Raw genomic sequence first — 270557 nt, forward strand, 5'->3', positions numbered from 1 at the left:
CCCCCCACCCCACCTTCAGCTTCACCCACCACTGCCATCTCTCAGCATCTGGCAAGAACTTCCTCCCCAAGCCTCGCCACTCCTTTCAGTCAATCCAAATCCTGAAAGTTCTTTCAGAGTGAACTTTAAGCCCTCTTCTTCCTATAAGAACTCCTTAATTTCCCTTTTCTGAACTACTGCCCTTAGAATTAGTTCCACCCAGCTAAACACTTGATTTTGTGGTGTCATATATTTGTTCTCAGTTTTGTCTGTGTTAATTTTACTTCCCAAACTAAGTTTCACAAGTATGATAGACTAAACCACCAGCTTTTTTAGATCAAAGACAGTGGCTCAGTTCTCTTTAGATCTCCTATTGAACTTCACAAGTTGGTCTACCGAGTAGGTGTTCAAAAGACTGGTTGATTAGTAGGCTATTGTCATACTGCACTGAGTGCAATTGCAGTGAGTGCCTGGTATTCCATGGGTGATGACTTAGTACAGGTGCCTTTGCTTACGAGGTACAGAAACTCACTCAAAGATTCTGAGGTAAAAGGGGAATTATTAATAGAATACAATGGAAACAAATTACAGGGTATATAACTGGATCTCATGGACTGAAACTTCATTCGGCAGCTACCTTTCTCTCTTTACCCCCAGCCCCCTCTTTTTCTCTTTCCTTTCTATGGCAGGCCTCTCTATGCTCTGCAAACTGGCTTCTTCATTCCAAGTGGTAGCCTCTACACCTGAATTTATAAAACCTTCTAACTTATCTCCTTGCAGCTGGCTGACTAGGTCTACATGGCCCAAATTTAGATTCCTTAGAGAGAATCTACCTGGTCCGAGCTTGGTCAGTCATTGACCCTTCTCAATAAGTGGTGGGGGTGGGGGTGGGGAATAAAGGACATCTGTGTAGTATTAAGAGCACCCATTGCAGGAATATAGATGGGATAGGAAAATTGTCTTAGATCACTGCAACTGTTGAATCTTCAAAAGTAAAAATCACAGACTTTAAGGATGTAGAATCAAAGCAAGGTGCCTTTGTGGATGGTCCTGAGGCATTGTGTTGCTGTGCTGACGCTTCCTGCTTTTTCTGACTGCTCTGTTCAGCTGTAAACATCCAGAACTCAAAGTCAAAAGACACAAACTGCCATCCTGATTTGCCACCAACAATTTGTAAAAAAGTGGCAGTTAGAAAAGCTAACTTTTAAGATTTTTAAGTCTCAGTTTTAGTGTGTAAAATGAGGATCATAGCATAAGGGCAAAAAATTTTCTTCTGCCCTCTCAGGGTCTCTGACTGGGTCTAAGAATTAAACTGACATAACATATATTAACAGGAGAAAATCATATAAATTTTATTAATTTTTTACCTGTCCATGAGATTCTTTACCAGAAAATGAAGACCTAAAGATGTGACCAGGGCAGGAACCTTTTATACCTTTTAGATAAAGAAATTACATGATTGTGAAGAATTAGCAAGACAAAGGGGTATGGGCTACAGATAATAAATGGTGAAGAAGTAACCAGGAAGATAAGGGTTAGTTTAACAACATTCGTTTGTACAGATTTTCCCATCCCTGGTGACGAAAATGTCTTCTTTCTTGGAAGATACCTTTCATATAGGCATTTTATCTCCTGCTTTAAGGAAGAAACAGGAGGGTCAGAGTACCCTTCTTGTACTTACTGTTTATTAAGTAAGTGCCTTTAATTCAAACTAACCAGAATATCAAAGTGACATATTTTGGGTTCCTTCAATAGTATGTTCTGTTCAATATTCACTGTTCAATGTATTGTGAAATTTAAATCATATCTTCCCTTAGATCAAATCCTTACCTTGGGAAATGTACCCTATTCCCACTCGTGGGTCAATTTAACAGGGAACTTCAAAAATAATGGTTCTATAGCTTATATGTGGCCTTAATACTGTAATACTCCTTGCCACCTCACCCATCACTAATTTTTCCCACTCTTTTCAGAGCCATCAAGATTTATAGTCAGAATGAGATTTCACTGTAGACAGAAATCTTCTCCCTCATATTTGCCCTCCACCTACTCTTACATGAATGTTCATTACGACTATGAATATATGAATATACATATACAGGAAGGAACAAAGAGCAAGAAGGAAAGGGGAGGTAAAGAAGGAAGGAAGGACAGGAAAGAAGGATAAATGAAAGAAGGAAAGAATGCATGCAATTTCCATGTAGCTTGGGAGCATGGTTCACTGGTGGCTGCTCTCCCTTATGATCGTCTGATAAAGCATTAGGCTCATTATGTCAGGTCATGACCCCATGGGGAACTAGTTCTACAATACCTAGTGCATAAAAGATCAAGGTAGGATGTCACTCTTTTCCCAAAATATCATACTCTAGACTCCAGAGATTGCTAGATCAAAATCAGTTGTTAGAATATACTACACAAACCCAAAATATAAACATTGCTTATACTTTTTAGAAGACATCACATCTAACCTATCAGTTTCCGGTAATAAGTCTGACTGGCTGTCAAGATAGACCTTTTTGTAAAAATCACTAAAAATGCTGACACGTAGTTATATATGTCATATATATATACATATATGACACATATATGTTCAGAGTTTAACAGAATTTAGCCATAATTAAAGAGAATATTTGTAAATTGAAGAATAGGCTAAAAGAAATTATCTAAAATGCAGCAGAGAAAGAAAATTATAAATATAAAGGAGAAAGTTAAGAGTCATAAGGTATGAAATGAAAGGTCTAACATATGTCAAAATGGAGTCATGATAGAGAGGAGAGATGGAATGGATCAGAGTAATACTTGAAGATTCCAACATTGATGAACAATACTGTATCAGTTAGAGCCTAGTTAAGAGACAGAAACCATGCCAGTAATTTGAACTGAAAAAATGTAACATAAAATGTAATAAAAAGAATTGTTAAGCAAGTTATAAAATGGCTAACTACTTAGAGGATAAAAGAGAGCTCTAAGGTGTGTAACAAAGGCGGCAAATGCAGAAAACTGCTAGAACTGATGGAACAAGGGAACCTAGAAAAAAGTTAGAAACTTAGGGTATGAGCTTATACAACTGACAGCCACAGCTCTGATGAGAAAGGACAGCTGCTGCAGGAATGCTGGGCACCTCTGGAACCCAGAAAAGACCACTGCAGAGACTAGCCATGAATTGAGCCACTAGCTCAGTAAGGACAATCATTCCTAAGGACTGCTCGTAGTATCACAAGACCACAACTAGACCTCGGGGGTGGGGGGGGGAAACCCAGGAAGTAACAAGTCTCTTCTTCCTTCTTAAGCCTTGCATATCCCTCCAGCACCCCCACCCCCACATCAGCAGAACCTGCCATAGAGGCAGCTGGCAGAGGAAAATTGTTTATGGAATCCAGCTTTCACATCACAAAATACAGATAGGCAGGCTGGAGCTGGGAAGCAATGGATTAATAACTGGCACAGATACCAATACACAGAATCAATAATAAGTGATGTTTATTGAACATTTATTTTGTGCAGGCACTAACCTATGTGATTTACAAGTATCATTAACTCATTTAATCCTTGTAATGATTTTATGAAAGATTACATTTACAAGTTCAGTGACTCCTAGGCAAGTTATGTAAAATGCAGCCTACTCCTGGACATTTTATTGATAAAACTGCAGAACACCAAAGACTATGAGAAGATGTTGAAAATATCCAGAGAAAAAAACACCAATTACCTTTAAAAAGTGACAGTTACTCTGAGAGATGACATTTCAGGAAGAGGACAGGTGAATACTTTTGTCAATGGGATAGGAATTACATAACCAGAAAAAGTCTTTCAAGAATTGGGACAAAATAAAAATATTTTCAGACAAAAAAAAAAAAAAAAAAGGATATTTGCCACTGGTAGGTTTTCCTTAATGGAAGTCTTAAATAACATATTTCAGACAGAAGGAATGTGGACCCAAATGAAAGGTCTGAGATGCAAGAAAGAATGAAGAACAAGTGAGTAGGCTAATATGCAGGTAATCCTAATGAGCATTAAAAAATAATGTATATAGTTAAAAATAAGCAAGATGGAATTAAAATACACAATAACAATATAAATTTCAGGGAAGGGTGAATACATGGAGCAGAAGTGTTCCATATCTTTGTAGTTTCCAGAAAGAGTAAAATATTGATTATCTTTAGACTTTGATAAGTTAGCTATGCATATTGTAATTCTAAGGAGATGATGGTGCCCTGCCCATATTTCTTTGGCACTTACCATGCCTATACATGTCAATGTTTTTGTACTGCAAGCACCTAAGACTTTGCCTGAGGGAGTTCTCTGGTTGCAGGAGTATGTTTAGCCTCATGTAAGGAAGGCTAGTAAAGCTGGGAGTTAATGCAGCTGTCCTCAGGCCCTTACCCAATGACAGATCAGAGTTGCTGAATAATAATGCCAGTTTCCTTGTTCCTGGGATAGGAATGCTGAATACGTTCTCCAAACTCACCCAAAGGTCCCCAGCTGCCTGCAGCAGTAACTGGTTCATTAATGTAGCTTGCATTGGCTTTCTTTTTTTCTTCATCTCACTTTCTCATTCACTCATTGGTGCTTCATGGGATCCAAAGGAAAATACTTACACTCTAGTTTTAGACGCCATAAAAATAATATAACTGCATTAACTTCCAAATTAGCAGTGGAGGGAAAATGGAGTAACCAAAAAATGTCAATTCAGAAAAAGGCAAAAACTGAGAGAAAAGGAAACATAGACCTGCCAGAACAGATACAAAGCATAATATAAGAAGATCATTTATGAACAGTTAAAAACAGATAAGAATGTCAGTAAAAATATTTAATAGCAGGATATTTTAAAATTAAAATACAGTTGACATACAATATTATATTAGTTTTAGGTGTACTGCATAGTTATACAACATTCATATTCCTTATGATGTGATCACCACAGTAAGTCTAGTAACCATCTGTCACTACACAAAGTTATTACAATAATATTGACTGTTTTCCATACACTCTGAATAGCAGGATTAATCAATTTGACTTAATTGACATTCAATAAATATTGCATCCAACAACTACACATTTATTTCAAGACTACAGAAGCTATTAAAAATTACCATAATAGCCCATAAAGCAGGCCATCACATATTTCAAAGGAATGAAATTATATAGAATATATTCTTTGACCAATGCATTTAAGCTAAAAGCAAAAATTAAAAGTTAACTAGAACACCCTTATTTATTTGGAAGTTAAGAAACACACCAATAAATAACCCATGGGCCAAAGGAGAAATCATAATGAAAATTATGAAGTTTTTAAACTGAGTAATAATAAAAATACTACATATCAAAATTCGTGGTTTGAAGCTAAAACACTATTTAAAGGAACCTCTATTCTCAAGTGTGTATACTATAAAAGAAGAAAAAGTGAAAGTTAATGAGTTTATGAAGTTAGGAAAAGAACAGAAAATTAGACATGAGTAAAAAGAAAAAATACTACAGACCAGAAACTAATAAAATAAAAAGCTAAGGTACAATAGGGAAGATCAGCAAGGCCCATAAGCTGGCTTCCTGAAAAGAGTAATAAAATTCACAAATTTTTGTTCAGAATGATGAAGAAACAAAAGAGAGAAGGCACATCTACCCAATGTAATAATGAAAAAGGGAAGATGCTCATGGCAGATGCTGCAGACATTTAAAAGATAGTAAGATATTACGAATAACTTTATGCCAATAGATTGAGAAGGTCCTAAGTAAATAGACAATACATAGGAAACCTGAAAAGATCTATTGTTGCAGAAAAATCAGACTGGCGAGAAACAAAGACCACTTGGAGAGTTGGAGAACTCAAGATTATTAGGCTGGCAGTCCCAGAAGAGCTAGTGCTCTGAAGATCTGGGCCCCAAGCTCAGGGGCAACCTTGCTTTTTTACAGGGCTTATCCACGAACAGGCAAAAGGAATATATCTGTTATCTAGACAGAACAAACAAAGGGGAGAGTGAGTTTTCAGTTGATCTCGAGGTCACCCTGCATTTTGGCCTATGTGACAAACATGTTTACAGAAGCAGAAAAAAGAGCTGATTACAAGGTTAGCCATTTGAGTGGAAAATTCTTCTTCGCTATAATCATCAAAGAATTTAAATTGAAAATTGTTCCCATACAAAATCTTCAGGGCAGGTAGCTTCACAAGTGAGTTCTACCATATGTTCAAGAAATCAGTAATTCTAATCTTACATAAGCTCTTTCAGAGAATATAAAAAGAGAGAGCATCCCTCAACTAATTTTATAAGTTTAGCAAAATTCTAATATTAAGGCTCTTTTTGGGAAAGAAAAATGACAAACTAAAATCACTCATGAACACAAGTACAAAAATCCTAAATAAATCTAGTCAATAAAATAGCAAATACTTTTATGGTGCCTACTATGTTCTAGGCACCAGATTAAACATTTTGGATCTATTACTAAAGCTTACAGTCGTTCTGTGAGTTAGGTATTATTATTGTCTTCATTTCAACATACGAGGAGACTGTGGCACAGAGAGGTTAAGCAAGCCCAGGCCACACTGCTAGATAGCCAGATTTCATAGGTCTGACTCAAGCAGTCTGACTCTAGAGCCTATTCTGTTCATAATTACACTATAACCAAGGTGGGTTTATCCTAGATATACAGGGAATTTTAACATTTCTGATTCGTTCAATAGATGTATAGAGAAAAAAGCTCAAATTCAATATCCATTTACAATAAAAACAGCTCTTGGCAAACTGAAGATTGAATGAGACTTCCTTAATGTTATAAGGATTATCTACAAAAACTTCAACAAACATTACACTTAAGGATGATACATTTGAAAGCTTTCCCTTAGATCTGAGGACAGAGACAAGAATGCTAACAATTACCAATTTTAGTCAACGTTCTACTATGGGTCTTGGACAGAACAATAGGTAAAAAAAATAATTTGGAAAAGATTGGAAAAAAAGATACAACTATTATTATAAGATAATATAATGATGATATATGTAGAAAATGAAAAATAATTTATAAATAAATTACTAGAATTAATACAGGAGTTTAGCAAAGTTTCTCAATACAAAATCAATTAAAAAAATTAAATTCATTTCTAACAGGTAACGGTTATAAAATGAAATTTAAAACAGACTTCATTCAGAACGGCAGTTAAAAAATGTGAAGTACCTAGGAATAAATCCAACAAAATATGTACAAGACATTAATGGAGAAAATTATAAAATTTTATTGAAAGACATTAAACAAGACCTAAATAAATGGAAAAATATACCACTTCATGGATTGGAGAACTCAACATTGTAAAGATGTCATATCTCTCCGAATTGATTTATAAACTCAGTAAAATCCCAATTAAAATCCCAATAGGTTTTTGTTGGAACTTGACAAGCCAGCTCTAAAATTTATATAATAGTGCTAAGAGCCAAGAGTAGCTATTCTTGAAAAAGAAAAATAAGGTAGGAGGACTTGCTCTATCAGGTATATTACTTATTATAAAATGAAAGTAATTAAGACTGTGTGGTATTAGTCCAAGGATTGACAGACCGAAGGAACAAAATTGAGAGCCCATAAACAGACCCACATCTTTATGAACATTTGATATATGACAAGGACGATATCACAGCTCAGTGGGGGAAAGGATGCTTTTCAATAAATAGTGCTAGAATAATTGAGCATCCATCGGGGAGAAAGTGGAATTAGAACCTCTCTTCACACTATACACAAAAATCGATTCAGGAAGATTTAAAAACTATATGCGAAGGGCAAAACTCTTAGGATTTAGAAGCTAATATAGAAAAAGATCTTTAGGACTCAGGGGTTAGAAAGGGATTTCTTAAACCAGATTCAAAACCATTCGTCTCAAATAAAAGATTTGTAAATTTGAGTATATTACAATTAAGGATGCCTGTTCAACCAAAAACACATTAAGAGAGTGAAGAGACCAGCCTCAGAGTGGGAAAAGAAACTACAACACGTAAAACTGACAAAGGACTCTAACCCAGACTTTATAAAGAAGTTCTGTAAATAAAAATGAAAATAAAGAGCAATATAGAAGACTTGAACAGTTGCTTTACAAAAGAAAGGAAATCTAAAGGGTCAATAAACCTATGAAAAGATGCTTAATCTCATTAGTGAAATGCAAATTAAGTCACAACAAGATAATGTTACAGGGCCCTCAAACTGGCAAAAGTAACATTTGACCAGCATCTAGGACCTTTATCACAGATTTTTCAGGTATTTCAAGTGCGCATATAACTTGGCACACCATTCTGGAAAACAAGCCAGCATTAACTAGTAGAGTTGACTTTGTGCACACCCTATTCCCAGCAATTGGATGCCTCGGGGCATACCTAGACAAAATCTGGCACATGTACAGAGTGTTCTTAGCAGCATTGTTTAAAATATCCCCCAACTAGAAGCAACCTAAACACCCAGCAACAGCAGAATAAATAAATAAATTGGCAATGAAAAGGAACCAATTACAGCTATAAGCATCAACATGCGTGATTTTCCAAATGATAGTGAAAGAAACAAGTCATAAAGAAGACCTACATTTTTATTCTGTTTATATAAAGTTCAAAACTGGCAAAAGTAAGTTATACTATTTAGTAAGGCATAAATTAATAATCCGTAAAGAAAAACAATGAAATAATTACTTTAGACGTCAGGACAGTAGTTACTTCTGGAGAGGAAAGAGGCAGGTGTGCTCAGGAGGGAGTAAGGGTGCTCTATTTCTTAACTTGGGGGTGGTTACCTGGTATTCATCTTATATTAATCTTTATATGTACGTAAATGTTTTGTGCATACTTCTATATAGGTATGATACATCTCACAATTTAAAAAAAACATCCTGCATGTCTAGATGCAGAGTCACTTTTGAAACAAGCACAGATTTTGACATCAATCGTACTTGATCATAGAGATCTTCCCAAGTTTCATCTGAGGCAGGCCCCAGCATGGCTCTTTTTACTCAATTTATCCAATGGGGTTAAATCACTCAAAGGCACTAAAGGATAAACGACTATCTCAACAAAAAGGGGCCAAGGATGGCGGGGAACATTACAGAAACTGCCACTCAAGTTTCACTCCAAGCTTCTCTTTCCAATCCTGGAAGAAGTCCTTCTGTGCCTCAGACATCAAGGCCTACTTTAGATCAGAGGCCCCGGGATGCTCCAGATATGATTCAGACTCTAGTAGGCAGTGATCTCTTCTTTGACACTCCATGGCTTCAGCTTATCACCAAGAAAGAAATATTTGCCCAGGTATACCACAGCAATTAAGAGCCTGCTCCCGTCACCTCTTCCTGTGGCTTGGGGGTGGGGGTTCGCTTATGCAGCAGAGAAGCTCCTCTCCTGGCCTCTTCCTGGTTCTCTGTTCAAACCAGACCCGAGGCCAGCTGTGAGCCCCCAGGTCAGAAGCCAAGGCCCAGGCAAATCAGGCCAATTAAGTAACTCCTGGACTCAGAGGAACTAGCAACTGGGGAGTCTTTCATGTGCTCTGTGATTAATAATGAGTAAACAAAATTACAAGCAAAATGATAACTCATCAAATTTGATGTGATCTCACAGGGCTTGCTTTAGATTTTAATGAATACGTATGGCGAGTCCAGGGATGATTAATTCGAGCCTTAATTGCAGGGAGGTGGGAGCCCTTTCTTGGAGCCCACAACCTCTTGGCTTCCCTCTTTTATTAAGAGTCAGTGCCTACCTGTGGGGAAGAAAGGAGGCTGCTTCATCGGACAAGGGCGAGGGAGCTCTCTGTGGGTACAAGAACTGTGCTTCGTGGGGTTCTGATGGTGCCTACTCTCTCAGAGAGTGCGTTTGAAAACCCACAGCCACACAGATACCACTTCAGCCAGAAACTCTAGTTACCTCGTTATCCGGTTACCTATATTCACACATCTCCAAATTTTATATTGGCCACCGAATGTGTTGCCCAGTTTGCAGGAAGTTTTGAGAAGGATGCCAAAGAGGAGAAGGAAAGGCAGGGCATAAGGTGGGAAGTGCCTGGCTAAAGGTAGAGTGATGGGAGAAAAGAGATATTGGGGGTTGGGGCAGCTAAAGCCTTCTTGGAAAAAAAGCAGCCTGGGCCAATTCCATACTCCAGCCAAGAGGTGTCCAGCCCTAGCCCGCCCCCACTGCAGGTTTGTCAGCCACAGGGCGATGGCATTCGGAGACTTTGGCAGGGCATAAGGTGGCAAAACTCAGTAAGACTGACAATAGGGGTGGAGCTTCCACACACCCACCTGGCAAAAGCCGAGAACTGGAGTGGCTTCGGTGCTATTTGGCTTATTTTGCTTTGTTTCCTTTCCTCCTTGGTGTCATGTTCCTTTGTCAGATGCTTACTTACAAACTTACTAAGATCCGATTTAGGGCTACCTTCTTGGTCCACTGATTTTTTTCTTGCTTCCTACTAATTACTGTGATGGTATATTCGTTAGGACATTTGTCTTATCACTAATAACACTATACAAATATAAGGATAATGTATTTCGCTCTTTTCTCTCTGTTTATTACATATGTAAAAAGCAAATAGTTTCGTGTTCTGAGTAAAAGCTGTTTGGACTAAGATTGGATCTTGTAATTCTATCCTTTTTTATTGTTTTCTTTAGTTGTTAAAAAAGCATGAGATCAGGCGATAAAAAGAGAATGCTTATGAAATTGGAAAAAAAAGGGCAGTGAAGGCCTGAACATGGGCTTTTAAAAATATTGAGAATAGATGTAAGAACCTTGAGGAAATCAGATTTTGTAAAGGAAACCAAGCCTCAGAAGTAAAAATCTATGATTGTCAGTCTTCAATCTCTCGTTAGAAAGCTTTCGAAATGAAGAATCTGTATAGCGGAAGTGGAGCCATTTATTTGATTCTATTTTCTTTCCTCCCTCCTGTTTTCTTCTCATTCTCCCCATCAGCAACCATTCTGTGTTTAGTATAGATTCTTTTCTTTATGAGTATTTTTGTAAAATATGCACTGTTGTTTTGTATGCATATATTTTTATTTACATCATTTTCACTTTGCTTTCAAAGCCCATTCACGTTACTAATGTGTGCAGTCTTGCTTCTGCACAGTTCTCCATGACTTATATGTATCTTCCTCACTTATCTACTCCTCCAGTGATGGTTACCCAGAGTGTTTCTCCCTCCCATCACAGAGTTTCTGTAGCTATCCATGTCTCCTCTGTATAAACCTGTGTGAGACTTGTCACAGGGTATATTCCCAGAAGTAGAACTGCTGAGTCGTAAGGTTTCCACATGCCTGATTTCAGTAAGACCCACCAGATGCCCCGCAGCAAGTCCTCGGCAGTCTATATCCCACAAACAGCTCTTGGGAGTTCCTATATCAGCACACATATACATACCTCTAAGAGTTTCCACAATTCTTGGAATAGTCTACCAATTTTTGCCAGTCTAATGAAAATAAGTGAAGTTGTACATTTTTTAAGTTTTGTCTTTCTCTGATAAGTTCAAGCACATCTAAACATGCATATCGATGAGGTAAACTAAGTGATGTAACAAGCCCTAAATTTCAGTGGCTTAAATAAATAAATGCTCATATTTTGTTCACATCACAGTCCAGTGTGCTGAAGATCAAGGCAGAGATACTGCTCCAGTGGTCACACTTCTACTGTGTGGCTCTGTCACCTCCTAGGGCCTAGGGCCTCCACTGGATTCCCTGCATCAGCCAGCTGGGGAGGGAAGAGAGAACCTTCAGAGAAGGGCAGAGGAGGTTGGGGCGCCCTATCCAAGTAGTGCCATACATTGATCCATTCACATTCCTTGAGCCCGGAACCTAGTCACATGGCCTGAGGCAAGGGGCCTGAGACATGCAGGTTAGCTTTGTGCCAAAGAAGAGAAATTGGTGAAGATTTAGATAATTTCTGCCATAGAATGTTTGCTAACTTTGGGAGTTTCCGCTTCTATCAATTTCCTGATCATGTTGTTCCTTTATCTCTTTTTACTTCCTGCCATTGTTGTTGATTTGTATATCCTCTGTATATTCTAGAAGGTGTCTTCCCTGTTGGTTTTATCCATTGCAAATATTTCTTCCAATCTGTTTGCCTGATCACTTTGGCTATGTAGTCTTTCTTCAATCAGGAATCTAATTTTCATGTAACCTAGTCAATCAATTTTTAACCTTACAGTTTTGGTTTTTGAAATTGTTTGACATTTGTTTACACTCTTAACCTCTAGATTTTTCTTGAATGGACTCTATCACTACCTCCTTTGTCAATTTCCCTGTCATTCCCCAATTTGCAGGGGAGTCACTTGTTAAGACACAGAAAAGTGGAAGTTCCCCAGAGGGAAAGGCCCACCCAGAAACTAGTTTCTCAGCCTAGGCTCCCTTCCAGCATCCAATTTACCCCTGATCCTGTAGGCTCTGGCCTAGAGAAATTCAGTTCTTCAAATCTTCAGTAGAAATGTACAAAAATGTTCAGGAAGCTGTTTGAACTGGTTAGTGAGATGGGCAAGAGACAGATCACGTGTGCCTATTAAGAGATGCAACATTGAAAAGTATTAAGTTGGAACTTTCCCAGACATGCCAGAACTTCTTTTGATCTCCCTCTCATGATGCTCCATGACTTTGATCTCTTGCTCACACTGTCCCTTTGCCTGAAAGGCCTTCTCTACCTTGACTCAGCTAAATACTTTTATCCTCAACCCTTAACCTGGCTTCCAGGAAGCCTTCTCTGACTTCCTTCCAACCTGACTTCAAGTACAGGTTAACACAGCTCTCTGTGCTCCCCAATGCCTTGTACATCTCTGTCACTGAACTTACCACACTCTATTACAATAGCCATTTGCCCATGAACTGTTTGGAAGAAGCCAAATCCAGTTCCCCATCGTACTCACTAGCAGAGCCCTAACACATGCATTGGCCTTCATAGCTGTTGAAGAGATCTGATGAGCTTACTATGCACTATCCATTACACTTGGCCCTTTTGGCCCAGCTTCATGAGCTTTCAGAACATTTTCACTACAGCAGGCAGGGCCCAGAGGAATTCTCCTCCAAGGGTCAGCTCGAGTGCCTCTCACTTGGTCTGCCATCCGGGCTACTTATGGGCTAGTCTCTAGTGGGGCCCTGGAGCAGGCAGATCTGGGTTAGCTTTCCTGAACCTTATGGTCGAGTGAAGGTCAGTGAAAATCAGGGGGTTCCGTGCTGACAGTGCCCCTCCTCTTCCTGATTCCACATTCAGACATCAGGTTGAACAGGACAGCAGGCCTCAGGCAAATGAACAGACTTAGTTAGACAAGCAAGGCTGAGGACAGAGAGTCCTCCCGCCCAGTTGGTCCTGCAGCCTGCCAAGCTCAAGGCTCGACTGCCCCCTCGTGTCCAGAGAGTGAAGGGCAAGGGAAACTTAATCCAAACAGGTCTAGGACTGGCCCGGAGGAAGCCATCCAGCTCACCTCATATCTCCTCCTGAAGGGCACACTCAAACACAGAGACACACGTTCAGCAAGATGACCTGCTTTGTCCTCTAGGAGTGTGCCACCATCCCATTCATCGCCTGTTATTTCCCCTGGAGTTCTGAGTACCTGGGATCCTCCTGCGGAAGGCAGAAGGGAAGAGGGCTTGACCATTTCAAAAAGATCTTCTCCATGGGAGGCCTACCAACAAAATACAATCGGGCAGGAAGCAGCATCACTCCAATTTTGGAGAGCTCTGGTACAGAGAGAGAGGCTGTTGGGCTTGGCACCTGTCCCCCAGGAGCCCCTGCTCTCACACTGCTGTCTGACTGTGCAGGGTCTTGGTCTAGATCTGTCCATCCCAGGCACCTGTACGAAGCCCTCATCCTGCGCCCTCTGCCCCAGTTACTCGCCACAGTGTCACCCTGCTTGCTTCTCACACTCTGAAAATATTCCTGTCGTGTCTACTCTTGTCTGCCTTCCCTTTTCCTCCCAAGTAGAATGAGGGCAGGGCCTTGTCGGACTCCTGACTGTATCCCCAGATTACAGAACAGGGCCTAGCACATAGAGCCTCTTAGTGCATATTTCTTCATTGAGTATTCCCCATTATTCCTGATGTCCACCCAGGCTCCCATCTTGGCCATGCTGCTTTTTTACCTGAAATGCCCACCTCCACCTCTACCTCACTGTCTGCCTGGCAACCTGATACTTACTGTTAGTTCAAGGCGCCCTTTAAACAATACCTCATTGTGACACCTACCTTCTCTCTCTCAATTAGGCATTTCCCTTCTGTGTGCCCTCACCTCCCAGAATACTGCTGTCGCAACTATCTATGAGCCCATCAAGGGCAGAAATTGTGTCATATTTATTCCCATATTCTCAGTGCCTGGCAGATGGCAGATGCTAAATAAATATTTATTGATGAACTCTGATTACCCCTGGAGAGACTCACGTAGCTTAAGGCCCCGAGCTGCCTTCCTGGCCTTGTCTCCCTCTGCTCTCTCATAGAGAGCCCTCCCTCTAGGCAAAGGAAATATCACTTCATTCACTCAGCATTTGTCTAAGGCCATGTTTTTAGCAGTGTCACGTCCTCCAGTGGGAATACCTTTCCAACATTTGTTTTCTTTTTTAACACATCTTGGCTGCCCCTTCTTCCATGAAACCTTCCTCACTTCCAAGCAGGAAGTAATTCTTCTCCCTTCGTCTTGACTCCCATGATCGTCTCTCTCCCAAGCAAATTCTGCCTTGTAGTAGAGTCCCATGCCTACTCAATGCGTGCTTAACCAAGTGTGCTGCTTGTTATTTCAGTGAACTGTAAACCCTGTCTGCTCACTTAGACACATCTTGCACAAGTTGTTATGTATCTCCCATGAAGCCAAACACAATGCCCATTCATAGTCAACCCATAAAATGTAAATGGTAACTTGAATATCATGTAAAGGAACCATTAGCTCCCCAATGTGAATGCCCATATAACCAACACCAGGACCCCAGCAGAACCTACCACAGGCTGCACAGGCATACTCCCTTCAGTGACGTGGAGCGCTGGGCAACTCTGTCCTGTGGAGAACACCTACCGTGGACACCGTCCCCATAAGCCCACTCACCTTGCTCTTTGCCTTATGCTTTCCCGGCCTGTTCCAGCTTTCTGGCCACACACTGCAGTGTACACTTGGAGCTCTCTGAGGATGGGGCATTAATACTCAGCCCCTGGATTCATCTACTGCAAGCTTCTCTTGGTAGCTAATTCCTGATCTGATCCCAGCCTTTGGAAGTCAGACTCTCCTATCACTCATGTGATGGAACCATGGATAGATCTGATATCTGATCCACCCTCTACTCTCATAAGTGTGTGTGTGTGTGTGTGTGTGTGTGCGCATGCGCACGCACATGTGTGCACATACCCACATAAATATATAAGAATTTACAGATACACACATGGGATAAAATGTGATCAAGGACTTAGATGTTTCAACCAAGTTTAGTGTGAGGAACAGCCCTGGGCAAATATTTAGACACTTAGTACAGTGCCTTGTTTTACTCAAGCATTCAATAAATATTTGCTGAATAAATGCGTTATTTGCTCTCCACCTTCCACCCCCTATCACCGTCACTGCGTGGGTGCTTCTCTGCCTACCTGAAGCGCTGGTCTGCTCTACCATGCCAGATGCCTGGTGTGTTAGCAGTTCCCTTTGGAGCAGGACCTCGACCTTCATACTCAGGTATGTTCAGTTTTTTTTAAGTTCGCCAAACACAATCTGTTATTTCCCCTCTGGGTCCCGACACGTGCTACTGGAAATTTTATGCTCTTCACTCCACCCACCCCCCTCCTTCAGCTGGGTAACTCTTGGTCACCGTTTAGAGCTCACTGATCTGTTACTACTTCCATCAGGTCTTTCCCAAGTTACCCATCCCTGTTCCAAACTGTGTTAGGGGGGTTGCACTGCACAAAAAAGCAAAACAACTTCTCTACCTCTCTTTAGAACTGCTTATTACATGCACATATGAGGTCAGTCGAAACTTAAACCTACAACGTGGCACACATAGTTATTTACCAAGTGTATTCATGTTATATCTTTGGTCTCGCAAAACCCTGAGGAAGAATGTTATTATTCTTGTCATTTCAGAGTGGAGGAAACTGAGCCTCTGAGATATTAATGACCCACCTAAAGTCACAAGAGCAAGTAAGCCAGACAGCCAAATATTGAAATCCACGTCTCCTGACAGCAAAGCCTGTGTTCTTTCCATTTCATGGGGCTGGGCGGCAGGATTAGCAGGGGTAAAGATGGAGGTGGTGAATAAGCACCGAAGTCGTGCAGTCCGCAAAGTGCCTAAAATAGGAGGTCGTGGGGGACTCCACTCTCTTCACTCCATGCAACCCTGAGGAGCCCTCAAAACCGGGAGAGGCACAGCTTAATTTCTCTGGTCCAATTCTTTCCCCCAATCCTGAGTCATTAGTAGAGTATACTATAAACCTCTCTGTTTGAGATAAACACCCCTATTTACCTAGCAATCATGTATAATAAGACTCTAAAAGCATTTGCTGGTAAGGGTTCTAAATAAAACTGACTAAATGGAGAGAGAAGCAAATGAGGTGGCAAAATGACCGCCGGAAGCCCTGCCCCTGTATGCTCCCAGCTTCTTCAGAGTCTGCGGCGCCAGTGTCCCTTCTCGGGGCCACGAGGAAGAACACCCCCCGTGCAGTCTGAGTGGTTGTTCAAGAGGGTCTCAGCTGCCCGCTGAGCCTTCTCCAGCCTCTTTATCATGACGCCTTCTCCTGCAGGGCCTCACAAAGAATTCCTCCTCTAGGGCCAGTGCAGGGAACCTCTTGTCGCCCACAGTGTAGAAAGCTGATCTCCGAGCCTCTGCTGAGCACCAGAGGGCTTGCGGGACTGAGCAGAGTTCTGCGGTGGCCCCCAGGGCGGCACATACAGCCTCAAGGCACAGGGAGGACGTGAGGCGGTCCCCCAGGGGCAGGACAGCGGGTTCCAGGGGCTGTTCTTCCCTAATGTCACTCACAAGCACCTGGCAACGTCTCCTCTTAACCACTCTTCCTTCTCAGACCACTTGTCTCTGCAGTGCAGGGAAGAGGTGAGGGCGGTCAACAAGGTTAAGCTCATCATGTAAGGTGCATACATCCCTCCTAACCATTCTTTGCCTTTCACACAGGCCACCAGAATATCGGGTCACCATTTTCACAGATGAAGACACTGAGTCTCATAGAGAGGCACAGTCATGAAGCCAGCTGTCGACAAAGTCAGTCGAGGCCCTGCCCACTCTGTGGGCAGTGTGCGTTCCCCCTGCAGGCCCTCTCCCAACAACAAACTCCTGGCAGTTAGCTCGTTCTCTTTCTGCTGGGTCCATGTTTAAAACAACCCAGACAAGTGCAACGAGACATAGAAAGGCCGCCTGCAATCAGCCGAGCAAAACTACAAAGTGAGCTTGGTAGACTCCGTTGGGACCTCCAGTTTCTCCATTACCTTTCACTCCCCTGGCCACTCCACTCCACCTCCTTGTTGCCGTGTACATTCTCTTCTTACTGTACCTGTTCTCAGGATGTGGGATTGATTCATAATGAGGTTCGAATGAGGACTAGCAGTTAAAGGTTTATTCTTTCCAATTCTACAATCTAAAAAAGCCATAGTCTTAAGGAAAAGAAACAGAATCTAATATACAACCTCAACCATCTTATCTAACTAGGGAGGGTGATATTTGGGGTGTGGAGATGCTAAAGTGGACATTCCTGGTGCCTTGAAGTTACACAAGGTAAGTAAATTGTGTTCCACCTATGTGCAAGATTGGTCTTAATTCTAACCCCCACATTGTGTGATCCACAGAAAGATTCCACAGATTTGAAGCCACCTACAGGTTTCAAATTGGGTACCAGCCAATCGGAATGAATGCCTGACATAAACAAGCAGCTGGCTGCACCCTGCCCAGTCTCCATCAGCCTGGGCTCGTACCGTGGCATTCCGGGTAGGCTTTCATGACAGTTTTTCCAGCTCTGGGTTTGTCTTCGGTCATCTATTTCTGTTATCTCTTCTGTTTTTTTATAGGATTCATATCACTTTTTCTCCTTTCTTCTTCTTGGGGCCTCACTAATTTCATTTCTACATGAACCCATAGAAAATGCTTGATTCAGGGAGCTAAGTGAAGCCCCTGGTATCATGGAGATCCAAAAACAAACAACAAACCCCTTACTTGTTCCCCTCAAGCACACACACATATTTCACAGCTGGAGACCAGTCAAATGCCCCTGGCATCTCCTTCAGCTTCAGGCGTGTTTTGTCTCTGACGATGATCTCCTCAAAAGACTAGCAAGCAGAGGAGCTTGATAAATGGAGGGCCCATAGCTCCTGTCAGTCAGCAGTTTTCCTTTCAGTGCACCTACTTTGGAACAGGAACATTCTACACCGTCAGCACTGGAGCATGGCTCTGCGGTCCATCCATCCCCAAAGGCTCTACTCTCTGTACCACATGGAGAGGCTGACGGGAGTCAACCACTTCGGAGTAAGAATTTTGCCTACTCTAACAGCCTTAGGCAGCCCTTAGTGCAGTCCCCAGCACTGAGCTGGTTTGGGTAGAAGGGGAGAGTTAAGAGCAGGAGAGCTTGGTGTCGGGGGAGGGGGCAGCAATTAGTAGAGAACCCGGTTGTCGTTTCAACTGTCAGTTCACCCCTGTAAACACATGTTCCGAGAAGAAATCTGGCCACATTCCTGAGGACGCAGGTTTCCCTGTCCTAAGCACTCTTCACTGAAGTGCCCTGTGACCCCACTGAGATCACCTATAACATTCCAGAGATCAATCAGCAAATATTTATTTAGAGTAACAGCTGCATTACTGGAGACTTGCTTGGCAGTGTGGGGACTAAAAAGAAAATATGGGGCCTGCTCACAGAGCATTGGGTTTCCCCTTTCTGTCTTGCCATCTCTCCAGCCAGGGAGAGACTGGGTTGACACAAAATGCCTGTAGCTGTTGGACCCTAGCAAGGGGTTTCCAAGATAAACAACGAGACAGCAAGGAGAAAAAACTAGCTGGACCCAGGGGCCCCGACAGGCTACTGAACTTAGCTTGCTCATTTGCTCCTAGGTTCTGCTGCTACATTTTGTTTGTTCTATTTGTCCTCGTCATCTGTAGGATCTGGTGGCAGATCAATTGAGGTATCAAAAGTTTAAGAAAAAGTGATAGCAGGAAATTTTTACTCAGGAAAATTCGAGGTATTGGATTATGTTTTCTTCTCATGTAAAAATCATAAAAAGTTACCCATTACTTGATTTTTATGTTCCAGGCTGCCTTCCTCTGGCAAATCTAGAGCCACCCACCCACCAGTTTTCAGGCAGAAGAACGAAGGCCACCCCACATCTGGGGCGAGGCTTCCAACACTTCCTGATTCCCTTGCAGCTTCTTTTGCTGGTGACAGGGAGAAGACAGGCTCACTCAGGACCATCGAAGACCACAGCTCTTAGACTTCATGGGAGGAGAAAATCTTGACCTCGGAGACAACAGAACTTTTGAGGGTATCCCACCAGGTACAATCCATCAAATGTATCTAAAATCTTCCTGTAGGGCAGTTCCATACACTCTGAAGGTCCAAAGTTCCTGTCAATTATCTGGCCACCCTCCTCCGCTCCCACCCTAAACCCTTCTCAGGGTTGAAGATCAATGTCTGATTTCAAATTTGCATGGTCACCCTTCCTCCCACAAACCTTTCCCCAGGCTGAAGGAGGCCATCCCCTGATTTAAAAGCAGCATTGTTGTGTTTTAGCAAGAAGTGGAGGAAGTCATCCCCCAAGGGATTCTTGCCAAACTTGAAGTACTCTAGGTATACTGCAGGTTCAAAATCTGCCTGACAGATATACATTGGGCACCATGGATTCTTAAAGAGTCATGAAGATCTGGGAGCTTTGCCCAGGAAGGAGCCAACAGTTTTATTCTCTGGGCCCTTATTGATGGAGCTCAGGCTTAGTCACTCTCCCTATCTCCCTACCTTCAAACACTTGGATGAAGAGACCAGAACAGCCAAGGAAGGAAGTTTCCTGAGTCCTCCTCCCTTTGGGCATTCACCTCTGTCATACTCTCCTCCTCTCGTCTACCTCTCCAATTCCCTTCTCCAGCAACAGGCAGCGCTCCACCCCTACCCCAGACCCCAGGCTTTTCAATGGCTTTGGCTTGTATAGACGGGTTTCTAGTCTCTCTGCTCCATTGTATTGTATCCCCATTCTACAGCGGTTTTTCAAACTATCGAGAAAACATGCCAAATTTTTAAACTGAACCCCCAGTATGTATGGGGGTAATAGGATGTATACTTTGGTTAGCTTTCGATCTTTAGTGTTCTTGGAACTACACCCCCCAAACACAACACCCTGGTTTCTGCCCTAAACTGAATGGCTATTGATAATATTTCATAAAATAGGAAAGACAAGAAGAAGATCAGGGTTTAGTTGAGGGATGAAGACGACGAGAAGTTGAGAAGAGACGGATTTAGTTTTTAGCATTTTCGGCTTGAGGCTGTAATATCTAACTCAGATACAAGTTTAGGAATCACAGAGAGATCTGTGCTGGAGCTACAGATGTTGCGGGCTATGTGTGCAAAATTACTTGTTCTATAACAGAACTGATTGTCTTCTTCAAGTCCATTCAAGTGGGTGATTGACATTAAATCTTAATCACTTAGAGTCTTCCTTCAGCAGGGGTGGGGGCAGGGTGGGAACAGGATGGGGTGGGGAGCCTACTTGGGGCCAGGCATGCGGCTGGTATTTGTTCATGCCGCTGGCACTTACTGAGATTACACTGTACAATCTGGTCCCGGAACACGATGGTTGCGACATCCCCTGTACCCAAGCTCCGTGCCTGTATTTCTCTCTCACTCCCTCTATCTTGTCTCCATTCCCACTCAAGAGCAAGAGACATCCCTCTCCCACCCCTCAGGATTCATGGCCAAATGTATTATTCGCTGGCATCATGTTGAGGGTAAGGACAAGTCCGGGGTCTCAGTGCTTTCTGGCCCACACTCAGAGCAAGGGCACAGGTTTCTCACATTTACATTTTCTTAAACAGATAGGAATGGAGAAGGAATAAAAATGTAATTAATAAAAAAACTTTGTTAATTTATATACTGAACTCTGTAATCTGAAAATGAAAGTTACAGCTTTTTTAAAGCTATCCATTGGCTATTTTAAAATTGTGTATAAAACTACAGAGAAATTAAAAGTACTATAAAGTAGCATACTCTGAATGAAAAGTGATAAATACATATTAATTTAAAAAACAGAAAACAAAAGGCTCTACTACACAGAAATTTTAAAACTATGTCAATTTTATATCACTATATACCAATGAGGAAACCAAAAGAAAATTTAAAAATCTATGGAAAAAAATCCTATGGATAAGAATCTATAAGACATAAATAAAGCAGAGGAAGATTCTTGATCTTAAATACTTATATTAGTAAACGGAAAAAAAAATGTATTAGGCATCCAAATCAAAAAGTTAAAAAAGAATAATGAACACATTTAAAGAAAGCATAAGGATGAAATGAATAAAGATGAAACATTAGTAAGTAATGAAGTGATGAGTACGGAAGCCAGCTTGGAGTAATGGAGTGAGCTGGAGGTGAGAGGAAGATGAGGAAGTGCAGACAGAGAACAGAAACACTTCCCAGAGCTTGGCTGCGAACAGGAAGCAAGACATCGGGCAGCAGCTAAAAGCGGTTGAGCCTTAGAGAGAGAAACACTCAATATTTTAACAGCAGAGGAAAGGCAAGAATGGGTGCCAATACAAGTCAAATTTATAGGACTGAGTTCCAGGAAACTGAGAGCTCACATCTGGAAATGGTGTTTTTTCCTGAAAATAGTGAGTAAGGAGGTACAGGTATTTGAGATTTGAGGTGAAGACCAATAGCAAATGGAAGGCCAAGATCAGGGAAATAGAGAATTATTAGGTATTTTCAAAGGCCCAGATAACTTGGTAGGAGCTCTGCCCAAAAGTGTGGTTTTCTCCAGTGTGCTTAGAAGTCTAAGTTCAGAAGTAAAGATACTGGACTGATGTAAAATTGGAATTTCCCTGGGTAAGTGGAACAGAAGGAAAATAGGCAGTAAAGGTAGAAGAGACAGCCATTTATTCATTTATTCAAAATGCATTCTTTGAATACCTATTATGTAAGATAATACGTAAATGTTTAAGAGCATAGACTATGTGGCTAACCTGCCTACATTCAAAATCTAGCTCTACCACTTATAGATATATTCTTTGAACAAGTTATTTAACCTTTTTTTTTTTTTTTGCCTCAGTTTTTTAAATCTGGAACTCATGAAGATAATAACCTACCTCATAGAGTTGTTGAGAGGATTAAATGAATTAATTCAAATAAAGGATTTAGAACAGAAAGTTCACTTACGGCCATGATGAAGTAACAATTACCGGAATTGCCCTTCAGCATAAACAACTACAAAACTGGACAAAATATATGCCATGACTCTTTTCGGGCTTTGGAAAACAGATTTTGCATGAATGAACCCTCTGAGGGAAGGAGAACATATAAAGTAAGTTCACCAGCTCTCTGCCTGGGGATAATTTTCTGACTACAGCACAGGTAGGTGGAACCCAAGAAATGTCCAGCAGTCCTGCTGAGCTGAGAAGCCGAGATCAGAGTTGGGAGCTGCTAAAGCAATAGGACCCTGGCTGCCAGGGAAGAGAGTCATGTAGGGGGTCCCCAGAAGTCTGTTGGGCATGTATTCATCTGCTAGGGGCTGCTGTAACAAAGTGTCACAAACTGAGTGGCTTAAATAACAGAAATTTATTCTCTCATGGTTCTAGAGGCTGGAAGTCTGAAATCAGGAGTCAGTAGCCTTCTGAAGGCTATCTGTTCCATGCCTCTCCCATGGCATCCGGTGGTTTGCTGTCAGTCTTTGACATTCCTTGGTAGTAGTTGTATCACCTTGATCTCTTCCTTCATCTTCACATGGCTTTCTCTCCATGTACATGTCTCTGTGTTCAATTTCCCCTTTTTATGAGGACATTCATTATGCTGGATCAAGATGCACCTTCTGACATCATTTTATTTTAATTACCTCTGTAAAGACCCCATTTCCTAATAAAGGTCACATTCTGAAGTATCATTAGGACTTCAATGTATCTTTTGTGGAGAACATGATTTAGCCCATCATAGGGGTTCCCTGTTGGGATTTGTTCAAGAACTGGGTTTCACATGCACAGCTTGAGACTGTTGGAGATTGGCTGCTATGGAATTGAGAGCAGAATGGAAATACTAGAGGTTACCCGGTGCCCCGGTGCCAAGAGTCATCATTCCAGCCAGAGTGGAGAAATCTTATTGTTAGAGCATGTGTTATCTCAGCATTCAGATGAGACACTAGAAAAGCTAGGCTTTTGGAAGAAGGATCATGCCCCAGAATAAAGGCTACTTTAGACTTGCCCTAATGAAGCCTAACATCAAGCCTTGACAAGGGCAAGGAAAGCCTCTGATTAATAGTCTGCCAAAACAAAACAAAACATAACACCTTTTAAAGAAAAATAACATAATCTGGACTCCTTCCAATAGATTATCCATAATATCTAGTCTACAATAAAAAATTACTAGATATGCCAAGAAGCAGGAAAATGTTATTCATAAAAATAAAAGATATCTATGGAAACAGACTCTGAAAAGATCTAGATGTTGAAATTAGCAGACAAGAACTTTAATGCAGGTATAATAAATGTGTTTAAGTTCTTCCTTCCTTCCTTCCTTCCTTCTTCCGAAGCGTAACCCGGAATTAAGGAAGGCGCAAAAAGACGAAGGACCAAAGCAGCTCCTCAACTACTACTAATCCTCTCATTTATCTTCTTCTCTTTCTCTCTTTCTCTTCTTCTTCTTCTTTTTTCTTTCTTCTTCTTCTTCTTTCTTTCTTTCTTTCTTTCTTTCTTTCTTTCTTTCTCTTTTTTCGAGTAGAGGAAACCAGAAAACATTGGAATAAAAGCATGGGTGACTAGAGTGGCCTGAGTTTTGGGCAGAGGCCAGTGGTGACCAGCATGCAAAGCAGGCTGGGGAAAGTCAGCCTAAGGTTTTGAATGAAACAACTACCGTTGTGAAGTCCCATTAGTGCCAGCATCAACTCAGATCCCTAGCGGACAAGGAAGCTAAGTGGCAGCAAGCTGGATGGTTCGGCACCCCAAACCAAAAGGTAGTGAGAGGTTGTTTTTATGCTTCTTAAAAGTAATTACTGACTATGAGAATGAGAATAATAGTGTTTATCATAGTGTTGGTACATAGACTAGTTTGAGAGAGTTTGAAAAAACCGAGGTTAAAGGCAGGTAGGAGGCTACTGAAAAAGTCAGGTGGATGCAGAGAGAGCAGCTGGACTATGGCCCTTTCTTTCTTATTACCAGATCCATGTGCTCTGGCGGCCCTGAATTGTCATCCTGTTTCCAAATGCTATGCATGGGCCTCTACTCTCACCAAGGACAGCTGTCTTCTCGTGTACCCAGCTTATGGGGGCTTTCAGTCCTTAAAAGAAAGTGTTTGAGTCTTTTGTAAAGTGAGAAGGAAGGTAAGAGGTGCTTGCGTCATGCTCTGCTAAGAAAAGGTTGTTGGTATCCTGAAGTATTAGGAAATAAGATCCCTCATTCATTTCACAAACATGCTGTCTTCCTCAACAGGACCTGCCACCAGGCTCAGTTTGAATAGATGAGTGCAGTGGTCAAGCTATACTCAGAATCACAACTCCTTTCTATCCTTGGCTCCAAGCAAATAGAAAATCTTAATGGGAAGTGGAAACTCTTTTTTATAAGAGAATTCTAGACTAAAAATATATCTAAAGTGAAGAATTCACTGGAGGGTTTTAATGGCAGGTTGCAGAAGGCAGAAGTAAGAGTCCATGAACTCGAAGACTGAGCCATAAAAATTATCCAATCTGAAGAGAGAGAAAAAAAATTGAAACCAAATACACAGAACCTTAGTAATCCATGGGAAAATATAAAACTGTCTAATATACATGTAATTAGAATCATTAAAGAAAAGAAAAAATAGACAAAACTTTCCCAAAGTTTGTGAAACACATCAACCTACAGCTCTAAGAAGTTTAGCAAACCCCCAAGCAAAGAAAGTCACACCTATGCACATTGTAGCCAAATTTCTGAAAATTGCAAAATGATCTAGAGAAAAACAGCGTGTTACAGACAGGAGGACAATGACACAAATAATGGCTGAGTTCTCATCAGAATCAGTGGAGGCCAGGAGATAAAAGATGACAAACGAAGTAACTATTAACTCGGAATTCCATATCGAGCAAAAATACCCTTTACAAATAAGGGTGAAATAAAGACATTTTGAGATAAACAAAAGTTGAGAGAATTTGTTACCAATAAACCTACACAACAAGAAATACTAAAGGAAGCTTTTCAGGCTAAGGAAATAATGATAACCTGATGGAAACTCAGATCTACAGGAAGAAATGGCAAGTTCTAGACTTACCTCCATTTGTCTTCTGCTTCCTTCAAGCCTTCAATAACTTTTTCTCCCCAAGTAGCCTTAAATACATCTGTTAGGAAATTTTTGTGTCTCAAGCCCCTGCAGAGATCCAAGCAGGCCACAGGAAGAGTGGAGGACTTGGGCCCAACTACCCCAGACTGCTGATGCCACTTTTTGCCCTTTTGGCAACTAATTTGGGAAGGTTCCCCTGGTCACGCTGCAGAAAAAAAAAAAAAAAATCAGCTCAGGTGAACCTGGCAAACCTCTCTCTGAGAAGGAGTTAAGATTTTGATAAAGAATATGACAAGAGAAGGGAGCTTTTTCTGATAACCAGAAGCTCTTCAAACTGAACTTCCTGGGGAAGCCTTGGGCAAAAGCGACCTGGCAGAGAATATTCCAGAGCAGTGGTCCACAGATGGGAGACCAAGAAAAATCACTAGGCTGCAAGGAGCAAATAAAACTTCCATTTTTATTTACCAATTAAATCTTAAAAAAATTTTTTTTATTTTAGTGCATTTGATACTTAATATGGTAGTACAGCAGTACTTATATATAATACATAAACAAACAAACATATATTGGGGTACATGTACAAAATTTTAATGAAAAGCATGCGCAAACAAAATAATACTTGATGATTAACCCCAAAAGATTTGTGTAACTCTGCCGACAAATTGCTTTACAAATTTTATCTCAGGAGTCACACCATTGGTGTATTCTACAGGTTTCTGATATGGGTCTGTGAATTAGCTATACCATGATCCTCTAGAAAGTAGTTTAAAAATAAAGATTCCCAGATACCATGCCCATAGGTTCTGACTTGAAGGTCTGCGGTGGGAAAGCAGATATTTGAGTGTATCTTTAAAGAATCAGAACAAAACTCCATGAGTTTTAGTGCACAACTGGCCTATAAGCCATGGTAAGTACAGTAAATGAGGATTGGCCCTCTCCTAACAAGCTTCAGAGGATGCAAGATAAAGAGGGAATTTTACGATGAAGTGGGAGAATTGTACAGATGTTCTGCCCAACTGGGAGAGGCTGGGCAAAGGGTTAAAACAGAAGATACAATTAGCCAACCTGAGGGTGCCTTTCAGTGGTCCCAGCAGAGACTCTTGCAAGAGGGAGCAAGACCACTCACCATTACTCTCTTAGCTCCTGATTCCTCAGAGAAGTCAGTGACGCTACCACTCTTATCGACCTAAAGCAAGGTGGACCAGATGACCCCACAGGGTCTCTTCAAGCTGTTTGCTCCTTCTCAGCCCCACTACCCACGCCATTTCAGACCTTTATAATCTCACAGCGGAATAGTTAATAATCACCTCTTTCTCCAACAAGTCAACAGCATGAGGGCAAGGAGATTTAAGAGAAATAACAAATGGATGCAGTGTGTGGACCCCGTTTGGCTCCTAATTCAAATAAATCAACTTTAAAAAGTTATTTTTGAAGCAACCAGAAAATTCTGACTATGGACTGATGGTACTAAGGAACCATTACTTATTTTTGAAGGTGCATGAATGGTTCTGAAGCTATATAAGAAAAATTCATTCAAAAATGCATACATTGAAGTATGCATGTGGGGGAAATGACATGATGCCTGGGGTTTATTTAAAATACTTTAACAGAAACAAATAAAATAAAAGGAATTTAAAAAAAGAAGAAAAGAAAGAAAGAAGGACAGATGAAACAAGTGTGGCAAAATCGTGATAATGTTGAATCTGGGTGATGGGCTTTACGAGGAGTTCATTATATTATTCCACTTTTATATATCTTTGTATATCTTAAAATTTTTTCATTTCAAAAAGTTTCCAACGAAGAACTAAAAGAACTGTTTTACAAGTATCAGCACATTGTCTTAATGAATGTGTGGCAAGCATCATTCTAAAAAACAAGATATAGTGGCAAACAAGGGTAGAGGATTCTGCTCACAGAAGCTACATGCGGGAGGAACGGGACATGGGCCATGACAAGTAAACAAGGAAGATGATATCAGATGGTGGTAAATGCTATGAAAAATAAACTTCAAATGGGAGTGGCCAAGGAAGACCACTAAGAGGCAGTATTTGAGCGGGAGCAGCACATGCAAAAGCCTGTTCCCTCTGGAAGCAGATGGGAGGCAGTGAGGCAGAACGTGGAAGGAGATGGGTCAGAGAAGCAGACAGTGGTCAGATTATTTAGGATCTTTGCTGGCTGCAAGGAGAGCTTGGCTAGAAAAATGGAGTCCCATGGTAGGCAGGAATAATACATTTAGGAAAACTCTTGCTTGCAGTAACCTGAAAGGCAGACCAGGAATATACTAAACCATGGCTCTAAGGGAAACTGTAGGGAAAGAAGCAGAATGTTCGTGCATGTTGGTTGCTCTCCAGTGCTTGTAGCAACACCGGAAAAAAATGACAAGTTTCCAAGAAGAAATGAAAGAAAATAAGGGGAATCTAAAAATTTGTGTTTTCTTGGATATAAGTAAGCTGACTGTTTCTATGTCCTAAATTACAGGAAATAAGACTGGAAAGACTTCAGCCAATAATGGCTCATTATTCAAAATTCTCTTACCAAGGGATTTGGTCCTGTTGCAAACATCAAATTAAGAGTGTTGCCTTTCACACCCAAGCTCTTTCACATGAGCCCAAGGTAACCAACAGGAAGCTGATGAGGAGGCTTGGATTTGAGGAAGAAAAAATTAATAATAACAATAACAATAATAAAAGCAGATTTGACAACTGTGTCTAGGAGAGAATTTAGCTTTCGTTACTAGCATGAGGAATGGATTGGAAAGGCTGTTTTTGAAGAAATTGAATTGTCAAAAAGCCCATGAACCTGGCCTAATAAAGTCTTGGACTGTTGGAACCTAAAACCACACTCAGTCCCCCAAAACTTGCACAAGTGGAAATCAGGCTGGCGGTGCAAGCCGTTGCATCCCAAGAGAGGCCCAACTCCCAGGATCGACTTCAGATGTAGCCGGGACAGATAACGGTCAAGGAAGGATTTCCTAGAGTCTGGAACCAGGGACTTCAGAGAACAATAGACAAGGGAATTCCTCCAAGACCGAAGATCCAGGGTCTAATTAAGGAACTTTCTCTATTACCAGGGCAGGAGGTCTTCACACATACCTGGGTACCATTACTATAGTCTAAGGACTTATGTGGGCCCGTTTCTCCCATTGCCAAAAGGGGATTTTTATTGTAAAGGGGGCTGTAGTGGATTGGATAGCATCTTCCAAAAATTCACATCCATTGTAACCTCAGAATATGAGCTTTCTTAGAAATGGGGTCTTTGCAGATATAATTAAGGTAGGGATTGAAATGAGATTATACCGGATTACAGTGGGCCCTAAATCCAATGAGTGTCCTTAAAAAAGACAGAAAACAACACACAGAGACACACAGGAAAGAAGGTCATGTAAAGACAAGAGACAGAGAAGCTGCCACAAGCCAGGGAGTGCCAGGAGCCACCAGGAGCTGGAGGGGACAAGGAAACATTCTCCCCTAGAGTCTCCTGAGAGACTGTGGCCCTACCAACAACTTGGTCTCGAATTTCTGTGAGAGAATACATTTCTGTTGTTTTAAGCCACCAAGCAGTGGTTATTTGTCACGGCAGCCTTAGGAAATGAATGCAGGGCGATGCTGCCTCTTAAAAGTCTCTGCCCAACAATGATATGATTGACTCCTGCTCACGTATGATTGTCAGAAATCGGTCACTGGCTGCACCTAACTGCAAGGGCAATGGAATCCGACTTAAATTATACCAAGGAAAAAGAGAAAACTGATTACTGCAGAAAGAGGTTTTACAGAATGTTTTGACATGGTATAGCATGGGCTGTTATTCATTTTAGTCACATAACCAGTGGATGGGAGTCGGGTACAAATAACTTCAATTTAGTTCACAGAGCTAATTGGAAAACTGCACATCACCCCAAAATCCTGAATTTTGAAACCGGTGCAATGACAGGATGGAATTTGAGGTTAGTTCTCTTCGAGAGTAAGTATGGTCTATGTGCAGGAAGTAGAGTTTGAACAGATATTTGGGGACTATAAAAACAGATTGTGGCAGAAACTGATAATTCTTTACCAAATGTCAATCTCTCCTTCCTCTGAACATAGCTGGAATACATTTCTCAGTCTCTCTCACAGTTAGATGTGGCTATATGACTAGTACAATCCAATGGAATGAAAGCAGGAACCATACATATTATTACTGGGCAAACCCCCTTTAAACTCTCTCTCTCCTTCTCGCGTGTCAATGAAGATGATGACAAGGCCTCCAGGAAGAGCAGAACCACAGGATGTAGAGAATAGCCACCTGTCGACCACAAACATTCACCTTGGACAGTTAAAGGAGGGAGAAACAAACTTCTATATTTGAGCCATTGCATATTTTGGATCCATTTGTTATAGCAGCTAGCATTAACCGATGTGCCCAGTGGAAGAGACAGGCATGGACATGTATAGACAAGACTTCTGATATGGTGTGATAAGTTGGAGATGTCTAATAGACATTAAAATGTTAAGTGTCAACTAAGCAGTTGAGTCTAGCCCTCAGTGGAAAACTCAAGACTGGAGTAAAAAATTGTGAGTCATTAGCACATACTAAAAGCAACAGAAGTAGATGCGATGCCAAAGGAGGAAGTACCTATCAAGGTGAGAGGATCAAGGAAGCATTCAGAGATAGTCTAAATAATATCCAAAGTTCCAGCAGAAGAAGATGAAGGAGCCAGTCAGTGAGACTGAGAAGCAGCAGCATATGGGGTAGGAGAAACCAGGAGAGTATTTCCAAATGGACCCAGTTATGTAGAAAGCTGTTGAGATATCGAGATTGGGACAGCAAAGCAGCCACTGTGTTTTGGAAGATGGAGCCACTGATAAGCTAAGCAAGACAATTCCAATGGAATTGCAAAAGAAATAAAAGAAATGAACTCAGATTGGAAAATGCTATAAAGAAAATGAAGAAGGCAGCCCTTTCTAGAATTTTGCTGTCCAAAAGAAGAGGATTTGTATGGTAACTAAAGGGGGACATGGGACAGGAAAAGTTTTGTTAGAAGAGATGTTTGTAAACTGATGAGAATAATCTGGATGAGAGGAAGAAATGGATGCAGCAGAGAGGAGAGATAAGTGCAGGAGGAAAGAGCTTAGAAAGACAGAGAAATGAGACCCGGAGCCCAAGAGCTGACCTTTGCGAGGAGGATGGGCACATAAACCACCAGACATGTCGCACTGGGTCTCACTTTATTGGGCTTCTTGGCGGTAAGAATTAAAGATGGCCTCTGTCTCCTGAAAGCAGGCTGGCAGAGCCCCGGGCTATTGTTTTTGGTGACTGTGTTTTGTTGTTGTCCTTGATCCCATAGAAATTGAATTTAAATGTTACAGCTTGGACTCAGGAATTAAGCGAAAGGTAAAGTACCAGTGCTTGGAATGGACTGGTAAGGACGAATGCTAACTGGAAAGAGATTTCTGAGAATATGGTAAATACCAGTCAAGTCCAATTTGTGAGGTCCAGCCACTCCCACCCCCCACCCTGCTCCTGTTTCCCAAATAAGGGTTTATTACAGGAAGTCCTTTCCTTATTCTGCCCATCAGCCCAACCATCATGCATGCATTTCTCCTCTCTCTCCACCTAGTGTCACTAGAAGCTCACTCTAAACAGAGAACTACACTGATCCAGGTGGAGGGAGAAACTCAAAGCGAAATGCCATTTTTTTGATGAAGCGCCAACAGGTAATATGGAGCCAGAAGTATTTTTTGCTCCGAGAATCTTTACGGTTGGTAAGAGTCATAGAATCAGAAGTTTAGTGTCAGGAAGGGTCTTCGAAACCATTTAGCTGCATTCATTTGAGATGGCTGGAGGTGCCAAGAGGCAAGATCTGACTTAAGATCACTTCCAATCAAATCATCCTCGGACCCAAATGCCCAAGGGATTGGTTAGTCCCCTGCCTCCCAGAGAATTCAAATGTTAACTTGAGCATTCAGGGGTTGACCAGCCAGAAGGGGGCTGTGGAGGGTTTCAGGGCAGACACCAGGCTCCCTTGCTGCATTAGAAGGGGAGTTCTTTCTATTCAGAGGCAGGAACTGACTTTAGCAACCTTCCTTGTGGCTTTTCTAGGCTCTCGGAAGGTTCTTAGCAGACAAGAGTTGTCCTATTTCCTCTGGCCTCCCAGAGTCACCTCTCGGGCCCTCAGTGAACTGGACTGGGACACTCTGAGCTCCTCTGCAACCCCTCCTTGGCCTGCCTGCTTCTTTCCCAGTGTCAGAGTTTTTGAGGAGCTGGATTCCATCTGAGGTTGATCTTTCTTCAGTAAGATGAGGCTCATTGGATACCTGGGGTTTAGACTGACTGACAGCAGTTTCCAATCCAGCCTTTTGAAGATGAGAGAAGTTGTATTTGACATGGCTAGATGGTCAGTGTGGGGAAAGGTGGTGGTGGGGGGAGGGTCAGGATAGAAATATTGACTTGGGAGAACTTCTGGAACGTCCAACTGAACTTTGTCCCAAGTAGTAAAGGCACTTTTTCTCTGACATAAATCTGGACTACATCCTCCCCTTACCCAGCTAGATCTGGAATAGCAGGGGACCTAAAGGAACCAAAGCCTCTCACAAGAGGATGCGCTTGCCCAGTCACTTTCCAGACCCGGCTGAGCAGCAGAAGCACCTGCAGCCAGTGACCACTAGGTGGCAACAGAGTCGCGGTGTTGCCTAAGGAGGAAGCTCTACTCCAGACCGCCAGGTTCCTTGGTCCCGGCTTTGGGGGCTTCTGCCCCGAAATGAATGTCTCGGCCATCAGGTCCCCTCCCAAGCCAGCCCCAAGCCTGTGCCCCACTTATAACTTTCATTTTTATAGTACGTTTATAGCACATGGCTGATTATGTGCTTTAGTTCAGTTGATGATTGTCCTGGGAGTAGAAGCGGCAGGCATTACTGTACCCAATTTTATAGTTGAGGAAATGGAAACTTGGAGCAATTTTGAGTTGTAAGCAAGGACACACAGTAAATGGCAGACCTGACCTCAGACCAAGGTACTGTTGGCTCTGAACCCCAGGTTCTTTCTGTCAGACCCCAACTGCCCCTCTTCTTTAGGGGTCGCCCAGCACCACAGCCCTCATGCTATTTCAAATCAAAGCAGAGCCTGGGTACTTGATTTCATGGGTCCATATGTTGCACCCTGATGGTGCCCATCTGGTCTTCAGAATGCTGCCATGCCCTACAGCCAGGGCCCAGCTCTGCCTCATGGGAAATGAGGGAACACAGAGAAGCAGGCAGTGCCAGCCAGCCTGGTTATGGGCACAACTACACCCGGGAATGGGAGAACAGGAAGGACTCTGCCAGAGGAAGTGCACAGCTGGTCTCCGCTCTCCAGACTTGCCCAGGTGTGAGTGGTAGAGGAAGGTGGGGGTGTGGCTAAGATTTGACTTAGGTATGCCCTGGAAAAGGTTATTGAGAATAAAGAAAATGCTCTAGTACCCAAGTTTCCAGCAAATTCTGGGTAAGCATGTGAACGAGACAGAAAAGAAAAGATAGATGTTTCAATTCAACACGAGACTTCCTTATGGTAAGGAAGTAGAAATTGTCAGACCTGGGTGGGTGGGGCCCAGAAAAAGAGAAGACATCTCCTTGGCACGCAGCATGGCAGAGAAGAAAGAACGGAGCTGTTGGAATTCAAAGTCTCAGCTTCAAGTCCCACCGTCACCACTAACAGCTGCAGAGTCGCAGTCTGAGTTTACCTATCTGTAAAATGAGGCCGGTGCTCAGCACCTCGCAGGAGTTGATGGTGAAAGCGAAAGTAAAGGGACACTTCTGAGTGTCCTGTAAATAGATCCTCTGGTGAGCTGGGTGTGTTGTGTGCTCCCACTCCGAATCAGAACTGGAAAAAGAGCCCCCTCCCTTGGGTCTGGAGCACATGTGGACAAAGGCAATGATTTCCCCATTGTTGTCTGGCCCCAGGGAGTCCACGAGGGTGGTAGATTTGGGGGCTGTGTGCCAGGCTGCTGCATCTCTGCACCCCACCTCCCTGGGGAGATGCAGAACGGGGCGCAGCCAGCCGGCATACAGTTGGGAGCGGCTGAAAGCAGTGGCTTTGCTATTCATGTAGTCAGTAAATAAATAAAGGAGGGCTTAAGCTTAGTGTACAGCAATCAGTTTAGAACTACAGGGTAATTAGCGCTGCAGGGGGCTGCAGGGCTGAGAGTCAGGTTTAAATGAGTGAGTTCACTTTCACTGAGGCACCCCCAGAGAGCAGAAAACACAGCCCAGGGAGGAGCCCCCTCTCCTGCAAGCCCAAAAGAGCCAGGGGTTCAGAGTGGGGATGGTGGGCCCAGAACCACAGAGAAAGCTGGGGGACAGCTGCCCATCTTGTCAGGGGCCAGGTGTCTACAAACACGCGCGCACACACACACACACACACTCACACACGCGCACGCACACACGCACACCCAGCAATGCCCAGGCAGCACCCTGCCTGTTATGTGCACTGTTCTGTGCTAGCTGCTCCTTGCTTTGCACATGACAAGCATAGTTCAGGTGTCTCTATGAACTAATATGGGCACAAGTGAGGAGAGGCAGGAGCACCTCCACTGTGGCCTCTGTGCGGCTGGTGACACACATGCACACAGAGGTGCCTGGGCAGGCACATGATATGCACTTACTTACTGGGTTTCACCCGTCCTTGTCCATGGCAACCTCAGCCCCAGATGCTAATTGCCTTTCTCCTTCCCTCCTTCTCCACCTCTTCTTCTCCATTTATTCAACAAAATTTATTGGGTGCCTGCTGTGTACCAGACAGCACTAGGCTCTGGGAATAGATAATAAGATATTCAACCCACAATTCTTGCCCGCAAGGAGCTTAAAGTCGGGTTAATGGTAACAGTTAAGAAAGCAGGTAATTATGTGTATGACAGCAAATAGGACCCTAGAGGCTCTGCACAAGAGGGCACCAAATCCAGTTCAGTGGCCAGGGAAGGTTTCCTGAGAGAGGTAAGGTTTGAGCTGAGACCCGAATGAGAAGTTGAGAGAGCCAGACAGCAGGGAGGGGAGCGCGTGTGTTGGTACATTTCCCACAAGAGGATACGGCATGTGCAAAGAAAGGTCCACAGGGTGACTGAGCTCTGTGTGTTCCAGAAATCATCTGTGGTCCAGGTATCCAGAGCACAGAGTAGGGGGTGTCCAAGGATCACGGGAGTGATCCCAAGATGAGGCTACGTGCTAAGGAGCTTAAATTCCATCCTAAGAATAAACAGGGGCCACCAGGGCCTTTAGTCAAAGGAATGACATGATGTTATTTGCATTTTTGGAAAATCCCTCTGGCTGCACAGAAGAAGCAGAGCTGGAACAGAGGTAGGCAGAGCAGCTGGGGTCAGTGCTCCTGTCCTCTTGGCTGCTGGCAGGTACGGTAGGCCGATCCCCCCTCCGCCCCCCGCAGCCAGGTGGGGAGGCCTGGTAACATCCAGGCGGATGAGGAAAGCCTTGGACTTAGTTCCACATCTCTCTCCTTACACCTAGCTCAAGCCTTCAGCAAGTTTCTGCTGGCTCTCACCTTGGCAAGAGGGGAAACCCTCAGAGCACCTGGAGGGAGAGCTGTTAAGGCCGATTTGATGTGGCCTGGGTGACCACCTGAACCCAAACAGCCCAGGCCAGGAGTGTCGTGCATGTAGTTGGGGAGGGGGTCTCCATCTAATGTCCCTGGAGACACATTCAGGAGGAATAATACAGCCCCGCCCCCGGCTGCCCGGCCCCTCTTCTGGCCCCAGCTGAGGGCCTTCGTGGCAAGCCCTGTCCCGGAGGAGGTTGCCCACTGCTGCAGGGCTGGGGCAGAGGGCACCTTTGGCCTGGGCTCAGGAAGGAGGGGGATGGAGTCAGGCCTTGAGTGTTCTCAGGCTGGCCCGGCCAGGGCCCCTTTCTCTCCATGAGATCATATCTGGGTCAAAGAGCATGTAAAGCAGGCAGACCCCAGCGGCCACACAAAGCCCATTCAGCCCGGCCCCTATTCACTCACCTCCTCTCCCCCAGAGCCCGCGCCACAGCGACCCCAGCGCAGCGCCTAAGCCCCAGCTTTGATGTCCAAGAACAGAAAACGGCGATTAAATGTTGTTTTAAAGAGGGAGTGCTCACTGCCCTCCCATCTGTCAAGAGAAAGCTGAGGCCTGAGTGGGGAGAGAGTGCGGGGGAGGGGCGCGGTGGCCTGGCGGGGGAGGGATACCCACAGAGTGTGGTGGGGTGAGGCTTGGGGAATGAGCAGGACCCAGAGAAGAAAGGGATGGATGGATGGATGGACGAACTGGAAGAATGGGGACAGGCTCAAAATCAAACCAAATATATTTTCGGCAAAGGACTGTTTTCCAAGATGAGAAATATGGGGGAAAGGAAAAGAATGTGGGACAGAGACACAAAAGCAAAAAGCAAAAACAAACAAACAAACAAACAAACAAAAAAAACAAAAAAAATCTCGAGACATAATGAGAAGGGGAGAGGAGTGGAGAGACAAAGATTGGGTGAGGGAAAAGAAAGATGAAGGGAAGGAAAACAGAAGCTAAGAGAAGAGCAGAGAGACAGGAGGGAAGACAGACAGACTGACAGACAGACAGAAAAGCCACCCCCAGGTTGGAGGAGCTGGGAGAGCGCTGTGCGTGCGGGGCGCTCATCTTCCTGGGCATGGTGTCCAGGGCACGAAGTGTGACTCCAGGTGGTTCTCAACTCAGAAGCCCCAAGGCCACATGGACCCTGGACCTCGCACCTGGGGAGCACAGGAGAGGAAGGGCTACTCTTTCAAGCCACACCCAGAGCAGGCAGGTGTGGTAAAAAAACAGGCCGTCCTTGCAAGCTCGGGTGCCAGGGGGGTGCGTTACACAGCAGTGGCTCCCAGTAACTCCCAATAACGTGGGAAGTCAGGCTACCCAACTTGGCATTGGTTTCCCATCCAGGAGAGTCCCCTGCAGTGAACACAGCTGTGTGTCCAGGTCTTGGTGAGGAGATGGATTAGTCAGAGCAGGGCAGGTAGGATGGCTTCGGAGAGAGGCGCCGGGCCAGCACATGTAGGATTGGTTGGAATCGGTTTTCTAGGTCTGGACAAGCAGGGCAACGCTCCCAGCCCCAGCGACAGGAAAGAAGAAAGGCCTAGGGAAGAAGCTGTGGTCCAGAGGTAGGGCGAGGGAACAGAAGGGAGTCTCGCCCACCAGGTTTTATGGAAATGCTTTTTTCTAATGGTGATGCGGGGCTTGCACGCCCACCTCCCGCCTGTTCCCATCTTCCTCCATGGGGCCCGGCTGCCACAGACCCAGGGATCATAAATTGGGTGGCAGCTTCTTATTGAGAAATTCCTGAAGCTTGTTTATTAGCTGCTAGGAAGAAAGTGAAAATGTCTCTATGATAAAGACCAGACAGGAGAGCATGCTGCCTCTGGAGTCCTCGCAAAACCAACCTGATTTGTTGCCGGGAGGTCTGGGTAAAAGTCCAGGCTCTGCCACTCACCCTGGGTGCAAGTTCGGACTCTGCCACTCACCCGCTGTGTGGCCCTGAGCCAGCAATAACGCAAGCACGTGGTGGCTGACTAGAATGCCACCTCCCTGAGGACAGGAGTTCACCTGGTGTCCCCACGATATTCCCAAGGCCTACAACAGTAACTGGCCCATGTTGAAAGCGTAAATGAACAAGTGCCTACTTCACACATTGTACCAAGGATGAAACGACAGTGTATTTAACATGCTTTTTTAAACTAATAGGTCTTAGAAAAATGTGTTATGGAGTGGGTATGGGCCTAGAAAATATGGCACAAAAGTACCACATAAATTAGGCTGGTGTGTGTAATCTAGAACTTTCTCTTCCTCCACCCTCAGACAGAAATCTCAGTTCCTCTACAGCATTCCCCACCCAAGAAAAGGCAGAAAAGACAAACTAGTTTTTTTAAAAAGGGGGACACTTTGAGCCAGAGACAACTGAATTAACTTTATTCTCTTCTAACTGCAGATTCAAGGTATACAACTGAACATTGCTATTTTTCTTATGAGACTTATAAATAAAAATACAAAAAATGTTCACTACAAAAAAATCTACTGTTAGTAGGATGTAAAAAATATTCTCTTTGCTATAGAAGGCACAAACTTCACTTAGTGACACATGGAGAGAGAAAAAAACCTGCAGCAGTAAATTCATTTTTCTTTTTTTTTTTTCTTTTAAATCTTGTCAGAACACTGAAATTACAAAGAAACGCATCAATCTACACGAAACGAAGGCAGATGCGGAAAGCTGCAACCAGGACCGCACAATTTCGAGTGAACTGCTTCGGGACTAGAACAGATAGGACTGGCAAGCACAACTTGGGGGGTCGCCGGGCTGGGTCAGGGGCAGGGGGGGCAAGAGGAAGAGAGCAAGTGAGAGAGAATGGAACAAACGGAAATGAGAGGGGAGAGAGGGGCAGAGAGAAGAGGGATGGAGGGCTGGGGTGGGGTGGAGCGAGGGAGAGAAGGGGAGAGTTGGAGGGGCAGATGTGAGGGGGGAGAGGGTGTGGGGGAGAGAGGAAGGGAGAGAGGGAGAGAGGGAGGGAGGCGAAGGGGGGGAGAGGGGGAGAGAGAGAGAGAGAGAGAGAGATTTGTACAAAAAAGTAACCAGTAAAATTGAAGAAACAAAATTGGGCAACCTCCTAAAATCAGGCTAAGAGGAGGTGCTGAGGTAGACATGAACTAGAACATCAGTTAATTAAAAACACTATTCTGTAATACAGAGCAATCGGACTGGCACTTGTGCTGTCACAACACAAGACGAGCCACAAAAGCAGACGCAGAACAGAACGAAACGTGACACCCAAACCGAAAGGCCTGGTTTGCTTGGTCCAGCAGGGCAGCAGGGCCCTCAGTGCTATAATTTACATACGTACACATATATATCTCTCTTTATATATACGGGTCGGACGCCATGGTGCACCACCACGGCTTCTTAACCTTTCAAAGATCATGCATAACACTATGTGAACAAACTCTAGGACACACACCAGGAGGCTGGTACCCTGTCTGCAAAGTGGGGCGCCAAGGACTCAGGGAAGCGGGGCTGCTGGCTAACAGGCCTGCAAGGTCCGCATCCCTCTCTCCCCACCCTTTTCCCCTGACCCGAGCTCCCCGGTCTGTTTCCCACACCTCTCCTGGACGGCTCTGCTTTTCCCTCCACCCATTAGATCCTCTATGGAGGGTTAGTCTGGGTTTTTTTCCTTCCTACTGAAATATCCAGGTAAGTGCTGCCATGAAGCTCCAGGACGAAGGAAACAAGACAGGAGGGGAGGAAAGATGCAGCATAGGCCCAGGAAAAGTGAACACACGGTCTGATCATTTTCCACTTTTCTGTCTTACATCCAGTGCCCCTAGCTTTTACTCTTGCAAGGAACTGGCCACAAATTTTCCCCCAGCCACCCCCATGGACGGAGTCCAAAAGCCACCCTCACTGCTGCTCACTCCCTGGAAGGAGGCAGGCCAAACGACCCCCCGCCACCAGGGCCTCGACACCCCAGTAGCCAGCTGTACCAATAGTACCCATAGCATCCAGAAGGGTCCCATACACTTGTGAAAACGTTGCAGCAGTTTTTTATCTAAACATGGAAAAATTGTTCAGGCACAAAGATTAAACAAGCCCACATTGCATCCCTGGATTGTACTGAATCACTGGGTCCCCCAGCCTTCCTACCCACCCCTACACCCCAGATCTACTTTCCCCATATCCGTGGCCTCCTCCAAAGCAGCCCAAAGCAGCAATGATATTTACTATTTTATATCTCTCTCTTGCTATATATATATCTCTCTATATATATTTGTCTATCCTATATACACATAGGATTTTAATGCTTTGAATGAGTGAAGGAGTGAACAGGGAAAAAACACATGAGTGAGGGATAAATGTCACCAAAAGCATCAAAGGACACACCTGTAGGAGCTGGACACAGGGGAGCAACTTTTAACCAACTTGGACTCTGCAGACTGGAGAGGTTTCGTGATGTTGGATAAGGCAGGAGCGAGCAGGGTTGTCAGCAGTACCCCAGCTAAGGGCAGCGGGGTGGCCAACGGGCCAGACGGCAGAAAGAAGAGGGGAGTTAAAACCACTCAGATCTCACCTGAGGGAGAGCGGCCTCCGAGCTCCGAATCTCCCCAGCCCCCTTTGTCCATACACATCTAAAGCCTCCGGATAACTGGCCTCGCCTTGGCGGGGAGGCCCGGCCCAGAAGACCTTGGCAAAGTCAAGATTATCTTGTCTTTGTGAGTAGGAAGCTGAGGAGGAGGCATGTTGGGTGTCTGGGGCTTCGTAGACGTTGGAGGGGACAGCAAAGCAAGGACGGCTGTAGGAGTCTCCCGTCCAGCATCCTGCAGACACCGCGTGCCCTGACCCTCCCTCCCTGCCGTCCTACTAGGGCCCCTCAGGGACGGTGGCGGCAGACAGGTGCTGACTCAGTACCATCCGATGCTGCACCAGCAGGTTACAACAACACTGCATGATTTAACACACAACCACATACAAATAGCACACGTGCATACACACATACCAAGGGATATTTTGTTGGTGGTAGCGGTGGGGTTTTTTGTTTTTTTGTTTTTTTGTCTTTTCTTTTTCCTATTCACATTACAAAAGGAAAGGGCAAGGTCCTGTGGAACTGACGAAGGGACTAACAAACATTACAAAAATATTACAATTTGTAAATATTAGCTCAACCCTCTCGGCTTTTATGAACAGGGGAGGAAACCCAAGCTGTGCGGGACGGGCGGGGAGAAGTGAGAGGTGTCGGCTAGGTCTCTGGAATAGGTTTTTTTTTTTTTCCTTCCCCATCAAAATTGAATGACATCTTGCTCTTAAAATACTGTTTTCTGGGATTTAGAGATCCCCTGAGGGCCAGCCAGTCCCCCTTTCTTCCCAGAGTGGAGGAGGAGGCAATAGTGCATAATGATTTCTTACAGACTGCTCCTCCCCCACGAGATTCACTCTTTTCACATTATAAACACCACAACTGTTCTAGTCATGCATTTCAAGTTTAACTTTTTTCCTTTCCAAAGCACTAAGTCATTATTATAGTTGCAAAATAGCATCCTCCCTACTTTACCATCCCCAGTGAACAGTCCCCCCAATTCATGTACCCCCAACAACACAACTTTTAAGGCCTTCAGATTTGGCGAGCGAGATTGCAGGGGAGGGCAGGAGGGATGGGGCTAAGGGACAGGGGGTGGTCACAGCAGCACCCGTCCCTCCAACTTCCCTATACTCCTCACAAAAACCCTTCTCCCCAAAACCGCTTCCCTAAACCACTTTTAAAAACCTAAGATAAAAAACGCAGCCACGACTTTCTCAGAGAGAGAAAGGAAAGAAAAAAAAAAAAACTCTTACAAATAAAGCATGAGATGAAACAGAGGGCCCATCCCACAGTGAACACAAATATTACAAATGTGCTTTCCAAAATTCGGGGAGGGGGGGTGGTTGGGAAGAATGGGGAAGCAGAGCAGCAGAATGGGAGGCAGAATGGGGACAAAAGAACTGGACAAACATAAGAGGTAGCTTTCAGAAAAAAACAGCCCCACCCCAACGCAACGCAACCCAAGACTGGCACATCCCTCACCAGCCAAGAAAATAGACCAATTTTGGCAATAATGCACACAGAGGTGGGGCCACACGGCTGCAAGGATCTGAGTAACACAGGCCCCCAGACTCAAGTGACCCAGCCAATTTTAAGAAAGGGAGAATCTTGTCCAGAGTGTTTTAGGCTGACTCGATGCTGGGCATGATGAGTTCATGTTCTGGGCAGAGCCGACAGCGACTCCAGAGTGCCCCCAATACACCGTCTCCCCACCCAGCACATTCAGATCCTGAGTACTCAATCCTTCTGGACAGCTTCTTCCAGCTGGGAGGCTAATCGCTTAAAGATGGGGAGGGCCTTGGCCAGCTGAAGTCTACTAAACCAACTATTAATTTACACACGAAACAAAAAAGCACATCTTTCCCATTCCTCCAACCCCCAACCAAAAAAAAAAAAAAAAAAAGAGATACAGGGGTTAAAAAGCTTATGAGGTCACAAAAAACTGAGGTAATTCAAGTACAATGTGCTAACAGGGGAACAGGGACACAGAAAAAGCAAAACATAACAACACAAGGCCAAAGAGCTTTCCACAACTCTTCATCCTGCTCCTCCTCCTTCTCCCTGTGGCCTGGCGCGGCGGGGGGGGGGGGGGGGGGGGGCGCGGAGGTGCTGTGCAGCTCCCTGGACCTGGGTACCTGGGTTTTCTGCCGAGCTCAACAAGTCTGGGATGTTCAAAGGAGTCCCAGAAAGACTCAACAGCACCTTCCCCTGGCCAGCTACCCTGACCCCTTCTCTAGGTGGAGGGTATGTCTGGAGAAGGACAACCCACATCCCACACTCGGAGGATGAACCCTTTCATGGATTCCTTCTCCTAGAGGCTGATCGGGGTGGTGCGGATTTGTGTTTGTTCAGTGGGATCATATGTACTTAGTTGTTACATTGTTTCATTTGGGAAGCAAAAGCAACCTAGCAGTAATCTCGCTCATGACAGGGCTTGAGAGGGGTATTTCATTTCTACTGTTTTGTGTTCTCAGGAGCTAAGGGTGGGGAGTCCAGGCTCTGGGGTCAGACACAGCTTCCCCACTAGAGAGCGGGAGCTGGAGGGAGACCCTGCCCAATTCGTGAGGGCTTGGTGTCCCCTGGACTTAGAGGAAAGGTGTCAAGGGGAGGCAGGGACAAGGAGCTGGGGAAGATGGCAAGAGCTGCGGGGCTCCCGAAGACGGTGAGGGGACACCCAGATGTGGCAGAGCAAAGGAAAGCAACAGATGAACTGAGTGATGGGAAGGGAAGGAGAGCCCTTCCCCACCCGAATCTGCCCCCTGCAAATTACAGCTGCCATTGTGAGCGTTAACCAGTGACCCAGCACAGCCCCACCCCCTGCAGGCCCCCACTCCTGCACCCCAGCCCCCGTCCTCGGAGGGGTCAGTGAGAGGGCGGCAGGCAGAGTGGTTGGCTCTGACCAGAGGACCCCTCACCCCCATTTCTGGACACAAACAGAGCATCTGGGTGGAGGGAAGAGAAACACCTTCCACCTTCTGAGCTGAACAAAAGCGCCTCCATCCCCACCCAAGAAATCAGGCTAAGCTCCAGCTAGGAGAGGAGGGCGGAGGCCCCACGAAGGGGCAGTGCCCAGGCATCCAGGTCACCTGGAGCCCCAGAGAGAATCCAAGGGCAGACAGCTATCAGGTTTCCTTTTTCTCCTCTTTTTTTTTTTTTCCTTTTTTTTTTTTCCTCCAGTCTTTCCTCGACTTCACCCTACTCTAACTCTTCTCACTCCCACTCCTCCGCCCTCGCCTGGCCTGGCTTCACACGTAGCACAGGTAGAGGTAAGTCTTCTCTATCCTCCAGTCGGGTGGGATCTCCTCGGGCTTGTGGCCTTTCATGTGCTTCTGCATGGAGGAGAGGCTGGGGCAGTACTCCGTGCAGATGGTGCACTGGTAGGGGGAGGCGCCGTTGTGCGTCCTCAGGTGCTTGATCATGGCCGAGTAGTCCCGGGAGCGCTGGTGGCAGAGCTTACACTCGAAGGGCTTCTCGCCTGTGGGAGGAGGACAGAGGGAGAAGCGGTGAGGGCCTCCGCAGAGACACTCTGACCCTCCATGCACCCTTGGGCTTACTGGAGGATGATTGTTAGGTAGCTAGACAGATACGAACAAGAGGGGAACAAAGGAATAGAGGCCCAGCCTGGAGACCGCCCAAAGAACACCATACTGGTCATCAGAGAATGCCTTCTGCATCCCCAGAGAAAAAAGACAGGAGGATTAGTCTTAGCTGGCCTACTAGTTCAGCACTTTCCACTAGAACGTTCCATGATGGAGACTGCACCATCCAATAGGCAGCCACTAGTCACCGATGGCAAGTGAGTGCCTAAAATGTGGCCAGTGCGACTAGGAACTACACTTTTCATGTTGCTTCTCTGTAACTAATTTACAGCCACAGGTAATCTGGTGGCCACTGTATGTAGCACAGCTCAAGGCCCTTGCCCTACCCTTAACTCTCAAAAGGCACAGACCCTCCTCTTCCTGAGAAAAGAAACAGAGGTCCAGAAAAGGGGCAGCAAGGCTCTGAATGGTCCTGGGGATGGCTCTTCAGCACAGTTCCTCCCAGGGAAGCAAGGGGGCGCAGCCTTTTCCAGGCTACAGATGGTGGGGAGCAGGGCTGGGTGAAATTGAGGGAACTTGGTCCTTCAAACATGCTGCGCCTAGGGCTGTCCTGTCACCCAAGGTTCTGAGAACCTGCACTGGATCCTGCCTTCCCCTCTGGGGCTGGAATGGGGGTGGGGCAGAGAACCTGGGAGCGCATGGCCACGCCCTAGCTGTTGCCCGATGACCCTCTTCCTTTTAGAGTCCCCTGGAGCTGAGCACAGGGTATGAGGGAACCTTGTTTAGATACAGTAATTAACTGGCCAGCCATCTCGCTATCGATACTTCTCTGTGCAGAGGGCCCAGCAAATAATGAAGTAATGAACAGCCAAAGTGATCTAACTATCGACCGGCTATTTACAATAGTCACTGCCAATGCATTTAATGATCCACCTGCCAGGTCACATCCCCGACAAGGGGCTAAGGAAGCTCCAGGGCTCTGGGGAATCCTCTGGGTCACTCTAGTAGTCAGCAACGAGCACCCCATTCTCTCCCTGTGGCTGATGCTAGAGGCAAGAAAGCAGAGCCATGACAACACGTATCCTCCGCTACACGACTGCCACTGCCCATACCTCCCCTCCCACAGAGGTCACCTCTCCCCTTTCTCTGCAAAGGACAGCTATGTCCCCTAAGGAAAACTAGGAGGCTTTCTCCTTTGCCAGATTCTACTACCTGCCACTACCTCTTATCCTCAGAGGAAGTCCTTCCAAATGCATGAATACATGCAATACATGAAGTCCTCCCCCCAACCAGTGGTGTGCTGGTGGTTAATGTGTAACAACTGGTTCCCCTCAAAGCCTGGATTTGTAGCATTCGTCTGTGGCCATGCTGTGAATACGTGCACCATGGCAAATGTGAAGCAACCAAGGCGATGCCACTGAACTTGGAGTTGGGGAGAGATGTGCAAAACTGGCTTTCACAAGCAGGTGCAGGCCAGCGCCTGCATTCCACTGCCCCTAACCCCAGCAGCTCTAAACTTCAGGACTGCCTCCACCAGTTCTGTCCTCAGACCCCAGGGAAAACAGAAGCTCACTTTTTTTTTTTTTAATGTAAAAAGGAACATGAAGTCCCTTTGACATAGTAAAACATTATACATGTAGAGGGTTTATTACATATATCTGTTTCTCTGATCTCTGAACCTAACTCTAACTTACAATTTCCCAACCTTCATCATAACCTAACTCTTCTTCTACCTCTCAAATAAAAAATCATCTCAACCTTCAGTCTAGCTAATTGGGTAACCCTAATTCGAGATTCACCAATAAATGTCATCTTGCATGTCATCCATGAACTACTGGTGCAGCTGCCAGGAGTGCTAGTTCGGGCTCATGGAAAGTGTGCTGTGATTGATGAGCGATGTCTGCTTCCGCCTTGCAAGGGGGCACTGACACTCAGGTCAACATACCAACCCTTAACAGAAGACGTCTCTCTGATTCAGCCTCAGACCATCCTCACCTGGGCTACTCTGGGGAACCATCAGTCCACCACCTCCACCCAGGTCCCCAGAGCCGGCTCAGGGGCACTCGCTCGCCCTCAGTACCTGTATGCACCCTATAGTGCGTCTCCAGTTGGTGCTTGAGGCTGAACTTCTTGCCACAGCCATTGCACTCGTAGGGTTTCTCGCCTGTGTGGATGCGTTTGTGGCTCTTGAGCGTGCTCTCATCTCGGAAGCAGCTGCCACAGAACTCACACTCGTACGGGTGGTCGCCTGTGGGGACAAGGGGCTGGTTCAGCTCTTGCCTACCCCTGGCTTAACTTCAGGGGACAGAAGGACAAGTTCAGTGCACCAGGAGGATGAGACTGCCTGCATTCACAGCCTGCAAAGACGACTTAAGGACCCCCAGCCTCTCCCAGCCTCCATAGCATAAACGGGGAACACATATGTTCACACATGTCCATGCTTTACTGTGGCCCAGTGGTTATCCATGGGTCAAGGGCCAGTCCTGGGATAAGAGGGCCCATCTGGTTCATGGATGAACAGCAATCCCCGAAATCAGGCCACCATGAGTGTAGAGCAGATCTGGGTGGCTTTGAGACCATGCTACCTTCTCTTCCTTTCCTCTAGGTCACGGGCAAAAGCCACTCCAGCCTGATTCCCATATCCTCAAAAAAATCCCTCCAATTTTGGAAACGATGAGAACATTGTCCCCAAAACGCCTTCTGCTCTTTCCCTCTTCTAGTTTTACACTGCTCTTCTCCCAGCTTCATTTCCTCTTCTCTCCCCAGCAAACTCCTAGTCATCCTTCAATGCCCAACTCATACATCACCCCCATCTGGAGGTTTCCCATTAGTCCCCCAGGCAAAATGAGTTATGTTTCTCTATCCCCAAAGAGAAAAAAAGTCCAGCATTTTGCTCTTTTAGCAGCAGCAGTATAATTTTTATGGTGCATTCTAATTAAAATGGCCCACATTTTTGTTGCATGTTTACTACTGTACTATGAACTTCACATCGATCATATCACATAACCACTGCAACAATCTTACAAGAAAGATACTATTATTCTCATTTTACAGGTGAGAAAACTGAGATGCTCAGAGATGCTTAAATATGGTCCCCAAGGTCAAATAGCTAGTAAGTAGCCGGGCTGGAATTCAGATTCTGGTCTGGTTCCTGAGTCTGGACATTGGACAGTTCTCAGATTGCTAATTGACATGCTGTATCTGTCACACCCTCCATGCTGCTAGGAAGCACCTCGAGGGTAAAATAGGAGCTTTGTTCATCCTTGTAGCCTCCATACGTAGCACAGGGACCACCCAGAGCCGACACTCAGGAAATGTTGGGTATATGAAACTTGGGGAGAACGGCCTTTTCTCGGCCTGGAACCTATGCCCATCAGCCTGCTCTCTGTGCATTCCGGTTTTATGGCTCCTGGAGGGTGAGCAGTTGGGTTAGGGTGTGGGGGTTAACTATTTTTTTATCTTATACCCAAAGTGGGGGCTTTGGGGAATGAAAGGTAAGGACTTCAGCTACTTATTTATTACAGGAGTGAAGGCACAGACAATAAAGATAGATTGATCACCCCAGACTTTGTTCATGAATATTTAAATATCGCTGATTCGTCTTGTCACTGTAATTACAATTTCTCTGGGCTGCATCTCCAACAACCACAGTTTATGGTAAAGAATGGCCCACTGTATTTCACTTGTCCCTCTGCAGATGTGCGGGGCTGCCAACCGTGTAATGTCCTCTGCATTTCATACATTTTCTTCAGCTGCTGAAGGTTTAAGTCATCCACAATGACCTACGTTTTTTCATTATCCCCATGTCAAACTGCGCTCGTGCCTGGGCATAAATTGTCCTTCTCGTTATAGACTCGCATGCCTGTGCCTTCACTTCCTCTTTAAAATTATATTTTACTCTCTTCTCTCTCTCTCCCCTCTTCAGGCCTCTAACACAAGCTCCCCCCTCTTGAATGCAGGCCCCTGTACCCACATAAATTCTCATCTCTCTGATGGTTCTGAAAGGCTTTAAGGCTCTGTGGGCAGTAGATGCTGAGATCCACCCACTGACGGGCTCTCTCATGGGTAGAAGATCTTCAAGAAGCACCGAGGGCATAGAGGTGCGGGTGGCAGCACTTCCCTCAAGGAGCCGGACAGGAGAAGCTCAAACCGGAGCCACTTCTCGACACTAGTTCCTACCGATCAATGGGGCACTGTGCTGGCTGAGGCCAGGGAGTCCCTCACATGCAAATCTGGGAATGAACGGAGCCCTGGGGTTCTCGACACCTGCCCACCCCCTTGCTGCCAGGGCTGCGCAGACTGCCTGGTCCCCAGCCACCAGCTCTATCCAACCCAAGGCGAGTTAGACGCCTGTGCAGACTCTGATCCTAATCAGCTGTATGCTGACGGAGTGAGGGCCAGTGTGCGTGCACATGCGTGCCACTCTCCGTGTAGACGGCTGCACGCACAGCTCCATCTGACATCCACTCCCCCTCCTTACTAAATCAGCAACGATTACGACTTTAATCAAGGATTCGGTATCCTCATTAAGATATAAATAAATAAATAAAGCGAGGGCCATGTGAGACTTCAGCCGGAGCCGGTAATTAAAATGTCCATCGGCAGCCACCCAGCTGGGGGGAACCAGCGTCTGTGCCTTCTCCCTCTAGAGGGGGACCCTAAGAGTTTAAAAAACAAAGGGTTAAGGCAGAGAGGTTTGTTTGATCAGATTTTTATGAATTTAATTATGAAGTGGATCACATGTTAAACGAGTTTAAATAGGAAATCTCTAGAGTCAGCCCAGGGAAAGGAATAAAAAGAACTTAGGAGGAAAAAGAGTGCGCGCGCGCGCACACACACACACACACACACACACACACACACGGCTTTTGAAGCATGGCAAGCACCTGGCCCAAAATCCTCACCCTGAGAGTTAATCGTGTCAGTGTTGCCATAATGTACACAAAACTGGCTGCAGAACTCAAAATCCAATTTGTGGTATGTTGATTAACTCTGTAGCCTCTTTAATGAGCTTGACATTAAGTGCAGGACAAACGAGACTAATTAGAGCCCCCGCCGGCCTGCCCAGTGCACCTGTGACCCCAGAGATCTGTCCTTACCTGGTGGTTTCCCTGGCGCCGGCCAGGCCCAGTATTGTCCTACCCACTCCAGCCCCATCCCGTCGGTTCCGCGGGCCCTTCCCTAGGGCACAGCTGAGAGTTTATTATATGATGAGCCGTGTGATCAGGGATCCATCAATGCCAAGAGCGCGGCTGGACTAACCTACCAAACACAGCTGCCGATGCTAAACACCAGGCCCCAGCAGTAAATGGGCCAAGAACAACAGAATATTAATGAGGCATCATGTGGGGGTGCGCCCGGCCTGTAAACGGCTTGTGTGTGCAGGGCCTCACTGGTGTGGAAATCGATGGGTGTTTGTATGTGTGTTCAGGCAGTGTACACGTTTCATGTATCCTAGATTAAGCAAGTGCTTCTCCCAAACTATGTCTGGAAACGGCCCCTTCCCACAAGGCCTGAGCCATGATCGACACAGAAGCATGTGGCATTTTGACATCTGAGCTCTTTGAAGGCGGCCCGGGCAGAGCAGGGCATATCCTGGGTAGACTTAGCAGGCTGGAATCATTCAAGTAACATGAAACCAAGAGATTTGACCCAGCAGCGTCCTCAGAAGTAGTTGGAGGTAACTGCTCCTCTTTGATAAGGCTGAATTTGGGGACTCAGTGGAGGAACTGTTAAGAGGAAGGTGCATAAACCTGCAGGGGGTACTTACACAGTCACTTTAAGGAAAGTCCTTATCAGCATTCCTTCTTCCTTAGCCCTTCTTGTCAGGCCCTACTCTCTGAAACCTCCCGCTGTCCTATGCCAGTGATTCTAAATAGTTTGAAGCAAATCCGGTGATACTAAGGTGGTATGCTTCCCTGAACAGAGTGGCATCCAGAAGTGAGAGCCCAGGCAGGCTCCTCGGTGAGGATGCCCACTATCGGCAGGACAGGCTGCTCAGTCCATGATAAATAAAACCACTCCCTGTTCAGCAGAGCCTGCCACCCCATGAAAAGCCTGGTCTGTATATTTAATCCCAGAGCTGTGACAAGACTCAAGAATGAGGGCAGAAAGTGCCCAACTATCCCTATGGAGGCACACAGAGTTTTTGTGCCCTCTCTGAGACATGAACATAAGCCCTATAACAAATCCAGATATAGAGTGTGCCTGTCTTCCTGGTCCCGCCCATCACTACCTCCCGCCCCAGAGCAAGAACACACACAAGTAGAGACACATGCAGACTTAGAAATGGGCAGCCTTTATCCACATATTGTCAGCAAGGACCCAATTTTGTCTTAAAGAAAGGAAAGAATTTAAGTCCTCCATGCCCTTGCTAGGGAATCCGGAGCTGCTACAAGGAAACATATCTCTTGGCCCTCCGGAGTAAGTATCTCAACCCCAAAACTGAGAGGGTGGTGGCCCAGCCCCCTTGACTTACAACCCTCTCCTTCCCCCATCATCTGGAACTGGCTACACAGGAATATTTCATGGCTCACTGTTCACGCCCCTAAACAAGGTTAAGACCCCAGTACAGAAAATGTGCTTCTCTGATTGTGGTGCAATTAGAGCTACTTCAGCAATATCCCCTTAAGAGCCTGAGGCTGACTTTGGGAGTGTGTACCCCCAGGGTGGGGGTCAGGGATAGTAAAGGGTGTAGGGCACACAGATTTAGAGACTAAGTAGGTAGGTTTTTCTCAACATGAGCTTGGGCCCACCTGCCTCAGAATCTCTTAGGAATATTTACCAAATAATGTTGAGTCTTGCATCCCACCCCACACCTGCCAAATCAGTTTCTGAGGGTGGGACCCAAGGCTACATTTCTAATGAGTACCCTTTCTGTTGAGCATGAAGAGATGGAGAATGCAAGGTCCACAAGGTGAGATCAGGAGAAAACTATAAACATTTACTTGCACTATGGAAGCCCCCACCCATCCACCAATGCCCAACCCTTGAGCAAAGAAGGGCTTAAGGCCAATTCTACCCGCCTCGTCACTTTATGTTTTGGGAGGTAAATCCAGACATTGGTTCCCAGAGACCCTGATTCCCTCATCCTGGACTGGCCTACCTGTGTGTGAGCGCAGGTGGCGTTTGAGGGCGGTGTGGCTGGGGAAGGTGCGGTCACACTCGCTGCAGATGTAGCTGCGCACGCCTGCGTGGACCTCCATGTGCTGCTGGAGCGCGCTCTGTGCCTGGAAACGCTTCCCGCACAGCAGACAGAAGACGGCCATGTCTGTGCCTGCGGGAGACAGGAGCGGGAGAGCCTCAGGAGGATGGAGCACAAGGCCGTTCTCTACTCACCCAGGCTGGAGGAATAGCCAGCATCAGGACCAGCAGCCCCGAGCAACCACATTCAGGGGCAAACCCAGAGGTTGCCTGGGACATAGAATGTTTACACAGCATCTAGTATGTGACCCACATACCAGATGGTGGGCAAATCAACTCACTTCTTGCCCTTATGGAACCTAAAGTCTAATGGGAGAAAGAGAGGCATTAATCAGACACGTTGTGGCAGCAAATGTGAGTTGGCAACTGTGAGTGCTGTGTCGAAGGCATGATACTAAGATGGCAGGTTTTAGAGGGACTTTTCAGAGTCTGGGGCAGAAGGTCAGACGTCAGGGTGGCCTCTGTGAGGAACCACAATAACGAAGATAACATCTTCTGGCCATTGTACGAATGTAACTAATTTAAAATCACATCTCCAAAACGTGGGCCCCACGTCCTCACCGTTCAGATGAGGAAAATGAGGCACGGAGAGACTGAGTAAAACTTGTCCAAAGTTCCGTGGAGTTCTTTAGCAACAGAGCTAGGATGCACACCCTGGCACCTGACGTGAGCCCTCTCCTCATGCAGGTCACATCGGACTATTCTTTTAACCACTTCTCCATTCATTAAAGTACACATCTTAAGGATCTATTCATTCAACAAATATTATTTTAGTACCTTCCACAAGTAGGATTCTTTTTGGCACTGGGGGTGTACTATGGAAAACTATACGAAGTCCCTGCTCTCATCACGAATGTTACCCAGCACACCGAGTCAGTCGGGGGGAACATTCCTGGAAGACGAAAGAGCAGCTGTGAACACTAGGCTGGAAAGAAACATGGCAGGTCGGAGAAGCAGACAGAAGAACAGCACAGCTGGGGAAGCAGACAATGAGCAGAGGAGAAGGTCAAAGAAGTAGGCAGGGCCAGGTCGTGTGGGGTCTTGAAAACCATATTAAGAGCTTCAGGTTTCACCCCAAGAGCAATGGGCAATTGTCAAAGGATTTTAAGATAGTGAGTGACAGGAGATTTTCATTTAATTCAGTCCAGTCATGCCCTGTGCAGATCAGAAGCACGGGGAGGTAGGCATCCCACAGCACGCTACAAAGACAGGCTGCCATTTGCTATTTGTTATCAAGCCCCTGCCAGTGGTGCTCTGGAACCATGGCCTTTCTGGGTACAGCACCACCTGAGGGAGCATCTAAACCCTCCCATCTGAGTCCTAACTGGTGGCTCGCTGCCCATCATTTTGGATTCTGTTTCCATAAGAACGTCAGCTCCCCTGGGAAGCCCATCTGCTCACCTCTCTTTGCTGGCATCTGAGAAATACCGCCTTTGCTCAGCCCTGTGTGAGGGACACAAGCAGGAAAGGTGGGCAGGCCTGGCATCTGTCAACCCAATCCAGAGCGGGGAGAGGGACAGAGATTTGGCTGCCAGGGGTTGTGGCCTGTTCAGTGTGGAATCAGGAGGCTCCTGGTGGAAAGCGGGGTAAAAAGAAGGCCAGCATGAAGAACCTGGCTGCCTCCCTCGTCCACCAACGGGGAAGGCAAGTGAGAAGTCTGTTCTCTCCACCTCAGTCCCGCTCGTGGCTGGGTTTGGGATGGACTAGTGGGAAGGTAAAACCTCTTACTCTCCGCTATTCCTTCACCCCTCACACCCACCTTTGCAGACACTTGGAAAACTAGGCACCTGCAACCATGCTCCATCCATACTGCCTGCATCCAGGCCCAGGGCGAGCTGAGCAGGGAGACCGAATACAAGCAAGGGCACACTTTTTGCTCCCGGCCTCAAATAGCAGAAGGGAAGGGAACTGATATAGGTGCTGTGCTAGATGCTTTATGTATGTTGTCATCTCACTTAAAACTTGCTACCCTCCAAGGCGGGCATTCTCAGCCCCCTTTTAATAAATGGGAAAACTGGACAATTAAATAACTTGCCTAAGGTCACACAGTGAGAAAGAGGCAGAGTTGAAATTTGGAAATGCCTAGGTCTGTCTGTTTCAGAAACCACAGGGCTGGGCCCATGTCTGTTTCTGGACTTGCCACCTGTCTGTCCTTCTCCTAGGAGAGCAAGGTAATGACACCAGCAAGCCAGCTCCAACCCAGCTGGTTCAGGAGCACCAATGTATCCAGGGCTTGCTCCAGCAATGCTTAGAGGACCTGGGCAAGAGAAGTGGACTGGAAGTGGAGTCACAGGCATAGCTCTCTGCAGGCTTTCCCAACCCCTGGGAGCCAGCAAAATCTCTGGGAGGTATGGGGCACTCGGCTCCATGTGATCAAGGGGCCACACTGAGGGAAATGACAGAAGCAGACCAAGGGCTGACAGTCCTCAACGTCCAGTCCATTCCAGTCAATACGCCCAGGAGTGGAGGCCATCTGCCCCGTGTTCTGTGTCAGAGCAGTCCTGGCTGCTTCATCCCAAGGACCGTCCCCACCCCTCCACCAGCCTCTCTCTGCCCCCTGACCTCGCCCCACACAGTGAGCCCCGATTAAGCCAGATGTCAAACAACTGCTTTAAATCTGTAAGACAGACAAGCCATGCCCTGTAAGAGCCCAGGTTTCTCCTTGTGCCTCCTCTGAACTCCCCAGGGTGGAAGGAGCCTGGGTCAGGGGGAACATGAACAACATACCCCATAGGATACCCTGAGCCTAAAAAGCCAGGCCCTGAGAAGCTCTGAGGGCCGGTACCACCAGGCAGGGAAGACTGAGGCTTCTGCAGCAGTCTGCCCCCTTGCTTTTCCCGAGGCCTCTGGAAACTGCCCCACTATGCCATCCCCCTCCTTCTCGGGTCCATTCGGCTGACGCAGTGAATATTAACAAGTGTAGACACTGTGCTAGGTGACAAGGGAGATGCCGAGATCATCTGGAGAAATAGGGTCCCAGACCAGTGGGGGACACAGACAAGGATAAGACCAGGTGACTTCAAGAGCTTTGGAGAAGATTCTGAGAGATTTTTTTTTCAGTGGCTTTGAGAAATGAAGGGAATTGAGAAACCAAGGACTAGGAGGCCAGGCAAAAGAGGCAGGCTAAGGAAACGCCACAAGCAAATTTCAGAGCAAGTGGGGACTGAGGCCTGGCGCCGAGGATGGAGATAAGCGGGAAGGTTATTGGAGGTCAGATCACAGAGGGCCCTACCGCCAGGTGGGACAGATCAGACTTCATTTGATGAGCACTGTAGTGCCACAAAAGGAATGGGGTGCTAGTGTGATCCTACCAGTATGTCAGGGCAATGGCCCTTGGGGCAGCATGGGGACCAACAGCAGTGGCAAATGGCTACAAGCAGGGAGAGAAATGATGGCCTTCGTGCTACCACTAAAGGAGGGTGGGGACCAGGCTAGGATAGGGGCTGTGAAGACAGGAGGAGGGGTAGAGAAATGAAATCCAGAAAGGTGGCATGGCAGGACCCCAGGCTTGGGCTCGAGTCTGGAAGCGTACTGTGCTTTAAGTCCCAGATGACCAGCTCTGCATCTGCACCTTGGTGACAGGTTTAAAGTTACACAGCTACCACCTGGAACAAAGCGCCTCCAGTGGTCTCTCTCCCCTTCCTGGGACATCCCATAAGGTGCAGGGCCTCTCCCTGGCCACTGACATACTGCCTGAGGCTCAGAGATGAAGAGAAGGGGGCTCTGAGGCCCTGCATCCATTCTCCCCATTCTTGTATTTGGAGACCAACAGCTGAGAAATGGGAAAAATATATTTTTTAAAAAAAGGAAAGGGCTGGGGGAGACGTGAACGAGACACAAGAAAAGCTATTGGTGTATATAAGTTAAAAATCTTGAGACGATCTGAGTTGTTAAACAATTTGCTATAGTTTCTGCCTAGCTGATTGTCCACATGTATGAGTCAGGGCAGATTCTATTACACTGGGAGATTAAGCAAATAAATACTAGCTTTTGGAAACACATTAAAATGTGGGACTATGGAAATAAAATTATCTAGAAAATTGTATTAGCAATTCATTAGCTGCAGTGAGATGTGTGTGTGTGTGGGGGGGGGGGGCAAGAGGATCCTAGCATCAGGACAGTCTGCTCCCTTCAAAGCCTGAGCCCCTGAGGTACCTGCTGTTCCTTCCTCTGCTAGGAGAGACTCCACTAGGGAGAGGGGAGGAGCCTCCACTGGTTGCGAAAGACCTGCAGAAAGCAAATGGTCAGCATGACACAAGGGAGACAAAAGAAGCACAGGTGTCCTGGCTCTGCAACTTACTTGCCTTGTGACCCTGAGCAAGTCATTGAATTTCTCTGGGCCAGGGTATGCCCATCCCTTGCAATATTGCTGGTGGTTGTTGAGAGTATCAAATGAGATACCCATGTGGAAAAGCTTATAGCTATAAGGAGGTAGCAGAGCGAAAACACCAGCCTGGATGACACCTTTGTCTGAATTAGAGAATAATGCCTCTTCCTCTGGGCAGACACAGATCCCCGCCTGGTACACAGCTCCGGTGAGCAGAGCGGGCTGGATTCCAGCCTCCATCCCCCGTCAGCTGGGCATCCTCCTACAGTGGACAACCTGACTATGGATCACAACAGTCTTGCACAATACACCAGCCTAAGTTGTTTTATCGACACCAGGCTGCTTCTTCCAGGAAGCTGACCCTAGAGAAGGCATCTTGGCTGAGTTATACCACTTAGGACTCAGTGCCAAGAACATCTTCCTCTGAGCTCTCACGATTACAGCATGTAAAACCCTGTGTTACATTTATTTTTGACATCCAGCTCTGCCTACCAATTGTAAGCCCTCCAAAGCAGGAACTATTCTCTTCGTCTTTGTATCCTCAACATAGAACACAGGGCCTGGCAGAGAGTAGGCACTCAATAATTGCATAACGTTTATGAATTAAAGAATAAACAAGGAGCTGTGGGGCAGTCACAAAGAGCAAAGGGGGAACATGGGGTGGCGGACGTCATGGTTCAGAGAGACAGAGGGCTGGAGCTGGGGAAAATGCAGACCAAAGGTAGCCATTTCTGAGAGCTTCCAACAAGACTCTCCTTGGAAATGAGAAATGCAAAGTGACCTACAGACAGCTGATCTCTTTGGGGCACCTCACGTCTGTGTGGTGGGCTGGACAGGACTCTCCAGTTCTGGATCCGAGTCTGAGCTCTGTTGCTTAGAACTGAAGACCCAGACCATAGAAGGACCAGTTTTACTACATCACACAGGGAAACACTTGGAAAACCCTGGTTTTGGCCAAGAGAAGCAGCCCTTCCTGGCTCTGTGACCCTGAGCCAGGTAGCTGCTGCCCTTGGCCTCCTTTCTTTGTCTAGGAAACAACATGCACAACTCAAATGCCCTTTTCAACACCAACTGCATAGTGCTTTTATGAGGCAACTGACAAATGTTTTTGAGTGCATAAACCCTACAAATGGATTTGTTTTCTATCAAATGTGTAAATTTCAATGTAAATCAGACACATAAATTAGCGTTGGCTCAAGGAAATGATTTACCAGGTCAAAGAACAGCACTTCCTCTGCTCTTCTGAAGAAAGGACAGGGGCTCAATCTTAGGCTGGACCTCAAGGGTGTCTGCCTGAAGGGAATTAGAATTAGGAAGGAGGGATGGTGGTGGCAGGTTGAATGAAGAATGGTTCTTAGGTAATGTGGGCAGAGCCCACGCAAATATCCAGGCCCCGCTTCGCATCAATTCTATCTCTGAAGATGGTGACCATACCGCACCCACCCTCCACCCCCACAGTCAGCATAGCCAGTGTTGGCTGCACGGCATGTACGACTCACAGACTCCCAATTTAAAACAAGTTTAAATTTAGACAAAAAAAATGGGAGAAAGCCAAGGCCAGGGTGGAACAGGAGGCAGGAGGGGTGACATGGATGCAGGGTATTTATTTCACTCAGGTGATGACTGGGTCTAAAATTATGAGACACAAAAACCCTCATGTTTACACCTGTACCATTTTCATACCAATTAGCTCTTTAATAGAAAGGAAGGAACAGGATCAGAGGGGTACGCAGCTGGAGGAGATGTTCAGGTGCTACACCTTCTTGGAGCAAGGCTCTTATTATCTCCAGCTATAAGCAGTTTCTTAATCAAAAGAGCTGAGGGATCTAAATATACTCTGGCTTTTTTCGGTAAGCTGGCCGTGACGGCTTCGTGTCCGTGTGCCGGGTCATGTGCGTGTGCACACATGTGAACCATGAATGGGCTTCTCAAGTCCTGCTCCCTATGACCTCACCCAACAAAGGAAGAGCTGCTTCCCTTGCCACCCCCAGCAGCTTGTTCTCCCCAGAGAAAGAAAACACCAAATTTGGGTGTGTGTGAAAGCCTTGATTTAAACGGAACCATCTCCCACCGCCCCCCACCCCCAAATCCTGCAGGCCTATCTTTCTATGTCCTCTGTCCCCCCCAGGACTTCTCTTTTCTAGGACACCATCTCCAGCCCTGGGCAGTCCTTGTAACCATACACCAAAACCGTCACTGAAACGGCCTCCTTTTCCCACTCCCCACCCTTTTCCCGCCTCCTCGAGGCCGTCGTTAAAGGCTGCTAAAGCTGCATCATCCACTGTACAGGAGGAAAGGACAGACACGGACAAGCGCCTGGGGCTGATTCACAACACAGGCAGGAAGGCCCTGTCCACAGCTACAGACGATGGAGAAAGCTAGAGGTGTAGGGGAAAAGGGACGGGGGGCAGGCAAAAAAGAATCAAACGCCCAGTCCACGACATCTGCACGGGTGCCTGCCTTTTGACTCCCCCTGTGCCCTCACTTAGGGCTTGGCTCCTTTTCAAGAGTCTACGAGAGAAAAGGCCAAGAGCTTCCCCACTGGTTGTCTTCTTGGGCATAAGTTGCAGGACCATTTGGGATGAGCTCCTGAATTCCCAGCCTTTCTCAGAAAGCTGCCTACATCCACAATGAGGACCTAACCTGCTCAGACCGAAAAAGTGTCAACCTACTGACCCCTGGAATGATATCTGCTAGAGGGCGGGACCCAAGTCCCCCTGTTTCCTTTACTGCCTACTGCCGCTCTCCCAGGAAGGGGAGAGAAAGCTGAGGAAACATGCTGGGAGGCTTGCAGCAAGCCAAGTTAGCTGCAAGCCTGTACATGGGTGCTTGTCTCCTACATAGAGTCACCTACCACTGGGCACCTTTATCACATGCTCAAGTTACATCTTTCCAAACCAAGCTGGGAGCTAAAAAATTTAGCGTCTAGCTTTCCTGTCCATTTCAACCTTTGTCAGTTCCAGTCTCCTTACCCAGCCCTCCCTACCCCTTTTTCCCTTTCTTTCTTACCTGCTTGGAATCTTAGAAGGCACCTACACATCTATATAACCTTCCATTTTACAAGGGGGAGTGGGAAGTTATGGTTTCATATCGTTAGTCCAGGGAGCTGGAGCAGCGGATTCAAATTTGTTTTAAAACTAAGCCAGGGACCAGTGATTCCATGTCTCAAAGCACACACAGGTAGGTGTGCGCACGCGCACACACACACACACACACACACACACACACCCCCCACTTGGTCTCTTGGGGAATGTGGCAGCATCCTCAGGCAGTGGCTACCAATGCTGGCTTCCAGAAAACCATGTATTTGTTTAGCAGTGAGCTGCAGACACAAGTGCATTTCATTACTTGGCACCTCCAGCTACAGTAAACAAATTTGTCAGCTCACTAGCTCATTAAGGTGCACCCTGGACACGGGGGATTTATTGAGACCTGCACAATAAAAGTAATATGAATGGATTTGCTAATTTTGTCAATCACTCACACAAATGAGCCAAGAGGGAGAGAAAATGAGAGAGGGGGACAAGAAAAGGGGTGGCAAAGAAAGGAAAGGGTAAAAAGGAGGTGGAAAGTTGAATTTGGTCTGCAAGAGAGTAAACGGTTAAGATGGGACCAGATCTGTGCCTAGTTACACGACCACCTCCCCCTCTGATCTACTTCATGCCAGGACACACCTTCTAGAGTGCGCAGGCCCATGGACAGAAAGGTGCCAAGCGGAAACTCAATTTCAAGATGTCAAACCAAGGCCTGGACCCCTGGCAGTGCCACACCAATGGGAACTTGCTCCTCGACTGCACCTGCTCCGCATTGGATAAGGATGAAAAGCCGCACTAGGGAAGCAGCAGGCTCCTCCGCATCGGGAAAGACTAGTTGTGCCTCTTAGTACCTCCCACCTGCAGCCCCTTCCCAGTCTAGCTCCTGGATCCTTCCAAACATTCCAGAATGAATCCAAACTTCTACCACAAGAGCAAGGGAAAGAAGAAGAGTGTGTGTGTGTGTGTGCGTGTGTGTGTGTTGGAGGGGCTCGGGTGGGAAGTAAATCCGGAGAAGTATGTAGCCCTCTGGTCTGTAACTTTCAAAATGACAGCAGGACTGGGGCAAAGGTCATGGGGTCCGAGGCCTTAAGCACCTCCGCCAGCTGTGGCAGTGCAGCCTGGAGCCTGCAGGATGCCTGCCCGTATAAATCAGCGGTAAGCAGCACCCGCTGGGGGCGAGGACAATGGGTCCACGCAGGGGTGGGAGGCAGGACAATGGGACCCGGCCAGTGCGCAGGCCCGGAACAAATGTGCCCTGGCACCACAGGGGCCCCCATTTGTGAAACTAATTGGCCCACGATTGAAAAATTGGACCAACTTCAACAGTCCTGAGAGGAGAGGGTAGGCCCGAAGTCGCCTAACCTAGCCCAGCCCTGGGGGACTCTGGAACAGAAGCTTCTCTCAGGTACTGCCGATTTTGCAAGAGAGAGAAGAGCCTTTGAGCTGAGACCAGTCTGGGAGAAGACGGCTGGGGGCTGGGCCAGGTAGGCACTGTGCTGCCTTGAGGGACCCACTTTGCCTCCCGAGATGCAGAGAACTGCCTTCGCTCAGTTTCTCTACCCTGCTTGTTCTATAAGAAGAAAGTTCTACCCTCTGGGTTCCCGAAGCCAAAGGATTCCCTGCTTCCCTCATTTGGGGGTAGGTGAGTAGCAAACAGACACAGGGCTACAATGCGTTCCTTCCTCAGTGCACCCTCCCTGGCATGTATTCAGCTCTGCACCCTCTGCCCGTGGCTGCGGTGGGAGGCCTGCAGCTCTGCAAGACTGCAGGAGAGCTGGACTGTAAGAAGTTAGGGTCCCTCAGACTCTAACTCAGCTGGTGCTGGAGGTTTCTGGGAAAAGAACTCCTTAAGCATGTGGTGGGAAGTCAGAATGGTGTTTGAAAGGGCAGTCCAGGGCAATCACGTGCTGGTTCTCCTGTCCCACCCTTTCCAGTGACCTTTTACTACAGACTTCTACTTGAAGAGGGGTAGAAGAGTATTAAGCACTGGAATCTTCAGCCAGAAGGCCTATCTTCAAGTCCTGGGTCAGTGACCAGCTTGCTGTACACTCTTGGGTAGGTTATTAAACCTCTCTGAGCCTCAATTTCCTCATCGGAAAAATAAAGGTGGAAGTAAATGCTTCTTGAAGGGTTCCCACCACTCTAGCAGTCAATGGTTCTAGGCCTACTGAAGAGGATGCTAGAAGACTAAAAGGTCCTTTCTCCCACTGAGATGTACGTTAGGCACTTCTCCTTCAAAGTCTGCCTCAACAGCCTTCTTTTAGTTAGAGAATCTCGAGGCTTCAGGAGTTAGAACCTCTGTCTTGAGTTCACAGAGAGACAGTCACAGAGGGCAAGGCAAGGAAAAGACCCAACCTTGACTGATCATTTTCTAGGGGCCAATTCAGGTCTAGCACTCTGAATGCTTCTCAGGCAGCCCTGTGAGACAGGGAGTTTTAGGAAGATGGGGAGAGCAAGACTTCAGAGAACCTGCTAGGTGCTTTTTCTCAGGGACCACCAGTTACCTGCTAGTATCTAAGAACGGGCAATTCTTAAGTCTCTGGGTCTGAGGGCACCTGCAAAACTCTCCGGGCTGGGGGAGGGCCTGGCTCATGGGGTGGGCATCAGGAGCAGGGGCTTTCCCACATCCGCAGCACTGGGGTGACAGAGCAGGCAACCAATGACATGGCACAGAGGGTGAGCTGAGAACCAGACCCTCTGAATCCAGTGGTCCCAGTTCCTTAGCAAGGTGCCCAATACAGAGTAGGCACTTACGTTCTGAGCAGTGTGTCCAGAGCTTTATGGGAGGGCACAGAGGTTCCCCCTGAAGATGAGACCCAATTTCCTTATTTGTATAATAAGTTATTACCAGGTCCCTTTCATCTCTTGTACTGTGCACAAGCCATTTACAGACACTCTCTCCAGTTCCAGGTACCCCCCAAAGTCATCCAGAGGTTTTTGGGGAAGATCTGAGTCTTTTTGAAAAAAAAATAAAGTCGGGGTCTTATTTAAAATTTCCTGTAAACGCCAACATATGCCAGAGACCATAAGGTGGAGGCAGGAGGAGGCCACACAGAAGAGAGGGGACAGATGAAGAGAGAGACAGAGGCAAGACAAAGACCTGGAGAGACAGAATAGGGTGGGGAGAGGGCTGGGGTTGGGAGAGGCAGAAATTCAAAATAAAATGCAACACTGATGGTTTGAAAGAGCCATTTAAATATCTGACAAACACTGGGCAATGAAAATAAAACCTACCCCATATAAATAAACCAAACAAAACCAAAAAAGAGAGGATGTATTCATTTAACTGACATTTTAATGGTTCCTCTCCTCCCCCCACCCCCACTAGAAGATGATTACAAATTAAGCAGCATTTAAACGCTTTTTACTATCAACAATTAAAAGCAGGGCTATGAGCCTGAGAGTGTGGTGGCCATTCATTCCCACGGTAACCAGGCTATCAGAGGCACCGCCAGGCCTTCCTGTACTGTACTGTACACAATGGCCAAACAGGGAAAAGTGCAGACACCTTAATTCTGCAGGACCTTCAGAAGCAAATTAAAATGTAAAAAGCTCCTGCACAAAGGTAGATACTAAGAGCGAGGGCTGGGCAGGTCAAGCTTGTGGAGTTAAAGTCTTAGCAACGGCAGGGTTTAAGCACGGCATGATTACACCTGTTTACGGACAGTGTATGTGTGCGCGCACACATGCGTGTGCGCACACATGCGTGTGCGCAGAGTGCAGGAAGGATGAAGGGCAGAGGTGGCTTTTCCAGGGGCAGAGGAGAAAACATCAGAGGGCCCAAGTGCTCTAGGCCAGACCCCATACCCCAAAACTGGCCGGGCAGTCAGGGAGAGGACACACCAGCTGTCGCATCATGGGCTTCAACTGTGGGCCCCGGTCCACCAACATCTACCCACGTCTACTTTGCCTGCCCCATAGCCTTCCCCGCTGGACCACAGGTAGGAACCAGGTGATCTTAATTTCACTCTGCTCAGAGCAAAGGATTTCACTCCAGGGTGAACCAAAGGAACAAATTTAATTTTTCAGAAATCGACTCTTTGTTTTCACTGCCCACACTGTCACTACCAACCCAGGCTCCGCCCCTGCCTACCCAGCCTGATAACCACCAATACATCTTTCTGAAAGGCTAAAACCCAGTCTGTGTCTCGTCCCAGGAAAATTTATTGCTAAAACTCCTTTTTAGCCAACTCAATATGGATCCCAGGAATTCAAATCATCACAGGTACCTTTTAGAATAATGGAATAATGAAATCTCACCCCAGGATAGAGGGAAGAAAAGTATTAAAAAGGAAAAGGAGTAGAGGGGGATTAATATGGGATGTAGCTACTAATTTACTCTCCAGTTCTTCAGAGAGGAAGATGGAAAGCAGAAGTGAGCTGGCTACCAGGTGGAGGGCGAGAGGCTGGATTTAGAAGCAGCCGGGTACATTTCTGTACCGTAAAGTTTAATATGCAGGAGGGATGACAGCGAAATAAAAGAGACACGTCCCCTTTAAAAGGAAATATAATTTACAGTGTGCAGCCAGGCGGCCCATAGTTTCAATCTCGTTTACTATAGAGAAAACTCTGCTAGCTGTTCTCTATCCCACAAATCCGATTTAATCAGACAAGCCAGCCAGCGTGGCTTGGAGTAAAAACGGATAATTAGTAAACAGAGAGCTACTCCAGTGCTTCATTGGCATTCGAGTTGGGCTACTGTGTCGCATTTAAAATGCAGTCTGATGAAGTTTACAAAATCAAACCATTTGTTACTCCTATTGAAGAGGCTTCAGGCCACTTGCAATTAAATTGGAATTAGTGCTCAGAATGAGACACAGCAAATTCATACTAAAAAGGGATCTGACTTTGAGACATTCGACTTCAACAGTTTTCTGTGCGAGTATGTGGGTGGGTGTTACTAAAAGACTCCTCACTCGCCCTGACTCTGCAGGGCTCCCCAACTTGGTGAGCTTGCCCCCACAACCTGTGACTCCATGGGTCGGCAATGGGGGGATGAGGCCGCGCGGGAGGGGAGGCACAGCTGACTCTGGGGAGCCAGGCCCCGCATTCACACCAGGAAGATACTGTACTGGGGAGAATGTGTCCACAAAGGACCATATGGCTCCCTTCTGCATTGAGCCTTTGGACAAGTGGGGTGGAAGGGGGGCGGGGAAGCTGCCAGAAGGCACACTTCCAGGGGGCACTGGCCCCGCCCACCTCAGACAGAAGGCTGGCAGCTTAGGGAGAATGGGGGCACCTTTTCCCCGTTGACTGGCTTCCTTTGATGCTCCCACCTCCCCTTCCTCAAGGGCCTGAGCACAGGCCGGGTTTGTGTCCTACTCATCAGCACTCTCCTGGCCCCACACACTACCCGTCTAGGCAGAAAAGGTGGGTGAACTCTGCCTTGCAGGATTTCTTTAAATCTAGAGTCCACAAAACCTCCAAGCTATCCAGGGACAGAATTTAGGATGTTGGTGAACTTGAAGGGGAAAAAAATTACACCTTCATTTTCACCAACTTTTACTGAAATTTAGCAGTTCCTTCGATGAGAAATGAAAGCAGCAAACCAGTCATATTAATTAGCTGTACTTGTGACTCATTCATCGATAGATATTTTCATGCCAAATTGGAAATGTTGCAATTATCTTGAAATATTTATGCACACTGCAGATATTTGCCCACTCCTGGAGCTTGTTAACAGGATAACAAAGAACCACATATACCATATTACAAATGGTTTTTAAAAATATTACTTTGATATCTGTATTTAAACTTTCCATTTACAATCATATGTCTTTCACTTCATACATTTAGAGACATTATTCTGAGGAAGATTTTACCAAACTCCCCAAGGAGCCCATGCCACACAATGGTAAGAATTCCTGGTCTAGAGAGCTGGGGGCAAAGAGGAGGGAGAGTTATTGTTTAATGGGTACAAAGTTTAGGAAGATGAAAAAGTTCTGTGGACGGATGGTGGTAACAGTTGCATAACAATGTGACTGTACTTAATGCCACTGAACTGTGCTCTTATAAAGTTAAAATGATAAATTCTATTTTATATATATTTGATCAAAATAAAAAAGAATCTTTAGTCTGGTCTGGTCAAAAGTTACTCATACCTCTACAACCCCTCTGCTGCCCAGAATCATCTAGACTAAAATCCAGTTTCACTCCTTCTCAACTTCTCCACCTGTAGTGAAGAACAGAACTGATGGCTCAGGCGCCCTGGAAGCAGGGAGCTATCCTGCTGCTGGGTCCCCAGAAAGGACACTGCAGGAGGTCCAGGTTCACCTCTCAGATCTGACACCAGCTAGCCTTGCGTGAGTCACTTGAAGTTCAAGGTTTACTCTCCATTAGAATGAAAGCCACCGGAGAGCAGGGACCTCATTTCTCTCATGCACAACTGTATCTCATGGACCTGACAGCTGTTTGGTGAATGTTTATTGGACGGAGGGATGGGTGAATGGATGAAGGATTAAACAAATGAATTTTCTCACTCTGGACCTCAATCTCATTTGTGATATATAAAGAGGAGAGGCTTTGTGATCCTTTAGTCCCCAGTCCCATAGTCCCCAAGGGGTCTACCTGCTCGCCAAGCTCCTTGCCTACCCCCTATAACTTCCCAGACAGTGGGTGGTACATGTGCACAGGTGGGGGACAGGCTGTTTGATGGGGAATACCGAAGATGATGGGCAACTGACCTCAGGCCTCAGAACTTTCCTGTGCACCTCAGAGATGGCCCTGGACTGGCTCACTAGGCCACGTGCATGTCCTGCCACCCAGAGGAGATATGAGCTGGTGGTGACGATGGTGAAGGGGAGGACAGTGAATCTGTAGATTTGCTGAACAGACAAGCAATGGGAGGCAGCCATGAAGACCTGAGGAAGAGGTTTTTACATAGCGTCAAGCAGCATGCAATGGCTTTTAAAACCTGGAAGGAAAAGATTGTCCTTTCTGCTATTCAGGGAGGATGGAGAGGAATTTGATGATGGTCAAAACAAAACAAAACAAAACAAAACAAAACAAAACACAACACTTTGTCTACTAGCCTTTCCCATTTTCCCCAAACCTGGATAACCTTCCTTCCAAGTAGGCTACGTTCATGGCTCACTAAATCTATCCAAGGGAAAGGAGACGGAGTACCCAACACATCTGTACCTGTGACAAGGCTATGTCAGCTGGTGTGCCAAAGGATCAGCAACCTGGTCCTCCCCTCCTACATCCTCACACACCACACACACACACACACACACACATACACACACACACACGCACACACACGCACACACACGCACACACATGTGCATGCATATACGCATTCCCCTTGATGTTCTGAAGGAAGGTGTGAAAAGAAGAAACCCCAGCCTTGAGTTCTAAATGGAAAATGCGACGTTAAACGTCACTTGGTGGTTTAGGGTTCTTCTTTCTTTCTGTGTGGGTTTCATGTCCTAAGTACCTCCCTTTCAGTTCCTCCTCTGGAATTTCTGGGCTACTGCCTGACAGGACTGGATCTTGAGGTTGGCCCAGAGCAGATGGGAAACCTTACAGCTGACTTTCTCATGCTTTGGCCAGGTGTCCAACACCCTAGCCATAAACAGTAGCCAGAAGAGACACCTCTGTTCTCTCTATTCAAAACTAGTGTCGCTTGATTGCAAAATCTTCCTATCCTGTTCTTCCCCTTCCAATTATCTGTTGTTTTCTTTGGGTAGTACTTTTATTTCCCTTGGGAGACAGTATTGGAGAGTTGCTTTTAGCAGCACTCACTCATTTACTCTCACTCACTTATGCGCCTAGTAGTTCTTGAATTCCAATTCTGCACAGGCATCAAATACCAAGGCTACATTGTTACAAACACATTTCCTCCCCCAAGAAGCTTATAATCTATGAAGTGTAAAAAGCAAAAAGCTGGGACTTTGAAGTCAAATGAAACCTGGGTTCAAATCTTGGTTCTGCCATTAATTTACTAGCTATATACCCAGATGCAAATTGCCTAATATCTCTGGGTGTTAGTTTCTTCAACTGTATGAAGGGTCATAATACCCACCATGCAAGGTTGCTGGGAGGATTAGAGATAACATATGAAAAGTGTCTACACAGTGCCAGATGGCAGGGAATCAAGAACAGTAGCCATTTAGAACACTGATCCAATGGACTGGGTTAGGGCTGCGGGCAGGCAGCTATCTAAATAAGTGGGCTGTGGTGTTTTAACTTAGGTACTGTGAATTAAACAGCCCCACTCCAGGAGGTGCTTCTAGAGAACATTCTGGGCCTTTCACCACCAATAAGAGCAATTCCTTTAAAATGCTAAAGGTAATTCTTCCCACCTTTCAAGTTCTTCCACCCAATCAATCACTCTCACCAGAACCATTCTTTGATCTCCAAACATCCCTACTTTCTTCCCTTACTTCTTTACTTCTTTCTCAAGTCAGTCCATACTTCAAGGCCCGTGGTTCAACTCCCAGCTTCCTCCCTGTGGATTCTTGAACCTCTTACTCATTATCCTTCCATTGTACCCACCCCACCGAACCCTAACCATGGCTCACTCAGTCTAACTCATCCCCTTCTCCACTCCTGGAGCTGCACGCACACACATGCAGCCTGTATCTCCTAGGAGCCCATCAACTCCTCGACCCACCATGACCACATTCCTGCTTCTGTCATTCCACTAAGACCCCAACTATTTGCCTCTGATGACCAGTGACACCCATGTCACTAAATCTAAGGGGCATGTTCTAGTCTTCCTCTGACAAGACTTTGCACCACCATTAAGACCGATGGTGACTTTTGCCCTTTTAAAGCCTCTTTTTTAGCTTCCATGACACCACACTCCAGTCTCCCTCTTATTTCCCCCAGCAACTCCTTCTCGATCTCCATTGTGGGTTGTGATTGTCCTGGAGCAGGATAATATGTTGGGGTTCCCCTGGATTCTGTTCTAAGATATCTTCTCTTTCTATACCTTCTTATTTTGTAAGTTCACCCACTTCCAAGACTTCAAAGATCATCAATACGCTGATGACTACAAAATATACATGTCCAATGAGTTCTGAATTCCAGACATAACTATATATCCAAATGCCTCCTGGATGGTTCCTCACCGGATGTCACACACACCTCACTACTGTAATATCAAAATTGTTCATTATCTAAACAACAGCAACAACAAAACTCTGCTGCTCCTCCTGTGCTTCCCATTTCAGTAAAGAGCTCGACTGTCACCCAACTGTCCAAGCAAACAAAGGGCCCATCATCCTTGATTCCTTTCTCTCTTACTTCTCACAAGTCAATCACCAAATTTCTTTAGCCTACTGAGAATCTTGATCTTTTTCTACTTCTTATCCATCATTACTGCAACTACATGGGTTCAAGCTACCACAATTTCTTACCTAGATTATGGCAATATTGTCCTAATAATTTCCATGCTTTCAGTTTAAACCTTTCCCGTGAATACATAACCATGTACTCAAAGTCATTTTTCTAAAATATAATATGATGCCACACCCCTGACTAAGACTTTTTAATGGCTCCCTACTGCCTTTAGGAAAAAGGCAGAAATACTTAAAGGTGGTTTTCAGGTACCTTTCACCTTAATGCTATTTACCCCTCCCATATCAGGTCTTGGCCCCCTTCTACACTCCCGTTTTCAGTGCCATGGACTTGCCTTATTCTAGACATTTACTCACGTTGACCACCCCGGCATTCTTCCCTTTCTCTCCTACGATCCCACCTTCTTTACTGAATAACTTTTTTTTACCCTTCAGATGACAACTTAGATGACATCAGTTCTGGGAGGCCTTCCCAATTTCCTCATCTAAGGTGGAGGCCTTCATGTATGCTCTAATAACATCTTATGCCTCCAACGTAAAAATATTTATCTTGTATGTGACTTCTTTACTTATTAGGTATCTTCCTATAAGATACAAGTCCCATTAAGCTAAGGGTTCTCTTTTGCTCACCACTGTATTCCCAGAGCCTAATATACACTAGGTACGTAATGGGTGTTCAATAAATATTTACCAAACAAAGAAGTAAATGAGTGTACAGAAATTTAACCTATTAATACTTCTGGGGCAAATTATGATTTCCAGAGCCCAAGACATTGATATCTGACTCTTACCAACTCTGAGTAAACATAGCTCCTTACCACAAGCCACCCGGCCACCAGCCCAGATTCTCTGTGCGCTGCAGGCTTCTGGGTCCATATGTTCCCATATCATTAATACGTATAACTGTTGGGTATGCACTGGTATCCACGTGCTCTAGAACCGGGACATGGGCTCTCCTGGTTTCCCCTCCCAACCTGGAAGTGCTCATTCATATGGTACCCAGAGCAAAACTACCCAGACATCTCTTCATAGTGGAGAGCCTTTCACATCAATGGAGGATGCAGAGGTCTGAATGCGAGGGCTGCAGAATGGAGTTACCAGATATTACTCCATGGCGAAAGCCGTGAGCTGGCACCCAACAAGCACCTGTAGTTTGGGACATGAAGTGAGACCTAGCGCCTCCTCCTGGCCACTGGCAGAACATGGATCCAGAGGTGCACATTTCCCACCGTTTTTGCCTCCAAGACCACTGGAGTCCCTCAGCTCTTCCAGCAGAGCCTGCTTTGAACCACCCACAGGGCTGGCCCAGGTCCCAGAGCCCTTTATATCCTGGAAATGGGCTCCCTAAAATCACATTCTTGGTGGGTTTTCATCCCTTTTCAGATAGTGATTATGTATTATATACTATTCTGAGATTCGATTTCTACAGCAGATGGAAAAGCCCTAAAACAGGGCTGCTAATGGAAATGCCAAAAGCCGTGTCACTAACATGCCCATAAATTGTGACCTCCAATACCATCCAGCTAGGAAAATAAAGATTGATTTTTCTTAAGGAGTTGAACAGGCTTTTGCAAGATTTGGGTCCAGTGTTGTTCTCGGCCCTGGCCAAGACCCCAGTTCTTATGGCTCTAGGGACGACCTGTCAGGGGTGAATGCAGTGCCAGGTGTCCTTATAAGCAAATGTGACAAGACAGGCAGCCCCAGATGTACTAGCTCCCAGGCAAAGGTGTCCATCCTGATCCTGCCCATATCCATTCAGGTCCCTTCCTTTGTCCAGACACCATGCCTGCTCCTTCTTCCTGACTGCCACATCTCAAGTTCAAAAACAGCTTTTTGCGGGGAGAGGGGTAAGAGCTGTGATTTTCTTTGTGTGTGTGTGGGGGGTAGGATTAATACAAAGGGCCATTAAGAATTAGAAGACACTAACAGCACTTTCTGTTCATTTCAGGTTAAGAGTAATTGTGGGTTTGGGAGATTTGGGCAAAGGTCAAGTAAGAAGTAAAGAATCTTCAAAATGTCCCCATTTGATCCCTTATGGAAGGACTGTGGAGTTTCTGAAGCCTGTGGAATCAGTGTCAAAGGTAAGCAGAAAAGACCCTATTCTTCCAAAGATGTCTATGTCAGAATGGTTCCCCAGTACCCTTCCCCCCAGGACTGTCTTGTTTCAGGAGTGTTTTCCATGCGGGGAACATCAGACACAATCCCGCATGAACATCCTGTGGCCATTTTTCATAACATGAGTCTCCCCTTGGCACTTATCAAGCCCTTATCCTTCCACCTTTCTCCAAACACTTCCTGGGCCTTATATTCTACCCTGCTCTCCTTCCCCTTTCCTTCCTCTTTCTCGTGCCACTCATTGCAGTTGTTTTCTGAAACAATGCCCATCGAGAGTAGACAGTAGGTTCCTAGTAATACCAGCACAGTCAGAGAATGCTAATGGCCCCCTCTTCATCAATGCTAATGGCCTGGAGAATAAAGCATGCAGGGAATGGCCCCAAGGACTGCACAAGGCTTCAGATATGAATGGGAGAGGAATAACCCCCAAATCTCCCAGCCATGACACTCTGGCAGCTTGTGAGCTTTGGGTCTTCCAAACTCAGTGAGGATGGTGGAAAAGCAGGATGACCTGAGGTGAAGCTGGAGTTGGGGAAGGGACACATGTGGGGTCCCTGACACATTTGCGAACTCAACTGCATCAAGGCCTCAGGCGTCTTTTCATCTCTGCAATGTCAGTTGTTTAATATGCACTTAAGTTTAGAAAAAGCAACTTATTTAATCTCTGAACAGGTAAGATATGGCTTGATGACACGAAAGCTGCTCGTTCTCCAAAGGATCAAGACCCCACAAACGCAGTGGACTCGCCGCTGGATTGGTGGTCGTGTACAGCCTGCGCAGAAAGGCTGCCTCTGAATGCGAGGACAGAGGGTTCATATTAATTAACATCTTCATAGAAAGAAAACTCTCTCCAGGGAGTATCTGTTTGCTCATTCTTATTTACTCAGGGAGCTGAAATGGATTCTCTGAAGGAAAGAAAAATGGTGCAGCCTCTCTTTGGACAGAGACTATAGAGCTAGAAGGAGAGAAGGCTGAACCTTCTGTTGCACACGGGCCTTGGTGCTAGGCAGCTGCCGTGGAACGTGGTTGATGATTACCTATATACTATGTCCTGTGTGCACCGCGGATTGTCAATCGGAGAAACTGGGGAAGACAGCCACCCAGAAAATGTTTATGACAGAAAGCCCTGCACCACCTAAAACTTTCTGAGAGACTGCTATAGCAGGTGTCCCTACCCTATATCATTCAGTCCTCATAACTGTCCCTAAATGGGAGCCATGTGAGGAATAGCTGAATTACCAATTGATTGATTTACTTGTGTACTAATTATTAGTTTAATCAATTAATGAGTGATTACCATGAGGCAACAAAAAAATTTAAATGTTGCTAAAGCTTCTCTTTCATTTATATTTATTAGGTATCTTTATGAACGAGCTGCTGTGCTAAATGGGACTGGGGAACATGTTGATAAATCAGACAGACATAGTCCCTGCCCTCGTAGAGCTTCTTGTCCACCAAAGGAGACAAACTTAAACAAGTGACTACTTAGAGTCTCAAAGGTCAGAAGCTAAAGTTGAGAAGGAATCAGGCTCCAAGTTAAGTCTCTCTGTCTGCCCCTCACAACATAAACCCTCATACACTCTTCTTGAAGAATACAAGGTTATACAGTGACATGTTTACACACATACACGCATGTGCATGCACACGCAGACACACTCTCTCCCCCCACCCCCCTTCCAACACCCACAGTAGAGATGTGAATGGCAGCTATTCAGGGCCAGGGCCTGAGCTATGCCACTACTGAATAGCAGGCAAGCACTTGCTCCAACTTCCCTGTACTGGAAGTCTGCTTCTGCCTGAGCTGATTTATTCCGAGGACCATCTGGGCACAGAGAACAATGTGCTCTCCTATCTGAATGACCGGCCGTATTAGTCATACCCTCTTAACTCGACCCCTTCGTCCCCTAATCTTCACACTTTCCTTCATCCCCTTTGACTGAGGCCAAGGACCGGCTCTCTTTTCTCACCTCTCCCTAGGCTGGAGAAGTTCGCCTGGGACAAAGAGCTCTGCCCTCATGCCTGTGGGTCCAGCAGTCAAACTGGGACAGGCTGCATGAAAAGGGACCTGCAGCCGCCGGGCCCCACTACCATCCGCACTCTCCTGCCCCAACTGCCCTGGCTGGACATGGGGATAAACTTCCCCAACAGTGCTCACCCCTGGGTTCCCAGGGCTTCCAGCCCCCAAGATGATGGACTTGAGAATTAGCTGAAGGAAGCTCGTGTACTAAGAGCTCTCCTTGAACCGGCCCCTCTCCACTCCGACAACCCACACGCTCCCCAGCACTTCTGCAAATGGTTCATCAACACTGTGCATCCTTATGCGCATCTGCCTTAAACTGTCTTCTGGCTTTTAACACAGGGAGGCCTTCTACCTGTTTTACCTTTGATTTAAAGTTTCTCAGAACAGGGAAGAAAAGTGATCTATTTTTATCCCTCTCACTGCCTAGCACGTACCTAGGCCCGGCATCACAACTTGACTTTGCAGTGAGAATGGACGACTCCAACGAAGAAACCCGGACTCTTCTGGCTGGAACACAGAGACTAAGATCCCGCTTCACGCCATGCCCAGCACTCTGCCCAAAGGAGCCAGCACCTGCTCAGACTCCCTAGTCTAGCATCATGCACCTGCTCAGAAATTCCTTTATAGCATTTCACATGGATGCTACAAGTTGCTGTTTATGTTGATGACCTGTGGGTTTTGTTGTTGCTTTGTTGTGTTTTGTTTTTAGTGCTTAACTAGAAAGAGTTAAGAAAAAAGAGAATTCCAATCCATGGGGATGTAGCAATCTTCAACCCTTCCTTACCCACCCGGGCTCCCACCAGGTACACCTGCTGGTGTCTCCACCATTCAAATGAGGTGGGTCTCAGTGCACCTGCCAGTCTACCTCAACCCATCACATGCACACACACACGCACACACACAAACACACGCATGCACACACACACACACATACACACGGCTTTCACTTTATGTCTTGCCTCGTGCCAAGACAGAATTGATGGTGATGAGTAAAGGAGATGGGGAAAAACTCAAGCGGACAATTAGCTGGGTTCAGTTTATGGCAACAGGCAGCAAACTCATTCATTTCATGTTTTGCAGAATATAAAAGCACTGAAACATTTTAATTTTAAATTCTTATCACTGAATTTACTGCTTTTCTCTCGCAATGATTTGTGTTGCTTTTTAATTTTTACAGTCTCTACAGAAGCCAGATGCTACTGCCTAAGGACAAAATAATAAAAACCTACTGCAGTCATGAGTTACAGAACAAAAAAGAAACAGGCAGTTGACAGAAGTTAATATCTCAATTTAACAGTGCTGCTTTGCTAATGATCCTTTGATATGTGTTTATTTAGAAAGGTCTGATCTTGACCTTGAAGGCAAACTCAACCTCAAAGTCTTTATGAGAAAAGAAAAAGACTTTATTTATAGATTGGCTTTATGTCAATCACTCTGGCAGCTGGTCCCAAAATGCCAAGCCCCTGGAGAAGGCCGTAGAGGGAGAGGAGAGGGGCACATGTCCCAAAAGAAGTGTTCATGTAGAAATTAGTGTGGGAGAGGAAAGTGGAAGAAGGGGTTTTAGGGAAAGTCAAGTCCAAACAGGACAGGGCTCGGAGGTCCTGTTCTCTGGTTCCTCTGGAAGGAATCAGAGTGATTATACTCCCTCCAGAAAATAAGACAGAACCACGTATACTACACCTCAGCAAAGAGACACACATGCAAAGAGATGGTCTGTAGGGCAACAGGACCAGCACGAGGGTACGCCTAGACGAGACTTCCAGGAGAGTCTGTGCGGCAGGGCAGGTCCTTCTCTAAGAATTTTCCAGAACTGCCCAGATGAATGCCTGTCCAATCCTTCCAGAAGCAGTAGGGTATAACCCTATAACCCCTTAAGGCTCACCAGTTCTGAGATTGCTCCTTCAGCCTGTCAGCCTCTTTTCTCCAATACCAGGCCAGGGAATTGGTCAAAGGAGATACCTGGGGTGTGACACTGCCCCGAACTGGGCCAGCAGAGCACCTCATCACCCTCCAGAGTCCTCATCTGTCTGTGGCAATCCCTGCACCAGCCCACACCTCGAGATTTCTCCATAGAGAAGCCCTTGGCACCCCTGCACTTCTGTCTGTGAAGCCTGAGAAGCTGACCAAGGCTGAGGCCCCTCTCTGATGAAGAAGGCCCTTCACCCCCACAGCTTTCTTCCCACGATGCTCCCGCTCCCCACCTGTCCCGGGTAAAATCTACGATCATAGTCTCATTGACCATTCTGAGGCTAATAACCATACCTCCAGCCCAGACTTCCCCAAATCCATAAATCCAAGTGCCCCCGGATGTTCCACAGGCACTTTACATCCAAGTGTCCAAACCTGGAACCCACATCTTCTACTCCCAAACCCGCTCTCCTTCCCGGATCTTTGTCTCAGTTGTTAGCACTAACATCCACTCTGATCCCCAAACTTGACATCTGGCTGTCATCCCACAGACCCCTTGTCTTCCTCCCCCACACATCCTAATCCAGCTAATTTTTATTATATAAGTATTTCCCATACGTGTCCCTTCCTTCTCATTCTGGAAAGGCACTGCCTCGTCCAAGCCACCAACATCCTCGCCAGGATTCCTGCAAGAGGCTCTCAAACACAGCTCGGCTCCCTCAAACCTGACCTGAACACAACCACCAGAGTGGCCTATCAGAAATTGATCTGATCTTATAACTTCCTCTTAAAGGCTTCCGAGGACTCCCCATCATCTATGGATGAAATCTAGGGCCCTTCAGATGGCCTAACCAGTCCTCTGCGGTCTGGGCCTGCCTATCCCTCCAATCTCATCTTCCATATCTGTCTCAGACATGACACTTAAGCCATCACCACTGTTTTCACATGCACGGTTCTGCTTCTTCTGTCTAGCTCTCCTTTCATCTAGGCTGATTTCCACTGCTTTTTAAAAACTTTATTGTGTCTTCTTCTCCAGGGGGCCTTAGCTCTCCCCTGGGTATCTGCTGTGTACGTCCACCCTTTCTCTGGGTTCTCATGGACCCTCTGTGTAAATATCACCATCGCTGCGTCGGCATCATACATTATAATTACCTGCTTATGTGTCTGTCTTCCTAACTCTTGAGTTCCCTGAATCAAGACACCAGGATTTATTCATCTTTGTATCCCCAGTGTTTAAGCACATAGTAGGCATACAATGACTATTGAATAATGTACGGCCATCTGTTTTGGTTCTTCTGAAAATAAAGGAGTGGGGGTTATTTAGTGGCCTGCCAACTCAGTGAGACCCTGAATTTGCTGTGTGTGTAGGGGATGCGGGTCGGTGGTGCTACTTATTTCCCTCCATCTCCAGCCTTTCGCATGCTGAAGAGACATGTAAGTGCTACAGGCTGCCTTCAGTGCATATGTTTTTGAGCTGAAGGCACCAAGTCTTGTCAGGTTTCTCTGGGCCCAAATAGGGTTTCCCAGACTCTCCAGGTGGGCATACCCCTGCAAAAGTTCATCAGGCTTCAAATGTCAGTTTGGACCGAGCCATTCTCCCTGCCCTTGTCACCCGAACCTCTTTCTGACCAAAGATAATGGCCAAGTCAGAGCCCCGACTGACTTCATCGGTCTGGTGAGGGTGGGACAAGGGAGAGGAAGTGCCACTAGCCGGTGTGGGCACAAGGCCAGCTGAGGCAAGACTCACATCAGGGAAATAAATGTCGCAGCCCAGCTCCAGCTCTCCTAGGATGTAATAAGCACCCAGATCAGGGATATTTTTACATTATTCCCCCTCCCCATATACCGAAGCTGCAGCCTTTACAGGTGCATGTGTATTTGAGGGAGAGGGGGCCCTGGGGAAGGAGGGGGTGTGTCCGTAACTGTTCTCTTCACAGCTCAGCAGCCCAATGAAAAGGTTCACTCAGGGCTGCAGGGTGTGTTCTTACCTGAGATAAAGGGGGAAAGGTGATAACAAGTGTACACCACAGCCTGACCTCGGCCTTCCTTCATAGATGCTCCCACTTCTCCACTCTGGCTGCTCTGTTCAAGGACTTCCCTCTGCCAAAAGCCCTTCCATTTCTGGGTTGCCATCATGGGTGAGGTATTGACCACTAAGTCCAGTCCCCCTGCCTCTGACATCCCAGATGGGAGGAGCCCACCATTCTTAAATTGTGGATGACGCTTAATTTTTATGGCCAACATCTATTACTTTTAATATTTGTAATCACAAAATCATTCAAATTCAACTTTTAAAAAATAAAAGGTGATGAAAATCTGTAAAAGCGAAGGGTACAAGTACGTGCACACACTCAGTAGAAGAAGCTCTAGAGATGAAGATTCCTCAGTCTCTCTTAGGAACAGCTTTTCGACTCAGGAAATTCTCACCAGCATCTAACCTGAGCTTCTCTTTTTCTTTCCTTCCCTCTCCCCCTCCCTCCCTTTCAGCTCGCTGCCTCTTATTGCAGAGTAAAGATCAAAGGAATTCTTTCTTATATTCCTGTACATCTTTCTCTACTGTTTCTAGTCTCCTCCCCAGACCAGCTGGCAACATCGAGGTGGAATCGATATCCTCCACCGGAAAGAGACTGGAATGAGCTGCCATGTTTTCCCATCCTGTTCTTGGGAAGAGCCAATTCTGAGAGGGGAGTTATTGGTCATTGTAGGCTGGCAGGCCAGGTGACCCTTATCCACAGTCCCCCAGAATGAGGAGCCTGAGCCTCACCCTCACCAGAGGGGGCAGTGGAGAAGAGAATAATTGAATCCCAGGGCTGCTCAGGAGCAGCAAGATGGCAACTTTAAAGGGAGTCTTGTTACTGCAGGTCCAAACTGAGTTATAAGTCCTTTGTGTTGAACAACTACTAGTTATCAGGTAAGTCATAAAGGATCATTCATAAAATTAGATTCACCACTTGTTTTTATAGCACTCATTAAGGGACATAAAAGACATTTCTTTTTTAGCATTTTGGTGCTGAATTATAAATTCAATTAACTGGACATAGTTAACTTCATAGATCTAGAAATCATTATATCAAAGAGGCAATTCCCGACCATGAGCAGAAAACAGGAGGACACTCACTCCTCCTGGCATTCCAGGTCCCCCGTGCCACGTGAGCCCTCACTCTGTGGGCGCGCTCACTTCTGCTTTTACCCTTTCACTTGTGCCTTCTCCTCTGCTTTGGGAAAGAAAATGGATTTTTAAGTCAGAGGAAAACAAAAGGCTTCCAAAACTCGGGCAAGATACCAAAGGTCTCTTCAGCCTCAGTTTACTCTGGGGATAGTATCAGCCATAGGGCTATTGTAAGGGTTAAACACAGCCCACTTCTCCCACTACATTTTTCGTAGTAATTTAATCAGCATTTATGGACCATTTAATGTGTCCTAGGTCCCAGAGATGGAGAGAGGAATAAGGCACTGTGGCCTTACTGTGGGAGCCCGCGATGAGCCTCGATACTGTCCTTGTTAACATATTCCTCCTCTAAATTCCTCTCCATGCACCGCGAAGGCTGCCATCTGATTACACAGTGACCTTTTGCTGGTCTCTGGCTGATTTATATATGTCTATATATAGTGTCCCCCAGCAAATTTAGTTAGGATAGTGGGAAAAGACAACAATGTGAGCACTCGCATCACAAAGCTCAGAGTTCCAGCCCAGCTCTGAAACCTAAAGAGGCAGAGCTGTAATGTAGCTTAAGTGTGAACTCTGTTGTCCTTCACTGTGGCTCAAAGCCAGCTCGGCTGTGTGACCTCAGGCAAGTTACCTAACTCCTCTGTGCCTGTTTCATCCTCTGTAAAACCAGGATAACAACAATCCCTACCTTATAGGGATTTTATGTGAATTCAAGGAGATCATGTGGATTCAAGGAGATTAATACTACCTGGCATAAAGTAAATGTGCGAAAACATTAGCCGTAATGGCTATCGGATACCCCAGGGAAAGCTGTTCATAACATCCTATCTGGGAACAAGAATGTGCTCCTTGAAAAGCTGATGTAAGGACTAAGTAAAATGACCTCAGTAAAGCACTAACACAGTGCATGGCACTCAGTAAATTCTGTAAGAGCTCAGTAAATGTTGCTTTCTCCTCTCATGAGCAAGCACCAGATCTTATACAATTTTAGTACCTTCCTCACAGTGGTGCCCCATCAGTTCAAATTAGCATTCACTAATTTAACTTGAATGGGAATGGAGGGAAGAGAAGAGAATCAGGATTTCTAAAGCTATCCTTTAGTAGACAATTCTTTGTATTGCATTTTTAAAAACTGCGGAGGGTGGGAAGGACAAAATCAGGAACACAGGGAACGTGAATTTCATGTGACTCCCACAAGGAACTAACTCTAAGCCAACGATTTCTCTGCCTGGTTTCCGCCACTGTTCGATGAGCTGAGAGCCATGGGCGGTGTCCCATCCAGGTCTCACTTTACTATCCTGGGCACCACTAGGCAAGGAGGAGGCTGAGTGAGATTTTAGAGGGGAAACACTCCCTTGCAGCAACAAGGTCACAGTGCAGCAGCTCCAAAGAATGAGGTGTCCTAGCCTGTCCCAGCTCTGGAGGGTCCCCTCTCGGCACAGGGATAGACAGAGATGTGGCCTTCGCTCAGGCCGCTCCTGAGCTAACTGAGGAGAGAGAAAACTGAATTAACTATTCAGAGGACATTCAGACCCTCAGAGTGACAAGGATTTCGGGGAGGAGTGCTGGTATTTTCTACCACACAGAGGACTTGAAACCTCTCTCTCTGCAGGTTTTCAGGAATAAGGCACTGAGTGATTCCTCCAAGATATGTGAGCGCAGACTGTTTGCTCAGAGGTGGGGAGAATGAGCTGGGTGGTCCGTCAGGTATGGTTCTCAAGTCTTAAATACCTAGGACCTAAAACCATTAGTAACATCCGTGTGCAAAAAGGAGCACCAGAAGGATGGTCCGGAGGACAGGTCCCAGTAACTAACTGACTGCCGCCAATGGGCCGCGTGACTCTGGGTAAGTCTTTTCACTTGCCAAGGCATAGTTTCTTCATCTATAACGAGAGAAAGTTGGACCAGGGCGACTGAAGCCCCTTTCTAAATATTTATGGCTATGCCACAGTGGAAGGACAACCTCTTTCTTTCCTGCTTTCCCAAGCAGGGGCCACATTTAGACACTGAGTGGAAAGGAACTCCAGGGAACTTTGAAGATGTCTGGGGAGGGGGAGAGATACAATAAAAACCCTTACTTTCTTTTTTGAAAGTCATTCCCAGCTTCTTGGAATACAAAAGTATCTGTTAAGGTAAGTTAAACCTTCTCAAGATGAATTTTCCTGCTACTTTTAATTAAAAGTTCTTTAGAATTAAAAGGACACTATTCAGAAAAGATTGAAAAAAATTTCATTGACACTCCCCCTACCCCCTCCCCCTTTTCCCAAGGAAAAGAAAAAGCTGTTTTGTGCACAGCTCACCCTGTCCGCACTGTACAAAAGGAGGTGGATTGGCGGCAAGACACATGAGATGACCCTTTGACCCCGAACCGCTGACAAGTCCTCAATGGCACAAATACCAGATAATCAATCACATGCCAGGAGGGCGAGTCCCCCTGCCCTCGCCCCAGCGTTGGGGTTTATGAGAGACACACTGTAAATAGACACTGGCTTCTTAAAAGAGGCCCCTCGGCCTTCTAGGAGCCAGCCATAATCCTGAACCAGGCCTGGCCAGATCCTGGACCATCTCGTTTTACAGCTTTCATCACGAGCTTATAAAGCGCTTTCCCTCCCAATCCCCCACTGCAAGTAGGGCTCCTGGTATGGAATGAAGCCTATTTTTCCTCCCCACCTCCATCAAAGAAGGGACTCTGAAAATGACCACAAAGAAAGCAAGGGAAGTGAAGGAACCAATAAAGCCCCTATGTGGTGGGGTCTCGCGGGAACAAGTATATGTTGCAGGAGCCAAACAGGACCTGGAAAGGTGATGAAGACTCAACAGTGATGATAACGATGAGCATGATAACAACACTGGTAATAAATAGTAGCTAACAGTTGCTAAACACTTAGTAAGTGCCATACGTCATTCTGAGAACTTCACGTGTATCCTATTACCGATTCTCAAAAATAACTCTAGGAGGTAGGTACTATGCCCATTTTACAGATAAGGAAGCTGGGGCTCAGAGTTCAAATAATTTATGCATGGCTATAATGACTAAATGACAGGGAGGATGAGATTTAAACACAGAGAAATAACTCAGGTTCATACATCTCTACTCTGTCCCCCAAATCTATGATTTCTGCCTGGAAGGAGAAGATGCTGGAAATCAGTACTTTTGAGTCATACAGCAGCCAGGTGGAAGGAGGCATTAAAGAAGTTATGATGAATGTGGATCTAAATTCAGCCTCCAAATAGAGTCCAATTTCCAAGACAGCCAAGAACTAGGCTGGGTCAAAAAAGAAAGAATTTTAAAATCAACCCCATAAAGTCTGACCTCCATTACAGGGCAAGATTCTCGCCTCTGCACTCCAGCCCACCTTGGACCCGGAGGGTTCCGGCATCTGGCACCAGGCCCAAGGTCTCTAAGGCAATGGTGTTCTTCTGAACCTTGGCTCTTACTATGAAGAAGTTAGCCAAGATCCTAAACCAGCCAGGCAAACTGGGACATGGGGGTGGGGAGAGGAAGACAGAGCCTCTTGGTGACTAATTTTGATAATGCTTTTGTGTCAGGGTCAAAGGTTAAATATGGCCACACTAATCCGCTTCTTCCAGAATTAAAGCACATGGGAAATTTTTCTATAGCTTAGCAAGAGAGCTTTTTCTCATTGCTGGAGAAATGGTACTGACCAGGCCCAACGAATGGGGATGCCTGGCTGTCGGGAGACGTTTTCGTGTTCATTTGGATAGAACATCTCAGCACCTGGCTACGCGGTTAGAGTTATTCATTATTAGGACCGAGGTGAAAGGAATGCAAAGTGGCACTTGAAAAATGTAAGAGTCCCTCTGTCCCTCCTTACCCTCTTCTGAATAATGCTTCCTGAAATGCTCTGGAAAAAAGAAGGGAGGAGAAATGGCTTCCAAAGCCCACACTCAGAAACTAAGAATCACACACACACAAAACGCCAGCCATGGCTGTAAGAGAAACCATAATCACCAAACCGCACATTTGCTTCACAGAGTGCAAAGTGCCTGCATTCATATGATTTCATTTGAGCTTCACAGCAGGCCCATCAGGTAAGTGGGGTTTTTTAACCCCATTCTACCAATGAGGAAACTGAACTTCTAATAGAGCAAGTGATTTGCTCAAAGTCTTGCTCCTAATAAGTAGCAGCACTGGGGCTAGAAATATTCTTTGTTCCTGTGACAGCAGGAGACAACAGACAGGCATCCCCCTTGAAGACACATGGGGATCCCCAGACACACATGAGACCCACAGCAAGAATGCCGGAGGAATTCTGGGCCAGAAGCCTATCTCCTGAACTCATTTTCCTAAAGCTTACCCCTAAGGACGGGGCGCTTCTGAACTGACAGGTGAGAGAGAAGTGAACTGCAGAGAAGACTGAGGAAGCTGGCTGGGGGGCCTGAAACTGAGGAGCCCCCTTTCTTCTTTTCTACTCCAAGAGCTAATTTCCTTCCTCCTTCACTGTTCTCCCCTTCCTGGTTGGGGGAACAGTCATCACCCCAAGGCAGAGAGGGGAGCTCCCGAGGGAGGCCTTTGGCTGGCAAGAAATGATTGTCCAAGTGTCAACAACCTGCTGCTTCCCAGAGCCTCAGGGTCAGAGGCCAGGAGGAGCACAATGGCTTTCTCGAGCTGAAGGGTCCAGGGAGAGGGGCCTCTGGGGGGTCTCTGGAATGCGAGGCTCTGAATCCAGGCACGGAGTCTCCTGTCTTGCCCTTTTATATCCTTCCTCCCTCCGCAAATCCTAGGCACCACTAGCTTCAGAAACAGGAGTCCAAGAAAGGAAGGGGATTAGGAACAGCCTACACACACATGCATACACACAAAGGTTTATTCTATGAGACATGGAGAGCATAATTCACCAACCCCACAAAATAAGTTTACCCTATAGCAGAGACGAGGGTGAGAAGAAAATTCAGCTTGAGCATCTACCTCTGGCCTTCAAGCCTTCCCTGCCCACTGCCCCAATTAGGGTTGGGCACCTGCCCTTCTTGCATGCTACGAGGGCATGCCTCCGTCACAGCCCTCTTCCTGTGTGTAAGCTCTTGAGAGCAGGCAAGGCAGGCTATCTTTGGATGCAGGCACCTATGCCCTTGGTTGGTGCTCAAATTCCAAATGATGAATGAGGAAAGAATAACAGAGTTTAGGGAATCTCTTCCTTTGAAACTTTCTCCACACTAATGGTCATGGATGTGGAATGGTTTGTATGTGGGATCTGGCTCATTGTCCTGTTCAGATCACATCTAGTCAAGAATCTTAGGATACCTCCTCTAACTTCTGCCTATAATGTGACACTGAATACTTAAATACTGAATGGACTAGCCTGCTTGCCTCTTTATTTTCTCTGTAATTCAGATTATAATGCTTTCATTCAGCACACCTTCTATGTACAGGGGAGAGCACGGCAGGTGCAGTTGAGGAAGCCAAGGGAAGGGCTCTGCAAGGGCTGGGACGGGAGGTGGTACAGAGGGCACAGGTTGGGGTGTACTGGCATAGTAGGGCATCATGAAGCCACAGCCCCTGAGGATATAGAGAGATGTCGCAATTATAACAATACCTTAACTGTGAATTGTGATTTACACCTAACGAAGATGCTACTTCTTTCCAAAATCATTATGGTCCTCATATCCATCTTTGAGGTATAGAGGGCAAGTGTGGTGTTCAAATTTTCAGTAAAGAATCTGAGACTTGAAAATGTTGAGAAACTTGGTCAAGGCCACACAGCTGGCAAGTGAAGAGCAAAAATATGAATTCAGACAAGAACAGATACTCCCCTTTTTTGCTTCCAACCAAGAAGCTCCCTTTACTGCTTTTGGTTAATGATCCAACAAACATTTATTGAGTGACTAGTTATTCCAGCACAGCACAAGGGCCCACATTCCTGAAGATGGTTTAGCCCCTAACTCATGGAGTAGCAAGATGGCTAAGTGCTCCAAGTAGGGTAACGTTCATGGTGCAAGAGACCGAAAGAAGGAAGCACTTTCTGCAGCTTAGTTGGGCGATGGGTATGACAGAGGACACTGTCAGCTCCAGCTGCTATAACAAAAATACCATGACTGGGTGGTTTAACCAACAGACGTCTATTTCTCCCGGTTCTGGAGGGTGGAAGTCTGAGATCAGGGTGCCAGCATGGCTGAGCTCTCGGTGAAGGCTCTCTTCCTGGCTTGCAGACACCTGCCTTCCAGCTGTGTCCTCATGTGGCTCTGGTCTCTTACTCCTCTTTTATGGACACTAATCTCAGCATAAGGGCTCCACCCTCCAACCTCATCTACACCTACCCAAAGGCTCCACCTCCAAATACCGTCATACTGGAGGTTAGGGCTTCACCACAGGAATTTCCGGGGTGGGAGACACAAACTTTCAGTACATAACTGACACAGTGAGCTGAGAAGAATATGGCAGGCAGACAAGACACACGAAAGTGTGGGAGTTAGGGAGAGATACATGGAGGAGAAAACAGAAAGGAGGGGATGAGAAATTGTGAATGGCTCTTTCTGAACACATTGTAGAGGACAGCAAAAGATAAGGCCTGAGACTCTGACTGTGACAGTTTCCGGGCTATGCAGTGGACTCTGGTCTCCTCCCACCCAGAAGTTCTCACCCTGGCCATACATCTGAATATCCTGGGGAGCCGTAAAAACATCATGTCTCAGCCCCACGCTGGAGATTCCGATTGAACTGGTTCAGGGTGACAGCCCTTGCTCATTTTCTTTAAAGCTTCCCCAAATGATTTTAATGTGCAGTTGTGGGAAGACAATGAGGATCTGCTGAAGGATAAGCACACAAGAGGCAACATCGGGTGTGCATATTAGATGCCAGAGCCATCCTTACCTAGAAAATAGTGCATGAGGCTGACAGCTAAACCTGGGCTGGACCTACCAATTTGGCATCCACCCCTCCACTGCCACCTCAGTTGACAGAAATGGGGCAGGGATTCAGAGACAATGTGGCACTGTATGCCACCATCCTGGGTTCTTAAATGATAAACATGTCACCTGGGGTCCTTTCTGAGAGTCAGATGCCTTCAGACCAGTAAGCTGCAGCCTGTCTAATCACATGCTCCTGGGAAAATTCAGCAGAGCTGTAATGTGGGGAAACACTGCGTGCAGGGACCATGGGTTTCTCTGGAGGCAGGAGAAAGCATTTCAGGCAGACAAAGGGATGTGATACACTACCCCACCACCCCAAGCCCCCACAGCACATGTCATATTTAACTGACTTGTATTGTTAATTAGCCTTTTAGATACACCTGCGTTTTTCTGCCTAGGAATGGTTACCTTTCTGAAGGCAGGATTTGGGTCTGGTTTTTCTATTTTGAAAAAATTCAGAATGCTTAGAACAGCATGGCTGGTCAGCAAGCGAGGTTTGAGGAACTCCAGAGCCATTAGCACTGGGCTTGCTTTGGGCTCCCCAAGCCTGCAGGGGCCCTGGCGGCTCCTGGTGCAGACCCTGAATGATGGATTTCCAAGGAGGCCCCATGGGACAGAATCTCTTACTCTGAGACTTCAAGGAAGAGGAAGAGGACTATTTTCCAGAAATGGCAGAGTTGTGAGTATCCTGCGGGACAAGAGGGATAACCCAAGGCCAGGACTCCTGGGCCAGTCTGGCCCACAGTGTATCTCTCTAACTTGCTGTCTGATCGTGGGCAAATCACTGAACCTCTCTGAGGCTCAGGAACACCCTCCCTATGTACTTTCCTCCAGTTCTGAAGTTTAGGAATCTACCAGTGTTAGAAGTCTAAACCTTGAATTAGGCTCTCCCAATCTGAATGCGCCCCACACTGGGCCTAGTATATGGAAATGGTCATTTCAGGCTCTATTTTTGGAAGGTGGGGGATATGGCAATATGACTCAGGGCTGGATGAAGCAAGTCATCTGAGTAGCAGCCAGGCCACCTCCTGGATCCAGAAGCATAAGACAGGGAGCCCAGGAGCATTCCAGAGCAGGGAATCTAAGCTAGGGAGTCTGATGAGGTCAGGCCAAAATCTTGCCTTCTGGACCACCTCTCTGGAGACAGAGATCTCAAGTCACTTTAAAATAGAAAAACACTTGGTGCTCATTCATTTGTCAAAAGTCTCAAGTGTGTCTCCCAGAGGAGAGAAGTCAGGGAGACTCCAGGGCCAAAGGGGCAGCTTTCAGATGCAGAGTCTTCCCCTTTTCAATTCCTGTAACTAAAATGAATATGGAAAAGATAATTACCTTTAAAACATACTTAATACTTGAACACATTATCTCTACCTGCAGAAAAAGAATGTTATCTGATGGGATCTTCCCCATAAGCTTAATCAAATTGCTATCTTAAAACTCTCTGGAGTCCTGTGAAACAGTAATAGAAAATCCAAAGCAGAGGCTGGAAGCATTTTATATTTGTTTGGTTGAGGGGAATGTGCATCCCATCTGACAATGGGCACTTAGAGACAAAGTCATTTCCAATCTGTAATGGATCTTCTCCTAGTGGGGGCAGGGAACATTTCGTCTGACCCAAACCTGCAATCCCTCTGATAGTTAACATGGAAATTCCAAAAGAAAAGCCTTTTTTCTAATACCTGTTGGGGGTCTTCTCCTGTAGGAAATCTTCCTTAGTTGGGCCTGGGACACTTAACATATGGAGATGCTTAACTTGGTACTTAACTCTGGGTTTTAACTTGGTGAATAAATCGATGCTGGTATTTTCCTTGAGCTGCCCAGCCCCCAGGCAGTGCCATTCGTTAAGTTAGTAGAGGAGGTAAATTACCTGCCCAGATCCTGCCCAGGGCGAGTGGCCATTTGCAAGGCTGGAAAAAAACAAAAGTAAACAGCTCCTAAGAAGATCGAATGTGAGGGCTGCACCTCAGCATCTCAAGCTTGCCTAGAATGGCCAAGTAAACAGCTGCTGCAAAAGTGGCTGGCCAGCCCAGTTTATCTTGTTGACAGAAGCAGCAATAGGTAAAAAGTGATAACGTGCTGCATCTCTGTTAGTCACTTCTCCTGCCTGCAGCCCCGGGAAGGTCCTTCGGATAAGGGACCTGGTACCCCACCAAAGCATGAAGGCAAAGGGGGCATCCCAGTGCTCAGGTAAGGCACATCGGGGCTTACAGGAAAAAATGAATGGGAGTGGGGAAGACAACTAGGAAGCCATTAAAATAATCATCAAGATACAGGTTTGTTGGCATGCAAGCAACAGATTACAAAACAGAGTGCACTGCATATTATCACCTCATTTTTGTTTAAAAGAAGACGGGAAGAGATGGTTGGGACGGCAGGAGACACATTTCTTTTGTTTATGTGCATTTTCTAATTTCTCTACCCTACATATACTATTTTTGTGAGTGACTCTTTTCTTAAAACTGGCTCCAAACTGTTCCTGTACTGCCTGTAGCAAGAGTAACTCCTCCAGGAAAGACAAGGGCTGGCTTTTCTTCTTGAGATCTACACTGAGGCAGCTCCCCAGTCTCCTTCTGACTTTGTGGATGTCAGAGTCACATCCTTCTCTGTTGAGGGTCCTGAACTGATTCTTCTTTCCTTCCCAGTTCTGAAAATGGAAGAACGAGGCATCTGAGCCATCATACTCCTTGCTGCCTTCTAAGAATAGAATGATTCCAAAGGCACCACAGCCCCGCCACATTGAACGGTCACTCTTATGCAAACCGCTACTTATCCGGAAAGTCATGTGATGCAGCAGGTATAGGGGACTGGGCTGAGCCTCTAAAAACCAACAATATACCTGGAAGTCGTTTTTCATTTCAGTCAAGGTATAATTCACAAATCACAAAAATCTACCCTTTTAAGGTATACAATTCAATGGTTTTAAACATCACGAAGCTGTACGACCATGGCAACACCATTTAATTCTAAAACGTTATCATCACGACAAAAAGGAAGTCCAGACACGTTAGCTGTCACTATCCTTTCTCCCCTCCCCTCTGCCCCTCTGCTCTGCTTCTATGAATTTTCCTATCTGAACATTTCACGTAAATGGAATAATACAACCCATACCTTTTGTACCTGGCTTCTTTCATGTCAGTTTCAACATTCGTCACATTGTAATATATACCAGCACTAAATTCCTTTTTATCGCTGAATGCTATTCCATTGTGCAGATATACTACATTTTGTTTACCTGTTCATCTGTTGATAGACATTTGGGTAATTTCTTTTTTTGGGCTATTATGAATAATGCTATGAACATTCAAGTTTTTATGGGAATATATGTTTTCAATTCTCTTGGGTTGGAAGTTACATTCTTAAAAATAAAATCTTGTTATTAGGTTGTCATTTGTCTCTCTCCCACATTTAAAAAATGAGAGTACAAGATATTTAAAAGATGGTTCAAAAAAATCTGAGACTTCCAACCACTTGGGTTCCCAGTAACTGACAGCTGCCTGTCCTGGTTTGCACCCCAATCTCACACACATACTTTTATTGCAAAGTTTTATTTTATTGCAAAGTTTTATACTCTTCTGCCTTCCGCCCCTGGGCTCCACAATATCCCCACCCTTACCCCATGGACCTCGCCAGCCCTGTTTATCCTCTAAGCAGGCATCTATGCTGTAGCAGATGAAATATTTAAGCTGCTTTTCTAAATATATACGCTATTTAGCCTACGGTCTGTAAAATATTTAAATTGTTTTCCCTCTCACCCCAAATATCTGCATTATTTACAGTACAACCATGGAAACATTAATACTTGTTGTTTTGACTTATGTATTTTCTCCCTAGTCCTCTGTGTCACTGTGTGGGTATATACAAACTGTGAGAGGTAATAGTGAATTCTCTTGACCAGGCCACAGAGCAGGGCCTAGGGATGCAGGAGAGAGCACTGTGTCCAAAGTCAGATGGATAGAACCACAGTCACACCTGTCACCCCTACAGGACCAAGGGGCATACACCACTTAATTTCTGAGGGGCAGTTTTTGATGCCAAGCTTAGTGTTCTACTATTATTGGTGGCATTTAGCTGCTCCCAGAATCTCCCCTTCTGAGGAATGAATGGGAGCTCATTTCTACTTATCCCTGGCCTCAGCCACCCCTCCAGAGGTGCCTTCACTCTTCGCTTATGTATAATGAAAATCTCTTGCCACCTAGTTCTCTGTCAGGCCCTTGGCAAGCTGGGACAGCCACTGTGACCTTAGCGTGCTGGCACAGGTCCCTTATTCCCAGGGTACTAAGTTCTTCATCTGGCACTTATCTGTCGTAATGGTGGGAAACTGAGGCACCTGCCAGTGTAGCTAAGATTTTAATGCCCTGGATCTCTCTCAAACTCTATTTAGTTTCACTTACAGATTTTCTTTTAACAAGTCCTCTTCTGTAGAAAAAAATGAGACTCAGAGGTGATATTGATCTTATTTATAGTGTGACCTAAATTTTTTAATTATATAAATAGTATAAGCCTATAAATAATAATTATATGATAAAAATAATTATTATTACTTAGTAATAGATAAAGCAGAAAGTAAAACCCTCTTTGCTCTGTAGTTCTATTCTCTACAGATAATCACTGTTAATAGATATAGAGCTTTAGAGAATCTTACAGGATGGCTTCAGTATTTTATATTAAATGGGATCACACAATACAACCTGTTTTCTCTAACTAGCTTTTATCACCCAAACATTGTGGACATCTTTCCATGTCAGGTACCATAATTAACAGATTCCTTACCTTCAGACATTTAGGTTGTTGTCAATGCTTGTAATTTCATATAATATTGCAATCAGCATCCCTAAGGGAAGCTAAAAAATTGATCTTTGGTACCTGAAGGCCGAGCTGGGGGTGAAAGACTACTGGGGGTTTCTGAGCATCTGTTGCTCTGTCACCGGGGCGGCCAGCCCTGGGCCGGCACAGTTCTGCAGCACACACCTCCTTACCTCAGACACCTGCGATGCAATGTCGAGAGTGTGCAATCAACTCTCATCTCCTGGTGGTTTAACTCAGGAGAGGTGTTCCCTTCCTCCTCCTCCTCCTCCTCCCCCAATCTCCACCCCACTTTGGTACCTCTACTTACCCTGCTTCTGTTTTGAATCTCTAAAATAATGTGACAAGTTAATGATGGTACAATTATCTAAATGTTTAACAGACATGTTATCTAAGTGAGTCGGATTGAGATTCCATCCCGCTGACAATAAACATCAATGGTGGAGCAGAAAGCGATAGGCAAATTATAGCAAACCCTGCAATTTCAATGCTATTAAATTTAGAGGAATAACAGCCTTGAGGCCTGTAAACTCTGAATAAAATAGGCCCTTGTGTTTGTCCAACTATTAAATCAAAATGCTACCAACATCCTAGAAAAAACAAGGCGATTTATGGCTTTTCAAGTTTCAGTTACACATTGGTTTTTATTAACTCCTTTCTGTCATCGGGCAGTGGTGGTGTCACGAGGGAGAAGGGAGAGCAGTCAGAGAAGAAAGGGTAGGCGCTGGAGTGGAGCAGAGGGAGAAAGAAGGAACATGGTGGGTGCGGGGGGCTGGGAACGGGAGCGAGGACAGGTGAGTGGGACCCAGGAGTCAGGGGCTGGGGCTGATAATCGGGACGCTGGCATTAGGACAGTGCTGAAAGGGAAGGAGCAACTATGAACAGTGAGGACAGCGAGTGCCCTCCAAGTCCCATCGGACTCACCACTGGGGCCCCTAAACTTGAATCTCAGTCGTTCACCAAACAAGACATATTACTTAAGCCTTCCTGAGCCTGCCATTCCTCATCAGTGACACAGGCAGTGAAGCCGCCTCTTAGAGGTGTTGCGATGGCTATACTAGATAATCCATAACAAGCAGCAGTGCTGGGCACCGTCCCAGGTCTGAACAAACCCTCAAAGATCGATGTCTATCATTCCCCTCAAATTTCTAGAATAGTTTTTAAAAGGCAAAAGATTTTCAGGCCCAGTATATGCACTTAAAAATGTACTGAGTAAGTTTCTAAATAAAATGAAAGAAATACTTGTCTTCTAGGGAAGGACGGAAACTGTAGACGTCTGAAAATAATAACAGTGAGAAGCCACCACTTAAGGCGCATGTTCTCCATTCCAGTCACTGGGCTAAGCACTTTACATGTATTATTTTATTTAGTCCCTGAGACACCATAATTTATAAATATGAAAACCGAAGTTGAAAAAAAATATAGAGCATCCATACAAGATCAGAATCTGTGGCTGTCTGCGCTTGGAACCACAGAACACCCCTAACGGTATTTTTTCTTGCTCAATTCCCATACCCAACATTTGACAGGCAGAGAAACAAAGCAATCTGTCCCATGTCATAAAGCAAGCCTGTGACAGAGCCAGGATAAGAACTCAGTTCTCGCCTTTCTCCTAATTCATTATTGCTTCCAAATGCCACGCTGCCCCCTACACGACGATAACGTTCACTGCCACTTTCGATACGATGGACAGACAGTATGAGTCCCGCCAGCCGCTGTGCCTGTCTCCCAGGGCCCAGGATAAACGTCTGGCACAAAACAGATGCTCAAGATGCCTCCCGAGTGCATGGATGTCAATCTCTTCTAACCAAACCTGCTTCGGGTCAATTTTCCTCCTCAAATCCCAAGATAGTCGCAGAAACCACCGATCCCTTCCAAGCACTGCCCAAAGCAGCAATATTCCATATAAAAAGTACTGGGGTGATAAATGGGCAGGGCACGGAGGATTTGGGGAACAATGAAACTATGTGATGCAACAATACTGGACACATGCCATTACACATTCGTCCAAACCCATAGGATGTACAACACCAAGAGTGAGCTGCAATGTTTTAAACTATGGGCTTTGCGTGATAATGATGTGTCGCTGCAGGGTCGTCAGCTCTAACAAATATACCACTCTGGTGGGCGACGTCGATCGTGGGGAAGGCTGTGCACGTATGTGCAGGCGGAAGGGGTGTACGGGAACTCTGTACTTTCCGCTCAATCTTGCTGTAAATCTAAAATTTCTCTAAAAGAATCAAGTTTATTAATTAAAAATAAAGCACTGGGGACCCCTCTAGTTTGTGGTCAGAAGGGCCCGGGAGCCACTAGGGTGAACAGAGGAGAAGGATGGCTTGTCTGGGCCAGGAGGCAGCTCCAACACAGCTGAGAGCCCGGTGCTTGGAAAATAAAACTATATTAGGCCTCAGACATGCCTTTATAGTAACAGCATGAAATGAGGTCAAGACTGAGTCTATGCTGGTGCACCGACGGCACCAACAGCAGCACATGACCCTCCCTCCCAAAGTGCCTCTGACGTCCCCAGGCCGTTCCCGAGCTTGCGCTTTCTCATGTTCCATCCCTGGCACACCATGTGAAACGCTATACAAATCACCTCTGATATTTATTAAAGTCGAATGCTATTATGTTTTTAGCGGGGCAGTTACGCCAACCTGCATGGAGTCCATGAGTCCATGCTATGTCCTTGTCCTCCCCCAGAGCCCTCCAGCGTGGTCAGGGGTTCGAAGTTCACTCTGCTTTTTTTTCCCATGTAAGGTTTTACATAAAGTTGTTCCTCGTCATCTAGCTCCTCTCCTTTCCCCCCAGGTCCTCTCTGGGGCCTGACACCAGAAGGCCCTTGGGAGGTGGGGCCAGAACAGTTGCTGGTTTTTCTACTGCTGCGGGACTGGAGCCAGTCACCCCGATGCGGTTCCTCAGCGCCCGGTGCTGCCCCTCGTGCCAGGCCCTGGGCAGGAGAGGAGCAAAGCTGGCAGCCACCCTGCAGGAAGGAATGCTGCTGCTCACCCCTTAAATCCCTCCCTGCCGGCTCCTCCTGCCACCCCTCCCATGCTCCCCCGTCACAGTAAGTCCTCCAAACAAGGACTTCATTTTCTACTCTGACGTTCGGCGCCAGAGACTGCCCCTGAAGCTTTCCCTAAGCATCATTAACGAATCAGGAGTGAGATGGGGTGAGCAGGTAGCAGGCAACACCAAGGCAGGGGGACAGCTCTGCACCTTCCAAGGGAGTGATCACACTGCAGCTGCGGAGTGTGTACGTGTGTGTGCGCGTGTGTCCTCCTTGCCTCTTCCTCCCGTGCTACAGCAGGGTGCCTCCTAGCCTCCTTCACACTGGAAAGGAGAGGGCCCTGGGGCATGGCTTTCTCCAGCGTCTGCTCCCTTTCAGAAGGGGAGAGAAAATCCCACAGCGTGGCTACCCTTTGCTGCCAGGTGTGTTAGCTGTTCCTGGACTACAAGACACTCTTATAGCCAGCATGAACAGGATGAGAACGAGCATCTCGACATTTGCATCTGCTTGAGTGGCTTCCTCTGTGAGACAGGAATGTGGAAACCAAGCAACTTTTTCTAGGCCAGTAAAAGAAAGTCTTTATTTTGTAGTCAGAGTGGAGAGAACCTTGGACTGGAAGTAAGAACTCGTGGGTCCCATTTCTAGCTTGGCTTGTTTGTTCTTAACTGACCCTCTTTTTCAAATATGGGCTTCTGAGTTCTGGTTTCCTAGGCTGTTGGATGGGCAGAGTTGATCCCCTGGTCTGCACATTAGATTCAATGCTCAGACCCCCATGCAGAGGGAAGACAGCATTAAAACACGGGCTTTAGGGTACAGGAGCCTGAGGCCCACATTCTAGCTGCACCCTAGGCTGGTCTTCCTCAATTTTTCTAAGTCTTAGATCTCTAGCAAAGTAGGTAGGGAAAATGTCCATATTTTGGGACAGTAGTGAGAACTTAATCAAATTATCACTGCACGTATCCATTTGAGTACAGCTATTGTACTCCCTGTACCCAGGCAGGTTTGCCCTCCATGTCCATTTCCTTCACCACGCTAACTTTCAGGAAGACAAAGACCAAGTTTTGTTCACCATCAGTTATTGGGTCCATATAGCAGGTACTTTAAAACTTAGGGAACGCGTGAACGAAGGAATGACGGAAGAAACCAGCTGTACAGACTACTCTGATCTGCAGCAAACCCAAGTCACTAACCTGGCACATCTGATGGGGCAGGTAAGGAGCTGGAGGAGAGAGCTGAAGTGCTTTGGGGCAAGTCTAGAGATCTAGTTCAACCTAGCGTCCTGGGCCTCTAAGGCTTCCCTTATGATTCCCAGCCACAGGAATAACTTTAGCCATCTTATGTCTGCCTGGATGAGATGGGTTTAGAATTTGAACAGACAATCAGATACTAGATCCCAAGTTCTGGGTGACACTCTGCACAGAAAACCCTGAACTTCACATTCTGACTTCGGATCCATGGGTCCCTCATCCCTGAATCCTACAAGACACCCATGATCCATCCTGTAAGAGCCCCAACTTGCCTAGTGAACAATGCCCTTCAGAGATCATCCTATCCACTTCCCTGCTTTTGGGCAGGTCCATCCTCCCCAAAAAGCCATGTGAACATCTGCCTTTCCTGCTCCTTGGGCTCTTATCATCTCTGGCCTTGCCCGCAAACGCCAGCACTGGCCTGGCCCATCTCTCCACGTTCAGATCACAGGAAGATGTCTTCTCTTGAGTTCCCTACATATGGATTAGAAGAGCTGAAGGTTCCACAGGTCACCCCCAAGGCCTCCTCACTGAGCCTTCCTCCCTTCCCAATAGAACATACTGAAGACTGACCGAACCTCTCGCCTTCAGCTCAGCAGCCAAGGGATCTCCCGTGCCTTCTAATTAATGCCACCCGGTCCTGTCTGTTGCCCCCAGGTCTGTTCAAGTCCCAAATGGGGATGTACAGTGGCTTGAACAACATTATGATTTGTAAAAACCACTCCTAATTAGTTTGACTTTGAATAAAGAGGGTAATTATTTTTAAATTTATTAACTGCTGCCTGGCCAGAGAAGTTTCCAGATCAAATGACATGGAGAAGCTATTTCTGTTCAGTGATGCAGCAATTTATATTACTGATCGGCCATTAAAACCTCTGGCACAAAACCGCTTGTGTTTCCTGAGCCAAGATAGTGTCTATGTGTCAAATTTCAAACCCAGAGTATAAATTAAGCCATTAATGGTATTTATCAGTTTATCTGGACTTAAAGAACTACGTACTAATTTAAGACCTTCCCGATATAGAACCCGAGCAGTGTGCTGGGGGTGCGTGCGCATGTGTATGTGTGTTTTCTCACTTTTTATGTTACTGAACAGTATAAAAAAATTCTGATGTGTAAATGAAGTACAACCATCTCGGGGAGCTGCATAGCTAGCTGTTGATTCCTCATTGCTCTGCAACCCAAACATTTTGGAAGCAGCAGTGTTTTTGCAATATGTATTTGTCATAATATAAAAGGTGCAAAGTGATTTCTGTTTATTTCCTCAATGTCTTCGCTGTACCAAAACAGAAAACCGAAGTGTGACAACAAAGCCTGAGCCCAGCTCAACCATCAGCGTGGCCTCCCTGAGCACCAGCGTGAGCCCACCAAGATCTTGGAAGGAGGGGGCATGCACACCAGGACAGAAATCTAGGTTAAGTAGGTAAAAGGGTCAGACGTGAAGATGACATTCTTTTGGCTAAAAGAGAACTGGAAATCCTTTCAACTAAACTCACTTCTCAGTGTCAAGAATAAATGTATGGCACCATCGTCACCCACCTGATGCAATGCTACACGTTAGCTCTCTGAATTCCCCATGTGGTGGCCTTGGGTATGGAATTCCCAGACCCAATCTGTTTCAGGGAAATTGTATCCTATTTCAGGAGGGGGACACAGGCATTGGGATGTTGAGTATTCTTCATTAAATGAGTCACAGGGATCCGAAAGAGTCCCCCCTGTCTGGGACAGGACCATGAGACAAATGGTCTCTGAAAGGCTCTCCCTAAATCATTCAGCCATAGACACATAGGTAAGAGTAAATCAATGTGTAGGCAGCTGGGGAGTAGTGGAAAGAGAACTGAAGTTGAAGTTGGGTCAGATTCAAGCTCTCCACTTCCTAGGAGGTGGCATCTAGGCCTCCATTTTCTCATCTATTAAATGAGTGCAATAGTGAGTGTTTTATAAAGTATGCTATCAGGAATATAAGGTGGCATTACCATTCTTCGCTCTCCCAGGATCTCCACTCCCCTTCCTTTTCAGAGCTCTCTCTATGCTCTCCTTTTGGGTCTCTGATGATACCTGGCATGCCTCTGGCTTTTCCTAGTCCAATAACTTTAGTGCTACTTTCAGCATTACTTATAATTAAGCCCCTCCCTTACTCATGGGGAGGGTCCCTTTTCTAGAACAGAGATGGCGACTAGATTTCAAGTTGTGTACTTTCACTGATTATCAGAAGTCTGAGGCATTATCTGGGTTCCACTGGAAATACCACTGTAAATGCTAAATGAGCTCTGTCATGTGTCAGGAAGAGCCACCTTGTTGCCAATCCTATGCTAAGGATAAGGCTGCTGTTGCATCTCTGCTCAGTAGATCCCAGCCTGCCTGCACTAGGAAGTGGCCAAATGCACCTCACCCCTGCATGAGCTTGCCTATAGCTTATACATGGTGGGGAGGGAGACTTTCCCAAGCTATCATCCTTAGTTTGGATTCATTTTTTCCCATTCCTCTCCCCTTTCAAGAGCTCCATGTACTCAACCTGGAGACAAAGCAAAAGTAAGGCTGAATGGGGCGGGGCCCCACTTGTGTTATAGGAAGGATCGGCACTGTATTCCTTTTGCAGGTGAGGAGCCTTGAAGGGCAGAACAGGTGAGCAGCAAGTCAAGGTTATTCATCTACTAGATACTGGAGTTAGAACCCCCATCTCAAGTTTCTGACTCAAAATTCAGGCTCTTTCCAGTCATAATGGAAACAAATATCCTTTTTTGGAAAGTGTTGACCACTTTTCAAGTTCTCATTGACTTAACAAATCCTAGGAAGTCACTGGTCCTAAGATGCCTCCTGACTTTCAAAGCAGGTACAGGTCAGTACCCAATCAATACCCAAACTCTAAAAACAGGCTGGAAAGTCATTACCACTGAATTATACATTTAAAAATGGTTAAAATGGCAAATTTTATGTTATGTATTTTTGTGTTATATATGTATATTTTACCAATTTAAAAATGAATAGAGTAATACACCAAAACCATTAAATTGTACACTTTAAATAAGTGAACTGTATAGTATGTATATCTCAATACAGGTATTTGGGGAAAAAAGGACGGGGAGCATGTCTGTGTTGATCACTGCCATATCCAGGCACAGAAGGCACTCAGTAAGTGTGTGGGGTCTGCTTGTGAACAACCCCTACCTCTGCTCACCACATAGGGACTCAGCCTCTTCCCCTGGCTCTCGCTGAGCAGGCAGCGTGCTCCCTGCTGCTGCAAATTTAATCTGGATGGACAGAATTAAGCTGCTTGGCAAAGCTGGCCCACAGCTCAATCTCCTCAGCCCCCACATTGGAATTCTCAGAGTGGGATTCTCGGTTACACATGGTCTAAGAATAAGAAACCAACTGGGACCCTGAGAGATCTGGGTCCTCCCTGGCTTTCAAGATAACTAGCTCTGGAACCCTGAGCAAAACCACCTGGCCAAGTCACTTTCTCTATAACCGAGCCAAGGAGACACATACTGGAATGACAGCTCACCTAGAACGCTCACCTTCCACTGCTACGGCCCGGGGCAGCACCAGTCCAAAGCCCATGACACCAGTTCTAGGAAGTACGTTTTCCTCTCAGGAGACAGATTTAGTGAGGTGGCAGGACGAGGAAACACTGACAACAGTGATTACAACAGTGGCAGCTGCCTGGGCCTTTTTCCACTCCGGTCCTCTGTGGTACCTTAGCATCTAGACTCCAAAGATGGCTGCCATCAGCTCCTCTTTCCCTATATGTGTTGGGCATTCTCCCTTGAGAAGGATCATCTAAATCTTTTACCCCTTAAATCTGGGGCTGATCTGTACCTGCTTTGATCAATAAAATCTGATGGAAATGATGTTGTATGTTTCCAGCCCAGCTTTTGAGAGGGCTGGCAGTTTTTGCTCCCTGACTCAGAGGCCCAAGCTGTCATGTGGGAAGTTCAGGCTACTCTGCTGTAGAGAGAAACCACAAGGAGGAGCACTGAGAGGCAGGTATATGAGTGAGAAAGCCACCTGGGACATCCGGCCCAGTCCAATCTGCAGGCATTACTTGACTACAACCACAGAAAAGATCCCAAGTGAAAACTGCCTGACTGAGCACAATCAACCCACAGAACTGTCTGAGATGATCGCACATTGTTCATCTACTGTTGGAATACAGCAACTGATGACTAAAACACTCCTGTGCTCAATTCTTAACACAGGAGCCAGGGTGATATTTTAACCATATAAATTGAGTCATGTCATTCTCCTATTCAAAACCTTCCAACGAACTCTTTCCCCCTTCCTATAAATGTGTGTGCATATGTATGTGTGTGCACACACATGTGCAGCTTTACTGATATAATTCATACATCATACAATGTATAATTCATGCTTTTAAAATACAGTTGATCTTTGACCAATGTGGGGGTTGGGGGTGTGAACCTTCTAAGCAGTTGAAAATTCACATATAACTTTTGGCTCCCTCAAAATTTAGTTGCCCTTCAGTATCCACGGGGGACTGGTTCCAGGGCACCCTGTGGATACCAAAATCTGTGGATGTTCAAGTCCTCTATATAAAGTGGTGTAGAACAATGCATACAGTTAGCCCTCCACATCCACAGACTCCCAAACCACAGATCAAAAATAGTACAGGTATTTATTGGAAAAAGAAATCCATATATAAGTGGACCCATGTTACTAAGGGTGAAATGTATATAGTTCAATAGCTTTTAATATATAGAGATGTGTAACCATCACCACAATCAATTTTAGAACATTTCATCACCCCAAAAAGAACCCTCCCTTACCCATTAGGAATCAACCCCCTATATCCATCCACGACTCGCCTAGCCTTCCCTGGAATTTACTAATTTACTTTGTCTTTATAGATTTGCCTATTCCAGATGTTTCATATAAATGAAATAAAGTGGCCTTTTCTGACTGGCTTCTTTCACTGACCATGTTTTTAAAGTTCACCTATGCTGTAGAATGTATCAGTACTTCGATCCCTTTTATAGCCAAATAATATTCCATTGTATGGAGAAACTACCCTTTTTGTTTTTCCATTCAGCAGTGGGAGGACACTGATCTCCACCTTATGGCTATTATGAATACCGCTGCTATGAACATTCACGTGAAAGTTTTTACGTAGATGCGTGTTTTCACTTGTCGTGGGTACATACCTAGGATTGGCACTGCTGCATCATATGGCAACTCTTTAACCTTTTAAGGAATTACCAGACTGTTTTCCAAAGTGGCTGCACCATTTTACGTTCCTATTAACAGTGTGTGGGGTTTGGATTTTTCCACATCCTCGCCGACACTTCTTGTTGTCTGCATTTTTATTATAGCCATATCCTAACGGGTGTGAAGTAGTGTCTCACTGGGATTTGATTTGTATTTTCCTGACGGGTAATGTGTGATGGCACCTTCATGTGCTCACTGACTATTTGTCTATTTTTAATCCACTTTTAATTTTTGTCATCTATATTTTTATTATTGAGTTGTAAGGATTCTTTATATTCTGTAACTATAGGTCTCTTATCAGATGTATGATTTGCAAATATTTAAAACCTTTGTGTGGCTCATACGCTCACTTTAGGACTCTGCTCAGATGTAACCTTCTCAGCAGGACTCTTCCGACCTTTTGTTCTAAAATACCAATTTTCTCTCTATCACTCTCTACTCCTTATCCCACTATTACCTGACATTATATTATGCACTTATTTGCCTACATTTTCCCTATTAGAATCTCAGTTCCTTGAAGAATGCCATTTTATATGTTAGTATACCTTAAATACCCTAACAGTGCTGGGCACATTGTAGGAACTCAATAAATATTTATTAAATTAAATACATCTACTACTATTTATTGAATGCTTACTATGAGCCAAACACTCTGCAAAGCACTTCAGATAAAGTATCTATTTTAATACCTACCACAACTCTATGCTATGAGGTAGGCACTATTATGACTCCACTTTTCTAACAGATGAGGAGAGTTTAAGTAACTTACCCATGGTCCCGCCAACAGTAAGTGGCAGAGCCAGGATTAAACCCAAGCAGTCTATGCCGTACCACTTCCATCCCCACCACGCTCTGTGGAAGGTCACTTTCCCTCCCCTGAGCCTCAGTTCCCTCATCTAGACATGAAAGTAGCCTCTTGCCTTGTAGAGTTACTGAAAGAGCATCCAAACAAGATCAGGGAAAGCACGGAGAACAGTGAGTGCTTGGCACATTGGGAGCATTCAGTAAGTGTGAGGTATGCCGATGCCGATGATTATGATTCTGACAGGAATTATGAGGATGAGCCGATATTGATGGGGTGAAATCCATGCTTTGAAATCAGAGATAGTGACACTGTTGCTCATTAATATTGGTCAAACGCATGTTTGTATACAGATTGCTTTCTTTTAGACAATGACAACTGTAGCAGAGGGAGGACCAGCCCAGTGTGGCCACACTGGGTTTCAGGGTTAGTCACATGGGCTACGACCGTTCAGAGAGAAGGGGATGCTTAAACAACATCACTGATTTTCTAAGGCCTCTACCAAAGGTCTCCATGGAGACGGAACCTCAGTGGCCTGTTAGAGGCAGAGATCTTAGCCTAAGTCAAGGGCGGCTGTTCTTAAGGGGCAAAGTCACACTAGTAAATTCCTGCCCAGCCAGCCCCACAAGCAAGAGTAGCTGATCTTGGCCAGCTGAAGTCTTCCCACTCACAGCTTCCCCAGAAAATGACTGTATATATTGCTGAAAGAGGGTGCCAGCGAGGTACCTCATACTTGTGCACTGTCACACTGTGAAGGACTTGGAGAATGGAAGTCAAAGTCAACTCACCAGTATGGGTCTGCCTGTGTGTCTCCAGGGCATCCTCCTTCGAAAACTGTGCACCGCACTGATCACAGACAAAGGCTTTGGCACCCGCTGAAAGAAAAAAGAGGCGGTTACTCACTATCGAGAGTGACAGTCCATGAGGAGGTAGAGTCCTAAGCCGAAATCAAGTAGACAGACACTAGGGGAGGGATGAACGCATGTGAAAACTCTGAGTTAGGGAGAATCCATGGCCCCAGTAGCCATCCCAGACCCTCCCCCAAGATGTGATCACCCACCCCAATGAGCTCCAAATGCCCTCATCTAGAGACCTCTCAGAGAGAGGGAACAAAACTGGAATAACCAAAACGAACAAAGATGGGCTTCAAATGAGATGCTCCAAGAAAAGGGGACTTTCGAGGGGCTGGCTCCAGGCGAAGGACAGAAAGGAATAAATGATAGAGCGAGAGGAAACATACCCTGTTGCCTAGATTATACTTTATGGGAAATTAAGAGCTGGCATGCCTCTACATTGTCAAACCTCTAACTCAGTGTGTCCAAAATTAAACTCACTGTCTACCCCAGCCACCTCCTGCAGTTGACCATTTAAAAAATCAAAGTGCCCTCAGTAGAGCGTCCAAACTCTTCAAGACGGCTCACAAACACTTCTTGATGTGCTCATCTTCCCTGCTGCCTCTCGTTCCTCGCTCTTGCTCCCTATTCTCCAGCCCTACTGAGCTGCTCTGGTTCCTGGGAGGAGCCATGTTCTTCCTCACTTCAAGGTCTCATCCGTCCAATACCTCCTCTGTCTCTGACATTCTTGCCACTCCTCCTGGCCCCACAGTACAGCCGGCCCTTATTCATAATTTATGCATCAGCTTCCTTGTTCTTGCCCCTTCTTTGGGGGAGACAGCCCTTCTTTATGCTGCCATAGCACCCTGGTCATAGCCTTACCATGCTCTCTTATAAATGCTTGTGTATCCAACTCCATCTTTGGCCACACTGTAAGCACCCAAGGGAAGGAGCATGTCATCTCATGCACAGCTGCATCTGAACAACTCCCAGTGAGAACCTATTACTGTACATATGTGTGGAATAAACTGTCAATTCAGTCCAATTCAATTTGATAAACTTTTCTAGGACCATTATTTACAAGGCTCAAAGTGTCAATGTTCCAATGTCAAGAGAAACAGGACTTTTTACCACTTGCTAACAGTCTTCAAGGATCTAATATGTTATCGCATCCAGAGGCACCTGTTGTAAGCCTTGGCAGTTTTCTTTCAAAATGTCTTCTACAGGCATCTCTTCCACTGCATATCGTTAATCCCTGCCCCTATCCAGGCCCTTTTTGGGTCATGCCCAGAACACTGGAAGAGTCAAGGATGGCTGCCACACCACCAGCTGTCCTCCGATCATCCAAACAAGGACGGGTTCCTTGAAGGCCATTTAATGCCTCACACTTACTTGCTCAAGAAGATACAGTGGCTCACAGTTTGCACTGATTCTAAATTCCTCAAACTTGGCTTCAAGGCCCTTCCCTAATCTGACCCAGTTAGTGGTCCAGCTTCACAAGGAGTTCTCCTCACTGGCCCTCTCTGCTTGTTCCTCCCTGAGTCTCTGGGCTTGAGCAATGCCCAGTCTCACTCCTCTGTCTATTATTGCAGTCCCATTTCATTGTCAAGACTGGAGTATGCATGCACCCAGCCCTCACTGCTCTGCCCTTTCCTATCTGCCACTGAATTTTGTTCCTTTCAACCCATCTCAGCACTTCTCTAAGTGTGTCTGTGTTTTAAGTTTTGTGCCAGAGTTTGTAAGAGGCAGAATTACTTCTTACACATATTGTAGAAAACAGTGTAGTGCTGTTTTTAAACCATCTCAGATTTCCTGAGGCTTTATCATATACCGCAGGAGGCTAAGTACTTAAAATATATCATTTCCTCTGATCCTTACAACCTTTTAAAGTACGTAGTATTATTACTCCCATTTAGAGGATGAGAAAACTCAAGCTCAGACAGGGCAAGTAGCTTGTCCAGTGTCACAAGGTGGGTTACAGTGATGAGGGATTTAAAGCCAGGCAGCCTGACATCGGAGTCTTTGCTCTTCATCCCTACACCCTAGAGCTTCCCTAGGGTTCCATCTGCAAAGATGCTACATGAATAAGAAGGTGGTCCTGGGCATCCTTTCCCCAATACAAAAAAGCGAAAATATAATCTACCCCTTGTATACATCAAGGTTTTGTGTAAAATTCTATTTGGAAAAATAGTTCCATTACTTTTTTAAAAGCCTGAAACCTCTGCCTTGGAGCATTAGCACACCTTTAAGGACTAGAACTCAGACTACAAGTCACACCACTATAGCCTTAAACAGCAATAAACAGTTCTCGCCAGCAAAGGCTGTCCGGCTCCAAGAGGAGATCTGGATTGTCAGGTCCTACGAGGCACTGGCCTTGTCTCTATTCCTAAGATGAGGAAGAGATAGCTTCTAGTAAGTGCTCAATAAATACGAGTAACTGAATAAATAAGTAACTGGGTGCCCCTTCGAGCTGAAGGGAGTCCTGGGGCAAGGACCTATAATCGGCTTCTAGAGAGCTTTGAAGAAAGCCAAGAAATTGATGTCCAAGCAGTCTCACTGTGTATTCATACAGGTGGCAGCCAGGACCATTTTTCATCCATTTGTACTGGAAATGCAGCTTGTGCCTCAAAAAGCAGAAAGGGCCAGAGTGGAAAAACTGGGGATGGGTGAGGCCCCAGCCCCTTCGCAAAGAGAAACTCCCCCAGTCACAAATCATTAGCCAGCAATGATTTTCTGTGGATCTGTAAGGGATCTGATTTTAATTGTATTTCTTTCTTTGGTTCTATCAGTTCTCACAGCTCCCTAGAGAAGAAAGGGGAAGGGGAGGCCTGAGGAGGGAAGCGGGGACTGGAAGGGGGAGGGCACTCTGGGGCTCGCTATGGTGGGGAGCCCTGTGATGGGTTGAGGAGGCCCCAGTACACAGCTTCAAAGGGATGTGGTAGGAAGGGTTCTTAGAAAACAGCCGCCGATGTGGTTGTCTTAGCATCTGCTTTAATGACTGAGAAACAGAGAGAAAGGAAGACGAGCAGGTAGGAAATAAAGGGCCGGATGTGTGCCATCAGACAAGCTCAGATGAAGATAAAACAGATTAGCACACTCCATCTAGTCGAGGTTGCTGGCTTGGCCCAAGCCTGGCCACATCTGGTTGTCCTCAAAGTCCTCCCCTGTCTACACCTACCTTGCCAAAGTCACAGAATTGAGCAGAGTGTGTGAAAGTCCCCTGTCCTCAGTCACTCCGGGTCAGAACCTTCAGCACACATGGATACCACAAACACTGGCTCCCATTCATGAAGCCCCAGTACACCCCCTACCCCGACCTCAACTCTTCCCAACTACACGGGGTGAGCCCAGGAGCAAAGACAGGCAGTTCCAGGACACAAGAGCCGGTAGAGACAGGCCAAGGAGACATGTGCCTTTAAATTGTCTCTGTAATGGCTGGCTCAGAGGCAGAAATATTTGGCAGCCCTGAAATTAAAAGTGATAAATTTCCTCGCCAAGCTTTGATCGATAATAGAGGCCTCATCTGTTAATCAATAAGACAGTCTCTGCCTGTTTACTGTGCATTTGTTGTTTGCTGCTGCCTTCTGTATGATGTCAGGTTTGCATTCAAAGCAACCCAAGTGTGTATAAACCACATGGCTATTCCCAAAATGCATTACGGTGACATCATTCAGTCGCTAATACATTGATAAAGCATCACCGTTAGGGGGTGCTGGGGGAAAAAAGGAGGTCATGCCAGTTAAACGCAACGGGTACATAAGGACACATTAGCAACATTTACCCCCACAGTATTTCCTGGGGCTCCTCTTGGAGCGTGGAGAACTCCAGTGCACAGTTCAGGGGTGCCCACAACTCACCATATACTTCCTATATACAGGGGATGTTTTTTGGGTATCCATTAAATATATGCCAAGGGGAATTACAGTAAATGAACAAAAAAGATAAATCTTTGCCTTCAAGGAGCTTACATTCCAGAAAGGAAGGCACATTTTTAAAAGTAAATATAAAATAGGTGACAATCAGTGATAAAAAGAGAAATAAATTAGGTGAAGAGGGATCGAGAGTGTCAGGGGCTGCTATTTTACATGGGTTGGTCAGGGAAGCCCTCGCTGATACGCTGACATGTGAGCAGAGAATTGTCTTAAGAAGATGAGGGAGGAAGAAGCAACACTTACATGGGAAAGCCCGATCCGGGCAAAGGAAGAGCAAGGAGGCCAGCCGGTGAGGCCAGCCAGTGAGGCCAGCCGGTGAGGCCGGCCGGTGAGAATGGAGAGAATGGAGTCGTGAGAATGGAGTCGGTGAGGGGAGCGACAGAGACGGCGTCAAGGAAGCGGCGGGTTGCAGGGAGAGACATTAAATAGTGAAGAGGGAGAGCCACAGGATGATGAAGTCGTTCAAACTCTTGCTCTCCTCCCTGGTAAATACGAATCTTGGTGAACTAAAAGAGATGGCAGCAAGATCTGGGGTGGGGAGAGCTGGGTCTCAGTCCTGGCTCAGCCACCCACTGTTGTGGACATGAAACATGTCAACGCACCTCAATGAACCTACTTCCCAGTCTGTAAAATGGGATAACTGTCTGCCTTGCTCGAGGCTGCTGCGAGGATGGAAGGAGATAACGGATAGTAATAAACATAAAACCCTTTGTTAATCACCAAACACTCTGCAGTTATAAGATGTTATTTATATCTTGGGAAGCATCAGAGTGTGGTTAAGAGCTCAGGACTTGGGTCAGACTGATCAGAGTTCAAATACCAGCCGAGCTAATTGCCAGTCGTGGCCCTCAGCAAGTGAGCCTGTCGCATCATCTGTGAAACAGGAACAGGAGAAGTAAGTCCCTCAGAAGGTTGTGACAAGGTGGGTAAAGTGCTCAGCCCCATGTCTGGGGTAGATACACAAAACCAGGAGGTAGTAGCTCTCATCATCGCCAGGTCAGGCTCAGGGTCATGATTCCTTTAAAGAACTCCTTTGTGCAAAGGATGATTGATTTTTACTGAAATTCAATGTACAGTTAACTTGGGAGTCATTTATCTTGGGTGAAGTGAGACTCACATTTGTAAAGACATATTTCACTATAATCTTATACACATACATTGTCCCTTTGATTTAAAGGTGAGTGATTGTCTTGTTGAGGGGAGCAGGAATATGTCGCAGGACCAACAGGTCAGTACTGGCAGTCACTCGGCACCTGGCTCTTAAATCCTCCCTGGACGAGCCCCAGGGGCTCCACTGTCCAGGCCTGTGCTGCTGGGCTCGCTTCCATCTCCCCCGGCAGACTGTAAGCTCCGTGAGAGCAGGGCTGCCACCTCTTTGGTTCTCTGCTCTATCCCCAGTGCCCTGCTCTATGCCCAACATGCAGTTTGTGTTCACTAAATGCCTAGGAAGGGGGCAGCAGCCGTGCAGGGCACTGCCAGGCTGTCCCCTAGGGGGTGGCAGAGTCCTTATTCTACATATCCTGAGTTCTTCACTGTCCCTTTTTCCACAACTCAGGGACATAGTCTCTGGCTACAACTCAGGCAATTGTGGGGAGAAGAAAAAGTGGCTAGGAAGCGGGGCTGTCCACCTCCTCTGGAGCAAGATCTCCCTTTAATCATCCCTCTGCTCCCTGCGTAGCCACCCAGGACTCACATCCCTGCAGTAAAGAAGCAACCCCTTCCTCCAGTACACTCAGGAGCCTCCATCCAAGAAGGCTTCCAACAGCCAGAGTAGACCTTCAACTGACTAACAGAGATCTACTGAGTGACCCCCACTCGAAGCCCAGGCACTGAGTTTACCTGAGAGTCAGTGTTAAAGAGAGAGAGAGACAAACATCCTTGCCCTTGCCATGTGGGCTCAAAGATGCCTTAAGCACTACACTAGGGAGAGTAGAAACTGCCTGACCTTCTTTAATTTTTCACATCCCCACTTCTCCCCTTTCTCCCTGACTTCCTGATGCCTCCAGAAAACTAAACAGGGGCTAGAAGAAGGAAGGTTCTAAGCAGGTTTTACGGTTGGGTGAAAAGAAGAAAGGCAGATTCCGCAATCCACATGGAGGCTGGAGCTGGTCTAGAGCCTCCTTGTGTGGGAGCCACTTTCATTCTGTGCTAAGGATCGCCCCGACTTGCAGGAATCAAAAGAGGGACGTGCCAGGAAAGCACTTTCAAAATCATAAAGCTTTCTCTAAATGGCCAGCATTCCAACAACAACAGAGCTAAAATCCAGCAGAAGCAGAGGCGAGTCAGGCTCCCCATAGCTGCCCTCTCCCCACCACTTCTGGCCTCTCCTTGGCAAAGTACAATCTTCCTCTCTACTTGCCTTCCCCACCAGAAACGGGCTGGGGGTCCTGAGCATCTAGGCAGGGGGGAGACCAGGCTGAACGCAATCAGATGTGAGTTGGTGTCTCTCTGAAGTAAAAAAGGCAGAAGCCAATGAGAGAAGAAGAAAATTTAAAATCCCTCCCACTCCAAAATCTCTCCCACCCCCATGCCAATAAGAAGGGGGTGGGAGGAGAAAAGGAACCACTGAAAAAACACCTAACGTTTGCCAGGATCTAATGTTGAGTAATGTGTCCTTTTTCTTTTAATTCCTTGAGATTTTAAAATAAACATCTTGAATGTTCTGATGAGATATGCATGCCTGCTTACATAAGGAAGTACAGAGTGTACCAAAACAGCAGACCCAAAAAAAGCATAAGCTGTCAGGACAATGAGTACAGACACGGGGCATTTTACAACGGACCATGGTGTACAGTTTTATTTACAGTACCTCTTATCAGACAGAGAACAGTACACTGGCTGCCAATTCCAAAGGCCAGCACTGCGTGTTCTTTCACTCAAGGAGATGTGTGCTCCCCGAGAGGAGCTGGAAGGCATGCTCTCTCGCGCTCTCTCGCTCTCGTTATCCTTTATCAACAAAACAAAAACTGATACCAAACCAGAACCTCTCTGTAAGGTACACACATTCAGGGGAGAGAGAAGAGGGAAAGCAGGTAGGCAGATGTGGGCTGAATCGAAAACGACCAGCCCTATCAACTGGCCCAGGATATGGTTCAAGGGCAGCTCTACTCGATAGCGAAGTGGGAGATACAGGTATTTGGGGTCTGGCCTCACTACAGGACGAGACAGTGAATGAGCTAAAGATGCGGGGCCTCGATCAAAGGGAGGACTGAGAAAGCTACCATGACAGTCTCCCAGGCCAGGCAACAGAGCTAGGGGAATAACCAGGAGGGAGGGTTTCAGATCTCTAGAATCAATTTCCTATCAATGACCCAGTAAGTGGATAGACACCTCACACTTGGCAAAATGTCCATTCTTAAAAGATAAGACCTTGGAGTGGATCAAAGGGAAATGCTGAGGTATCTCTAGTCTAAGAGAACATTTATTATCCCACCTAATAAACCAGAAGGTTCTGTGCTCCCCTGGTGTCCTTGGCTTTCATTGGAATCCTGTGGTCCTGTTCTTATGTCCCATAGAGAAACAAGAGGTCCACCTTGTCCCTTATCCCTGAAACTCAATTCTCAGCCCGGAGAACCTTGGAAAGCTCCTTTGTTACCACTTTTAGCACCAGCAGTAATCCAATAGGCTAAGAAACACAGCCTCTGGCCAATACACACATGCATACACTCAGTATACAGCAGCATATGAAAAGTTAAGAATCCTTGCTTTGCAATCAAACAAACCCAGGTTCAAGTCCTGGTTCTACCATTTCTAGCTACCACCCTAAGCAAGTTAATTATCTTCTCTGAGCCTGTTTCTTCACCTGTAAAATTGGTAGAGTAGCTACTTCACAGGATTGAGTGATGATTAATTTAAAGAGTATATGGAAAGTCCTTAACACCATGCCTAGCATACAATAACTGCTCAGTGAATACTAGCTGTCGTTAAGATCATCATTATTACCAATACTTTCTCCCTCAATGTCAATGTCTGAGACCCATGCAGACATCAAATTCATGCAATAAACATATCATAATATTTAAAACAGTCTCGCCATCCCAGCCAAAACACAGAGAAAAAGAAGCAAGGAAAGACATCCATTCTGGATGGGTCTTCAGCAGACTTTCTCCAGGGACTGGAAGATAAAGAGAGGCAGACGACACTAATGAATGGTCACCTCCAAGAAACCTGTATACAAACAAACAATTACAAGTAAAGACAGGGGCCAATCAACCCGCTCTGGGAGAACAAAGAGAGGGCACCTCTCCAGTCGGCTTCCAAAACTCACGGCCAAGCTTTAGTGGCATTATCATCCTCCTACTGAGATGGATACAAACCTACTTAAGATGAGTTACACAAAGAGGACGGTAAACCTACTGCAGTAAGAACAACAACATACGAATCTTCCTGCGGTCTAAAAGTACTGAGTCAGGGGTTCACCTTATCACTGACTTTAACCCATTTCTTCTCCCGGCCACTTCCAAGACCGGCTGATTGAGATATGATGGTAATCAATGCAATGGCACAAAAACCTCTCCTATGATGGGAATGTCGGTCCCCGCTCTGAGGGATAAGGCTTCCTTCCAGATGCTGTACCAACTCAGAGATCTCCCCAAGCAGAAGTTCTACAGTAGCTGGTGGACAGACACAGCTTTGGGGTTCTTCCCACTCATTGGTGGTATGGTCCAGGCAACAACTTTGTAGTCTTGCTTCCCTTCTTAAACTGAGGTTATTAATCCTCACAAAACAGTTTAAACAAGAACCTATATGGAGTTCCTGGTACACACTAGGGACCCGAATAGCTGTTTTGACTCTAAAATAATTTGACTTCATCAAGTTGATGAGCTCCAGGAAGCCAGCTTCTGGCCTGAACTTTCAGGAACTCTGGCCCATAATTCAGTCCCATAGTTCATGGGGAAAGGTCTACCTGCAATGAGTAAATGGTCAAGAGAGGTGAGACTGCGTTCTCTAGGGCTCTGGTACACATGGTATTCAGTTGTTTTGGATGACAGAAGAAGTCACCGTTAGACGAGGCAGGTAGTCAGATGGCTCAAGGAGGGTTCTGCTGGCCAGGGGCACCTAAAGTGTTACGAAGCACCACAAAGAGAAATGGACTCAGAGTCCTGATTGTCCCTGCCCTAGCTACGTGGCCTTGGGTGAGTCAGTTCATCTCTCCATCTATAAATGACAAGTTTTAAAACAGGACAACTCTAAGAGTGTGGTGTGAGCAGCCAGAAGCAGATGACAAAGACAGCTAAACGTGGCTATGAAAGGGAGCTCAAAGGCTAACACACCTTGGTGATGGGAAGGTGCTGGCTGGACAAAGCTAGAGGATTCCTTCTCGAGGGGAATACCTTGCTCTATCAAGCAGGCAAAAGTGGAACAGAGAGTCCAGACGCTGGGAGAATCATTAGCCAGACACAGTGGAGCTGAGCCAATGAGCCTGAGGCAGAGGCTGACCCTTGAGTTCCAGGGAACACTGAAGCTTTCAGGTTGTCACAGCTTTGTTTAAAAGAGGTGGCACTGCAGTCTTGGCATTTTTAAGAGACTAGGTTAAAAGGCCAGGAAAACCCCAGTGGGGATTTCTGCCACGGGATAGTCCCTCAGTCTTTGGACACCAGCACTTGTCTTCCACGCTGGTCTCCACTGGTGGATTGTCAGGTAAGAGGTTCAGAATGCAAAGGGGGTTCCTGCCAGTATGCAGCAGCTTCAAAGCTCTGCTTGTTACCTGCGCCTTTGGCCTCCTCCTCTCAACCTCAATTACCCTGCTCCTTTCTCCTGAAGTACCTCCAGAGTTCTCTGTCACAGGCCTTCTCTTGAAATCTGGTGTGGGGGGATTCCCCCCATAACACGCCTCCTCAGGGTAAGATGAACTATGGAGAAAAGTAAAACCAGGCTGCTCCAGGGGTGATGGCCAGAATCAAAACCCTGCCTACCCACAAATTTCAAGCCGATATCTGCCACCACCCCAGTCCCTCAAAATCCCCAACACTCTTGCCAATTAAATTTGCACTTGAGGTATTTTCAAAGGCAACGGAGCACAGACTTCCTCAGCCCTAAATGCATCCTGGTCCTTCCTCCCTTTCCCCTAACATGATCCTTCCTCTTCATTTCTCACTGGCCGAAAAGTATGCCAAGTCCCGTCACAATGCTGGGACCTCTTTGGGACTCCTATAGTGGCAATTCCCTCATCCCCTCTCTTCTCAGAATCCCTTGTTCTCTCCCTATTCCTAGCACCTCTCTCCAATTCTACTTACAACTGTGTGTGTACTTCATTTTTAACTTAAAATACCACAGGTGATCATATTTCAACAAGTGAAAAGAAATAAAGCATTTCAGAGGGCTTCAAATGCTGTCACAAGTGTGACAGCCATTGTACTCGCCAAGAAACCATGCATAGGGCACCGCACACTGTCTGTTGACTATTCCCTTGGTTGTGAGCTGTATGAACCCTGCAGACAGGAACTTCTCTTCTGAGAGCTACACGAGGAAGCCATGACACGACCTCCTAGACATTCAGGCCAGGCTGCGGGAAGAGACAGGATTCAGTCGGCAGAGGAGCCTCACTGCCCAGCCTATCTCTGGCTTTGATGTCAACAGATCTGCGATTTCTGCTAAGGTACCCACCAGCCACATCAAGAGCATTAGCAGTCTAACCTCTCTGAGCCTTGGTTTCCTCGCCTGCTAAAGAGATAATAATGCATCTTTACTAGCCTACAAACAAGCATGACTCTGAAGTTGCACAACTCCAGGAAGTACCACTCACTCAGAAATGATGCTGCCAGGTCATTAGGAAGGTTTAAATGAGATGATGCACATGAAGTACCTAATAGTGGTAACTGGCACTTGGAAGCTGTACCCTAACTCTTCCCTCCCCAGGTTCCTAGGGGTCCTACAAGGCTGCCCTGCAATGAGAAACAGTAATCCTGGTACTGCATTGATAGTAATAAGAAGAATATCAACAACACATATTGAACATTTATTATGAAATTGGAACTGTATTAACTACTTTATGTGTTAATTCCATTTAATTCTATTCCATTTTATAGATGTGAAAATTGAAATTTGAAAAGCTTAGTTTCTGTGTCCAAGGTCTCATAGCTAGTAAATGTCAAATATAAAGGAACTGACTAAAACAGGGTGACAACATGGAAGGCTTAACTAGAAGAGCCTTTGATTATATAAAAGGTTAAAAAGTAAGAAGTTCATGTAAAGGGAGTAGAAAAAATGTCCCAGAGGCAATGTGCTCAAGTCCTCTGCTGTTCTCACCCCAGCTCACTCCTTGAGTTAGGGGATCATTCCCACAAGTTCTGAGGCCACCCTCCTCAGTTCACACCCTCTTCTCTGAGCACCTCCCTAACAAGAACAACCTTCATCCCTTGGTCCAGGAATGTCACCTAAAGCTGTTATGGAGGGGAATGAGTTCCAGGACATGAAAACTTGAAGGGCTTTACAGAAGAAAAGGTAAAACCGATCTTTAATACTGACTTCCATCACTCTAAACAATGGATAGATCATCCAGAGAATCAATAAAAAACAGAAGATGTGAATAACATAGACCAAATGGCCTAACAGACATAATCAGAACATTCTATCCAACAACAGCAAAATATACATTCTAAAGCACACATGGAACATTTTCTAGAATAGATCATAAGTTATGCCACAAAACAAGTCTCAGAAAAATAAAAAAGGTTGAAATCATACCAACTATCTTCTCTGACCACTATGGCATGAAATTAGAAATCAATAACAAGAGGAAAATTATAAAATTCACAAACAGGACTCTCATGAACAACCAATGAATCAAAGAAACTAAAAGAGAAATTAAAAAGTTTCTTGAGACAAATGAAAATAGAAACACAACATTCTAGAAGTTATGTGCTTCAGTAAGAACAGTTCTAAGAAGAAAATTCATGGCAACAAATGCCTACTTTAGAAGCAAGAAAGATCCCAAATCAACAAACTAACTCTATGCCTCAAAGAAACAGAAAAAGAAACAGAAAAAAAAAAAAAAAAAAACAGAAAAAGAAGAAAAAAAAAGCCAAAAGGTGCTGGAAGGAAATAAAGATTACAGTAGAAACAAATGAAACAGAGAAGAGAAAAACAGCAGAAAAGATTAACCAAACTAAAAGTTGATTATTTGAAAAGATCAACAAAATTGACAAACCCTTAATTAGACTAACCAAGAGAAAAAGTGAGAGGACCCAAATCAACAAAATAAAAAATGAAAAAGGAAACATTACAACTAATACCACAGAAATACAAAAGAACATAAGAGGCTACTATGGATAACTATATGCCAACAAACTAGACAACCTATAAGAAATGGAAAATTATTAGAAACATACAACTTACCAAGACCAAATCAGGAAAAAATAGAAAATCTGAATAGGCCAATTACTGGTGAGGAGATTGAATCAACAATAAAAAAAATCTTCCAATGAAGAAAAGCCCAGGACCAGATGGCTTCATTGATGAATTTTATGAAACGTTTAAAGAATTAACACAAATCCTTCTCAAATTCTTCCAAAAAGAGCAGGAAATACCCCCCAAACTCATTTTACAAGGCCAGCATTATCCTGATAGCAAATCCAAAAAGGACACTACCAGAAAATAAAACTACGGGCCAATATCCCTGATGAATACAGATGCAAAAATACTAACTGAATTCATCAGCACATTAAAAGGATCATTCACCATGATCAAGTGAGATTTATTCCTGGGATACAAGGACAAATCAACATATGCATATCAGTCAATGTGACATATCACATCAATAGAAGGAAAGAAAACAATCATATAATCACCTCAATGGATACAGAGAAAGCATTTGACAAAATTCAATATCCATTCATGATAAAAACTCCTAACAAGTTAGGCACACAAAGAATATATCTTGGCATAATAAAGGCCACATATGACAAGCCCAAGCTAACATTATGATGAAAGTTAAAAGCTTTCCTTTTCCTTCTGAGATCAGGAACAAGAGCAGTGTGTCTACTCTCACCATTCCTATTCAACGTAGTACTCGAAGTCCTAACTAGAGCAATCAGAAAAGAAAAATAATGGGCATCAGAATTGGAAAGGAAGAAGTCTTTATTTCCAGATGACATGATTTTATATAAGGAAAATCTTGAAAACACAACCAAAAAATTGTTAGATCAATAAATTCAGTAGAGTTGCAGGATACAAAATTAAGCTACTAAAATCAGTATGTTTCTATACTCTAACAATGAATTTTCTGAAACAGAAATAAACAGATCCCATTTTAACAGCAACAAAAACAATAAAATACCTAGGAATAAATTTAACCAAGGAGGTGAAATTTCTCTATTCTGAAATACTTCAAGACACTGATAAAAGAAATTGAAGAAAATGAAAAGGTATCCTGTGTTCATGAATTGGAAGAATAAATATTGTTCAAATGTCAATACTACCAAAAGCCATCTATAGATTTAATGCAATCCCTATCAAGATTCCAGTGGCATGTTATACAGAAGTAGAAAAAAAAACACTCTTAAAATGTAAATGGAACCAGAAAAGACTCCAAGTAGCCAAAGTAATCTGGAGAAAGAACAACAGAACAGAAGGCATCACACTCCAAAAACGGACAAATAGATCAGTGGGACAGAATCGAGAGCCCAGAAATAAACCCACCCATGTATGGTCAACTAGGATTTGACAAGGGAGCCAAGAATATTCAATGGAGGAAAGGCAGTCTCTTCAATAAATAGTGCTGTAATAATTGGATATTCACATGTAAAAGGTTGAAACTGGACCCCCACCTCACACTATTCACAAAAATTAACTCAAAATGGATTAGAGATTTAGAACCATGGAACCATGGGCCTTGGAAATAAATTTTTAGGTATGACACCTAAAGCACAAGTAACAAAATAAAATTTAAATAAGTGGGATTACATACAACTAAAAAGTTTCTACATAACAAAAGAAACTACCAAGGTGATGAAAAGGAACCTATAGGATGAAAAAAAAATTTGCAAACCACATATCTGATTACATACATTTAAAAATCTCATACAACTCAATAGCAAAACAACAAATAACTCAATTAAAAAATGGACAAAGAACCTAAATAGATATTTTTCCAAAGAAGATATATGAAAGGCCAACAGATAAAAGATGTTCAACATGACTAGTCATTAGGGAAATGCAAATTAAAACCAAAACGAAATATCAGCTCACACCTATTAGAATTGCCATCATCAAAAAGATAAGAAGTAACCGCTGGCATGGATGTGGAGAAAAGGGAACCCTTGTGCACTGTTGGTGGGATCGTAAATTGGTACAACCACTATGGAAAACAGTACGGAGTTTCCTCAAAAAATTAACACTAGATCATATTATCCAGCAATCCCACTCTGGGAATATATCCAAAGGAAACAAAATACTATCTCAAAAAGATATCTGCACCCCTATGTTCACTGCAGCATTATTTACAAGAGTCGAAATATGGAAACATTCAAGTGTCTTATCAATGGATGAGTGGATAAAAAGGCTGTGATAAATATATATATTTTATGTGTGTATATATAACACACACATATATATATAAAATATATATATTATATATGTATATATACACACACATAACAGAATACTATTCGGCCATAAAAAATGAGGGAATCCTATCATTTTCGACATGTAGCTGAACCTTGATAACATTATGCTAAGTGAAATAAGTCAGACAGAGAAACAAAAATACCGTATGAATCCACTTTTATGTGGAATCTAAATAACAAACAAGCGAACTCACTGAAAAGGAGATCCGACTTGTGCTTACCAGAGACGGAGAGCTGGGGGCAGGGAGGCGGTAATCGATGGAAGGTGGTCAAAAGAAACATATTTCTAGTACTAAGATAAGTACTGGTCATGTAATGTACAACACAGTGACTAAAATTAGCACTGCTGTATGGTATATAGGAAAGTTAAGAGTAAATCCTAAGAGTTCTCATCAGAAAAATTTCTTTTATTTCCTTCTTTTCTTTAGTGCATATTTATATGAAATTACTGATGTGAGCTGAAGCTCTTACAATAGTCATTTCACAATATATGTAAATCAAATCATGCTATGTACTTTAATCTTATACAGTTATGTATACCAATTATTTCTCAATAAAACTGGAAAAAATACATTTCCAAAGCAAAATGTAACGAATTCTTTTGCACGCGCACACACGTACACATACAGAGAGAATAAAGCAGACTTAACAACCAAACCTCAATTAAGAATATCCTTCCATGACTGACTCTTCCTGAGCATTATCGTTTTGAGATCTAAACGAGCAAGATATTCTATCATATAAAACAATCAATTGTATTCACTTAAAGTAGAAAAAATGGTCTCTCATATTGATGAATGACAATAAACTACAAAGACAAAAATAGACAAGGTTCTTGGTTGACCTTCAGCTAACCAAAACCTCTCTTTATTTCAGTCTCCTTGAGCATCCTAGTTAATCAAGGATTAATAGAGCAGATTCTCACTCTTGGCTCTGAGGGTCTCTTCCCTTCCCCACCTCTCTCTGTATGTGCCCCTTACAACTTGCCTTTACTAGCTCCTCAAATTGGACTCCTATTCCCCAAGAACAGCAAGTAAACCCAATTATTTGGGGGAAAATATGTAAATTTTAGGCCAAGGTATCCATCCTAGACTCCAGTGTTGTCAGTTACTTTAAAATTCATTAATACACACACACACACACACACACACACACACACACACACACGCACATACGCCCTGGGGATTTCTTCAAACCAAGGCAGAAGCAACAATCCATAGCTTATCCACTGACACTCTATTCTTGATGACAGCTGGAAAAGAGGCTCATTACCTGGCTTGCCCCTCACAATACCTACCAACTACCCCATCTCGGACCCAGGGGACTGCCACCCTCCCTCCCCTTCCTCAGGCCCCACAGTGGCACCTCGAGGCTGCCAGTCTCTCCAGGCCTGCTGTGGCTTTCAGAAAACAGAGCATTTCTATTTTTAGCCCTTCTCAGCCTAATAATACTCCCCACACCCATTCAGCTTAATCACTTTATTGAGGACAAGAAGCAAGCTCTGCAGCCTGGGTGCTTCTGATGTTAGGAAGTAGTAAAATGTTCAAACTGGTTAAAAATGACACTCATGGCTTGCCTTTGGTGTTTCTGAAACCTTAATTGTGGCTCAGGCTGTGGATCTAAAGAACCTTGCAGGTTTCAGAGTCTGTCTCTCTTACCCCCTGCACCATAATTGAGGTGTTACATTACAACTACAGCACTGACATTTTCAGGCTCAAAATTCAGAAGCCTTAAGACTCCACACTTTTCCAAACAGAAATATTGCCTGCCACACTTAATGCCTGGTCTTGCCATGAATCACCTTCTCCTCAGAAAACAAAAACAAAAACCTCCTCTTTTCTGGCTGACCTCCTGCAAAAGTTCCAGGCGGGGTAACTCTTACCCACATTAAGCATTATGAAAGTGCATCTGACAACTAAAATGACATCGAATTGCTGCTTGAAAACAGGAAGGTTGTTTGGTGTAACCAGAGTACCCGAGAAGTTAGTGTATGCGGAAAACAGACTGTTGGCAGGTCTTCCACACACCTTAGAGACCATGACTTCCAAAGCTTTTGGGTGAGCATTTACATGTGTGTCATCTGTGCCTCATGAACTCTGGGCTGGGAGAAGTGGGCAGCCTGGGAAAGGAACAGAAATAACTCTGCCTCACAGGTTAAGACCAAGAGCTTCAGAGGTAGGCACACCTGGGTTTACAGCCCAACTGTGCCTCTAACTCACTGGGTGATCTTGGACAAGGAAGCTCACTTTCCTCATCCATCAAATGGGCATAATAATAGTACTAATCTCATGGGGGTCCTGTGGGGATCAAATGAGATCATGGAATAAAGCGTCTGTCACAGTACCTGGCACCTGTTGGTCCTCAGTAAAGGTTAGCTGCCGTTATAACTGTCATCTTTGGTCATCTCCTCTCTTCTGTGGGTGCCTTCTAAGACAAAGAGTTTAGTCTTTGTCTCTTCAGCCTTGTGCAAGACAAAAATAGAATTGTGGCCAGGATGGTTAACCATAGCCAGTTGTGTGCAATCCTGGGACAGCTTTGGACATGGCTGAGGGAGCGCCTAAGGACGCAAAAGTGGTTGATGGAGCCCATCCCAAAGCAGAAGCTTTGTGGGGATGACTTTTCAGTCCCCTTTCCAGCCAAGCAGGCCACAGACAGGCCCTAAGCCTGCAGGCTCACCTACATGAGGCTCTTCCGCATCCCTGGCCAGCTCCCTCCTTTCTCCTTTTCCTCTCTTCTTAGACAAGGTGTTCAAAGTACCTTCATAAACTTCCTGCTCTGCAGTAGGCAGAGGTGGGATGCCTCATTAAATTTCCTAGCTAATTTTACAATTTAACCAAACACCACATTCTTGCCTCAACGCAAGCCAGCCTCTAACTGTGACAAACTTTGGTAACTGTGAGATAGAAGAAGAAGACAGTGCAGGCCAGAGACTGAAGTCAGGGTGCTGAAAACTAAAGTGAGAGATGGAGAAGACAAAAAAAAAAAAAAAAAAAAAAGGATCACATATTTCTAAAAAGCAGCTTTATGTATGTTTCAGAGCAGAATTCTAAGCTGGGCAGGGCTGAGAAGTGAGGGAGGAAAGCTATGTGGGGCATGTGGTGTCAAAAAGATGGAGTGTTCCCTGACAATGACTCTTCCTGTCACCCAAAGAGGCGGGGCAGGAACTATATCTGGAAGAACAGTTACATGCTGTCCTCTGAGGGGCATGATTCAATGCTGATGGGCGGCAGGCCAGAAGCTAGGTAGGGCCACCCAGAGGACACACTGGCTTGGCAAGGCCAGAGGGCCCTGCCAGAGGGCGCCGAAAGGCCCTTGACCAGCCCACTTAGCCCAAAACCTGTGGATGGCAGGTTCAGGCTCCTACCTCCTCACCATTAAGAAAAGGACACTGGAGTTATCATGGTCCCATTTCTGCAAGCCTACACTTGACCCACCTAGGAAAGACAGACCCCAGTGGAAAGAGAAGGATAATTCCGGCCTAGTTACCTGTGGTCAGGCCCTGCTCTCAGCACATCAGTCGATAATGACAACGCTGGCCTATGAGGCTCCTTGCCCCCTGATTAGCTGTCCTCAGGCTTCCAAAATCTACACCTGTCTCTCTCTAGCCTATATTCCTGAGTGTCTGATTCTGGACCACAATCCTCAATCACTGCAAAAGTGGCTCAGCGGGTCTCTCCCAGATGCGCTGGGTTGTTCCCATCAGGCCCCAACAAGAGGACCAGGAAACCTGAGCCACTCAGGCAGGAATCCCTGATGGATATGGCCTCCCAAAAGATCTGATCTCCAGGCCTTTGTCTGTTCAGGACTCATATTAATGAGACAACTGAGGAAGACTCCAGCCAATCAAGAGTTGCAGGGAGTTCTCTCTGTACCTGGAGCTACCTTGTTACTGCAAATGACTGTGGCCTTGCATAATTACTACAGCAAAATGTTCATTGCAGCCGCCAATGAGCTCCCCGTGCTCAATTAGCTTGTACTAATCAGTGAAAGCTGTGGAGGTTTCATTCAACTACCTCAGAAGACTTCTTATTCCAACTACCTAATGAAAAGTTTAGGACTTGCTTTTTTTTTTTTTCTTTTTTTCCCTTTTCTCTGGCATGCAAAAGAATTCCAATAAAAGTAAGGGGTTAAGAGGAAGGAGGAGGGTGCATGTTAACTACAGGAGAAAAGTCTAGAAGAGATGTCACTGTCAGGTTGAATCCTGCAGAGTACAATGAAGGGAGCCCCTACCTACAGAGGCCTCCACCTCTCTCTCCCACTGGCTTCTTACCTAAGGGGAGAGTTACCTCCACCTTCACGAAAGGCATATAAGGGGGCTTCGTCAGCATGGTCCGAGAGTGTGGGCGGGGGCCCTGGGTGCATCAGCTTACACAGTGCTCCCTGTTCCCCCATTTCCCTCCAGAACAGCCAAGTCTCAGCCCTCAGCCTCACCAAGGTACAACCTCTAAGCTATGTGTTCTCAACCTGGGTTTATGAGAGCCCTGAGCACTCATGACATATTTTAGGGTTCATCGAGTCTTGGATGAGAAAAGCGAAATACTCAGGATCTATATTCAATTTTAAACCTCACTTACACAATCATTTTATGGGTACCTCAAAATGAACGGACCACCTGAAGTGTCCACTGGTAATTTTTAATGCAGTGTTTCTCAACTTGTGGACCAAAGAGGGTCCTAACATCCTTAGAGCTTTGAAGATTCTCAAGTATGCAAAACTGGGCTTTAAGTGGGCAGAGGAGGAGGAGGAAAAGGAAAGAGACACCTGCCTGGCTGCCTGGCTGCCTGGCTGACTCTAGCTCACAGAAGTTCTTGCCTCCTCTTATTCAGAAAAGCAGGTCGCTTTCCACCATGAAGCTCCATCTGGACATTCCAGCAGGAAAGAGCCCGTCGAAATCCCATGAAGCTCCTTCCAGAAGCCATTCTTCATCTCCCTGATCCTTGGGAATTTCTCTCTCCTTTAAACTCTGCAGCACTCACTCTTTCCTCCTTTGTGGGGATGGTGAGCACACCCAGCCTTGCATGATGCTTTTTCCTGCCAGGGGCTCACATCATTTGCTCAGGCAGACTGACAACCCCTTGCAGGTAAGGACTCTGGCTATAGCCCCTCTCTCTGTCCTGCCCAGCTCTGCCTGCCATTGGCCCTCATAATTGCTAACTGATGAATTCATTCATGAAGAATTTCCCCCCAAGAGAGCCACATGTAGTGACCCAGAATAGCCATTGAGGTTTCTCTGCTGCCCAACCTTCACCATCTGGTTCCCATTTGGTTGATGTTTCTGTCCCCAGAGAAGGCTCCAGCATCGCTAGCACGTGCCTGGGGAAGATGCGGTTGTCGGAGAACAGACATAGTGAGCCTTATGCCAAGTGGTCCAACTTCACTAGACAGAATCCAAAAGGTCAGGGAGGCTGCAATCTTCCTGACGAGTCATACTCCGAGACACCGAAAGTCTGAGGAGCTAGTGACAACTCAAGCAGTCCCAGCTCCCACATTTCTGGTATGTGGCAGCACTGATCTGCTGCACCTTTCACTCTTGACTCAGCATCACAGAGGGTCCCCCTGCCCAGGAACAGAGCATCAAGCTAGGTCACCATGCAAGAGGGACCACAGGCAGCAATCTGGTCCTGTCCCTCCTCCTTGCGTGGGACCGTGGTGGGGAGCAGGAGTGGGGAAATCACACGGCTAAGCTCTTGCCTAGGTGGGAGGGCCAAATACTTATCCACAGACCCTACAGCAATGCTCCCAGAACCACTTTACCCCCAGCCCTATAAGGCAATGGGGAGAAGTAATGGCCACAACGTCAGTTATAACTGAACAGATGCAACTCCAGCAGAGCATGAAGAGGCTAATAAGCCGTACATTCGCTCCTGGTGGCCCAGGTGCGAGGCCTTGAGCAGTTTTCAATTACTTTGTTGCCCTATCCCACTCCCAGGACCCCTGGCGACAGGGCCTTCTCCATTCTCCCTGTCTCAGCTCCCAAGTCTCTAAGACACTGGTAATCTCTACATACAGAAATGCAAGCATTCAGACCAGATACAGCAGTATGATATGCTAGAAAAGCAAGAGTGAGGAACAGAGAGCCCTGGCTATGACCTTAAACAAGTTACTTGAACTCTTTAAGCCCAATGTCCTCACCTACAAAACGGAATCAAGGTCAATATAAGATTAAATTAGTTCGGTCTATAGCCATGCCACCCTGAACATGCCCGATCTTGTCTGATCTCGGAAGCTAAGCAGGGTCAGGCCTGGTTAGTACTTGGATGGGAGACCACCTAGGAATACCAGGATCTGTAGGCATTAAAAAAAAAAAAAAGATTAAGTTAGTTCAGACAAGTAGCACACCAAGCACCATACCTAGAACATAGTAGGCATCCGATAAATTAAGAGCCTTTCCCTCCTTCCCTCATCCCTATCATCCATCCTGAGTCATTCATTTATTCCTCAGATTACCAAGAGCCTGTTATGGCATCAAGCAGTAGCAAAAGCAACAGAGCACACCACTGATAAGGTCCTGCCTCACTTCCTTGTCTTCTTGTCCAGGCTCCCAGGGCTGGAAGGAGGCAGGGAATGCTTCAGCGTTATTTCCTACCGAGCACCGCCTATCCGCACAGTCGCCCACTCACCCATTAGTTTATTCAAAAAACGACTTGAGTTATAACCACCATTCAGGTTACTCTGCTAGGTAGTTTGGAGACATGGAAATAAATCACATGTTCTAAAGAAGCTTAGATCTAGTAGATGAAAAGGACAAGCAAATAAACAGCTATGACACAAAGAAGGTGACAGGTGCCATAAGAGCGAATAGATAAACGGCTATGAGCTATCAGATGGGGGGCAGCATCTTCTCCTGCCCAGACAGATACATCCTATGGCTGAGCCAGCTGACTTTAAAAAGAGAAGAGAAAAAGGAGTGTTTGCCCAGCTGGCACCCATCCTAGCACAGAAAACAGGCAGGATCTATTTAGAAGGACTAGAGGCAGGTTAAAGCCTTTTCTTGCAATTCCCAAAACTCGTGCTTCCTCCAGTTGACTGGATAGCTGGACAGAACCAATCCTGTCAAAATCCTACAGATCTTTTAAAAAATCATTTAGCTGTTGCAGGGATGATAAAAGAACCTTGCCATTCAAAGGCAGGGTCCACACTGGCAGGAAGGTGGGGCCGCCAGGGGAGGGGAGGAGAGAACTGGGAAAAAGGGGGAACGCCTCACCGATATGGATCAGGGCAACCAGCAAAGGAGAGGTATGCATTGTAGCTGGCTTTACTACCTAATTAATTCAGTAATTTCGAAAACAATTTTATTTATATTCCATTTACCACATCAAAAGTAAAAAAAAAAAAAATCCTACTGATGCTAAAATAATACCTCAAGGCATCTATTTATAATCAGTTTTAAAAGGGGAGGAGGGGGTGAAAATAAAGCAGCCCTGGTTTCTATACAATCTCTCCCGGGCAGACCACCAACCCTCAGAGAGAGGGAGAGAGAGAGAACACAGCCAAGCCCTCTCTGAGAGCCTTCCTGGCTGCTGAAAACCGAGCTTGTCAAAAAAAACAAATCCATAATGGCCCGAGGCTCCTCTCCAATCTATTTTCTGCTCAGCTGGTTTTAAATGAAGTTATTATGAGTCATTAAAACACCCGCAAGCCAGTGGAAGTCAGCCAATTACAATTTTAAATTTAGCCTGTTCTCTGCCCCATTCTCTTGTTTTCTTCCTTTGCCCACAGAATGCTGCTGCTGCTGCTATTTCTTCCCTCCCTTCCTTTACCCAAAGTGGAAGAGACAGTTATGAAAATGCAGAGTATTGCAAAGAACGCAGAATCATTCATATGAATTAAATTAAAAAACGTAAAACTTCAGCCCCTTCCAAAGTCAACCCATGTCCACCTTACCCCACTGGATTCCTTGGAAACTCCAGACTCAGATATAGAGGTCATAGGGGCTATTTTTAAAACAAAAAGGTTCTTCATTGGGGTCCTGTTGAAAACATTCCCATCCATCACACAAAGTCAACATGTTCACAGTTGAATCCAAGAGGGAAACCACACCACCGATATCTTAGAATTAATAACAAACAATGAAGTTGAAATTCAAAGGTAACACCGGCTTTGCAATCAAGCATGAATGTCGGTGGAAGTCACTAGATATGATGATCTCATTTCGTTTTTAAATCTGCAAGGTAATGGTCTGTGTGGGGCCATTACAGCAAAGGAACAATTTTGAGTATTTCATGTAAATGCTTCTTCTCAGTCTCTTCTTTCCCCACACGTGCACACGCCAACACACACACACACAGCTGCCCCTCATTTCTGGGAAGACATGCAGCTTCTCCACACCTTCCAGGGAGTAAGTAGTGTCCTTCCCACAGGACTGTCCAATCCTGCTTCCTCCACTGACCCTAATCAACAAATGAGTCTGAGTCTGGATGCTCCACGGGACAGACTTTTACATGTCTACGTATGCTTCCCATCACCTCCAGGACCTCTAGCTCTCATGGCTCTTCTCCAAGACTCACACACATACACACACATGCATGCACGCACGCACACACCATGAGGGGGTCAGTGCTCTGCCCCCTTAAGACACAACTCTACAGCCCTAGTAAAGCAGGAGAACCAAAGCCACAGACCTAGGCAGATGCAGCACTTATGAGAGGAATGCATGTCATGTCATTTCATTGAGAGTCACTAAGGTTAGTATAAAGACCCATATGCTACCATGTATATTAATCTACCTGATGGCTCTGGGTGAGATGGGACTTTGGGTCTCTCCTCACCAACTGCCTTGCTGGGAGAGAGTATGAAAGACAAGGAGACTTCCAGGTGCACCGTGACCAGCAGCAGCTTGACACAGGTGAAATGACCTGTCCTGTCCCTTGTAGAACACAGACCCGAGGCCTGTGAACATGGCCGCCCTATGCTCTGAGCATCCCCGGAGCTGAGCATGTATCACCATCCTACCCTTGTTCTCAGCTCTCCGCACTCAGTTGCTCCCTCTGTGAGTCCCTCAACTGGCAGCTCCTCACAGTGGTTCACAGAGGCTTGTTCTCCCTAATGCTAATAAAATGAAGCTCCAGGCCCTCCCTTGCACTGGCCCTTTCCTCTAACTGTTGACATTCATAATCTTTTTCTGAGAGAGGGCACCCAAAACCGTGTAAGTCTCAAACCCTACCAAACCCAGGTCTGCCCCAGAAGTACAAACGCTTTAGTTACAAGGTATTCACTTACTCAACAAAGACTTATCAAAAAGCCTTCTATGTGCCAGACACTAGGCCAGGCCGTGGTATATGAAGGTGAACAAACCACATGCTGCCCGGTAGGCTCAGCACTCAGGTGCTTGGTGCAGACCTCTGAAAGCACAGTGCCAGCAAGACACACTTTTAAATAGCAAAGTCCAATAAGGAACTTGCAAACCCTAATCCTGCTAATTCACTTGCCAACATACAGCTCAATTCAAGAAAACCCAGGACCCAGGAGAATCAAGCCAGAGAATGGTCCCTAAGAGGCAAGGGACAGGAGCATACAAGGTTGCAGGTACTGGGAACACTCGCAGGGCATTTACTCAAGAGTCGTCCCCAGGCCTCCTGGGCCAGAATGACATTTTGTTCCCCGTCCCAACTCCCACCCAACTTTCAAGCTAAGAATCTTTGAGGGGTAAGAGAGCAGGAGAAGACCAACCAAGACAGGCAGAGACAAAGACAGATGAAGACATGAGAAGGAAGATGGAAAACACACATAAGCATCAAGAAAAGGCTGAGGCCAATACAGACACAAGGACAGGGGCAGAAAGATGATGTGAGATAAAAAGAGATGGGGCGGGGGAGGAAAGAAGAGCAAAACTAAAAAATAAACACCTGCCACCACAGAGATCTCAGAAGAGAGAGCTGAAAACGACAGGCCAAAAATAGTGCAGCACACGGGTGTGGTAGGATCTTGGGCACAGCCCTGGACACTGGGACCCAGGCACGGCCTGGTTAGAGGGCCACAGCATGAGGGAGGGCAATGGAAGATCAGCTTTCTGGTGGGGTACCTGTCTGGGAAGCAAAGGAAAGGTGAAGAGGCCCTGGAAATAAAAAAAATGACATTGCCTTTGGGTGGATCTCATGCAAACATCCCTGCCTAGAGCCTCAGACAAAAACAAGGGCCGGTAGAGCAGCCCAGAACTTAGGAAAGACGTAGGGAGCAAGGGAGAGGAAAGGAGAGATAGGAGGATAAATAGCAGGCAAACAGGATTCCCAGCATCCATCTCAATAAGGCCATTCATTTCCTGATAAGAATGTCACCATCTAGTTCAACAAAATCATATGGTAGTATGACGGGGGGTATGTGGGGAGAAAACACCATATTTGAGGATAGAAAAATCAGAGGGAGGGAGGGAGAGAGACAAAGAGAAAGACAGAGAGACAGAGAGAGAAGGTTATTACATAATTTCTACTTTCTTCCCTCCACCCTTAAAGTAATGTTCCTATCTGACAGGCTCCTCTCTGAGGGGGGAAAATGACAAATCCAATCCAAAATTCAACAGCCTGTGTTCTGTTCAGAGAGCACACAGTGTACTGTACAGCCCATAAAACTCCAAACAGCCTCCAGACACTGCCGCAATCGTCCTCCATCAAAACACTTTGTCTTGCATACAAAAATAAGATACAGCGCTGAACAGAATACAAAATCAGCCCATTACAGTACAGGGAGACTGCTACTTAGCAACGAGGGGGCTCTAAAGCCTCGATGCTCTACAGGAAGCAAAATCTGTCGAGCCTGTTGGGCAAATGATAAACATTAGCAGTATTAAAAAACACAAAAGCCATGTAAATGGATAGACATAATGTGGAAACGAATTTATAGAATAAATTGGGATGGGGGACTTGAGTGTAGGGGGAAAGGCTGGGTTCCAGAGGGGTAGATGCAACGAGCTTCCCAAACCCCTGCTAAGGCACCATATGTTGGTAGAGACATGTGTATTTGGGGGGAGGGTTATGTGAACCCCCTCTTCACACAGGGGCTATAGGTGAATGGGTAGGAGGGAAGTGGTGAAAACACTGTTTAATACAATGACCTACAATGAACTTTCTGAACTTTCTCTGTTCAGCTGGCCTGACGTGAGTGAAATCTTCGGGGCCAGGGGATCCAGGCACACACATCCAGCAGCACTGAGCAGAGAGATAGATGTGCGGGCTTTCTCTGCCCTGGGTCATCACACCTAGCACCATCACAGGACCTGTCACTTGCTGTAAACAAGATCCCTGGCCAAAAAATATAAGTTATAAAAAAAAAAAAAAAAAAACAAAAAACAAAAAACAGACAACAAAACCAAAAACACCCCATCTGGGCTGGAAAAATCAGTATATTTCATCAGGTAAAGGGGAAAAATACTCTGGCTGTGAATCAGCAGTAGGGTTTCGGATCCCAGCCAAAACAGGAGCTAAAAAGCAAAACCATATTCTTCTGGTCTCAGTTTAGGCTCTTGAGGCAGAAAGCGTGAAGGGGTGGGGGCTGGGGGGGGGCAGCGAGAAACGAGAGAGAAGGAGGAAGAAATGTATTTTTCATCAGCCAGTGTATAATTTATAAACAGCATTAAACAGTTTTTGTTTTCTTTTTCCTCTCTCCCGTGTATGGGCTTGGACAGCAGTCAAGCCTGCATTAATTTCTGCTTTGGGTACAGTGTGTTCTTGGAGGCACATCTGCAAGCGATCATAAACTCTCTGGAATGCTGGCAGAACATCCAGACCTGCCGGCAGGCCAGTGACGACACCACTCTGGGAAAAAGTTCGGGAAGCAGGCCAAATTCAGAGAAGGGAGGGAGGGAGAGAGGAGTGTGTTCAAGAGAGAGCCAGGGAAAGTGGCTTCTCTCCCTCCTTCCTGTTTCCGCACCCGGGTCACCTACACAGACCAAAGGGAAGGCAGTGGGGCCTCTGAGCCACTCACATCTGATCTTCTCCATGAAACCATCCGTCATGCCCACTTCTGAAGGCACACTGAGGGAGTTAAAGGGGCAAAGGAAGTTTCTTCTTGGTTATCTCCTGATTTTGCCCTCACAGCAGAAAGGTAACCAGAAGGGAGCGCTGCCATTCATTGGAGAGAGGGCAGAGAAGGAATGAACCATGGGTTCAGATCTGCTTGGATAACCCCCAATCTCTTACTCTTAGCAGACACCTAATCTGAGAAGATAGGAGTGAATGAGAGAAGGAAAATGCAAGCTTAGGAGAAGCTGCAGGTCCTGAGAAGCCATCTATGAATCCTAAGATAGTATTCCCACCATCTGCATGGGGACCAGCTCATAATACTCGCCTTGAAGTCACAGAGAATTTTCCAGCTATTTTGCTCCCCTCACCTTCTCTATCTTTAGGAAGAACCCTGAACTCCAAAGCTAAGTGTTTCGAGAAGAAAAAAGGAAGGAAAGGGAATAATTACGAGCCACAATTCTTCAACATTTCACATTTTTCCTTCCTTCCATTCAATCGGGACAGGAGAAAGCACAAGAGAACCAATCTGGTTTTGGGCCCCAATCACTTCAGCCTCTTCCTGCCAGATGGATGGCCCGGGCCCCAGATGATATGCCCTGGCCGCCCCATGCTGCTACTGGAATCAGAAAATCTATCAGCCAAAGACCATATTCCTTCCCAGTGGCTCTAACTATGGAGAAGAGTCTGGTATCAGGGGAGGTTTCTCAACAGCCATGGCTCACAGCACCCAGAGAAGGGCAAGGAGGAGTGAGTACAGGGGACAGGCTCCTACCAGGACTGGACTTCCGAATGCAGACTATGCACCCCTAACCAATGCAAGCGGCACACTCCAGCCATGTCCCAAGACTGACTGCCAGTCATGCCGTTTCTCCAAGGAGTCTTATAAATTCCACATTCCAGCCTAGTCTACATCAAAACAGCCCTTTGAATTCCTGTGGGGGAAAAAAGTGTTACTCCCTTATTCAGTCTTTCAGTGGCTTTCCAATGCTGCAGGTAAAATGCAAATCATTTCCTACTTCAAGGCCCTCCACAATCTTGCCCCATCCCTCCCTTCTAAACCCTTCCATCTCCCTCTATACCCCCACAGCCCACGCACCCCAGCTATACTGCACATCACTGCGGGTAGCTAGGGATTCCCCCCAGTTCTTTTCATAATTCCATTCTCACCATCCATTCAAGTTCTAGAACACCCTCCTCCCATGAATTCCTCATAGAACTCTCTTGGCACTTTGCATATGCAATCTTCTTTTCTCCTTAGTTTCCTGTCAAACATTCCTCCTATTAGATTTAAGCTACTTGAGGGCAGGGATGCTGTGGCATTCCTCAGTGTCAAGTACACAGAGTCTGACACAGAATTAGTGCTCAATAAATGTCCACTGGATCCAAAAGTGAATGACACTCCTGGAACAGGAGCAGGCCACGGAAATACGCAAACCTCTAAATAGTACTCAGCCAAGTCAAAAATAGGGGCAAGTAGTTCTGGGTGTGCTCATTTATAATCCACCAGTATATTAAGCCAAGCCGTGGGAAATACTACCTAATGGGAAACAGTACACTAGCAAATCACAGAACCAACTCAAGTCACCGCCTAAGGCTATGGTTTCTGCATGGGCACCCCAGAGCTAGGAATCACCATTTAAGTGAGAACGAGGAGTGTCAAAGCCACAAGGATGGGGCAGCAAAAGGTGGGGAGGGAGACTTCTGAGTGATCCTGGCATGCAAAGGGGCTAGGACCCCTCTCCTGCTCTCTGCCACAATCCTACACCCACGGTTCACATTTCAGAAGGAGCAGCTTTGCAAAGCATCTGAGGTGATCACTCTTCCCGTCCCAGCCTCTTTCCCAGTCTTCAAACCCTCCTAGAATCTCAAAATTGTCTCTGAGAATGCAAGGAGGGCCTGGCCAGATCAGTCTCATTAGTTAATGAGTTAGGTTATTGTTTGTTAATTTCAACTTATTGTTATCATCAGGTATATCTCACAAACACTTGATTAGTTAACACAATCAAATCGAAACAAAAACTTCAATTAAACTGAACAATCACAGCTACCATTTAGGGTCTTAAAAAATAGAAAGAGAGAGAAACAGAAACAGAAACAGAAAGAAAGAGAAAGAGGAAAACGGTCTCTAGGAAGGGCCTCCTACAGGGCAAACTTCTAATTAAACAAATTGTCAATTTCAACACAATGAAAACTGATTTAGGAATGTAAATTTAGTATTCTAGTTGTTGAAAATAAGACCTCACATTGATGATCTCAAACAAGCTGATTTCCTCGGGTAAGGAAATGCAGAGAAGAGGAAAGAAAGTAAAAAAAGCTGAGAAGGATAAACAAGAGAGAGCCTTTCATAAATAACATCTCCGCAGAATTCAATGTGGGCTGTTCTCAAGCATAAGAGAAACTCTTTCCTTGCTTCCTTCTTCACCCCACCCCTACCAGATTAGAAAAAAAAAAAAAATTAATCGTGTATGATGACAAACTTGGCTCAGCACTCACTGTACACACTGTACCCACAAGGCTGGCTCCCAGCCAGGCCTGGCCGGGTGCCAGAGCTACAATAACAAACACAGGCCATGCTAGCCAAGAGGGGGTGGGGGCAGCTAGCAAGCGAGCGAGCAAGGAAGAGAGTGTGTTCAGCTCTGCTGAACAGGAGACAACAGCAGGAATATGCCTGTGCAAGGACAGCAACAACATTTAAAGAAAGCCAGGAGCACCATGACCCCAACCCAGCTCCCAGACCCACTCCTCCATGGCCTGCCCCCTTTTAAAAACCAGTCCCCAACAACTCCTACTCTTTTAGGCTCTGTACTGTTGCTCCAACCCTTAATGAGCTTCTGTAAAATGGGTCTGTACCACAGACCCTTAGGTGACATTCTTGCTGTCAGCTTCCCGCATGGAGCCTTCAAAACAGAGCAACAAGAAAATTTCCTGGCATCTAATTAAATGTCTTCTTTAAAACATCACACAGTTCTGCTAGAATCTGAGAGGAGACCCGGCACCACCGGCCCAGCCCGCCAACTCTAACTCCCCACAAGGCCAGGTCTCTGCAGAGGCCCTGGGCCTTAACTGTTTAATAGCGTGGCAAACATTTGGAAAGTGGCTTAGCCTCACTAAGCCCTTGTTGTTATTTTATTTTCAAGACATCCCAGCACAGGGGTGAAAGGTCTGCAGGATAACAGAAAGAAAAAGCAAAGAACAGAAATACCAGTATAAGCAGGCTGAGCTATATGCAAGGGTGTATTAAAGCACTCTTATGGCACATTACACTCTCCCCATCACCGAACCCTCTTTTCAAGGACATTGGCAAGTGAATTTCAGAGGGACAAATCATTTGCACAATCAGACTTCAGGCACAGAGAGGAAAATCTAGGAAAGCAGGATCCAGCTCCCAAAGCCAGCAGGGCATCCGTTATGAGACCACAGGATCTTGGAGTAGATCTCAGTCAGCAGGTGGTACAGTCTCTCGCCTTTTCTCAGGTGGGGGTTCAGGGCCCACCTGAAAGTGTGTCAGCAGGTCCTCCCCTCTCTGTCGCTCCCACCAGCTCCACCAACACTGCTTAAGTGTGCTTCTAAGAGGAGACAGCAGGTAACTCACACTCAGCCAACAAGGGCCACTGGGCTCCTGGCTGCCACCCAGTGAATCCTGGGGACATGGTATGAACAGGTCCCATCACAGAGGAGACCTGGTGGGAGGTGAGGGTTTCCCTGAGTTGCCCACAGGCCTCCCAGGCTGTACTCATTTATATGACAATATCTATAGACTCCACTAATGTGCCAAGCAATATGCTGTACATAATGGGGACAGATCCTGTCCCTAAGCAGTTTATAGTCTATTAGAGGAGCAGAGGAAAAGGGAAGCTACATATGCTGAATGCCTATCACATGTCAGGCACAGTGCTAAGTGTCTGATGTGAGCCTCACAACTCCTTTGAGGTAGGGTGAGGTACTCATCATACAGACGAGGACACAGAGGCTCATAGAGCTTACATTTCTTGCCCTAGATCACATGGTCAGGAAGCAGGTATCCAAATTCCTAACCCAGACTCTCAAGTAGAAGAGACAAAGGGAGTCCACAAATAACCACAAAGAAGAAAGATGGTGTCCAAAGATGCTTCAGCTAAAGAAATACGGACACCCAGAAGGCATGACTACTTCCTGCTAGAGGTGGGGAAGTGTCAAGAAATGGCATTCTAGAAGGGACCTTGAAGATCTAGGAAAATTGAGGAAGGGTTATTCCATGCAGAGGAAATGGGGTTTGCACAGATTGTAAACCACAAGTAGAGAAGCTGGCTAGAACACTGGACTCAGGGAGGAGTAAGAAGAAAGGATCCTTACTGGGCTGAGTGAGGGAGAGGGTGGGTAAGCTGTAACTCAAAGTGCATTACTCACACACGTGTCCAACATGACAGAGTCAGAGACCACACAGGGGCCTGGAGCAGGGAGCAAACAAAACTCAGACCCACACTCCGCACTCAGTTGGGGTATGTGGCCAACTTTGTTGGCAGACAGCTCATGAATCCCCACAATGAACCTTAGACAGCATAAAAAGCTGAAGGAAAGCAAGGAGATAAGAGGTACAAGCTATAAAAACAGAACCAAAGGAATACATGAGTACCAAGCAGATGCTAAACAGAGAAATGCCTGGACTCAGGATGCCGGGCCAACACGGGACAAGTGGATGGGATGATGACGATCAAGGGAAGCCAGGTGGGGAGCCTCACTGGGAAGCAGGAATGGGACACACCGACATAGGATGGAGCAGACACACCAAGATAGACAGTCACCTGGTGTGGCCCAATCCCTGGACCTGGAAGAAAGAAGAAGGAAGCGAGAAAGGGTTAGGGCACTTTATGAAGGGCCACAAAGGCCAGGAAGAGACAGTATTCGATGTAGTGCAGAGCCACACGGGATCCGCAGCAAGGCAGTGGCAAGCTGAAGCATCAAAAAGCAAGTGGCATTTACATGACTGTACAGGCAGCAGATGAAGCAAAGACAAGACTGTAGATAGCCACCCAGACCGGAAGCTCTGGAGTAGAGTGCAGGGAACGTGCCCCAGGGTGACAACATCAGTACTGAAGCAAAGAGAAGAAGGTGGAAGCAGAAGCAATCGACATTTATTAAACATCAACTGTATGCCAGGAAGTGAGCTATGGATGCCTTTAACGTATCTTCTATCACCTAATACTAAAAAAAAAAAAAAAAAAAAAAAATGGTATGAGTTAGCAACACCCTTTACAGATGCAGAAACCGGTTTGGAAAACAAATCTGCCCCAGGTCACACAGACAACACATGTTGTAGACAAGATTTGAACCCCAAAGCCCACACTCACTTCACAACTGCTGAACTACTTGGGGTGGAGGGGCAGATGCTGGAAGCAATCTGGGGAAAGCATCAGCCGACAATGGCAGTTGATGATATGGGGGGGGGGGCAGGCAAGACCAAAAAAGAAGATAGTTCTCTTCTCTCCCTCCAAACTGTGATACCACAGCTAAAAGGCAAGGGAATGAGAGGGTGAGTGCGCAGGCCCAGGTGGGGAAGAGGGGGGAGGGGCTCTATGACGGAAGCTGGGCAACCCCTGGGCCTAGAAACAGCAACATCAGAGCTGCTGTGCCCTTCCCTTTACCAGGAACATCTGGGTACACTAGATGTCAGGGGCTTCTCCCCTTTCCACGCCTAATGGGGCAGAGTAGCTCTGCCCGAACACGAGCAAAAATACCGGCAGCTGCCTAGTCAACCCCACTAGAATTGAATAAAATTAACTTGCAAAAGACAGCACTGTGTAACTAGCTTTGTGTTCCAACCTTTCTATATCTATTTAATTAAAGGCTCCTGTATAATGTGAACCCAATAGTCAGATTCATTAGACAGCGAGAACCTAATTCCACAACTGTTTTGCTAATGAAACCGCAGTCTACTTAGGAAGGTGGATCACACAGGGCGCTGGGCGCCGAAGATACCCTGGGAAACGCGGGAGAGCACGAAGGTGGACTTTCCACTCTGTGAACCTGAAGGGAGCACCCAAGCTGGACCAAGACCCTGGCTGGCAGTGGGGACACTCATGCTCTGATCAGGGACAAAGGCAGGCAGGAGGAGGTTGCCTGTGCTAAGGGGTGCCAGTCAGGGCATCCTCGCCTACCTGAATGAGCCAGTAAGTGCATTCTCAGTCGCAAACTATCCAGGAACCGCTTTCCGCAGAGCTCACACCCGTACGTCTTCATCCCACTGTGCAGCTTCCTGTGGGGGAAAGGAAAAGATAGGTTGCTGCTGCTCTGGCTGGACAGAAGGCAGGCCCACCCGTACCTTGGGTCTTTGTGGCCATCATCCCTCCAGCAGGTGAACAGGAGGAAGGGAGATGAAGGGCATGGGAGCTGGAGATGGCCACTGATGGAGAAATATCCTGCATCCTCAGACAGCCTAAAGCTCTCCCTTTTCCCATGGACCCCTGCCAAGGAAGCATCTATTCCTGGTCTTGTCCAGGGGCTAGAAGAACAGGGCCCCTTCTACTGCTTCACTCACTGGCGCGCGCGCACGTGCTCTCACACACACACACACACACACATACACACACACACCCAAATCCAATTTCAGAGAAAGGAAGGCAGGAGCACCAGGACAGTCAGACAGACGTAATGCTCAGGGTCAAACTAGCACAGCCCATACAGGGAGGCCACTGGGCCTGTTACCTCAGTCATATAGCACTGCCCTCACAGTGCTGTGACTGCGCATATGCCTGGCTCCTCTGAGAGAACACTAGACTCAGGAGGGCTGTATCTATACCTTTTCTCTCTCATATCTCCAGCTCCCACTCCAGTGCTTGGTACAGAGCAGGCACTGAATAAGCTTGATGTCTTTATGAACATGAGATGCTTCTTTCTCAGAGCACCCCGATGTTCTCAGGACCACAGTGACTCCCCAGTACACACACTCCCCCATCCCGGGTCCATCTTTATGTCTTCCCTCTATTTCTTGCTGTGGGTTGAGCCCTAACAGAAAGAAAGGCTTCAAGAAACCAGATAACATTCTATAAAACAAAAGGTAGTAGTGATCATTTTGGGCTTTCCAAAGTACTTTCAGGCATGTTATCTCATTTTACTATCACTGCAATTCTGTGAGGTGGGTTTGGCACACGTGATCATCCCAGGAAATCAGAAGCTCTGCTAACAACTGGTCACAGTCCCAGCCTGTAACAGTGCTCCGACCCCATTCTCAACCCAGGGCCTTTCCCACCAGACCCCACTGCTCAGTCAGGAGCCAGCAGTGAAGCTGGTAAGATGCAGGGAAACAGGTGGGCTAGTGGGACGCTGAGCACTGGGAAGAGGGTCTGTGCACAAAGCTCTGAGCTACTGGAGCTGGCCTGTGGGCCACCTGGCCAGGAACACTGACTTTCCTCCCACCCACACTCCTGTTCTTGGGCCCTTACATGCCTCTGCCAGATCCAGGATCCACTTCCACCCACCTCTGCACCTCGCCCACCTCCTCTCAAGGGGCCTGGCCCTGAGGAACAAGGCAGGCAACGGCAGCCAAGGATAGGAGCCAAGGCGGAGGGGCAGGCATACAAGGCCCCCTTAGAACTAACATTCTATTGCAATCTGAATGTTGATGCGTTAAGACCACAGTAAAAGGTTGGAGAGCCGCTGGTACTGATATCAGATAAACACAGGTGGCGAGAGGGAGTATCATACACTCAAGCCTACGGCACCCAGATCCGGGCCTCGGGGCCCAGATTATGACAACTAAACTACACCACCCACCACCACCACCTTTCAAATCCTGTAATGAGAATCCAGCAGTGTGTCTAAACCATGCAGGCCCCCAGGTGAGCCTCTTCAGCTCCACAGTCTCTGGGCCACAGTGACCGGAAGACAGCATGTGGCGTCCAGTGTGCATGGCCTCTGATAGCAGTCACGCCCAGTCCCCACTGCAGAGCTCTTTCTCAATCACAGTTTTGTTTGCTCGTTTTTCTCTTTACCTCCTTGCCAAAGACAACATATGATTTCTCAATCACACACACACACATACACACACACACCCTCATCCATGACACTATAGTGCACCCCACCCCCATGTTATCTTACTCCCTGCCACGGCTGATCCATCCCAATTGAGAAATAGTAACAGTACAGAACATTTTAACCGAACATTCTTAACTAAATATATTTCACAATGCTGGGCACTGGGACGTGTTCTAACAGCATTCTGGGCAGAGCACGCTTTTAAACACAGCAGCCCTCCTATCCAGAGGGGATACCTTCTAAGACCCCCAGTGGATACCTGAAACTGTGTATAGTACTGAACTATATATACAGTTTTTTCCTATATACACACGCGTATGATAAAGTTTAATTTATAAATTAGGCATAGTAAGTGATTAACAAACTAATAGTAAATAGGACAACTAAAGACTAATATATCTACTATAACAATATACTGAAATATAAGTTATGTGAATGTGGTCTCTCTTAAAATATCTTATTTAAGTACTGGACTCATCCTTCTTCTTGTGATGGTGTGAGATGATATAATCCCTACATGATGAGATGAAGCGAGTTGAATGGCTTATGTATTGTAACATAGCATCAGGCTACTATTAACCTTCTGAAGGTAAGTCAGAAAGAGGATCATCTTCCAGACGTGACGATGGCCAATAGTTGGATATGAGCAGCAAATGATGTCAATGGTTGGGAAATTTTAGTATTTTTAGACCATCATTGACCCGCAGGTAACTGAAACCATGGAAGGCGAAACCACGGATAAGAGAGGGACTGCTGTGTGTACCCAGGCATATGAGTGTGTGTGTGCATGCAGGTGTGCACACACATGCACGATAGCTGAGTATTACTGTCATTTGCCAGGCATGACAGATGTTTGCATTTCTAAGAGATGGTCCAGGGAGCCGCTGAAGCTCTATTTATAAGTGGTTCAGCAGGTGAACCTTTTGCCCACATTCATGGTCAGGGCTAGTGGATGGCAGTAAATAGGTTTCAGTCTTATTTTCATCCTTCCCTTCACTAGTGATTCCTTAGCTCTCAAGGGTACCTACCCCTTAGGGGGTGGCTGTCTGGAGGAAAAGAAGGGCAAACACCTATTCAGATTTGTTTTCCAAAAGGACTCTGGAGTGACCAATTTTCAGCAACCATCGCCAGGATAAACATCCCCAACCTGCCCTTGGACTCTTGTCTCTTCTCCCTACAGATTCGGCATCAAGTTTTTCACCCAGATGAACACTTTCTGGGTAACCCATTGCCTTTTTTCCAAATGAGAATGATTTGCCTGGCAATCGGTGGAAGTGGCTTTCTTGGCCAAGTACACTGGCGTAGTGTGAAAGGTGACACACTCTTGCCCTCATTATAGAGAAGGCAGAGTACAGGGAAGAATGCTGCGTGGGTAGCCAGAAGACCAAGATCCTTATCCTGATTTGGCCATTAGCATGCTTTAAGGCGTTGGAGAAATGATGCTATCACAATCTCTCTCCATTTTTTCACCTGTAAAATGATGTGGGTGATATCTAAGGTTTTGGTTCCTTACCCGTATACTTTCACCTAGCCTCCAAGGAATTCCTCTAAGGGGCACTACTATTCTCTCTGAGACATGTTCTACTTGTATGATGTCCCACGACACCCAGGCTGTCAGGCTAGGATAGTCCAAGCAAAAATTGACGCCGGGTCTCAGAAATCTATGCATTTAAAAATCTTCAATCCAGATGACTTGAGTTTCCTCCTTTTCTCACTTAAAGTCTATCTTTCAGTGAAAGAAAACTTCCAGAACTCATCGCCAGCCTTTCCTTGGAACGATTCTGCTGCCATGCATTTCTCAGCCTTCGGAAACACATCTGATCCTCTCTTATCCTCGGGGTAAGGAACTGGCCCACATTGACCCACTAACTCAGTGCCCCACACAGGTTCCAGAGGGGAGTGTGGTGTCCATGTGATCCCTCAGGAGTACAAGAACAAAGGTCCCGCCCAGGCGGACACCAAGGCACAGCACAAAGTTCAGAAGAGAAAAGGGAGCACCTCATAGGCCTGGCGATTCAATGGAGCTCAGTACTGGTCTGTTCATATCTTTAGTTATTGTTCAGACACCAGGGGAACAGAATTCTTATTCAAAAGAAAAGGAAATAGCAGGGAAAAATCTGAGTACATTCAAGGGACTTGGTGACCAATAGACTCTCTATGGCACAGTCTGCACAATGGCCAATGTAGAAATAGAATTCCAACTGGTTTCTGGAGTGAAAGTACACATTTGTACAAACTCACGATCTGTCACTCTTTAGACCACAGCCTCCACTACCATCACCATATTAGGCAACCAAAAGCATTTTGATTAAAATGGAAATTCTGTCCACCTCCTTCCTCCTTACCACACACACTTACATTTTCCTAGTCTGGTCCTGTCTTTTCACAAGGCCTAACTTCTCTTGGCCATCTGAGGTCATCAGAGAAGAAAAACAGCGGGGACACTTTTTCACCTTTTAGAATGCTGCCTTGGTTTTCACACTCTCTCCTCTGAGAAGGAGCAACACTGCTGAACACTGTTTTGAAAGTAACCCAGTTCTAGCAGGGCCCGGGCACCTGTGCTCAGTGGAGGATCCAGCTCCCCTATCAACTTCGGGTCCTCACCATCCACTTTCGGGGAGCAGGCTCAAGTTTCTCCCCACCCCCAGCACTGCCCAACCAAAAGGCCACGCGTGGCCCTTTGGGTAAACTCACCTCGAGTTTAACACATTTTCACTTAAGTCCAAAAAAAAACAAAACAAAAAAAATGAACCTCTGACAGGTTCTAAGCTATTTCCTCAAGAGACCTGAATCATAATGAGAAATTAGGCCAAGTAAATGGGAACCTTTTAACAAGTAACCGGAGAGAAAGACTCATTCCTTCTCACTGATTTTCAACCACACAACTCTCACAAGTAAAACCAAGCTGGCAAGTACATACCCATCCTAATTATCTTTGTGCTACTGTGAGTCTAAAAATTTATAAAGATTTTTTCTGCTTTAGACTGTAAATGATATTATGGCAGAAGCCATGTTTATTTTTCCTCTCCTTCACAGGACCTAGTTTAGAAGGGACTGTTCAATCCTGCCAAAGAAATTCCTCTATCTAAAGTGGGGTCTAGGCATCCATCCCTCTTCTCATCTTAACAATATTCCAGGTACAAGAGTTTCAAGGGCAGTCTCCAACCCATGCTGGACCCTGTCCTATGGCTCCTGAAGTCCACATAAGGAAGGCGAATGGCTCTTTTATATCAGCATAAAGCGTTAGATTCAAACAAGCATCTCGTCCCTCAGAATCAGCCTTTACCTCCCATGGCCCACTTAGAACACAACAACAGAGTAAGTGACAGCAAGCAGGGACCGAAGCCAAACTCCCCACCCTCAGCCTCCAGCCAAAGCTGACCTTAACAGCTGCTCCCTAAGGGAAACATCTCTATCTACCCTCTGCAGGAGAAGCTCTGCCCACCACTGTCCCACACAGCTGGGGACCATGAGAAGAATGCTAGGGGAAAGCACAGCAGTACCGTGTGCCTGAGAGAAGAGTTCAAGGCCCAGCACAGCCAATGTTGCATTTATTCCCAAATTTCTCTGCCCAGAGACATACATAGTCAGAGCAGACCAACGGAGGCATGGAAAGTTTAGATGGAAATTCCATTCCAATAACCCAGTGGCTACACTCCCTCGCTCTCCTCCTGGGGAGCCAAAGTTGTCCGACCTACGAGCTTCGCTGGGCAGACCGGCACTGAGAACGAGGATCTGTCATTGGGGAAAACAAATGGGAAGGCACACCACAGCTGGACCACCCAACCATCCACCTTTGAATGAGAAAAAATAAAGTGGGGAATCCATCCTATAAGAGCTTTGATAAGGTAATGTTTGCCTTCTTCTCAGTTTAACTGACTCTGCCCCCTGAATCAACATTCAGCTCAGGTCAGTGCAGCCCTGAAAGTCCTTCGAATTCACCCCTCTCCTTGGTTTGAGCTGCTTCACATGCAGAAGGCAGCCTGATGCTTGGGCCTTTTGCTTTCTGATCACATGACGATCAACTTAATCTACTCCATGCTTCTACGGGTACTCAGGACAGAAAAGGATAAGACAGGAGATTCTGTGAATCTGATCCAAACCAGTCTTTGCTCAAAAGCCTGCTGCCTGCATGGGGACCAACACTCTCCATGGCCTCTATTTACCATAGGAACCCAGCTCCCACAGAAGCCTCCTGCTCCTCCCTTAAGCAGCACCCGGCCAAGTGGCAATGACTTGCTGCCATGTCTTTCCACATGGGCACAATGTGAGGCTGGTCTCTTCATGAAGCTCTGTCTCTTGAAATGCTCTCAGTCTTGAAAGCAAACTATAAGCCCAGTGGGAAGAAAACTTCCCCTATCCTCACTTACCTCTCTCCAAGTAGAAACATAAGAGGGAAGACTGTACTTACTTCACAATGGGCTTACTCTTTTCCCCCAGGCCCTTAAATCCAAAAGGAACCTTCATGGTCCATTTATCTTTAATTCAAATGACAAGAGGAATGCCAAATACTCAATGACATTCTGGGCTCTAACTTTAAAAGGAAGAGATGAATGAAAAGTTATTAGGCTATTGGGGATTTAGTTGCAAAAGCTACTTCCAGAGAGATTGTGGGGTGTTTCCCTGTGTGGTTCAGTCTCCCGTTCTTTCTCCACACCTCATTGTGGGGAAGAAATACCCTGAACAGAGCCTGTTCCACATGCGGCCTTCAACCTAAGCTAGAGCAGGTCATTCACAGGACACCTGGGATACTCAGGGAATATTCTTTACCTTCTAAGGGCGACATTGTATCATCCCAAGGAATGTCTCCTAATGCTAACAGGAATGAGGTTTTCCAGCCCAGGTGGGTCCTTAGTCACACCCAGTGTCATTATTCTCCTATGTACTTCCTTGGAACATCAAGTCCACGATTCAGGACTAAGGCATTTATAAATTCTTCAAAACTATAAGCTCCTTGAGGACAGGAACCGTGAATCTATTTCTGCCTCCCAACCCCTAAGCACAGATGCAGGCAGACAGAGCCGATACGTGAAAGGCTACTGCTAGGAAGCTGCTGCTCACCACCCTACGGCAAAATGCTGACCACTGAAGCCCTGCCCCAGGACTGCCTGGAATCAGAGAGGAGGCCTGCTGCCTCCGGGAAGAAAGAGCCCAGATAGTTTGGGTCACTTTCATTTTCTCAAGGCATAAGAGAAATCATCCTTTTATCCACTTTTTTTTTTTTTTTTTTTTTTTTAACGTTGAGATTAGAGTCATTTGACAAGCTGTGAATGCTTAGCTGGTATTACCACAAATTATCCTTCTAACATAGAGTTCATTGCTCCCTGACTAGTCAATATTAATAAACATTACCGAATGCTTTTACAACACAATTTATTTTTTAATACAGCTCTTTATGTATGCCATAAAGTAAATATACCAATAAAATACAAGAATATCAAACAACAGATTTACAAAGCAAGCCAGAACTAACAGCGTGCTAGTTAACGCCTCCCATGCTGGGGGATGGGGGTAGGGAACACAGCAAGTGTCCCCCTGCTGGACATCCACACCACACCAAGGGAGCTATGTTAGATGGTGGCCATTGGTTGTTTTGGAGTCTTTTAAAGGAGGGAGAGAGGATACCAAAGAAGGTCTATTTTCTCAAGAATCATCTAGATTAAAAGTGGCACACTGACTGAAATACTGGACCGGTGGCAGGATACTTGGTTTTCATTCCTGCTCTGCCAGCAACCATCCAATGACTTTGGTCAAACCACTCACCCCTTTCTAGATCTCACATTACACGTCTGCCACAATGCAAGGGCTGAGTCAGATGGTTTCTTAGGGCCTTTCCAATCAGATTTATGAAACAGAAAGGCTGTGGGGCTCTCATGGGCCTGTGGTAGCCAGACTCTCACTTCCTTCATGAAGGATCCATACCAGAGTCATTCCCACTCCGTCACTGAGCTTAGAATGTAGGAGGGACTCAGTGCATTTTTACTGAATGAATGAACAAACATGAAAGAGAATTTGAAGAGAAAAACATAGACAAAAAACCCCAACCCACCCTAAAAAAAAAAAAAAATACATACACATACAAGAACAATTGTCCTCACTGTCTAAAACAGAAGGCCCCCTTGGGGTTCTTGGAAAGAAAGCCACGCATCCTGACTTGGCCTGGGATCAAGGCTAACTTGGAGCTGACTGAGGAGTGGAGGGAGCGAGCTGTCCTGAGGCTTGAAAATATGAGACAGGACAATGGCATTCCCCATGGCCATAACCGTACCACCAAGTACAGTGCTTTCAGATAAGACTGGCTGAGACTGTGCAAATACGATGTCAGACATGACAAAGGGGCATGCTGATCTCCCCACAGCAATTGCTCAAAGAAGGATCTTCATGGATGCTGAGCACCAGGAGGCCTGGGCTTCTGTCTGTTACATAACCGGTCCTTTGTTTTAAAATATGGAGTTCTCCTAAGTCGTTTATTTGAAATATCTCTATCAAGAAATTTCACCAAGAACAAAAGTTTTTCATTTGTGCACTGGGCTTTTGAATGATCTTATCGCACACAATCTCATACAGTCTCTTTCAACAAGGTCTTAGCGTGCTTATCTGCGAAGTTCCTGGTAGCCAAATATGATTGAAATGTTCTATTTATGCTCACTGGATTAAGGAGATGTTGCAAAACTGCACAAAAACCTGGCAGATGTAAGCAAGGTATTACAGCCTGGCCAGTTAAGATCTGAGGGAAAGGGATCAATACACACTTTTGTAGTTTTCTTTCTTTTTCCTTTTTTCATTTTCTTAAAAAAAATGAGAAAAGTTGTGCTTTTAGAAAATGGAAGAGGAAAACTAGTAATATGCCTTACGATGTATAGCTTCTAAGAGCTTTTTCAAATCCAAAACAGGGCACCATAATGTGCCTGATGATGTCAACCCAAAGGAAACAAAAATAAATCCAAAATTCCAGATCCTAACAGGCCCTATAAGGGAAATGAACTATGGTTATAGATGAACAGAGTTTTGCTTTTTCTTTCTCATACCCATAAGAGGCTTTCAACCAGCACGAGAGCCAACTTCTGGTAAAAACAGTTTTCAAAAAGCTGTAGATTTCTCCTTTATCTTCCTGTTTTGCCTGGGTGCGAAGAGGAAACATTGTCTCTTGGTTATCTAAGCTTATTTTTACATATTCTCACTTTAGCCAGGAAGCCAAAATGCTACCTTTCTATCCCACAGACGAGCCATGGATCCGCAGAGACTGTTGAAAATAACTGAGTCTTATTAAGGGCCTAAGAAGAAAGTTCCTGCAGAATTAAACCCTCCTAAAAGCCTTCTTAATGTATATTGCCTCGCTCTTTGTGCCTTACTACAATGAAAATTAAATTACTTTTCTATGAGGATTCTGAGCTGTAGAGGCATGATACTAAATACTTGTTATGAACACAAAATAAGGAGATTGAGCAGATTAACCTGTAGAGATACCAAATCACATTGTGAAAGTTGCCATTTTGGTGAAAGACAAAGGCAAAACCAAGAAGATATTCATTTATTCAATGGTCCTGTTTTCTTCTAGCAAAAATGCAAACAAACAAACAAACAAACAAATAAAAAATAAAAAAATTCAGTCAGTTAAAGTTTTATAATAATACTACTAATGCATTTATGTGACTTTGAAAGGGCTTCCTAAAGAACATCTTAACCACCCTGTAGCTAGGCCAGAGAGTGCTGTCCCCATTTTGTGGATGAGGAATACGGGGACTGACTGACTTTCTCGTGTAAGTAGGTGCAGGTCTCCAGGTCTCTCACCTCAGGATCCACATTCGTATTTAGGAAAGACCATCTGCCCTGCCCATAATGTCCTCCCAGAGCCGCCCTCTAAAAGGTGCAGCAAGAAAGGATACAGAGAGCACACCTGGGAATCACTCAACCCTAAACAGAGAGAAGCAAAAACAGGGGAACCACTAAGCCAAATGATGGCACCCAGAGTCCAACACCAGGCTGAGTATCCAAGGATCTTTATAAAGTACTACAACAGGGGTCCCGAACCCCCAGGTCATGGACCAATACCGGTCCTTGGCCTGTTAGAAACCAGGCCGCACACTGCACAACAGGAGGTGAGTAGTGGAGGAACCAGTGAAGTTTCATTTGTATTTGTAGCCACTCCCCAGTGCCAGCAACATGGCCTCAGCTCCACCTCAGATCATCAGGCATTAGATTCTCATAGGAGCACTAGTCTCCGGTACCAAAAATGTTGGGGACCACTGTCAAGGAAGGCACAATGCATCATTCCCTACTGCTATTTACTTTCTATCTGTTAAGAATCTACTGTGTCCTGGGCTCTCAGAAACTAAGATTGCACTTGAACTGCAATCCGTCTAAGTAGGATCTACATCAAAACTAGTCCCCATTATTGTACTTTATTGATTTCCTTTATAGCACTTAAGACAACTAACAGGTGTATATTGGGTTTTTACTAGTATTCTTTATCCCTCCCTAGACCATAAGCTACATGAAGGCAGAAACCATCTGTTATATCCTCAGGGGGCCTGGTACAGAGTGGGCATTCAATACATACTTTTAAGTCACAGCTTTATTGAGATATTATCTACATATCATAAAAGTCACACTTTTAAAGTGCACCAGTTGGTGGTTTTTAGTGCAACCGTCACCACTATCCAATGCCAGAACATTTTCATCACCTCTCCCCATAAAAAAACCCTTCCAGATAACTATTAGCAGTCACCCCCAGACCCCTCATTCCCCCAGTCTCTGGCAACCACTAATCTGTATTTCTCTACGGATTTGCCTATTCTGAACATTTCGTATAAATGCAATCATACAATATGTGGCCTTTTGTGTCTTGCCTCTCTCACTGTGTATAATGTTTTCGAGGTTTATCCATGTCATAGCATGTTATCAGTACTTCATTTCTTTTTATTGTGGAATAATATTTCGTTGTTATAGCTATACCACATTTAATTCATTCACTCATCAGACAACGGACACGTGGTTGTTTCCACCTTTTGGCTTTCATGAACGATGTGGCTCTGAACATCTGCATACAAGTTTTATCTGTGGACCTATGCTCTCCTGGTTACATGCCTAGGAGTAAAATTATTGGGTCAGTGGTAACTCTATATTTAACCTTTTGAGGAACGGCCAGACTGTTTTCCAAGGCAGGTGCACCATTTCACATTCCCATCAGCAATGTATGAGGGTTCTGATTTCTCGGTTCATTTTTGGACTAAATGAATAAATGAATAAATGAATGAAGATTCCTGCTGCTGAAAAGCCACCAGAGAAGGGGACAAATTTCCAAGGCTCCTTGGTAAACTAGCATCCTCATCTGCAGACATGACATGCCACACTCGTGTTTAACAGAAACCCCAGAGAAGGCTATTTATGTTTAGTTCATTCTGGAGAGAGAATCAAATGAAAAATGAAGACAGGAAAGTAAAACACCAGATAGCTCAAAGTGGGTAATACCTTCACATATGATTTCCACCCCCAACATCCACCCCGCGTCCAGACTCAATAACTTAATAACACATATTCCTTAAATAGATGGCGTTGAAAAAAATATGAGCAGGATCCCAGCTCTACTGCAGCTGACTCTGATTGGGTCAGAAATGAGGGGAGCTTTATTTGACAGCTCTGATGTCTATGATGGGAAGTGTGAAAATATATTCATAATACTAAGATGAAAACACGCATGCAAACAAAAATATCCCAAACAAACGCTAGGAGAGAGACCCACAGAGCTGAGAGCACAGGCTAACCAAAAGCAAGGCTGGCTGCTCTTCCTGAGCTTATTCCAAGGGGGGCAGGGTGTCCCGGAGCAGGATGTGGGGAGAAGCTCTGTTAAGGATCCCCCAAACTTCTTTCTTTCCCTTTTTTCTCTCTTAGTATAAGAAGTCCGCTGTATTCCTTTCTGCACAGACTCTTTGCAAAGAACAAACAAACAAAGGCTGGGACGGAGCAAGGCCCCTTGCAAGCTGCAGGTAATTAAAACAGCCTGTAAATGCCCCAGCAGAAAGCACTTCAAAGAGACAGTAATTCCAGCAATGGCCAGTCAAGACTGTGTGGTGTAAAAATTATGAGTTTTCCCAACGGGGAGCTTTGTGTGAAAAGGACAGGGGTTGGTGGCAAAGGGACCGTGAGCCATACAGAGGAGGCTTACAACTGGTGTCTGTGCCCAGTGTGCTTGGAACTGCGTGTGTGTGTTTGTGTGTGCGGCGCACAGGCGGGCAAGAGAAAGGGAGACAGTGAGCGTGTGTGTGAGAGAGCACACATTTATCAACACCAAGAGGCTCCAAGCCTGTAGGCATGGAGATAAAAGGAAAAATAAAATAAAAGCAACAAATATGCATCCTCTCCCCCCACTGGGCCTAGTTTTCACAGGGAGAAGTACCAGGCAGCTTGCCTGCTCCTCCAGCTCCTAACTCGTAAGCCTGCCGACCAGGCGTGCATGAAACACAAAACACCGGCCACTCCGGGCCCAGCAACAGCCAAGGCATAGGGGCCTCTCTGGATAGTTTCAGATTTTCCATCCCACAGAGACACACACCAGCGACACACCGCAAGCTATGCTATCTTAAAACAGAGTATGGAGAAAAGGAGGAGATTCTTAACCTTGACTCTGACCGCATTCACTAAATCTTCCCTGTTACCCACCTGGTGTCCCTGCCCCCAGGGGATGCCATGACCAGTTCACGCTGTGGAGCTGATACACATGAAAACAGAGGTGGCAGCCTTGATGCACAGGGACTCTGGCCTCACTCTTATAATACACAACACAGAAAACCCAACGGACACACAGGTCAGTGATCACCTGACCGTAACGTTGCACATCTTTTTTTCTTTTAAAAAAAAAAAAAAGATTACCACTAGTGTATTTGTTTCTGTGTTCTTTCTACAGGGACCTAACAACGTCCATGAAAAGACATTTCGCCAGGCAAGAATTGTAGTATCATGAGGGGCCTCCCCTGGTCCCTCCGCTCTCAAAGCTGGTTCATTTCAGCCCCATCATGTGCCTCTATTGTTGCACTGATGGCACTGGGGCTGCATCTGCTCGCTTGTCTGTCTCTCCAACTCTATGGATAACTATTTGAAAACGGAGCTTTGCCTCATTTCTCTACATTCTCAAGCCTAGCAAAGGCCATCACTGGGTGCTCAAGACATGCTCCAGGTGAGCGGATGGGTGCATGCTTCTTGGCGGATGCGAGCCACTCCACATTGTGTGTAGAGCCTGGTACGCACAGCTGTTCCTCACCCTCGTCAGGCGGCTGAGCAGTCACGCGGCCACAGAGCCTCGGAGCCTGCGAGCAAGCCCAAGCCGAAGCTCGCAGAGGCGGCAAAGAAACCCACACTGGCCGGTGGCGTTATTTCCCCATAAACAAAATCCTGTTCTGCCTCCCTCACAGCCGCACTCACTAACTCCTCCCTGACATTGCTGGCTTTAAGCCCACACATAAAAATGTCCTTTACCATTTTTATTTAATGAGCTTTCATTTTCCTCCCCTTCTTTGTAAATGAGAAAGGAAAGCCCACCTCCTAATGGGGATGGGGGAGAGGAAGCAAAGTGGAATCTTTTAAAAATGGGCCATAACTTCATGAAAAGCTTTCTCCTCGACACCACCCCCAACCCACTCCCGCCCTCCACAAGTCTTCGAGGCCCTCCATCCTCCCTGCCTCCTCCTTTCTCACCATTCAAAACAAGATGCATGGATTTTGGACATTTGATTACTTTTAAGTATATATTTTCTCCTCAAATAGACTAAATACAATGGTTAGGAAATGTGACAGAAAACTATTCGGAGCCATTTATTGCCTTAATACCCACCTTTGTCCAACAGGCAGTTTTGACAACAGCGATAAATTCCAAATTTATGTCAACAGAGCATATGTTGAACACCTCATTTCTGAGCTAAAGCGGCATGCTGCCCTATAAATCACCGTTCTGTTTGAAATGAAAGTAGATTACAGGCCTGTGTTATTGAGCAGTTAGAGCTATAGTCATATAAATCAGAACTTTTAACTCTAGGCAATCCGTTGTGCAATTAACTAAAGGGTACTTTGTCATTTCAAGGCTTCTGCACAGACTTGGCAGAGCTCAGAGCTACTGGGGAAGGGGGTGGAAAGAAAGGAAAAAAGTTTTTAGGCTACAAGAAGGCTCTCAACCGCAGTGTCCATCACGCTCCACGACGTCTTACTGCCTCCTGCCCACTCCCAACCTCCACCCCTGCCAGAAACGGCCTGGACTGTGCACTTGCAAAGACGAGTTCTTAATCAGCATCTGCCACAAAGACAACATCATACCGAGTATTTGTCACCGAGTCACCTCTGCAAGCCCAGTGCCCTCTCATTCATCAATCAGGTATTTCCTGGGCATAAGCCCCGTGCATAACATCATCTTAGGCGCTAAGATGATGCCAGAGACATCAGAGAGAATAGTGATGCAAGCGACAATATTAAGATGATACTGAGAATAGAGAAGAACAAGTGTATACAAGGCATACTCGAGCACTTACTTACGTGCCTGACATTTTTCTGTGCATTCTCATGCATTATTTTATCCGATCCTTGGAACAACACAATGAAGTGTGGATTATTTTTATTTCTGCTTTGCTGAGGAAGAAACTGAGGCACGGGAAGTAAACAACCTGCCCAAGGTCACAAAGCTTTCAAGTGGCAGAGACCGATACAAACTGAGTTAGTAGAAGAAGAAGTTTAAGAACACCAGCTCTGATTGCAAATTCCAGGTCTACGATTTATTAGTCTTAAGATGCTGGAGTTCTTTATACCTCAGTTTTCTCATCTGTCAAGTGGGACTACAATATTGTTATCTCAGAGGATAGAAAAATGAGATTGTGCAATGTAAAAAAATAGCACAGTATTGGGAACATGATGTGTTAAATAAACATTAGCTGGTATAAGGCTGCAGAAAAGGATAGGCCCTTGTTCCCTGGACAGTTTATATCTTAGCTGGTGAGAAAAACAAAGAATCCTGAAAGGGGTATGTGGTGATGTGCCAAATGCCAACAAAAAACCAATGTGTGAGTACCCGGAAGAGGGCGGCTAGAGATGGCTAAGGACATGGTGAGATTGATCTGGTCTTTTCAGGGGCCTTGTAAGCTCTGAAGGGCTTTATATATCTACCCGGGTTAGGGAATATTAAAAATGGAAAAGCCTTGGATAAGGGAGAATGTTCCATGTGATGGAGGTGTCAGAGGAGCCAAGAAGACTTGCCATTAGGAACGAGCAAATAATGCTGAACAAGCCTTTGGGAGATTGGCTCGGTTTATCCGGAGCAGCCAGGTGGAGAGTGGGTGAGGATAAGCTCGTGGAGGTCTTAGAATGGGCTGGATTATGCCGAGTCCTACAAAAGAGGCTGACTTTGATCTCAGCACTGCATGACTGAGCAGCCACCCAAACGCTCGTTGGAACAACAGGGCTGTCTGGGAGTGGAAAGCTCCGTGTGGGCAGGGGCCATGGAAGGAGAGGGACAGAGGAAAGTGCCTAAATTCTGTACTGAGAATGAGGACATTTCCAAAGACAGTAGTCAGGTCAGTCTTCCAGAACAAAATGCCAACACAATATCCCTGCCATGCATCTATAAGATACCTGTGTTCCCCAAGAAGGGATGAGAGACTGGAACAAACTACCTATCTCTCTAGCCGTTGTTTAGCACAGGTGCCTGGCTCTGTGGAGTACAAGCCGCCATGGCAGAAAACGCAGAAGAGCTGCTGCTTCTGTTTGCTACCTGGCAGCATCACCCACCCAATTAAACGGGCCATCATCCACTGATGGGAACGCAGATGGCAATGAGAACACGTGGTGAGGGAGCAACGCCGCGTCACTTCTGCCCCTTAGTCACCAACTCGCCGTGGTCGGAAAGCAGGAAAACCAGGTCCCGTTTCTCACGAGCTCAGATAGATTAAGAATCAATCAGGTATTTACTTGGCAACGTTAAATATACAACAAAAGCACAGGACAACAACCTGGCCTCCTAAATCCTGCCATCTAGTTGAAGAGAGAAGACAATACCCAAAATCATATAAGCCAGTTCTTACATGCTCAAATGTCAGCTCGACTGCAAGTGCCACAGCCAGAGTCAGGGACAGCCAGAAACTCAGAGGCCTCCTTGAGGAGGTGGGATCAAGGCCGGGCTCAGAAAACACTGAGGATGCAGCAAGGAGAGAAGAGAAGACACTCCAGACGAGAGCAACTCGTCAGGCACAGGAACAGCATCATTCCTGAGCAAGGAGCAGCTCGTCCAGAGACAGGAGAGCTGGAGCTGAGGTGAGTATTGTGGAGTCACGTGAGATGCCTTTAGACTAGAACTCTAGAAGGAGGGAAAAGCAGTCACAGAGGGAGACATGGCAGGTTCCTGACAGAGGAGGGAGGGAGACGTAAGAAGGATCGTGGTGGTTCAAGAGCAGAGGTCTGACATACTCGAGAAGCCCTCAATGCCTAACCTTCCTATACGACATGTGGCACTGAAGAACAGCTGGCCTTGGAGACGGGCCAGACGCTTGCTCTCCGACCTCCCCCACGGGCTCCCATTCAGAGACAAGTGGATTCCCCACAGGAGTATCAGGCGACAGGGCCTTCCTGCCACCCACTCTGTTTGGCCTCTTGCCAGGGTATTCTGTCTTGCCCCATAGCTGGATGCCAACAAGGCAAGAAAATGCTGGACAGAAACCAGCACCCTCCCTAAGAATGCCCTTCTGCACACACGTGGATGAGCGGGCACGTACCCACAACACACCCCATGCACCACCATCTGGCTGAGCAACTGCTGGTCTCTGAGAAACACGGGGGAAAAGGAAACCTCTTAGAGTATTTGTTTAATATCTGAAAAGTAGGAGAGCAGATGAAGTATACAAGTTTAATTTAGAAAATCATTGAGGAACTATTATAGTAAAATGAGGCTTCTAGTATCCAAATAAAGCTGAAACAATCACACTGAACAAACCGGCAGAGCTGGTGAATGAAGGCGCTATGGAGAGGAAGGAAGGAAGTACGATAAAAATAATAACTGGAGGCAAAGAGGAAGTTGTGAGGTGCCCAGGGAGAGCAGCCCCCCTTCCCCTTCAGGGCAGAGGATCATCTTGACCAATGAGCAATGGGAAATGCACAAATCAAAGCGACAAGCTGGAGAAGGGTCTCCCTCAGTCTACCCACATGTGGTCTCCACATTCCTGGGACCCCTCACTCTTATGTATCCATTTGCATCCCATGATTTTCATCACATAAATCCTCAGAAAATAACCTCTGGAGGAGGAAAATGCTGGCGTCAACCCCTTTTTGAGATAGAAAACTGGGAGGCCGGACAGGTGAGGAACAGAGCCCTTAGAGGAAAGGAACAGGGAATGGCAGTTACATTCCAAGTTAACAAATAGTTATTACCTACTAAATGCAAGGCATAGTGTTAGCCACTGTGGAAAGAGTCAACGAGATGTAATATGCAGGCTGTACCTTCAAGGACCTTAAAACTTGATAGGGAATTTAAGACGTATGCATGTAAAAGATTAAAAATCAGTACAAGCTAATAACACATGGCAAGAACGAGGGTGACGCAGGCTACATGCTAGATGAACAGTGCTGCAAGTTTTGAACTTAGGTTCCAAGCAGTGAAGCAGAAAAGCCCCTTCTCTGCCTGACGTTTATTGCTGTCTGGGAATACCACGTCCATCTTCAAACCCAAGCCTCCTTCTTGTGGCTCTTCCATCCTCTCCTGAATCCATCACATAATTCTACAAGTTGGAAATACTAATCCTACCAACTCTTCAGTCACATGGTCTGTTTTTCTCTAAAATGGCTAACCTCAGGGTTAAACCCCGTAACAATACTAAGAATCATCTCCCACCCTCCTATGCCACCTGCTTCTCTTTCCAGCTTGGGAACGGAGGACTGATGGGTGGGTCTATCAATAACTCTCAGGCACTTTTTCATCATGGTCCCTGACAGACTCCTCCCCAAAGGCCCCACAGGCCACTCCATGCTCTCTGCCTTCTTCGTGAGCCGGCTAGGACAGCAGCGCTCACCTGAGTGTCTTCTCTGCACCTCTCACCAATGCAGAACATGGGGCTCAGTACACTTGTCACCAGAATAGGGGACTGTGCTCAGAGCAGCCAGGCAGAACCTTTACCCGACTCTGCAGCACTCACGAGGGCACAGGGAGACTCCAGCAGTAGAGTAGTTCTTCACTGCCACTGCTACACTGGTTTCTCCACAGAATCCATCCTTATTCTCTCTTCTCAAAGACAAAGACATGGTCAACCTTAATGAAATCAAACATAATAGAGTGGGCCAGGAACTCCATTTCCCTTCCAGAAGATAATCTAATTCACACGCTCATCGTCTTGCTGGAAACCTCCAGGCTTCTCTCTACAAATGGGTGGGATGGATTAGGAAGTGAAATGATCCAGAAATCCTCAGGTCTAGTCATATAAATACTTAAGTATCACCTGAACATCCACATCGTGTCACTTCGGTATAGCCAGATCAGTATGCGGTCAAGTTCCTTCATCAGTGAGGCTGAGAGATGGAAAGTACCACAGGCAGCCTTTTTGTCTTTCTTGTTTACTCCGCATTCCCTTTCTTTTCCTCTTGGAGAGGCCAGGAGAGCTGGGGAAAGGGGGAGCTGTGTACGCAGGGGTGGGGGCAATGACTTCTTTAACTGGCTGTTGGCTGTGACCTTAATCATGACAATGAGGTTTAGTTTCTCCTTTGGTAGAGAGATGAGAGCAACAGACTTCAAATGGTACATAATGGTTGGTCTCCTGAACAATGTACCCCAAAGGTCACCCTGCATGCAAGAAATAAGAGAAGATACAGATGCAGTGTCTGTTTCCATAGCAGTTTAACCTTCTGATAATCAGAGGCCCGAGAGGTCCTGGGAGGTCCTGGGGCCTTCTATGCATTCAGGAATAAGTGTACTCAAGCATTAAAGACAGAGCACCCACAATAAATATTCTAGGTGCCCCCCCCCAGAAAAGGAATGCCACACAGAACACAGAGCAGTTGTGGACATCTAGGTGGTAGGAAAGCAGGACAATAAGAGAGAGTGCAGGGCATGTCACCTAGCAAAAAGAGCTAAGTCATAAATCCCAGAGACAGCACATGCCCTTTAATGGGGCAGATGCCCTTCAGTTAAATCTATACCTGAATCTTAAAAACGGAAACGCCCAAGACAAAGTCATCCTCAGTAGACATTATCCTCACGTTCATGATGGAGAGTAAAACCTCCCAAACCAAATCCTCTGGCAGGCAATACTCTGCCTGATGATTAGTTTCATTTATCTCTTCCAGGGAACTTTGGAAAGCTCATCTCTGTAACTACCACCACGATCCACCCACAGGCCCCAAAATGACAATACTAAGATAGCAAGAACCTTAGAACATTCCAAAGCCAGTAGGGAGAAATCCTCTCAGATGGTCACAAACTTGTAAGATCTTTGGTCGAACATGTGAGCTCTCTAGGCCCCAAGTTTCCCCACCTGTAAAACGAGGACGTTCTTTCTGCTTCTGACAGCCTGTGGACACATTCGCGATCTATGAGCTCATGAGCCCCTCTCCGAAATGGGGGAAGACCCCATTTCCACAGCTGCTCTTGGGTGGTCCTAAATACCCTCCAAACTGTGGTAACTAATCCTCACAAAATGCCAAGACAGTACTTGAAGACTAATTGTTATTTTTAGCTCTTCCTGGGAGAATCTACTTATTTTTAAAACTTCGCCCAGGTTGCTCACACAAAGACAACAAGCTAAAAGAAGGACCTCAGCAAGGGAAGGTGGAAAATGGTCTCAGAACCCCAGATATCACTCTCACCAGGGTCTAATCTTATGGCTGTCCCCCAAGGGAAAAAAATTTCGACTGAATTTCATGTAACTCACTTCCCTTATTTAGGCAGAGCCCCACCATGAGATTTCAAACCCACGAAGTGAATTCACGGCACTGCAGAGAACAGAGGAGCCACACACATAAACTGAGGTACACGGAAAAAAGAGTCGCTTTCCCTCAAGCTACACAAGAAGCTGGGCAGGGTGAAGGTGAGTGAATCCTGCTTTAACCCTTAGTCCCAGGGAGTGACAATAAAGGCCGCTCCGTGTTACAGCAGCTCCTGAGAAGAGTAAAAGGAAGAGAACTGGATCTCGTTTCTCCTGAGGACAAGCCATTCGGGTTTCTTCCACCTTGCCATGTTAGTCTCCTTTTGCTGCTGTAACAAATTACCACTAATTTAGTGGCTTAAAATGACACAAATGTATTCTCACAGTTCTGTAGGAAAAAAATTCAAAATGGGTCCCACTGGACTAAAAATCAAGGTATGGGCAGCCCTGTGTTCCTTCTGGAGGGTCTAAGGGAGAATCTGCTCCCTCACGTTTTCAGCTTCTAGAGACTGCCCTCATTCCTCATTCCTCAGCTCCTTCCTCCATCTTCAAAGCCAGCAAGATGGCACTGGGCTTCTCCCAGGCTTCCAGCTCTCTGCTTCTCTGCTTCCATCCTCACATCTCCTTCTCTGACTCTGACATTGACCCTTCTGCCTCCCTCTTCCACATGTAAAGACCTTTGTAATTACATCTATTGCACTGGACTACTTGGATAATCCAGGATAACCTCTCTCCTTTACAGTCAGCGGTTTAGCAGTCCTAATACCCCTTTGCCAATAACCTACCAGAGGCACAGGTCCTAGGGATTAGGATGTGACATCTTTGGGGGGAGGCGCTGCCTATCATGCTCACTAACCATATATTTTTAGGACCAGGTTTTTCTGTTCTAATCTTCTGTCCGATGCCCTGAGGCTGCCCATAGCTTCCGACATGGTGGCCCACAAGGCTTTGCCAAGGAGGCAAAATGTCCCACGTACATCCTCCTGACACCCCTGTCACAGTGGTGTATAGCTTTCACAGTGATATCCACCTCTGTGCATGCGCATATGTGTGTAAGTGCATATATGTATCTGAGGTGTGCTCTCGACCCCCAAGAGAAGGGTTTACAGAATATGTCCTTGAATCTTCCATGGGAACTGGCACAACTCTAAACACCAAACAAGATGCTCAATACTGTTGGCTTATCTGATTTTAGGACCGATAATCCCATCTATGGATTATCTGGATCCCAGAACCAGTGTATTGCTGCATCTTAGATTTGGAATTAACCTGAAAGGTATCAGTTTAAAAGTACAGGGCAGTGTCTATCACATAATATAGGCACTTAATAAAAGTGTGCTCTCTTTGTTCTCTTTCTGTTTCTTTTTCTTTTATCCATTTTCATTGTTTACTTCATAGATGGAGAGGGTGAATTAAAATATGATTAAGGACTAATAATGGAACTTTGAGAACACTGGAGGATTTTCAATTCTTCATGCCTTTCCTAAATTCCACCCATCCACGGGGTGGTCAGAGGAACTCTCAATGTCGGCTGTCTCAAATACCCTAACTGTGGAGTTGATCCCAGGTATAAAATGCTGTGCTTGATTTCTCCAGTGAGCCATCAGCTAATCACATTCCCATTTAGTAATAATAATAAATAACCCTTTCCTCACCTTCACAACCAAAAAACACAACTGAGCCGGGAAGCCTATAAAACCAAAGCCCTGCCTTGTGCTGCCACTGAGCTTGAAGACCAAAAAGTGTGTGTGTGGTGGGGGGTGGGCAGAATTAGACCCGGTACAAAGCTGTTGTGAGGAAATACGGCTCTATTTGGCAGTAACACAACCAGAGTTGGGAGATTTTTTAAAAAGCCGCTGGAGTCTTGCAAATCACTTTTTCCCTGTACCTACTTTGGCGCCAAGACAAACACCAGAGGCAGAGCGGAAGGCAAATACAGTGAAACTGTTGAGCTCCCAGAGTCCCACTAAATGAAGTGTGGGATCCATATTCAGATTATGTTAAGCATTTTTCACAGACCTACCCTTGCTGAGAAAAAACTGTCCTGAGCCACTGCTGAGGCACAGCCAGCTCTGCTCCTGTGTATCTCAGAAGCCACGCTTCACACCTGCCATCCTCTCCACATCAGGGTTCCTGGGCACTGCCCAAAAGGCCCAGGCCACCGAGCCCACATCCATGGCACTCCTGAGTATTTTGCCAGTTTTCAGGGGCTTTGAGGAGAGCCAGGTAGGCTAGCTACCTGAGGCAGGGTGTTCTCTGACACCGTAATTGGCCACAAACCTGGTCTGCGATACTGCTGTGGTCGTAACAGGTTTCTGAGGACCACCGGGCCAATCCAGCTAAACACCTGTGCCAGGATGGCCTCATGCTGCCTGAGGAGCAAGTCCCATGGATACTGACCCACTGGAAGACCTATTTCCTCTACTTAAAGTCCTGGACCCAGCGAGCCAGAGAGCCAATATGGTCGAGGCCCCACTTTCCTGCCTCACACTGTAAAAGGACCTAAGAGGGAAATCTCATTAACCCTATGGCTGCTCTGGGTAAGGCCTTCAACCTGAAGCTCAGACCATGAAAGGGAAGGGCCTCTTTGGGCTCCGCTGGACCTCAGACTCAACTACAGCTTTTTAAATTCCAAGATCAGAGTGGACTTTGGAAAGGTTGGGCCACTTCCTCCAGTGGCTACTGGACATCCAGCAAAGAAGGCATGGCGGAAAATGCAGATGTAGATCTGCAAGTGGAGAACCCAGGGGGCATCCTGCCAGGACACCTCTCCGGAGGCTGACCAGCACCACAAGGTGCCAGAAGGGATGGGGTGGAACTGGTGAGCAGCTAACTCCTCCCATCCAGGGCCCTGGATGGATTTTTGTGAAGGAGAGATGGACAGGCAATGATTTTGATTTTGGAGATATCTGGAAGGTTACCAGCCTGTGAGTAGCTGCACTATAAAAAGAGTCAGACACTAAGTATTTCCTTTCCCATAAAATATTCATTGCCGCATGGACGAGCCAAGAAGCCAAAACCTCAAACATTTCTAACTTTGTACTGCAGTAATAACAGAGTTTTATAGGAACCTTCTGATTGTATTTATACCAGGCTATAAATACCCTTCCATCTAAGAGAAAGGAGGGGAGACACATCCAAGCCCCCCTCAGAGTCTGTACTGTAATGAGAAAGACCCCAGGTCCACCCACAACTCCACGCAGCTTTTCAGCTGGAAAACAGCAGATAGAGTGACCCACGATACCGGTTCTTAAAGGAGCACTTGCTGAGACACCCTGGCTCCTCTCACAAACAATGCCTGGGACCTTACCAAAACCTGGGTTACACATGGTATTGCTCTTGCTTAACAATGGAACAATGTCCAGAGTGCATTTACTCAGCTCTTTGCAATTTACAGAGTGTTTTCCCATCCCTTGATGCTGAAAACAAGCTTGCAGGGGCGTCGGGGGTAGGGTGGATGCTGTGGACCCTAAGAGGCTGAAGGAGGTTAAGCAATGTGTCCAAGGTCACATGGCTGGAAGGAGAACCTAGGCCATCTGACTCCACCTTCAGTCCTCTTTCCCAGCAGTTACCTCTACCTACATATACTGTAAGGCGAAACTCTAACACACAACTTGAGATGAACCACACTTCAGCAGCACAACTCCGCCCTCTGTGACTGATATGGAAAATCAGTCACTCTTGCAGGGGCAGTTTTTTCCTTTTTAGTTTATATGAAATAATGAACCCCTGCCAGAGGTTACCATGGATTGGAAATTTGGACATTAAACCGAGCACTGAATGTTCTATCTCTAACAGCTCGTGTGCATTCGCCCAACATACAGACACATAGACCTCATTTAACTAGACTCTTTTACAGAGCTCTAGACAGAAAAGGTGTAGGTTAATAAGATGATACATAATAGTTCCAGAACATTTGACACTGAAGTTCCATTTGCGATTAAGTTCACAGTAAAAGTTTTTCCTTTACTCTAATAAAGGAGACCTTTCAGTCTTCCTAACTCTCCCAAACCAGTTTGATTCTGCTTAAAGGACTGTTTTAGTATTTGAATTCACTGACTTCCAGTGACGTCTTCAAAGAAAGAAGCAAAGATGAAGAGTATGCAAAATCTCCCCCATTGCCCTCCAGTACATCCACCAAAACAAAACCAGAAGGATTCTGCCAAAGCCCTGCTTAGGGCCATTCAAAACCAATGAACATGTCTACAGATTCTGGAAGCACTTGTAGGTTTGTCGATGCCAGGCTGACTCTGACTTGCAGTACGTAGAATGAGCCTTGAATCAGAAAGTTCTGCTGGAGGGCTCTGAGAACTTAGTTGGAGTTGCAAAAACAAAAAAGAAAATAGTAAACTACAGCCCCTTCTGGGATTACTTACTTGCTGAGTTCAATTTAAAGCCATGGTGGCCCCAATGGTTTTTAATGGTCCTAAATGATTCAATGAATCTGGGCATTCACTGATGGGCCATCTGGGGACAGGACTGCCTATCTGCAAACTGGCAGGCTTCCCTATTTGTTCTGTGGAACAATAAATGTCAATGAATTAAAGGCTTCACTTATTCAGAACATTTCCAGCACCTGACTCTTATGAAAAACCACACCAGTGAAAACAAAATATTCTGTGGGCAAGAATTTAGTAAAAATATTTGGACAAAAAATTTGAAACACATTTCAAATGTGGGTTCCTCAATCTCAGCTCTATTGACATTTTAGGCCAATAATTATTTGTGATGGAGTCAGGTGGGGGGTAGAGAGGATGCTGTTGTCCCTAAGAGGCTCAGAGAGGTTAAGCAATGTGTCCTGATCATTTTGGGGAGTTTAAAAGCATGCGTGGCCTCAATCCACTACATACCAGTAACAACTTATGACAACTAAAAATGTCTCCAAACATCGCCAAATGTGCCCCGGAGGACAAAACTACCCCTGCTGGAGGACGACCTTCTTGGATAAACAATAACTCAAGTTCAACACCTTCTATGCTGCACATGTGATATAAGTGATAACTAAGATAGATACTAGCCCTCGTGTGCTGCGAGCTCAAGAAATGTCACAGGACTCAATTATTTCACCACCTGGTGCTTACAAAAGCAGGAAAACACACTGTTTTGTCTTGCAAAACATTTCAGCAGAGCTTACAACCAAAAGGATTTTCTAGGTAAGCTTCAGTTGGCCAGAAAACGTAATGAATTACCAGAACTTCATCCCCAAATATTCCAGTTAACTCTGTTTTATTACACAAGATACACATACACACACAACATCACTTTAAGCTACACTTATTTAGCCCCATAAAAAGTTTCGACAATCAGCTTACTTCTTGGATTGAACAGAGGGCTGAAAGCATCTATTTATTTCAAAGCATTTGGGGGAGAGAATTGAGAAAGCCACTGCAGAGGAGAGAAAAAGAAGTTTTGATCACCTCGCTGGATACTGATCTTTTGGTCCTCCAGAGCTCCCTAATAAAAGCCACTGCAAGCCTGGAGGCTGTTGTCTACCTGCATCCACACCCAAACCACGCAGAGTTCACACAGATCTTTATATATGTGTATTTGCAAGCACACATACCACAGATGCTGACACAGAAATTAACCTGGTCAAGCACATCCCCCTGGCTCCCTTGGGCCACAGCATCTATCCCGAATTCACAAACACCACATCTTAACTAACCTGACATGTGAAAGCAGAAAGTGGCCAGGGGGAGGGTATGAAGATCACAGGCAAATTCACCTCTCCACCCAAGCCCCTCCACTCTGCTGGGTGCACATGGCCTCCAATATGGTCTGAGTTTTCTCAGCTCTTTCCGATAACAAAGTAGCTGGAGGTGTTCAGATGCAGGTTCTTACCTAAGAACCAGGCAATAGCTAGGATGGCATGGCCCTCTGTGGGGTCGAGCCGTGCCCTGGTGACACTGCTCTTTCCTCAAGCCTACAAAGCAGAGGCCTCTCTCCCAAGCTAACAAGCAGAAACTTCTAGGTGAAAGAAAAACAAAGCCAGCTCCTCCCTAGGCGTCCTTTCTAGGACTACCATTAAGAGACACTTGATTTCCACACACGCCTTGCTCGTCCAAGGAAATCAATATGAAAATCAATTCATCCACTGATATATTTTATCAAGATACATGTGGCAATGCCACATTTCATTTACAGTGCGACACTCTGGAAAGCCAAGGTCACTGACTAGAAAGCGGGCCGCAGACGGGAGGGAGGGAGAGAAGCCCGTATTTTGCGCTGACTGCAAATAGAAAAGTGAATGAAATAGGAACAGAGATAGAATGGGGAGCCTGGGGATGCAGCAATTACTGTATGTAGGAGACGCAGCATCGGTCCGGCTTGCCAGCTTGTTTAAATGTGAAATCGTTGGTAGATGTAGAATCCAAAGTATTTTCCTTCTGACCACGGGAAACAAAAAAAGGTTTCACTAGCGTGTTGGTCAGTAGAAAATATTTTTGGGCAGGAAGGGAAGAGGAAGGAAGAAAAAAGGGGAGGGACGGGACAGAGGGTAAGAGAGGCCAGACAGAATTTGGCCAAGAAGATAGAGACAAAGAATGAAAGGGAACAGGCAGGAGGGCCAAGGGACACATGCTGAAAGCAAGCGTATGGCAGGAAGCGATCGGGAATTTCAAAAAGCCTCAGGGAGGAAAATTATGATATCTGCATGGCTGCAAAGGGGCATATTTTTAGTAAATTCCAAAGTGATTTGCCACACACGGCCCCATCCCACTCGGAGGGCTCTCTGCCGGCTCCGGTAGCTGCGCCATGGATCAAATGCACTCAGTAATTGCAGAGTCATTGCTACCCTCTTACCTCTAAACAGAGCAGATTAAAATAGCATGAACAGCTATAATAACAGGTTTGGGATTCAGCTTTTTACAGCCAGAAAAATGCTTATGGAAATAAGGATTTTGCTGACTCTTTTCAAAGTGAAGAAAAGGAGAGCAAAGTAGCTCCTAGAAGTGAAGAGTGTGAGCTGTGAGTACCTGGTCTGAGTGAGTCCTGGGTGGCAGAGTGCCACCTCTCATCCAGGCCTGAGGCTAAAAACTAAGGTTGCAGAACAGATTCCTGGCACCTGGATGCACACAGGACCTGGTCCTCTCCTCCTTGCCCGCCCAGCACCCACACGGGGGCCTGTCTTTGTCCTTTCCCCTCCTGCTCCAGGGCTCCAAGGCCTGCAGCCTCTACCTCCTGTGTTAGGGGTCAGCCTCCCCTTGGCTGCTCCAGTGCCCCGATAAAGGCAGCTTAGGTAGGACAAATGACACATCAGGGGGCAGATGACAGGCGAGTGACCACTTCTGGGGAAGGCAAACTGCACTAACTTAGTCCCCCTCCTACACCAGCCCAGGTTACCACTGCCCAGACACTGTGTCTTTGAGGGCTCAAGCTTCACTTTACAAGGTAACGAGTGTCTTCAAAACAGACACAGATCATGATCACCACTGATGCTCATTTAGTGCTCACTGTGGGCCAGGTGCTAACAAAGTTGTCTTGGCTTCCCCTCATCCCATCCTCCTAACACACCCTAGGAGCCAGCTGCTTGTACCCCCATTTTGTAGGTGAGAACACTAAGGGTCAGATGGTGAACCAACATGCCCAAGTCTCTACAGCTAGAAAGTGGTAGTCGGGATTCAAACCCAGCCTTGCCTGGTTCCAGGGACTGAGATCTTCAGCCTGTCCCACTGCATTCACATGGATACGTCCCTCTTCCCCAGAACTATGGCTCAGCCACCTTGCACACGGCCTTTCAAAAGCCTCTGGGGGCTGTCCGCTGATAAAGCAAGTGCGGGCCAAGTTGCTGACCGTCCTTTCTTGGCTTGGGAGGGGTCCCCTTGAGAAGAAGTGCTTCCAGGGGGATCGTGCTGGTGCCACATGAGCATGTGGGTGAGTTGACCCTGCATCATTTGCACATCATCCTCCAAATCGCCAACACCCTGGGATTCCCCCAGGCCTCCCCAAGGAAGCCACATGGCTCTGGTGGTTTCTCACTGCTCGTAGTGGCCATGGACACTGGACTAGATGGGATGAGAGCAAGGGGACAGGAGACTGAGATCCTAGAGAAGGAGAGAAATTTTCCGAAGTTCTATCAAAACTAAGCAAGGAAGATACAGATGTCTAACCACTACGCTGTACTAATAAAAAGATAAAACGAATGCCAACTCTACTTGAAAAATAAAACTTTTTAAAAAGAACGATTCACATTAGACTTGTAAAGCATCCATGTTAAAGTATCTGGCATAACTACTAAAAGAATCAACATAGAAAATATAACTCTAAAACTCAGAAAAGGCAAAAGAAAAAAGAAAAAAAAATGGAGATAAGCTAGCAAGAGGTTAACCTCAGTATAAAAAGTTTTAAATTTATATACACATATACGCAAGTTTACAATATATGTATATCAAATAAAAATAAGTTAACTTTAGTATAAGAAGCCTTTAAACACATAGATATCTCAAATAAAGACCAGATCACCATGAGGAAGAAAAAAAACAAAGCAAGAAAGGCTTAGATCCAGGCAGGCCCTACTTACAGCCCCGTCCCCACCCCTTTGGATCTTTATCAACTTGCCTCCCCTTACTAGTGATGCAACTGGGAGGCTAGAGATGGAAGGACAACGTCCCTATGCTCAGGTCTCAGTCTCCAGCCTTTCCAGGAGACAGCACCATGATTAGGCAACTCCATTCTAAGACGTCTGCTGCACTGTGTTCTCTAGGACACAAGATTAATCACAAAACCCCTCCCAAAGCCCCATTTCAGTACTGTCAAGGGAGCACACGTGACGTCTGATGAAAGAATCAGAGACCTGTGTGGCCACGGGCTGGCCACGTGGACGGCAACTCCAGCAACGGAGCAGGCCCCTCCAAAAGCCCTTCTGCCTCCCCAGCAGCCCTGCAAGAACACCATTCAGAGACCACCCTCCTCCTTCCAATCCCTGTCTCCTCTAACCCCTGACACAAGTCCTAGTGGAGAGCCCATTCAACTTCATACTCAGACACTCCTCCCACAGACACCGAGAAGGCAGAACGTTCTCAGAAGCAGAAGCAGCCACTGAATGCATGTCCACGTGTGTGTTTATGGGAGTAGGGAAGTGGGGGCTTCAGACCATGATAGTGGTTCTCTAACTTTAGTTCATGTTAGAATGATCCAAGAAGCTTATTTAATATAGATTTCTGAGCCCACTCCAAGGATTCTAATTCCAGCCCATTGCTGCTGTGTGACCCAAAGGAGTAGGCTGAATTCCTGGGGAAGGAAGGTATGCAGGGAGGGAAGCAGGTAAGAAAAGGCAGTGCAACCACGACTCATGTGCCAGGGAGCTCTAACCCAGGGCCTGAGGCAAGGTTCAGGAGCCAGCATTCCCAGCCTCACTCAACTGAAAGGAAGAAGGTCCTGGCCTTCGGGATGCTTATGCCTCACTGGGGGAGATGAGGTATTGCATCTGGAATAATCAAGGACCATAGCTGGTCTCAAAATAAGTGTAATTTCATGGAGCAGAGATTCTGCCACAGACTGGAAGGTGGAGAGATCAGGGTAGTACCTCACAGGTGCAGGACCTCATGGGGTCCTTGGGCCAGGAGTGGACCCCTGCCAAGGTCATATGACCTGGGCCTCTGGTTTCAGCTAAGGGCACACACAGGGCCTCTTCCCAGTTTGCCAAAGTCCCAGGGGCACTTTCAGAACTTCTGTCAAGCAGCAGCAACGTCTGACCTCTGCCTCCGCTCTCGTCTCACTGCTATCACTGCAGCCCGGGCTGCCAAACCCAGCCTCGATGAAGACGAGGTCAGGGCCACTCTCAACACCAGGTTTCCTCAAATGAGATGTGACGGGCCTCGCCAACTTTCCTGTCCTAGACCACGTCATCCAGCTCCTTCATGCCCCAACTTCCTGGGTTATCCCCACAGGCTGGCCCAGACCCACGTTACATCCAGGGCCACTACCACCCCAATAACCTGACATGTCTCCTCAAAGAGGGACAGGGCCAGAAGGTGCAGCTGCCAGAAAAACACCGTGCAGATAAGGAAACGGGGGGAAGATCACGAGGCTCCTATGTGGTGGCTCCCTTCTGGATATTTCAATACAGAGTAGCAGATTCACCTCATTTTAAGACCAGCTGGGGCGGAGCTGGCACTAGATAAAAGCATTATCCATGCTTGGAAAAAGGGATGAATCCCAATGAGATTTCTTAGAAGCAAAATGTTCGGAGCCAGAAAAAGCCTTAAAAAGGTAGACCCTTTAGGCGCAACTTGTTCCACCCTTTCCATCTAGGAGTTCACATTCAGCAGGGGCTGGAGGACTCATGTGTTAACTGAGGACTTAAAACCAAAGCATTCCAGTCCTCTGCTTCCTCTACATCAGTCCCAAGAGTCTGAGTGCGTAAACCCAGAACCACCCAAAGGCACAGGTAATTCCATCTCTCCATGCGAAGGGCCACTTTGCTCATTTTGTTTTCTCTGTTGCCTCTTCATGGAAAACAAATGCATTTGTGGAGTGAGTTTCCTTAACGGGGATTTTGGGCTCGATCCTGAAAGACCTCATCTGACTGTTCAAAGCAAAAAGTGTCTGAAGCAAGATGCCCCTTGCAACAAGCAGCGCCTCGGTTGGACCCCCTCCCGCCAGTTCATCTGCCTTCCCCCCAACTCCCGAGGGAAAACCAAACCAGCGGGGGAGAGGAGCTCACTGGTCTGGGGAGGACTCTCACCTTCTCCTTTCCTGTGACATCCCCCCCTCCGAGGGAAATGGATGCACCTTCTGCAGTCTTTTTTTTTTTTTAAATCAACCAATATTTATTAAATATTAATTATGTATTCACAGTATCCCAGTGCTCCATCGATCCCAGTGTCCGACTATGCCAGCGCCTTACTTCTTCTCTTTTTCTTTTTCTCCTCTTTTATTTTTTCAGCTTTATAAAGGTATAACTGACAAAAACAATTTAAAGATATTTAAAGTATACATCATAATGATTTGATATACAAATGATTCCTCCCATCTGGTCAACATATCCATCACCACACACATTTATCCTTCTTTTTTTCCTTAGGTGGGAACATTCAAGTTCTATTCTCTTAGAAAATTTCAGTTACATAATACAGTGTTAAAAACTGTAGTCAGCACGTTATACCTTCGGTCCTCACACCTTATTCATCTCACAGATGAAACTTTGTCTCCTATTACCAACCACTTTCTGTTCACCACCTCTCCTTTCTGCCCACCACTTCCCCCCGGGCCACAGCTTCTGGCAACTGCTTTTCTACTCTTTCCATGAGTTCAAGGAGAAGTCCTAGGAAGAAAGACAAAAATTAAAACACAAGTGACGTCATGGGGAAGCGTGCTGGAACCCTTCCCATGCCATCTGATAGTTATGTGACCTTGAGCGCACTGCTCACCAACTCGGGGCCACGGCTTCCTCATGTCTAAATGGAAAAGGAGAACACCACCCACTTCTCGCTGCAAAAGGCTGCTGTACGGTCAGGTCAGATCAGGAAGAAATCGAGGGGGCAAAGGTTAGAAATCGATAAACCCCAAACTGGTAAAGGTGAAATGGGAGTTCTCTGCATTTTTCTTGAAACATTTCGGTAAGTTCGAAAGTATTTTATAAGAATAAAATACATGCCACTTTCCTTAGAGGAGAACTGAAATGCAGGTGGGCAGTGAGGGATACTCTTAACTCTTTATATATCTTTGTATTGCTTCATTTCTTAAAATGTATGTATTACTGTTAACTTTTAAACTCCAACAAAAGTTTAGAGGAAAATAAATGGGGAAGGCCGAGGGTCTAGGATCTGTGTGCCTGGCACAGAGAAGAGAGTCAGTAATGGCTAGTGGCCCTCCTGCCCCACACGCTGAGCCTGTCCCCTTAGCGCTAGATGAGCAGGGAGAGGAATGCGCCCCGGTCACATTCAAGCTCCCTGAGGACAAGACACTGCCTCCCCCTTGCTCATGACCCTTCCTCCTCCCCAGCCCCCTCAATGTGCACTTTGAATCCCTGTGTCCCACTGACAGTAAGAGCGAGTGAGAGGCTGGAACAGGTGTGCCTAGCAGTTATTAAAGGCAGAAAGATTTTCGTCAGCTTGGCTTGGCTTAGCTGTCTCCTTCTGGTGCGTGAAGCTCAGGTTTCAGGGATGCGGCCAAGAGACGCTGATTTGCCAATGGCCAAAATGGTAAGGCCTCCCAGTGCTATGGGCTCCAGGGGTTAACTTCTGGGTATTTTTCCCTCTCCCATCATTCCCTTTCCAAACGACTGACCCTAATCCCAGAGCTTAACAAGGCTAGAATTCCAGAGCATCTCAGTTCCTGGACCTTGTATGGTAGCAGGTTGGGAGGAGAGAAGAAGGGAGAGATACTGAGAGACAGGAGAGGGTGGGAGAGGCACTTGGGGAAACCTGAGAACTCTGCCGCAGGCTGTTGCCATTTCGGTCTTCACAGCCGTGAACACAAGCCACCCAGAGCCCATCTTCTCACCGCCTCTGTTGTAAGGACTGGCGACACTGATCTATTAAAAAATAAGGGAGGCTGCTTGCTTCCATGAGTTACCCTGACCCCGCGGCGATGTGCCTCAAATAATACTGATGGTGACCGGCAAAGTGAGCAAACATGACATGGATGTCCTAGGAGTCATAGGCAGAATCAAGCTGGACTTAGCTTCCCAGCACCCCTGACCATTTCCCCAAAGCGAAGCGGCCTTAAAAGCAGGATACATCTACTGAAATCCTGTTCAGATTATTCATATGTTTCAATTCCTAATTCAGGAGTAGTAAGTGGTTCATGGGTTCCGAGTTTAAAAATACATTCGTCTTCTGGTCTCTGCAGCAGCATGTGTCCCACTGGCTTGGGGGCATATACCACAAAAGGTGCTCCTATATTTGTTTAACTATAGGTGGCAGGAATGAGTGGCCCCACATCGCCTCTTTTTATTTTATTTCAAACCCTATTTTAAGGCCACTGTCACTAAGAGACACTTAATTCCTCTGGATTGCAGAGCTCAGAGACTGGCAAACTGTAAATCCAGCTCTTTCTGATGATTCCTCAGAAGGACAGAGAACCCATGAGCATGAGAAATGGAAATTTACACATCATTACAAACTCCATGTGTAAACCAATGTGGGAAACTGCTCATTACAGTGTTAACAGCCAACAGGAACTTCCTCAAATATTCCTTCTCTGAAAAGTCCGTTCTAGTTGTGTGTGTGTATATGTGTATGTCTATACGTACATATGTGTATGTGTGTATATGTATACACACAGACACAGACACACACACACACATGCACACATATACATAGAAGAGCCATTCGTCCCAACTGCAGTGCATTGACAATGAGGTTGATTCCGATCTGGCATATGGCGTTGTCTTGGCATAGTGTTCAGCCTTCCCATCTATAGTGGTCTCCTTCTAGGGGCCTGATAACTCCCTCTCTAATTCACAGGGCCCAAGGATGGATCCCAGTGGCCATGTTAAACTACACAATGGCTATGGACTACACTGTGTCCCCCACAATTTATATGTTGAATCCTTAAACCCCAATGTGACTGTATTGAGAAGGTATTTGAGGCTAAATGAGGTCATAAGGGTGATTTCCTGACCAACAGGATTAGTGTCTCTTATAAGAAAAGATATCAGAGAGCTTGCACTCACTCGTCCTGTCCCCAGCCCCCACCACCACATGAGGACACAGCAAGAAGGCAGCCATCTGCAAGCCAGGAAAAGAGCCTTCGCCAGATCTGGACCATGCTAGATTTTGATCTCAGACTTCGCAACCTCTAAAACCGTGAGAAATAAATTCTACTATTGAAGCCACCCAGTCTGTGGTATTTTGTTATGACAGCCCAAGCTAAGAAAAAGGCTCTCACCACAAAGCCTTCAGAGAGTGACTGGCCAAGGGCGGACACCTACACAAGCTTCGTTGGACAGGTTCCTTCTCTTCTAGAATTTGGGACACAGACAAGGCAAGTTCAGGCAGGTCTTATCACATGTAAATGGTAAATGTCCCCATTCTACAAAAACCAAAGTGGCAAGCATCCAGTGAACTGAAATCAATAGGTACTCCTGCCAAAAATGTTCTTAAAGAACCAAAAAACAAATATAGCCCAACTCGAGCTCTAGAAAAAAAATCAGTCTTAAACAATTACCTCGTTTCTGGGCCACAGATCTTATTCAGAGCCTAAGGATGCCATGTTTTTCTTGCTTATGTGCCTTGCATATAGGGTGTGCATTCAGTAAGTGAAGAATAAAAGGCCGTTTCCATTTCTGATCCCACCCTCTGCCAACCATATCAGGCACACATCTGCTAGAATAAATGGTTGCCATAGAAATCACCATTTTTGGAACAGGCAAACCCAGTGTCTATGAAGAATGCAGCCATCTCAGTCCTCGGTGAAACTTGTAAGCTTGGGGCTCAGGAATTGTCTTAGAGGACAGCCAGTTCCTTGCAACCAAACTGACCAAAGATAAGGTCATGACACCCCACTTCTCAGAGAATCTATTTTGACAGTCCAAAATGAAGCACTGCCATCAGGAGCTAAGGTTGTGCTAGAGGACATTCCCTTGGGAGCAGAGTCAAATTTGGAGACATCTGTGAAATGCTATAAAACTGGCAGTATAATATAGTGGGTGAAGGTTTGGGATCCGGGATCAGACAATACTGGTTTCTAGTTCTGGCTCTATATTTATAGTTGATATAACCCTGCGCAAGTTACTTACCCATTATGTGTCTCAGTTTGCTCACTTATAAAATGGAGATAATAAGAGTCCCTATTTCATGGAATTAGTGCAGTGATCTGTTGACATAATATACATAAGTATTCAACTAATGACAGCAGTGTATGCAGTATTTTTACCTAACATCCATGGTGCTAGCTTGAATCAAGAATCAGACATAGGAACAGCAAAGAACAGAGCCATGGACTTCATGTTTTGGTTTGGTGAGGAAATAACCATCCCATCTTCCTGGCGGCCCAATCAAGGATTAGACCTCCATTCTGGAGCCTGACTAGGGTTGCCAGGACTTCAATGCCTGCATTCAGAGGCTGTGGTGTTACAGAGCCAGCTCACACCACTGTGGGCACCTTTTCCCAACTCTGCTTTCAGTGACTTCACATTGTCAACCTTGAAATCAGTCACAGTGGGAGTCTGTACAATGAAAATTAGTAAGTGCTACAAATCAGGTGTTTTCGTCCTGGAGAATTAGTTATGTTAACATTTCCCAGCACATCAACGGAAAAGCTTCCTCACTAGAAAAGTGGGATGTGGACAATATTCTGTACCTAGTAAATCCAAGGTTTCTCTAAACATGGGTCAGGCAGGGCTACATGGGATCCAGAAACTACAAGTAGGCATCCCTGATGGGTTCTCAGGTTTTGTCCCAAACATTAAACGATGGAGACTGGCTCCCTGACAAAGCCCTGTCAGTGGAGGCACCATCATGGAGAGGCTAAGGCTACAGGAATTCCCAGAAGAAGGAAAGAGGAGTCCTGAGAGACAAACAGATTTAGAGATAAAGGCCAATGAGGAGACAGGAACCCAAGGATCCATGCTGGCCCTTCCCTTTTTCACCTTTCTTGTTCAACTCCCAGCACTTGACCCCAGCTCAAGGTCATTCACCACCACCATAATCTACAGACTGGACAAAGGCCCTCACTTGGTTCTAACATGGCACTGCCACCCTTTGGAGCTTGTGACTGAGTCGAATAAATAAAACACCCAAAGAGATGCAGAGAAAGCATGTGGAAGAACTCAAAGTCTGTGGTTCGCTTGGGTGAATACGGAGCAGGTGCCAAGAGAGAATGCAGTTGAAGAAAATGGGATGAGAAGAGAAACTTTCTCATATTTTAGAGGACATTAACTTATAGACACAAAGAGAATTCAGTTTTGAAGGATGAGATACAGAATGGACTGAAGAAAAAGATGGTATGAAACAGCAGGGGAGAAGGAAATTCAAGATGAATAAAGCTACAGGGAGCTAAAACAAAGTTGGGTGGAAGGGAAGAGGCTCTTCACCCTCTGCCCCCTGCCTGCTGCCCTGCATCTTGTCCCCATTCATTAAGTAGTGCTGGCTGTGCCTCCAAAGTCCTGAGAGAACCTATGGAACAGAGGCCTGACGGCTCGGGCGGGGGACTCTAATAGCCTCTCTGATCCCTGAGAAAGACTCACTGGCCTCAGGTACGTCTAAGTGGCTGGATAAGAGCCCAATCTTTCCTCTTACAGACTTCCCTCCTGGAAAGGCCCCAAGAAGCTGCCTAGCTCATTCCTCTGCCTCCAAGATCCCCCAACTGTGTCCACAGGCCTCTGCCCTTCTTGTAATCATTACAGAAAACTCTGTCTCTTTTCCCAAGAAATCCCTCCTTTACAGAGAGGTGCTTCTCAGTCCCTCTGGAGTGAACCCCCTATAGATAAATGCTTTCTTCACTAGCAGCTTGCCATGACAGTGGGAAAAGCTGGGGTGTCAAAGTCAAGATCCCAGCTCCACCACTTCCTAGCTGTGTGACAAGGGGCAAGGCACTTAACCACTCTGAGCTTCAATTTATTACCTGTACTCTGATTTAATGATGCTTACCACAAACCTGAGGATTAAGTAAAATCTGGCTTTTAAAGCACCTAACACATGGACTGCCATAACAGAAATGCTCACAAGAGAGCTGCTGCTCTAGTTGTTGTTAAAACCCACACCACCCATCACCGCAGAGACCCAAACAGAAGTTTTCTATCTATGCAGGTGAGACCAAACAGAAGTCTCCCGCCATGCTGTTCAGCTCTAAACTGCAGTGGCTCCACACCCCACACACAAACACAGAGCCTGTTTAATGTTCTCTCTTGCTAGCTTCACAGGGAGAGGCACTTGTGCATCATTTGGAAGAGCAGTGAATGGCGAATTAACAGGTTCCCAGTACAAATCCTTCATAGGAAAATCTACAAGCAAGTCCAGGGTCCCCAAAAGGGAAGACGGTGGTGGAGAGTAAACCTGTACAGACATACACACTCTCTCACATTTATTCACACTCACAGATGCACACACATATACACATACACTCAAACACATACACTCTCAACATTCTCTCTCACACACACACACACTCACTCACTCATTCACTCACATATACCATCCCCTGAATTCTTCACCACAAAGGTCAACCTAAGATATATTAACTGAATTCCAAGTCAGTCTGAGTGATTTGTGCATCCCCATCCTTTGCTGCTCCAACCCAGAGTTTGTTACTCTGAGATGAGTAAAACCATGAAATCTGGAATGCTCTGTCCCACCACAGACACACCCCACCACCCCAACCCCTTCTCTTATTAGAAACATTATTCTCTCCTTAACCTTTCACTCGAGACTGATTCTCTTCAACGTATTCCTTGGGGGTGAGAGAGAAGAAATGGACTATGAAGCAGGAGGCCAAGATTTCAGTCACTTCAACTCTCAGGGCCTCAGTTTCCTCAGTTTCCTGTGTGATCGCCAAGCTCTAAGATTCTATGATATATATTTGAGAATTAATTAAGACTACAAAAAAAAAAAACCCTTCCCAAAACTCCAGCTTGTTTTCTCTAGATCCTGCAGATTTTACAAAGTAATCAAATATGCAATAGATTCAAGACGCTAATTTAAGACACACACCTGGGGTCCTGTGATAAAGTCAGTCATGTCTATACAGCCAAGGATTAAAATTTCATAGAGTCATGATTTCATCAGTCACTAACTACAAAGGATTAATTAGGAGCAAGGGAAGAGCTCCTGACTTGGGAATCCAGACCTAAGGAAAATATCTATCTCTGCTCTCCAGATGTCAGCATACACACGAATAAAGGTCTTTGAAGAAAACACTTTTCATTATTCAGGGGACTACAAAACTACTGCCTCCTGCCATGGAATTAAGATACTTCTGATTCTTGTACACTTTAAAATGTCATCAAAAGTCAATAAACACAACAGAATTAGTATAGAGACAACTTCTGCTTGTCAAAATATCTTTGACCCATTGCAAATGCATAGACTACCTCTACATAGTTTTTCCACGACTTCCTCAAACAGCATGTCCAAAACATAAAACTTAATGATTTTTCTACCCAGAACTTCTTTTATAGTCCATCCACAAGCTATCGAAGCCAAAACTCAGGAGTCTCTCATAACTCCCTCTTCATAATCCTCCCACCCGATCAGCTGAGACCTAACCATTTCACCTCTACAATCTACCCCTCCCACTCCACCACCCCACCCCCCCCACCCCACCTTTCCTACTACCATAATTCAGCCTGCATTCTCTCTCAACCAAGCCACTCAACGAGCTCCTAAGTGGTGCCCCTGACTCCAGGCTGACTCCCATATATCCATCCTCAATGCCACACTCAAAGGGCTCTTTCTAAAATGCATTTCCTATTATTTCAATCATCCGATGAAAATCTTTCAACATCTTACCCCAAACACACAGAATAAAATTTAGGTCCCTTAAGTGAGCAAGCGAAACCTCCACAATGGGCTCAGCATTGCCTCTGACAACCACTTCTGCCTCTTCACATATCTCAAGCTTCAATGAAGCCGAATGGTCTGCCGTTCTCTACTCCTTCTTCCCCCGGGCCTTTGCACATGCTGTTTCTTCTACCTGGAATGCCTTTCCCTCTTATCCAACCAGTGATCTTTTCTCCTCTTTCAAAACCCTGCTCAGATGTCACCTTCTTAGTACAATCTTGTCTGTAGTCCCTCCCAAAGCATAGCCAATCACTGTTTCACCTCCATTCTCTTTATATCATATTCATCTTATTACCACTTTTATTATACTGTAATGCACTATTGTGTCTATGTCCCTGTCTCCCCCTACTAGCTTATAAGATTCCTGGGTGAAAGGACCAAGTCTTTGGACGTCTGTATCCTCACTGTCTGGTATTTAGTAAGACTAAATAAATACTTATTAAATATATGTCAGATGGAAGCTTCTCAGAGCTTCTATCACATTTTCAAATTGTCTTAGGGAACATGTTTTATTCTACCTTTTATAACAGCCATTTGTGTACTAGTACTAACCTAAAATTAAAAGCCAGGAAACGGATTGTGCCTCACCATTACTTTCCAACAGAGCCAAACACATCCACTAGGTTTTCAGTAAATAATTGATGAAGTGAATAAAGTGAGTTCAAAGCTACTCCCCAGTGGAAACCTAGTTTTCACCTAGCTTTCACACACACACACATGCACACACACATACACACACAGAGCTCAATCACCTACTTAAGAGGCCTGAGAGGTTCCCAAATGCTGAAATATCCACCTTCTGAGCTGAGGGTTACAGAAGGTCAGATTCTGACCTGAGAATGAGTGGTTCGGCAAGGCTGAAAAGGAAGATTGTACCATTTCAGGTCAGTGGCTCACAGGTATTAATGTCCCCATCACCCCTCACCTCACCTAAAATGTCCATTAAAAACACTTAAACAAATGCATCCATACTCTTATTTCTTTCTTCTAGCACTTTCTGCCCCCAATGTCAACAAACCCTGAGGCTGGGAGTTGGAAGTGAAAATTTTCTTTGCAAATAAAAAAAGACGACCACTTAAACCCATCTCTAGCGTCAACTTTCAGTTGTTTTAACCCCCTGCTGAGTGGACAGGGTGGGGAGGGGATGTGGCCTGCAGCCTATTGCTCTGAACAAAAACATGCAAAGCAACATGTGAACGCACGTATGATGCTAGGAACCGGGGTCGCAATCCCTTCTGCAGAGCAGGCGGACACCGCCTGCCTCTCTGTCCTTCTCCCCTCCCTTCCTCCAGGAAAGATAAATTAGCAGGCTGTCAGCAGAGGACAGCCAAAGCAGTTGTGTTTCTGTAAAGGGGCAGTGGAAGTGTCTTTGATTAATGAAACCCTAATACGCGGCTGTTAGACAACCTCTCTTCAGAGGCTCTGAAAGAAGACAGATCCCTTAGGACAGGCTTTAAAAAGACAGGGAGAAAGTCCTGGTGCACACCCACCACCCCGTCGGGAGACGCCCTCAGCGGCCAGGGCTCAGGAAGAGGCTGCGTGTGGACTCCTGCTCCCAGGTGGACGCCTGCTCCCAGGGCAAGGAACAAGGCCTGGGACTGCTCTGGGGGGCAAAGCCAGGAAGGTATGTGTGGGACTCACTCCTCTCCCTAGAAGAATGTGAGACTCTCTCGCCCGCTCACTAAAACCAACACCTGCCCATGTGCTAAGAGTCCTCTTGAAGTCCCAACAATAGACATCAAAGCTGATGTTTGGAAGTTGAGATAACAGGGAAAGGGAATAAAAAAGGGGGGAGGGAGAATACCACCAACAAAAAGTCTCTCTCACCTTTGACCTCTGGAGAGACAACAGACCCCAAACACTTTAAAATGGTGCTGGAAGACCCACATTCTCCCCGTGCTGGTCACATCCACATAAAAAATCAATGTTTCCTTTCTCTAGAAGGTCTTTTCCCAGAAGTGGTAAATGCTTCAGCTCCTCAGGTGCAGATAGAGAAATTAAATGGCTCTACACGTTTACAGCAATATTCCATTCTTACACAATCCTCTCCTACCTCCCCCTTAACAAAAGAAGGGTGGGAGAAAGGGCAGGAGGGAGAAAAGGAGGGAGGGACGGAAGGTAAGTGGGAGGGAGGGAGGAACCTGTGTTTCTAAGATCTTTGTTTCTATGCCAGGACTGGAATATTCCAGAAAACACTTTAATTTCCCACCTGACTTCCATCCCATGTATTAAAAAGTAACATATGTTCTGTTTCTAGAAAGAAGTATTAGGAACTGAAGCTAACTTTTTAAAATAAACACTATAGCTTAACTATATGCTCCCTCTATAGCACTAGGGCTAAAACTCAACAGCAAAGACAGATCAATCAAGCGGAAGAATAGTAAGAAATTTAAAAAATATTTCAGCTATCCAAAAGGTCTAAAAACTGTTAAGACAAACCACCCATATACACTGAAGCCCCTGTATGTCCCTCCCCAATCAGATTTCCCTCCTGCCCCATCACTCCAAAGTAACTTGGCACATCAATTTCCTACCTCTGGTTTGCATCCATCATTCTGTCTTTCAGCAAACATTTATTGGTCCCCTACTCTGTAACAGACATTGTGCTGAGTACCAGAGACGCATTCTCCAATAATCATCTCCAATTAGAATATCAGGTTATTCTAGATGCTTAAGAGGAATAAGTATATCTACTTTTTTCCTGAAAATATGTCAAGGAGACAGAAATAGTACTACTTCTACTGAAACACCTGGAAGTTATAAGACAGCCATGCGAGGAGATTTTCAGTAACAATTTTATCCCCACCATCCATTATTTCCACTAATAAATCAGCATTCTAATAGAAAAAGATTGGGAGCTTATGTACTTAAACTTGACTAATCTAGCCAATATTGACGGAACAACTTTTTTGTTGAATGACTAACTGAATGAATAAATAAATACACAAATAAAAGAAAAAAATGCCAGGTTTCAGCTGAAGACTAACTGGATGTCTAGCTAACTTATGGCTGCCCCCAGTGACCACAACAGAGTTGGTTTTGGAAAAGCACCAACCAGTTTCACTTAGGAAGCGGAAATGAGAGGATGGATAATCCAAATAGAATGTCTGCATTTTTTAAACCCATTTCCTGTACAAATCCCAAACTATGGAATATTTCACAAGGGCAAAGATGATGGCTTATTTGTATTTGTCCTATGTGACTTGTTAGGTACTCAATAAATATCTGTTGAACATATTGCCGCCAACTCTCTTTGAGAAAAAGTCATCATCAGATGCATTCTAGATTGGCGATATCCTGAGATCCATGCCAGCAGTTTCGGAACTCCTTCTATGGTCTCTCCTTTTTCTCCTTCCCAAAACTCCAATCAGGTTCTAAGTCAATACCTCTAAGTTAATGTTATTCATCCAAAATACATTCAGTGTTGGACTTCAAGATCCCAAATACCTCTTTTGAAGGATGTATGGGACTCAGAAGAGTGTGTAGGAAAAAGAAATGGATGAATGTTGATCCATTTGGTAAACACTACTATTCAAAAATTATTATTGTATACTGACTGCTAAAGACTGCAGAATTCAAAGATGCGTAATTGAAGATCTTTGCTCTCAAGAAAAACTCAAAGAAAGGTTAGATATGCAGAAGTATTTCTATCATGAGTCAGAAAACTTTGAGAGGTAAAAATGAAGTCTATGGAAATAGAGATGGCTTTATGGAGCTTTCATTTCAACTAGGTCTTAAAGACTGGGGAGGACAAGAGAAAGAACGAGACTGGGCTGCCTGCTGTGGACAAACAGCTCTTAAGCCGAGTCTCCTCAGAACGGAAAAATCTTCATGCTGCAGGTACATGCTAAAAGCGCCAGAATGATATTCCCCTTGGAGAGAAGGGGTCCTCAGAAGAGAGAGAACTGTATAGGAAAAACAAAAACCAATTTTTTTTTTAACATCATTTATTCTTTCCTCCTTCTCCCTCCCTTTCTCTCTCTCTCTTTTTCCTCTAATTTCTGAACAATCTTCCCAAATGCAAATTCTAAAAGATGACCACTAAAGGCTTTCTACTTTCCATTCTACGGACTTCATGTGACATTTTAAAACTAAATAAATTATTAAAAGATTATATTATAAAAAGCACCATAATCAGAATTATAGGACAAATGATAGATTGAGAAAAATATCTGCTATGCACTCAACAGATAAAGGATTAATATTTCTAATTTATAGAAAAAGAGAACAAACAAATGTATAAGGAAAAGATAAAACATAAAAAGCAGCAAAATGTTTTAAATTTTTAATGTAGTCAAGTTTATCTATCTTCCCCTCTATATACTTTGGGTTTTACGTATGATCTTTTACAAATGTATATTACATTATTTAAAATATATATTTCTCCACGCACACACCAAAGAAAACACACCTGACAAGTGATCATAAGAAAGAGATTCTTTCTTTATTGAGGTGGGTCTGGAAGCCTCAAAAAAGAACAGAGAGGGTAAAAAGGGGAGAGGAAAAATGTGTTTCAACAGTAGCCAATGAAAACACTAGAGATAAATAAAGTCAGCATTCTGGCATCTGTGGATCCTGGAAAACTAGACTACAGATTAAATTAATTAGAAAAACCACTCACAACAAACCAATAGCACCAGAAGAGGGAGATGGAAGAGGGAGAATGAAAGGCTGAAGGAAGCACCATCAAAACAGAGGTGTCAGAATCGCTTGTGTAAAATAAGTCCCAGGGGAACTTTCAGCCCTTCATAGGACACGGTGGTCTCTGCATCTCATTCATAATGTTTGCCTTGGCTGAGGTTCTAAACCACAAAAACATCTGTACAAAAGGAAGCAACTGATTTCAGTGAAATCATTCTGGAAACTTTTCACATATTTAGAGTAATTTCATGAAAGGACAATGCAGTTAATGTTACACGCTAGAAGAACAATCTTGTGGTTAGCAGTACTGGCTGGTTTCTCTCGCTCTTTCCATTCCCTGTTGGTGTGGAAATGAAAGAGAAAGAGGGAGGGGGGCAGGCCAGAGACGAAGAGAGGAGGGGATAAACAATTTAAGGAGCACGGCCAATTATATAGGTTGGTTTTAATTTTGAAACTAGTGCTTAAATACCAATGGCATTGCCTTTAGCTCTCTGGAAACTACAGTGTAATTAGGTTCACTCAACTTAACGTAAAACATATCCAGTCATTAAAATTTTTCTTGATCCAGCCAAGTTATTACACACACACACACACACACACACACACACACACACACCCAGATCTCTAAGCCAAAAGTACATCAAGTCCCCAAGAAACAGCAAAAACATGTCATTGCTTTTCAGAAACCGTGCTAGTGTTTCATGACCTTCCTTAAAGATAATGTTCTCACGATTAATTAATTTATGAATACCCCCCCACACACAACATGCACAACAGGTTCCATGCAAATTCTTGAGCTTTTAAATTATACTGTTAATGAAAGCAAATAAAGGCAGTTAAAAGGCAATTTGCTCAATTGGTGTTAATATTTAAGCACAGCATGTGTAAAAACAAGATCACAGAATTCAGTTTTTACCAAGAAAACTTTAAAGCAACTTCATTTCCAAAAGGTCAGACATATTACCAAGAATCTTTTTTTCTCTACTCTTCAGCATCAGGTAATGAGGCTTTTTATTAAGTAAATATTTCACATTAACCTCATCAGTTTCTATCACTTAGAAATTCCAATCTATAAAATCAGATCAGTTTAATCATGTTTAGATTAGATCCTGCATCCTGAAGGCAAACTAAATTGTTTACATCTTCCCTCTCCTTGGTACATTCAAGCATCAAGATTCCAAGACTTCAGAATAGAGAGGTTCGTGCCGCCTCCTCGGTACTGTGGTCTTCTCTGATGCCAGATCCTTATTCCTAGAATCAACACACCAGTCTTGGCGTCTCTGCCAAAACTCTTAAACTAGCCTCACACAACAGTCCTAAAAGTTACTAACTGGGCAGCAGTGGTTGCTGTGGCTTTAACTGGAGTGTGCTGAGACTCCTCTACAAAAGAGAAAATTAGCCAGGTCAGATCAGCAATATATAACTCCCTCCTGATGACCTCGGATCACTCATTGTTTTGGGAGTCTGTATACAGGCTCCTACAGAAGACCACTTTATGCTCAATCTTCCAATTTAGGGTCTGGGTGAGGTACCCAGAATCTCCCAGAAAGCCCGAGCCCCTCAAAAGGGAAGAAAAGGGAAAACAGACACAGTGAACAGACACAGCTTTTTTGTGACACCCAGGTCCCCACCAAGAGCCCTTAGCATCTCTCCACCACGCACAAACACACATGATTCTCCCACAATCTTAATAACCCTTGTCTGGGAGTCTAATCCCCTCAAAGCACAGGTTTTCAAAGTAGAATGATCTTGACTATGATGTTGAAGGCCCTGAAGTATATGACTGGGTAGGCACCCTGCAGAAGTCCTCGTGTGGCTACACCAACTCTTGCCCGCAGTCCTGGCTCTTCTGGAACACCTCACTTTCCCTCGCTGCTCTGCCCAGCCGTTCAACTGAACCACGACTTCCATGCCCTCCTTCACTATATCACACTGTTTCAGAGAACTGAGTACCCAAAGAGAACAAGCCGGGTCTCTCTACACCTACTCCATGAAGAAGCCAGACCCTGCCCTGGCCTCTGCCTGGGAATCCACTGGAAGAACAGCCCCAACAGTCTCTGAATTCAAATGCTAAAAATCTCTCCTCCCCTCCTCTTTCTTCCCTCCCCCCACCTCCAAACCGGCTTGGCTTATCCCCAAACCATTTCTATTCGATTAAGGGGACTGGCCTCAGCAAGGATGTTTACATTAGGCTTACTTCCAGGCCATAACCCGTCCTGAGGGAACACATTCCTGATCAGGGCAATGGAAAAAAACTATGCAAAACATCTGGGCTTCTCTGTGCTCCCAACTTCCAACTCAAAGGAACTCCATCAACCTCCAGATCTATCCAAGAGTGAGTGGCTCCAGGGTATGGGGGACAGGGCCCGCCTTCAAGGGTCCTGGATGCCAAGGAGAGCTACAGACATTTTCGATCTGGCCAAATTCCTGGCTAAGCAAAAGATGTCACACACCTCAAGGCACAAAGAACCAATCACACTCACCACAAACTGGCTATTGCTTCTGGGGAACCAGCACTTTCCAGGCCAGTCAGCTCTGAACAAAGTTCCTTAGACAACAGCCACATTCATGTGGAGAGCTACCGAAAGGCCAACATGAGTTTCTCTAGAAGAAGAAATGGGCATCTTGATGATGTGGAGGCGCCCCACACTCTTCCCCTCTTCCGCTTGGTTCTCCCAAAGACACCTCTCCCCCAGTGCCAGGTCTCGGCTCCATCAAGCCTGTCATGGGTTAAGACAACATATGTGCCCCATCTTCAGCACATAAATGGGACTGACCCACTGAGGAAGCGAACATGGGAGGTAGGTATAACTGCAGTTTTGTGAAGCCAGTTCTATCTGGGTGCCCTTGTCTACCCATCAGTGCTGAAGCCAGTCTATCCTAACACCCAGAAAAAAATTCAAGAAGTTACTAAGAGCACAGGCTAAGAAACTAGACAACTCTGTGTTTGATTTTAAGCTATGCAACTTAAAAGCAGGGACTAAATATCTAATCTCTTTGAACTTCTCATGCATCCAAATGAGGTTTCTTATCTGTAACACCAGGATGCCCAAGGCCTGTCCTGGGGATTGAATGAGGTAGTGTATACTAACACTGAGCTCAGAGCCTGCCACACCACAGGTGGTCCACCCACGGAAGCCATGTCCCCCGTGGAAGGAAACTGACCACCACCCTCCACCATCATCAACCCCTACTGGCAATTTCCCAATCGCTCGGGTGTCTTTCAGACAGTTCGGTAGGGAAGGGTATGGGGAAGGAGGGAGGAGGGAGACGAGTACAAAGTTTCACCATGATGTTAAAGAGAACTCCTTCCAGAACAGAAGGCGGAGTGCCATGGCTGAGGAGACTCATAAATAAGCACACGGACATCAATTCCACTCTAAAAATCAGATACTGTGACAGCTTGTACAATAATAGAAGCTGGCTTACTGATTCACTCAGGGCTTTTTGAAAAAAAGGAAAAAGACAAGGAAAAAGATTCCTAAGATGCTGGAGATGATAAGTGTTCTAGCTCCTGGGCTGCAAGACTTGCAAGCCACTTGCTAATGGCTACAAATATTTAGTACAGTCAGCGGCTTTCTGTGCCCCCGGTTGTCAGGGCCTGGGGGTCTCAGAGCTAAAGCTGGCACCAAAAGACCATCTGGGGGCGGTGTCTCACACACAGAGGTTTAAATAGCTCAATGAATGAACCCAGGAATTAATGAATGATAAAGCCGTATGGTCCCCATCAGCCTCTGCTCTCACCAGCAGCATTCAAAACCCATGCAGTGTCTTCTACAATGAATGCTTCCTAAGTACAAAGCAATGATAATAATAATAAAGGTGGGAGGTAGAAAAAGGATCCTATTACAAGAAAGGCAGACTTTAACAAAATCTAGTCCCACATCTCCTGCTATATTCTCTATTCATTCCAGGTTAATTTGAAAATCTCTCTCCCCAAATAGGACAAAAAACAACAACAAAAAAAGTGTTGCGCTGCACACTGCCTCCAACCTCCAGCCCTCTCAGTCTAGCTCTGTTCCCCTTCAGAAAGCATCTCTCTCCAAGGTCACTTTTACCAACACAATGTGGAATTGAGAGTATATAGTTCTCCCATGATGCACATGTATATATCGACATCACACAGTTGAGAAAAAGTCAGTGTTACACACTCAACTGCAGGAAAGAAACTGTCTGTTAGTCATTTCTAATAGCTATACAATTGTTTTTCCAGGGTGGAGATTTTGAGTAATGCAATCACTTCGGTGGACTCAAAAATCTGTTCTTTGGAGAAGAGATGCTGTCGGAGAGAGCATCCCTTTGAAAAGTAGCCTGCAGCACAATACAAACAAACTCTTGGCAGAGTTGCAGAGAAACAACCTAGGATTTCATTGCCAGGGAGGCCACGGCCTAAGAAATCAGGCTTACTGTGAGAGAGTTAAATCAGATCTAAGCACAATGTGTTTTATAGTGCACACTACAAGACCTATAAAGCTCTTTCCTGGATATCATCAGAACCAAAATATGACGGCTACACAAGCAGGCTTCAAGGCAGTTGAGTGAGTCACATGACTCCCAATGTCCCTTCCGGGACCTGCATCATAAACCACCAGTGAAAATCCAAGAAGGCATGAAGCTCACAAGAAAACAATTAATCAGCCCGGCAAGCAGAGCTCATTCAGGCTCCAACCCTCACTGGCAGTGAGACCTTGGGCAAGTCACTGACCCCTCTGAGGATCCATTTCCTCTTCTCATCTACAGAATCAAAGTGATCGCAAGGATCCCTTCCACCACATGGCACATGCATGTATCTCTGTGCACTCTTGCCCTTCTTCAAGCCCAAGTGGTGAAAAGAAAGCGTGTCATAACAACTATGCTTTCAAAAACCCATCTGCTGGGGTGACTGGGCTACGAGGGCTGGTATGAAGGATGAAATTCTGGGCTTTGAGGAACCTCTAACAGAAAGGCAGACAGACCAAAGACAAGAAGAATTCACAACACTTTTGGTGTTGGTAAGGGAATAAAATGGAATGACAAAGAGCTAGATTTCTTTTCAGTCAGAGGAGAGGAGATGGTAAAATCGACCCTCAGGCTAATTCACACAGGCTTCTTCTACTGAAATGGCCAAAGGAAATCAGAACATGTTAGGATTTTGTCTTCTTTCTCATTTTCCTATATAATCCACCACAATGATGCTTTTTAAAAGGCAACAACAGGACTAGGGGCCCCATGACCTCAAAAGAGAGTAGATCTAGTCATAAAACAGACTGGGGTGTAAAGGATGGCTCCTTCTCGCCACAGAAGCAGCAGCACATTCAAAAGAAGCGGCTGCGGGGTCCCAGCACCACTGCCGAGAGCACTGCCTCAGGGGAAAGCGGAGGCAGACCCGCCGCCCAGACCAGCGCTTTCCTCCTAACCACCCTCGGCTGTGAAAGGTTAGTGCAGACTGGAGGGGTGGTGGTGGAGGAGGGGGAGAGTGAGGGGAAAGGAAAGCATTATGCAATATTAGAATGCTACTTTTATTTTAAAAGCCATCATGTGTAAAGCATTAGTGTTTTTGAAATTGCATTCTTGAGTTAATTAAATGGACAATCTTTTATACATAAAAGTGAAAGAAAGCAATTAAAAGCTAAATGAAGAAAAACCGCCTTCCCCTGGTGATCTGGGCTACCCCAAACCCTCTGTATTACATAGAGCAAAGACAAGGATCTCCCAGCACCACTGTCCAAATGTCTCTTTTATGGCACCCTCGGTGACAGTTTGAGAAGTATTTGTCTTCTAAGTTTACCTACGAGACTGTCAGTATATGAGGAGGAGAGGACAGCCGGAGGAGGAAAAAAGCCTACTTAAGCAAGTTTATAAACAAACAAGGGAACCCAGAGAGAGGCCAGATTTTGCCTGAATGAAACCTAGACACCACACCTCTTTTCTATCATCTGCACCCAAAAAAAAGCCACACCCAGGGTTTCACCCAAGATAATTAATTTAGAGTTCTGGGCTGTCCAGTCAGCCTCAGCTCACAGGCTTGTTGTAAGAATCAGAGGAGTATATTCAGATTATAGCAAGAGATACTAAGATGAGTCATCAGGAGAAATTTCCTAAATGTAACTGCTATGTCCACCCAGCAGGTGTCAAAACATCAAGTGATCTAATTTTTTACAGATGTGTCTTCCCCAGAGAGATGGATGGCTACAGGTAAAGCTGCTAGTTCACTTGGCAAAACGGGTCAAGAAAAGTCAAGTATGGCTGTCAGTGTGATAACCGACCTTGATCTCAGGGGAAACGGTAACGCCAAACTTCCTTTCTGATGCCCACACAGACTTAATTTTGTTACTCAAAGTAGTTAAGGTTACTCTGGTGCCCCTACAAGAACGTCTTAATGATAAGAGACACTACTTTTCTCTTCGGTGTCAGCAGGAAGAAAAGCAAGAATCAGTCGATTCAAAGAATGGCTTTCCAAAGGAAAAACTGATGCTGAAGCTAGAATGGCATTCTCGGTTTTGGAGGCCAAGCAGGCTGAATCCCACAGTGAACTGTTCCCAGGGGCCAGGCCTCCTGGTTCCCAGACAACACCTCATACCTCTTGGCCTTCCAGGAGGTCCAACCCTTCATTGAATCTGACAGTCATCCTCAGACTGATTTTTGAGAACACACAGCAAACCACAACAAAACAGTACTAATCCACCTTCCTGTCCCAACTCACCTTCTACCCTGGAAACACAGAGCTTCCTAGGGAATAATGCTGGCTGCCAGCTCCTCCGGGGTATTTTCCTTGCTCTTCCTGCTTTGGGAAAAGGGGTAGGTGGAAGAAAAGACAAAGCAGAGATGGCCAGGCCCAGAAAGAGTAAGAAATGCTTAAATCTTGAGTGCGGGAAGTAAAGGCTGTTATCTTTCCCAGCCGTGTCCTTCCCTAGCTAGTGGGCCATGTCTATGGGACGGCACATGCCCGCTATTTACCTACAAAGCCATGCTACACTAAACCACTACCTCTTCTGCTGCCATCATTTCCACCTTCAAAGTAGGAATTCTTGCAGGGCTGAAGAGTAGAATATGGTTAGTTTCCAGTTTTCTATATATATTCAACCTGGGACAAGACAGAAGATCTAAACCTCTCCCTAATCCAAAGAGCTCACGGTGCTGCAGAGGTGTCCGTCTGGTTTCTGCTCCCATCCCACCTCCCCTTGGCAAATGAGCTCACACCAGGCACGCTGACCAAAACGCTGGTCTGAAAGAAAGGAAGGAGGATGAGAAAAGAGAAGAAACCGGTGTGGACATCCCACAAATTCAATTATTCAGCCCACACATGAGAAAGAATAGTTTGTCAAATTTCTCTTTGATTCCCCAGGCTCCAAACCCACACACTGGCGTCAGGGAGGGGTGTTAAAATAAGCCACCGAAATGAAGTTCCTTTGTGCCACCCCACCTCAGGCGCCCACATCCCCCTTTGAGATAGAAAGCCCAGCACGGTCTTCGCCAGCCAGACCCTCCCTCTGTTCTGCGGCCGAGTTCACTTTGGGCCCCACTTCTGGAAAGGAATTTAGGATGGGTTAACGCTACCTCTATCTTTACCCCGCATCTCCTAAACCATCTGATAAGCGCTAGAGAAAACATCCTGTGTACAGAGGCTGAGATGCTGACACAGGGTGGGGGAGCACTAACGACACAGGGGCCATGAGGAGTTAGTTAATCCCCCGAGAGATAGGGGCCCACTCTTTGGAAAGTTAAGAGAAAGCAAAGAGAAGTAAGATTCCACAGGCTGTTACATGTGGTTATCAAAACACAAACGCAAGTAGAGCCTTCTATGTCCCAAAGTTAAAAAAAAAAAAAAAAAAAAAAAAAAGCCAAAATTTCTTCAGTCCCAGCAGACGGTACACACTAAAGAAGTAAAAAAAAAAAAAAGAAAGAAAGAAAGAAAGGAAAAAAAAATGTGTGCTTAAGCAGAATGCTCAGCCAGCCCCTCAAAGCTAGTGCAGCCCCTGCCCTCTGCCCATCACCGAGTTCAACTATGCTTTGGTCTCAGGCTCGGCAGTGAGGGGGTCGGGGAGTCTACCTTCTGAATTCCCGTCATTATCTAATTTCCCTCCTTACACAGTCCACTCAGTTCCCTCCTTCCTTTGACTCAGGGCCTTGGCCTAAAGGCAGGAGGATGCTCTTGATGACCTCAAGGTTCTCTCAACCCCTAGATTTTAACCTCAATAATCAAAGTGTTATGGCTCCAAGCAGGAATAATTATCAACACAACAAAGTGCCATTTTACAGATCTCCAGTTTCGGCATCATCAGTAGAATACTGTTTGTTTCAATTAGGTCTTTTAATGTTCCCAGCAGCTGGGAGGACCAAGACCTAACAGTTTGGAAAGGCACCCACATTGATTGGATCTGTTGATACGGGTGCCCCCAATAAAAAGAGCTTTGGCTGACTCTACTATGCCCACCTGACAAGCAGCTGGCATTGGGGGCTATGATAAATGTCGGGGAACATCAAAGGCTTCAGGCCCAAGAAGGGAATCACAAGAAAAGCTCCAGGAATGGCTTTTTTTTTTTTTCCCCAGAACTGCCCTAGGCTCTCCTGCCTATAAAATTCTCCAGGTACCCAATAAATAATTAAATGACTGTTTACCTCTTACTCAACCACATCTCAGGGATACAAGACCAACCTCAGAGCTATCGGCGAGAAGCATCCCTCTTCCTACATGTGCCAAGATCATCCCAGAAACACTCACCGCAGCATTTCCCAACTGGTTCACTTCCATGAGGTGGGGAAGGGGAAGGGAGAAAAAATGAGAACAAATGATTCCACCTTTTTCCTCTAACCACTCTTACGGCTGCTGTGATGGATGAGGAGCGTGATGACGAATGACAAACCTTTCTCTTGAAAACCCCAGAGTGAAAAATTCACCAACAATCCTGAGGACAGTCCATGCATAAAAGGCAAGGGCAAATTAGGAGTAGCAGTTGAGCAGTCTTGAACCCCAAGGAGTTTCAAACCCAAACGTGGCTGCCAACGACACATCAGGGCTTTACAGACACAATTAGAAAGCTTACCCAAAACATTTTTAAGGACTGTTTTTCCTGGAAAGGGAAATGGCCACCGAGAGCAAGTTCACATGAAGCAGCTGTAGCCTGTGTCTCCTGTGAGTGAGGACAACCAGCCATCATCGGTGTTCTGCGCCAACCCCAACATGCTTCACGAGACCTACAACAGAGCTGAACACAGATCACCAAAACAAAAGAAGAGGTTCCTGATGCTGAGGCCAAAAGCCAGAGAAAATGTGACCATCCTAGGGACTTCTAGTCCCTGGGAGCAGCCCCCAGTTTCATAAGTAAGAGAAATTAAAGGCCACTAGGGAGACCTTGCCCCCTTCTCATCAGAGCACCACCAGCTCCTTTCTCACCACGATGTACATAGAAATAAGCCACAGATACATGAATGTATCTCCACTGTGTGCGGTGACATGAAAAATACAAAGAAATAAAAAAGCAGGCCCTCTCAAGAAGAGAATGGAGGATGAGGAAACTAACATTTATTGAACACTATAATAATATCAAGGAGATCTATTTTTTTTTTCACTGGATCTTCACAATCATCGTGCAAATTAGTTAATATCGTCCCCATTTTACAGGAGCCTCAGAATGTTTAAGTGATGTGTCAACAGACACACAATTTAAAAAGTGACCAAGCTCTCAATCTAGGTCTATGTCGACTCCAAAATTTGGCCTCTTTCTACCATATCACATCATGTTTCTCTCTTCAGTCACTCAAGTTTCCAATGAACTCCCTCAAATAAATCTGGTTAAACAGACAAATTAATCACTCTAAGAAAACATGTCTCGATGGCCCCAAAGAACATCAATGCAAGTTAGACAATATAAGAAGGGCTGAATCATGACTGAGTGAATAGTCTAAATCTCTTTACAAGAGGTAACTGTCCAAAATAAACAAAAACAAAGAATCAAAAGCCCCAGCTTGCAATGTTCGGGTGGTAAGGGTCCCTCTGGATCCCCCGAGGCGCTAGCTGACGTGCATATTTCCTCATTAAAAACTGTCTAGGGTCTCTCAGCATCCCAGGGGTCCTTCCAGACTTCTAAGTCAGCATTAAGTTTTGTGAGGAAGCAGACAAACATCATCTGGCCTCACTCTGAGTTTATGATGATCCCTGCCTTATAAAAGGTTAATAATTTCATAAAGCTAAATGTGCCGTATCTCACAAAAGGGTCCGTCAGAAAGGTCAGAGTCACTTCAGTTCTCGGCACTCCTTGAGGATTAAAATCTCCCGGAAAACTAAAATAACTAGAAAGGTTCTCGTCAAGTTTCATCTTTTCCAGTCTGTGGTTGAGTAAACTCATGAGGACAGAGGCCACCTGGCCAACATTCCTGAATTCGCACACTGCTCTATGACCGTACCGTACTCCCCTGATAAGCAGGCTGAAATACTTGCTTGACTTAGCAGTCTTGGTTTAAACACTTTTATCATCCATACAAACAAGAATTATAAACATTAAATAAATATCAAATATGCAGTAGCCTCCTCAACATAAGTCAACTATCACACCTAGTATATCACTGGGGAACAAAAAAGGGTCATTTTTTTTACTTGAATGCATGGACTGCGAGCCTTTCGATCAGCTGCACAGACTCCCTGCATTTGGACTGGTGTAGCTCAGGTCACCAAGCCCTTCTCCAAGCCACCGCTGTCGTTTTCAGTGTCACCTGGGGCTGAACCTGAACAGAGAGAGATGGCTGGATAAGCCACTTAATATCGCATGAAAAACAGAAAGGAAAGCAATACTTTGCCACTACTGATTAAGGAAAACCTGACAATCTGGGTTAAAAAAAAACACGAACAAAAATCAGGCCTCAGAATATATTAGTGTCATTAAGAGATCATCTCCCCAGTTCTCGGGAATCCTAGTGCAGGGTGCCAGCTCAGCTCCATAAGCAAGCTCATGTTTCTTTTTAAAGCTTTAACTCACTTTTTGGCAAAACAAAGCAGAACTGACTGCTTATGTGAGTCCATTTGAAGTCACAGAACACTGAGGCAGAGACAGCTAAATACTTCTTAGAAAGGTGTAGGAACATGAGGAGGGCAGGTGCTGCTGGTGCCCCCAAGTATACCTCACAGTACGTTTTGCACCCTGCCACCCAAATGTGTTTGAAAATTTATCACATACTACTGAATCTCCAAGGCAAGAAAGAAGTCGTATCATTGCTGCTCTTTTCCAAAATGGAAGTCCAAGTGAGGATCCGGGCTGCCTTCCTACTCTCTACAAAGCTGACTGCCTCATACCCCTCGCCCTCCAACACGTGTCTGTGTGCGCACACACACACACACCTCACACTCACACTCTCTCATTCACTTGGGTTGACACTCTGCAGCTCTAATAACCACTGAGTCTCCAGCAGACCAGATCATAAGACAATAATATCATCCATTAGTTAAAATAAAATTCCATTGGAGACTTAAGTTAAAAATGCTTATTTACCAGCAGTGGGGATAGCTATGTTTCTTGTTGCTTTTTGTTGTTGCTGGGAAAGCACTTATCAGGGAAGATCGGGTATTCGAAGAGAATGGCACTGGTGTGAGCCAGGTACCCAGAGAAGAAACAAATCTAAACACCTAGACCTCCTTATTATAAGCTACACTTCTTTTAACTGACCATATCATAAACACTATAAAAGAGATTTATGATATATATATTCAGAGTCCCAGAGTATCTGCCTCCCCTCCTCAAGGGGGAAAAAAAATCCCAGGCTGTGAGACCACTGTTTAGAAGTACAATTCCATACTTAGAAAAACTAAAATCAATATCTGTTGTAGCACCTCTCTCTCCCCCAGTAAGATCATGGTTGTTTTAGGAGGATACAAGCTTCTGAAATGCAGCCTTAACAAACAGAACATTGCTCAACTGTTCCAGAGGCAGGTGTCATAAACAAGCAGCCACATGGCAAACATATTGATTTCCCAGCCCTTATCTCACAGCAACCAGTGCTCAGTTACCAGGCTACTTTAATATGTAATTTACTGCAGGGAAAGGAGAACAGGGCCCAGGATGTCTGAAATATTTACTGGAGAATTCTGGAGGCTTCCCACGAGGGGTGTCAATGTGTAAGCAAATAGGAAGAATTCTGGGTTGGAAACCACAAATTCATTAGCATTTCCAAACTGGCTGAGGAAATGGCTGGACCCACCCCTCTTGCCCTAGCCAAGAACCAATTACTCTGGCACTACTGATCTTCCACTATGTTTACACTATGAAAAATCCAGCTCATCACCACCTTATTTAAATACAGATGTTTAATTTCTGCCAAAACAGTACAAGGAAATTACCTCAATCTATCTTGTGGGTTAAATTGGACTCTTCACTTCTCAGCCCACCTGACTCAAGATAAAAATAAAGAGGACAGGAAGGTTAGGATTTCAAAAGCTCCAGTGCTGGTTTCTGCAGGACTTGTAAGAATGTGAAGAGTTTGCTTCTTTCTTTTTTTTTTTTTAAAGTCAGACTTTTTATACATCCCAAGCTGCAAAACACCAAAAAAGAGCCAACGCTAATTAAAAGCAATCAATGTATAGTTACATTAAGTGGGAAAGAAGCTCTATGTCTGGCGTTAAAGGTTGTAGGTTTAAAATAAACCTAGAAATGCCAAAGTTAAGCTTTTCCAGATCAGCGCCAATGCGCCCACACGCCTGGTACTATATATACGGTGAGCCCCATATACCTTCAGATGCTGCCCATTAAACCCTCAGCAGCACAGAACAAGGCTGCTGGCTGCGATGCCACCACCAGGCAGAGGAATCATCCATCTCTAGAACTTATACTTTCATCTTGAGATTTTAACTTATTCGGGCATAGATTTCCACTATGATTTTCCTTAGGAGTTTTTAAATTTTCATTTATATAAAAACCGAACTAAGAGGAAGGGAAAAAGAGCTGAACAAGTTTCTGTTCAGAAGCTACATCTGCAACCAGTTGTGGGGGACAAGACACACCACACATGGCGAACATAAAGCCTCTAAAAACCTAACCACATAGGTACCAAGTCTAAAAACATAAACACCTCTTCCATAATTTTCAGAAGTTTTGCAAAACGAGAATGAATTTCCTCCCTCACTGAAACCTCCCTGTGTTGTAAAGCCACAGATATTTTAAAAAATGATTTAAGTAGGAAAAAAATCACAGTGGAAGATTTTCCTCAGACTTCCGTCTGGGAAGAGGTCAACTGGAGAAAGTCTCAAAAGCCAAAAATGGAGAGACTTCTCTAAGATCACGTGAGTAGTAAGAACACGCGGCCTCAACAAGTAATCATAACACCTAAGAGGCAGCATCTAATAATAACTTTACCTAGGTAACAACAGCAATGATGGTTTAAAGGTAATGTTAGGCCGATGACTGATACTCAGCCTATAATTGTTTTTTATTTATTTAGCAAAGGGTTTTTAACACTATCACTATTAACATAGAATGTTTTACTGTGGTAAACTAGATATAATGAAGTATACTGTTTTAATCATTTTTTAAGTATGTAGTTCAGTGGCGTAAGTACATTCACATTGCTGTGCAACCGTCACCACCATTCATCCACCATTCCTCCACAGAACATTCTCATCATTCCAAACTGAAACTCTGTATCCATTTAACACTAATTCTCCATTACTCCCTCTCCCCATCCCCTGGTGACCTCTATTCTATTTTCCATTTCTATGAATTTGCTTCATATAAACACTGGTACCTCATATAAATGGAATCATACAATACTTATTACCCTTTATGTGTGGCTTGTTTCAATTAGCATAACACCTTCAAGGTTCACCTACACTGTTGCATGCATGTGTCTAAGTCAGAATTTCATTCCTTTTTAAGGCTAAATAACATTCCATTGTATACATTTACCACATTTTTTATCTATCCGTTCATCTATCAATGGACATTAGGTTGTCTCCATCTTTTTTGTTACTGTGAACAATGCTACTATGAATAAGAATGTACAAGTCACCTACCTAAGTCCCTGTTTTCAATTATTTGGGGTACATACCCAGAAGTGGCATTGCTTACATTTTCGTTTCTTTAAAAGGAATCCATCATTATCATTTGTGCTTTGACATCCTACACCTTCATCAGAACCAAAAAAGGAAAAAAGACAGAATTCGGTTGGAAAACTAAAGTCTGCAACGTTGCTGAAGCAGAAAGCCACTCAGAGACTGAGTCTGTCCGTGGTCACAAAAGTGCCTGTGAAGAGCTACCCATATCGTGCACCAGGGGCTGCGGCCCAAACCCCTCACCTCCTCACTTGCTGGGGGTGAGAGTTCGGCATTCAACACCAGGAATGAGCATTGCTAAAGGAAGGTTTTGTAAAGCACAGGGAATGCAGCTGAACAGCTTAATGAAATATCTCAATAGGCCATTACTGCCAGGCACCTTTATGAGCCAATGTTAAAACAGGCGTGTTTTTTGCTGTGACCTTATTTAAACCTGCCAGGGTCTCACCGAAGTAGGCAGCACATGAAAACTAGCATGCTGACATTTTAGGACATGCGCTATGCAGGAGACCACAGTAATCTGTTTTCCCATCTCCCAAAAGCTTAATAACTTAAAATACCAAGAAAAAAAGTGCATGTATACCTTTAAGATAGGCATAGGTTTAAGCCTTACCACAAATCAGAAATAACAGATAATCCAAACCTTCCAAATTTTAATGAAAACCAGGACCACATTAGCTCTCTACTATCCAACGCCTGCCAATGTATATGCAGAAGTTCAAATAGAGATAAAAATTAAGACAAGAGAGAAGCCAATTTTAGGTTTCTCCAAGAAGTCTGCAGCTTTAATATTAAAAATGTCCCTGGGATGCTCAAACCATGAGGAATTTACTTTTTCATAGAACAAACTTTTCTTTTAAATTCTTTTTTTTTTTTTAATACAGTGTCTTAAGTAGATCTTTTGGAATTTACAAGATAAATACTGGTAATTTGATTCTTATCTTCTCTAAATCCAATTCTAAGCCAATTTTGTGTAAAGGACACTAATTATAGCCTACAGGGAGAGAAAAGGTAACCTACCAGAGAGAATACACTTGAAACATTTAAAAGGCTACGGGACCCTGAAAAGTTAAATAGATTTCAAATCTATTGGAGTAAGAATAATAATTAGTTAAATGGAAATTATTCTCAGGCCCCGGTCTACTTAACACGGGCACTTCGGAGTCTTGTCAACACAGTGTCCAAATGTGCTCAGGCTAAAGTGACCTGAGTTTTACTCTCTCCCCCCAGGCCTAGGCCTAGCAGTTGCTGTAAAAGATCCAGCCTTCGGCCAAGGGAATCAGATCTTCTTGCAAAGGGCTGAATTCTGCCCTGTTTACTGTTCTCTTTCTCCCTGGCTGTGTAAGAAACTGCTTGTGTAAGATGCTGTGCTTTTTCAAGCTAAACCCCAAAAGCTGCAGCGACAGTGACTGCGGAGTATGTGTATGTGCACTGTCCTTCTTCACCACTCCTACCCCCTTCCTGTTGTTTTTCTTGGCCTTGGTCACAAGATAGTCGTGCTAAAAGGATGCCATAAACCCCATCTGATGTTTCTGGCAGCTTTAGAGATGGTGAAACATGCGAAGAGGCCCCGCGTCTGTGGAGTCGAGCCACGGTAGCCCGCAGCCTGGTGCAACGGGTGCACTTCGCTGGGGGGCTCTGAACTCATGGAGCACACGGGCTGGGGGAGAGATCAGTGAAACATGCTAGCAGGCCTTGGTCTTTGGGAACCTTTGCTTCCACCTGCAGATACTTAATGAGTTGATGGCTCAAAACATCTCACCTGAATAGTTTTCATTTCAGGACCTCTCCATGCACTTGAAGCCCTTTGGTCAGGAACCTTGTGTACCTGAGTAAGGGGCAAGCAGACCTGAAATCCAGCCCCATCTAGCTCACCAAGTCATGGGTCCTGGAAGGAGCCATACTCTCCTACAGGAAAGATTGACTTTTCTAATTCACACAAAAGCACCATGTAAACTACTAGCAGCCATGAAACTTCCTGAGCAGCAATGGCTCTCTGGAGCTCACCACCTCCTTCCCATTGTCTGCATGCTCGAGTTTCCTATTGACACCACTTGCCCCAAGTAGCTGGTGCCCAAAGAGCCACAACACTGCAATCCAAGGGGTGGCCCCAGCCCTCATCAACAAGGAAAGTAAACTTTCCAAGTGGCTTGATCCGATAACCAGTGCGTAAAAGAACTAACATCTCAGACTACCAGAGGACTAATTCGGTTTTGTTTTACTGAAAAGCCCAAAAACATTTATTTATTTTTAAGGGCCTATATTGAAAAGCTTAACTAGGGAAAGGCTCAGAGTCTGCATCAATGATATCACCACTATTCCATTCCAAACACACAAATGCAGAAAATGTCTCTTGACAATGCGAGAACCATCCAGAACCAAGCCTTGCATATGACATACTGTCCAAAGAGCTGGTGTGATGCCCTTCCTAAAAACCATCTAGAAAATGAAGATTGTTTAAATGGTAGAAATAAGGTTCTCCATTTTTCTTATACATTAGTCCCTCAGAGAAACCTGGCACCAATGAAATCAGAGCGGGCTAAAAGGGAAAACTTCCTTTACTGTGTCTAATGTTTTCAAAGAGTGTGGCTGCTTCCAGCTGTGGGGACAGGACACAGAAACAGCCGGAGGCAAGTATACGGTAAAGACCTTTTCTGAGACTCTCTAATTTTGCATCTCAAGCCAATGCTCCATCATCCTTATTCAGGCCTTTCGCTCCTTTCCTTCCAGGGGTCTTCTTCTATCAGTTCTGTTGTTTATTAACGGCCTCTCTGGAAGATGGACAAGGACAAGAGAGGGGTTGCCCCCTTGGTAAGCATAGGGGAGGAAGCTGGCGGCGGGGGCGGGGGCGGGGGGGAGGAGGGGGATGCTGAGAACTGAAAGCTGAAGGAGACCAGCCCTTCTATGGCTGGGAGACATCAATTCCCATCCATGAATTGTTCACCTCTCCATAGAGGACCACCCAGGGCTTCTAAGTGGCCCAAGACTCTCTGGTAAAATAGGCTGGAATTTAACCATTCTATACCACCTCTAACCTAAGGCCCTGATTTTTGGTTCTAAAACATGGTTTCAAAGACATAATTGCAGGCAAAAACAAAAACACCCAAGGCTTCCACACCCATATGAACTGAGCCACTGGAAGTCACAGTGATCAATGAAGAACACACTTGTTGGGCTTGTCAGAATTTACCAATGTAGGGCAGGCACTGGTGGTTTTTACTCTTCCTTTAAAGGGCAGTTCTGGGGTATGGTGTGGTATAGGAGTGTTTTCATATATTCTACACTCTCAAACGTTAATCCTTTGAATGTTCTTCTGGAAAACTTCTCTTCCTTTTATCACACAATGCAGAACAGAGGGTGACAAGTACAAGAACCACAAGAGCCAGGGAAAGGTGGAAGAAAGATTGAGGGGGGCTACAAAGTGAAGTCCCCAGTTTGGCTCTTCAGACTCATAGAGGAGCCGCAGCTTGGTCAGCTGGAAAGGAAAGAACCCTGTGTCAGCCAATCTCATAGGTGCTATGATTCCCCCATATTGGAGATGAGCAAACTTAGGTTCAGAGATAAAATAGGGAGTGGAGGAATCAGGAAATGGCAGTTACAAGAAGGCTTTAGAAGTTGCCCAAAAAAGCTGGCCATGAAACTGCTCTTTGGAGAGAGGAGAGGGAGGGAGGAAGGGGGCCCCTTCTACTCTTTATCCCCAACCATAGCTCATGTGAGGACAACTGGACCACTGAAAGAAACATTAGGGAGAAAGGAATCAACAAAATAAGAGGATCAAGACAGCGGAGTGTATACCTCACCCCAAACCTAAACCACAAAATTAGTTCGAAGGAGCCGCTCAGAGCTGCCTCAGCGCGCACATGCTCACGATCCGAGCAGCGGCCCTTGCGCTCTTGCTCTTTCTTCCACCCCAGGCCAAACTGCCAATGACAAAAAGCCCCTTCAGGGCTCCGGGTGCCCCCACCTTTTGTAGCAGGCCCTGGAAGGCCTGAATGCACAAACACAGTACCCTTTCACGGCAGCCTCTTGGGGCTCCTATTTCACTAGGGCCGTGAAAGAGAGTACTGTAAATAAAAGAGGCCTGTTTGACCTGCCCCTCCGGCCCCCCAGACCCCCTCCTACTCTACTGTAACAGAGCTGCTGGTCAACACAGCCCCAGAGGCTCCGCTCAGGCCCACGGTAGGGATGTTAGTATCTTATGAGACTAATGCTGGGCACCACGGAGCAGGAAGACAAAAGGATAAGGCCCTGGCTGATTTAGGGGTGTCACTTAGAAGCAGCATATGGGCCTCATCAGTCTCAGTGACTTTTAAGCATTTAAGCACTTTTATAAATAGTTCCAGGAAAATCATTTTAGAACACCACTGCTTAACTGGTTTAGGAGAGGAGAAGGGGAGCCCATTCGGTTTTGTTCTCTTTGTCCAACGAACTGGACAAAAACAAGAAGGGGTGTGGGCTGAGAGACTGGAGTCCACCCTTGATCGCAGCCATAGGACAATGTCTCAGCAACTTGGAGAAGTGGATAGGGCCTATGTCATACTAGGTATAGCCACAAACTTAAAAAAAAAAAAAAAAAAAAAAAAAAGATAAGATTTGGGGGAAGAAAAAGGGCACAAACAGAAATAGCAACTAAACTCGTATATATAAAGAAAACACAGGTCAAACCCCTGGGTCCACTCAGCCACCTACTGTCACCCCTCAGCATCGGCATTTATAGACGTTGGTGTGTAAAGGCTAAGGGCTGACTCTACTGGGCTTAAGGGGTAGAAGGGAAAGAAATGAGAACATGGCGAAAGGCTCTTTATTAAACGTCCAATGGCCTGTCTTCAACACTGCTAGGTAGGAGGATATACAGGCCTTGAGCCACCCCATTATACCAACCGTGATTCTCACTAACATCATCTTAGGGATGGCAGGGAGTAGGGGAGAATGAAATCCGAAAAGTAGGAGGAGAAAACAAATAAGCACAAACAACAAGGATATATATACATTTTCTTACATTTCCCACAAAGATAAAATGTTGCAAAAACACAAAAAAATGCAGAAACAATCTGAGAGCTTGGTAGGGATGTTAGTATCTTATAAGGCAGGGCAGGGCAGAAACCAGGCACACACCCTTCTCCCTGCTGAGAAAGCAGAAGTGCTCTTGGACCTCAGTGACAGCCCAGGGAGGGCCCACATAGCATCCAAGAAAATGAAGTCCATCTGTAAGTTTTCAAATGATTTTCCCAGGTTTGAGGAATGAAAAATCTGGGTCTCTAAACCATGGATTGAGGTGTTCTCACCCCGACTCGGTCAAGCCCCAGACAAGGCCTCAGCCATACAAACCCCAAAACTATCTTCTCACCCCCAGAAATTCTAGGCATTTCTGTGATGTGGGACTGGCAAGGGGAGCCTGGGAGCCCTCTGGCTAGGCCAGGCATCCTTACTTTGCTTCCCAAGCCACCAACAGCCTCCCAGGGCTGGCCAGACAAGGCTTCAACTCAGAGAAAACCAAAAATTCAAGAAGCTACTCTGTCCTCCCACCACCCTCCCTGCATTAGGCCTCCAGGAATAAAGCCTGACCCTCTTAGGCCTCAGATAGCTGAATGATAAGAATGGCCTCATCCCACAGAAAACACGCCTCACTAGTGAGGTGACACCACTCCCTCAACCAACCATAGCGTATCCTGGCAGAGAACAGAAATTCACAGGGAGCCACATTTAATGACTTAGAAGAGCCAATATGTCACCCTGGGCCTCAGTTACTTGTCCATGAAATGGGCACAAGAAAAACAACACCACTTTTCTTGCCTGAAAGCCGTGGGCTGAACTAGATGACCTCCTCACGTGCCTTCCGGATCTGAGATCTTGATTATGGGAACAATCTCAGTAGCAAACAAGAGCAGCCAAGTGACCCAGAATTAGCCACTTCCTGCCCTGAGCCTGGCTGGCTGCCCCAGGAAGGCCCCAAGCAGGGTTACAGACCGGCACCCACCATCGGGGTGTCTATGAAACCCCGGAACCTATACACTACAAACACCTTGGGATTTACCCACAAAGCATCGAGGAGGGAAAAGAGGAGCAGCAAGCCTCCTGGCCCCTCTTATCTCCAGATCCGGCTCACACCCACCCCAGGTTCACAAATCTTACAGAGAACATACAGCACTTAGACAAATGCAGATGTAGGATGGCTCCCCAATGGGTACTTTAGGATGGTAGCTACATCATCATCCCCTCTGCCTCCTCTCCAGATTATTCACAGTCTCTGTCTCTGTCCAAACCCAAGCTGCAAAGGAGAAGATTTCTAGGAGCCTAGAGAGGGCAGATTTCTGCCCTGGGTCTTGAGAATGGGAGGTGCCTTTACAATTCAACCCAATGAACACATCATGAATCATTATTACTCTACTGCTTGCTGGTTGGATACTGGGATAAAGGAAAGACAAAGACACAGTCCCTGGCCTCAAAGAGCTCTCAGTCTTACTGAAGCATGGCATGGAAATAAAGATAGTGGCATAGTAACTGGACTAACCAAGCAGAGTCCTTGTCTGTGTCCTTGCCCTCAGGATCTGCTCTTCCCACATCCCCTAATCCACATGAGAACCTAATGCTGGAGCCAGCAAATGTTCAACTCTTGAGTTCTGCCTCCCCTCCCAGCAAAGCTCTCCCTGATGGTTTTTCCTCAAGGACTCTTTCTCATTGTGATGTGGTCCATTAGGTGGGCCCTTGATGGGGATATAGCGGTGCAGAAAGGGGAAGGAGGATCCAGTTGCAGGGTGTACAGTCCTTGGCTCCACGTAGCCATCTCACTGTCACTTGGCTGGTAAACACAGGCAGGGGCATATTACTACCTGCACCTGTACAATAAGGCAGTGTGCGAACGGCCCCCTGGCCACCTCCCTTCACACAACATTAAGACTCCCCGCCCTTCACTCCCATCTGGACTATTCTATCATAATAAAGATGCCAATCAGGACAAATTTTTTGGTCATTAGAAAAAAAAAAAAGACAGAAAAAAAAGAAAAAGCTCCAAAGGGAAGATGATTCTGCTTCGACAATACTGGAATCTGGGTTTGCTTCTAGGTCCCCCTTACTACCCACTTTGCCCTCCTAGTGGTTAACCCTTTAGTACCACAATGCAGAGACTCAGAAGACCCAGCTCACTCTCGTTTCATAGTAACACAGCTATCCATCAGAAAGCCTCCAATTCACCAAAACGACAAGATTCACAGAATGCCTTTGATGTCCAGGGCACTGCGCTGGACTCTGTGGGCAGAGGAATGGGGGAGGGATGGCTATGTAACTGAGTAGGACCCAGATCCTACCCACAAAAACCTAGGGTGTCACAGGGAAGAAATGACCAAAAGTAACAATAGCAAAAGATCAAGTTTTCTCTATACCTCTTTTGGCATGGGAGTTCAAAGGAAGGATATATTATTTCTGATTAGAAGCAAAGGGGAGCAATGCATCAAGAAAGGCTTTGAGAAGGAGAGAGCATTTACGCTCAAGCTTGAAAGCTTTGGCCCTATTGTGATGAGTGGAGAAGGATATGCAAGTGAAGGAAAGAAAGAGTTCGATTCAACTGCAACACACACTGAGCTGCCATATGCTGCATAATGGACTAAAAGGTTTTAACACAGATGTGGAAATGATGGTCCCTGTCCTTGAGGGGTGTACATCCTAAGGCATACAGTGAGAAAAGGGGGAGGAGTAGAAACATAACTGGAATCTAGGATCCTCAATGGCTTTGAACGCCAAGCTGAGAATCCTCTAGTCGATTCTCTGTAACAGGTAAGAAAGAGCTACTACTGCAGGTTTTGAGCAGGGCGGCAGCGTGATCAGAGCTCTGCTTCAGGAGGATGTGGTAAGAACCACAGTCAGGGGCACTGCAGGAAGGCTGGTCAGGAGACTGGGATAACCATCCGGTTAAGTGGGAGTGAGGAAATGGGGCCAAGAGGCAAATGACAATGTGGGAAAGCAAATTAAGGTAAGGGCCACAGATGACACCAACATCTGGGGAAGAGGGTAGAGCCTCTGGCAGAATGTGAGGGTACAGAAGAAGATTTGAGAGGGATCGTGCTGAACTCAGCTCGACATGCACCATGTTCTAGTTTCTGGCAGGACTGGTGTACCCAGCAGGCAGTGAGAAAGGAATATATGCAAGAGAAGAATATCTCTCACACACACAAACCTAGAATAGAGAGCTGAATATCACCCACAGAGAGGTGAGCATAGAAACCATTAGATTGCCCAGAAAGAGACTAGAAAGAGAGGAGAAATGACAAGGACATCTTCCTAGGAAATACCTGCACTATGGGATAACAGCATCACATTCAACATCAATTGACACATGCTGACAACCTGTCACTTTCCCTGTGAAGAGAAACTACCAGCATTTTGCAGATGAGGAAACACACTGGGGGCCAAAGTGCTTGCCACTCAGAAAGAGGCAACATCAAGATTCAAACAGATCCCAGAGAGCTCCATGTGCCAGATCGTGGTGCCTCTAGCAAGGCAGTTTCAGGAAATGCTGGCAGGAGGGGGAGCTGGGGGATCAATGCTAGAGTCCAGGAGGGCACAAGGCCTTCGAGAACTAGGTCACAAGTGACCTTTGAAAGAACAATGTCGACGTAGTCACCCTGATGAAAACCGGACTGCAATCATCTGAGAAGCTCTTTGGGGCAAATGAACCTGAAGTTCAAGGCTGGGGAGGATATATTTGTAAGCACCCATGTGTGCATTTTAACAATACCCACCTCACGGGTGGTTGCGAGGATGAAATGTGTTCATGCAAGTGAAGTGCCTAGTATGCAATGAATGCTCAGCTAGCTATTACATATTGAGCACCTACTACGTGTTCAGCATGGCATCAGGTAGTATAGAAAGAGAGAAGGGATAAATATGCTCACAGAATCTGTGCTTTAGTTGGGGAGATAAAACATAAATTCCAATAATATAATAACAAGGCAGCAGAGCTTATAATCAAATGGTGCACACTTTTAAGTGTCGCAGGAGACGAACAAGGAAGCCAGAGTGCCAAGGAGGGACCACACTTCCCCAAGAAGACTGACTTGAGTAGGTCTTGAAGGCTGGCTGGGACCTGGAGGCCAAGAAGAGGGGGAAGGACAATCCAGGTGGGCGTAGGGTGGGGTGGGAGGAGTAGGAAATGCCAACAACGAAAGCACTATCATTCCAATCCTGCTCTCCTGAAACTGGCCTGACTTCTCAGAGGCCCAGGTTTGAGTTTGCACTGCTGCTTCATGTTTGCAAAGGTAGAGAGTGAATGTGAAAAGAAACAGATGTGTGCCAAGTCGAATGTGTCCCATTCAATGTTGCTGGCCTTCCCCAAGTGGGGCGTAGACTGTGAGCAGGAGTTAGGATGAGGAAGAACTTCAGAAAAACAGCAAGCATCCAATCCAGGCAGCCTGCAAAGCTCTTCACTGCCCTCCAAACCCCCAATAAATACTTAGAGAAGGCTGGATGACAACTGAGGGGTGTAACACTCTGTTAACTGCATGGCCTTACTACACCTTTAGTCTTCCCTTAAAATTTCGGTTATTCAACCTCCAACCAACTAAGCCTTGCAAATGCCAAGAAGTGCTAGCATGGCATTCAAAGGGCTTGATGACCTAGCCCCAGCCCACTTTTCCTGCTGGTCTCCCATCCCACTCCACACCATCTCCCCACTCCAGGATGCTACCTTGCGTATGGGCCGCCCACCCCCACTCACACACTGCTACACCTCTGCTCATCTCCTAGCTAGTAATGACGGCTCCTATCTCTATTTGTGCAAGAAGTGGCTAAATACTGTTTCCTTCATGAAGCCCTTCATGAAGCTTTAATCAGAATTGTTCAATTCCTCTTTGTGCTCCCCTAGTACCTCGCTTATATAATGATTAACCATGCGGTGTGACATACACACATACACACACAGAGCCACATGTACACACATATATACATATGTGTGTGTGTATATATATGTATATATACACACATATATGTATATATACACATATATGCATGTGTGTGTATATATATATTTATATATGTATATATAGGGCTATCATTCGTTTCACTGTGAGCTCTTATGAGAATTTATTAATATCTCTGCACTGCTCCATAGCACTCAGCAACCACCTAGCACACAGCAGGTGCCAGTAAATGTTTTCTGAACCGAATACCCATGACTAAGTCCTCACTGTATTGGGGTATCCTTCAAACTACATGTGGCTATCCATTAGTGGGTCTTGATTAACATTTTTAAATGAAATAGGAGATAGAACAAAAGAGAAACTGTCAGAGCCCACAGCATATAGTAGAGATGAACAGTTTTGTTGACCCTTTGCTTTGAGGAACATTTCTGTGTGCCCTGGGTTTGGAGGAAAGAGTATGCTGTTTGCCATGGGCCATGGCCTCCATTCTAGGATAAACCAGCAAATAAAAAAGCCAGTTATCAGAGGTTTCATCAAAACATAACTTACGAAGAATTCCTGGGGGTTCGGGTCACCACACACTCGATACATCTGATGACACCTCACGGCTTCAAAACTGAACCATCGCAGTGGGATTTTGGAATCTGGACAGGAGTCTTCACTCACTGATCACTCTAGTAAGTCCTTAGACTCTGCTGGCCAAGGCAAGAAGGCACAGGGCCCTGTGGAAGGCACATCTGTAACTCGCTTTATGACTAAAGGGGATGCAGGAATTAACGCTTGGTTAACCAGACCAGTGCCCAAGTTCAGCTAAACATTTTATTTTAAATCCAAAAAGCAACCTTTCCAGAAGATCCAGAGTGAGGAAGCTTGCTCCCAAGATTGCTAACTTGAGGCCCCCATCAGAGAGGGGCTGCTTAGGGCTCTGGGGTGCTGCTCCCCTTCCTTGCCTTCCTGACCTGGCATCCCTCTTTTTCAACACTCACCTTTCACCAACTCTTCTCCCCAAGCTGCAACCTGGGAATCATGCAGTCTGGCCACGGATCTCTCAATTGGTTCAAAAGCCTCCCTCCCCAGGGGCTCCTATCCTTCTGAATAATGAATTTCCCAGCCTTAATTAATGCAAAGAAAGGGATAATATACAATTTCTGTTGCTTTAAATTATAGCTAGTTAAAAACTTTGAGAGAAGAGCAGCCTCTAGCTAAAGGGTCAGATAAGCTATAATCAATATAAGCACCACCTTCCCTCCCCTGACCATTCCTGAGGCAGACCCCTGCAGTGGGCATGGATCAACCTCCAAGCCTGCAATTGACCATGCATTCAGATAATATTTGAAGAGTGAACATCTCCCATCTGACTCTCGATTCTTGTTACCCGCCAGTTCCTTTCCCTGGCAGAAAGGGAGGTGGAGGAGGAGGAGGAGGAGGGGGAGGAGGAGGAAGGAGGAGGAGGGGGGGAGGGGGAGGAAGAAGGAGGAGGAAGAGGAGGAGAGAGGAGGGGAGAGGAGGGGAGGGGACAGGAGGGGGAGAAAAGAGAAAAAGAAGTCACTGTAACTCTGGCAGCATAGAGACAAGAACAAGGGAAATAACCTCAGAGCATACAACAGAAACAATAAAAAGGAGATACTCAGAAGACATAATAATAGAAGTATAACATCTTAAACAATGGAGGTGAGAGTCTGATTCTTCTCCACACTGGTCAAACCCACCTGGTTATGTTACTGCATGTAGTCAGCCTGATGTGATCAGATCAAACAGTGATATAAAATTTACAAATCTGAAAGCATCTAAAAGAGGACTATGAGATGGTGAGAGAGACTGATACCATGGTATAGGGGAAACCACTGCCTAAATAGGGAAGACATAATAAAGCTATCTTACAAATATCTCAAGGGCTGTGGCCCAGAGTCTTGTGATTGCAGAGCAGAATTACTGGGGGGCATTAAAAACTCTCTGGAAATGGAATTAGCTGCTCAGCCAACAGTAATATCCCTGTTCTGGGGGATTTGAGCAGAGGCGTGGAGCACATGAGAGCCTCAGAATAGGGGCCAGCCACAAAAATACCTTCCAGCCCACCACCCATCACAACAAGGCAACGCCAAAAGCCAGGGCACTGGATTTCATCATCCCTAAAAGGTCAGGGGCACGGCACTATGGATCCTGTCTAGAGAAGACATAAGGAAGAAGGTAAACAAAGCACGATGTATTTCCTATGCTGTTCCCTGGACCCAGCTGCTAGGATGTTAAAGAAGTTAGTGTGATGCTGAGGGATGGGGGGCGTCAAGCAGGGAAGGAGGACGTCTCCAATGACTGCTGAATTTTAACGGACGTTTAGGAATTGTTTGTTGTATGTTGTTTTGGGTTACAAGTGGTAGGTGCCAAGTGAGACTGTCCCCTTTTCAGCTTCTTTTTAAAAAGACAAAGAAAAGAGAAAAACAAAACAACCAAACACCCGCAGCCCAAGCCCGTGTCTGTGCTGTGGGCGGCCGACATGAGTTTCCTTTATCCAACCACAAAAAGGCATCAGTGGAACCAGCGAGGGGCCCTGGAACGGCCTTTCCAAGCCAGGGCCCGCCACTCCGTTGAGGTTAGCAGTTAACCAGGGGCCAGGAGCCACTCGGGCAAACAGACCATGCCCCTCGTTACACAACGCCGGCCTTATCTCCCCATGCCACTGTCGGTTTGCAGGCATTGCACAGCGCTACAACCACAGCTGAGACTGGCCCGAGGGAGATAGCCGTCTCTCTGCTTGCTATCAGGGAAGCAAGAGGGACGTCCGGGACGGTTAGCTTGAATTCAGACATTCGCCTTTCTATTAAAAGAGAGTTAGAAAGACGGGTAACAGTCCGGCTGCCCGGCTTCACAGTGTCACTTCCTTTGATCCTGAGGACTGAAGCACCCCTCCCCAGTCCACCTTCCTCTCCCAGGCCCTTCAACCAAAAAAGAAGAGATGGCAAGGGCCCATTCTGTGTCACTTCATCAAATCTCGGTAGAGTGCCAGGTACAAGTAACAGGAAGAGGGGCTGATGCTCACCCTCTAAACTTCTCAGACTAGCTCTGGAAGGCAGACAAGAAGCAGGGGCAGCAGGATGTAGGCTTAGCAGACGATGTCCATGTGGAGAGCTCACCTTCTCAAACGCCATCAAATGCTCCCAAGGACCCCAGAATAAAGTCCAAAAACTAAGTTACATTTCTTGAGCAACTACCTTGTTCCAGGCACTGGACAGGATGTATTAAATGTATTATTGGAAATCCTCAAGCTGCCCCACACAATATCCCACATAATCACCCCACTTCAGGGATGAGGAAATCACGGTTTCACAGTGCTTTAGGCATGTGGCCAAGACCACGCAGTTTGCCAGTGGCAGCACGAGAATCTGTACTCAGGTGTTCCCACGGTCTCCCCACCTCTCCATGTTGCCTTCTCTCCTCCCTGGCCTGGCATTTACGGCCTCTCATCTGATCCCAACCTACCATTCCACTATTAACCACCCTCACTGCAATCAAAGGAAGTCACTTTATCTGAGATTCCACCTTATCATAATTACAATTTCATAGTTTTTTGCAGCCATGCTAGCTAAATCCCTCTCCCCATTAGGAAAGCCCACAGAGCAGAGGCTCTGTTTGTCTTGCTCAGCACTGAATTTCTAGGGCCCAGCACACAGTTAAGTGTTAAACAAATTTTTCTCATTAAAAATTAATCCTTCCAGGTGGAAGACATTTCATCCCTGAATTTCCTTGTGCTTTTTCTATATTTTACCATAATCTTTCCATTTTCTGCTTTCTATCAGAGTTATCAACATACACATTTTAAGTATTTTAACTCCTCTGCTCAAATGATAAGCTCCTCAAAAGCAAGTCTTATGTCTTATCGATCTTTGCATCTCAAACCCCCAAATACAGTGCATCACCTGTAAATCTAAGGACTCAGTGTATGTTAGCCTACTCAGAGTGAGCAGAAGAAAGGTTAATAAGTCCCCCAAGAGGTAAACCACCATGCCAAAACTCACCCAGCACCTGTGATCCAAAGACTTGAAACTGCTCTCAGGTCAGATTCTATTCTTAGCTCCTCCTTGGGATGGAAGAGGGGAGCAGACCTGGGTAGTCATAGGCAAGTTTGAGAGAAGAATTAAAGTAGGCAGGGAATGAAGAGACAGGTTCTAGTCCTTGTTTTGCCACTAGCTTGTTGTGTGGCCTCAGGCAAGTCATAGAGTCCCTCTGGACCTCCACTTCTTCCCCCCTAAATAAGCATGTTGAAATAAATCATTTTATAGGCCCTTCCAGCTCTAACATTCTGTGGTTCTTAGTCACCTTGAGAACCCACACCTGCAAAGCAGGTGGAGAGTCATGGGTGCCTTCCTCAATAAGTGGCAAGAAGAGGGATGAAGGGCACTTAGATTGCACCTTATACTATTCCTCAACCCTCCGAACCTTAGGTAGTGAATATGTGAGTCAGTCCCCATCATTGGAAAGGATGACAACCACGATTTGAATATGGATCTGAAACAAGTAAAAGGGAGAAAGCAGATACTGAAATGGATATTCAATAAATAACTTCCCTCTAGTTAAACCTGAATTTTTTTCCCACATATGTATACTTTCACAGATCCAGTTTAGGAGCATTCAAATTAGCACAACCTGGCCTTAAATACTGTGCAAAACACAGAGTAAGCATTTTGCTTTTATTTATGTCATCAATGGTTTCAATGGGGATGACTCATCCTTCCTCTTTAACACCCTGTTCTAATATGGTTTACTATAAATAAGTGAGAGAGAGAGAAAGAGAGACTCTGAGACTGACTCTGAGCAACTGAGCACTGGGCCTCTCCACAGCCAGGTCACAACAACATCCAGGTCTGACAGTCAATCTCAAGGTGAATCTGAGCTCAACCTGCAGCAGCCAGGTGGAGTTTCCCATTGAGGGGAAAGGCAAACATCACTCCTTCCACTTTCCAGGTGTTCAGGGCAAGTTAGAAAAGGAGACTAATACACACTGAGGATGCACCAGGTGCTGAGCTATGATTTGAACACACAAGCTCCTTTAACCTTCCAGAACCTTCCCATGAGATAGAGGTGGGATTCAAACTCAGGCCACTGTGCCTCCTGTGCCTACTCCCTTAGAGTCTATGTGTCAAAACTCGATCCACTCTTTATGATCCCAAATTTCATCTACTGGTGGTGGTCTAGGTTTTTTTTAACAACAGAAGTGCCTCTCAAGACCCCAAACTCACAGGAAGCCAAACTACAAAAGCAAAAATATTACAGCAATAAGAGGAGTCTGCCCCCAAAACCAGGCAATCAGTAGCAACAACTTCTTGCAGCCACAGCAATTGAAAATCACCAGCCCCTTGGCCTTGTCCACCTCCCACCTAAAAAGTGAGGCCAACATTCACCCCAGGGCTGAGCTGACAAGTCCTCTACAAATTCTTTCCAGAATCTACCTTCAGAGTCAAATGCAGTCACCCAGTGTCATCACTCCATTCACGATATTCACCTGATTTGTCACCAAATTATTTTGACCATTTCGAAGAGCCAAATCTACCCTCCCAAAGGACAAGGCAAACGAATGTGGCGTGGCACAGACTTTGGAAAGGATTCCAAAAGAGCTCCAAAATAATCTGAGGCTGTGATCGCATCACAGGATTAACTGATCACTTATTAGATATGTAAGCTTCTTTCGAATAGCAGTAGCACTTCACAAATGGAGACCTTTACATTCATAATGCACTATTACTCATCTATTATTTTATCTGCTGGCTGTTAGCAATGGGTTAGTACTATTACCAATTTAGTAGTACCCAAAACACAAAATTTCACTGGTTCCTCTCATAGTTTCTCCCCTGGGCCAAAATAACAGGCTTCTGAGGGCCTCGTCCTACGGCTCAACGGTGTCAGTTTACAATGTACCTTCACTATGCTATGTGCTTTACATTTTATCCACCCAACCACCTAAAAGGTGGCCTCCTTTTTTATTCAGAATAAGAAAACAGACGTCAGAAAGGCTAAGTAACTTGTTCAAGGTACACAGTAAACTCCAGAACTTGGGTTTTCATTCAGGATGCCTAACTCTAAAGCCTGTGTTCTTCCCATCACTCCATACACACTGTCCCTAGAAAATACTCCCTTCTCCACCTCACGGAAATTCCTTGTGTTAGGAATTCCCCCCTCCCCAACCCATCCCAACAATTCCTGGGCTGTATCTCACTATCTTCAGCATCTCATGGACTTTGCGCTAGTTGTTTCAACTTCCCGGTAAGTCTGTTTCGGTAGATACCCCTGTTCTAAATAGCACCCTTCATGATCTGCAAACATCACAAGGACATCAAAACAAAGCTATCAGTTCGGTTCCTAGCTTGAGCAGCCAGTCCAAACTCTTTTGTTTGATTCTCAGGCAGCTTATTGACTAGGTGATGGGGTCAGAAGTTTTCTTTTGACCTAGCCTCTTTCGGAATCCAGCAATCTCCTGGAAGAAGCAAAGTCAGTGCAATTGGGAAAAGTCCACCCATTTAAGATTTCAGATTTACAAATTTTTAGTAAGCACCAATTAATTACCAGCCAATAACCTGTGGGAGTGAGAAAAGGTTAAGGAAGAAAAAGATCAGAACTAAAGGAGCAATTACCTACGCCCTTTCCCCTCCTGTATTAACACGAGCATCCGCAACCCACTCAGTGAAAAGTTCTCAGAGACTGCATGTCCACATGAAGGAGAAAAGTAGGTGAGAGCAGGAAGCTGATAAGCTGTGCGATAAATGCAGCTGCTGTGTTTTACAAGATACCTGTTTTCTTCCATCAGGTGCTTTCACACATCCCCACCCTGATCTGAAAGAGGATGCTGTCTCCCCACCTGGCCCCTCCTTCTTAACATACCACCCCTCACCCTGACCCCAACAGTTTATCTTTGCATATTGGAAAACTAGCATTTATCAAGTAATCTACTCCTCATAGATTGTTAAACAGACCACAGGGGTTATCAGTGGAGTTGATACAGGAAGATAAACAACAACCTCTTATGCAAATAGCACTAAGGACGTGGGACTGGCCACAGTACAAAACTGGAATTTCGGAGAACATGAATCTTAACACTTTTCCTCAGTTTCAACTCTGAGGAACCTGGAGAAGATTCTAAGAGTGGATGTTCCTCTCCCTCTCTTGCAGGGAGGGGAAAGTATGTGTCTGTAGGTACGACCATCTTTGCAAAGAAGAGTGGTGGCTTCATGTCTAATACAATGCCTTTTCTATGACCATCAGCTTCTCTTCTTTGCAACAGCCATTTCATTTTTCTGAGCATTCAGAACCACTGGAATGCACTTTGTTCAGAAAGGGGAGAAGGTATTCTCCAAACTGGGAGAAAGGTCAGATGGCAGGAGGGAAAAAAATCCATAGAAAACCAGGAGTTCTGGGTTCCAAGACACAATCCACATAACCAGATGATTCCTGCTCCTGGGCTCTGGAGATCTGCTTTGGCTCGGAAAGAAGCGGGTCCAGGTGGCATCTTTTCAAACCCTTCTCATTATTTTAAAGGCAAACACATCAAGAAGCAAGAGGTGAGTGGCTCCAAGTGACAAAAGAATTGCACCCAGAGCGACAGAGCAAGCTGCTTCTCACACCAGGCTGCAGGCTGGGGAGGGGGAAAATGGGAGAATGACAGAATCCAGGGCTGGCCAGAATGAAAGACTGAATGGAACAGGCTAATTTACACAGGAAGTAAGCACTTACCAGACCCTTCATCTCAACACACAAAACCCTGGGCCATATCTGGAAGCAATTACATCCAGTTAACATGATCTGCTCACCACTAAAATTAACTGCAAACAAATATTTTTCACTTTTGCAACAGGGGATGCCAAGGTTTGGCCTCTCCTTCCCCTCCCCCCTCCCCGCCCACTACCACCCTCCCTGCCCCATTGAATCAACTACCGGGACTATTTAGCAACTACTCAGCTCAAAAAACAAAAACCACTCTAGTAGCTGTCAGGACACAAAAAGTAAAAGAGTGGATAATTATGAAGGGGAGTAAGGTGGGAGGGGAGGGAGGTGGCAGTGAAAACCACCGTGATGGAAACTGAGGAAAAGAGCCGGGCACGTGGGCTGTAATCGGGTCTGCAGCACTCACAAGTCCAGCCCTGGTTTTCCACACTCAACTTCAAGGAAAGAAAAATGTTTTTAGAGTCACTCAATTTAGCAGCCGCTTCACATTGTTTTTAGGTACCATCTTTATCCCTTCTGCCGAGGGGATGGGGGTGGAGGTATGTAGGGAGGTAGACTCACAAATGTTAGCGGATCCTTAATTTAGCAGAGCATTTAGGGGACAACTGTCACGATTTCGCTTTTGCATTGAACATTTTCAATCCCAATTCTACCAAACGCCTTTGGAGCAGCTTTCACCTGCTGGAGGAGGGACAAGAGCTGCTATTTAATTGAGACATGCAGTTTTTCACGTGGAGGATGAAGAAAGGGTTGAGAGGAGGTGAGAACTTGCCTCCCTCGAGTGTGTGTACCCCGAAATGGGCAGTGTCCCATTTTCTGAAACTCCAGGTCCAGCTGCCTCGACTCACTGTCCTTTCTCTTTGCACCCAATCCAGCAATCAGATAAGAAGTTATTTTTATTTTTCCTTGCACTACTGTCAATGATGCCACGAACATGGGAGACAGACGAACAGATTTGTTTTAAAGTTCCTGAAGGAGGTGTCATCTCCAACCTGGTCCCCCAGAGGCCCATCTTTTCTGGGCGACACTCAGCAGGCTGCGCCTGCAAGTGCAGTTCACTCCTTTGTCACCAGGGGCCTTTAAAACGGCAGCGGCGGCAACAACAGCAACAGCAAAAGTAACGCATCCATTTGCCAGACAACTCACAAACATCTCTCCTCACGAAAGTCAGGCAAAAGTTTCCCTCAAGAATAAGGTCAACACTGCTGTTCTCTGCAAAAAGCACATTTAAAAACGTTACTCGCAGACAAATAAGTAAATAAATAAATCGCAGGCAAAATAAATAAATAAATAAACAACTTAAGTAGTGTTTCTTGAACAACTCTAAGGCTACGATGAGGAAAAAAATGTTTCCTTCTGTTATACAGAAAAGTGCTACACCAATCTTTTCAATTTTTAAACAAGTTTACAGTGAGCAAAAAAAGAAATACGTATATCCTTTCAAACATTATAACCTGAGATTATAGAGCACACTTGACCCTGACTGGGCTATACGTTCCATATGCATCATTCTATAAACAATATCATGAAAACACTATGAAGTCTAGGTTGCCAACTTCCTCTCACAGATGAGGAAGCAGGTGTTTAGGTATCTTGACACAGCAACAGAACTTCCAAGAGGCAGAGGATGAATACAAATCCAGGTTCAACTGCGGATGTAATGCTTCCCACCATTCTGTAACTAATAACTTCAGAAAAAACTGACTCTGCAGTAATGCTAAAGCAGCAAATAGTCATCCCCTGAAATCCCCTCTCTGAGAGACAGCCCGTTAGCGTGTGCAGGTCTCTCTTCGCCCCCCAGACTCCACGCACACACCTAGGCACACACACTCAGCCCTGTCAACACACAGCCATCCAGGCATGGAAACGGTTAAGTTGCCCTCACTGAATAAATCAAAAGTTCAAGGCTGCAACATACCACAGTGATTCCCTCTTTACATATGACGAGAACCAGAGAGGGGCTGAAATCCCAAGCATCCTGAGCTGGGTCTCCCCGGCCTGCACAGGTTATGCCGCCAGGGTCAGGGCCGCGGACCTTTAGCAGCAACATTCATTTCCTGAACAGGACAAGTTCTCCTGACCATAAAGCTAATAGGAACTTCCTCGCACGGCGAGCTCCGGCTGACAGGGCTACTTGTCACTGGCCACGCAGGAGGAGAGCGCTGGTTCCCATTAGTGGGTTATGATGCCAGGTGCTACTAATAAGGTACATCGGCAAGAAACAAGAGCCTGCTAAGTTGTCTCTCCAACTCTGGAAGTAATCAGGCCTGGGCTTCAGGGCTGAGGAGGGGCTTTACTTAAAGGTGGGGAGGGGGCAGTTTAGCCACAGCAGACCCCAGCAGCATCTAACCTGCCGAATGGCTTAAATCAATACATTTCAAACACTCCCTCTGAATTTCCCCCCAGCTACCATAAGAGACTCCCCCAAATTAACACTAATAATGTTTCCCCCAGCACTCCAGACCTGATGGATCACCGAGGGCCATTATGGTCGGCCACATCTGCTTCTCACTATGGCAAGGAGAATTGTGCCAACAGGCCTAATGGCATTAAGATCACAACGCTCAGCTAATCCACTTAGAGACCAACGCCAGGTGAGGGTGGCGGGGGCTCGGCGAAGGACTCCCTTGTCAGGCTGGGGTCACAAGAGAAGTGGGCAGCAGGAAGGCAGCCTCACATGTGTGTCTCTGCTGTATGCTTTATGTTACATGGTACCACATTTGATCCGTTTAAAATCACATTGAGCGGTAAAGAGAAACACTGCTTCACAGAAGAGGAGCCTGGCGTTCAGGCTCCTGAGCGTCATTTGCCCAAACTCACAATGGAGTGTGCGCGTTCAAAGCCAAGCATCTCTAACTACTTACCCTGTCTCCCACAAAGACAATGGCCTGGTGGTGCATTGTCTTCCTCTTGGCATGCCTGTTGGTGGTGGTTCGTTTGTGTATATGTGTCCTTACTTATTATTTTGGGGAGATCTAAATGGCCCTAAAGTAAGGAGAACTCTAAAAGCCACTTTCGACTGGCCCACAAATTCTCCTCTTCATCAAAATTTTGGCAACTAAGTTTTCTAATAACTGCCAGTAATGTTCCACTGTTTTGGAAAGTTCTTTCTCTAATCTAACTTGAATTCTTCCTACTACAAAGCTGAAAACAATCTGTTTCTGCTGAAGAAAATCATGCCTTGAGGACGGTCGAAAGTAGGCTAGGAATTTAGAATGAAGTGGGTTTTTGCAAGTTTTTACCAGAAGTTTCCATGCTGACAATAAAGTATACCGAATCCTCTCCTTGCGGCAGCTGCACAGATAAGCCTCACATAGGCAAAACCCAACCCCAACCATAGTTCTTCCAGAATAAGCCAGCATAATAAGTACACCGGGGCTTTTCAGGGGAAACAGTAGAAAAGGAAATTTCTGATTAGGCTGGCATGAAATTAACATCATGGAATTTTTATTTTTCTAAGTAGGTTTCTTTTTCTCTCCCTCTTTGTTTTTTCTTTTTGTTTTGTTTTTTAGTCAGCACAAAAGGCCTCTCTCGCTAAAAGCTGGTCAGTAAGAGATGATGTAGCAGATGTAGTACCCCTTAGATCTGTGTGGCCCCAACCCCCAAAGACCCGAATCCTCTGCAGTAAGTAGCATTCTCACTACTTTCCTCTTCTCTAGCCACTAGAGGAAACGAGGAGGACAGAGGTCGCCAAGCGACCAGCCCCTGGTCACTATAAGGAGCACAGAGCTGGTCCTTCCTGCATTCCCCCTTCCCTTCTGATTCCATCAGGGGCCGAAAGTCCAATACGGAAAGAACAGTGAACACGGAGCCAGAAGACCTGGGCACAAACCCTGGCGCTACCCTTTACTATCTTTACCACGGACAAGTCCATTAACCTCTGGTGCTTCCTTTGCCCACCAGAGAATTCAAAACTAACATCTACCTTATAGGGTGGCTAGAGGGTTTGGAAAGATTTGGACAGTGGATGCACTGAGCATGCAACCTGACATGTATCAAGTACTTAAAAAGGCACTTGCTGAATCTACTCTTAGAAGCCCCCTGCACTGGGGACAGGAAAGGGAAGGAGCTCCGGAATGCCCAACATCCACAAGCCCAGACTTCCCTCCAGAGGGGTGCGGTGCTCCTCATCTCTGCCTCGACCACAGTGACGTGTTCACCTGGCCACATGCATGGCCAATGGGACACTGCCTCGGTGAGCTGCTTGGGCATTTGGAACTGGTGATGGTGGAGTGCTGCCCAGCTAAATTTAAATGAGAACTGGAATGACTCATCAGACCTCAGGTCAATGGGACAAGGAGTACCCTGGCTACCAAAGTACAAGAGATCAGCTTGTCAGGGAAAATGCGGGGGCTCACTGTGCATCTGGCCCAAACACACAGTGCCCAAAGCTGTAGTTTTTATGGTGCCCTATGAACTTACCTACACCTCTGGATCTGGACTAACACAAACACATTTTTTAACCTGCACTGCCAGTGTACCCTGCTTTGCAACAATGGCAATAAAATCACAATAGCAAACACATACAGAGTACTTGGTTTGTGCCATCGTTCCTTGCACTTGACAAATACTTACTGATTAATTCTTGTAACAAACCCAATAAGTAGGTACTGTTTTTTATTTGTTTGTTTGTTTTCCCATTTTACAAACAAGCAAGCAGGCACAGAGAGGTTAAGTAACATAACCGCAGTCATACAGCTGGCAAATAGTGAAATTGGGATTCTGAGCCAGATAGTCTCATTTGGTCAAAATATACATTTACTATGTGTAAGACATGGGGTCAGAGGTGGAATGGTGGGAATGCCACGGTAAATTTTTCTTTCTACCAAAATAATTACCATTGAGTCAGGGCTTTCACCTAACACTACCAACACAGAATTTGACTTAGAAAACCTTTCATTATCATGGAAAACTCAGGAACCCTCCACTGGACAAACTGAGGCATGCTTGTACTTTTTCAGCAAGACTCAAGTCTTAAGTCTCGCACTCAGGATTTCAGTTGGACTTGTTTAAAGTCATTAATTAAAAAATTAAAGGGACTGGAAATGTTTTTCTCCTGAATTCACAAGAAATCAGAGTTGTGAAAGGAGTTTGATTTTAACAGTTTAAGATAATCACTATTTTAAAGATTCATAAACAGTGTTCCTAGAGTAAGCAGGAGGAAAAAGTGTTGCTGAACTAAAGCTTTCTTCCCTTCTCCCTCCCGTAATTAGCAGCACCATCCAAGAGTGACAGCAAATCAAAATGGAATTTCTCATGGAGATGAAAGAGCATGCAACTTTCCTCCACCGGAAATAAATCATCTTCAAAATTTCCAACAGTTCAGCCTAGATCCCATATGACTCAGTAACTCTAAGAAGGTTAAAGCATTTAAAAACGAAGTCAGAGCAGACAGAATCAAATCTAACTGACCCCCTATTTTAGCTGGCTGACTGCCAATCCAGATTCCAAAACAGAGCAAAATTCACTTAACCAAAAGGACTTCATAAAGATATAAGTGGGCGCACAAGCGGTAAAATAACGTTTTAAAGAGCTTAACAATCCATGAACAGCTTGTCCAAATGCCTAAGTTTACAAATAAAAGAAATTAAAGCTCAGGATTTAGCAATCAAAAAAAGAGATTGATAATGGTGACAGAGCTAGAAAATGTCCCAGCCTCTGTGACAGCTAGGCACAACACCACAAAGCCTTCTGCCATTTTCCTATCTCCACAACCAATGCCCTCTCCAAAAGACGAGATTTCCAGGAGCCCAGGAGGTTATAAACTTAAGTCATTCATCACCCCCCAAAGGATACTTCCTGGAAATAGAAATGAATTCAGAAAGGATTTGGGCAAATCTGTGAATGACAGAGCAGCCATAAATAGCTACGAAGAGAAGCCGGGCACCACCTGACCTTTCAGGATTGACGTTAAGGAAGATAGCTGTAGTCTCCAATGGTGGTATCTCAGGGATGGGTTTGGCAACCAAGACTAGGTCAGATGGATCTGACCCAGAACAGCAATGGCTATGTTCTTATATGGCCTGGCGCGGAGCACCCAGGGCTGTAAATTAGAAGACGAGCTGAGCTCCTGGTTCTATCCATTTATAGCTATGTGACCTTGGGAGAGTCACTCACTGGCGCCAAAGCTCATTTTCCTCATCTGTAAATTAAGGATGATGATAATAGTCCACAATCCATTATCCAAAACCCTAGGGTGCTTCAGAAATCTGAATTGTTCAGATTTTAGAAAGGTACTATGGGGCTAATAGTGTTTGCCCAGTCCCAAGGAATCTATGGAAGCACTCTATAATCAAATACATTAATATTTTTGCAGCAAAACATATGAATATTCAAAATAGACAGGATAAATATAGCCTCACATCAGTTCAGATCAGGTTTTGCCACTAAATTAATTTGCTACAAACTTATGCAAAACCTTTTAGTTTTCAGAGCTTTTCAGACTTCATAACCACAGACATAGAATGATGGACCCATACCCCCTTAGGGGAGGCCATGTGGTTAAGAGAAATAAAGTCATTAAAGATGTTTTGCAAAGAAGAAAGCTCTACGACTGGTAAAAGGCACTGTTGTTATTATTACCGTTGCTATCATTATTCAACAGCGTACTCTTTTCCAAGGAGAACTTGGTTTAACCTCAGAGATCCCTAAAGCTGGCAGAATGATGAAAGAAAACCAAGTATTCAGGACAACTTCCAAACTCCCAGAAGTAGCCAAAACCAAGGTCAATGGCTGTGGCCCTCTACATGGTCAAGCACTGAAAACGGAGCAACTGAGCACCTAAGAGAGACCAAGGCAAAGGACCAGGCAGAACTCTGTGACTTCTCAGCTACATGGCTCACACATTCTAGAGTCGGCCCCACGAAGCCTGTGAAAACGGCTGAATACATGGGTCTGGAGGACTGGCTGAGATCACTCCTTGTGGTTCCTGAGCATCCCTTCAAGAACCAACCAAGAATTCCTACTTCATGTCTGCAGGGCATACACTATAAGTGGTATAAAGCCTTGTCTGTAGAATAGAAGATTCAGGGCCTCCTAGGAAAATCAGACCCTATTCTAATCCCACAGCACTGAACTCAGAAACATTTTAAGAGCAGACTATATGAGCCCGGAGAGACTGAGGGCTATAAATGAAGACTGTGCTCATACTTAAGTCAACCATATGATTCCCTGTAATCTCATCACACATGTATGTAACTCTGAGAATGAGAAGGTGCAACTGCCCACTTGAGCAGGTCCCTATATTAGACACAGACAAGCCTACATGCAGAACTGCCCAACCCTTTCAAAGAGAGAAAAAGAAGAGAGACTAAACCTAGAGAAGGAGAGTGCAATCTTCATAAGCTTAATGTGACCCCCTCTTCTTCGGACATTATCCTCTACCATGTGGGCCTATTCGGGGAGGCAGGCCCATCTGCTTGGAGAATGCTGCTGGTTTATTAGGTCTTCTGACTGTTCTGACCTCCTTCTGGATCCTTTAGGTAAGTAAGCCCCATTCGATTTACCCAAGTAGTGTCTTTGTCTGGTCTTTATGTCAATCTACAACTGACATAACTTTTACATCTTGCCATGTACCGCAGGGACCGCAGCTTCTCTGAGTTTCATTCCAACCATCTGTCATGCCAACAGGCTCTTCTCTCACCGGCTTGGGACCAAGTTGTGAGGAAACCTACTGATGGGTTTCCATAACAAACACCCCTTCCTGCATTACTTCCTAGCACTCTCCGCTTCCTTCCTCTCCATGCCCTCCTACTCCCCACCAAGAGGAAAAGCAGCAATAATTGCAAGGTACTTAAACTTTACCAACACTGTAGCCTATGGGCTTAAAAGTAAAATAAAACCTGTAGCCTGCTATTTCACCATGTTCATCACTGTTACATTACAGCCAATTCCACAGTTTCCTTACATCAAAATCTCCCACTCTGATTGTTTTATCTCGTCTTACTGTTTTTATTGGTAGTAGAGATGTGGAGAAAGGACCAGAGACCGGTAGAAAACAGGGAAATAGCACCTTAATCAAGGACCTTTGAGGGAGAGGGAAAGGGAGAGAGGAGAGGCCTTCCAGAAAGTGCATCTGATCAGGAGCCAAGGGGCTGCCAGTCAGAGCAAGGACGGCCACACACAAGAACATTTTGTCCCCTCCTTAATTTCTTTAGACCCCCACAGCTTTCCACCCAAGGCACTATCTCAGGCTCTCATTTCTTGGGCTGCAGCAGCTTACTTTCTACCCTCAGTCAAAATCACATTCTCCACGTCAGCAGCCCACAGCGTGACACAGGATTCCAGGACCAGTGCCTCACCATCACAAGTCCACAAGGGCAGGGACATTCTCAGCACCACCCCACAGCCAACACAGACCCAGGGGAGGTCAGTGCTGTGGACACTACACGCTAGAACTGGGAGCCAATGGGAGTTATCTAGAGATAAGACCCAAACAAAATGGGCGACAGAAGAGCCGGTTCTTCACCTGCAGTTACTATGTGCCAGTCACAGCTCTAGGGTTTCTAGATATTACTTCATTAATTCTGTACCACCTGTTACAGACCATCTCCATTTTAAAAAACGTAAAACGAGGCTCAGAAAGGCTACATAACAATCCCAAGCTTTAGTTTCACCTCCTCTGCTCTGTGAAGTATAACAGAGCAGGCCCTCTGCTCCTCTCCAGAGGTCCAAAGGGAGAATGAGAATTTGGAACTCCTGGAAGAGTGATATCTTTTGTAGCCTTCTCAGGTAAAAAAAAAAAGGCAACCAGAACCTAAGGAGAGCCAGAAAAAAATTTTTCTTTCCACTACGGCCCGCTTTTCACAGTACATAACTGAAATAATTTACATCCAGAGATGATAAACCTATCTGGTCAAGTTTGGGGAGGGGGTTTCCTCTTTAGGAAAGTTTGAGCAGCAAAAAACAAACACAACCTTGGTCTATTTCTGAGCCGTGCAATCATCAAGAAGACACACCTTAGTGGTGGTTATTTTTCACACCCATCGGAAAAAAAGCCGGCTACATTTAGCTCAGCAGCACTTTCCACAAGGTAAGTCTCAGAGCCACTGATTAAGCAGTGTCAGGCAGGTTCCAGCTTGGCTTGGGTAATCAGACCAACCTCCAGATGCCTCTCCCCCGCCGCCCCACACCTTCTAACTCACATCCCCTCCTGGACTGAATAAGAAACAGAGAAATCAGGTAGACTGAGAAGGGTGCAAATGGGAAGAATTCTGCAAATTAGCCAAAGAGCAGACAAGAGGGTGTGCAGGGAAATGTTATCACAGTGACAACAGAAACTGAATTTCCTGACGCCATTCACCTGACCCAGGACTAGAGGGTAGAATGATGGGCATACTGTTATGATAGATACAGGTGAACACCAAACACTCTGTTGATTCCCTCCATGTTGATTCCACTTCTCACAAGCAATTTTCAAAATCCTCTGTTCTACAGGCATGATCCTCTTCAGGACTTAATGACTCCAAGAGGCAGCAAAGTGCAAGAGAGTTAAGACCTGAATTTGAATCTACCTCTGCCTCATACTCTTTCTGTGACCCTGGAAAAAGGTCTCAGTATCTACTCATGTAAAAGAACATCACCTACCTAGGAGGGTTGTTCTAACAAAAAATGTGACTCCATGTAAAGCACTTAGTATTGAACCAGGCATGTCATAAGAGCTCAGTGGATAGTTATTTCACAGAGAAGGAAACAGAAGCCAGAGGAAAGCCAATGCTGGCCCAAAGTGGCATTTAACTCAACATGAGCAGAGGTGGGATAAGAAAAGGCTCTGCAGGCTGCAAAACCAAGACTCTCGTATCTATCCTTCCTCCTTGAATTTAAATCAACTCCTTCTAAATGTGTTTACAGGAACAGAGACTGAGAAGAGAAAGAGGAAACCACGTTCCCGGTGATGGATGTTCACCAGGAAAGATGTTTGGAACCTGCAGCTGCCCTTGTGGCCTAAGCAGCATCTGGTGCCTCCCATCCTCCTGAGCTGCAGACGGCCTGCCTTGGCAGAAACCATTGATGGAAAAGGAACCCAGGTACCTGAAACCTGGCAACACAGCCAGATTCAGGCTATGGGAGACCTTCATCCTTAATTCCACTTCCTCTTCTCCCTCCCTCTACTTTGTCAGGAAAAAGATAACAGACTCAAAAGCAGAAAGAGGAAAGAGCCTAGTAAAAGGAGCTGGACTCATGAGTTCTCCAATGCTTAGGAAAGGCCCTAGGCCCCCTCGCCGCACTTGAAAAGCGTGCTCTTGGCTTTAGGACTCAAAAAGAAATGATTTTTACAAACAACAGGGAGAACAGAGGAGGCAGGAGCCATGACTCAGGAACAGCTGGGTATGAAGGCAGGGTGTCGAAGTCTGGGGTTGGGGTATCAGGTGAGACTAGCAAGGGGCCTACCTGTGCTGCTCCACAGCCTCATTGTCAGGAAGTTCCACCCCACACACGCTGCACTGCTCCCCGATGGTCCGGCTCTCCGACTTCATGCCCACGGCCAGCTCACCCAGCTTGTTGAACAGCTCCCTCTGGATGAAGCCCTGTGGCAGGAGACCCCCATAGGTGCTGAAATCCATGGAGACGGCCAGTGTGGGCTGCACGTGGAGGCCAGAGGACACTGAAGAGGGCATGCTCAGCACAGCCTCAGCCTTGTGGTTGGGCAACACGGAGTAGATGCCTAGATGTTTCTCGGCCGTGGGTGCCGGGTGCTCCGGTCGGACTGGGGGGACCTGGCCAGCCTCAGCGGGGGGTGGCAACTGCTCAGCACTCTCCTCCCGCCCGTAGTGCAGCTCCCTAGCACTGGTGATGACGCTGCTCCGAGTCGGGGTCCCTGGCCCCTCTTTGCCCCTTTCCTCAACCTTGTCCCCAATCCCGCCTGAGATGCTAGACTCAGCTGCCACAGGGCTGTCCTGGCCAGGAACCTCATCCACCTGCATCATCTCTGTCTTTACCTCAGCCACCCCCGGGTGCCGCCCACCCCCAACCAGAGTCGGTTCCTCAGGCCCTGCAGGTGGCTGAAGAGTTCCCTGCAGGAGAGACTGCCCTATGGTCATCAAACTGTCCACTGCAGCTTTGGTGGGACTCATGGCTGAAAGACCAAATGAGGTGGAGACTGACGGGCTCTGGTCCACCATGGGCCCAGGGAGGCTCTGTGCAGCCACACTGGCATACCCACTTTCCTCGCTGGAATGCTTTGAGATGAAGATGTTCTTGAGGTACCGAGCCTTTCGGTCCTCTTCCTCCTCGGCCCCGCCATCTGCCATGGTGGCCTCCGTGTCATTGTCATCTGTGGCCTGGATGGTCTCCAGGATCTTCAGGCACTGTTCCTCCAGGTACTCAATCTCCAAGATCTCAGCTGCATACAGCAGATCATCCAGGTCCTCTGCCTTGGCTTGCAATGTGGCTGTGTATGCATATTCCAGAATCTGCTGGAAGGTCTTTGGCGAGAGGAAGTCCAGAGTGTAGTGCTGGCTGTTGCGGTGGAAGAGGATCTCAAACATCTTGCTGGTGCAGGCCAGCACAGTCCGGTGGGCGTGGAACTCCTGGCTGTCCACCATGATGACCACATCACACAGTGTCCCAGCCAGCCGCATCTGGTTGGCCTTGCACAGGAGCCCTGTGGGGTGGCTGGGGTTCTGCAGCTGGATCATGCCCATCTTCGTCAGATCCATGGTGCTCTCCGCGGCTTAGGCATGAGGCTCTCTTTCCTTCCTGGCTCTGCGTGGTGGGGCAGGGTGCGTTTCCTGGGCCAACAGAGAAGGCTAGAGGGAAGAAAGGGTGAAGAGGCAAAAGAGATGAGAGAACAAAAGGTAGGTTAGTCAGTGTCTCTAAAAGTAAGAATTCAAAAAATACTATATAGCCTACCTCTCTCAGTCAGCCAGTAAGAGAGTCCTGGAGATTTTAATGGAGCGAGGATTTTAATAGAAATCTAGGGGTCTGCCTTTATAAACCCACAGATGAGAGCTAAGAGAAGTTTCTGCCATAGCATATGCCTAATTCACCGCCCTATGACATCTGTTATATGACGCAAAATGACAATGACAGTGGAGTATTCTGAGTCCTGGGCTTTCTTTGAGTCTGAGAGTAGGGGGCATCATGTGCAAGGCCAGCATTTGTTACAGGAGGTTCCTAGCATTTACTGGCAATCAGTAAATGAAACTCTTCTTTTAATCAATTTAAGGACTCAATTTCACTCTCAACCTCCTATGGAGCAAACCTCATCTTCAAAACAAAGTTTTCCTAAACCCTGCTACACTACAGTAGCCCCAAGAGCAAAGTCAAGCCCAGCTAAGGAAATCTATGAGCAAGGGCTTGCCTCTTCCATGCCCATCCTCTCACCATCAGCCTCTGTTTTTCTACTCTTCTCAGGGCTGCAAAGGACTGACAGACCCATACCCTGACGCCCTTTTTAGGCACTAACAGGAACACACAACCATAACCCACACACTAGCTTGGGTTACTTCCATACACAGGTACCTCAAAACTACTGTATACGTAATCCACAATCTGGACTGTATGCATGCATGTGCATACACATCAGGCAGAGAGTTAACCCATGTGCACACGCTTATATAAGATGCCATACTACTCCCTGCTCACAAGTGCCCAGTGGATAGAAAAGAAAAAAAAAAGAAAATCTATAAAACGTGGGATAGATCATGGAGGACCTGAGAGAGATCATAAGAAATATGCACTCTTAGACCCAGAAGTGTACATGCTGTGTACATGAACTCCAACTGTGTAGCCCAGGCTCCCAGGAGTGGGCAAGTCCAGAAGCAGCAATTGATGCTGGACACAGCTTGGAGGTGCTAGAAGCAATACTGGCACCAGTACCTATGGTGTGAGTTACAATCAGTATGAAGGGAAGATAGGGCTGGGAGACAAAGGCCTCTCCCAGATTGCTGTTCAGGATCAATAACAGGGCTCTAGGACTCCCGAATGTCTTAAAAAGCGCTAGAAAGACCTCACAGGCCCAGGTCCCTCCTGGCCTCTGCCTTGCTGCGGCCAATAGTGAAACGAACTGCGAGCAAAGCTGAGTAAGGGTTCTCCCTCACTCTTCCAACACTACTTGCCTCTGCCCCAGAAGGAGCCTTACTGGTTCCAGAGTCAAAAATCTCACGCATTAAGGGTTAAAAGAACAGCTAGTCAATACACTGTTGCTGCCCACCCTGGGGTGGGGACTGAGGTCAACAAGGGAGAGATGGCCATTCATGCTCCCCTCGCCACTATGCGCTTTCCCGCAGACTTCGGGGTTTCAGAGAACTACGAGGGAGCAACAGAAAGAATGGAAGCTGGGCTACCCGAACTCCTTCCTAAAAGCAAGCCCCTTGGGTCCTGCGGGAAATCCTGGTGCCCCCGGTCAGCCGTGCCCCCGACTCGTGGGGACTTGCCTCTTAGCTCCGGCGATCGGACCGGCGCTGGCTGCAGCGCCCAGCCGCCGCGGGGGAGAGCCGGCGCTAGCCCGCTCGAGCTCCGGGAATCGATCGCGCTCTAACACACCCCTAGTTCCCAGCCAGCCCCACGGAGACTTGAAGACGTCTTTGGCAAACTTGAGGAAGCAACTTTTCCCCGGGAGCCAGACGGCAGAAGGAAAGGGAGCCGGTCTAAGGAAGAGTAAAAGTGAAAGAGACCCGGACGAAAAGCGAGGGTACGGGCGGGCTGGACGCCTGGACAAGAGCGTTGAGGAGGCGGACCCACCCCGCAGCGAAGGGGAAGCACAAAAGCCGGTCCGAGAGTTGTGGGAGGAAAGGCGAGAGTTGTGAGAGGAAAGGCGAGAAGGGATGGGCCGGCCCTCCCTCTCCGACCCAGGGCCGTGACCCCGGGAGCGACCCGCGGGGTCCCAGGCCGCGGGCGGGCGCCGCCAGCAGCCGACGAGCCCGGCCCAGGCACCGTGCGCGCGTCCCGGGGAGCGGACGAGTGAGTCTTGACCGAGCGCGTCTGCACGTTCCAGCAGGTCCGCGGGCCGGCGAAGCCGTGCGCATTTCCAGCGCGTGCGGGAGTGTTCCAGCCGCTGTGCTAGCGAGCTGCCGGCGCGCCGGGGTGGGAAAGGCACCCCGAACGCATCAGGTGCAAAGCAGGGGCACCCACCGAGTGCGGCCAGGAGCGCACAGCGAGCTCCCGCGCCACAGCCAGCTCCTCCGAGAGCCGGAAAGGGCCCGGAGCCCTGGAGACCCTCCGAGGCTCCGCTACGGCCGCCCCTCCCCCCTAAAAAAGGGGGATCAAGTCCGATCAAAAAAAAAAAAAAAAGAGCCCACCACGTTTTTTCAAAGAAAAACAAAACCCAAGCGAGTCCCAGTCCTGCTCCCTTCTGCCCCCAGATCCACTCCTCGGATCCTCAGATTCTACCTTCCCAGCTGGCCGGAGAATAAACACGCAAACCACAACCTTGTCTCGCGCCCGCGCACCGGACCGCATACATATGAGCACCCACTGGCTCCCGGCGGTACAAAGCCCAACCCTAGGCTCGCGCCCTCAGCCCCGCACACTGCTCTGCCCCCACCTCTCACCCCGACAGTGCCCTGGAGCGGAAGGGTTGAGGTGGCAGCTGCGCCCAGGCTGACAGTCGGGGCTCCCCCTTCTAGCCGACCCCCAACCCGCGGTGGCTACGGCTGCACCAGCAGGCAGGGAACACACCGAATAAAATCAGGCACAAGCCCAGCGGCCGAGTGGCCGAAGCGAGCGCGCCCCCCAGACCTCTCTAGCCTTAGGGCGCTCCGCCGCGCGGATCCCGCTGGGCGGTGCGCCCCTCCCCGGTCCCCCACTCACCGCCGCCAAGCCAGGAGCTGTGGGGTGGGTGTGCGTGCCTCTTGGGGGGTGTGTGCCTGTGTCGGGAGGGGTGTTGCTGGGGAACTGTTGCTCTCGGTATCAAGGCGGCAGCGGCGGCATCGCCCGGCAGTTCGCAGTACCCGCTCTCATCGCCCTCAACTCCTCTCTGCTGCGAGGTTAGCAAATCACCACCAGCTTCGGCGCCTCCGCCGCGTCCCACGTCAACGCCGAGCCCCCTCCCCTGCGAGGCCCCGGCGCCTCTCCATCTTTAGTGCTGGCGGCCGAGCCAGGCTCCCTGCCCACAGCTGCCCCCCCTTCCCTCCCCCCTCCCGCGCCGTCCCTAGGCTCAGCCCGCCCACAACGCCCCCCCCCCCTCGCCCGCACCGGCCGAGCCCGCGCGCGCTCCCCGCCCCACCCCTTCTCTCCCCTCCCCTCCCTCCCTTGACTCCCTACCCATCCCTTCCCTTCCCCGCGCGCCGCGCTCCGGGCTTTGCCTGACATCTAGCTGCTGCTGGGGCGCCGGCGGCCGCTGCTCACTGGCCAAGCGGAGAGGAAAGAAGGAACTGGTGGAGAGGAGTGCCAGGGACTTTGAACCCATAGTGGAGGCAGTGGAGCTGAGGTGCGGGGAGCAGCCCCCACCTTCAACCCCCAGGTTTTTTATTTCTACTGCACATGGGTTTTGTTTCTCCAGCTCCAGGCGCAGAGTTTTGTCCCCCACTCCAATGTTTGCCCCTACTCAGTGCATGTCACCTCGCCTTTCACTTCTGCTATGGGCCCGGGGTTGCATCCCCTGTACCCCGACGTCAGTTTTAGAAGGTCGCTTTCCCAGCCCAAGCGCAGGCCTTCTGTGCCTCCCAGCTGCGGTGTGCCTCCGAGCGATGAGCCGCCGGATTGCGAGAAGTCTCCAGGCGCAGAGAAAGCAGGCTATGTTGAACCAGGATCCTCGGTGATTTGTCGTTGGACGTGGACGCCCCCATTTTAGCTGTCGCGATCCTTGGGGGCCTGAGAGAAACTTTTCTCGCTCTCAGTCTTGAGCATGCCCTCGGCTTTGCCCCTCATGGAACCTGGCTGGAAACAGTTCCCGAGAACTTCGCCCTGCTCAGCGCAGTCTTCAGGGGTGGGTGAAAGCTTGAAGGCCCGCCAAAACGCCTCCCCCTCTCAGCTGGCCTCTCCCCTTTAGAGAGTAGAGTTGAAATCACTAACCAAGGGGTAGAGCAACCAGAAGAAATCTGCCGGTCCTCTAGCAGCGGAAAGTCCCCTTGGAGAATCGTCCCCCTTCCCTTCCCTGGATCTTAGCGTAGGGGGCAAGAGGTGGCAAGCGCTTTTCCGTGTGCAGGCCAATAATGGTGTATTACTAAAGTTCAGGAGCGTGGGTATGGGGATGAGAGTGAGGGTGGGAGTGGAGGGCGCCATCCCTGGATCTCAGGGCAGTCAGCCTCCGAGGTCACGCAGTCTTAGCAACGCAGGGCTTCAGTCACGGAATCCGGCGGCGTCTCCACATTCTGTCCGTGCGGGTGGGTCAAACCTCTTCCGGAATATTCACATCCCCATGCGAGCCTCTGGCACTGCCCCCAGACGAAGAATCAGGCCCCAGGAACTGTAGGGTCATGGAAACGCAAAAGCCCACTACAGGCGAAAATCTGCTTCCCGTCACAAAAGGCTAGACGGCGGAGTTGACAAATCAGAACTTGTCTGGGTTCACAAGAGGGGTTAATGGGGTAGTCTCAAGGACGAGCATTCCATCCCAGCAAGCATCGCTCTTGTCTCCTTACTCCCAGAGGAAGTGCTGGGGACCTGCAGGAGTCAGGGGAGAGGAGAGGACAGCAGAGGGCAGAGAAGCGCACTTGAAAGTGAAGAAAAAGAGGAGAGCAAGAGGGGAGGGATGTTAGAGGAGAAAAGACCCTCCTAATGCCTCACCAGGGAAATAGAAGAATCATTAAACTTGTTGCACTTCTGCCTAGATGGAGCCTGCTGAAGGTTGCTGTCTGGCTGTCCACATCCACTACCAGTCCCTCCGGAGCATAGTAGCCAGAGAAGCACACAATTAGCCCTTGATCCCAATCTCCTATTAATCCTCAAATCAGAGAAAGAGAGAATCTCTAGAAACAATGGGAGAGAAAGAACAATTCTTCCATGGCCCTGGATCCCCCTACCTCCATGCCATATATCCACTCTATGTGAAAATCTCTCTTGCTTCATAAACTCTGCCCATTAAAAAGCCCAGCCCTTGTTAGTAAGTGTTAAAGAGAGATTAATGTCTGAATTTAAGAGGTGGAGAAGGTAACAAAAGGAGGAAAGCAGGCAAGGCTGTGGGCTGAGTGCCAGCATTGGGCTCCAAGCATTTCCACTTAGCACTGGAGGCTGGCTGCACAGCAGTTTGATAAGGTTTATTTGGTCGAGATAAAGCGGCAGCAGCTCCACCACCAAAACTGGCACCATTTATAGCCAGAGCTATGTCCTTGGGTCCCTGGAAGGCTGATGAGAATCCCCAGTTCAGAGATTTCATATGGCAGTGCCTAAAAAAAACCAGGATGAAAAATTACAAGAGAAATAACTCTCTCTCTCTCTCTCTCTCTCTCTCTCTCTCTCTCTCTCTCTCTCTCTCTCTATTTGCAGTGATTTCTTTTTCCTATTTTTCTTGAAAGGTGTTGTAAGGGAAGCTGGGACATCAGTTCTGATAGGTACTAAAAACATAAGAGCTCGGTCTGGGGGGAGGTCATGCTAAAGACAGAGGAATAGATGAATGGACCTTTGGATGGAATACCATTGCTAGATTTTATTTGTTTATCTCATACAACTCCCACTGGTAACAGCCTTTCAGAGCTCAGTTTGTGGAAGAGGAAGGTATATCAGGTCTATGAGATCTACAGGAGGGAGACAGAAGGAATGATGCCTTATTCTGAGCACTGACTATGAATCTTAACATATTCCCTGTGTTATTGTATTTAATCCTCATAACAACCCTATTAATGTGGGAACTATTATTTTCCCCATTGCTGTAGATGAGAAGACAGGCTCAGAGAGGTTAAGTGTCTTAACCCAAGACTGTAGAACTATAAAACTTTGGAGCTAAGAGGTTTTGAATCAGGCCATTCCGATTGCAAATTTCCTGAAACTCTAGCAAGATAGAAAAGGGAAACAAGGGCTTTTAATTTTCCTTCTCCTCTTACTCCACTAAGACCAAGTTCTGTGCAACAGCCAGCCAAGCTGAGGACCAAATAGTTCTCCAATGAATCAGGCCCCACAGGATCCCTGCACTTCCTCTCCTTCCTCAAAGTTTCAGGCAAAAGTTAGAGAGGGAGTTTTGAATTAAAATAAAACTTCAACTAAAGAAGTTTATAGTGATGTTTTAAGTATTCTGATTGAGTGTTAATGGAAGGTTGCAACTCATTTTGTTCCAACTCTTCACTTGGAAAATATTTTAATTTCTTTTTTTTAAATGAAGTATGCCTATAGCTCATGGCCTTCCTAGGTGGTCTCCCATCCAAGTACTAACCAGGCCCAACCCTGCTTAGCTTCATAAGATCAAACATTGGGCTTGTTTAGGGTGGCATGGCCATAGACCATAGTCTGTGGTTCCGCTGGGGTGTGAACCCAGGACCGTGTAAAGCAGACGTCCTAACTGCTACACTATAGAACCACATCCAAAATATTTAAAATTTTAAAGGTAAACTTTCCTATCATAATAAATCAGGGACTCCTACCTTTGGGGAAAAGAAGCTACTTTGCACTTACTTCCCCAGGACCTTGTGATGAGTGAGGAATGAAGTATTTTCAGGGAGAGATGCAGTAGGTGAAGCCCTTGAATTGAAAAAAGTAGTCTCCACTGCAACTGAGAACACCAGGTAGCCACTGGAGGCTACCCCAGACTGTTACATATACTCAGCTCTTTACTCCACTGGGACCCTTAGAGAAAGACACAGCAGACCAGTTGTGTCCTTTTCTGGTGGCAAAGGATTTTACAATGCATCCAGGTCATTACTGTAGATATCTAATAGTAGATCCAGATGATGTAAAAATAGGCAGTTAAATTTGCCTTAAATGCATATGTCGATAGTTTTCTTTGGTCTGCCTTTTTTTTTTTTTTTTTTTTTTAAGCTTAATTCTTTCATGTCACTCCCTAAGATGACCCCTCCAAAAAACAGAGGGGGAAATAATCAAATGATGTGTGGATTCTGGTTAGCTGAAGCCCAGAAAACCAAGTAAGACGATGATTTCTTTGATTAGTAATTGCCGTATTTTCTTCCCCCATAGAGTCCTGATACTGGTGTTTATAAACTTGGATTTCTTTTTCAGGTTCTAAGTATGCCCTTTCTCTCATCTGTAGGGCAGAAAGTGACTCTGCAAAGGGAGAAGAAGAGGGGTTATTTCTTCTAGCCCATGAGGCCTTGGGGTCACTGTGACCCCAGATCTTTGTGATTGAGGAAGAAAAAGCTTTTTCTACTCTCTTTCCCCAGCATATTGCAAATGGTGTTGGAACCTAATGTTGTCAACTCGAATAGCAAATCTGAGTTGTTATTAGTGCAAAGATGCCCTGAGGGGGTAGGCAGTATAGATGAAATCTGCAAGGGATGTTATGGGGAAGTGTGTTTATAATTATAATGGGATTTAATGTACACTGGGACCAGATGATGGCAGCCATTTAAAAAGAGATGCTTAATAAGAGAGGTCCCTTAATGACAGGCAGCAGGGCTCAGGTTATTATGGAAGAAGCACAATGTTTCACTGGGTGTCACAAACCATGTGCCAGGTTTTATGGGGTTCCTAACAAAGCTTTGGGGTGGGACGTAGCAACCATTGCTGTCCGCTCACGGGCATAATATCTTAATGTTGTCTTTGAAAGGGCATCTGCACATAAGAGAAAGGCGTTTTCTCCCTTTTGGATACCAGTAAGCACAAACACACAGGCCCTGGGCCAACACTGAGTAGTTTTCGGTGATTCTGGAAATCTGCTTTATTCTGAGAAAGACAGCCTCAATTTTAAAACTAAAATTTTGTAGCTGTCGAGGGGTGCGATTTCCATACAGTGTGCATGAATTGGAGCAGCAGGACTCCCATTAGGAGAAATGGGAGGCCCACGCTAAATCCCCAGGCACCGAGCTGAAAATTAACCCCCAAGTCCTCATCAGAAACAGAGACTTTTCTAACACTTTAGTGTTTTATTGTGGAGCGGCCAGGAAGAGAGGAAGTATGTAACATTTTCTTGTGCCATGTAACTTTAAATAGTCAACTGTTTAACTTCTGAGGTGTTTAAAATTATAGATTTCAGTCTCTAAAGATTTCAATCCGTGGCAGCTGTTTTACAACAGGAGTGTGTGGTATAGTTAGTTATATACGAAACCTGGAAGGAAAGGCAGGGTAGTGTCACACTCACTGGAGGTGCCACCGAAAGCACCGTGGTCCAGAAATACGACTCGTGTCTAAGTTGCACTGTTCTATATATTTCTCCTCAGATGGGAGAGAAGTATGTGGAAACTACTGTGTCCACCTCATACGGGACTCACCCATGTTTATTGTGTTATCTGTTGACAAAGCTTATAACCAGGTTCGCAGTCTTTAAAGCAGAATATTTTCTTTATCCTGGTGAAGAGAAAAGATGAGATAAGTGAAAACTGAATTTCCGATTACACACTCTCATAAGTTGAATTTCCGGAGAAGTTATTCTTCAAATAGAAGTGGTTTGTCAGGTGCACACAAGCCACAGATGAAATGATTTTACTTAATAACCATAATTTAAGCCAATTATATTAAAATTATTATAGCAAAACAAATGTTGGTATCCTATAACATGGAATTCGAAATTTGAATAAATTTTTAAGATAAAATGAAAGACTACGTCGAGTAATCCCTTAAGAAAAGCTCACTGCCTTTTTTCCGTTAAGGCTGAGTATTTGGGAGACAAGGGGAGACCCTGTGGGGAAAGTCGTTGTAGGCTCTGAGCCAGAGGCCTTGACTCCACTTCCCTTGTCAAGCAGATTCGGTTGTCTCTTTAGGAAGTCACTGTTGGGTTTGTGTTGGAATCTTCACCCTACCTTACAGTCAGAATTGATATCTTTCTCCTCCATAAGTCCTTTAGCACGGTTTGAATGTTTAGCATAGTATTTACCACCATCTGACTTGTATTGGACTAAGTTTTGTGCATTCCGACCACCCTCTCCTTTGTTGGTTTGTGGAAGGCAAAGTCTCAGTCTTGTTCAACTTAATATTCCCTCCCCAACCCTCAGAGTAGAGTAGATCTCTGCTTCTTAAATGTTAATGAATGAACTAATTGAATGACTGCCTACACGAAGGAAGAAAGGAGGGAAGGAAGGAAGGAAGGAAGGAAGGAAGGAAGGAAGGAAGGAAGGAAGGAAGGAAAGAAGGAAGGAAAGAAGAAAGGGACATATACATCAAGTGCTTTAGAAATTCGAGAAAGGAGGGACCATTCTGTATCCCAACACTTAGGGAATAATTTTTTGTAGCTATGGGTTTTTCACCAACCATTGCAAAATCAATGGGATATAGATAAGGGTTGGAGATAGCTACCGAATTTAACTGTATACAGCTCCTTGTGAATGTAACTAGGTTCTATTTAAGTTTATGTCTCCTTCAGGTGCCTAAAACGAAGTTTTCCTCAGTATCCTAGGAGCGTTAATAAATATTCATTAAATTGCATTGAATTAAAATTAATCGATTTGAATCATACTGATCATGATTCTCACAATGGCCTCATACTCCTAATCCAAATAGCTATTAGCCAGGCCAGGGCTGAAAGGAGAGTATCTGGTCTCCCACTAAGGACACCAGTGCGTAGGACTGCTGACTGAACCCAGCACTAGCACGGGAGACATTAATGGGTCACAAGTACTGACAGATTATCTCTGCTATTACCAGATGTGGCAGAGACTGGCTGGGTGTTCTGTATGTGCCGTCCTAAGCGCACAGTGGATTACATCCTTCGGCTTATCTTGCTGTTAGGTACAGGCCATGTACTTGAGCTCTGGCCAGTGCATGGATTGTGAGAAGTCCATTGTGCCACTTCCAGGACTGGCCCACAAAAACTCCCACATGGAATCCTCCATGCCCTTTCCTTTCTGTGACTTGACTCCATGAACACATAGTTCTTGGAAGCTGAGTGATGAAGATGGCACAGCTAAGATGGAAGAAGCCTGGTTCCCTGAGTTGCAATTTAGAGGGGAGCTGCCTGCCGACTAAGAACACCCACTGTGGACTTTATATAAACAAGAAATAAGCCTTGGATGTCTTGAGTGAGGTTGCCAAATAAAACGCAGGACACCCAATTAAATTTGAATTTCAGATAAACGATGAATAATTTTTAGTATAAGTATGTCACGAATATTGCACAGAATAGTTATACTAAAAAATTGATATCTGAAATTCAAATTTAAATTTTTTTTCTAAATCTGGCTACCCTAGTCTTTAGCTATTATGTGTATTTTAGGATTTGTTTATTATCGGTTATAGCATTACCTTAATTATTAATGCACTGTGTTTTGTTTGACAGAAGCAACAGGACCACAGTGTCTGAATTGGAATTCAGGCCTAGGACAAGGGGCTTCCTCCACGTCCTCTCAATAATTTGTTTACACACATAGGGCAGGACCATCTGGAGACTGGAGCATCCTGTGCGGACAAGTCCAATGGGAAAACTAGGCAAGATCCCGACAGTTTCTATGAGCCGATTTTTCTCTAACTGCCTCTTCTGTTAGACTGTAAGCTCTGTTGGGACAATGATGGTGGTGGGTTTTACCTCTGTGCCCATTGTACTTGGTACATGGTAAAGGCTGAGTTCTCATTTGTGGCAGGAAAGCAGCATGTTTACTTGAGGGCAGATAGGAAGGCATCATAATGTGGACCTATGCAAGACCTTAGGGAATAAAATTAGGACTGTTGAGGACACTATCAAGCCAATGATCTCACCCTCCACTTCCTCCTTTGTTCCTAAATACCCAGTGTGGCATAAAGGGTGAGAGCTTGGGCTCCCATTTACTCGCATGGGTCTGCATTCAAATACTACCTCCCACCTCTTAGGTTCTGGATGATCTTGGATCAATTACTTAAACACCCTGAATTGCAATGGCCTCATCTGTATTCTGGGGACAATAACAGTACCTACCTCACTAGACTTTCTAGGAAGATGCACAAGGGGTCCTTGGCCCTCAATAAAAGATCTGAAAATGTTAACTATTCTTAGCAATGATGCCATGTAACCTTTCTTTACACCCTCCTCTTTCGAAATGCCTTATAAATATTGGGGGTAAGGTCTTGTGATAGATAAATTTGAAAATTTTTTAAAAGAGTGAAAGGTGACCTCTGAGTATTGATGTAATAGTAGGTGTGAGCATGTGTGTGGCCTTATTCTCCTACTCTTCATCGAGTTGGGGTAGGCAAGCAGGCAAATGCAGAGTGAGGCAGGGAGGGCAGGGGGTGGTGGTGGTAATTTTCACCTTGTAGCATGACGTGTTTATTAGTGTCTATGTATGTTAAGTGCAGCAGCCTGGTTTCCTTGCATTAAATAGCAGTCATGCCCAACTGGCTCTCCATGTACCATTACTGCAAGTGATTGAGCCAATTTCTCCCTCTGCCATGAGTTTAAGTTGTAAACCTCTCAGCCAAATAGGGAGGCAATGATAGGCTGCCTGTTGTGATTATTATTAACCTTTAGGATGACACTTAACAGACCAGGGGGTTCTGTGGAAAGATTCAGGATGGGGCAGGCACAGACTGCAGACTCCCCACCACCCACCTCTTCCCAGGCTACATGGCCTTGCAGAGAGGCCCCAGGCCACCAGCCCAGGGTGAGTAATTCCTTGTGCTGGATAAAAGTGGTGGAATGTTGGGTGTCCTCTGTTTCATTTGGCTGGAGATAGGAAGCGGAGTTGTGGGAAAGCCGAAAAAGTTGTAAAAAGCTAGGTGCCCCAATACTCAGAAGTCATTTGCCAGCCATAATTTTTTTCTCTTTGCCATATACATAGTCAGACCCTAAATTATCCAGTGGAAACTTGCAGGGACAATGGCCACTTCCTGGGTGCCAGCTAATTCACTAGACCATGTATATTTAGCATAGTAAACTGGAGGCCAAGAGTCACAGAGGGCTGGCTGCAGGGTTGGAGAAAGTGTTAACTCCTTAGAATCAGATTAATGTAGGTCTCAAACTCAAATCTGTCGTTTAATAACAATGTAAAATTTGGCAGATTTCTTCACTTAAGCCTTGATTTCTTCACCCATATAATGAGAATAACCACAAGAAAGTTAAGAAACTTGGCCATGATCCCACAGTTCATAAGGGGCAGAGCTGGGATGTAAACCTAAATGTATCAGATTTCCAAACCTGCCTCTTTCCTAGACACCACTCTACCTATGAGGAAGGTGGCTACTGGGATTGCAGAGGAGGTCCATACCCTCCCAATCTCTGCTTTTTAAAACCATCTCTTATGCCCTGTGTATAAGAAGCAAATAGGCTAAGATCACATATGGTTCTAGAGATATATACGTTAGACTTCAGTTAAAAAAAAAAGTCTTCTCCCACTCCCTCACCCATGTCTAAAATTAAAATGCCAAAAATATTACCAGGAAGAAAAATTTGGTGGAAAGCAAGAAAAACTGAATCAACTACAGAGCATACGGTGAGACATAGATTTCTTTGGTTTTTTTTGAAGCCCCATTCTAGAGGAGCTTCAGTCATTAGAGATTGTCTTTCAAGAGGAAGCACTCAAATAAACTGTGCCAATATTTGACTGTGTCGAAGTTCTTTTCAAAGACTTAATATCCTGTCTTCCCAGAAAGAGAATTTTCCTCAATTGAGTATACTGCCCATTGAGTTCCTTCAGTAACAAGGGGAAAAAATAATCTCCTTCAACATCTCTTTGGAATGTTCTGGAATGTTATTTATTGATTTTCTGTTAGGGAGGTTGGAGAGAACATGGTAAAATTATACGAACACTGGATTTTAGTCAGAGGACCTGGATTCAAGGCTAGCTCTGCCAAAACTTTGGTGTAACTCTGGGCAAGTCACTTAATCTCTCTATGCTTCAATGTTCTCCTCTGTAAAAATGGAGGCATTATATGGAAATCATTTCTAACTATTTTAAAGTGCTTTCCTAGTAATTGAGAAGAGCCGTAAGACTGGTCTCCAATGTACTATCTGACCCTGAGCAAGTAACTTTCCCTCCTTGAGACCTCAGGTTTCTTGCGGAGAACATGAAAATACTGGACTAGTTTTATAGCCAAGCCTGTCTTCGCTTGTAAAATTCTATAATACTCTATGAACTCTATCAAATACACTGAAATTAGGTGGTGGCACCTTCTGGTTGAGAGAAGGTATGATGTGGGTGTGTTTAAAGTAAGAGGGCTTTCTTTATCACAGCTTTGAGTCCCATCTCGAGGGAACCCTGGTATTGGGGAGCCTCCTACCTCCACACGGGAGCAGGCAAAATGGAGGAGGAGTGAGAGTGAGCTGGACTTCAACTTGTCCAGGAAATGGTAAGGTGCTTCTGTCAGTGATGGCTGTCTGTGGTTCTAGAAAGAAAAGGAAGTATCAGTGGTGAAGCCATGGCTAGGTCATAGAGGAAGGAGTGGGGGATGGGGCATGGCAACTGTAGTTAGGGGAATGTTTAGCTGTGACCCAAATAAGGTGTCCTTGGCACAGAGAAGGGGATAGAGAAGTAGACAGAGATACAGATATAGATATAGATATGCTGCTAAGAATCAGGTCTAGAAACATGTTTGTTCCTCTCTTGTTCAGAAATCATGACCAAACATTATACACCTGACTCAAAACAGATAACTAAAGGTTGCTAGTTCCCACCTCAGGGCCTTTGCACTTGATATACCTGGTTCCCCATGCAAATATCTCCTGCCATCATCACACAATACACTTGTTTCCATGTTACCATCTCAACTCAAACAACACTTCCCCAGAAAAGTCTTCCCTCCAATTGCTTAATCTGGAGCTGCCTCCTGCCTCTGTGTGCCCTCTGGGGGGAAATTGCTTCCTTTGTTTATAGGACTGCTTGTTTATTTCCTGGCTCCCCTCCCTGGAACCTCCCTGGAGCTCTCCTCTACTTAATGTAAGCTTCATGAGGGCAGAGGGCTGGACTCTTCTTTCTCTTTGTATCCAAAGCACCAGGACGATGCCTGCATATAGAAGGCTCCTAATATTTGTTCAAAAACTAAAGAACAAAATAAGAAATGTGCTACTTCTCTCTCTCTCTCAATCTCTCTCTCTCTCTCTCTCTCTCTCTCTCTCTCTCTCTCTCTCTCTCTCTCTCTCTCTCTCTCTCTCTCTCTCTCTCTCTCTCTCTCTCGGAAGACTTAAACAAACAGGCAGCATGCCCTTGAGGATGAGGGATTCTGGCTTGAATAAGGAGCAGCCAGGGAAGTGAAAGGAGTCTGTCCTTCCACAGGCTCTGAGGTAGCCATGCTGCTTGTGCTGCAGTTATTTTTACTAGCACTGCTTCCAAAAGAAACACCCTCATGCATCACGACAACCTGCTCTGTAAGGGTGTGCCAGCCAAGGCGAAGGCAAAACGAGTCACAATGCCTGGAATTTGTGTAGCACCGTTTCCAGTACTTTCACATCATTTTACCATTTTGTAGATGAGAGCACTCAAGCTCCTAACGAGTTAGGACTAGCTCCAGGTCTGCCCGTAGCCAGTGTTCTTGCCTTTGTATTTAAGCATTCTACAAATGAACACAGGCTTGGGGGCTCCCAAGCCCATGCTCCATGGAGAGATCACAACCGACTACCTCCAGGTAGGTCCAGTAAAATGGGTTGGTTAGCAGGGCCAGGACTAGGGTGACGCAGGGGAGGCACCTAGGGTGCAAAGTTTAAAGAGGCATCACCCTCCTGACATTTGCCCGAGCCTAAGAGTGGCGCAACATTAAATTTTGCCCTCTAGGCATCACGCTCGCCTCATCTAGCCTCATCTGCTCATTGGCGCTTTCTGCAAGTTTTCTCTTTTTTCCTCTTGTGTCATGTAATCCTTCTTTGTCTAGAAATATCATCAACATAACTAGAAGATAGATTGACCTTGGGGAGGATTCGGCTCACTTTACCAGCCTGCTTCTAGCCACTTATTGGCATCCTCTCCTTCAAATGGTCACTGGGATTATTTTTCTAAAGGACAGATATGTCATTCCTCAAATGAAAACCCTCCAACAGCTCTTCTCATGGTCTACATTTTTAAAAAGGCCTTAACTACTTGGCATGGCCTTTAAAGCTTTTATAATTTGGCGCCATTCTGCCTCCTAAACGTTGTCAGGCTTCCACAGCTTTGGAAAGGCTTCGTGTTGTACCCTTTCCTGTCTGTTTGGGCCAAAGCCCTTTACCCTTCAAAGTCTAATTCCAGGGTCACCTATGCTCGATATGATTCAAGAATTGGAGCAAAGCTGATGTGAACTCAGCTCACCACTGGTGGCCAGCTGGCTAGTTTGATGTAGGATGGCAGTGCTAGGCTGAGGGTTGAGACCTAACGAGCTAGCCAGGCCTCCCAGGGCTCCTTCCCCATATTCTCTGCACTAACGGGGTAGGGGAGTCACTTTCAGAACCCGGCCTGGGCAGTGCTAACTTTATAGCCAGGCTAAGTGTGACTCCAGCTTTTGAACTAAGTGGTTTATATCTTCCTGTGACAATGTGGGTCTGAGTTGTTGGTAATGAAATGAAACCAGTTTCCCAAGTACCTTGGGACCTCCCCATCCGCCCAGTGCCTGTTTTTCAACTTTGCCCTTCAGCATTCAGGCTCCTCCAAGCCGCCAAGGTGGGGATGTGTAACTGGTTTGGAGCTTTAATAATTGGGCTGCCAGCCCGGCCTTTCTCCTGGCTCTCCTCTTCCTCCTCACTTTATGTCTAACTTCTCAGCTATTTATTTCCTTCCTCTCTGTGTCTAACTTATCTGTCTCCTTTGCATGATCTTGAGAATCAAGCCAAAGTCAGGCTGCTATTTTGGCCCAGTCTCCACAAGGAGCTCAGATCTAAGATCTTTATTCCTGGAAAGAAAGTTCATGTATGTGTTGGATTGGGAGAGGCTTCAGAGAAAAAAGAAAATGCATGTATGCTGTGATAATAGCTATAGTAATAAATAATAATTACACCTACATAGTAACTATGCTGAGTGATTTTTCATGCTTTTTCTCATCGAGCTTCATGACAATCCTAAATAATAGGTAGTGGCTGCTACATATCCATTTTAAAGATGGTTCTCGTTGTACCCATTTCCAAATGAGACAGTTTAGGCGAAGAGTGTTACATAAGTAGCCAGAGTAGGGCTGGTATCCCAGTCAGTCTTAAAAGCTTTAGCACTATTTGAGAGACCCTGACCTAGTCACTTCACCCTTCTGTGCCTGTGACAGAGAAATAAGAAAAGATAGTCCTACTTTCTTTACAACATAGTTAGGATGGTTGCATGAGATAAAGAATGCGAAGTGCTATATAAGCGTCAGTAATAATCTGAAAATTCATGGGCTCTTGGATAAGACGCTGGGAATCCCTTTTAGTGTATGAAAACTTTTGTTTCCTTGTTTTGACTTGAGCCTGTATTTTCCATCTTGAGTGATTCTCATCCTTTACGATCCAGGATCTTTGGCTGGACTAAGGGACTTGACGCTCTTCAGAAAATGGTTTTATTTGAGCGTATGACTGTTTGGGAGTTAGGTGGCACGAGTATATTTTCTCCAGTCTGCAGGCAAGAAAACTGGAAGAAGGAGTGGCTCTGGGGAGATTGCTCAGAGCACCTGATACCTACTCTGGTCCTTTTGCATTCCTTCATGTTTCTATTGTAGGGGCCTGGGTAAAACACAATGTTTATAGCCGAGTAGGGCCAGGCGGGGTTGGGGTCAGGCGGGGTTGGGGTCGGGGAGAAGGTTTTGGGGGTAGGCATGGTGCGAGTGGCCCCCAGGCTTTCCTCCTTTATGAGCCGCCCCCAGTTTATCACAATATGCTTATGCCCCTCGTGAAACATCCTTGTATAAAACTGTAAGATGTGAACTGTGGTTAACTACTTGTCATAATGTGTTTTGTTGTCATGTAAATAAGTGGTTTTAAACATTTTAATTTTGTCATTTTCTCTTTGTAGTTCAGAATCAATGCAGTTTTTCAAGCGTCAAGCAATTTCACAGACCTTTGTTGGCCCTAGGCACTTTGTCTAGAATGCCACAAAACAGCCCTGGGCAGAGTAATAAGAGGCTTGACCTTTTCTTTAGTTTTGAGGTTGAGCTTTCGAGCTTTGGCCAGACAGATCTGAGTTCAAATCCTATCTCTATCCCGGAAACATTATGTAAACTCTCTTTCTCATCTGTAAAATGGAAAGAGTAGTATGTATGCGTGGCTACTTTTTGATGTTGGTTTAAGTTTTAATATAATGTATATTAAGGTACCTAGTCCAATGCTTACAATATATTTAGTGATCAATAAACGAAGCTATTTTATTGTAGTTAGACTCATGGAGATGACTCCCAGAAGGATGGTCTTTTGGACAGTGTCTTTGTGAAACAGGAGAATGTCTATAGAACTCATCACTATCATGTCTCTTTGGAGTGGTTATGAAGAGGGTTTTCATGGAGGTCAAGACAGTGGCCAAGTGGGCAGCGGGCTGCTGGTTAAACTGTAGGTCCTCAGACCCCTCTCTCCTCTGGCTGCCCTAAATCCTTTCATTTCACTAAGGGGCAGGCTGAGACCTGGAACCACATCTACAAGGGCCCCAAGTCCAGCCCACAGGCAAGTTTGAGGCCCTACCCCAAAATAGTCTCATACCAGAATAGGGGCCTGGCATGTCTGTCCTGCCCCAGCTGCTGGGCTTGGTGAGGGGAATCAAGAAAAGGGCTAACATGAAATCAGAGGAGAAAAGGAAGAAGCTGCACCATGGGAGTGAACCAGACTGGGTGGGGCAAGAGAAGGAAACCCTGGTGCCTCTCTGTTGGAGGTGATGAGAGCAATTCCCTGCTAGGAGGACAAAAGGACTGACATCCCTGTAGGGGCATCAGAATCCACCCTGGCCTACCCCTCTGGACTTCACCAATTGGTAAAGTCAAGGCTGGGTAAAGAGCCCAGCCAAGAGTTGGGGGTGGTAGGGGAAGAGAAGGCTCATCTCCCTGATAATTCAGAATCACCTGAGGCACATGTCAAAAATGCATGTTCCTGTACTCCACCCTAAAGCCTCCCCAATAACTGCCTCTAGGGACATGAGGCTCAGTGACCTGGATTTTTAACAAATTTCCTTCAAATGTTTTAGGGTTAAGAATGAGGGACGCTTTGGGACAGAACAGAGAAGGATCTAGAAAATTTTCTCTGTGGGTTGATTTTGAATACTGTGCAAGTTAGATTTAAGATGATATTGGCAACGAACATTTTGGTTTGACAGATGTTTATTGCACACCTTCCGTGTGCAAAGAACTTATTCTGCCGTCAAGGAGCCTCCCAGTTTATAGAGGAAAAAGTGGACTTTATAAAGGGCAATTAGGACAGGTGTTGTGGGCAGCACCAGGAGCACGCGTGTCCCAAGGAGGTTTCCAGGGCTGGAAGCCCAGCAGGAGTACAGCTAGGGAGCCTCGGCATTTTTCATTTTGAGGTCAAGTATCTTCAGTAGAAGGTAGATTAGCCTTGCTTTCATTTCTCTTAAGCTGAAATATAGGGAAGCCTCTTTTTTCTCTATCCTTGACCTTATTCTTCTTGGGGCTGATGAAAGATTGAACCACTGGCTGACTTTTATTTGCTCATCTGAAATTTGGGCTCTGCTCAGTTATGTGTGCCACATCTCAGCCAAAGTAAAGGAACTCTCTGCTTTACTCTTCTCCAGCCAAAACAGTGGTGAGTCAAAATAAACAACCCTTGGAATCCAAATCCTGGCTCCTCCTACAGAAAAGGCAAAATATTTCTCCTTTATATTGATGCAGGTCCCCTATTTGCAGGCACCTTCAGGACGCACGCAGCTGTGCACGGAGCGTGGCAGTGACCAGATGGGAAATCCTGGTGTAGAGGAGCTCTCCCTGACACAGCCTGTATTGTGAGGTTTTAATGGGAGACGCTTTAAAAAAAAAAAAAAAAAAGTCTTATAAGTTGACTTTCTGTGGTCCACAGGCTTTAATCCTCCCCCCAGGCCGCCTCCGCCCCCTCGCGGTGTCGGCTCTCAGCCTGGGGCGCAGCTGGCGACTGACCTCCATCCATGCGCCTGAGGCCACAGCAGCTAGAGGTGCCGGCAGGGCAGTGCGGGCCCTACTGGGCCCCCGCGCTGCCGCTGCCTCCAAGCCGTGCTGACCTCTAGTGGTCACAAGGCAGAACTGAACAGGACGCCTGGTCTGAGTGGGACCAGGGGTTCATCTCAAAATCCCGTGGTGTCCGCCTTTGCTTTGCATGTTAGCATCACCTGGGAGCATTGAAAATACCCTTGTCTGGGCACCACCACAGGCCACTTAAGTCAAACATCTCCGACGATGGGACCTCCTCAAGTTATTCTAACGTGAAGCAAGGATCTAGAGGCCTTCGTTAAAATCAGGCTTTTGCTGGCTTCTAATGCATGTACCAGAGTAGGTGGCAGTGATGTCAGCATCCGGATACGAGTGAGTGTGTCTGTCCTCCAGTGTGCTCCTCAGTCTAGTATCTGAGCACCGGTTTGAGCTTCTGTGTTCCCTTCCCCCACAGGGCGTCCCTGACACCGGTGTCGGACGCTGGTCCGGGTCCTGTGCCTGGGTGTGTGCCCGCATTGGGCGAGTGAGCTGGGTTGGAACTCAGATGCTTGGCACAGACTTGAGAAGCAAAGGGCCCGGTAGGTATCTCTGGTCCTTAGGAGTAGCAGGAGATGGGTTACAGCCTCTTAACCCCGTTCACATAGTTCACTCTGCTCCTGGGAAGTTCTTGTTATCTCACTTCAGTACCCTCTCAAGAAAAGAGTCAGAATGGGGTGAAGGGTTGAAGAAGTAAAAATTAGTAGTTGATAGATGGTCAAGGGGACGAGGAGCATGGCAGAGGGAATGCAGTTAGCATTAATGTATCGGCTAAGTGGAAAACCAGAGGAGAGAAGGAACAATTAGGGGAATCATTTTATAAACTATATAAATGTCTAACCAATGTCATGCATACTTGAAACTAATTAAAATAAATGAATAAATCTTTTGATAATAATTTTTTAAGAAGAGAAAAGAGTCTAGATTGAAAAAAATGCCAGTTTATCCATCAGCTAAGTTCACCTAGGGCTGCAGTACCCAAAGCTGCCTGAAGGGGTTGGGCGGTCTCTTTAGGCTCCTCATTCCATCAGGCCTGAGATGAAATGGGTTGGAAGGGAGAAGAGCCAGCACCAGCATAATTAAATTAATTTCCAGCAGCTGCATGGGATTAAAATTACCCACCTCTCTCTGGTCTCTATCTCATGTTCCTGAAAACAATCTTCTAATAATCTCCTACTCATTTCTCCTCTTTATGAGTCACAGCTTTTGGTAAATTTACCCCTGATTGTTCTGCCCTGGAGGGCACAGTCCTAGAGAGACCTATCCCAGGTGGCTGGCCTGACCCTCCCCTTCCCAGACTTGCCCAGGTTGCTGGGCAGGGGTGACAACACAGGACAGCATAACCCTTAGAAGTAGGGCAGGCTGGGGTGATGCCTCAGCCCTTATTCTCTCCCCAGGGGAAGTGGAGCCTTGCTTGCCCCATGCCTGTCTTGCCGGGGAGCAGAGGAAAGGCAACATCTTATGTTAGAATATCCACCAGACAGGGTCAAGGATACAGGCCTGAATGCCTGTGTTTCCATTAGCTAGCTGTCTCCTCCGTGAGCCTTAGTTTTGCTTTCTATAAAGAGGAAGAAACTATTCTCCCTACAGGTGGTCGTGGTGACTAAACAAGATAATACATAGAAAAAAATATATAACATGGGTAGATAATAGAGCCTGACTCATGGTAGATGATCATACATAATATTAATGATTAGAGTGATAGCTAGCACATATTGAGTGCACATTACAGGATGATAGTTTAAGCTTTTTACATGTATTGTTTATTCATCACAACTCTGAAATCCGTCCTTTCATTTTTTCCCCCTTTACAAATGGGGGAAATGAGGTAGAGAAGTACTGGGAAACATGCCCCCAAAACTCTGGCCCAGAGTAGTAGACTCAGAAAGTGAAAAATGAGCTCTGAAAATCCGATGACATGTCCTGGGAGAATTATTACTGGGCTGTGCAAATACTTAGGCACAGTATCCTTGCATGTGGGAGCACACACGTCCACACGCACATGCGTGTGTGCACCTGTGCCTTTGCACATGGTTAACGCATAACCCGAGGCCCGGCACCTTGCATCCTGGAAGAGTTTCCCCAAGGCAGTCACCTCTTGGAGAAGCAAAGGGGAAACAAACTAGTCACTGCAAACAAGTAGGAAGGGAAGCCAGGTGCCTTTGGACAGAGGGAGAGATTCCATTAGACAGTGGCAACCTTACAGGATGGGTACAATTATGATCCCCATTTTACAGATGAAGACACTGAGGAACCAGGCAGTCAAGAACACTTCAAACTGTGAAGTACTCATAGGAATGGGAATGGGCTTCCTTTGACATTGTCCTCCCCTGAATTAGTCTGTTTCTTCCTAGGGACCCCAAGGCCTAACGGTTTGGACATGAGGGGCAGCTCTCCTGGCGCTGCCATGCCTAAGTCAGCTCATCTCAGAGCCTCATCCCCTGGGCTTAATGCTTTCTGTGCTTTGGATGTAATTGATACGTAATGGAATTTGTTTAATTTTGTTTTTCCACTGCTGCATTCTGTTCCCTTCCTCTCTGATCTGCTGAGCAGGGTCTGGGGAGTGGGAGCTTAGACTAGGATCTTGCTTCTGCCCTTTTCTGGCTGTATGACCATGGTCATGTTACCCCCTTCTCTGGTCATTTCGAAGGTCTGGCCTGACGTCCTTGGTCAATGATTTCAATTAGGTCTCCATCAGCCTCAGCCCACAATGGTTGTTGGTGGTGAGGAATTATGTGCAGGGAGGCTCAATGCTTGTGATCTCCAGATGACAGTGTGTCATCACAGCAGAGGAAATTGTATGTGAGTTGGGGCAGAGGTCATCCTGGCACTGGCTGCCCCTAACCACATGGCTTGATCTCAGGGTCCGAATCAGGACTGGGGCTGATGCTGCGGAGTTGTAGACTTGGGAGTGGTCCACCCTCCAAATGCCTCAAAGCATCAAAGGAAAGAGAGCAAAGAAGGTTAACAGAACCATTCCTAACCACAGCTATGCCCTGTGTAGCACCCGCTTTGTGCCAGCTACTGTCCTAGGCCCTTGGAGAGGCTGACTCATTTAGTCCTGGGAACAACCCTAAAGAGTTGGTACTATTATGATCCCCATTTTTCAGATGAAGACACTGAACCATAAAAAGTTTATGCAGCTAGAAGATGGCAATGCTAGTATTCAAAACTAGGGTGTCTAGCTCCAGTGTTTGTCATTTAACTGCTACATTATATTACTTCCCAAGGAGCATCCTCATCAGGTCTGAGGAGTCATTTTGGAGAAGGTAAATCAAAGAGTCCTCCCTGGGACCTACACTGGATACTACCCAGGCCAACCCTCCATTCAGAGGAAGGCCATAGCGTGGAAGTGAGGGGAGCCCCTCACAGCTGGCTGACCTGCTTATTGCACACTGAGGAATTGGCAGAGAGCTCCCCCTCTATTTAATTTTTGTTTGCATCCCCCAGAGATATTCCACATCTAGGGGATAAGAAACAGAGGGAGGATTCATCCTCTCAAGATGGCTTTTTCTGACAGGCCCTTTGAGATGTGTCTCTTCACTTCCTGCTCTGGCCACCTGCATGCCCACTCTCCATGGTGAGAGAGGACTGGCAAGGCCTGGGCAGCAGAATGTCTGTTTCCAAATTTCTGCTGAAAACATTAGCTGAAGATAGAACTGGAAGATGAAGCCCTGAGGCAGGGTTCGAGCAGAGCAGGTACCACACCCAGGTGGGAGCTGCAATGGACCCCAGAGCAGGTGAATCATGGGAGGCTCCTGTGGGCAGCCCTCACCCCACAGCTTCCTCCCAGGCCTTGGGGTGGTGCCAGCTGTGGTTGGCCTCATACTATAGAAGCAGTGGAGTAAGAGGGGAGAGAAGGAAAGATGAAAGTGAAAAGAACCCTAAAAGAGAACAGAGAAAAAGATGAGTGAAAGTCCTAGCTGATGCAAATATTGACATAACCATTATGGGAGTAAATAAAACTCCCATTTATGTTATGCAAGTGTTATATTCTTTGAATACTTCCATCTTGAGGAATTTTTTATTTCACCATAGAAGAAAAATGTTTTCATATTCTCTCCCACCGCTCAGACCCAGAACCCAGCGAGGCCTCGTGCCCCCGAGAGCCATAATATTATTTGTTAACATTTTTATGATGCCAAATGGTCTGTAGGAGAACGGGCGCCATCCTTTAGCTGGGAAACCATATGGCACGACGAGTAATAAATAAGGTATTGTGATAGTTAATGAACCTAATTGCCAGCAAAGGCTTTAATACAGAGACTGTGCTGCTGAGAATTTAGCACCACATTAGGGATGCTGCGGAGCTCCCCTGACTTCTGAGGCTTAATTTAAGTTCTATATTGCAAACTCCAGAAAATAATTCCAAACCCTCCTGCTGGAAAAGCAACCTGCTGGTAGACTGTGATTATACCGAATTACTAAAATCGCAATCAATTTTATACACACAGTTAACCCTTGCCAGGAAGGACTCCTGGAGAGGAGAGGAGAGGCCTCTGGACTGAGGAGGACGAAGAGAGGCAGGCAACTGGTGGTGCCAGGAGAAAGGGACCAGAGCCAAGGGCCTTTTTCTGCAAAGAGGAAGTGAGGGAGAAGCTGGGGGAAGACCTGGGCATAGGCGTAGCCTGTTGGACTTCCCCAGTCCTGCAGGGTTCCCTTCCCGGTGGGACAAGAAGACAGGGTCTCGGACAGAGGGGTCCGTGCTCACCTACCACTCCCGGCAGCAGGAATTCTTGGCAGGAAAAGGAACTGAGTCATTGCTGCTATATTCCATAAGTCAAGGTTATTAACTAGAGAAGATCAAATTGTGGCAGTCAAATAACCTTGCACTGTGTAAAATGTAAATGCCGAACAGCTGCTGCTGAACTTTCCGTGGTGTCTGGAAGGTTCCCTGGGTGTGAAGAGCACACCAAAACAAGGAGAAGAGCTGGGGCAAAGGCATTTCTTCCCTCCCCCTCTTTTTGGACTTGTGGCAGGCCTTGCTCACCTCCAGGCCTGGCCAAGATGGAGAATGGTCAGCTACGTAGAAAAGAGTCTTCTGGAATGGGTCAATCTAGTGGGGAGAGGAGAGAACCCTTTGAGGCCGTGGCCCTCCCAGAGCACCACCGGTCATCTGCCAGCCCCTTCCCGCAGTGATGCCCCAGGCTGTGGTTTGGGGAGCTCAGAAACGCCGTTTCCAGAAAGATATGGGAAACCTCATTAGGTGCTCCCTGTGCTAAACTCTCCTGCTCTGAGAGAGGGGTGAGTGGAGCACGCTGAGACATGAGAGTGGGTATTTGAAATAAGTCGTGTTCCTGTAAGTCAAGAAGACAACAGAAGAAGCTCAGGCCTGAGAACTGGCAAAGCCAAATATGGACCAAAGGATCTGAAAGTTTACTGACCACGTAGGAGGCAGAGGAAGGGATAGAAGAGGGGTCTGGCCCAAGAAGTGAGACCCTAAGCAGTGACCATGTGTGGCCACATGGCTCCTTCCCAAAGAGCTCAGGACAAAGCACATTTTCTGCTGTGGACTAAGGTCGATTCAGCCTCATCTGGGATCTGGGGCCCCAGCAGGAGGGTGTATAAGAGAGAGGCCTCACGAGCCCAGGCACTGGGAAGTTCTGTGCATAGAGTGGGGTTCAAGGCTGCAGGAGGGCTGGAGGATGAGGCCTTGCTTTGGTATTAAGCTTCATGGGGTCAGGAATCCTGTCTGATCTTAGCAGGAAGCCTGCACACAGTCAGGAACTGGAATGAAATGGATTTTAGAAGAGTAAACTCCGCAGTGACCACAAAAGGAAGCCTATCAGCTCCCATGTCAATCTAGTCTGCTTGGTTGTCAGTGTGGATGATACTTCCTCCAGGCAGTGTTGACAGGGTATAGGATCACCGAGGTCTGCTAGAGAGGCAAGGGGCCAGCCTCACATTCAGCCCGACTCTTGGTGCAGGTCCATCGCTGCTGCCCTGGGCTTGTTACGAGGCTGTGGTACTCAGCCATGGCCGTGGTCCTGAAGTGGATGCTGTCAGCTGCCTCATCCATAAGTCTGTTCCACAGCCCAGTGATAGGAGAAGCTGAGACCCCAGAAGGTTTTTGAGACCTGCCTACTGAGATAGGGGTTAGGGAAAGAGCTGCAGGGCCCCCACGGACCCTCTCTAACCCTGATGGGACTTCAGAATCAACTGGGGAGCTTGCAGGAACCCAAACCCCAGATACTTCTACCCAGCAGATCCAAGGTGTGTTCCCAGCCCAAGCAGGTGTTTAAAGTTGCACAGGTGATCCTGACACTGACTTAGATGGAGAACTAGTTCCCAGGGAAGTGTCACACCCCACCCTCACCATCACTCCAACCTCCCCCACTCAGCTCCAAATGGTGAAATGAGAAATGCCTACACTCCCTCTGATGAGCAATTGAGAAAACATGGAGATTCTGCTTAAAGTGCAAGCAAACTGTAGAGGCCAAAGGAAGGCATTCTGAACACAAGGATGGTTAAACCTTGGGTCAAGGGCACAGGTAAGGTTGTTGAATTTCCACCTCTGGTAGCCTTTCTAGAGTAGACAGATACACATCTGGAGGCAGAGGGATTGGACCAAATGACCATTAGATCTTTGGCTCTTGTAATCTTATAAGTATTTCCATATTTTATAGATGAGAAAAATGAAGTCCAGAAAAGTCCGTGAGTCTCTGAAGGGTAGTATTGAAATTGACTAGAACCCAGGTGTCGAGATGCGCTCTAAGTGGTGCACTCACACTAAAACACTTTGCTGCTTCTTCCTCCAGGTTGTGTAAATTGGACAGTGGGAAGATAAAACAAGAGCAAAAGAAAACCCAGGATTCGTGTTCATACACTAGATATGAGGGCCACGGTGGGACCCCTGGTTCTGAGAGTGTAAGATACTGCAGGAGCTTGTCATCTAGGTGGAAAGATTCTTACAAAATTGTAAAGCCATTTATTAAATAAGCAAGTTAATGCGAGCGTGGAAGGAAGGGCTTTATGAGATCACGTTTCCTAGAAAGGGACTCGAAGCCATAAGGACTTACTGTTAATTGTGAGTTGCTCCCTAGCTCTGTGCTAAAGGCTTTAGGAAAACTAAGGAAGGTAAAAGATGTTGTGTCTACCCACAGGGAGCTTTCAGTCAAATTGAAGAAGCAACATGCACAAGAAAGGCCTAGCGGTCCCAAAGAAAGAAGGTGGCCGAGTCCCAGCCGCGGGGCCCAGACACTCAGGTGCCGCGGCTTCCTAGGGAGCCCTCACTTCCTGCGAAGTCGGTAGAGTTTGACAAAGTTGGACAAGACTCCTCGTGGCAAAAGGGGGGTCACTGGAGATTCCAGGCAAAAAGGTCAAGGTCAGGGAGTGCTGAGGTACTTCTAGACATAGTGTCCTGAGCTGGCCTCTCCATGCCACCGACACCTTGGGCTGAGCTAATGGCCTCAAAGACCCCAGCTCTCCCTGTCCCAACAGAAGGTGGTGGGAACCCACTGCAGCCTCAGAGCCCTGTCAATCCAGCAAGTGCTGAGATGAAGAGTTACCTGGTGCGGATATAATACTGTACATAAATACACTTTACAATCACGGAGAAGCCTTTCTACTCAGAGGAGACTATGGAATATTTTATGGTGATGCAGATCAAGTGAAAAGAAGGAGAATAAATAAAGAGGAAGATAATTATTTGATGGAGTTCTCTTAGGATATGCCACAGCAGGAAATACTTACAAAGAATACATATTACTAGAGAGATAGAGCTATTCAAGCATCAAACTAACCTATAAATTGTCAGAAGCGGGAATGGTAAGAAAGGAATGAGAGACACGTGGGTACCCATTATACCATCAGCACTAGGGTTCACATTCCACCTTGCTGGCAGCGGCTCTGTGCACCAGCTACAGCACAATCCTGCAGAAGGGAGACGCCACCTAATAAATGTCTCTGCAAAATTACGGCTGTACTGCTACAGTAAAAAGATGGCGCCATTTATCTCCGCGCCATCTGCCCAGGCTCATTTGTTGCTCCGGAGGCAGCCCACACGCACCCAGCAAGTTTGCAACTCTCCAAGACTTGGAGTGTTTACTTCACAAGGATGCTAATTCTTTTTTCTGGCTCTGGGTGGTCAGCAGGAGAGCAGAAGGAGACCCTGCACCTAGAGCTGCTGATTGCATGAGCCACCCTCTACGACGTCAGACCTGGACCTCTGAGTAAAGACCAGGAGCCCGGACTCCTTCCCATGCAGGTGAAAAGGCACAAAGGGCATCATTCATTATTTGTTCGTCCATCATCCATTCATCCATTCATTCGCCCATTCCTTCATCTATTCTGCACATAATATGGAGCATCTGCTATGTGCCAGGCACCGCCATGTACATTAGGGATATCTCCATAGCTTGCTCCCACTTCCCGCAGTTGTTATTCAAATGTCATTTTCTCAGAGAGGCCTTCCCTGCCCGCCCCCATCTAAAATTGCAACAAACCCCTTTTTAGCAGATGCTGTCCTGCTTTGCCAGTATCCTCTCAGATTCCTTTGCCATTTTTGTGTTCACAGCCTCCTGGTGCGTGTTCACTCCCAACAGCCAACCCCTGTGTCTCTTTTTAGGAGGGCTGCCTTCAAGCTGCTGGAACCTGCTCTGCTGGAGGTGGGAGAGTATAACCTGACTCCTCTGCCACTGCAGATATACTCCTTACCCAAGGGTTGATGGATACAAACCTATACACGCTCTATCTCCCTTGCCCCCAAAGGCTAGAACATTGTGATGTGTTTGGTACTATTGAAACATAATATACTGAGGAGTGGGTAAGTAGTTTATAAAACTACAAATATGTAACTGCAGCATTGCCCAGGGTCTGTGGGCTCCTAAAGGGTTGATTGAGCTCATCCCAATGACGGGTGAAAACGTGGCATTGCTGGAAGCTGGAGGCTGAAATGAACATTGCTGGAAGCTGGAGGCTGAAATGAACAAGGTACAGGTGTGGCGGGTGGAACCACACTCTCTGTGAGAACTCTAGTCCATTTTCTCACCGTACAGGAAGACACAAGCTGCTCCGGGATCTCTCGTTGTCTCTGCGTAACCAACACTAAACTCATGAAGACTAGGTACTGAGAAGGCTTGAGATGCCTCTCTTCTTTCTTCCACAGGCTCCTCTGCTGACGCTGAAATGGAAACCTTTTCTCCCTCTGCTCTCCCCTCTTCTCTGCTCCACACTCAGCCCAGGAGCCTCAACTTTCCATGAAAACACCTACATTCGCTGCCGTTAGCAGAAAGAAGCACTGTTCCGTCTGTTATGTGAAGAAGCCCCTCTTAGACTGTGCTGTGGGACTCAGTTAAACTAGTTATGCCACTGGCGGGGAGTTGACCCTGAAGAAACAGGCACCAGAGCATGACGAAGATGGGTTGGGCTTTTATCAGGAGGCGATGCAGACACAGTGATGGCGTTAACTTGGGGCCAGACCTGACGGTTGCTGCATGTGGAAAATGAAGCAGCCGGAGATGGGAAGTCTGGTGAGGTGGCTTGGGGGCAACCCAGGTGACTGTGGCGGGGTAATGATGGTGTAACCCAGAAATCTCAGAAGTAGTGCTGGAGAGAGGGAAGAGCTTATGGATATAAAAGAAGTTTAATGAACAGAATTTGGTGACTGATTGTAAATACCAGATCACTGTGGGAGGAGAAACTTGAGAGGAGAGCAGATTTTCATGGGAAGGAGAATGAAGGACAGAGACAGACACTGAGAAAGGGAAGAGGGCAGAGAGGAGGGGCAAGGAGATATTAGAAGGATTATGGAAAGACGTTCAGAATGACAGAGACCGAAAGATGGAAAAGAAGCAGTCAGGGGTCAATGAAACTCGCGGTGAGACTTCCTTCTTTTTTAAAATTTCTTATTTTGAACTAATTTTAGGCTTAACGGAAAAGTCGAAAAAACAGTACAGAGAATTCCTTCATACCTCTCACCCAGCTCCCTCCTAACGTTAACATTTTACGTACCCACAGCCTAGTTATCAAAAACAGTGCAGTAACACTGGCGCAACGCAACACTAACTACACCACAAACGATTCAAATCTCGCCAGTTTCCTAGGGGGATCAGGGGAGGGAGAAGCATAAACCCACAGAACGAGAGCAGGGTTACTCAGAGTGCCCAAGTCCCTCTCCCAGAGGCAGTTTAGGGAGTTGTCCCATCAGAGTCTGATGACATAGACAATTTTAGGCACATATATTAGGTGTCACGGAGTAGGTGCTTCGTAAGTGGCTATTTAATAAACGAATGGATTTAATGCTCCAGGTACAGAGCCAAAGTCATTACAATGAGTGTCATATACAACCAACCCCAGGCCTCTGTCAATTCTGAGCTTGCAGTGTCCAGGATCTGCGACTTATACCATTAGACATTTTCAAGGGGCTTAAGGCCAAGGGCTTTTCCTAATGTCAGGTTCTAATGTCAGGAACCTCCAGCTCCCTTCGAATTTATAATTTAGGGGCTTAGAGGAAGTTTATTGCTGTCATGTCGGAAGGAAAGGAGGCTTTTTACCTATCACTGGGGTCTTGAGCAAACTTGTCCCCAAAATTTGGGAGTCAGGCAGCCTAGGGATGGTGGACTGTCAATTACTGGAGGGCTTATTAGTTTCTCCTCTCCTGGGCTCATCAAGCATAGAGGGAAGCCAGCCACAGCGGAAAGCAGGTGTGTGAAATAGAAACTCACCTGGGACTCACAATACTTCCCACTTAGGTCATAAAATAGCCCAGTAGCTCAGCCAGTTTGCTTCCATAACAATGACACACTCAAAGTTTTCTTTAACAAGGCCCATTCTGCAGCTCTTTGTTGCATCAAAGGGGACAAATCTGCCACTTTGTCCTGTCTTGGTGCCCTTAGCTTTACCCCTAGTTACTAGGAAGATCTTAGAATCTCTTGAAGGCCAACTACAGCCCTTAGTGGGTGGTGCCAGAAGAAAGGGAATGTAATACTTGGATTAGCAGCTGACAGCAGTCATGTGCCCCCAGCACCAAAGGACCAATGATTCCAGGCCAATAGAGAGTGTCATTTTTGGAATTCTAGTCCATTCTATTGTCTAGTCAAGATAGACTTTCATTCTTCCCTTTTTATTTTCTCTTTCTTCCTTCGTGTGTGTGTGTGTGTGTGTGTGTGTGTGTGTGTGTGTGTGTGGATGCGCAGGACTAGAGAACGGAAGGGACTGGGAACATTCATTAGTTGAGGGATATTTAGGTAAAGTTATATCTCACATACCTCCACACACTACGAGTGTGCCCTAAACAATACCCTCTCAGCCCTTGAAGACCTTTGCATGGTTCCCCATGTATAGATATTCTGGTCTTTTTTCCAACCTGGCGGTGAGATGTGTAGGAATAACAAACAAGAGGGAATTAAGGACCTGAAACAACTTTTTTTTTTTTTTTAGATTTTTCATGTTTCTGTATTTGACTCAATGCCCCAAATAATCACATTTTGATCAACTTGCATCTTTTCCCCTAATAGCAAGGAAAAGATCCAGCTTATATAGAAACAGACAGAATTCAGTTTAGCTACAATTCTCAGTGTACTGCTTGACACATGATAGGTGCTTAAAAATATATGTTAACTGGGTGATTGAACAAGTGGTAGATAGACGGGAACCCTTAACAGCTGGGTAATACTGTGGAAAGAGCATTGGAACTAGAGAGAACTGGGTTTGCACTATGAACCTGCTCCTTCCCATGTGCCCCTGGGCAAGTTACTTGACCTTCCTCAGCCTCAGTTTTTCTCACTAATGAAAGCAAAGATGAACATGAACAGCGCTACTGTTATTGCTATGGTGAAAAGACAATAGATGATACAGGTAGTACATAATGTAGCTGCAGTGCCTGACATGAGGTAGATAATACATAGTAGCTACTTTTGTAATTGTTTGTAGTAGTTGGGAGCACTCCAGCTCAGGAGGTATGGAGAATATTGGAGAAGAATGGATTCTTATCTCCTAGCATTATTCGCACACAGTCATGCCCAGAGGCAGAAGGAAGATAGGTGAAGACCGAAGGCCCGAGCCTGCCCCTGGAATGGAGGATCCGTATTCCCATTCCCTGTGGGAGATGCTTGCTTTTTAACGCCTCTCTGATGCCTTCTTTGTGAGATGCAGTCTGGTTTCAGAACCCCTCACAGCTGGGGCCAAATGAGAGGCACCGCCTGCATGAAGTGCGAGTGAGGGCTCACGTGCCGTGTCTGGATCCTCAGCCCTCTGGTGCAGCAGCGCTTGTGGGTCACCTTCTGTGGAACAAGGTGTGGTGCCAGGCACTTGCACATATTGTAATTTCATTTAATACAACCACTCTGCAAAACAGATGTTTTTCTCTCCATTTTCTAGATGAGGACAGTGAGTCTCTGACAAGGGAAGTGACAGACAGAGGTTGGAGCTTTAGCATGCACCAGGGTCACCTACGGGACTTGGTAAAACACGAACTGCTGGTCTTCTGCTTGAGTTTCTGATTCTGCAGGTCTGGGGTGGGGGCCGATAACTAGCATTTCCACAAAGTCCCAGGTGATGTGAATGATGCTGCTCAGGGCCCAGACTTTGAGGACTGCCGACTTTTGAAGTCATGGCTAGGAAGTGGCAAGTCAGGGATTGAAACCCAAAGCTAGAGTCCTTTGCCATCTACCTTGGCTTCCCTCTGCAGAGTGCCTGGGTAGGATCTCTATCAACGCCCTGAAATCTTGCCACCTGGGGAATGTGTAGACAGGCTGGAGCCACTTTAAACCTACAGGGCCCCTGAGAAATGGGCTAAAGCAAAAGCAAGCACTGAGTGCTCTGGGCTCCAGCGCAATGGGAGACGGTTCGGGATGGAGCCCCTAGAACTTTATTTACAGGGTGCTTTATGGGTGAGTTGTCATGCCAGCATCAGGGCCCGGTGAGGACCTCAGCCCTGCCAGAATCAACAGCAGCCTGAGCAGGCAGGAAGGTTCAGCCCATGGGGGCCCCCACTGCAGGGCAGTTTTAAATTGCTACTGTATTTAATTTTTAATCAAGCTACTTCATTGGTTGAGGGAATAGGAGAAGGGGGAGGTAGGTGAGCTGTAGAGTGAACTGTGAGAAGGTGTATTTTTCTCCACTCGGGGCTCATTGGGGATTCTGTACAGAGAGGTCCCTCGGGACTCACTGCCAATGTTTATGTCAACTCCTGTGCTTGATAGGTTCGAGGTTCGTGCCTCCTGGTTAGTAGGACCCAGGAGGCTGGGGAACCCAGCTGCTCCCGGCACACATTTCGCCATTCCTGCAGGCAGGGACTGACTTTGACCTTTGTGGGTCCCAAAATAGAAGCCAGAACTAGCATGAAGCACCGTAAAACTTCTTGGCAGCCACACGCTGTCACCCAGCTCTTCAGACCTCAGACTAGCAGAGGATATACAGAAGGACCTCCTGGAGGCAGAGAGGTGGCCACAGAGGTTTTTACAGGGCACTGCTAGCCTGAAATCCCAAGGATTTTGTTTCTCCTTGAACTTCATAGCCCAGAGGTAAAGGCAGGCATCATTGCCACTGAGATAGGGGCATATTCCAAACACTCATCCTTCTTTGTATGCTTTTTTTTTTTTTTTTTTTTTTTAAGGCAAGGTAACCTTTGGTTGACCTCAAAGATTGCAAGGACTTTGCCAGCTTACAATTCCTTATTTTATTTTATTTTTTTAAATTTTTCACGCCTACAGCACTTGGTTTTCCTAGGTGGTCTCCCATCCAAGTACTAACCAAGCCCGACCCTGCTTAGCTTCCAAGATCAGATGGGATTGGACTTGTTCAGGTTGGTGTGGCTGTAGCTTTGCCTGTTTTACTCTCCTATGAGCCCCAACAGGAATCCAGCACCACCCCTGCCTCAGAGCAGTTTAACTCAACTGAGCAGGGAGAACATGGGACTGAGGAAACCCCATCCCTAAAATGTGGTAGTAATAATAATTATTATTGTCACTCATGCAGGTCACACTAAGAGCTGGCCACTGTTCACATAGTGATTCATTTCGTCATCTCAATAACAATGACTTTAGTACTATTATTATTGCAGTTTTGCAGAGAGGAAAACTAAAGCACTGGGGGGCTGAATAACTTGGCCAAGACCATGTAGCTAGAGAATGAGTGAACCTGGATTTGAATTTGGGTGGTTTGGCTCTAAAGTGTGTACCCTGGACCTCTTTTTTATACTGAAGCCCACCCCGGCCCCTACCCCTCACCTACCACTGCAGCTGTTTTACAAGCTCCTAATCCCATGCCCTCCTATCCTGTGGTCATGGTCACCGGTGTTCACATGGCATGTAGAGGTATATTACTTTGCAGGAAATGAAATGGCAGGAAGATGACAGTGAGGACATAGACCTCTTAGAGAAGACCAGGAGAGAGGGGCTGTGATCCTGGAGACTGTAGGATGTATCAGAAAGCAGCAGGATTTGGGTTCAGAAGACCTCACTCCTCAACCTGCTGCCTGAGTGAACACAGGCAAGTGCTACAGACTAAATGTCTGTGCCCTCTCCAAATTCATGTGTTGAAGCTGAATTCCTAACGTGATGGTATTAGGAGGTGGGTCCCTTGAGAGGTAATTAGATCATGAGGGTGGAGCCCTCAGGAGTGGGATTAGTGCCCTTAAAAGAAGGGGATGTGAGGATACAGAGAGAAGGCAACTGTCTACAAGCCAGGAAGAGGCCTTTGGTTTTAGGTTTCCCAGCCTCCAGAAGAATGAGAAATAAATGATTGTTAAGTCATCTTGTCTATGGTAGTTTTGTTATAGCAGCCCAAACAGACTAAGACAGCAAGTAACTTATCAGTTTCCTTATGTACAAAATGAGGATAACTCTGTCATGGGTTGAATTATGTCTCCCAAACTTCATGTGTTAAAGTATTTGTCCCCCACTACCTCAGAAGATAGCTGTATTTGGAGATAGGACCTTTAAAGAGGTCATTACAGTAAAGTGAGGTCATATAGATGGGTCCTAATCCAACAAGTCTGGCATCCGTATAAAGAGAGGTGGCTGGGACAGACATGCAGAGACGGAACAACATGCAAAAGCACAGGGAGGAGAAGACGGCCATCTGCAGGCCAAAGAGACAGGCTTCAGAGGAAGTCAACCCTGTCAACATGGAGATCATGAAATTCCAGCCTCCAGAACTGTGAGAACATACAGTTCTGTTGTTTAGGACACCCAGTCTGTGGTACTTTGTTATGGAAAGCCTAATACAGCTACCTTATGGAAATGTTGTGAGAACCAAATGATCATCAGCAAAGGTTCTTACCATGGTGGGTGGCATACAAAGGGCAGGAACTGAAAAGAATTAGGTCAAGCAAGAGAATAGCAAAAGGACCCACCTTTGTCTGAAGGCATCAGGTATGGGAGATGTGGGATCATCTGGGCGGAATAACCCAGGAATCTCAGCAGTAGGGGCTTGTGTCAGATAGAACTCAGGATTCTACTGGAGCCAACCAACAAAGATGTATTTTTTTCTAGGAGCAGAGGGGACTCATTTGATGGCTTAGCTTTATTCATTCATTCAAACAACAGTTATTGAAGATCTGCTATGTGTGGGCACTAAGCCTGGACTGAGAGCATTCAGGAAGGCTTCCAAGAGACAGCGACTCCCGAGCTGAATTCTGAAAGATAAGTAGGAGTTAGCCTGTTGAAGAAGTAGGTGACAACTGTGTGTCCAGTTAGACTTGGGCTGAGAGGAAGACCAGGTGCAGATCCTACTTGGATAAATCAAACAAGGGTTTCTTATTTACAGAGTAGGAAGGAACTCAGGACACATGACAGAGACGCCAACAACCTTCCCCAGGACAATGACCCATAGCTGCAGGTGAGAACTTCTGAATAAATGAGAGTCACATTAGATTTTTCTGAAAGTCTATCTCCTTCCTGATAAGGATGTATTTCTAGGTTTTGTGGGCATTGAAGCTTAGTTTGGAAAGGCCTTCTTTAAGAAAAATAATAAAATTATGAATAGATACAAAGTACAGAGTGAATATTTATTTAGAATGAAAAATGAAGTGAGTGCAAAGTAAACATTTTAAAAAGCTAGTAAATACAGCCAACATCCATCTTTCCAGGGCATTGGGAGGGGTTTATTATGCAAAAGAGGGTCCTGAAGCTTAGCTCCCAGTGTATCTGCTTTCCTTTGCACATGTAAACACATACCTATATCTAGATGTGAGGGAAGAGCATCTGGCACACAACCTACACAGCATTCTCGCTTAGGCCAAGTACATGGCCATCTCAGAGTACTTTGGCTTCAGTGTATACATAACATACTGAGGCATAATCAAAAACCTGATTCAGACTCTTCAGCATAGCCTGGTTGTGCACATTCCTGAATTCCATGCATGGAACTAGAACAAGGGTTGGGTACCCTGTAGATTCTGAGTCAGGCCACCAAGCCTTTAAACCAGCTGCGGAGCCTGTCCTGCACAGGCAGTCTAGGCAGGAGACACAGGTTGTGCAAAGACCTAGAGGGAAGGGGAGGCAAGACCCTTGTGAAGAGCGGCTGGTAGTTCAGTGAGGCTGAAGTTGATGTGTGTGGGTCAAGAGGGAGAAGGGTGTGGAGAAGTATACAATTTGGAGGGGGCCAATCCTGAAAGATTTTGTATAGATGCTAAAGAATTTTCCTTTTATCGAAGGCAATGGAAACTCATTGAAGAAAGATGAATATGTGAAAGGCATAGTCAGATTGTGTTCTGGGAAAATCACTCTGAAAGCAGTGTGGAAGGTCCGGGTGGCTTAGTACGGTGGGGAGACCGTTCAAGAGGCTAAAGAAATCACGTGCGTGTGGCGGCCTGCAGGGAGGTCAGAAGCACAGCACGCCATCCCCTCCGCTGTGAGGGGGTCACAGACCATACAGCTGTTTCACTGAGGTGGCAGCTCCACTCTCAGAGCCCTTGTTCTCAGGGTGCATACCTGCCACCCGCTAGGTTCCCAGGGTCTCTCCAAACCAGCTGCCCTGCGGTATGTCCCTAGTCCAGCAGCTAGATCACTGTCCTCCTTTGATCACCAGATACTTTTGGCACATGTACTTATCTACTGGATGTCTCCCTTTGTGGTGAATTCCTTCCCAGAGGCCCAGAAGTTTTTATAATTTGACCTCTGCCAGCTGCCCCTAGTCTCCTTCTCAGCCCTCCGGTGCACCTGGCATGCCTTTATGTGCCTGGAACCCAAATGTAGATGCTTAGAGTCCCTGTCCCCATGTCCCCATACTGAATTACATGTCAGTACAAGTAATTAGATCTCAAAGATGTGACTATTGTTCAGATTTTGGGGTGTTTTTGTTTTGTCTAGATTTTTTTTGTTGTTTATTCCATTTTAGTTCGGTTTGGATCTCAAGTGCAGAGGGTTGAGTTAACCATAGTCTTCATTCTGTGTCATCTCTTCATGATCTGTGCAAGGTCTCTTATTTATTTATTCCTCTTATTTCCATTCTCGAGTGACCATAAACTATGCACTGATCTACATCATTTTATATAAGGGATTTTGGTATCCGCAGGGGGTCGTGGAACCGATCCCCCATAAAGACTGATGGATGACTTAAGTTTTGAGGGAGTCAAAACTTATATGAGGATTTTTGAATGTGCGGGGTGTTGGCACATTCAACTGTATTTGTCATACAAGCAAGAATACTTTTGAGAGGAAAAAAAGATACTTTAAAATTATTATCCTGGACCACAGGTATAAACCAGGCCTGCCAGGGGCAAACCAAAACATGGTCCCCCGCCTGCACTTTACGTCCCTTCCTAAGTCCCTCTAAGCAGCCATTCTATTTGTTTAATTTGTGCGTTTTCATTTCATATATTCCTATTATGGGTACATTTTGGGTGATTTTTTTGTGCATGCATCTTTAGCTTATATAGAGGACATTTTACTGTAGCTTTCTGTTTCTGACCTTTTTTCACTAAGAACTGTTTATATTTACATAAAATCTGTCGCTTCTATTGGAAGCGTAATAATACTCTGTGTTGTGCAACCACCGCATATATAAATATACCCACTTGATGAGGGTACAGCTGACGAGAGACACCCGGGTTGCCGAGCATCACCTCATCACAGGTAATGCCACAGTGATTCTCTTTGTTTGGGAAACCAGAAGAGCTGCTGTGAGAATTGCTTTGAGATCTCAGGAGCAGAATTGCTGGATTGTTATTTAAGTCAGTAATGCTGAATTACTCTCCAAAATTTGCCTTACTCTTTGTGAGTGTTGTATAAATTCCAGCTCTGGCCCAACTGGGACATCTGGGGAAGAGAAGGCTGAGGACAGAAACCCAGCAAGTACCAGAATTTAAGGAGTGAGCAAAGGGAGTGGTAATTGTTAGGTATTTTATCTAATAGCTTTTCATTAAGCACCTATTAGAGTTTGTGATTATATTGTCATTTGTATGATTATTTGATTAATGGCTGTATCTTCCACTGAATGTATGCTACCTCAGGACAGAGACCTTGTCCATTTGATTAATTTTATCCTTAGCACCTAACATACTGCCTGGCACAGAAGAGATACGATAAATATTTATTGAATTGATTAATGAGTAAAAGTAAAATATAGAGGATAATTATAGATTGTTGTAAGTCAACAAAGGAAAAGGCAGCATGATATGTGAAGGAATAACTGAGATGAAGGAAGAATGTAGATAGATCTACAGGGGAAGATTCTTGGAGGAGGTGACAGGAGTTGAGAGAGAAAAGTAGAGAGTGGATCATCCATATGGAGAACAGAGGGAAGAACATTGCAGATAGAAAGACAGCGTGTTCAAAGGGTTTGAGACAGGTGAGGTTTTAGCACGTCATGGGAATTCAATGAGGGATCTTAACTGGGAAAGTAAAATAATAAGTGAAAACAGGAGGCTTCACAGATGGAAGATGATGGTGGCTTTAACTTAGTGGTGAAAAGACGAAAACGTGGGTGGGTTCAATATGCATTTTAGAAGTGGGAGACAGAGCATGGTGAATGATCAGGTGTAGGGCAGGAGGAAAATACATAAATCAAAGTTGACGTGGGCAATTGTGTGAGTGGTGGTGCCATTTATCGGAAGAGAAGAACTAGGAAAGAAATTACTGACTACAAAATAGGATCATGAAAATATTCTATGTTTTCTCTTAAAAGCTTTATTGATCTGCCTTTCACATTTAGATTTGTGATCAATGTGAAGAATGAGTTAAGATTCTTTTTTTTCCCCTGTGGACACCCAATATTTCAAAGGGCCATCATTTTGCCATTGCTAGGTAGTGCCACCTTTGTTATAAAATAAGTATCCATATATTTTTGAGCTTATTCTGGACTTCCCGTTTTGTTTAATTGGTATATTTATCTATGCTTTCTCCTATTCCAATCCACCTTGATTACTGTAATTGTGTAAAAAGTCTTGATAACCAGTAATGTAAATCTTCCAATTTTGTTATTCTTCTTACGAGATTTTCTTGGCTTTTACCATTTTTATATAAATGCATTAAAATAAAATAAGATAATAACAAACAACAAGATTATTATAGATTGAATCGTGTCCCCTAAAAAAAAGATGTCTTGAAAACCTAACTCCCAGCATCTCATAATGTGACTTTATTTGGAAATAGGATCTTTGCAGATGTGATCAAGTGAAGATAAGGCCTTAGTGGAATAGGATGGGCCCTACTCCAATATGACTGGTGTCCTTATAAGAAGGAGAGAAGACACAGACACGGGGAGAAGGCCACGGAACAACAGAAACAGAGATTAGAGTAATGTAGCTACGAGCCAAGGAACACCAAAGACTGACGACCAGAAGCGAGAAAGAGGCAAGAAAGGGTTCTTCCCTGCAGATCCCAAAAGGAACATGACCCTGTTAACACCTTAATTTCCAACTTCTAGCCCCCAGAACTGTGAAACAATAAATTTCTGTTGTGAGATTTTGTTATAGCAGCTATAGGAAACTAATACAAAGATGTTATAACAAAAAACTTTATTCCGATAAATTGGAAAATTTAAATGCAATAACCAAATTCCTAGGACAATATAACTTATAAAATTAACACAATTTTGAAAGAAAAATTGGAAAAATCCTATATATTTAAAAAATTGGCTCTATAATTATAAAAAAAAATTATCCACAAAGAAATCTGCATACACAAATGACTCCACCACTGATTTTTATCGAACTCTAAAAGATGCATCTTAAATCTTCAGCAATATGGAGACTTGTTCAAGGCTAGAGTTATAATAATAGCCCAGGCAAAAATGATGAAGACTTACATTCTTTCAGTGAAAATGGGAATGATAAAGAGAAGATACATACTAGGGATAATAGGAAGAAAAGGTAGAATGACACCCTGGTCATAGCTGAGCATCTGAGTTGATAGTTGGGACATTCATCGAAACCCAAAATAGGAAAGGTACAGCTTGAAGGAGGAGGTTGATGGGGAATTGAAATGTGACATGTTGAATGTGATCTCCAAGAAGGGATGTCAAATAGATACCACATGTGTAACTCAGGAGTGCAGTGTGGGTTGGGAGTTCAGATTTAAGAGTTAGGAGCCCACTGAGTAATAGTTGAAGCTGTGATAGTGGATGAGATCTTCCCAGAAAGGAGTTTGAACTCAGAAGAAAAGAGGGACAATGAGAGACCCTGAGGGATGTAAAGACTTAATTGTTGTCAGTTATGAAGCTATTTCAGTCTAAAAACAAAGTAAAAAAAAAAAAAAAAACTTACCCAACTAGATTAGATAAAAAGAAAAAATTGTTATTCCATGTAACGAGTGATCTTGAGGTAGGGTGACTACAGTGTTGGCGACTAGGTCAGAAGGATCCTGTATTGCTTTTCTGGGGGTGCCGTAACAAAGTCACACAAACTGACTGGTTTTAAAAAATAGAAACGTATTGTCTTACAGTTCAGAAAGCTATAAGTCCAAAATCAAGTTGTCAGCAGGGCCATGTGCCCTCGAAAACCTGTAAGAGAGACTCCAGTGTCTGCCTCCACCCATCATATGGCCATCTTCTTTCTGTGTGCCTCCTTTTTTATAAAGACACCAGTCATATTAGATTTAGAGCTCATCCTACTCCATTGTGACTTAATTTTAACTAATTACATCAGCAATGACACTATTTCCAAACAAGGTCACATTCTGAGGTGCTGGGGTGAGGACTTCAATATATCTTTTTAGAGAACACAATTCAACCATAGAGACTCTTTCCATCTTTATGCTTTGCCATTCTCAACAAGCTGGCTTGCCTTTAGGCTGCTCTCCCAATGGTCAAACCTGGCTGCAGCAGCCTCATACATCACATCTAGCACAGCAGTGTCGATCAGATGAAGAGGGGTCACCTCTTTCTTGTATCTCTTCTAGAAGCAATGAGAACTCTCCAAACCCAGCAGATTTTGTCTCATTTCTCATTAGCAAACGCTTTATTATTTACATATGCATGCATAATCCTATAACAGGGAAGGGGCACAAGACCACTCATCACAATTGGCTTGGACCAGTGGCTCTCAAATTTGAATGTGCATTAGGATCAGCTGAAGGGCTTGCTGAAACACAGGTTCCTGGACTCCGTGCCCAGAGCTTTCAGTTCAGTAGGTCTGGAGTGAGGCCAGAGAATTTGAATTTTTGATGAGTTCCCAGGTAAGATTGATGCTACTAGTCCTGGGACCACACTTTGAAAACCAGTGGTTTAGACTGATGAGGATTCATTCAGACGACTGGGCCCAACTCCTGGGAAGTGCGCCGCCACACAGAGGAGGAAGGGTGCACAACCAAAGTCAGGATTCCATCAGAAAGGAGCAAGGGGAGAAAACCGCTGGGTCAGCAATCAGTGGTGACTGCTACAGAGTGTCCAAAGAACAGTCTGGAAGAGGCTGAGAAGGAGTGTGTCCAGACAGGCAAGAAGGAAATCAGAGTGGAGCCATGCCAAAGGAGCCGTGGAGAAGAGATTCAAGGAAAGAGTGGTCAACACCATTAATGCCAAGAGGGCCGGGAATGTGAGTGCTGAAATGTAACCATTGGATTGGACAATTAGGAAGTCTTTATTGATTTTAGCAAGAGCACTTTTATTTTGAAAACAAGACATGGTATTAACAGTTACACAAAATACAGTTACATGTATCATTGTCTGAGAATGATGCTGAGTGCTACAGCTAGTTCCTAGAGCTGGGACTGGTTTCCCTGGAATCCAGATAACTAAGTGAGTGATAAAAAGAGGCAGTGGGTTTTGAATTACTGCTGAGCAGTGAAAAAAATATACTGAGACAGAACTCAATTTTCTGAGCTCAAGTTCAAACATAGCCAGCCACATCCTGAGTTCTGAGTTATTGACAGGTGGTTGTGACTGGGGAGGAAAGGTTTTCACATCCTCATCTATTTGCTGAGCCACTCATCTGTCTCCACGTGTGTTCAGATATGTATATGTACCCATCAAATCCTATCTACTTCTATTTATGCACATCTATGGTCTAGCTTCACATACATATGTAGTTAAGTCCAGGTTCTGCCACTTGCTACTGGAACATCTCTCTTGGCTCCATTTTTACATCTGTGAAGTAGAGATAATGATTGCACCTCTCATAGAGTTGTGAGAATTAAGTGAGATCTTGTGTATAAATAAAAATGTGTATGTATGTAAGATAATTGTTACTATGGCTACGTATCTATTACTCTCTACACATAACATCATCAGCTAGTTAGCAATTGATTACCAAGCATTGCATGAGTACAATTTTAAAAGCATATTTATCCTATATGAGTCCAACTAGATGATATTCTGGAAAAGGCAAAACTATGGAGACAGCAAAAAGATCAGTGGTTGCCAGGGGTTCTGGGGAGTAGGGGAAGGGATGAATAGGTAGAGCACAGGGGATTTCTAGCACAGTCGAACTACTCTGTGGGACACTGTAATGGTGGGTACATGTCACCATACATTTGTCCAAACCCAGAGAATGTACAACACCAAGTAAACCCTAATGCAAACTATAATCTTTGGGTGATCGTGAGGTGCCAACATAGGTTCATTGATTATAGCAAATATACACTCTGGTGGGGAATGTTGATAATGGGAGAGGCTATGTGTGTTGGAGGTGGGTAGGCGATGTGTGGGAAATCTCTGTACCTTCCATTTGATTTTGCTGTGAATCTAAAACTGTTCTAAAATAATAAAGTCTTTTTTTTAAAAGTACATTTTAGTTATCAACTTATACCCTCCTAAATATGTTATACTGAAAGATACATATAGATTTCCTTCTAGCATTGCATGTAAACATATACACATCTGTCCTACCTGTCTACTCTCTCTCTATCAGCTATCTATCTATGTAGGTACAGAATTTCCTTCTACGACACTGATGTGTACAACTCTCTCTCCTTATATAGATGAGAAATGTGCTATTCCTTGTCCTCTGAGAATCAGATGCCAATATGGGATTAAATGTGCAAGGATTTTTTCAGGGGAAATGCCTGTGAGGGAAAGATGGAGAGAAAGCCAGTGTGGGGAGACCTATCAGATTGCTCTACAAGTCTGATTCCAGTGAAGGGGAGAGTGAAGGAAGGTTGGGGGGAATCTTGCTAGACTGCCATGCAATGTAAGAAAGGCTCAGCAAGGCTGCTGGGGAGTCTCCCAGCCAGTTGGTCATCAGAGGAGTCCTCTGTCTCCCAGAAGTGGGCCTCTCTCAGCACCCCTGCCATACTCAGCCACTGGCCACGAGCAGCCCATGGGAGGCATGGCCTCAGCATAAGCGCTTCCATAAGCGAGAGCAGCAGCTGGAGCTCTTGACCAATTTCCCTCAGTGTAGTTGGTAGTCCAGGGGTGGTGCATCTCATGGCCACCAACTGGAGTACTATCTATTTTTGCATTTGATACAAACACTCCAGATTAAAAAAATCAGAAAATCAGTTCAAACTTGGGGAATTCACCTGGGGACAGAATTGTGCGTGTGGTCCTCCTTGCTACCATGGCCCCTCTGGAAGGAGCCTCTGCTAAGAGAGGCCTTCAGGCCAGTGCCTCAGGAAGGCCAGGGCGGCGGCTGCCCAGGAGCTTGGCTTGTGCTCTACTCCAGGCATGCCTCGGGGAGCTCTGGCTGAGCTTACTGCTGCTGCTCCTCAACTACTTTCAGGGAAGATTTCCCTGCCCAAGGATGAAGAAGCCAGGACGCCCTTGGCTGGTGTCTGCAGGGGCCCCCACCTCAGGCCAGGCACAAGGCAAGTGGAGACCACCCCCTCTGGGATTCCCCATCACATCTCCTTCCCCCTTCTTTGTGGCAGGGCTGCCTGTCTAGCCCTGATCAGAGGACAAGGGACCTAGGCTGGCCAACAAGGCCAAAGGCTCTGTGTGAATCACCTTGTGTCCAAGGCCAATTTTCACTGATGAAATCATGGAGAGCCACAGTGGCCCAAGCCCAGTACTGTACAGATGAAAGCCTTATTTATGTGAAAGATATATCTGCAGAGGGAGCAATAAACTATAAAGTATAAAGGTTTGCAGCAAATGCTGTAAAGTTTTATATTCCTGAAAACTAGGGATAAAAGATATAACCATTTAAAGCAAAGTGGATAAAAGGGGCTTCTATGTGATTGTAAAACAGCCTTATAATAGTTAATTGCTGGGTTCTTATTACAGCAGTGAGAGTCAAAATAACCTTAAAAATATACACGGAAAGTGAGAGAAGGGAGAAGAGAAGAAGGATGGAGGAAGCGACCTACTAGAAAGAGGGTTTGGGCCCCAGTTCCTAAGTGTTCTCAAATGGGGACCACTGTTATTCCTATGAGCCAGCCCTGTCCGCAGCACTGAGGGGATGGTCGCTGCCCAAGCCCACCTAGATATTCCTATTCACTGCTACAAAGCCCCCGAGAGATTGTGAACAAGTCATTTCCCCTCCCCGGGCCACAGCAACTTCTTTACAATGAAAGGGTGCACGATGATCACACCGGCACTCGGCCTCCAGCACTCAGTCAGCACTGTTTACTCAGTGCCTCCACATTCCAGGTGCGTGTTGGGAGGGTGGCGGGGCAGAGGATGAAGGCTGAGAATAGTGGAGAAGACGGACAGTTAAACTGATCCTTGCAATTCTGTGCAGTGAGTTGTAGAACAGAGGTATGTGTGGGTGTGATGCATAGAGAAGGATGTATTAGGAACTCTGAGAGGAGAGAAAACTAAGCCGGACCTTGTAGGTTGACTAGGAACTTGAGGAAGTAACGTGTGTGAAGGCTCATGGTCAGAGCTTCCTGAGCAGCACAACTCCGGGGCTCCATTCCAATGGAGGCTGCACCCTGCACAGCCTGTGCGGCCTGATTCAGCAGCTCTGTTAAGCTGGGTCCAGAGGCCTGCAGGGGATGGCGAGGCGATCCCAAATCCCATCGTACACCACAGTTCAGGTTGGACCTCGTGCCCCACCCCAATTTACCACGGTCTCTGATATCAGTCCCCTTGGGGGGGCTGCTGTGTAGATATGGTCTGGCCCCAGGGATTTCTGTTATACTCCGAAACTCCCGGGAACCCCCAGGAAGTGGTAAGGAAGCTGGGGAGAGCCCCAAATCCATTCTCCCCTTAGTAACACAACTGCACATTCTCTTCACTCTGCAGCGGGAAGTGCGGGTTTCCTCCTCCACAAAAGGGACTATTAATGCAAAGGCAATAGCTTATCTGGGAATTTCTTCTCAATCCAGTCCAGTTTAGCCAACTCTCAATGCCATGGGGGCACATGCCCTCTGCTGCAGCGACCCCTCCACACCGCACACTACCCGTCTGCCATCTCCCACTGGAGGGAGTCGCCAGAGCCCGATCCTGGGGTTGGGGTGGGGGTCCTCAGACTGCCCAGTGCTGCTTCCTGCTCCAGAATCAGTTCATCCTTCTTCCTGGGGGCCGGAGGGCAGAGGCTGAGCTGGGACTCCATGTAGTTCTCCTGAGGCCATGCGGCGTTTGACCTGTGACCCCACAGGAAATCCTTCTGACCTCTGAGGTGACGCTCAGGAGGAAAACCATGACCCTACAGTGGACAAAGGGCAGCACTGAGGCTCTCCACCCCTGCCCCCGCCTGAGATCTCTTGACTTTAGAGTCTGTGGGGCAGAAGCACTCTTGGCCTGACTGGCAGGGGCAGGCGCTCAGCTGTGGAAGGGGCCAGGGAAACCCTAAAGAGGTAGGGTGGACATACATACACCCTGCTTGCCTGGGACAGTCCCACGGTACAGCATGTTGTCTGTGAGGAGTTATTAATAGTGGCCCTCATTCCCAAGACAGAAATGCTCAGATCTGGATGATAAATCATATGATCGTCCCAGCGGAAAGGGACTCACGTAGAATCCACACCACCACCCCCTTCATTCCACGAATAACAAGCCTCGCCCTATGCCAGACGCGTCTCTGCCAGGCACGCGTCTGGCCCTGGAGACACAGAGCTGAGTAAGAAACTGTCAGTCCCTGCTGTGGAGCTCACGAATTTGGCAGCTTCAACCCCAAAACAGCTATGGCACAATGTGGAAGTTCTGGGGGAAAGTGATTCATTCTCTTAAAGAGTTTCAGAAAAGGTTCACTGAGGAAGTGACATCGGGGGCTTCAATGGCCATCCAGCCTCCTGAAGGCCCCCTCAGATTCCTCACGCAACTTCTACAGTGACCCCCTAGATTTCCACCTGGCTTCCACAAGCGCTGACCCCCACATTACCCAGGGCCCTCAGTCTCTCTTTTATGCCTCACTCCCTGCTCCCCATGGAAACAGGCCCCGTCAGTGAGAGCTGAAGAGAGCTTAGAGAAGGAGTCTCGGATAAGCTCTTCCCTATGTGGTAGACGCCTCTTTTCCCAGTCACATTCATTCACTGAGTCGCTCACTAAATGCAAAGCGTGGACTAAGTGGCAGGCACCGTGTGAGTGGTGAATAGCACGAGAAATACCTGCCTTTGAGAACTTATAGGCTGAGAGCAGGAACAAATGCTAAATAAATCACCTGACGATAAATACGTGAATTAACGATTGTAGTGAGAGTAAAGAAATTGGGAAGGCTGTTGAAAGGACACACACGGGGTGAGGCTAACGTAGGAGGAGGAGCACTACTCACCTGCGGAAGACTTTTGAGGAATGAACCCCTTACTGCGCATTTTAAGCCCAATGACAAACCCAAATGGCAGGTAGATTGGAGTTTCATTAGCAAGAAGTAGAAAAATGAGTCCTTGGGTGAGAAGGCAGGGGGATGGATATGTCGGCCAAGAGAAAAAGATAGAGCGCAGAGCTGGAGCCTTACTCCATGATTAAGTGTCACCTTGATGGAAAGGCAGGATTTCCTGGCCCTTACACTGGGAAGGTCCTCCAGAGGTGACCCTGTCCATCCACCAGCCTGGACTACTTTCTCAGACAAAATGGGTGGATCTAGAGAAGGGGGCGGTGTCTCCGTTAAAGGCTTCTGAGGGAAGTGATTCTGTGTTAACCCCCTTCTGTGTTAATACTTCTTGCCTCAGGAAGGCCTTACCACTGTCAAGCACTTCTCCCTCAGGAAAATAAGCAGCCCCCTGGGTGTGGGGGAGGGATGGGAGAGACAGGCTGCCTACATCCCGATGCTCTATCTCTTGCCAGGCTGAGGCCCTGGACTCATTACCTCTAGGCTTCTGCTTTCATATCCCTGTCTCTTAAAGTTATCAAGTAGCTCAGCATTTATCACCCTAACATTATTGCTCAAATGAGTGCTGCCTATTAGAAAGTATTATTTCTTATCTAGTACTAATTAAATAGGTCTGAGATGGGCACCTCAGTTTTGCTGTGCATGAGCCTGGGCAGGAAACCTCTAGATTTATACATAGGACCAATAATAAAACAATAGTTAAAAGTTATCAAGCATTTACCTTGTGCTAGACACTTTACTTAGATTACCTCTTTTAATCCTCATACCATTCCTGTAAAGTAGGTATCTATTTTACAGATGAGGAAACTGTGGCACAGAGAAATTAAGCAACTTGGCCCAAATCTCAGAGTGGTAGACAGAATGATGGACTCTTCAAAGACATCCACTTCCTAATCCTGGAACCCCAGATTATGTTTCATTACAAGGTAAAAGGGACTTTATAAATGTAACTAGTTTAAGGATCTTGAGATGGGGACATTTTTCTGATTATCTAGGTGAGCCCATTATAATCAAAAAGGTCTTTATAAAGGAAAGAGGGAAGTAGAAGAGTCAGAGAAGGAGACGTGCTGAAGCAGAGAAATCTGACCATATTACACTCCTGATTCTGGAGATGGGGGAAGGGGCCACGGACCAAGGAATACAGGGAGCACGAGGATCTGAAAAAGGCAAGGAAACAGATTCTCTCAGAGCTTCCAGAAATGACACAGCCCCACTGATCGGCTTTGGACTTCCAACCTCCAGAACTTCAAGATAATAAATCTATGTTTTAAATTGTAATTTGTTACAGCAGCAGCCAGAAACTAATACACATAGCTAGCATGTGGCATCAGCAAAGTTATGGGCATAGCCCTGGAATAGGTAAAGAAATCATGTTAATAACCCTATTTGAGAGCAATTTCACCTCTTTAGTCCTTACCTTGGAGCCCTTGGATGAGTATCTTCCAGTGTTCCACCCTCCCTTTCTAACAACTGCCCCCTGTCCCCCTCCTCAGCTCCTGCTCTGGGTAGCACCTTACTCTCATCCTCCTTTTCTTAGGACCATTGAGAACCTCCTCAGAGCAGTGTGGGGTGATCTGGACTTGGGGCTCTAGAGACATGGGCAGAAGTGAAAGGCGGAGAGTCCTCGTGGGCTTGTATATGTATGGGTTTTAGGTAAAACTGCTTCTTCACCATCAGGCATTAATATCTTCATCACATAAGCAGAAAATGGAAAAGCAACTAAGTGTTTGGCTAGATGAGGGGTTCAGGCCTGAGCGCATGAGCAAGAGGGGCTGTTACTCAGGGATCAGTGTGGGCACAGCTGTGTGATAGGGAGAGGGGGCAGTTGGCCAGCTCTCCCCAGAGTGCGGGAACAGGGCAACAAGCACTCTGGATCGTGATCCTTAGTACTGACCAAAAGGAGAGAGCTAGCCTTGGAGGAAGGGGTCTTCAGAAACCCCAGGAGAGGAATGGGGGCATTTGCAGAGAGAGGGTCCCCTCCATAGAACTTCTGGACTTTGCTGCCACCTTGTGGACATGGATTAGAAGGACAGAGTTGTGGCTGCCCTCCACCAAAGATAAGACCAAGAGTTCAGTTCTCTTTCCAGACACAGGGGCTGGAATTGAATAGGAGAGACCCATCCAGGGAAAGGATAGACCACCCCATTTCGCCCGTATCTATACACTTTCCCAGAGCAGGGACTCAAAGCTGTGGTTTTAGGGAGGAACTCTGTGCGAAAGAGCTAGGAATGTGGAGGGGTGGGGTGGGGTGGGGGATAGCAATGGGAGAAAAAGAGAGCCGAAGGTATGGGACTCCAGGCTGAATCCAGCCTGGTGGGGACAGAAACTAACCGCCCTCCGCATACACACACACTGGTCTTATGTTGAATAGCCAGCTCACTTTGTCCTGCCCATCTCTGAGAAGGGGACAAGAGGATAAAGGCCTTTCCTCTACTCTCCCCATTCAGAATTTGATATGAGCAGACTGAGGAAGGGTTGACAGGCCACTGTACATCTCTCTACTCTGGTCTTATGATTTCCCTGGGCTTTTGGCTCAACTGGGAATATGACACCCCATAACACCCAGGAGCCAAGAACTGGTACGATACCCATTTGACAGATGAGAGGATCGAGGCACCGAGGAGTTAGTATTTGTCCAAGGCTTCGCAGCTACTACGTGATGGGACCAAAGTTGAAATTTGTGGCCTACTCTTATATTGTCCCCAATAAATGTGTTCCAAAAAGGATTGAGAGTGGCCAGGCTTCAGGAGTCGTAGCTCTGGGATCCTTCCCAACTGGGGTCTGAGAGTGGAAACTGAGGCAGGGCTTCTCTCCTCCCTGGGCTGCCCTTCCCAACCTAGACAAAAGCCTTGCTTCAAAGGCTTCTAGGAAATGAGATTCCACGCCTTACTCTGCAGATTTCCAATCTAATTCATGACTATCAGGAAGTTCTTCCTATGGTCTAAACTCCATGCCTCCTCCTGCAGATCAAGCCCATTTGTAAGGTCTGTTAAACAAAAAAATTTAACTTCCATGGCTGAAAGTCTTTTAAAAAGAAGGGTTTTATCAGGGCATTGCTAGGAAAAAAAAGAAAGAAAGAAGAAAGAAAGAAAGAAAGAAAGAAAGAAAGAAAGAAAGAAAGCAAGCAAACCAGCCAGCCCCGTCTTGGGGCCTGGAGTCTGAACCACAGCAGAATGGCTGGATAGCGAAGACATTGTCACAGAGCTTCACAAGTGTTTTCGTACATCAATGGGAGGGAAGGGAGAGAGATGTAAGATTTACGTTAGCTACATGCTAAGGGGACTGGAGAAGTGAAGTGGGCAGTTCTGAGGAGGCTCAGAGTCCGAGGAAGAGGTGTTTGAATCCTCGGATAGGTTGTGGGCAAGTCCGGAAAGCTCACGTGTGAATCAGAAGCGGAGGCTCCTGGAGCTCCAAGGCGCCCAGCTATTCTCTTTTAAGAATAACCGTGGAAATGGCCACCTGGGCATTACTTTGAAGTTTCAGCATCCTCTCAGGAGTGCAAGCAGTCTTTTGTCAGAGCTGGCTCACGGCTAGCAACAGGCTAACTGTTCTGTCTCTCTCACTCTCTGGCTGCTGTAATTTTAATTTAGAACATCTCAGAATTTTTTTTTTTCTTGTCAGTCCCAGATAGAAGAGAAAGAGGATGTGGAGCAGCCTTCTGTTTCAGAGAGGGGTATTCTTGGTCTCTAAAATCAGGGTTTAATTCTCTATCCATGGCAGTCATGGCTGGCCAATCACAGGCCTTAATGGGAAAGCTTAAATTATAGAGGACCAAGTTAAAGGAAAGAAAAAAAAGGGCGACAAAACCCACCCAACTCGGAGCCACTGGTGCTGCAGCTGATAGGTAATTATCTGCTGTTCGCGTGCACTGTTAGGGGCTCCCAGCCCTGCCTGGGGAGAAGGCCGATGAGTTGGTGTCAGGTCAAGACAATTGTGTGGGGCCTGTCCAGACCCTTCTCGACTTCTTCCCCCCCATGCTACCCCTCCACTCCCCTCCAATCAGGGAAGGAGCTGCCCTCTCTGGCCCACCGCCCCTCCCCAACACTCAGGAGGAGAGAGGAGTGATTAGCATGGGGCATTGTCCCGGGATAATGGGCCCCAGCTGCTGCATGAAAGAAGAGACAAAGCGCCTGGCCGCTGCACACGCATTATCCCCTCGTTAAATCTCTGTTATTAGATTAGATTCAAAATGTATTGATTCAGAGGCTGGGGGAAATGGGGGAGGGAGGAGAATCTGGCTGGGAAACGCTGAACCACACCTCTTCTCATGCTCTCCCTCCCCTTCCTTCACCCCATCAGGCAACTTGTCCTCCCTCTTATCCTCTCAGGGAAATCTCCCCCAAGCCCACCTCCTGACTGGGCTCAGCTACTCATCCTGGACCATCCCGAAAGCCACAGAATGTCCACTCCTGCAATGGGCCCTGAGGTCACTGAGCATGAGTTGCCACCGTCCAGTAGAAAGGCACTCTCATGTGATGCCAGCAGCAGGAGCCACAGCTTGGAGCACTTTTGAGACCTTTATGGGATCTTTTGAGTGGAAGTGACAGGTTTTGGAAAGCAGGTGGATGGGAAAAGGAGGTGAGAAGTGGGAGTATTCATAGGTACTAGAGAGGAAAAGAGATAAGAGAACTGGCAAGCTTCTGAGAACCACTGAGAAAAACGTGATTGGTCTCCGATTTCCTCTCTCTGTTAAAGACAGAAGGTGAGGAAATGAGCTAAAGTGGCAGGAGGAGGGAAGGAAGCAGATTTGGGGAAATACAACAGACAGGAGGGAGGTTCTGGGTCTTCTCATATCCCAGGCAGGGTAAAGGGCTCGTTGGTAGACGACCAAGGTCAATACTGATGACAGGAGTTACTACACTGAGGATTCTCTGGCCCTGGCCTCAGTTTCCCATCCCTGGGCAGCACGGCCTAGACGTGGATCGATGAACTGATTGGCCATGGCTAGTGGAGCAGAAGATGTTACACGTGGCAGCTCACTCTCGAGGTAGTTAATTGGCAGCCCCAGTGCTGGGCTCTGTTGCCCCATTGATTGTGGGCGAAGGATGGGGAGGGGGAGATGAGGAATCAATAGGTTGATTAGTGTCTTACTAGCTCTCTGGTTGGACACTTTGTCAATAGCCACCCACTTAACTGACCAGTAGTGCATCGACAGTGCCAGCCTGTCCAGCTTCCTCTTTCTCTGGCCCGAGACATGAGAATCGCTGAGTAGCATGACTGGACCAGCAAGGTCGAGTGGAGTGGGACAGCTTTTGATGCCAGGACCAGAATCCAAAGTATGGGCTAAGAGTGTCAGGATGAACAGTCTCTACTCAGAAGGAAGCAACAATTGTAAATGGGGGCCACTCTGCAACCCCACGATCTCCTGCATTTTGCTGCGAGACCTGGATACCTACCCACAAACAAAATAAAGATAAATATAAAATTCTTAACTAATATCAAAAGTACATATGTCTGGAGTAGAAGTAGCAGATGAAACCTCTTCAGTTTACCTTAGGAACCAGTAGCTAGTCAGACAATGTTTAATGAGTTCTTCTTGCATGCTGGAGAACCTGGGGTGAGAAGAAGCTGAGAGAAGCCAAACCAGAGAAGTCCCTTCTCAGTCTCCAGGGTCTTTCAGACATGGAGTTCCCAAGGGCCCAAGTTTCTGCCCTCCACCCTTCAAGACTGTCTATGAACTAGAATGCAGAGTTTGGGGTCAAGGGAAGGTATTACTTTAGATATTCCACACTGAATCCCCTATAACTGGCTAGACTGGAACAAGTCATTCCAGACATTTCTTTTCGGTCCTTTCCCTTCAGCCCGGCAGTGCCCAGTCTCTGTCCACGTGCCTTCCTCTGAGCAACAGGCAGCCCAAGACAGGGAGAGGGATAAGGCTAGAAGGAGAAAGAGAGAACCAGAGAAAGCTTCAGGCAAACATATAAGACACTAATACCATTACTTTCGGTGGGTTCTGCATTCCTTTCCTCTGGATGCTTGTGAGGTAGATGGAATAATAGAGCTGGGGTGCTCCTCAACACGTCTTAAGCCCTGATGTCCGGGAGAGGAGGCCAGAATACGAGAGGCAAGATCGAACACCACGTCCCCGACTCTGCCTCCCTCATGGCCCTGCTTGCTGTGGCAGTACCAGGGGCCAGTGCTGAGAGTTCCCAAAGGAGATTAAAAACTCAAGCCTTAGCATTCGCTTTCAAACCCCAAACCAGCTGGCGCTGGCCATGGTGCTGATGTTCTTGTCTCCGTTAGTCTCCTTTTGCAGGGAGAAAGCTTGCTCCCAGCTTCATCTGGAGACCTTGAGCCCAAGATGATAACAGGACTGTGTGGATCCTTCTGTCATCTTTCTAGGGGTCACAGAACTGAGCAACCCCCTCCCCACTTCTCCATTGCTAAGTGTCCATGGTCCTGACCCTCCTGCCTTAAATCCCACCTCCTACTGTTTCTTTATAACAGCCACCATTTGGTCACTGCCCTATTTCTTGTGGGCAGGAAACACCAAACAACAAACCAGAGATACTTCCCCAACTTCATTTCCACCAGAAAATTTAAACTTCTTCCACCTGTCCAGTTGCTGACAAATGGTCAAAAAGAGAGTTTAGGGCTTCATCACATTTTATTACCCTTTTCACCCCACCATCTGATGAATTATTCAGGGAAGTTCAGGGAAGTGGTCACAGGTGAGGTGAAGACGG

General features: G+C 45.9%; 1 protein-coding gene and 2 pseudogenes across 6 annotated transcripts; 1 reads left to right on the top strand and 2 right to left on the bottom strand.

Annotated features, from left to right (window-relative positions):
* Positions 1-42556: 42556 nt before the first annotated feature.
* Positions 42557-220954, bottom strand: ZBTB16 (zinc finger and BTB domain containing 16). Of its 6 annotated transcripts, none has more exons than XM_016148972.2 (7): positions 220629-220954; positions 216267-217624; positions 131407-131504; positions 98777-98863; positions 50063-50233; positions 45038-45205; positions 42557-42893 (listed from the first exon to the last, which is right to left on the bottom strand). In XM_016148972.2, the coding sequence occupies exons 2-7, from the start codon at positions 217532-217534 to the stop codon at positions 42664-42666; spliced, it is 2022 nt and encodes a 673-aa protein (XP_016004458.1). In that variant the 5' UTR covers positions 217535-217624; positions 220629-220954; the 3' UTR covers positions 42557-42663. The 6 variants fall into 6 exon arrangements, with proteins under 6 accessions (XP_016004458.1, XP_016004460.1, XP_036077067.1 ...); XM_016148974.2 differs by lacking the exon at positions 220629-220954 and adding an exon at positions 220370-220597; XM_036221174.1 differs by lacking the exon at positions 220629-220954 and adding an exon at positions 220363-220597.
* On the top strand, positions 119494-119612 carry LOC118603359 (annotated as a pseudogene).
* A 29532-nt stretch (positions 220955-250486) lies between the features above and the next one.
* LOC118603241 lies at positions 250487-250605 on the bottom strand (annotated as a pseudogene).
* Positions 250606-270557: the final 19952 nt, after the last annotated feature.

This window comes from Rousettus aegyptiacus, unplaced genomic scaffold (assembly GCF_014176215.1).
Source record: "Rousettus aegyptiacus isolate mRouAeg1 unplaced genomic scaffold, mRouAeg1.p scaffold_m13_p_5, whole genome shotgun sequence".
In the NCBI taxonomy this organism is placed as follows: Eukaryota; Metazoa; Chordata; class Mammalia; order Chiroptera; family Pteropodidae; genus Rousettus; species Rousettus aegyptiacus.

Excerpts from the sequence above, each read along its gene's own strand:
- ZBTB16 (XM_016148972.2), bottom strand. The coding sequence starts at position 217,534 with ATGGATCTGACGAAGATGGGCATGATCCAGCTGCAGAACCCCAGCCAC. Across the intron at positions 98,864-131,406 it reads GCACTTACTGGCTCATTCAG|CGGGTGCCAAAGCCTTTGTC; the intron begins GTAGGCGAGGAT and ends TTTTTCTTTCAG. Across the intron at positions 50,234-98,776 it reads ACACAGGCAGACCCATACTG|GCACAGACATGGCCGTCTTC; the intron begins GTGAGTTGACTT and ends TGTCTCCCGCAG.